This window comes from Pelobates fuscus, chromosome 8 (assembly GCF_036172605.1).
Source record: "Pelobates fuscus isolate aPelFus1 chromosome 8, aPelFus1.pri, whole genome shotgun sequence".
NCBI lineage: Eukaryota > Metazoa > Chordata > Amphibia > Anura > Pelobatidae > Pelobates > Pelobates fuscus.
In genome coordinates, this window is record NC_086324.1 from 171,579,501 (window position 1) to 171,867,858 (window position 288,358).

The window sequence follows — 288,358 nt, forward strand, 5'->3', positions numbered from 1 at the left end:
GTAGTGGCTGCAGATATTCTATTTGATAGCAGCCAACATTTTAGAATTATACGAGAACTATACTAGAATTAAGAGGTATAATAAGATTAGACGGCCATTCCTCTAAGTATAGCATCAAATCGGTAAACAGTCACCTCAATATACCTGATGGCTCCATGTATGACATGTAAATACCAAATTTAGAAATGAGAGTAGAAATAGACTAATAGAGGTAAATGTAAAGGTAAATGGTGTTACAGACATTCCCCAACTCATCCATATAATCCGGTATCACTTATATCCAAAATAAGGAGAGCGCACTAACCTTTAGTAAAATTGTTGCATGTTGTTAAGAGGAGTTGAAAGAGATACTAATTCAGCTTTAAACTGTCAGAAAGCGACAAGGACATGCCTATTGGTAGAGAAGAACATAATAATAATAATAATAATGCATGGCCAGTTTGCTGAGTACAGTTTGTAAATAGCAGACAGGAGGTAAACACTTTGAGAAAGCTCAGCCAATGCTATCCATCCAATGCCGATGTCCGTCTCTCCTCCTATGGCTAGTACGGGAGCATCGGCGGTGCAGAGAGGTACCCCTCCTTGAAGACCATCGCTTGGAGAAGAGTATGGGCCGTGGCTTCTAGGACCACATAACGGGCTCTTTGAAGTCTGAACACACTGGGCAGCATAGGCCTTCTACACAGCAAATGGTACTGGATTCTATAAAGTTCGAGGGCTGCTGGACATTTGAGTCCCCCTGATGAGCCTGTGTGTTGGGTGAAACGCGCGTCGGGGCTCCTGACACTGATCCGACTTGGTGTGATCTGTTGACACTTGGTGTGCTACTATATACCTAGCCACCTTAACTACTCTTACGTTCCTTCTTCCTACTGTATTGGAGTTGGTTCGATAGACTACAGCCGTCTAAGACTCCTACTGCCACTTTGTTCTCGCTTAGCCTAGCACCGTTAGCACTACAGACAGGTGCCCTCGAAGGCACAGATTAGGGCATTTGTTGTTCCACTAACAGATAGTTATTTGAGATTTCTCTTTAGACATAGGTGCCCTTGAAGGCACAGTGCAAGGTTCTCTCACTATCTCACTGGGTGCCATACAAGGGGCACGACCTTACTGCCTCCTTCACGGTGCTATTGAGACACCTCACCTCGAATAGGGTGACTCTACCTGGCTTTGAACAGACTGCGCAATGATTTTAACCTATTGACAAGGGGCACGCATTTCTGTCTACTCTCTCTGTTACCTAAATTAGTACTTACATGGTTAACTGACGATAAGTAACAGCGCTACCCCCTCTTTGTAAATGCCATTTATTTGTTGGCTACTAGTGGATCCTGTCCACAGTGTACCGGACCAAGGCATTTAAAACGTTGACTAACACAAGCTAACTGACGTCTAGTTACTGTGTTATTCCCGGTCCATACACAGGATCTAAGGTATTTAAACGTATGACTGACACAGGCTAACTGACGATTGAATGCTACTGTGTTATTCCTGGTCCATACACAGTATACTGTGCATACAGCACCCCTGCGTAAGGAACTGACACAGGCTAACTGACGATTGAATGCTACTGTGTTATTCCTGGTCCATACACAGTATACTGTGCACACAGCACCCCTGCGTAAGGAACTGACACAGGCTAACTGACTATTGAATGCTACTGTGTTATTCCTGGTCCATACACAGTATACTGTGCACACAGCACCCCTGCGTAAGGACCTATCCAGACACTGCAGTGATCATTATAAATTATACAGATCACCGTCCTGACGCTCTGCTGTGCTACTGACTAAACCAGTAACTTTAGATACTCTGTATATACACTAGCTACTCTAGTGAGAATCTGAGCTTTCTATATTACTAGGTGTACTACTCTCATTCAGACCTAGAGGTTTGGAGCATTATAATACGAATATCTGACTATTAGCTACTCTATTACCTCCAGGCTTACACTTACCGGCTCAGTACACCTTGTTTACCGGTTTAGGGACTTATCCACTTCACCGTTATTCGGTGATTGGTGCCCTAGTTGTTTGTCTTTTGTACATATACCCTGTTTTTTCCTCACTCCCCGTCTGTATATATTCCTCACTTTAGTATTGTTAAGGTTTAGTCATCTGTTTCTGCCTCAGTTATCCAGCACTGAGGTAGCGATGACCACTGATTGTGTCACTTTCAGTGCGTGTGTTTAGTACTTTATTAATAAAAGACCCTTTCCTTTTACTATCTCTGAGACTTTTGCTAATACCATACAGGGACAGTACCGTTCTCCTAATTTCTTTGTGACATTTGAGTCCAGTTTCTCTGTTAATCTCCAGCATGGAAGGTGCCGGCCACTGTCAAACCTCACCCAAAAAGCATCAAATAACGCATCAAGTCCGTCTAGGGTAGAAGGTAGCAAGCCACCAGTTTCGGAGGGGCTTGTTGGATCCAACATTGTGGTGAGTATGTTACACCAGGTGCTCTGAAGTTGGTGAGGTCTCCAACTCCAGGATTTCTCTCACCGGCAACTGTCAAGGAAATCAGGGCGGCGTTTTCGGTTGTCTCCAGCTCATATGAACCTCCTCGCAGGCCTAGGTAGGCGTCAAATCCACCCAAAAGGGTCATAAATGCTTCCACGAGTTATATACATTGGCCCCCACGGGTGCAAGGAGACAGCTGCCGTCTGTAAATGAGCAACCCAAGGCAGCTTGTATGCTTAAAGTCAGTTATTCTCGCAGAGCTCTGTCAAAACGTGACTATTCAGCATGGTAGTCAAACTTCACACCCAAATAAGGGGGCTATTTTTCATAAATAATATTTCGTCATTTTTAAAATTTCCTGACTAGATGGTTTTTCGGTCACTCTAAATTTCTGAGATCATATAACTGGTGCCGGACTCCACTCAGAAGTTAGAGCTGTGTCCAGAATATTGCTGTCAGTATCTCTGGTTTCAGCCCGTGGGGCAGAGAGTAAGATCGTCTCCTGTCGCAGATAATAATTCTAAAATAACCATTGCTTTTGGAAAAAGAAACACAAAGTAAATATTAATTCTCCTCAAGAATTTTTAATAGGGAGATATCTTGTGTATTGTTGTTCTCTTTGTCGTAATTCCAATCACTTCCTTCAATAAATATGTTTTTAATTGGAAGTCCTGTCATTAAATTTGTACTCACTTCTTATCCAAAGACCCGCTTTACAGGGTGGGTTAAATATTCTTATATCAGAGTGGGGATATTATAGTTTAGATTAGAAAGATGATTCTGGTCACTAGAGGGCAGCAGAATTCCATGAGAAATTAGGATCACACCTTTTGTGACACTAACTTCCGGACTGAGACTATAGCTAACTTTTTCTCCAATTTGGCTTTTTTTCGCCGAAATTTATATTAACTGTAAATTCTCACTTTCGTGACTAACCCCGTGTCTGATTTCTTTTACTGCTTGACTATGTTTGCTTTCATTTCTTTTGTCACTTCTCCAGAATTTCCAGATTAGTAAATAAACCGTTCCGATCACGATTCAGACAGCCGGGGGAATCCAAGCAGGTCACGCTATCGTTCTATCCCATCCACTGTCAGGGGTGGAGGTGATGGCATGGAGGACTGGCGGGGACCAGAGCTGATACTATGTTTCACAAACATCTGGGGCTTGAGCCCAAAGAAAGCTCAATGACTCCTACGATAACAGAGAGGTGGGATATGTCAAGGCCCGTACCCATCTTTCTATGTTGTTATATAGTTACATAGCTGAAAAGAGACGCACGTCCTTCAAGTTCTGCCTTTCTCACATTTCTCAACTGTGTTTTTTTTTTTTTACAGTTCACCCAAAAGAAGACAAAACAAAGCAGGAAAAAAATCCTTCTTGACCCCAGAATGTTAGTGAGATTTATCTTTAATCAATAAGCTATTACCCCACTAATTAAAAATGAAAGCCCTGAATATTATGTTTTTGCATCCAGTTGCTGTTTAAACATCTATATAGGTTTTCTGATAAAACTACATCTTTAGACAGAAACTTCCACATCCCTATCGTTCTTACTGTAAAAAAAACGTTTTCTTTGCCTTAGGCTAAATCTCCTTTCTTCCATTTCAAATGCGTGAGTCATGTCCTATGTGTAGTCCTATTTATGAATAGATTTCTACACAATGGTTGTATTGCCTCGGATATATTTGTAAATGCTATCATATTCCCTCTAAGGACATTTTTGAATTTGTTAACCTTTAATCATATTTTTTTAAATTAATTTTGTAGTATCCTTCTTTAGAACAGGTGCTTAAAATTGCACAGCATATTCAAGGTGTGGTCTTACCAGCGATTTATAAAGAGGCAAAATTATATGCCCCTTTTTATACATGACAAAATCTTACTGGCCTTAGCAGCTGCTGATTGACATTGCACATTGTTGCCTAGTTTGTTGTCTATAACAATTCCCAAATCTTCTTGTGTGTTGTTATCTATAATTCACTACAGTTAACGACGAGTGACGGACAAGGTCCGTCACTCAGGGGAAACCCTTAACGGCGAGTGACGGACCTCGTCCGTCACGCGGTAAAATTAACCCCAGATTGCCGCAATCGCGGCGATCGCGGGGTTAATGGAGGCAGACCGGGAGCACCGGATCGGGCTGTCCCAGCACCTGTGCCCGCTCTGACAGCATGTCAGAGCGAGCACATATGCTGTGTATACTCACCTTCCGCCTCCCTGCACTTCCGGGTTCAGTGTGAAGTGCAGGGAGACGGATCAGTGCTGATCTGCTTCCCTGTGTAAAAAAAAAAAATAAAGTTTATTTAAAATCCCACCCCCCTTTACCATTTTAATACAAAATTAACCCCTTCCCTGCCAATTGATCACTGACTACAGTGATCAATTGGCAGGGATTGCATTTTACTATGATCTGATTTTTTTTTAACCCCTAAGGGTTAATTCTTTTTTTTTTAACCCTCAGGGGTTAAATTTATTTTATTAATTAATTTAAGTATTTTAAAATGATATATTTAGCTAGCTGGGGAGGGTGGAAGTTAGTGGGGTATTGGGGGATTTGGTGTTAGGCTAACTAGGGGTTAACGTTAAAAAAGTTTTAAAATAAGCTTTAAAAAGTTTAAAATTAAGTTAAAAAAAGTTTTAATAACGTTTAAGTAAAAAAAAAAAAAAACACCCCCCTTTACTCAGTCCAAATAAAAATTAACCCCTTCCCTGCCAGTCGATCACTGCCTACAGTGATCAAAACACAGATCACAGTATTATACTGTGATCTAATTTTTTTTAACCCCTGACGATTAACGTTTATTTATTTTTTAATCCTCAGGGGTTCAATTTATTTAATTCACTAATTTAAATATTGTATAATTAAATATTTTTTACTAGCTGGGTCGGGTGGGTGGGTGGGAGTTATGGGAAAATGGGGAATTTACGGTTAGTGCTGCTTACTGCTAGTTAGGGGTTAACGGTAAAAAAAAAAGCTTAGAAAAATGTTAAATCTGTAAAAAAAAGTTTTAAGAAAGTTTAGGAAAGTTTAAAAAAAATTAATAAGCAAAACAAAAGTTAAAAAAATAGCTTTAAAAAGTTAAAAAAGTTAAAGGGGGGCGGGGCCTGGCCGCGGAGCAGTGAAGACGTGTGACTCCAGAGCTCCTGCATTAAGCTACACCAAAACTATAAATCCACAGATTTAAAAGCGACTAATCGGGCCACGAAGGCCAGCAATAGAACGGGGACATAAAGCGGAACAAAATGATACCCCACAAGCGCCATTACTGGCAGCACTCGCAGATCTGGCATCCGAGGCCTACTCACATGGCGAGCGCGGGAGAGACGGCCGCTCTCCTGCCGCCACAACCAACTACCTCGGCGACCAGGAACCCACATCCCCCCCCCTATGGACCGGCGGGGGTCATCCCGGTCCAATCCCTACAGGGCCACGGGATCCAACAAGCCTCCGTAATAGCTAGCAACCCACGGCCGGAGGCCAAGATGGCGAATGCCGACCAGGCCCTAGGGCTACAACCCGCCCAGACTCAACAACTGCAGCTGACTAACACGGACAACATAGCAGCGGCCTTCGACCGTTTCTGGACGAGATGGCAGGCCTTAACGACACAGCCCCGAACAGCAATACAAGCCGCCCAAATGTCCACCAACCTACCTGCACATGGCCCGGCGCTAAAACGCACAGCCAAGCCACCAACCAAAGTGCGACAGCAGGGGGCAAAGAGGGCTCAGCCCGGTCCTCAAAGCCGCACATCGCTTACCCGACATCATCAGCCCGAGCACCGCCAGGTTCGGAGATCACCTCCCCACAGCACGCTACTACAAAGGAAACACACCCGACGGACCTATACACGGCCGTCGGCAGAAGTCGCAAGGAAGGCACATCGGCGCATCACCCGCTTATGGCACTACTCAGCCGTAACCAGCCTCCAGAAGGACTTTGCCTCCACGTTCCTGCAAGCTTATAGCAGCCGGCGGACGCCGGTGCAAACAACCACCACCGCAGGGGCACCAAAGGACAGAGCGTATGGGCACAGAAACTCCCACCCGGCTTACCTGCAACCACTGCGGCTCGGCAGATCGGGAGTTGGCTGACTTCGGGCTACGCTGAGGACACAAGTCAAAATAATCCACCCTAACACGGAGGATGACTGCTGCACGCCAGCATGGACTCAGCCTCTAACTTCTGGTGACCTGTTGTCTCCTTGTTATGTTATATTCTTTAGATTACTTACACATTCAAGGGCGGATACCGCGTAATACTTACTATCGTCCAACAACTACTCGTTTGTTATAACCTATCTAGTTTAAATGCCTGTTTAACAGACTTACTTAGCATGTATAGATAGTGATCAGCTGCCAAATATTTTAACATATGTACTCATGTTATATATCTTGACGTGTCAGAGCCTCACCATACCACAACCCTGAAACATAAGGGCATCTTAATGTTATTCCTGTGGTTAATCTATATTTGTTAAACGTTGCTTGTTCTCAGTTGTTTTAACCATGTCTCCGCTGACAGTATAATCGTCTAACTCAGCTGGTTAATATTCTAACAACGTGCAAATACTAATGCTATTACCTAATGTGTGTGAACTTTGCAATATGCTTAGCGTGTTTGTTTAATTATACACCATATAGCATAACATTACTACTTCGTACTACACACGCTGGGCATACACATAGCGCTACGCTTAGCTAGAAATATTTTATCCTGTACTAATCGACTACTCAACGACATATGTTTTTTGTTTTGTTTTGTTTCTCTGCATGTATAATCTTACTAACGTACCATACAAAAAAAAAAAAAAGCGCACAACTTCTTGACCTTTTCCGCATATACCTGTGACTACACTTCTTGTGAAATCCATTTGTCTTATCTTGTATTTGTACTTAACATTGCGCTTCCAAAAATAAAGAATTCAAAAAAAAAAAAAAAAAGTTAAAAAAGTTAAAAAAAAAGTTAAAAAATACATTTAAAAACGCTCATTACCACTACACCTAGAACAAACTAGAGAAAAAATGATCCCAAGCTAAGGTTCAAAATATGCCTTTTGAATTACCCCAAGGTGTATTCTTTAATAAATAGTATGTGTTTGTGGGGAAGTTTCAATAACCAACCATCTAAACTACTCCAAATTGGAACATGGACACAGCGTAAAACTTCAAAGTTTGAAAAAAACTGAATGGCTGCGTCTCAAATGTGCCCCTTCAACATCCACATATACCTGTCAAAGGTACATACGGGGGTATTGCTGTACTCAGACCACATAGCTGAGAAAAATATGAAGTATTATACAGTCGTAGCACACATAAGGTTTGCAAAATATACTGCGCAAACTCACTTTGTGTGTCAAAAAGGCAGAAAAAAACGCTTATTACCACTACACCTGGTACAAGCTAGCGGAAAAATGATCCCACGCTAAGGTTCAAAATATGCCTTTTAAAATACCCTGGGATGTCTTCTTTAAGAAGTGGTATGCCTTTGTGGGGTAGTTTGAATTATATAGCCTGGTAAAATACTCTAAAATGGGACATGGGCTCAGCTGACATAGCTGAGCAACATATGAAGTATTATGCAGTGGTAGTACACAAAAGGTTTGCAAAATATACTGTGCAAACTCACTTTGTGTGTCAAAAAGGCAGAAAAAACGCTTATTACCACTACACTTGGTACAAGCTAGCGGAAAAATGACCCCACGCTAAGGTTCAAAAATGGCTTTTGAAATACCCTGGGGTGTCTACTTTAAGAAATGGTAGGCCTTTGTGGGGTAGTTTGAATTTAAAACCTGCAAAGATGCTTGGAAATTGTACATAGGCCCAGTGTCAAAATTCAAAGTTCTGTAAAAACTGATATGGCTTGGTCTCCTATATGGCATTGTAGCTTCACAAAATAGTGCCAAAGACATTCATTGGGGATGTCTTTTTACTCAGAAGACTTAGCTGAGCATAATTCGGGGGTTTTGAACTTAGAGGCACATATGAAATATACAAAATGCCCAGCAAAAATGCAATCCGTATGTAAAAAAATGCCCAAAATTATTTTTTACCACATACTTTGGCATATATTGGTGAAAAAATGGGTGCATGCTAAGGCACAATATGCACCTTATGATATACCCTGGAGTGTCTACTTTTACAAATGGCAGGCCTTTGTGGGGTTTTTTGAACAGTCAAACTGTTATAATACCCCAAATGGAAGCATAGGCTCATTAAATCCGTCTCTCAAAATTCTACTGTGAATACTGAAAAGGACAGGTCTCCTGTATGGCACTGTAGCTTCACGAAATAGTGCCAAAGACATACAATGGGGGTGTCCTTTTACTCAGAAGACTTAGCTGAGCATAATTTGGGGGTTTTGAACTTAGTGGCACATATGAAATATACAAAATGCCCAGCAAAAATGCAATCCGTATGTAAAAAAAATGTACAAAATTATTTTTTACCACATACTTTGGCATATATTGGTAAAAAAAAATGGGGGCATGTTAAGGCACAATATGCACCTTATGAGATACCCTGGAGTGTCTACTTTTACAAATGGTAGGCCTTTGTGGTTTTTTTTTGAACAGTCAAACTACTATAATACCCCAAATGGAAGCATAGGCTCATTAAATCCGTCTCTCAAAATTCGACTGTGAATACTGAAAAGGACAGGTCTCCTAAATGGCACTGTAGCTTCACAAAATAGTGCCAAATACATACAATGGGGGTACCGTTGTACTCAGCAGAAGTAACTGAACACATAATAAAACTTTGTACAGGAATAGCACACACCAACTTTACAAAATACACATGAGAAGTTCTTTGTTATAAGTTTGTGTGCGAAAACCCCCAAAAAACACAATTTTACTCCAATATTTAGCAGAGGTTGGCGGTAAAATGGCTACGTAGAAAGTGTAAAAACAACCTTAGGTAAATAGCCTGTGGTGTCTACTTTATATAAATATATACTTTTGTGTGGCAATTTTGTTTTCTTTTATGGCTATTAAGCTTACAAGACAAACATACCAAATTCTAAAATCGCTTCACATTAAAAGTTTATTTTACTCCTTGTGCTTTGTGACCTGTAACTACCAAAAAAAAACTTAAAATCCTGGACACATTATATATTCTGCAAATCAGAACAACTAAATGAATTTATTTTTAATTACTTTCCTTAACCTGCACTAATTGTGCACACATTATTATTGCAAAAACTGTAAAAAAAAAACATTTTTCCTTTTTTTTGCATTTTTCTGTATTTTTTTACAATAAATAAGCATGTGTATATATATATATATGTTACATCAAATTAAAGCCCTTTCTGTCCTTTAAAAAACGGTATATAATATGCGTCGGTGCAATAAATTAGTCAAATGCAAATTGCAGTTGAACACAAACAGCAAAAAATGCCGTTGTCATTAAGTGAAAGACAAGCTACCGAAGCTCTGTCCTTAAGGGGTTAAGGGGTTAATATATTTTGTTGCAACCTTTTATACCTTACTGTGCATTTATTTTGGAACCACAATAAAAAGAGCAAGTCCGTTTACCTCATCCAGCGTGTGAAGTGTCTCTAAAGCCTGAAAAGACTGTGTGTAACACCCCAATCCCAGGACAAGGTACCAAGGGAAAGGAGGACTTTTGTCACACTATTTATAAACTTAATTCCCAGAAACCATTACATTCATTTCATCTCTAAACCATTTCCTTATTTTATTGCTAAAAGTCGAACGGCGTTTGGAGATTCTTTAACACTTGCTAAGCCAGGACAGAAGCTGATTGCCAGAGATGGGTTATTAATTTTATGGATGCAAAAAAAATCAGTGGAATAAAAATCTTTTTTTTTTTTTTTTAATATCCCCCTGTTTATCTCCTCAAATCCTCTGTTATGACCTCCAATGAATCTCCCCATACCCCCAGTGGATGACCCCCCAATGAATCTCCCCATACCCCCAGTGGATGACCCTCCAATGAATCTCCCCATACCCCCAGTGGATGACCCCCCAATGTATCTCCCCATACCCCCAGTGGATGACCCCCCAATGTATCTCCCCATACCCCCAGTGGATGACCCCCCAATTTATCTCCCCATACCCCCAGTGGATGACCCCCCAATGTATCTCCCCATACCCCCAGTGGATGACCCCCCAATTTATCTCCCCATACCCCCAGTGGATGACCCCCCCAATGTATCTCCCCATACCCCCAGTGGATGACCCTCCAATGAATCTCCCCATACCCCCAGTGGATGACCCCCCAATGTATCTCCCCATACCCCCAGTGGATGACCCCCCAATGAATCTCCCCATACCCCCAGTGGATGACCCCCCAATGAATCTCCCCATACCCCCAGTGGATGACCCCCCAATGTATCTCCCCATACCCCCAGTGGATGACCCCCCAATTTATCTCCCCATACCCCCAGTGGATGACCCCCCAATGTATCTCCCCATACCCCCAGTGGATGACCCCCCAATTTATCTCCCCATACCCCCAGTGGATGACCCCCCCAATGTATCTCCCCATACCCCCAGTGGATGACCCCCATTGTATCTCCCCATATCCCCAGTGGATGACCCCCCAATGTATCTCCCCATACCCCCAGTGGATGACTCCCCAATGAATCTCCCCATACCCCCAGTGGATGACCCCCATTGTATCTCCCCATACCCCCAGTGGATGACCCCCATTGTATCTCTCCATATCCCCAAGTCATCTCCCCATACCCCCATTGTATCTCCCCATACCCCCAGTAAATGACCCCCAGTGTTTCTCCATGCTCACATCCACACTCTCACACAAATCTATCATGCAGTTCGACACAATTCAGGGATTAGACACTGGACAAGGAATTCATCACAGGGAGGTGACAAAACATTGTTCCAAGTGGAACCTGACTGCTTCTAACTTCCCTAATGCCATTAGACTGATAACAGCTGGCCATGGACAACATAAACAGACATTTTAATAACACTGAGAATTTGTAAAACATCAGCTTTAATATAGAAATATGGAATCAAACACTCCTGGGAATGACGTAAAAATGATATGACAGTTACAGTGGTCACAGGGTTTGGTCTGGAAGGGGTGCTCCCCACAGCATCGAGGCAGATGTCCTTCTATGATCCCATGTAGATAGCACCGAGGATCCAGAGCTAGGGCTGGCTCATTCATCTGAGGTCTGCCCGATAGTTTGCAGGAATTTCGTTGCTGTAAATTCCAAATAAAATATAATTAATATAACATTTTACAGTGAGCCATGTATCTGATCTTATAACCACCCTAGCAAATAACTAGCTTGTTGCCCCCACCTATCCCACGTCTCCCATCAGTCGTTTCCACCTTTCTCTCTCTCTCTTCCTTCCGTCTACAAATAATTTTTCAGTTTCTTTTTATCCGACTCATATCTCGGGTCTCCAACTATCTGTCTCTTTCCCGCTGTTTCCCTGACAGTTTCTCTTTTCTCCTATGTTGGTATAATTCTGATGGGAAGTTCCCTCTGTCTCTACACCGTCTCGTCTGTGTATGAATGTGAGGGTTACGCAAGTGTATGGAGACTGCTTGTAGTGTGGCGATGTATGTTGTGTGTGTGTATAGGCTGTATGTGTTGGGACTGTGGGCAGGTTGTGTGTGTAGCTGCTCTCTTTTTATCACACCTGGTATTACACCCCAATATACGCCCTCAAACTACAAAGCTGTGTTTATATGTGTGTATATATATATATATATATTATAATCTAATGATCTAACTGTGTTATATACAGTATGCACGTCAATGTATCCCTCTAACACAGCTTTATGTATGTACCCCACTGTGCACCTCTAACACAGCTTTATGTATGTACCCCACTGTGCACCTCTAACACAGCTTTATGTATGTACCCCACTGTGCACCTCGAACATAGCTTTATGTATGTACCACACTGTGCACCTCGAACATAGCTATATGAATGTACCCCACTGTGCACCTCTAACACAGCTTTATGTATGTACCCCACTGTGCACCTCGAACATAGCTTTATGTATGTACCCCACTGTGCACCTCTAACACAGCTTTATGTATGTACCCCACTGTGCACCTCGAACATAGCTTTATGTATGTACCACACTGTGCACCTCGAACATAGCTTTATGAATGTACCCCACTGTGCACCTCTAACACAGCTTTATGTATGTACCCCACTGTGCACCTCGAACATAGCTTTATGTATGTACCCCATTGTGCACCTCTAACACAGCTTTATGTATGTACCCCACTGTGCACCTCGAACATAGCTTTATGTATGTACCCCACTGTGCACCTCTAACACAGCTTTATGTATGTACCCCACTGTGCACCTCTAACACAGCTTTATGTATGTACCCCACTGTGCACCTCTAACAGCTTTATGTATGTACCCCACTGTGCACCTCTAACAGCTTTATGTATGTACCCCACTGTGCACCTCTAACACAGCTTTATGTATGTACCCCACTGTGCACCTCGAACATAGCTTTATGTATGTACCCCACTGTGCACCTCTAACACAGCTTTATGTATGTACCCCACTGTGCACCTCGAACATAGCTTTATGTATGTACCACACTGTGCACCTCGAACATAGCTTTATGAATGTACCCCACTGTGCACCTCTAACACAGCTTTATGTATGTACCCCACTGTGCACCTCGAACATAGCTTTATGTATGTACCCCACTGTGCACCTCTAACACAGCTTTATGTATGTACCCCACTGTGCACCTCGAACATAGCTTTATGTATGTACCCCACTGTGCACCTCTAACACAGCTTTATGTATGTACCCCACTGTGCACCTCTAACACAGCTTTATGTATGTACCCCACTGTGCACCTCTAACAGCTTTATGTATGTACCCCACTGTGCACCTCTAACAGCTTTATGTATGTACCCCACTGTGCACCTCTAACACAGCTTTATGTATGTACCCCACTGTGCACCTCGAACATAGCTTTATGTATGTACCCCACTGTGCACCTCGAACATAGCTTTATGTATGTACCCCACTGTGCACCTCGAACATAGCTTTATGTATGTACCCCACTGTGCACCTCTAACACAGCTTTATGTATGTACCCCACTGTGCACCTCGAACATAGCTTTATGTATGTACCCCACTGTGCACCTCGAACATAGCTTTATGTATGTACCCCACTGTGCACCTCGAACATAGCTTTATGTATGTACCCCACTGTGCACCTCTAACACAGCTTTATGTATGTACCCCACTGTGCACCTCTAACACAGCTTTATGTATGTACCCCACTGTGCACCTCTAACAGCTTTATGTATGTACCCCACTGTGCACCTCGAACATAGCTTTATGTATGTACCCCACTGTGCACCTCGAACATAGCTTTATGTATGTACCCCACTGTGCACCTCGAACATAGCTTTATGTATGTACCCCACTGTGCACCTCTAACACAGCTTTATGTATGTACCCCACTGTGCACCTCGAACATAGCTTTATGTATGTACCCCACTGTGCACCTCGAACATAGCTTTATGTATGTACCCCACTGTGCACCTCAAACATAGCTTTATGTATGTACCCCACTGTGCACCTCTAACACAGCTTTATGTATGTACCCCACTGTGCACCTCGAACATAGCTTTATGTATGTACCCCACTGTGCACCTCGAACATAGCTTTATGTATGTACCCCACTGTGCACCTCGAACATAGCTTTATGTATGTACCCCACTGTGCACCTCGAACATAGCTTTATGTATGTACCCCACTGTGCACCTCGAACATAGCTTTATGTATGTACCCCACTGTGCACCTCTAACACAGCTTTATGTATGTACCCCACTGTGCACCTCGAACATAGCTTTATGTATGTACCCCACTGTGCACCTCGAACATAGCTTTATGTATGTACCCCACTGTGCACCTCGAACATAGCTTTATGAATGTACCCCACTGTGCACCTCTAACACAGCTTTATGTATGTACCCCACTGTGCACCTCGAACATAGCTTTATGTATGTACCCCACTGTGCACCTCTAACACAGCTTTATGTATGTACCCCACTGTGCACCTCTAACACAGCTTTATGTATGTACCCCACTGTGCACCTCGAACATAGCTTTATGTATGTACCCCACAAACCTCTAACACAGAATTATATATGTACCCCACTGTACCCCACATCTTTATATATGTACCCCACAAACCTCTAACACAAAATTATATATGTACCCTACAGCTTTATATATGTACCCCACTAACACAGCTTTGTGTATGTATCCCACTGCACAGCTCTAACACATAATTATATATATACCCACTGTACCCCACTAACACAGCTATATATCTATATATGTTCTTACTGTACCCCACTAACACAGCTATATAGATATGTTCTTACTGTACCCCTCTAACACAGCTATATAGATAGGTTCTTACTGTACCCCACTAACACAGCTATATAGATATGTTCTTACTGTACCCCACTAACACAGCTATATAGATATGTTCTTACTGTACCCCACTAACACAGCTATATAGATATGTTCTTACTGTACCCCACTAACACAGCTATATAGATATGTTCTTACTGTACCCCACTAACACAGCTATATAGATATGTTCTTACTGTACCCCACTAACACAGCTATATAGATATGTTCTTACTGTACCCCACTAACACAGCTATATAGATATGTTCTTACTGTACCCCACTAACACAGCTATATAGATATGTTCTTACTGTACCCCTCTAACACAGCTATATAGATATGTTCTTACTGTACCCCACTAACACAGCTATATAGATATGTTCTTACTGTACCCCACTAACACAGCTATATAGATATGTTCTTACTGTACCCCACTAACACAGCTATATAGATATGTTCTTACTGTACCCCACTAACACAGCTATATAGATATGTTCTTACTGTACCCCACTAACACAGCTATATAGATATGTTCTTACTGTACCCCACTAACACAGCTATATAGATATGTTCTTACTGTACCCCACTAACACAGCTATATAGATATGTTCTTACTGTACCCCACTAACACAGCTATATAGATATGTTCTTACTGTACCCCACTAACACAGCTATATAGATATGTTCTTACTGTACCCCACTAACACAGCTATATAGATATGTTCTTACTGTACCCCTCTAACACAGCTATATAGATATGTTCTTACTGTACCCCACTAACACAGCTATGTAGATATGTTCTTACTGTACCCCACTAACACAGCTATATAGATATGTTCTTACTGTACCCCACTAACACAGCTATATAGATATGTTCTTACTGTACCCCTCTAACACAGCTATATAGATATGTTCTTACTGTACCCCACTAACACAGCTATATAGATATGTTCTTACTGTACCCCACTAACACAGCTATATAGATATGTTCTTACTGTACCCCACTAACACAGCTATATAGATATGTTCTTACTGTACCCCACTAACACAGCTATATAGATATGTTCTTACTGTACCCCACTAACACAGCTATATAGATATGTTCTTACTGTACCCCACTAACACAGCTATATAGATATGTTCTTACTGTACCCCACTAACACAGCTATATAGATATGTTCTTACTGTACCCCACTAACACAGCTATATAGATATGTTCTTACTGTACCCCACTAACACAGCTATATAGATATGTTCTTACTGTACCCCACTAACACAGCTATATAGATATGTTCTTACTGTACCCCTCTAACACAGCTATATAGATATGTTCTTACTGTACCCCACTAACACAGCTATGTAGATATGTTCTTACTGTACCCCACTAACACAGCTATATAGATATGTTCTTACTGTACCCCACTAACACAGCTATATAGATATGTTCTTACTGTACCCCACTAACACAGCTATATAGATATGTTCTTACAGTACCCCACTAACACAGCTATATAGATATGTTCTTACTGTACCCCACTAACACAGCTATATAGATATGTTCTTACAGTACCCCACTAACACAGCTATATAGATATGTTCTTACTGTACCCCACTAACACAGCTATATAGATATGTTCTTACTGTACCCCACTAACACAGCTATATAGATATGTTCTTACTGTACCCCTCTAACACAGCTATATAGATATGTTCTTACTGTACCCCACTAACACAGCTATATAGATATGTTCTTACTGTACCCCACTAACACAGCTATATAGATATGTTCTTACTGTACCCCACTAACACAGCTATATAGATATGTTCTTACTGTACCCCACTAACACAGCTATATAGATATGTTCTTACTGTACCCCTCTAACACAGCTATATAGATATGTTCTTACTGTACCCCACTAACACAGCTATATAGATATGTTCTTACTGTACCCCCTCTAACACAGCTATATAGATATGTTCTTACTGTACCCCACTAACACAGCTATATAGATATGTTCTTACTGTACCCCACTAACACAGCTATATAGATATGTTCTTACTGTACCCCACTAACACAGCTATATAGATATGTTCTTACTGTACCCCACTAACACAGCTATATAGATATGTTCTTACTGTACCCCACTAACACAGCTATATAGATATGTTCTTACTGTACCCCTCTAACACAGCTATATAGATATGTTCTTACTGTACCCCACTAACACAGCTATATAGATATGTTCTTACTGTACCCCACTAACACAGCTATATAGATATGTTCTTACTGTACCCCACTAACACAGCTATATAGATATGTTCTTACTGTACCCCACTAACACAGCTATATAGATATGTTCTTACTGTACCCCACTAACACAGCTATATAGATATGTTCTTACTGTACCCCACTAACACAGCTATATAGATATGTTCTTACTGTACCCCACTAACACAGCTATATAGATATGTTCTTACTGTACCCCACTAACACAGCTATATAGATATGTTCTTACTGTACCCCTCTAACACAGCTATATAGATATGTTCTTACTGTACCCCACTAACACAGCTATATAGATATGTTCTTACTGTACCCCACTAACACAGCTATATAGATATGTTCTTACTGTACCCCTCTAACAAAGCTTGTACACATTCACACTCTGTATTACACACACTCACACTCTGTATTACACTCACACTCTGTATTACACACACTCGCACTCTGTATTACACACACTCACACTCTGTATTACACACACTCGCACTCTGTATTACACACACTCACACTCTGTATTACACTCACACTCTGTATTACACTCACACTCTGTATTACACACACTCACACTCTGTATTACACTCACACTCTGTATTACACACACTCGCACTCTGTATTACACACACTCACACTCTGTATTACACACACTCGCACTCTGTATTACACACACTCACACTCTGTATTACACACACTCACACTCTGTATTACACTCACTCACACTCTGTATTACACACACTCACACTCTGTATTACACTCACACTCTGTATTACACACATTCACACTCTGTATTACACACACTCACACTCTGTATTACACTCACACTCTGTATTACACTCACTCACACTCTTTATTACACACACTCACACTCTGTATTACACACACTCACACTCTGTATTACACTCACACTCTGTATTACACACACTCACACTCTGTATTACACTCACACTCTGTATTACACTCACTCACACTCTGTATTACACACACTCACACTCTGTATTACACACACTCACACTCACTCTGTATTACACACACTCACACTCTGTATTACACTCACACTCTGTATTACACACACTCACACTCTGTATTACACTCACACTCTGTATTACACTCACTCACACTCTGTATTACACTCACACTCTGTATTACACACACTCTGTATTACACACACTCACACTCTGTTTTACACTCACTCTGTATTACACACACTCACACTCTGTATTACACACACTCACACTCTGTATTACACTCACACTCTGTATTACACACACTCACACTCTGTATTACACACCCTCTGTATTACACACACTCTGTATTACACATATTTCCTTACCTAAGTCTGTCTGCTAGGTTCCTCTGGTTTATGGCATTCAGAGTTTCGAAGGTGGCATTGAGACTGTTTCTTTCAGAGAAGTGATTGTACACAATGTTGGCGGTCTCCACCCGGTCCGCATTCTCCAGCCGTCCCCGTGGAATGGGTCCAAAGCCCGGTATAATTGTTGCATCGTTCAAATGGTTCTTAAACCTCCTGAAGTCAGCATCCAGGAGCTCGTCTAGAGCTGACAGAATAAGACCACGAGTGGTTCTAGCCATCTCAAACAGCCCACACAATCAGGACCAGTAGACCACTCTCTCAGCTTGTGGCCCCACACAGGTCTACTAACCGATATTGTGTCCATGCCCTACATATAGTTACATTTTAAATTCACTTGAGTTTTTAGTTTCAGTTTCAATTTCCTGCAAATGCTGAGTGCTTGAGGACATGAGGGAGGGGGCGGTGTACTACCAACAGAAGATGTTAAACCTCCTCCTGTAGGTGTCATGGAGGATGGATGGTTGTTATTTAATATATACACATACATTCTAGCTGTGTGGCAGCATATATTGTAGACTCGTGACACTTTAAAAGGTTAACTCAGCAATAAAATGGTTGGCTGCCAATCAAAGAGTCAACAAGAAACCTTTCGTGTAACTTTTTTTGAGCTCCCTATAGACAGTGCATTACAGTATCTGCTGACTATAGCTATACAGGACCACGTGTTCATACTGCGGGTTGGATGGCTTAATAGCGCAGTGCGCGGCACCCACCCGCTCAGCATCGCGAGGGTATCGGTTTTGGCTCCAGGAGCAATGCCCTCGCGGTCACCAGTTATTCTTAGTATTCGGCGCTCCGATTGGAAAACTTGTCCGCGAGGACGTTTTTGGTGGAATAAACCTACAATATAAATAGTTCTGAGGTAAGGGCTTGGCGCCAGCGGAACCAATAGCAATTTTGGCGCCTGCGATTTCGTGCTGCAGCTGGTCCCTTGTTCCCCCATTACATCACTGTTATCGCTGTTATTTCTCCATTGCTCTCTTGCTGCTGGTATTCTCTCTCACACTGACCAGAGTATGGAGCAATTATTGGATGAAGTAAAGAGGACGGCATTCGGCAATGGGGTGGTGAATGGTTAACGCAGTGCCAAATAACTGCCCCTTCCTATCGGGAAGAATCACACCCCAGGAATGGCCGGCTGTAATTCATACCGAGCCTGAAGAGGAGGACGACGACTCCGAGGAGGAGCCACATGTGTCGGTCACTCCTAATGACGTGGACATATCTCGGAGGGAGAAAAGGAGAGTCTGCAGATCAAGAAGACGTTACTCTCTATCATTCACCACAGGGAACAAGCAATCAAGAGAGGAAAAAGGAAGAAAAAAACCCTGTCAACTTTTAGTAGCTAGGCATGTGCCGATGACAGGAGCCGTGAACAAGCCGGTACTTCTGGTATAGTTTAGACAGAAGGAGCTGAAATCTATTGGGCGGCTGCCTCCCTGGGTTAATCAGCAGACTAAGCTAGGGGAGGTTTTAGGGTCCCTATTACAAGTCATCCAGGGCATGGCTGCTAATCCAGCCCAGGCTCGAGTATAGCATAACGCTGTGGATTTTAACACATTTACCTCAAAGCTCACACTTAGTTGAATTACCACCAAAAAAACATGCCTGTTAATGAAACCTGTTTTAACAATGCATTGTCCTGTGAATCCTCACCATTGGGTTTTCGTTTGTCAAACTCCATTCAGTAGAAAGTATGGCATGATGAATTGATATTTTATCATTATTACCGGCTTCAAATGATTTTTTATTGAATCAGGATAGATCGGAGGATAGGAAAAGGCCAGCCCCCGGGTCTTCTAACAATTGGCTTCAAAACTTTTGTATTTCTGCTACTGTTTAATGTGAACTTCATCATGACAAAGCTTTGTTCACTATTTAGAGTCAATCTTAGAGGCATACAAAACTTTTGGAGGATTGTCCTGGTATAATTATAATGAAACATTTAAGCAAAAATGATCTGTCCTATGGGCTGTTCTGCCTCATTTTCATTTTGAGAATTTTGCTTGTTTTCTAGAGTAGGTTCCTTAAGCACGTTTCGGGTTTACAGTAAACTATTCATTATTTGGATGATTTATGGGGAAAACATGATCTTTCTATTGTATACATTTGTTTGAAAACTGTTTGGCCTAGTACATGCTTGCATTTTTTGTGAATTATCATTGACTCTGAGAAAATGGAAATCCGTTTACCCAAGGCTAAAATTAACAAGATGAGGCAAGTATTAACAAAACAACAGTTACAGTCTGTTTTAGGTTTGTTAAATTTTGCATCAAGAGTAATGCCTATGGCCAGAGTCTTTCCAGGTATACGTGCGGAGTGTTGACCGGGCAAAAAAAAATCCATATCATCATATTCGTGTATCCAGTCAGATAAAAGAAGGTTTACAGGTTTGGAATGTGGAATGTGTTGTGAGTAACCTTAACAGTTTCTACTTTGTGGGAAAGCGAATTCGGATTGAATCAGGAATTGGATGTTTTTGCGGATGCAGCTGACTCAAAGGGTTTCGGTATTTATTTCCAAAGTAAATGGGTAGCTGCAGGGTGGCCTCCGACGTGGATTGAGAAGGGATGGACGAGAATGATAACCCTTTTAGAATTATTCCCGATAATTGTGTCACTTGAGTTATAAGGAGCTGGATTAGCTAACGGAAGAATATTTTTTCTCTGTGACAATTTAGGAATTGTTTGCAATAAAAACTTCTCTGGTAATTAACTTACTAAGGAGATTACTCCTTATTTGCATGCTGCATTTGGGTTAAAGCTTGGTACATAAGTGGTAAAACTAATATTACTGCTGATGCTTTGTCCCATTTTGATTTTAAGTCTTTCAGGTCCTTTGCACCGTTAGCGGACGAGTTTAGAATGAAGTTGCTCGAACACATTTGGGAGCTAACTTCGCCCAGATAAGACATTTATTGGGTTTATCTTCGTAATCAATTTCAAGGACGGCATATCTAAAAGCTTGGAATGAGTTGTACAATTTCATGGTAACTCTTAATAGGGATGCCACCGACCCTAATTTGCAGGATGCAATACAGTTTATTTCTCAATAAAATTAATTCTGGGTTGTCTAGGTTTTCTTCAAACAGGTCATTGCTGGATATTTCTTTCTTCCTGATAGTACTACCGGTATTTAAAAAACTGTTTTAAAGTTGTTTATTATTCTGCAAATGTTGAAAGGAGCCTGGGCCAAAGAGCTGGCTATTCATGACAACAGACGTCCTTTATCTTTTCAATTATTGGGTGATGTGGTCAAAAACGTGGTTCTTGTTTGCAAAGATTCTTTTAAAACTCAACTTTTTCTCACAGTTATTGTTTGGGCCTTCTTTGGTGCCTTTAGAATTAGTTAATTAGTGTCTGCTAACAAATCCTTTCATTCGGGTATTCAGCTTAATGATCTGCAATGTGAGGGTGAAGCTTTCAGAAGAAATTTAAGAAAATCTAAAACCAATCGGTAAGGAAATTGATCTGTGGGTGCCTTCACTCTTTGCCAATGTTTTATGTGATTGACTGAAATACTTTTCTGAATACTCAAACGCAATGAAAGCTCTATATTAATGCATTCACTCACACATTCGGCTTGTAATACTTAGTCGGACTTCCACCCAAAGGATGGGAAAAATAGTAGCGTGTATTCCAGACGTAACACGGCACGGCAAGCTAGGAGAGCCCAGTACCACATTAGAACACGTTTTGTACCCCAAGAGTCTTTACTCAGGCTCTCACATGCATATGTATTTTTTTAATGAAATGTGTTGAAATTGATGTAAAATTATTTTCATTATAAAAAGTGATACATTTTTAGCTCATTGAAGTGGTCTGGGTGCAGTGTCCCTGCCCCCCTTAGTGCTGCTATGTAAGTCATTGTAGTTTTAGAGAAACTGCAATGATTGCCCTGCAGGACTAAGACTGAATGCCTTTGTATTCCTTACCCTATAAAATCCTTATAATATTTCACACATTTTGTACAGGGTTTGATTACGCTTGTCAAGCAATTACACTTGCTATCAACCCACTCTCTTTGCAAAACTCCAGATAAACTTCCTGCTTAGCTGGCAACAGTAAACAGACATTGCCCTCTAATCTGAGCAATGAACTGATAAACTCCAAACAAGCATTTAGATATTCCTTCCATGCCAAGCACAGCAGGACAAGGCAACCTAATGCTAGTGAAATGTCTGAAGCAGCCACCATGCTGAGAGCTCCAGTGACCTGGGTGTCAATCAGCTGAGTTAAACAGCATGAGCGTTGGCCCCCTGGACTTTTCACCTCTTACCTGTACATTGTCACTTTGCAAATGTCGTACTTACCACTTCACAACGCAGTCACTGGGCAAGTGGCTGCTGTGACCAGGTCATGTATCTCCATACTGAGAAGACAAAGGTCCAGACACTCCAAAGCTCAATAAATATGTGGAACAATGTGAATCCAGCAATGTTTCAATCCTACAATGGGTCGTTGTAGGGTCGAAATGTTGCTGGATTCACTTTGTTCCAAATAAATCTGCCTTATTGGATTTTGGAGTGCCTGGACCTTTTTATCCTCAACTGGATTCAACTATTGGAGTGTGTGCTAGGCTAGCCCCAGGCCTGGTTTCACCCTATTTTTGCTCATATGAATGAGTGCAGTTCCTTATCTGTTTGTTGGTAAATGTAGCTTCATATTGACTATAGTCTTACAATATACCCGGCCCCTGACCTTTCTTCAGTCTATCTCCTCCTAGCCTTGCAGTGAAACATAGAAACATAGAATGTGACGGCAGATAAGAACCATTCGGCCCATCTAGTCTGCCCAATTTTCTAAATACTTTCATTAGTCCCTGGCCTCATCTTATAGTTAGGATAGCCTTATGCCTATCCCACCCATGCTTAAACTCCTTTACTGTGTTAACCTCTACCACTTCATCTGGAAGGCTAATCCATGCATCCACTACCCTCTCAGTAAAGTAATACTTCCTGATATTATTAGATATGGGTGTAGGTTTTAGATATTACAATCCAGTGCTCCAATTTAAATTGTTTTTTAAAATAAAATTCAACCTTAATTAATGGACCAGTGGTTTATAATTTAAAGCAAGCCTGCACAACCTGCACCCCCCCACCCCTAACAGATGTTTTGAACTACAACTCCCATGATCCCCTGGCTATCAGCCATAATTCCCTAGCTATCTGTTTCATGTTGTAGTTCAAAAACATCTGGGGTGCCACAGGTTATGCAGGCCTGATTTAGAGAATATCTGACAACTCGACCAAAGATGCATGGCTGTCAAAAAGAGGGAGTGAGGAAGGTAAGTAAATCTTCAAATCTTCAATATAAATGAATTTGAAACAAAATGTGAGATGATCTATTATAAAGTCTATATTAGAATGATAAAAAAAAGTCAGTGTTCCTTTAATCGGGGGACAGGTCAGATAGAGATTAGTAGGGGTCACCTCAATAAATTGGGAAAAAATAAGAAGGAGTCTTCCAACAGTCTGACCATACAACAGCCGAGTGAGCTCCCCATAGATATCACCCACAGACGGAGTCTTCACTGCTCCCCTGTCTGTAGATACCTCGACGTCTCCCCTCCGGAACCGCTGTGTGAATAGCTGTATATCTATGGCTTTTGGAAATGTACTGAGTGGAGTAGGAAATGTAGGGAGCAGCGCCTTCCATGGTATCCACAAATTCAGATGGAGATTTGGCCAACATAGAGATAAGGAGAGAAAGCAGGATATGGTGTAGTATGTTAAGTAGAAATGGCCGGTATGTGGCTCCAGATTGAAACGCCTGGACGGTATAATCCTCCTCTTAGGATGTCTTTGTTGTTCGCAATTCAAAAGGTGTTCTCAGCGAGGGTAAAGGTGTCTTTGTGCAGTGTACCACGATGGTAGTCGGAAGCCACAGGCTGCTCACTGTTTACTAGACATGCCCCTACTCGCGGTATAGCGAGTAGGGGCATCATTTACTAATACTAAGTAATTTTACTGAAATTTGGCTGAAAAACCAATTTAGGTCTTTCAGCCTTTTGATAGATAGCTCCCTAATACCGTGGGAATTAAGGAGTTATCTACTAAGCGGCTGCAAGAGAACATCCGAAGTTCCGAATTGGCGAAGTCCCGAATTTCGGAATGCCGAACCGAATATTTTCCCCATGCACATCCCTACTATACGGAGGCCAGGATGGTTAGTTTCATTTTTATGGATCTTTGGTAAAAAGTAAATTACAGGTGTAACAGGCTGCTATATTTTACTGTTTTGCTTTAAGTTAGGAGATATTGAACTTTGCCCTCCCCCAGTAAGGTAAAGAGGAAGGGCTAGGGTGGCAGGAAGAAGAGGACAGCGGAGAAGCCATGTTCACTGAGTCTGCTATAAAGAAAGTGTGTCCCTACCTGTTTCAATGGTCTATTACTGCTGGGACAGTGAGATAATAACAGGGGAAGGCTAATGCACTGCAACTACAAGAACCTTGACAGGTGTATAGTCGCCATTTGGGCAGTCGGAATCCAGGACAAACCACCCCCATATCCTAACCCAATAACACACAGACACTAAGTATTATGGGGAAATTTGTCCACAGCTTTATTAACCAATAATTAATAATAATAATAATAATAATAACAATAATAAATTAACATATAAACATGGGTCATTGCCCCCCATACTCCGCCCCCTCGCATCCTGTTCCTTCGGCTACCATACAAAAGGCAATGACCCCCATATAATAACACCTATACATATTTATAACATATTTATAACATACACCAACATTCCAAAGTGCCAACCATCCATTAACCACGGCAGGGGTATACCCGGATACCCCTGCCCCACCAGGTTCTGAGTCACCTCCAGGACTCGAAACCTCTCAACCACCGATGACCACAATCTGTTTATTCCACCTCACGTTCATCCAGGGGAGCCTATTTCCTCTCCTTCGGCTCCCCGTCCCGCCGCTGTGAAAGAAACGGGTTAAATAAACACATAACAAACAAAGGGAGGGTGGGTGGGACAAACTCAACCAGGTAGAAAGTTAGAATGACTCACCTAAAATGGCTGCTCATTTAAATAGCCAATCCTACTTACCCATAATTCCAACCCTTGCTTACTTCCTCCTAAGCCCGCCTCCTAACCCCTGTCAAGGCCTTTTTCCGCTTAGCTGCGCTCTAGCTACATGGGGCTACAGGAGACTGTCTACTGCTCTGCTAGGAGAATTAGAAGACTGTCTACTGCTCTGCTAGGAGAATTGGAAGACTGTCTACTGCTCTGCTAGGAGAATTAGAAGACTGTTATTTAATGTTCAACTCCCTGCAGATTCTGGAACTTCCTACAGTAGTGTGAATGAGGAGAATTAGAATACTGTTATTTAAAGGACCACCATAGTGCCAGGAAAACAAACTCGCTATAGGGTCTTTTGGTCTCCCCCACCCCAGGAAGGGGTTAAAACACTTACTTTTCTCCAGCGCCGGGCTCCCTCGGCGCTGGGGAACTCTCCTCCTCATGCCGACGTCAGCGCCGAATGCGCATGCGCAGCAATGCTTTCCTATGGACGTCCAGCGTCTTCTCAGTGTGATTTTCTCTGAAACTGCTATGTTTACAGCTGCAGGGTTAACACTAGCTGGACCTGGCACCCAGACCACTTCTTTCAGCTGAAGTGGTCTGGGTGTCTATAGTGGTCCTTTAATGTTCAGCTCCCCGCAGATTCTGGACCTTTCTGCAGCAGTGTGAATGAGGAGAATTAGAAGACTGTTATTTAATGTTCAGCTTCCTGCAGATTCTGTGAAACCTTCCGGAGTGGTGTGAATGAGGTCTTGCATCCTGTCTGTAGAAGGAAGAGAAAGGATTGCCATTGATGTTCTGCCGCGGTCCTACATTCTGCTGGATCTCTCTGGAAGTCATTTAAAGGTCCTGTCTCCAGAGATTGCTTCAGGATTCTCCCTTATTACTGTACCTGGGTAGCGCTACCTACACCTAAGGGCCCCAACGTTGTGCACATAATTTACCTGCAGGTACCTAGGAGTTTAACTGTTCAGATGTAGTTATTAATGTTATTGAGATAAGTTTGCTGTCTGCATTCCTGCTGCTAAAGACTCCTGTGACTGTATCATTCCTACATCAGGGACTTTATCATCACTCAGCATTAGCCAGGAACTACGTTGTTATATGTGGCTGTTATATGTGTATCCCTTTAACCACAATAATACAGTGTTTATTCCCATGTCTGTATTTATTTCATGTCTCTGAGTTATTAAGTGGAGGGTACTCATCTACTCAGTGGGGTGGGTTCCCCATAAATAGAAGTTGCACTGAGTGGAGGCACTGCGTCAGAACAAGGTGTCCCGATCTCCCAACTATAGCGGAGGCTCAGGATCCCGGTCAGCGACAGAAGGAGGTGTAACTGCTGCTAGGTACGGCTTGCTGCCAGGAGCCGGGCAGGAAAGGGGGTTACGCAGGTATAGTGGGGTGCGCTCGTTCTTATTAATGATTTGTAGCTCTAGGCCTTTGTTTAACAAAAATTGTTAAAATATCTTTAATGTCTGGCGTGTTTTTTTGTTGTTCGTATACCATTGTATCAGTGAGTCGGGAGAACGCTTCCTTCCTGTACATTTCTGTTTTCAGAATGACTAACCCTCCCCTTTATCTGCAGGTTTCATTAGAATATCCTCATCATGTTTTAGATTTTTTATTGCCTCTTTTTCTTTCTTTGTAAAACTGAATTTGTCAGATTTGGTAGTGGCGATTCTTTTTAGATCTTTAGTTACCAGTTTTTCAAAGTGTCTAAATGACCTGATTTATAGTTTGAGGGGTAAAATGTGGTGGTGGGCTTCAGCTTGGTGCATTTTCCATTTTCTGTATTGGGGGAGGGAGAAAGCGAAATGTTAGGGTTTTGGTTTGTTTAATTTATGTAGAACCCCTTCAGGGTGGCCCTTCTAACGAATTTGTTGATATCAATAAAAGCAAAAAATGTATTACAATTTCGGGTGGGGGCGCATTTCTCTATGTATCTATATCTATAATGTTTTATCTCTATGTATCTATATCTATAATGTTTTATCTCTATGTATCTATATCTATAATGTTTATCTCTATGTATCTATATCTATAATGTTTTATCTCTATGTATCTATATCTATAATGTTTTATCTCTATGTATCTATATCTATAATGTTTTATCTCTATGTATCTATATCTATAATGTTTTATCTCTATGTATCTATATCTATAATGTTTTATCTCTATGTATCTATATCTATAATGTTTTATCTCTATGTATCTATATCTATAACGCGTTATCTCTATGTATCTATCTCTATAATGTTTTATCTCTATGTATCTATCTCTATAATGTTTTATCTCTATGTATCTATATCTATAATGCTTTATCTCTATGTATCTATATCTATAACACTTTTATCTCTATGTATCTATACCTATAATGTTTTATCTCTATGTATCTATATCTATAATGTTTTATCTCTATGTATCTATATCTATAACGCTTTATCTCTATGTATCTATATCTATAATGTTTTATCTCTATGTATCTATACCTATAATGTTTTATCTCTATGTATCTATACCTATAATGTTTTATCTCTATGTATCTATATCTATAATGTTTTATCTCTATGTATCTATACCTATAATGTTTTATCTCTATGTATCTATATCTATAATGTTTTATCTCTATGTATCTATATCTATAATGTTTTATCTCTATGTATCTATATCTATAATGTTTTATCTCTATGTATCTATAATGTTTTATCTCTATGTATCTATATCTATAATGTTTTATCTCTATGTATATATATCTATAATGTTTTATCTCTATGTATCTATACCTATAATGTTTTATCTCTATGTATCTATACCTATAATGTTTTATCTCTATGTAGGGGAGAGAGATCTGATGAGGTGAGATGGGACAGGATCAAGTGGGCAATATCTGCAACTACAATCCCTACTACAACATGTTCAACAAACTAGATCACCTGAACTGTCCAAAGTGCAACACATTTCCATAATAGAGAAGATGTGCAATGGTCTCATGCCGGACAAAAAGTTTATCTCAATCTGCTATGATACACTGATATGGGACATGAAACTCACATTACCCAAATACACTAATGAATGGGGGAAGGACCTGGGCCAAGAAATTCCTGACACTGCCTGGACCAGGACCTTTACAAAACACAAATCCTTCACAAAATGCATCTCTCATGTAGAATTGGTTTGGAAAGTAGCTACCAGATGGAACCCCACACCGGCTAGACTGGCGCATATGATCCCCAATACTTCAAACAAATGCTGGAGGTGCGCAACCGAAATGGGAACAATATTCCACATTTGGTGGGAGTGCACAAAGATTAGGCCCTTCTGGGACCCAGTACCAGCACTTTACTTAGTCTACCTCAATACAAATAGAAAGCAGCCCGATCCTCCTTCTCCTACGGAGCACCGCAATTGTGGAACGACCTCCCGCACAATTTAAAATCTTCCCCAAGCCTAAAGTCCTTTAAGAGATCCCTCTCTACATACCTCAAAACAGAATGCACCTGTTATGGTTGATTATATATTTCCTACCTGTTCTATGTTAAATTTTTTATTTATTGTGTATTAATATTGTTTTTGTATTTTATTGTACACTACTGTAACAATGCAATGATTTGTTGACCCAGGACATACTTGAAAACGAGAGAAATCTCAATGTATCCTTCCTGGTAAAATAATTTATAAATAAAATAAAAATAAATAAATAAACAAATAATATGATCGCCAAACTAATTTCAGAGGTTCTAGTAATCCCTTTACGACCATCCAAAGAGTTATTTCTACTGTTTATGTTCCCACACATGAACAAAAGCCAAGGGGCTATAGCCTTTCACATATTGATCGCTGCTAACTTACAGCTGGCCAGAAAGTGGAAATCCACAAACACCGCCACAATAGCCGAAGTGGTTCAACAGGTAACCACCAATGGACAATATGAAAAAATGAGCTCAGATAGATCCATCAAGTGGTTAAATGTTTGGGCCACATGGGAGACATGGTTAGAACACTATACCTGCCAACAACACTAAGTGCCAGAGGCTTTGCAGTCCCATATCCACATGGCCATGGATATTAGTCGCTGTCCCGCTACCAAAGGGCCCAGGACATTGGTCAGTTATTACCAGTACAAACTCACAATGAACTTCCAAGAGAGGTACCCGCAGTGCTGCACGCCATGGCCCCCTTCCACCCACTCACTCAACCTAGGCACCCCACAGGGATATACTCATTGTTTGGAATGCATCCGCTATTCTTCACTTTTCTTTACTCCTCTTTACTTTTCTTTACCTTCTTTATACCTCCTGTTTTTCCTCAAATATGCCTACCCCAGCTAAGCACTGGGTGTTATTGCAAAACCCGTTGACCTCACAGATAGGGCAGTACCCGACGAGTCCACAACCCAGTGATGGTCCTGGAATAACCCCTATCTGCACCTAGAAGTAAGGTGATGAGTAGACACCAGGCATAGGTACTGGGGTAATTGGTGTCATCACAGGAAACTGTAATACAGAATCATGCTGTGTTTTTACCTCAGGGTTTGTCCGGCCTAAGCCTACGTTACAAGCTGCACGTTCATGTTGAGCACCTGCCTTGTCCATACACCTATGTATAAGTTTATGTTCCATTTCCATGATTGTACAAGACTTTCTGTTTACATAATTTGTTAATGTACTTGACTCACCGGAATAAAGAAATAACAAAAATGTAAAAAATATTTAAAAGATTCTTGGGGGCGGCGCCTAACCGCCAGGCTGGAAAGACGCACCGAGCATCATCTCCTAACAAAAAGCGACTTAATCGGGGGTAAATACCTCGCAAACCGGAACGATCACCAGCAGGAAAGCATGAGGGACGACGGGGAAACCCAGGGGAATCGACTGCTACCAAGAACGAGACATTTCCTGCCCGAGAACCCGCAAAAGCAAATGGGGCCTACCCGGGACCAAGCCAGAGAGAGGCGGCCGCTCTCCGTGACGGCAAAGTGGAGTGGACCCCTCAGCACACTCATTGCCTACCTCCCCCCCCATGTACCGGAGGGGGTTATCCCGGTCCTCACTGCAAGTCTGGGGCAGCCAGCCTGGAGTACAAGACAAGCGTGAACCCAAACAACGGAGTTACAGTCCTCCACATGGCACCCCCAAGATGGCGGCTGATAGAGCACGGAACAAGCTGGGCAAGCTGCTGACACATGAGAAACAACCAGACCTCTCGCAGCGCCTGGAGCCGATTTTCAACCGCTTCTGGGAAGCGCTGAGAGAGAGACAACTAGCAGCCCAAACAGACTGGCTTGAAACACAGACAGCAACTAACCGGAACCGAAGGCGGCGAGAGGTCAGAGGGAAACCCTTAGGTGCAAAACTACCAAGCCAGTCCAGTTATACTCCCCCTGGCCCACCCGGGCAGCAGACCACAGGACCGAAAGCCCGAAAGCACCACCCACAAGCACGGAGACACAAGCACCACAAGCGAAGGCTGACCGCCAGATCCTCCGACCCTCCTAAACAGGGAGAACGCTCGGGCCGCAGAAAAGGCCAAATATGCAGCCAAGAGACGCAGGCCTGCACACCAGCCCGAGGCTAGACGGACAATCTCACCCACACCTGCGCAACTGCGGACCGCCAGAATCCACAGACACGCCCCTGCCACCAAACGAAAGAAGGCATCGTTTGACACCCTAAAGAACCCCAGACCACAGTGACCATCTCCACCATTGACTCAGCTTCTAACAAGCAAAGCATGTTTATTTTTTCTAAGTTTATAGCATACTAGAAGGTTTCACAGGTTTATCAGCTACCTAGCATTGTCTATAAGAGTTATTTTGCCGAGTACATAAGTAGCAAATCAGTCCTTATAAAACATGTACTCTCTCAAGCGATGCCACATAGTATAGTCAGATATTGACCCATGTTTTCTCTTCAACATCATGCTTGTATCACACATCTCACTACAGATACTAAACTTCTAGTTTGCCTAGCATGCACCACACATGTAGAACACTATCTTACACAACCATCACAGACAGAAGGAAAAGCTTACATTTTATATGCTATGTCTATCCCATGTCTATATTCCCTCTCAACAAAACTAAAAAATTCACTGATATCGTCAGTGAAAGTGAAGTTTTTTGCATTTTTCACACACAAATGGCAACTACACTGACGATATAATTGTTGTGATATGTTTTACTCCTTTGAAACACTAATATTTGTGTTCAGCGAAGTCTCCCAAGTATAACAGTACCCCCCATGTACAGGTTTTATGGTGTTTTACAAAAGTTACAGCGTCAATTATAACGCTTGCATTTCAGTTTTTTGACATTGAAATTCGCCAGATTGGTTACGCTGCCTTTGAGACCATATGGTAGCCCAGGAATGAGAATTACCCCCATGATGGCATACCATTTGCAAAAGTAGACAACCCAACGTATTGCAAATGTCCAGTCTTTTTTAGTAGCTACTTAGTCACAAACACTGGCCAAAATTGGCGTTCATATTAGCTTTTTTGCATTCTTCACACACACACAAATATGAACGCTAACTTTGGCCAGTGTTTGTGACAAAGTGGCTACTAAAAAAGACTGGACATACCCCATTTGCAATACCTTGTTTTCGGGATCGGGACAGTGTGTTAATTTTTGCTAACATGCAATAAAAAATACCATTTCTTTTTCACGAAAATCCCTTGAGTGCACCCACTTCATTTTTTTTTTAATTATCTACTAAACGCGGTTAGCGTGCAAAATTGTCTCTGTACATGGGAAAGGTGAGTGCCAAGCCTTTGGATATATATATATGTTCATATACTCTCTCCTGTCCCAAATAACAGGGCATATGGTATGTTGTCTTGGGTGAACCTCCAGACGGACTGGGCACCTACTATGGCATTACCAATAGCCGTGGCCCCCCTTACTTCTGGGGTGACCCCCCCCAACATATGTGCATTTACCAACTAATTGCTACGCACATCGTTATAGGGGTGACCCCCCTGATGATGGAATGAGCCCCAAGCGATACATATATCCGCCTAGTAGTGGCGAAGGGATCTCTAAGGGTGACCCACCACCTTAAGCTGGGGTGACCACCCAAGCCTTCTGAACCCATGTAGGCACTGTAATAGGGGTGAACCCCCTTATTGGCACCATATATAGACTACACGTTGAAAAACATACAGTGATAACATCACCTCTATGATACAACGCATACTCTAGAGGGTGACCCCCTCAATGGTACCGTCCCCACATTATTGGGGTTTAATAAGTGTAAATCCCTAACACGGTATTGAGACTGCTCACTTCTCCCAATTTCACGGGCCTACAACCCCATTTACATATAGAACACTAAACCCGGTCGCACAGGGGGTGACCCCCTCTTCTTGCTGCCTGCCTATACTGCCTTACTAAACAATGGGCTTTGATCCCCTATGGCTCCTCACCTGAGTAGTGGGACTCCTTTGCTCTACTAAACAGGTGATCTTCCAAGGACCCCTACATTACGGGGCTATGTAACATCTGAAAGGCCATTACCTGCGGAAAAGACACACCTACGACCACTGGGTACCGGTATAAAAGGAGGTGCGTACGGGACTTCATTGGTGGCTCCTACATATGCTAGCCTGGTATGGTAGAGTCATCTTTGGGTCCGAACCGGATTTCATAGTGGTGTCGGACGCCAGCTTCTGGAGCTGGGGAACTCACTGCGCACACACTTTCACACAAGGCCCATGGTCAGGGGAAGCGACTACCCCTCACATAAATGGATTGGAACTGATTGCAGGATCCTTTGCGATCCGCAGACTAACCATTGACATGTCCGATTGAGGTAGCCTCCAAATCCTCATAGGCAATATCTCAGCGGTTCAATACATTAATTAACTGGGCGGAGCCCGTTCTCGTTCCTTGACAGAGGCAATGAGATCCATTTCCCGATTTTGCCTTCCCCGCAATCTCACTCTCCGAGCAAAGTTTCTTCCAGGGATCACAAATCTTAAAGCGGACTGTATTTCTTGCCACTGACGGGATAGCAAAAATTAGCGACTGGACAACACAGTATTTGTCATGCTGAGAACGGTCAGAGGACTGTTCCGCGTAGATCTCTTCGCCTCACGGACGAACACACAAGCTACGAAGTACTACAGCTGCCTTCCGGACCCAAAATGGGAAGCAGTGGATACATTTCTCCAACCTTGGGCTCCCACTTTATAGAGATTGGCTAGATGCCATTATTGTCTTCACATCACAGGAATCCCCATGATACTCATCATACCACTTGGCAGAGTCAAGCTTGGTTCCTGGAATTACTGGATCTCTCTCAAGACCATCATCTGCTCCTTCCATGGTTTCTTCTAACAAACTTACAAGAATAACCTCATCTGCTGATCCTACAGGACAGCTTGGAACTTGTGGAGTCTTTCATGGGATCTTGGTCAGTCGAGGGCCTATCGAAATCGACTAAATACCTTTTATGGGACTCATGGACTACAGGAACTAGACGTAGCTACATCTCACATGGAACATTTGGAGTTGCTGGTGTTTGGAGAGGAACTACAAGCTCTCCAAAATATGTGTTGAAAATTAAAAATTATAGTGATAGGTGCCCTATCATTATAGCTTTGAATTTTTTTTTAGCTTTTGAATTTTCGCACAGGGCGTCTAAATGCCTAAGGCCGGCCCTGGCTGCAAGAGGTGCTTCCACCAAGCTTGATAAAGACCTATATGGTCGAAACGTTGCTGTGGTTCCATTAAAGTGCCTATTCTTTTGAACCCAGGAGTGCCTGGACCTTTATTTCTTTACAGTGCATTCTTGGCATATTCACTGTGATTCATGCATCCAGTTTTGCCAATGTGTGATTAAAGTGATACATATTCTCCCCCGGAGGCACCATAGTGTTAAGAGTTTAATTTCATTATATTGCATCCTCTCTTGGGAAGCGTTAATGACAGAATCAGCCTTTGGACCTCAATGAAAGTAAAATCAATCTTATCTTTATGTCTGAGTCCTTTGATTGTATAGTTTGTCAATAATTAATTAGTATAGGTAAATCACTAGCTGCTAACATATAAAGCATTCTTTAAAATGTTTATTCCTGTCCCTTTCAGTTTCGGCTCTGGATCGCAGTGTTCAGGTAAATGAAAGACATTAGATATGTAGCGAGCATAGTCTCATATATATATATATATATATAAATATATCTTAAACTAAATGTCACACATATCATGTGTCCTTAAGGGGTTAAGTGAGTGGGGGGGAGTGGGGATCACCTTTATTAGATACATGTTGGTATGAAATTTCACAGTAAACTCAGACTCAGACAGACTGGGAATTGTGGAGAATTGAGTAGTATATTCCAAGCGCTAGATCAAAATAGTCAAATTAAAATAAACCTTAAAAAACACTCAAATGCACTCATTTGTGCAGCTCAAACATTCTGGAATAAACATTGTAACCCCCTTGTCAACTCTCCACATTCCTCAGTATAGTGAATACAACAGTCAATGCCTTATGTATGCTTTAATTTATTTACAAACTGTTCAATTAATATCACACTGAAATCGTCTACGTTCTTGTTATACTATAAAATTATCTTATTAATAGCTTATCTTACAGTCATGTCTGGTTCCATGTCTCGCAGTATTGCAGTTTTGTTTATAATATAAAATAAGCTGATTCTCTCATATTCTAAACCAGTTTGTGAGACTTGTGTTATTGGACGGACAGACAGCCATGAAGAATGGGATAAGTTGCTTGTTTGATTGTTCTGTGAGAAATTGGTGAAATAATTGCACATTTTATGCCAGAGTAGCCAAGCTAAAAAAAATAACTGAGATGGAGAAATGTTTTCAATAATTACAAGTCAACAATTGTAACATAAAATTCCTTTCTGAATTCTCCTCAATACATCATTCAGGTAATAAACCTGCCTTGCCCCATTACCCATTTCTTTCTTTCTTTCTATCTATCTATCTATCCTCCCCTCTTCTACAAAACAAAAAAATTTTACATGTCCCCCTCCTTCTCTCTTCTTTTTTTAACCTCCTTTTCTTCTCATGGACCTTGTCCATTCCTAAACATTATTACTTGGCTATCTATTTTGTTTTACTGTTAAGAGTACTGGTCATCCATTCAATGAGCAATGGCCATCAGTTGGTATTGAATATCTAAATATTTTAAAAATTAGAGTGAAGTTCATCAAATCAGTGTTCAGTAAGTTCTTGTGTATCTTTCAGAATGTTGATGCAGGATATGCAAAAGGATCTCACGTGCCAACTATGCCTTGAACTCTTCCGATCCCCTATCACCCCTGAATGTGGTCATACTTTCTGCCAAAGCTGCTTGACTGGGGCCCCTAAGAACCAAGGTGAAAATGGATCTACACTGTGCCCAACATGCCAGGCTCCTTCTCGACCTGAGACCCTTCATATCAACCGTCAGCTGGAGAATCTGGTGGAAAAATTCAAGAAGGTCCCTCAAGTCCACTGCCTCGAACATTCGGTCCCATTGAGTGTTTTCTGTGAATGGGACAAGGAGCTCATCTGTGGTGTGTGTGCATCACTTGGCAAGCACAAGGGTCACAATAATATCACAGCTTCCGAGGCCTACAGCAAGATGAAGGTAGTATTCTACTTGCGCCATTACACATTACTCAACACAAGTCTGCGTGGCCAGGTACAAAACAACATAGCTGGTTCTAAATGTGTTATAAAATGCAGCACAGCATAAAACAACCATAGAATATACAATATCATTCAACACAACTCTGCATGATACAGCACAGCTCAACACAACTCTGTACTATACAATATAGTTAAACAACCGTGTATAATACAGCTCAACACAACCCTGTATTATAAAAAACAACGCAACACAACCCTATAATATACAATATCGTTCAACACAACCCTGAATTATAGTAACAATGCAACACAAGCCTATAATGTACAATATCGTTCAACACAACCCTGTATTATAAAAAACAACGCAACACAACCCTATAATGTACAATATTGTTTAACACAACTTTGTGTGACATAGCACAGCTCAACACAACTCTGTACTATACAATACAGTTAAACAACCATGTATGATACAACTCAACACAACCCTATATTATACAATACAATCAACCCAGCCCTTCATTGTAAATAAAGGTCAACACAATCCAACATTATGCAAGCCAGCTCAACATAACACAACATTAACAATACAACTCAATACAACCCAGCACATCACAACTCTGCATTATACAACACACCACAAATGACACTTCCACAAAACTCATACATAGAACTTGACACAACCCCATATTACACAACATAGCTCAACACACTGTTATAAAACAGATCAATACAACTAAACCCACTATTGGTCCTTAAGGGTTTAAATATAATTGTGGTCCATTTATTGTAAGGTTTGATGTAGTACATCTTTATTAATCCAGATTATAAAAATCCACATTAGCCAAGTGTTAGCCTTTGTGATGCAATACAACTGTACAGAAAGCAAATGTATCCAATTACATCAATATCCCCTCATTTACTTCACATAAACCCATTACATAGTGACATTAGCATTGACGGACATTGGTTAATATTTTTTACTCTTTACTCTTTCCTTACTTCTAGACGCACCTGTCGCAACAGAAAGTTCACCTGCAGGAGGCACGGTTAAAAACGGAGAAGACAGTGGACTTGCTGGATAGACAGGTGGCTGAGGTGCAGCAGGTTAGTGTGAAACCACATTTTAAGAAGTTCCCAAATTCTATTCCACCAGATTTAACCCCATGTCATGTTCTGGTACCTTTTTGTGACCAAAATCAGATGGGTAATATCTAAACTTTCATATACCTAAATCCTGCTAATTTCCTTTCAAAATATCCCAAGCAGCTCACCCTAAAAATGTCTCAAATTCTTTATGCACATCCATCCGATGCTCTTTCCACAGGATACTGTGTCCCGGTTTAAGATCTGCATGAGAGAACAGCTGAACATAATGAGGTCAATCCTCGATGTGACGGAAAAGTCACTGGCTCAGGAGGCAGATAAAGCAGAACATTCGGTGACCGCTGCTCTGGTGGGTGAGAGGAAGACCATGGCGCATTATCTGAAGCAACTCCAGCAGATGGAAGGAGTTCTGAAAGATGTGGAAGAACAAGAACAAACAGAGTTCCTCAGGGTGAGTTTTATCTAGAATTTGAGGGTCTCGTGTAACTATACAAATCAATGGAAACCCCCATGTTTACTTGTCAAAAAAACTTACACCACTTTTTTATTTTCCCTAGAAAATAGGCGGTGTTGTATCCAGGTAAAATTATTTTTGTTTTCTTAATCGCTATGGTCTATCTCCACTGTACGATTCTACTATCTCAGCACGGACCCTTCCATATCCTGTCCCACCCTCTGTAGGGCTCCTGTATAGAACACAAACTCCATGTACACATAGGTATCAGCTGAATACTCCAGGTTCTACCAAGGTTCCAGTTTTACATCTTTGTTGCTTTTTATAATAGTCTAAGCAAGATCTTCACACCATCTTTCTGCCTTGCTATCCCTGCATGGACCCTTCTATTTCATGTCTCACTCCGTGCAGATCCTTCTAGATAGAATGCCTGCTAACCTTCACATTCACATGTGATTCAAACGCCAATTTACACGAAGTTTACAGCTTTACATCTCTATTGCTTTTATTAGATTGGGCAAAATCTTGTCTGAATCTCCCCCTCATGGGCGTCTCGACATCCAGCTTCCCATCATTTCCGAGTTTAAGTTCCAGGTCTGGAGGAAAATGTTCAGAGCATTGCTACCAGGTTAGCATGAGTTTTAGAGGGTGAGTGTAAGGATGGTAGAGGGTATGAGTGTGAGAGTTAGAATGAAAGGTTTGAGGTGGGTTTACATGGATTACATACTAAGTTCCGCTTTAGTCTTCCACCATTTCAAATTCCTTTTTAACAAACTCAACCAAACCTGTGTATAAAGATGTATGGAGAAAAATTTACCAAAACATATATTTTTTTCACTATTTATGGTTGCATTATTCTGCGTTTCTATGGCAGTTTTTAAATCTCAGATGCCCTAAGACACAATTCTAGCGTTATCTGTCACTTATAAAAGAGAGAAATTACATAAACGAAGCTCTATAATGTGTGGAAAATTTTATGAGATGAATTTAAAAACAAACAAACACATTTCTCTTATGATGTCTATAAAATATACTCCAAATAGGTAGGCTCAAGCAATATGGCTCACTGTCTACTGAAGTTAGCCAGGACCAATGTCTGTCTAGCCATCGCCAGCTAATTCATCTTTCTCTCTTTTTGTAACCTACCTAATGTTCCAGCTCTGGAAAACCTCACATTCGACCCAGAATCAGCTCAACAGAACCTAGTCATTTCTGCAGATGGAAAATCAGTAGTGTGCTCCGAGCACAAACAGGCAGTATCTGATGAGCCAACTCGATTTGACAAAGCCAACTGCCTAGTGTCCAAAGAAAGCTTCACCGAAGGAGAACACTACTGGGAGGTCCTGGTGGAAGATAAACCAAGGTGGTCACTGGGCCTGATTTCAGAGACAGCGAACCGCAAAGGAAATCTCCATGTAAGTCCTTCAAACGGCTTCTGGATTGCGGGCTGCAAGGAAGGGAAAGTCTACATGGCTCATGCTGAGCAAAATGAGAAACGGGTTCTCTGTGTGGATGGCCAGCCAAAGAAAATAGGAATCTACCTTCGTTTCTCTGATGGTGTGGTGTCGTTCTTTGATTCAGATGACGAAGACAATGTGAAACTGATGTACACCTTTCACGATAGATTTTCTGGCCAACTCTATCCGTTCTTCGATGTCTGCTGGCACGACTGGGGGAAAAATGCCCAGCCGTTAAAGATCTTTGCACCTCAGTCTTAATCACATAAGCATTAATGGCCTTAGGAATTGAGGTTTGTCAAGGAGAGGTTGGAATGTTTTGGGTTTTTTTTAACAATGGAAAAGTAAGGAGTTGAAAAATAAATTGCTTATCAGACCTGCTTTATGTTCTGAAGAATTGCTTGGTCTCCACAAAGTCTAATATGTAACCCTTTATTAATAACAGGACTGGAGTGAGCGCCGTAGTCTGCATCACTCTTCAAATTTGCAAGCACCATAGTATGTAGAACCTTAGCAACATTGTATAGAGCACCATGCACATTGTCACTGGTAAACCTTATCCTACAATAAATGTATTTTCTCATCACAATTTGTTTGCAATAAATGAAATTAAATGCATTGTCTTGTAGTCAGTTTTTTAAGGGTCTCTATTCTAGGTGATTGCTCTAGGTCTTATCATAAGATATCGTCACATATTCCTTTACTTACAACATGCCGGCTTCCCTAAATAACACTACAACTTGGGGGAAAGCTCCTAATCTGCAAATTTCTTTTACCATAGAATTAGAAAGACCTGGCCCTGTGGACGCCGGCGATCTGTTCCTGGAAATTTGCTGATATTGATATCTGATATTTTACGGTGTCTGATCCCAGCTGTCTCCGCTTTGTTCCCTGTTATTTTATCGGTATTTATTTTATCGCTGAATTATTGAAGGGTTTAGACAGAATTCCTAATATAATCAATCGAAATATGGCACAAAAAATATAAAACACATTACTAGCATGTGTCCCATTTGTGATCAGGGATTACAAAGAGGCACTCCAGTGGCTATTCGTGGCACGGTGTGACTGGGCAATGGGCGTCATGGCATTTATTAGACAGTGCCACAGTTAGCCACCCCTGCAGCCCACCTCAGAGCACAATACCTTATATCTGTTAAAATATCATTATTAATAATATTTATATATCTCCAACCTACTCCGCAGCGCTGCAGTAATGCATTGTGAAAAGGAATGAGACCAGAAAGTGAGATGTGAAGAAAGGTTTTGTGTCTTCCTAAATCATTTGTTTTATCCTCAGTTTTACTGTTTGATTTATAATTCAGTTAAAGTCAGTATTTCGAGAATAAACTCCTATTAAATAATTTCATTGTGTGTATTGCCAAAAATTCAACAGATTTGGGTGCCATCAAAATTTTCATTTCGTCCAAATGTATAAATAAAAAAATGTGTTTCCGCCGTACCAAATTTCGTCCGTTTGTTCATACATTTTAGGACAAGATTCAGCCATTATTTTCATTTTGACTCCCTAAATTCTGATGTTGCGGATCCTTGGCTGCATTTTGCAGCCGTTTAGTAAATATCTCCCTAAATTGGTACCTTTGCCATATTTAAGGGTACAATATTAGGAAGGAGTTTAGTTGATAGCTATCTACAAAGAGGCTGAAGGAAAGAGAAGTCCTTCCTTTTTGTAATTTTGGCCCTTCAGACAATGTTACTAATACTAAGTAAAACATATTTAGTATTAAAGGACCACTCTAGTGCCAGGAAAGCATACTCGTTTTCCTGGCCCTAGAGTGCCCTGAGGGTGCCCCCACCCTCAGGGACCCACTCCCGCCCGGCTCTGGAAAGGGGAAAGGGGTAAAAACTTACCTTTTTTCCAGCGCTGGGCGGAGAGATCTCCCCTGCTCTCCTCCTCCGATCCGCCTCTTCTCCTCCCCGTCGGCTGAATGCGCACGCGCGGCAAGAGCTGCGCGCGCATTCAGCCGGTCACATAGGAAAGCATTCTCAATGCTTTCCTATGGACGCTGGCGTGCTCTCACTGTGAAAATCACAGTGAGAAGCACGCAAGCGCCTCTAGCGGCTGTCAATGAGACAGCCACTAGAGGACATAGGGGGAAGGCTTAACCCATTCACAAACATAGCAGTTTCTCTGAAACTGCTATGTTTATGAAAAAATGGGTTAACCCTAGAAGGACCTGGCACCCAGACCACCTCATTAAGCTGAAGTGGTCTGGGTGCCTAGAGTGGTCCTTTAATAAACAGGCAATAGAATAGAATGTGACCACAATAGAAGCGGCGCTCCTACACTTCACCGAAAACACAATATTTCAATATAAGAGATCGATATTACGACACCTGCGCAACGCAGCTAAGGCACTAATCCCGACCCGATGGAAGCAGATGCAACCACCCACTAAAGCAGAATGGCTACAGAGAATCGAGGAGATCCACTCAGCGGAGGCAAGATACGCAGAACTGATAGGAAAAAGCGAGAAACACACGGAACTATGGAGACCATGGTACACTTATATTTCACAAAACAGAACGTAGGAAGACACAGCGCAATCCCTCGAGACCCGAGTGGACCCAGGGGTGCTGCAACGTATCTCGCCCTCCCACTCCCTCCTTCCCCCCACCCCCTGTTTTTTTCTTCTTCTTTCTCACCACATACATTCACAACCTCGTGGGCCAATGCCGAAGTCAGTCTAATAAGTGTCCGGGGCGGCTGCGGCCGGGAGGTACCGAGATCTGTGAAACGTGTCATATATCCAGGACACGTAAACAAACACCTACACACAAATTCAAATCGAGCAATCACATAAACACTGATGAAGCAACAATAGACAAGGGAGGACTACACAACAGAGGTCTACACACCGTCCGTTTGGAGAAGGGGAGAGGACGGAGACACAGACAGACTATCACAGGCAAATTATAAATAAATAGACTTATGTCACAGAGACGACGAAACCTAAAACAATAAAGCCTGAGTGAATCTGATTCAACCCCAGAAGGGAGCTTCCGACAGCGATAAACACCCAACCGCAAACAGTAAAAACCTGAGACGATACGTACGCTTAGACGCAACAACTGGAAACACACCAGACATAGGGTAAGGGAACGGAGACAAGCTCAACATGAGACATATCCCAGAGACCCAAACGCAACAGACCCCAAACGACCAAGGAGGCTATCCGGCTCCACATAACACAAACCCACTCACGACTTCATAGATATTTGCCAAGTTACTCCCACGGGCGGGGACAAAGGATAGACTATAGGGCAAAGTACGAACACTGAGGGACCTACCTCAAGCAGATACACGCACGACGCATAGTACTAAAGCGTTCCACACTCACAAGCTCCAAAAACACTAGAACACACAACTCTAGCAAAACGGAAACAGTCAGTTACGTAAATAAATGGCTAAGCTCTTCTTCCAGGAGAAATGTCTTAAAGTTAAATTAACTTACGATACTTGGGACCTGCGTGCCCGTCAACATTGTGGGCCTGTGAGCCCGTATAACCATTTGCATTAACATAGGGAAGGGAGAAAGGAGGGAGGGGAAAAGGAGAGAAGGGAAGAAAGAGAGAAGAGGGAAAGAAGAGAGAGAGGGGATAGAAAAAGAGAGAAAGGGGGAAAAACTACTCCTGCACAGGTGAATTGGGAGGTATGGTCTTGAAGCTGCTCGTCCCTGACAAAGGGCGCACTCGCTAAATGCACATATGGCAATTACAAATGTTACAAGACCTTCATGAATCAGACTAAGCAAAGGTCATGCAAGCTCGGACAAACACTCAATGTTGCATAACTTTGTTTCCGCACAGGTTGTGCATGTTATATGATATGTTTTACACTGATGGGGACCAGCGAGTCCCATGGTTATTGCTCAACCTTGTTATCACGAATAAAAATTGTATTTACAAAAAAAAAAAGAATAGAATGTGACGGCAGTTAAGAACCATTCGGCCCTGTAACGGCTACCCAGGTAGTAAGGGGGTATCAGCCGTTGGGGACGTCCTTTTCCTGGCAAGCTGCTGTGTAGTAATGGAGCTCTTAATCCCATCCACGAAATCCAAGGGTAGAGTCAGGCATAGCTGTAAACTGGAACAGCGTAATGGTACAATAAATCCCCTCCAAGAACGAGAAGAGGCTACGTTTTGAAAGGTCAAGCAGAACTGAGGTTTATTGACAGGGGTCTCCTTTTATGCAATACTGCCCTGGAAAGGGCTACACTTACATAATTACCACAATAACCAATCACATACATGGTACAACCCCCACGTCTCCTCCCCTCAGATAAACCTTTAACATAATTAACACACACACAATTTTACCCAAGTTCTGGATGCACCCCAAAAACATGGGGTACATCTTTAAATCCAGTATCCCCAGATAGCCCTGGTTCAGGGGAACCACATATCCAAAATCCAGCTCATTCGGTTAAAGGGTTCGGGAGTTATGGATCTTTGAAGTTTTGACCGACTGCACAGACTTTCTAGCCGAAAATAGTTCCACAAGTTTTGGCCTTGCGGTCGGTCTCTGTTCGTGCATTAAAACCCCATGAAACCCTTGCCATCCACCGATATCTCGGTGTTCGCCGGAATCCCCATGTAAGGTGTAGTCTTTCTACCGAATGGCCGGTCGATAGTTTCAGCACGAATCCGTTTTTAGTTCCAGGTGATTGCTGGCAAACACCGCTGTTCGTGCGTAAGATGGCCGCGAACACGTGTAAAGTCCCGAAATGGCGGCCACCTATGCTTAACACAAAGGATCCGTGCTAAACCATGCGAAAGGCTGAAATAGAGCTGGGAGGTAAAATATCACTTAATTGCACACCAGGGTGGTCCGGTGTTCGGTGATTTGGATTCGTTCTTGGGTAATAGTGATTCGGATTCATTCTTGGGTAATAGTGATTCACATGTAACAAGCAATTTGGTCCTTTGTATGTCCAGCTGTATTATTATTAAGGGTGTCCAGACAGGATTCATAGTTCCGTCACAGGCCCATCTAGTCGTCTCAATTTTCTAAATACTTTCATTAGTCCCTGGCCTTATCTTATAATTAGGATAGCCTTATGCCTATCCCACGCATGCTTAAACTCCTTTACGGTGTTAACCTCTACCACTTCAGCTGGAAGGCTATTCCATGCATCCACTACCCTCTCAGTAAAGCAATACTTCCTGATATTATTTTTAAACCTTTGTCCCTCCAATTTTAGACTATGTCCTCTTGTTGTGGTTGTTTTTCTTCTTTTAAATATAGTCTCCTCCTTTACTGTGTTGATTCCCTTTATGTATTTAAATGTTTCTATCATATCCCCCCTGTCTCGTCTTTCCTCCAAGCTATACATGTTTAGATCCTTTAACCTTTCCTGGTAAGTTTTATCCTGCAATCCATGAACCAGTTTAGTAGCCCTTCTTTGAACTCTCTCTAAGGTATCAATATCCTTCTGAAGATACGGTCTCCAGTACTGCGTACAATACTCCAAGTGAGGTCTCACCAGTGTTCTGTACAATGGCATGAGCACTTTAATTTAATTTCCCCCTTTGTCTTTTATATTTGCCCTTACTTTGCTCATATTTAAAATGGTGGCTGAGGACTAACATTGATGGACAATCATGGCACCCTTGCTAGATGTAAACTCTTCCTGTGTATTGAGAATGTTGGAGGCGGTGTTCTATCAAAATCCCCTACCCTCGTCACTTCCGGTGAGGGGAATCAGCTGGATTTAGAATAGAGAGTGAGAGAGGTTAAAATCACTTACCTAACCCTAATTTGAACCCTCACTTAACCCTAAATGTCCCGTATAATAATGCGATAGAAAGCTGGTGTATGATAGGGGGATTTTCCCCGAACATAGACCAGTTCAATAGTGCATTCAATCCCGCTAACCTACCATCGTGCAAACTTTCACGCACATAGAATCGCGGGATTCCATTCACAATTGGAATTGCGTGAATCTATGCTTATTTTTGGGGGATGTCTTATTTTCAGGGAAACACGGTATGTTCAAACATCCATATATATATTCAGTAAAGTTCTTATTTAGTCCAGGTGTGTTAATTCTCATGAACCAATGCCCATTACCAAATATGGTCAGTTTCCTGTGGCTTTCTGCCACCTCCAACATGGTGGTACATCTAGTGCAGCGATATCCGACCTTCCCATGATGGCCACACATCCTTTTGCAGCCTTGCCCTCTTCCAAAATGTCTGTGCATCAACTTCCTCTGGCAGGCTTCCTGTCAAGCCTGTGTTCTATCAAAAAACCCTACCCCGTGAAAATTCCCTACCCTCGTCACTTCCGGTGACGCGGCCGCACCGGAAGTGACCCTCATCCAATGGAGGAGGAGGGTGTGCGCCGCCACGCAGGCGCACAACAACTAGGCTAGGTAGGGATTTTTCACGGGGTAGGGGAAATTAACGCCACAGTGCGCACGCGCGGCAAAGTACTCCCGTCGGAGGTACAGCGCGCGTGCGCACTAGTGGCAAGGGAGAGAGGCTTTAATCCAACGATCAGAGTTCGCGCGTGCGCAGTTTAGGGGTAGGAAAATTTTATGGCCATTTCTCCTGTGAAATCTCCATACCCCTATACTGCGCGTGCGCGGACCCAATAGACCGCGCGTGCGCAATGTGGGGTAGGGAAATTTCACAGGAGAAATGGCCATTAAATTTAATAATAAGGGGGTGCTGGGGGTTAATACTATAATAAAGGGGTGCTGGGGGGATTAATACTATAATAAGGGGGTGCTGGGGGTTAATACTATAATAAGGGGGTGTTGGGGGTTAATACGATAATAATGGGGTGCTGGGGGTTAATACTATAATAAAGGGGTGCTGGGGGGGTTAATACTATAATAAGGGGGTGTTGGGGGTTAATACGATAATAATGGGGTGCTGGGGGTTAATACTATAATAAAGGGGTGCTGGGGGGTTAATACTATAATAAGGGGGTGCTGGGGGTTAATACTATAATAAGGGGGTGCTGGGGGTTAATACTATAATAAGGGGGTGCTGGGGGGTTAATACTATAATAAAGGGGTGCTGGGGGGTTAATACTAGGGAAATTTAATGGCCATTTCTCCTGTGAAATTTCCCTACCCGACATTGCGCACGCGCGGTCTATTGGGTCCGCGCACGCGCAGTATAGGGGTATGGAGATTTCACAGGAGAAATGGCCATAAAATTTTCCTACCCCTAAACTGCGCACGCGCGGGGTGGGAAGCGCTGTCTGCCCAGTAGTGCGCACGCGCGCTGACCCTCCGACGGGAGTATTATGAGGCGCGTGCGCACTGTGGGCTTAATGTCCCCTTCTCGATGTAAAATCACCTACCCAGTCGGTGTGCGCTTGCGCGGCGGCGCACACCCCCCTCCGGACGTCACTTCCGGTGCGGCCGCGTCACCGGAAGTGACGAGGGTAGGGAATTTTCACGGGGTAGGGTTTTTTGATAGAACACCGGCGCTCAGTGAGTGAGTCAGAGCACAGGGAGGGGATTCCCAGCCTGCGAGCACCTGGGAGGGGATTCCCAGCCTGCGCCATCACTGAGCCCCAGGGAGGGGATTCCCAGCATGCGCCATCACTGAGCCCCTGGGAGGGGATTCCCAGCCTGCGCCATCACTGAGCTCCAGGGAGGGGATTCCCAGCCTGTGTTCTGAGTCATCACTGAGCCCCAGGGATGCTGTTATGGAGTGTGCCAGCAGGGGGCGCAGTGCATTCTGCCAGGTTTCTCCCCTGCGGCCACTCTGCCTGCACCTCCTGCACTGCCTGGGCTGGGATGGAGAGAGACAGCCCCTGAATCATGGTAAGAAAATATTATTGTAAATTCACCCTCACCCCCTCCCTCAGTCACCCTGTCACCCTCCCTCACCCTGTCACCCCCTCCCTCAGTCACCCTGTCACCCCCCCTCACCCTGTCACACCCTCCCTCAGTCACCCTGTCACCCCCCCTCACCCTGTCACACCCTCCCTCAGTCACCCTCTCACCCCCTCCCTCAGTCACCCTGTCACCCCCGCTCAGTCACCCTGTCATCAGTCACCCCCCTCAGTCACCCTGTCACCCCCTCCCTCAGTCACCCTGTCACCCCCCCCCCTCACCCTGTCACCCCCCTCAGTCACCTTGTCACACCCCCAGTCACCCTGTCACCCCCTCAGTCACCCTGTCACCCCCTCAGTCACCCTGTCACCAGTCACCCCCCAGTCACACTGTCACTCACCCTCAGTCACCCTGTCACCAGTCACCCCCCTCAGTCACCCTGTCACCCCCCTTAGCCACTCAGTCACCCCCCTCAGTCACCCTGTCACCCCCCTCAGTCACCCCCCAGTCACCCTGTCACCCCCCTCAGTCACTCTGTCACCAGTCACCCCCTCCCCAGTCACCCTGTCACCAGTCACCCCCTCCCTCAGTCACCCTGTCACCAGTCACCCCCCCAGTCACCCTCCCTGTCACCAGGTTGTTAGGTTGTTTAGTAGATAACTCACTTATTTGTTATCCTTATGTGGGATTGACATATTTAACCCCTTCAGGACCAGCCTGTTTTTGCGATGTTTGTACGTTAAGGACCAGAGCCGTTTTAACACTTTTGTGGTGTTTGTGTTTAGCTGTAATTTTCCGCTCTCTCATTTACGGTTCCCATACAAGTTATATATTGTTTTTTTCAAGACAAGAAGGGCTTTCTTTACATACCAGTATTTATATTATGTCATATATTGTATTTAAAAAAAATAATGAAATATGGTGAAAAATAAAAAAAAAAACATGTTTTTGGACTTTTACTTGAAAAATCTCTTACTTATCTACAAAAGCTAATGAAAAAAACTGCTAAATAGATTCAAAATTTTGTCCCGAGTTTAAAAACACCCAGTGTTTACATGCTTTATTGCTTTTTTTTGCAAGTTATAGGCCTATAAATACAAGTAGGAAATTGCTGTTTCAATATATATATATTTTAAATGTATCAATAGTGACATTGTTACACCGTTATCTGTCATAAATCCCCGAAACACACCTAACATGTACATATTTTTTAAAGTAGACAACCCAGGGTATTTAAAATGGGGTATGTCCAGTCTTTTTTAGTAGCCACCTAGTCACAAACACTGGCCAAAGTTAGCATTTATATTTGTTTGTGTGTTAAAAATGCAAAAACCGCTAACTTTGGCCGGTGTTTGTGACTAAGTGGCTACTAAAAAAGGCTGAACATACCCCATTTGCAATACCTTGGGTTGTCTTCTTTTGTAAATGGTATGCCATCATGGGGCTAATTCTCATTCCTTGGCTACCATACGCTGTCAAAGGCAACCTAACCAATCTGACAAATTTCAATAAAAAAAATCAAGCCTTATATTTGACCCTGTAACTTTCACAAACACTATAAAACCTCTACATGTGGGGTACTGTTATACTCAGGAGACTTCGCTGAACACAAATATTAGTGTATCAGAACAGTAAAATATATCACAGCAATAATATCCTCAGTGAAAGAGCTGTTTGTGTGTGAAAAATGCAAAAAACTTCACTTTCACTGACAATATCATCGCTGTGATATGTTTTACTGTTTTGAAACACTAATATTTGTGTTCAGCGAAGTCTCCCGAGTAAAACAGTACCCCCATGTACAGGATTTAGGGTGTCATAGAAAGTTACAGGGTTAAGCACAGTGCTAGCAAATTAAATTAACTGGACTTTTGGCCTGGGTTGGCAGGCAGGTCCCTCAAATTGCAATCATTAAAATTACTTAATTAGGTAAAAATATTACATAAATATGCACGTAGAATTTTAATATATATACATATTTATATATTTGACGTCTACGTGTATATTTATGAAATTATTAATGTAATTTTGTATGTGGACATATGTATATTTCGTATTATTTTTATTTATTTATTTATACATAGATACCCGTATTTATCGGCGTATAACACGCACTTTTTTCCCCTGAAAATAGGGGGAAAATCGTGGGTGCGTGTTATACGCCGATATCCCACAATTACTTACCTGTCCTGAAGCGTGGGCCGGCTTCACAGCTTGCACCGCGGTACAGGAACTTTAATTTCATGTTCCGGTTTCCGGCGGGACTGAAAGGAAGTGTGCACAATAGTGTGCACACTTCCTTTCAGTCCCGCCGGAAACCGGAACCTGAAATTAAAGTTCCTGTACCGCGGTGCAAGCTGTGAAGCCGGCCCACGCTTCAGGACAGGTAAGTAATTATGGGAAAAGGGAAAGTACACTAAGGGAGGGGGGAGGGAAAGTACACTATGGGAGGGGGGAGGGAGGGAAAGTACACTATGGGAGGGGGGAGGGGGGGAAGTACACTATGGGAGGGGAGGGGAGGGGAGGGGGGGAAAGTACACTATGGGAGGGGGGGAAGTACACTATGGGAGGAGGGGAAGTACACTATGGGAGGGGGGGAAGTACACTATGGGAGGGGAGGGGGGGGAGTACACTATGGGAGGGGAGGGGGGAATACTATGGGAGGGGAGGGGGGAGAATACTATGGGAGGGGAGGGGGGGAGAATACTATGGGAGGGGAGGGGGGGAGAATACTATGGGAGGGGAGGGGGGGAGAATACTATGGGAGGGGAGGGGGGGAGAATACTATGGGAGGGGAGGGGGGGAGAATACTATGGGAGGGGAGGGGGGAGAATACTATGGGAGGGGAGGGGGGAGAATACTATGGGAGGGGAGGGGGGGAGAATACTATGGGAGGGGAGGGGGGAGAATACTATGGGAGGGGAGGGGGGGAGAATACTATGGGAGGGGAGGGGGGAGAATACTATGGGAGGGGAGGGGGAGAGAATACGAGGGGAGGGGAGGGGGGAGAATACGAGGGGAGGGGAGGGGAAGAATACTATGGGAGGGGGGGAGAATACTATGGGAGGGGAGGGGGGAGAATACGAGGGGAGGGGGGAGAATACGAGGGGAGGGGGGAGAATACTATGGGAGGGGAGGGGAAGAATACTATGGGAGGGGAGGGGGGGAGAATACTATGGGAGGGGAGGAGAATACTATGGAAAGGGGTGAGAATACTATGGAAAGGTGGGGGACACTATGGGATGAGGGGGGGAATACTATGGGAGGGGGGGAAATTTCCTGGAATTTCTTTGTAAAAATGAGGTGCGTGTTATACGCCGGTGCGTGTTATACGCCGATAAATACGGTATATATATCATTACATTCTAAGTGTATTTTGATATAAATATATATATATCAATATCAAAATACTGTTAGAATAAAATTTAATATATATATATAATTTTTTTTAATTATTAAAAATTATTTTTATTTTTTGTTATTTATTTTTATTAACATATTATTTGTATTTTATAATAATATATATATACCATATATATAGTTATTATATATATTGTATATATTCGTGTGTAATTTAAATATAAGTGTATTTTTATATTAATATACGTATATATAAATATAAAAATACACTTAGTGTGACATTATATATATGATACATATACATATATTATATATATAGATATAATACATGTATATATATCATATATGTATACACATATTATAATTTTTTTTACACTGATTGTTTTTTTTTTTTACTTTATTTCTGATTTTTCACTTGCAGGGAGACTGCCTGTCAGCACAGACAGTCCCCCTGCAGGCAGATACAAAGACCCCTATTGCGGTCATGTGATCGAATGATCACATGGCCGTGGGGTCCTGATCTGCCGAGGGGGGACTGCCCGGGCAGACAGGCAGTCCCCCTGGACCGGGAGGAGAGCTGATCGCCGCCGTGGGACCGACGGCGATCAGGTAAGTAGCCCAAAACCGTTATGACGGTTCAGGACCGTCAGCGGTCCAAACGCACGTTTTACCGCTGACGGTCCTGAACCGTCAGCGGTCCTGAAGGGGTTAAGGACACCAAATTAGGGAGTTATCTACTAAACAACCTAAAGATTAAAATTAAGAAAAAGGCTTTTTAAATTTTGATCTTTTAGCTGTTTAGTAGAGAATTCCCTAAATTGGTGCCCTTATGTGAGATTCCATATGTAAAGATACCAAATTAGGGTGCTGTTTAGCAGATAGCTCCCTTATTTGGTGTCCTTAAATATGGCAATCCAACATCTCAGCATCTTGCCAACACTACACACAAACACATCCCTGCACATTCCAGTGCAAACACTACATACAAACACACCTCTGTATTAAAACATCACCATTATATATAACCACACCACTGCATCTCGCCAACACTACACACAAAAGCATGCCTGCATTAAAATGCCAACACTACATACAAACACACCCATTCATTCACTCACACTTACTCCATACAAAAGCATGCTTACATTGAAACATGCAAGCACTGCTCAATGCTACATACATTAAAAAAAATTGTGGGTGTTTTGTACATTTTAAAGTGCAGGGGGAAGGGGGGTGCCAAAACTAGGACCCGCCCCGGGTGCCATATACTCTAGGTACGCCCCTGGAGCCAGATATTAAATAGTCTGAAAAATATGAGTCATTAATTTAATTAAAATGAATGAATGAGATTTAAATTGTACTGATCACTCCTCTGTCATTTATAATGGTTTTATTCCCAATATTTTAACAAACCATAACACACAACCAAACTATGAAGGTCTTGGACGTACAGCTAATCAAACCATCAATGTGATAAAAATAAGAATATAGAAATAGTTATTGGAGCCGGCATAACGCCAGTATGGGAAGGGGGGGTATTAACCTACCGATGTCAGGTGAGGTTTCAATAAGAATGTTATTGTGACAGTAACAATGGGCGATTGCATGTTGCAGGTTTAATGCCATTGATTGACTCGATTTAATAAGCTTTCCAAACAATTCAATACTATTAGAAAACTTTTAAAGTGATTTATCTACATTTTAAATCATTAAAGAGATTTTTTTATAGTTAAATCATTTGTAAAGGTTTCCAACAATATTGAATTATTTGGAAAGTGTATTAAATCGAGGCCTATTTGTCTTATAATTATTATTATTATTTTATTATTTATATAGCGCCATCAGATTCCGTAGTGCTGTACAAAGGGTGATTTAATTAAATACTAGTTGTACCTGTAACAATGTCTATACAACCTATTTCTTGGACGAACCCGCCATGCATGAAGCCAGTCAGTCCCACGTCCCCCCTCGCTCCGGTCGCAACCTATAAAATTGTTATTCCCATGTTAAACAACCAAAGATATATAGGGCTACTAGTGTCTGTTAGCCAATGGGTCTTTTAACACTCATTACAAGGCTGAATTCACATTTATGGATATGACACATTTAAGGCAGGTAATGTGTGTGTCACTTGCACTGGCGTACATACCGCGGTCGCAGGGGTCGCAGTTGTGACCAGGCCCGTCACTCCAGGGAGCCCGGCCGCCCTGCAGACCCCTGCGACCGGGTGCCCGCTATCATCATTTGCGGCCCCGGCCCGCGCGGCAAACCACAGGGGCCGCATGTTAAGGTGCCCATCGGATGGCCCATGCTCTCAGGGCCTCCTGATGAGTATGGATTTTCAGGGGGCCCGGTCAGCGCTGCGGCGCTTTAACAGCGCGACCAGGCCCCCTGTGATGAGATCATCACACGCAGGGAGGAAGGGACTCCCCATCACTCCTCCCAGCTATCACTGAGAGCTGCGCGGGAGGAAGCATAGGGAGTCAGAGTGGGAACTCTGACTCCCATCAACCTGAGCCACCACTGAACCCCAGGGAAAGTCACCCTCCTCCTGCACCTAAAAAGTAGGAAACAGGAGGGTGACTTAAATATTATGTGTGTGTGTGTGTGTGTTTGTATGTATGTGTCTGTATGTATGCCTCTCTGTTTGTATGTATATGTCTTTGTATGTATGTCTTGTGTGTCTATCTGTCTGTATGTGTCTGTCTGTCTGTATGTGTGCCTGTCTGTTTGCATGTATGTGTGTGTGTGTGTGTGCCTGTCTGTTTTCATGTATGTATGTGTCTTGTGTGTGTGTGTGTCTGTCTGTGTGTGTGTGTGTGTCTGTATGTGTCTGTGTGTGTGTATGTGTCTGTGTCTGTCTGTCTGTATGTATGTGTGCCTGTCTGTTTGTATGTATGTGTCTTTGTATGTATGTTTGTTGTGTGTGTATGTGTGTCTGTATATATGTGTGCTTGTCTGTTTGTATGTATGTCTTTGTATGTATGTGTCATGTGTGTATGTATGTGTCTGTATGTATCTTTCTGTCTCTGTGTGTGTCTGTTGGGGGGGTTGTTAGAGGGGGGGAAGAGGGAGGGAGGCCAATGGATCAGTTTCGCACAGAGGACCCATTGGTTGTGTGTACGCCACTGGTCACGTGGTTAGTGGCTGGAAACGTGGATTTGTATTCAAACTGTGACCAAGTGATTGGTGTTGGGTAAAGATACACAGGACCTTGCCAGAAAGGCTTACAATCTAGCAGCTGCCAGAGCGATCCAGGTCAATGATGAGCGGTTTGTTGTGTTTCCGTAGTATCTGGTAGAAAGTATCCTTGTCACCAACACCCCAAGATCTGGAAAATTCATAGAGCTCCCTCATCTTCTCCTGAGAGGTGGTCTTACTGCGGACAATGGAATAATGTTCATCTGTATGAAGCTTCCTGGACAGGAGAGCATCAAGTACAGGATCCACCAGACCCCTCCTGCTGATCAGCTCTGCCCTGTGTCTGTCCACGAAGTGCTCTGCAGCTGTGGGGGTGGAGGAGACTATCAAACCTCAGAGACTATCCTGTGTCTGTCTGTATTCTGTTATCACCCCTTTAAATTACGCAGATTCCTATCTCACCTCTTTATGTTCTATATCTTCCCATATCATCCCTTTACGTTCTATATCTTCCAATCTCGCCCCTTTATGTTCTATATCTTCCCATCTCATCCATTTATGTACTATATCTTCCCATCCCACCCCTTTATATTCTATATCTTCCCGTCTAACCCCTTTATGTTCTATATCTTCCCATCTCACCCCTTTATGTTCTATATCTTCCCATCTTACCCCTTTATATTCTATATCTTCCCGTCTAACCCCTTTATGTTCTATATCTTCCAATCTCACCCCTTTATGTTCTATATCTTCCCATCTCACCCCTTTATATTCTATATCTTCCCGTCTAACCCCTTTATGTTCTATATCCTACATTTCACCCCTTTATGTGAAGACCCTGCTTCACCCCTCTATGTGAAGACCCTTCTTTTGCTCTCTTTTATATACAGCGATTAAATAAAGCAATAACCAAAAACATACCACGGAAACTTGTGATAAGAAAGGACACTTTTATGGGACAGTATTTGTATACCTGGTACATCATTTTAAATATTTTTAAAGGATTTTATTTGGTTTTACTAGCGCGGTCTATTATTATTCATTGTCTATTTTTATATCCTTCTTGGCAGTGGCACTACCTATCTTTTTGTTTCTGCCCGCTGTGTGCCCATCTGGCTCCTCTTTATATTTGTCTGCCCATCAGTAGTGTCTGCCCGTCGTACCAGCAGGATTAGGCACTATTTCTAAAATCCCATAATTGTTAACTGCAAATGGAGATAAAGAGAGAAAATCAGGAATTAATTGAGCCGAAACAGATAATCAGACCCTGTGCAGTCTCTATATATGTTCTGTTATCTCCTCCCCCTCCCTTTATTCTCTGTTTCCCTCATCTCACTCCCAATGTTCTCTCTATCCCCCGTTTCACTCCTTTATTCTCCATATTCCCATCTCTTTCCCCTCATTCCTAATATCTCCCAGCAATATTCCTCTCCTACGTCACAACTGTCTGTATGTACCTCTCTCCAGAACCATGTGCACATCTCTCTCCTCTTTATAAGTGTCTGCCAGCTGTGTGCCAATCTCTCTCCTCTTTATAAGTGTCTGCCAGCTGTGTGCCCATCTCTCTCCTCTTTATAAATGTCTGCCAGCTGTGTGCCAATCTCTCTCCTCTTTATAAGTGTCTGCCAGATGTGTGCCAATCTCTCTCCTCTTTATAAATGTCTGCCAGCTGTGTGCCAATCTCTCTCCTCTTTATAAATGTCTGCCAGCTGTGTGCCAATCTCTCTCCTCTTTATAAATGTATGCCAGCTGTGTGCCCATCTCTCTCCTCTTTATAAGTGTCTGCCAGCTGTGTGCCCATCTCTCTCCTCTTTATAAGTGCCTGCCAGCTGTGTGCCCATCTCTCTCCTCTTTATAAGTACAAAAATACAGGTTTAGACCACCCAGGTGCAGTATATAGAAATAAAATAAAATAAAAGGATAGTTACTTCCTTTTTGATCGGGTATAGGTGCAACAAAAGGATTCCTCTCAATCCTCAATACAACTTTAGACAAAATAGGATGTACCTAAACCTATAAAGTAAAAGAAAATACGCTCATAGGGGATTAACGTAAAGACACAAATAGCCCCTTATTAATATATTGCACTCACAAAATTGAAGTGATTTTCAGGCTCATCAGTTAAGTGGATTCTCACGAATTCCTCACAATTGGAATGATGAATATTGCATGTAAAAGATAAAAAATGGCATAGTATAGCACTGTTGTAAAGTATAAATCAGCTTTTAATAGTTGCACTTACAGTGTAAAAGGTATAAAAAGGCCCATCGGGGGGGGGCCTGGCCGCCGAGCTGGCTGAACGTGGGGCACCACGTCTCCTTGACAAACCCGCAATAACCAGCCTAAAAATGCCCCTACTCGCCTGAAAACCCTCAGCTGCCGTGAGAGGGCAAAGGGGACCCGACCACCAACCTTTGGGGCAAGTATCAGCCCCCGCTCCGCTGGCGATGCGGTCTGGTGGGCGAGTGGGATTTTGGCCTGCTGTGAGGCCCTGGCGGGAGAAGCGGCCGATCTCCCGTACTTGGTCCGGCGGGACCTCCCACCGCCTGCTAAGGGCCCCGTTACCCCCCCCCCCCTGTGGGCCGGGGGGTTATCCCGGACCCCACCGGGGACGCAGCGCGCGTTCAGGGCATCCAGGCTGCAGGAGGACTGACTGGGGACCGCATGGGAAAATCCAAGATGGCTGCCGCGCTCATTGTGAGACGGAGAAATGAGGGGGAAGTACCTAAACAACGGCAGACAGACTGAGTGCTCCTTCCACCCACAGGATAACTGTATAAGGGAAACACTCCACAAGGAAGCCTCAGCACCATAACACTACTACTCCTGGACTCTGACCCTGCCTGAGTACAAGGGGACAAAGAGAATGGGGAACAAGCTTCACTCCGCTCCTGACTGTCAAGCCCCCGCACACTGAAACAACGAGCTACAAGCACAGATTTAGCACAGCTGCAGGAGGGATCAAGCGGCTTCTAACCATATATGCCTACAGCTCTAACAGACTATGGTGTATCTCTTAATCCAGCACCTCATCCACAATATTAATGTGTGTCTTTTACATCGGACTCTCTTCCTGCAGTTAGAAAGCAATTAAAATGTCTGAGCATGCATGTATATCCGACGCTCTGCTGCCCCCAGGTGGTTAAACTTAATTAAGCTTATAGAAATCTGTTCCTGATGTTGGCCTTAGCTCCTGTTTTTACTGCAAATATAAACTCACTGTTTTGTATCTCACACCTATGCCTAGCACAAATGCCGATCTAGACAAGTTAAGCATTAATTATCTTGCTATATTGTATTTAACTTCCCGCTAAAGATACGACTGTTTAGCCAAGCTTGTTACAAATATAAAAATGTGCAGGCTCTCATGCCACTGTTTAACCACTGTTTATCTTGCAATATGCTGTTGTGGCGTCTGTTGATTCCTTGTACCCACCTGCACAGCAAAAATAAAGAATTAAAAAAAAATAAAAAAAGAAGGCCCATCAGTACAAATCTGTTTGTCCCATCGCTGTGGAATATGGTAATCCTCAAAGAGATATCCAGCAGGAAAAACAGGTATAAAACAAAATAAAATACAAATACAAATAAATTGAAGCCCATGGAATAAGCAAAGCTAGGTGGAATGGGCCTTGACAGAGCTAGGAGGCAGGCCTATGGAGGAGTGTTACTTGATTGGTTAATTGGTAAAAGGGGAGTGGCTTAGTCATATTAATTGGGGGGATGTCTTTTCAAATGTTGGTGACAATGACCTCTTAAATTTTATATCTTATTTTATATATATAATTAATAAAGCCGTGGAATATTTTTGCCAAATAATCCTTGTGTCTGTGCTTATTGGAGGTTAATTGGTTATAACTGGAATAGGCCAAAGAGACGACAATGCGCATGTCAAGCTCACTCTACGCGTTTCGTCTGTCTTCTCAGACTTCCTCAGGAGTAATAAAGTGCTTTACGTTAATCCCCCATGAGCGTATTTTCTTTTACTTTATAGGTTTAGGTACATCCTATTTTGTCCTCTTTATAAGTGTCTGCCCATCAGTAATGTCTGCTTGTGTTTTGCCCATCTTACCAGCAGTTTGGGGCGCTATGGCTGCCATCCCATAATTGTTAACTGTAAATGGAGATGAAAAGAGAAAATCAGGAATTAATTGAGTCAAGCCAGATAATCAGACCCTATGCCCTATGCTGGAGGTGGGGGAGAGGGAGGTTACAGTCTCTATATGTGTTCTGTTATCCCCTCCCCCCCCCAATATTCTCTGTGTCCCCCGTTTCACTCCTTTATTCTCCATATTCCCATCTCATTCCCTTCATTCCTAATATCTCCCAGCAATATTCCTCTCCTACGTCACGACTGTCTGTATGTACATCTCTCCAGAACCATGTGCCAATCTCTCCCTTCTTTATCAGTGTCTGCCCGCTGTGTGACCATCTCTCTCCTAATTATGTGTCTGCCAGCTGTGCACCCATCTCTCTCGTCTTTATAAGTGTCTGCCAGCTGTGTGCCCATCTCTCTCCCCCCAGCAATATTCCTCTCCTACGTCACGACTGTCTGTATGTACCTCTCTCCAGAACCATGTGTCAATCTCTCTCCTCTTTATAAGTGTCTGCCAGCTGTATGCCAATCTCTCTCCTCTTTATAAATGTCTGCCAGCTGTATGCCAATCTCTCTCCTCTTTATAAATGTCTGCCAGCTGTGTGCCAATCTCTCTCCTCTTTATAAATGTCTGCCAGCTGTATGCCAATCTCTCTCCTCTTTATAAATGTCTGCCAGCTGTATGCCAGTCTCTCTCCTCTTTATAAGTGTCTGCCAGCTGTATGCCAATCTCTCTCATCTTTATAAGTGTCTGCCAGCTGTGTGCCCAGCTCTCTTCTCTTTATAAGTGTCTGCCCATCAGTAGTGTCTGCCAGTGTTCTGCCCATCTTACCAGCACGATTAGGGGCCATTTTTAAAATCCCATAATTGTTAACTGTAAATGGAGATAAAGAGAGAAAATCAGGAATTAATTGAGCCGAAACAGATAATCAGACCCTGTGCAGTCTCTATATATGTTCTGTTATCCCCCTCCCCCTCCCTTTATTCTCTGTTTCCCTCATCTCACTCCCAATGTTCTCTCTATCCCCCGTTTCACCCCTTTATTCTCCATATTCCCATCTCTTTCCCTTCATTCCTAATATCTCCCAGCAGTATTCCTGTCCTACATCTGTTTGAATCTGCCCCTCTTTGGAACCATGTGCCAATCTCACTCCTCTTTATAAGTGTCTGCCAGCTGTATGCCAATCTCTCTCCTCTTTATAACTATCTGCCAGCTGTGTGGCCATCTCTCTCCTCTTTATGTGTCTGCCAGCTGTGTGCCCATCTCTCCCCTTTTTCTAAGTGTCTGCCAGCTTTGTGCTCATCTTTCTTCTCTTTTTTAAGTGTCTGCCAGCTGTATGCCAATCTCTCTCCTCTTTATAAGTGTTTGCCAGCTGTGTGCCCATCTCGCTTCTCTTTATAAGTGTCTGCCCATCAGTAGTGTCTGCCAGTGTTCTGCCCATCTTACCAGCACGATTAGGCGCCATTTTTAAAATCCCATGATTGTTAACTGTAAATGGAGATAAAGAGAGAAAATCAGGAATTAACTGAACTGAAACAGATAATCAGACCCTGTGCAGTCTCTATATATGTTCTGTTATCACCCTCCCCCTCCCTTTATTCTCTGTTTCCCTCATCTCACTCCCAATGTTCTCTCTATCCCCCGTTTCACCCCTTTATTCTCCATATTCCCATCTCTTTCCCCTCATTCCTAATATCTCCCAGCAGTATTCCTGTCCTACATTTGTTTGAATCTGCCCCTCTGTTACAAATCACTATTTGTAACTGGCCCTTTAAATGGAAAATTGCCCTGCTTCCCTGGATTGTGGAGAAGCCTATTTGCCAGCCTCCTTCCTCATGACTATGGCCCCTGGAAGATTGTGCCCCTGAAAACTTATTAACTTTTATTGGGTATGTATGGCCCTTTAAGAACCGTCTGGGGACATATTGGGACTTTGCTGAACAATGCCCCTTTAAGACTATGTCCCCAGACCTGTAAAATAACTTGTCCCTGGCTCAGTAAATAGGGCTTACTGAACCAAGTACCACACAGGCGGACCACACAGAAGTTAAAGTATGCAGGCAATTTAGCTCCCAGGCTGTGAGGTTACTGCAGGTTAATTGCCGACCGCTGGGTGGCCGCAGTTCGTGCAAAGGAACATGTGGCGGCGGCCATCTTTGTTCATTCGAATGCGGTCAGCGGTGTATGCTAAAGATTCTGTGGAACTGAAATCGGCTACACATTTTACCGAACACCGCTGACCCTTACCTTCTCCTACACTTCGTTTTTCAGCTCCAGAAACTAAGTCCCGCAGTTTCGAAATGGGACTTAGTTGTTTTTCGGCATGAAATTGACCGACCGCACAGCCCAAATCTATGGAACTGTTTTGGGCAGGAAAATGTGCTTGCGGTCGGTCATAAAGGGTCCTCCAGCTAACTTTTGATCCACTGGAGGGATTTGAATGTATAGTTTTAAAGTTACAGTGTATGTGTGAAAACTGTATTTTTACTGTATGCTATAATTATGTTATGTGTTTATCTGAGAGGAGGAGACGTGGGGGTGGTACCATGTATATGATTGGTTATTTTCAACCTCCCCCTGGGTGTGTTCTGTTTGTACCTTTTTGTAATAAAAAGCAGGCTGGGTGTTCCAGTCCTCAGTTCTTCTTGACCCTTCAAAACGTAGCCTCGTCTCGTTCTTGGAAGGGGATTATTTGGGAATATTACTCTGCTCTTTCACAGCTGAACCTGACTCTCTCTCTGGATATCGTGGATGGGATCATACCAGCTCTACCTTTCCACAGCAGCTTGCAGGGAAAAGGACGTCTCCAACGGCAGATACCCTCTCACTACCTGGGTAGCCGTTACACCCTCTTTGGAACCATGTGCCCATCTCTCTCCTCTTTATAAGTGTCTGCCAGCTGTGTGCCCATTTCTTTCTTTATAAGTGTCTGCCAGCTGTGTGCCCATTTCTTTCTTTATAAGTGTCTGCCAGCTGTGTGCCCATCTCTCTCCTCTTTATAAATGTCTGCCAGCTGTATGCCAATCTCTCTCCTCTTTATAAGTGTCTGCCAGCTGTGTGCCCATCTCTCTTCTCTTTATAAGTGTCTGCCCATCAGTAGTGTCTGCCAGTGTTCTGCCCATCTTACCAGCACGATTAGGCGCCATTTCTAAAATCCCATAATTGTTAACTGTAAATGGAGATAAAGAGAGAAAATCAGGAATTAACTGAACTGAAACAGATAATCAGACCCTGTGCAGTCTCTATATATGTTCTGTTATCTCCTCCCCCTCCCTTTATTCTCTGTTTCCCTCATCTCACTCCCAATGTTCTCTCTATCCCCCGTTTCACTCCTTTATTCTCCATATTCCCATCTCTTTCCCTTCATTCCTAATATCTCCCAGCAATATTCCTCTCCTACGTCACAACTGTCTGTATGTACCTCTCTCCAGAACCATGTGCCCATCTCTCTCCTCTTTATAAATGTCTGCCCGCTGTATGCCAATCTCTCTCCTCTTTATAAGTGCCTGCCAGCTGTGTGCCCATCTCTCTCCTCTTTATAAGTGCCTGCCAGCTGTGTGCCCATCTCTCTCCTCTTTATAAGTGCCTGCCAGCTGTATGCCCATCTCTCTCCTCTTTATAAGTGCCTGCCAGTTGTGTGCCCATCTCTCTCCTCTTTATAAGTGTCTGCCCACTGTGTTCCCTCTTTGTCCTCTTTATAAGTGTCTGCCACCTGTGTGCCCATCTCTCTCCTCTTTATAAGTGCCTGCCAGCTGTATGCCCATCTCTCTCCTCTTTATAAGTGCCTGCCAGCTGTATGCCCATCTCTCTCCTCTTTATAAGTGTCTGCCAGTTGTGTGCCCATCTCCTCTTTAGAAGTGTCTGCCACCTGTGTGCCCATCTCTCTCCCCTTTATATGTGTCTGCCCGCTGTGTGCCATCTCTCTCCTCTTTCTAAATGTCTGCCAGCTGTATGCCAATCTCTCTCCTCTTTATAAGTGCCTGCCAGCTGTGTGCCCATCTCTCTCCCCTTTATATGTGTCTGCCCGCTGTGTGCCATCTCTCTCCCCTTTATATGTGTCTGCCCGCTGTGTGCCTACCAGTGTCTGCCCGTTGTGTGCCTACCAGTGTCTGCCAGCTGTGTGCCTACCAGTATCTGCCTGCTGGGTGCCTACCAGTATCTGCCCGCTGGGTGCCTACCAGTATCTGCCCGCTGGGTGCCTACCAGTGTCTGCCGGCTGTGTGCCCATCATACCAGCAGGTTTGTCTCCGTTACTTGGCTTCTTGTAATTGCTGGCTGTAAATAGAGATCGAGAGAGAAAATAGTGGGAGTTAATAAAAGTGTTTTATTTCTGAAGATCTATGTGTTTCGTGCAGGTTAAGGATTCCTTACCTTTCTCCAAGTCTTGTTCTAATTTTTCTGCTATTTGATTTTGGTCGATTTGCCGCAGCACCTCGAGGGTCACCGTTACCCCGTAGGGATTGGAATAAGCTGCAAGAATGAGATCTGCAACATCGTCTTCGTCCGCCTTCTCCAGACGTGCCTTCGGAATGCTCCTGTACGGTTCTTCCACTGGAAACTCATTTAGTTTGGTCCGGAATCTTTTAAAGTTTCTTTCACCTAATTCTTCCAGGTTTCTGACCAGCGCGTCTCGCACGGTAAAACTCATTTTTTCTCATAATGTTGTTTCCTGCTTCGCTCAGCAATAAAACCATATTAACTTTATCTATTTCCTTATTGCTGCCTTTACACCTTCCCATCCCTGCTTGACCTCCAATAGCCAGCCATCTATGTAACAACCTATCTGATATGTGAAATAAACATTTGTAACCGTTCTTTTCTCCTCTCCTGCCTCTCCCCCTCCCTCCGCAGGGTTTCTAAGAAATCACGTGTGTTACTGTAAAGCTGTAGGGTACGTTCTGCATGGGTGTCGCTGGTTTTGACAGTTTATTCACTAAGAAGTATTGTGAAAGACTCTAAATTGTAAACCAAAAGAAACTAACTAAAAAAGTAGCAAAATTATTATTTTTCAGCTTATTTATATAATTCCTGTGATGTTTTATACAAATAAGCCAATAATTCCTGTATAATGAAGTACTCACTTTATTAATACATATTTAACAGTATCTTCATATTGCTACCTTGTTACACAGGGTTTCAAATCCCTCGAACATTCCACCAACTGCCAACAGGAACAGAAAATAAAGAACCAAAAGAAAGTAAGTGCATTATTCACAGCCAACAACAGCCCAACTGCCCACTGCCCATACATCACAATACATACACTCATACACTCACACACTCACACACAGCCCAACCACCCATACATCACAATACATACACTCACACACAGCCCAACCGCCCATACATCACAATACATACACTCACACACAGCCCAACCGCCCATACATCACAATACATACACTCATACACTCACACACTCACACACAGCCCAACCGCCCATACATCACAATACATACACTCATACACAGCCCAACCGCCCATACATCACAATACATACACTCATACACAGCCCAACCGCCCATCCATCACAATACATACACTCACACACTCACACACAGCCCAACCGCCCATACATCACAATACATACACTCATACACAGCCCAACCGCCCATCCATCACAATACATACACTCACACACTCACACACAGCCCAACCGCCCATACATCACAATACATACACTCATACACTCACACACTCACACACAGCCCAACCGCCCATACATCACAATACATACACTCATACACAGCCCAACCGCCCATACATCACAATACATACACTCACACACAGCCCAACCGCCCATACATCACAATACATACACTCATACACTCACACACTCATACACAGCCCAACCGCCCATACATCACAATACATACACTCATACACAGCCCAACCGCCCATACATCACAATACATACACTCACACACAGCCCAACCGCCCATACATCACAATACATACACTCATACACTCACACACTCACACACAGCCCAACCGCCCATACATCACAATACATACACTCATACACAGCCCAACCGCCCATACATCACAATACATACACTCACACACAGCCCAACCGCCCATACATCACAATACATACACTCATACACTCACACACTCACACACAGCCCAACCGCCCATACATCACAATACATACACTCATACACAGCCCAACCTCCCATACATCACAATACATACACTCATACACAGCCCAACCGCCCATACATCACAATACATACACTCATACACAGCCCAACCGCCCATCCATCACAATACATACACTCATACACTCACACACTCACACACAGCCCAACCGCCCATACATCACAATACATACACTCATACACAGCCCAACCGCCCATACATCACAATACATACACTCATACACAGCCCAACCTCCCATACATCACAATACATACACTCATACACTCACACACTCACACACAGCCCAACCGCCCATACATCACAATACATACACTCATACACTCACACACAGCCCAACCGCCCATCCATCACAATACATACACTCATACACTCACACACAGCCCAACCGCCCATACATCACAATACATACACTCATACACAGCCCAACCGCCCATACATCACAATACATACACTCATACACAGCCCAACCTCCCATACATCACAATACATACACTCATACACAGCCCAACCGCACATCCATCACAATACATACACTCATACACTCACACACAGCCCAACCGCCCATCCATCACAATACATACACTCATACACTCACACACTCCACACTCACACACAGCCCAACCGCCCATACATCACAATACATACACTCATACACTCACACACTCACACACAGCCCAACTGCTCATACATCACAATACATACACTCATACATTCACACACTCATACACTCACACACTCATACATTCACACACTCATACACTCACACACTCATACACAGCCCAACAGTCCATACATCACAATTCCCTTGTCATTTCTATGCAGTTTAGTAAATAGCCCCTGATGAGTGCACATATAAAGAAGGCCATGATGTACCAGGCTGCCCCCTCCAATACCTGGATCTGGTAACACTGAATGTGCTGCTTGGAGTGGAAGAGCATCGACATCAGCTGTTCATCAGCCAGGTGAGCTGGCTCCCAACACCGTTGCCCCCACTTTTTCTAGCCCAAGGGTTTCCCCTGAGGTGGGCCCCAGTACACACGCTCCATAATTGCCCCTGACAGGTTACGGGAGCGTAGTGTGTCACCTCCAAGGATAACGTTAGGGCGACATGGGGTGAATCAGGAGGAAAGCAAAAGGGAGTACACATATAGGGAGGACGTCGAGGGACAGCTTGGGTGGCTTTCCTCATGGGTGGGCGTCCCACGCTGCACTCAGGAGGGTGATGTCAGGTTCCACAGTGACGCTGATATGTAACAGTGATGGCAGGCGATCCCCTTCAGGATATGCATGGGGGAGGATTTCGGATTCTCCTGTTAGGATCGAGTATCGGAGGTGTAGTGGGTCTAGATCTACTAGCGGGAGTTCTCCAGAGAGGGGCAGTGTAGGGGCTTCTTCGCACGTTCACGGCCCTAGGGGTCAGGACGCCAGTGAGGGATAAGGCAAAGGTTCCCACTTGGGAGTAAAGCAGGTCAGGGATACTACGGCCAGCCTACCCAGGATGTCTTCTCCTTACAGGTCACCAAGATGGTCGCCCATGGATCGGGTGAGATCACGCGCTGTAAGGTCGCCCACGGATCGGGGGAGACTGAATTCACCAAGACGGTCGCCCACGGATCGGGTGAGACCATACACTGGGAAGTCGTATAAACGGTTGCTCTCAGATAGGGAGAGAGCTGCGGATGGGGTAGTATGGCTCGAAGTACCGGAGCGCTTGGGTCAGGACAGCGGATCTTGGTTGATACCCCCACGGCCTTCAGCGGTAAGAGGTTAAGAGGGTGAGTCACTTTCAGTACCTCATTCAGGGGATCTGTTAGACGGTTTAAAACATTTCTTAGATTCTTGGAGTGAGTGTAAGGGACAGGATGTGAATTTTAGTCAGGTTTGGGTGCCAAGGGTGGAAGGTTTATGGTCATAGACGTTGTGGCAGGCTTATGCAATATATGATTATATAATGTAACTAAACCCCCATGGTTTGCCTAGGTGAGGGTTTTTTAAATAAAACTATTACAATCTGTAAGATTTGAAATCATTGTTTAGTGAACAAGCGAGTGCACTGGATTGTGTATTTTGTATGGTGTGTGTATATATATATATACACACACACACACACACACATTTAACTACATAATTATTTGATTTTATTAATTATAATAAGGGGCCTGCCGGACAACCCAGGCAGACAGTGCAGAGAATGTAATTGACTAGAGAAAATTTATTTATACTTACCGTAATTTTCTTTTCCTGGCTATTATTCATGGCAGCATTTAACATATGGGTTTAGCTCCTCCCTCTAACCCTCAGGACAGGAAACACAATCAATCAAACAATTAAGCCTACCTTCCCCTACTATATTAGGTACCCCAGTATCCTCCACACCTCAGTCCAGTAACAAGACAAATAAACCAAGAGAGGGCGGGAGACCAAATGCTGCCATGAATAATAGCCAGGAAAAGAAAATTACGGTAAGTATCAATACATTTTCTCTATTCCTGGCTAATCATGGCAGCATTTAACATATGGGATTCCCAAAGCAATAACCACTCAGGGAGGGTAAGTCATGCTACAAAAATTGTTTAATATCCACTTAAGGCTTATAAGAGTTCAAGACCGAAAGGCCAAACTCTGAATCAGAATGAGAAGAGACATCCACTCTGTAGTGACGAACAAAGGTCTTCAAAGACGACCAATTGGCAGCTTTACAAATGCTCTCTGCAGAAACCCCTGACTCTGCAGCCCATGAAGTAGCAATGGACCTTGTGGAATGAGCTTTGATGTCCTTGGGAACCGGAACCTGTTTCGACCTGTAAGCTCTAGAAATAGCCTGAACGGTCCAGGAACGAAGGGTAGCGACAGAGGCTGCTTCACCTTTACGAGAACCCCAAGGAATCACAAACAATTGGGGAGACTTTCTCCAATTAGCTGAACGTCCAATATATGTGGAAAGACACCTCCTCAGGTCTAGTGTATGGCATCTTTCTTCTTCAGGAGATGATGGATCCTGAAAATACCCCGGCAGGACAATCTCTTGATTCAGGTGGAAGGAAGTAACAACCTTAGGAAGGAACTCAGGTCTAGGGCGTAGCACAACTCTATCATCGAAGAAGGTAGTGAACGGTTGCTCAGAAGACAGTGCTCTGATATCGGACATTCTCCTAGCAGATACCAAGGCCAGTAACAACAGGGTCTTTAGAGAAAGAACCTGCATAGGGACCTCATCGATAGGTTCGAAGGGATGTTCCGTCAAGGCCTGCAGAACCAGAGGCAGATTCCAAGGAGCCGAGAATCCCTTGATAGGAGGTCTAATCCTAATGACTGCTTTGAAGAATCGAATCACAATAGGATTTAATGCCCAACGAACACCAGAAAGAGCTGAAAGAGCCGAGCAGTGCACTTTAAGCGTGTTAAGTTGAAGGCCTCTCTCCAGGCCTGCTTGAAGGAAACCCAGAACCTGAGACACGGAAGGGGAACTTAAATCTTGAACCGTGGAATTACACCATCGTGCAAAGGCTTCCCATACCTTATGGTAAGTAGAAGAAGTAGAAGGATTCCTGGAACGTAACAGGGTTGAGATAACCTGGTCCGAAAGGCCATGTTCAACTAGAGACTTCCTCTCAATAGCCATGCATGGAGCCTGAATTTGTGAGGCTCCGGATGAAACACTGGACCCTGAATCAGCAGGTCTTCTGATATTGGAAGTTCCCAAGGCAGGTCCATCGATAGTCTCTGCAACAGGGGAAACCAAGGGCGACGAGGCCAGAAGGGAAGAACAGCTATCACCTTGCAATGTTCTTTGGAGATCTTTCTCAGATCAGCGTGTATGAGCGGAATTGGAGGGAAGACATAAGCCAGATTGAACACCCAATTGATGGATAGAGCATCCTGAGCAACTGCCATTGGATGGTATATCCTTGACACAAAGCATGGAACCTGCGCATTCCGATAGGTTGCCATGAGGTCTACTTGGGGAAGACCCCACTTCTGGACCAACTGGGCGAAGATCCTCTTGGAAAGTTGCCATTCTGAAGCTTCTATCAGGTGTCTGCTGAGGAAATCCGCTAATACATTCTCCTTCCCTGGAAGATAGGTGGCACACAGGCCTTCCACATGATTCTGAGCCCATAATGGGAACGATCTCTCTCATCAGGGCTACACTCCTTGTTCCGCCTTGATGGTTTATGTAGGCAGCCGCTGCTTTGTTGTCCACTCTCAACTTGACCCAGCAATGTCTGATGACCTGTTGAAAATGAAGAAGAGCCAGGAAAGTAGCTCTTAGTTCTCTGATGTTGGAAGGCAAGCATTGAGTTTTCGGTGGCCATTTTTCTTGAAAAAATCGATTGCCTAAATGTGCCCCCCAACCTGTCAGACTGGCATCCGTCGTAATGACCACCCAATCTATTTCTCGTAAGGGGAATCCTCGGGAGATATGTTCCCACGACATCCACCAAAGGAGCTTCTGTTTCAGAGCCGAAGGAATGTGAATCGGTGACTCCCAATCCCTCGAGCTGGTCCTGAAATTTTTCAGAAAAAATTGTTGAAGAGGGCGAAGGTTCCACTGCGCCCACCTGACAAGCTCTATCGTGGAGGAGAGAGTCCCCAGGAGCCTCATAAACTCTCTTGCCGAGGCCGAAGTCTTCAGTCTGAAGTCTCTTATCCGATCTTGAAGTACGATCTTTCTGTCGTGTGCGAGAGATACAATCGCCGTGTCTGTATTGAAATTTGCTCCCAGGAATATTAGTTCTCTTGAAGGATGCAAGTGACTCTTCTCGTAGTTGATGAGCCAACCGAAATGAGATAGTGTCGAGGACTAGTTGTCTGTATTGAAATATTATTCCTAGGTCCGGGGCCACTACCAGGATGTCGTCCAGGTAGTGAAACACCGCTACACCTTCTTTTCTGAGCAAGGCAATGATGGTGACCAGAACCTTCGAGAAGGTCCTTGGGGCCGTGCTTATACCAAAAGGAAGGGCCTGAAATTGAAAGTGTTCTTTCCGGACACAAAACCTGAGAAACTTTTGATGGGCGATCGTGATAGGGACATGAAAATAGGCATCCCTGAGATCTACTGATATCATCCAATCTTGGTGATGAACAACAGGAATGATGGAGCGAATGGATTCCATGCGAAATCTTCTGACTCTGAGGTAAAGGTTGAGCTGGTGGAGGTCTAGAATAGGTCTCCATTTTCCTTCCGGTTTCTTGACCAAAAACAGGGGAGAATAATAACCCTGGAATCTTTCTCTTATGGGTACAGGTACGATGGCTTTTTCCATAAGAAGATTGTAGACATAGAGACTCAGAATCTCTCTTTTTTGGATGTTGGCAGGAAGCCTTGTGCGAACAAACCTTGGTGGAGGCGGATATTCTTCGAATTCCAGATGATAACCTCCGCTGATAATGGATCTGACCCAAGCATCTGGAATGATTTCCCAGGCCCTCTGAAAGAATGAAAGACGTGCTCCCACTCGAGGAACCTGGAGTAAGCCACCTTCAGAACTGCTTGTTGGGGCGAAAGGAAGAAGTCTGCGTCTTGCCCCTAGAGGATTTTACATTCTGGCCGCTCTTCCAATTGGAATGCCTAGAGAATTCTCTGCCTGGTCTGTAGGTCTTACTTTCTCTAAAGTAGCCTTGATCCCTAAAAGGTCTGCGGTCCAAATGAGGTCTCTTAGGACGTCTATCTTGAGGCAGCATGACCTGTTTAACCTCCGCTGCTTTCTTAATAGCTTCATCCAGCGGTTTCCCAAAAAGCACTTCTCCCATAAAGGGAAGTGAGCATAAATTATTCCTAGAGGAAAGGTCTGCCCCCCAGGACCTCAGCCAAAGCGCCCGTCTAGCGGTGACTGAATGGGCCATAACCTTCGAAAGAATTCTAATAAGGTCAGTGGAGGATTCCAAAAGCCAGTCACTGGCGAGTTTGATATCCCTTAAGGATTCTGCCATCTGACGTCTACTAACACCTTTATCGATGTCATCCTCCAAGTCAAGCAACCAGGAACGCATGGCTCTAGACAAAGCAGAAATGGATACGGCCGGGTGGCAACCTAAACCCGCTGTCATGAAGGCTTTAGATAAATCAGCATCAATCCTTTTATCCATGGGCTCCTTAAGGGAAGCATTGCTATCAATCGGAAGCGTAGATCTTTTAGCAACCTTAATGATAGGAGCATCCACTTTAGGGACCGTAGTCCACAATCTGGAATCCTCCTCTTTGATCGGGTATAACTTTGAAAGCCTTCCCTGACTAGTAATCCTTTTACTAGGAATTTGCCACTCGTTCCTCATCAGGTCTTTAATCGAGCTGTGAACTGGGAAGGAAGGTCTTTTCTTATGCAAATCTCCAAAATGTCTGTCAAAAGCCGAACATTCTTTGGCCTCTTCCGGCAAATCTAATGTACGTCTAACAGCCATAATCAAATGCTCCATAGCTTTGGAGTCCAAGGAGCAAGGTTGTTCCATATACTCCTCTTCGCTGGAAGAGATTGGCTCTAAATCCTGGTACGCTGAAGGTTGTCTGTATTCGTCTTCAGACTGATCTGAATCCATGCCGAAGGTCTCACCTCTTGATCTCTTATTCTTGTGAGATTCAGCAATTCCCTCTACCACTGCTTGCTTTATCCAATACGCAATATCCTTTGCTGAGGAGGTAGAGGCTTGCGGTGACTTCTGGCGATCAGATTCACCTGCGACCATGGCTAAGCATCTTCTGCAGAGCCTGCAGTTATCCATAGGCCTTGCTCCACATCCCGGGCAGGCTGCCGGTTTTTCCCTTCTCCTCGATGGGGATCTGGGACAGGACCGGTCACGAGGGCTGTAAGAAACAGAAGTCATAAGACTGTACCCTCTATGCACTCTTTTTGTAACGTGAAGAAAACATAAAAATCATTGCTCACCTATGACCTATAGCAGATCTCGTTGATTTTGCAGAAGGGGATGATGGATCCATACTGACTGTAGGGCTAAGAACATTAAAAAAAAAAGGTAATGTATTCCCAGCCCAATATTATGAAGATTTTAAAAGAAAAGTAATTCACTTACCTGCAGAGATTTAAGAACAGTCTACTAGAGCACTGTATCTGTAAAGGGAACTGAAAACGAGCGTTTTTAAGTCTGAAAACCGCCATTTCAAATTTCCCGCTCTGCACCTTTAAAGGATCGCACATGCGCACTTGGTCGCGAGATCGCGTAACCGCCATTTTGGACATGGGCAAATTTTACTCTGTCTCGCATGCGCGAGCGTCTTACCGTCATGCTGATCGTCTGATCGAGGTCTGAAGCACACACAGGACGCCAGAGGATTCCCACAGCCTGTGGAACTAACCACCCAGGCTCCCAGGGGTTCCCAACTCCATGGAGATTGGGCTACATGTGCCTGGGCTTCCTGAGGAGGGAGGCTGACCTCCACAGGGACAAGACCATATCAAACATGGTCAGGTGAGCAAAAAAAAAAAATATTTCAGATAAACTGAGAGAAAAAGAAAAAAAAATATATATAAACTGTCCTAGGGCTAGGAGGACAGGAAAAGACTGAGGTGTGGAGGATACTGGGGTACCTAATATAGTAGGGGAAGGTAGGCTTAATTGTTTGATTGATTGTGTTTCCTGTCCTGAGGGTTAGAGGGAGGAGCTAAACCCATATGTTAAATGCTGCCATGATTAGCCAGGAAAAGCCCTATATTTAACCCTGTAACTTTCCAAAACACCATAAAACCTTTACATTGGGAGTATTGTTATACTCGGGAGACTTCTCTGAACACAAATATATGAGTTTTTAAAAGTAAAACTTATCACAATGATGAAATCACCAGTTAAAAAAAGCAGTTTTTGTTTTTTTAAAAAAATGCAAAAAAATAAAAGGCTAACTTTGGCCAGCGTTTGTGACTAAGTGGCTACTACAAAAGACTGGACATACCCCATGTTCAATACCCTGGCTTGTCTACATTTGAAAATGGTATGCCATGATGGGGTTATTTCACATTCCTGGGCTACCATATGCAGGGTCGTTGCAAGGATTTCTGTCGCCCTAGGCAAAGATTTATTTTGCCGCCCCCTCGTGTCACTCTCACTGACACACACACACTCACTGACAGACACACACAGGCAGACACACTATCATGCTTCCGAGCAGGTCCGAGAGGAGACTTATGCCGGGGTTGACTTGAGGTTCTTTATTTAAGTATTTAGGCAAAAGGTAACAATAAGTATACCAGGATAAAAAGAGAAAATAAATAATAAAGATAAAGGGAGACAGCAGAATCTAGAAACAGAATTACAGGTAAGTATGAAGGAGTAGTAGAAGAATTAGAAGTTTAGGCAATATGCCCCAAAGCAGGTTTACAGGCGACAGGGAAACCGATCAGTGAAATAATAATAGGGAACAAGTAAACCTAATATTATCAGACAATAATAAACAGCATAATAAAGGATAACGGAATTCGGGTTGGTTCGAAGTTAAGGAGAACAGTCTCTTTGGTTTGGAGGATTTGTACAGACGTTACCAGGTATGAGGATTAGGGCTTTCCAGGAGAGTTGCAATTAATAGTATGGTTAGTAAAGTCCAGGCAGCTTAAATAAGGAAGGGAATAAGGAATAGTTAGAAAACAAAGTCCAGTTAGAATTAAAGCAGGATGTTTGGATGAATCAGGAGGGATTAACCCCTTAAGACCGCAGCCAAATGTACAAGTTGTGATCCAAAAAAAACTTAAACAAAACCTGGCATTTGCGCTATATGTCTGTCCAACCGTAATTCACCTCTTTCATATTAAATGCACCCCCCCTTATTATACATCATTTTGTTCAGGGGAAACAGGGCTTTCATTTAATATCAAATATTTAGGTATGGAACATAATTTAATATGAAAAAAATGGGAGAAAATAAGAAATGTTTTAAATTGCTTTAGTTCTACATGACATTCTAACTGTGAATGTCATAATACTGTTTGCTTTTACTGCAATAAAATACACATATTTGTATTCAGCGATGTCTCACGTGTAAAACAGTACCCCCTATGTACAGGTTTTATGGTGTTTTGGGAAGTTACAGGGTCAAATATAGCGTGTTACATATTTCAGTTTTTTCACATTGAAATTCGCAAGATTGGTTACGTTGCCTTTGAGACCATATGGTAGCCCAGGAATAAGAATTACCCCCATGATGGCATACCATTTGCAAAAGTAGACAACCCAATTTATTGCAAATGGAGTATGTCCAGTCTTTTTTAGTAGCCACTTGGTCACAAACACTGGCCAAATGTAGTATTAATATTTGAAAATGCAAAAAACTAATTTGAACGCAAATTTGGGCCAGTGTTTGTGACTAAGTGGCTACTAAAAAAAACTGAACATGCCCTATTTGCAATACCCTGGGTTGTCTACTATTGCAAATGGTATGCCATCATGGGGATAATTTTCATTCCTGGGCTACCATACGGTCTCAAAGGCAACCTGGCGAATTTTAATGTGAAAAAACTGAAACGCAAACCTTATATTTGACTCTGTAACTTTTGAAAACACCATAAAACCTGTACATGAGGGGTACTGTTATACTCAGGAGACTTCGCTGAACACAAATATTAGTGTTTCAAAACAGTAAAACGTATCACAACAATTATATCGTCAGTGTAAGTGCCATTTGTGTGTGAAAAATGCAAAAAATGTCACTGTCACTGACGATATCGTCATTGTAATATATTTTACTGTTTTGAAACACTAATATTTGTGTTCAGCAAAGTCTTCCGAGTAAAACAGTACCCCCCATGTACAGGTTTTATGGTGTCTTGGAAAGTTACAGGGTTAAATATAGTGCTAGAAAATTTAATTCCCTGAACTTTTGGCCTGGGTTGTCAGGCAGGTCCTGCAAATTGTAATTAATAAAATGACCTAATTATGTAAAATTATTACATAAATATATACGTAGAATTATTATATATATATATGTGTGTAAATATATATGTGTATATATATATATATATATATATGTATATAATTTTTTGTGTTATTTTTATTTATATATAGGTATATATATATATAGTGATATATACGTATATACTTATGTATATAGATATATATTATTTCGTTCTACATGTATTTTGATATCAATATATATATATTAATTTTAAAATACAGTTAGAACGAAATTACGCATGTTTATATATTTTTTATCTATTTTTTTTAACATATTTATATATTCTTTTTATTATATATAAATATATAAATATATAATGAAAATTATATATATATTTAATCAATATCATTGTACGTGTATTTTGATATTAATATATATATATAATTATGTATATATTAATATTCAAATACACGTAGACAGTGTATGTATATTTATGTGTATATCTGTATATGTATATATATATACTTAGATCATATATATAATAAATATATATCATTACAGGCACTCCCCCTGCTGGCATTGACATGGAAGGCTATGCCGTCCATGTGATCGCGGGGTCCTCGCAAGGACCTCGCGATCACATGGCCCTGGGGGGCCGAAGAGGACAGAGGGGGACTCCCTGGGCTCCCAGGTAAGTCCCCCATACCGCGATCGCCGGCGTGGGATCGCCGGCGACCGGGTAAGTACAAAAGATCGCAGGACGTTCTATGCCGTCCTTCGGCGTTTAGAGCCATATAAATAAGGACGGCATAGAACGTCCTGCGGTCTTAAGGGGTTAAAGGGACTCTCCAGGGAGGCAATTTTACTTACCTGGTTCCAGCGCCGGGAGCCTCGTGAAGCCGCGCTCCCTATTTCGTCAAAATGACGAAATAGGCAGGCGCGAGCAGGGAGCAATCAAACGCTTCGAATTTGGAAGCGTCATTGCTCCCTTGTGCGCATGCGCGGCTTCGCCACACATGCGCACATACTTCAGAGGGCGGCATTCATGCCGCCCTCTGAAGTCCTGAGCGCATTACCGCGCATGCGCGCGGTGTGTGCGGCCGTGAGCTGAGCTGAGTGACAGCTCAGCTCGCGGTCTTTGCCCGCCCCCCTCCTCCGCTGACAGGCTGGAGAGAGAAGGCGCGCACACAGTGCCTTCTCTCTCCTGAACACGTCAGACGTATTTTAATACGTCTGATGTGTCCAGGGCCTTTTTAGGGCCCTGCGTGATAGGAAGTCCCTCTAGTGGCCGTCTGAGTGACGGCCACTGGAGGTATTCCTATCAATCAATGTAAACACTGTATTTTCTCTGAAAATACAGTGTTTACATTAGATTGCCTGCAGGGAGCTATAGATAATACCTGAACAACTACATTAAGCTGTAGTTGTTCAGGTGACTATAGTGCCCCTTTAAAGGAAATCAGAGTTGAGCAGGTTATCAGGAATCCGTTTGAGCCAGGAACAGATATCTTATCTGTATTAGACCATAAACAAGTATCAGAAAGAGCAAGGTGCAGAACACAACTTCTCTCAATGTAAAACACATGTGATGAGTTGGGTGTAGCCTTTTATAGCAGACTTGGAAGATCATATGAGGCAGGTGAGAGAGACTGAGGGGAATAGTGGCTAGGGCGGCCAGTAGAGACGAGAAACAGGTATTGCAGTAATAACAGAATACAATAATATCTTGGTTGTCAGGAATAGGATCCTGACACACTCACTGACAGACAGACAGACAGACACACACTCACTGACATACACACACACACAAACACACTCACTGATTTACATACACTCACTGACATACACACACACACAAACACACTCACTGACATACATACACTCACTCACTGACATACACACACACACACACACTCACTGACATACATACACTCACTCACTGACAGACAGACACACACACACATACACACACTCACTGACATACACACACACAAACACACTCACTAATTTACATACGCTCACTCACTGACATACATACACACACTCACTGACAGACACACACACACAAACACACTCACAGACATACATACACTCACTCACTAACAAACACACACACACACACAAACAAACTCATTGACATACACATACATATACACACAAACACACTCACTGACATAGACAAACATACTCACTGACAGACACACACACTGACACTCAGACATCCAGCCTTCCTACCGTCCTGGGGTCCAGTGTGGGGCAGCTCCTCACTCATCCAGCTCGCTGTTTGGTATGCCGGGGCCGGAATGACATCATATTCTGGCTCCCGGCATCACAGAGGCTCTTCTTGCAGCTTCCGACTCCTCCCTCGCCGGCCACACTGACGCCGCCTGCCTCCTCTCCTCTGGCATTTATCGGCAGAGAAGGCACCTGCCATCAGGGTAAACAGGTGCCTGCTCTGCCATACCGATTAAAGGACAGCTTCGGGGGCACCCTGACGTGGCTTATGACAAGGCTCCTAAGGGCGCCCCTATTTTCGGGCACCTGGAGGATCAGCCCAGCACTGAGGGGGGCAGCCCTAGAGCCGCTAGCGAGGTGTGAAAACCGCAGACCGCAAGGGAAACAAGTGGCGTGTGCTTCCCCTGGGTGACCGCCGATTTGTATAACCGAATGCCCACTAGGGACAGCATTCATATGCCGAATGGGCAAACGCACCCTTTTTTCCGGTCCCCGTGTCGGGGATCATCCTACCCACTCCCAATGGAGCTATAATCACGTTCTACCCCCTCCCTACCTGAGAGCTACGAGGCTAGGTTCGTAGCTGCCCAGGAGAGCGCTCTCTCCGGTGGATACCTGCGTGGGGATATCCACCGGAGAGAGGGACATGCATCAGCAGGGAATCTCTGGAGCTGTGAATCAGTCTCACAGCCGCAGAGTCCCTCTGGCCACATGGAAATCCGTGCCGACCAATGGGAGAAAGAGCGCCCATTCAAACTGGGTTTGCACCATTCTCCTGGTTGGTCGGCACGAGTGCGCCCTGATTAGTCGCTACGGAGCCCAGGCGACCAATCAGAGAAGGAGCGCCCGTTCAAACAGGGTTTCGCACCCTTTCTCCTGATTGGGCAGCGAAATCCCTCTCCTCCTCGAGCGCCTATTGGTGCAACCGAGTTTCTCGCCCTTTCTTCGGATTGGGCGGCGAAACTCCTTTCCTCCCCGACAGCTGAAAGGGTGCGATTTGGTTCGCGCCCTTTCAGCTGATTGGTTGTTGCTTGGTTTGGGCTAAACCAAGCAATGCCATGGAACTCATTTCGGTGATGTACAGAACCTCGAGCCCCAGATTTAGTCACTGATATCTCGGGCTCTGTACATCCGATAGCCCCGCTATTTGCAGGGATCCTAGATGGGACCTGGGGCTATCTAGTAATATATGGACTTTATCCATGTGACCCCTTCCCTTCCCGGGGCGCCGAGCCCCAAAGTTTAGCCCCCCCCCAGTATGTAATGTGTTTAAATGTATGTCCCTGTGTACTGTTGGTATCTCCCAGAGCGGAAGATGGCTATCTCCAACCCAACCCACTCCTTCCTGGAGTTGTGTTGCACTGAATGGAGTGGGGGTCTGTGCATAAAAGAAGCCTTTTTCAATAAAGACTTGTTCAGTGTTTTAACCTCCAGAACTGTGTGTCGTCTGGTTACTGGAGGGAAGGAAGATTTAACCCCTGTGTCTGCTGTTCCAGCTTGCAGGGGATACAACGGGGAGAGTGCTTGTAAGGACTGAGAGAGTTAGCTCCCCATCCATTTTCCCTGGTCTGGTTAGGAAGCAACCCCTCTGGCGAAGGTACCCAGTCGGGTACAGGGAGCTCCGCTACAATAGGGCTGGAATATTTTTTTCCAGGGCTGCTTTCTGTTTCCAGTCTGGCCCTGATGACTGGGTTCACAGCCAAAACTCACATAAAAATAGGAAATCTTTATCTCTGAAATATATGAAAAAAAAAAGAAAAAGATTTATGTAGCCATAGGGAAGTCACAATAATACTTGTTATAGTATGATCCAGCAATTGGTGATACTCGGCAAGTAAGAGCATCACACTGAGTGCAAATATGCCTTAGCAGTCAAACAAAGAGGGACACTTTCAATTTAGGGATGTGAGTGGGGGGTGTACAACAAGAACAATATCTTATATACACAGACTGATTTCTAACACATTTATTGCAGTTTAAGACACATTACTGGGAGTATTATTGCTGTGGAACTCTGTTATACACTTAGACACATTACTGGGAGTATTATTGCTGTGGGGCTCTGTTATACCCTCAGACACATTACTGGGAGTATTATTGCTGTGGAGCTCTGTTATACACTCAGACACATTACTGGGAGTATTATTGCTGTGGAACTCTGTTATACACTCAGACACATTACTGGGAGTATTACTGCTGTGGAACTCTGTTATACACTCAGACACATTACTGGGAGTATTATTGCTGTGGAGCTTTGTTATACACTCAGACACATTACTGGGAGTATTATTGCTGTGGAACTCTGTTATACACTCAGACACATTCCTGGGAGTATTATTGCTGTGGAGCTCTGTTATACACTCAGACACATTACTGGGAGTATTATTGCTGTGGAACTCTGTTATACACTCAGACACATTACTGGGAGTATTATTGCTGTGGAGCTTTGTTATACACTCAGACACATTACTGGGAGTATTATTGCTGTGGAGCTCTGTTATACACTCACATTACTGGGAGTATTATTGCTGTGGAGCTCTGTGATACACTCTGACACATTACTGGGAGTATTATTGCTGTGGAGCTCTGTTATACACTCAGACACATTACTGGGAGTATTATTGCTGTGGAGCTCCGTTATACACCCAGACACATTACTGGGAGTATTATTGCTGTGGAGCTCTGTTATACACTCAGACACACCAACAATATGGAGCTCCTAGAAAAGAGGGATAGAGGGATTGGGCCCACAATGATAGTGTCCCTCTTTGTCTATTTGAAATGTTAGGAGCTATATAGTAACAATGCAACATTGCTAAATAATGTACCAAGTACATATGATGGTATGAATTCTCCATTTGGATGAAACAAAAACAATTGTATTTTTATTCATACATTTTATTCAGTATTCTATATGTAAAATTTCTTTAAAAATGATAACGGATGTTCAGCCTTGTAATGACAATGTTTGCCAGCGAGGTCAATGGAATGTAATATTGTGTCAGAGACAAATCCTTAACCTGTACCCCAAAATATTATCCGATCAATCAGCGTTACTGAGCGCAGATATACAGGGGATCTATGACTAGCGACAGCTGTCAATGGAATAATTAAACAATAGGTAATTCTATATAAAAACCTAATGGAATTAAAAAAGGGCTCATACTTACGATTAAAAATGATCATTGCCAAGATCGATTTAATAAGCTATTGGGTGCAGAATCCCAGGACCCTTAACCCTGCAGAGGTAATTATTGCAGTTTTTAATTAACTCCATTAATTAAACACTAGTTGTACCTGTAACAACGTCCATACAACCTATTTCTTGGACAAGCCCGTAATGCTTGCAACCAGTCATTCCCACGTCCCCCAGTGGCCTGGGCCCCTACGGAGCCTCACCTGATGACACGGCGTGATGTAAAACATTAACCTATGACGCACCAACATATGTGTGCAATTGTGTCATTCTTAAAGGAGAACTGTCGTTAAAATGTGTTTATATCATGTTTATCTTATAATATAACATCTCTTAATTTTGTTTACATCGGATATATGGAAATTTAGGAGAATTCACTTTTTCCTCTCAGACGTAAAAAACCACACACAATCAAGCAGTGATGATAAAATAATGAGCACTGGTTGGGATTACTGGCAGTCTGACCAAGGTGTATAGAGATTGCTACCAGAAAGTGGAGTGGGAAAAATAGACAAGTAATTTCATTAAAATTCTCAATATAAATGAGTTAATAAAAATGTAAAGTTCCATTCAGTACAATTCCAATGCCCCAACATGATGTGCAGAACCGTTACCGTCTGCTCTGATCTCTAACCTCCCGATTCAACTTTCTATCAAACTCTTCCCATTCTGGAGCGTTGGATTCAGTTTATCCCTCAGTTATGTACTTTATTTAAAATCAGGTTTACTAATGTCTGGTATCCTACCGGTCGTTTAACACCCATTACAAGGCTGAATTCACATTTATGGATAGGGCACATGTAAGGCAGGTAATGTGGGCGTCACGTGGTTAGTGGCTGGAAATGTGGACATGATGAGGTACCACGTGGCCCCTTAAAATGCAAACAATAGCCAAGTGACTGGTGTGAGGTAAAGACACACAGGACCTTGCCAGAAAGGCTCACAATCTAGTTCCTTTAAGAGCGTTCCAGGTCAATGATGAGCGGTTCGTTGTGTTTCCGCAGTATCTGATAGAAAGCATCCTTGTCACCAACACCCCAAGATCTGGAAAATCCATAGAGCTCCCTCATCTTGTCCTGAGAGGTGGCCTTACTACGGACAATGGAATAATGTTCATCTGTAAGAAGCTTCCTGGACAGGAGATCATCGAGTACAGGATCCACCAGACCCATCCTGCTGATCAGCTCTGCCCTGCGTCTGTCCACGAAGTGCTCTGCAGCTGTGGGGATGGAGGAGACTATCAGACCTCCTGTGTCTGTCTGTTTCTGTCATCACCCATTTATGTTCTATATTTTACCATCTCACCCCATTATATTCTGTATCTTCGAGTCTCACCCCTTTATTTTCTATACTCATATCTTAACCCCATCTTAATATCCACTAATTATCAGTGTCTGCCAGCGGTGTGCCCATCTCTCTCCTAATTATCAGTGTCTGCCAGCTGTGTGCCCATCTCTCTCCTAATTATCAGTGTCTGACAGTTGTGTGCCCATCTCTCTCCTAATTATATGTCTGTCACCTGTGTGCCCATCTCTCTCCTCTTTATAAGTGTCTGCCAGCTGTGTGGCCACCTCTCTCCTAATTATCAGTGTCTACCAGCGGTGTGCCCATCTCTCTCCTAATTATCAGTGTCTGTCAGCTGTGTGCCTATCTCTCTCCTAATTATCAGTGTCTGCCAGCGGTGTGCCCATCTCTCTCCTAATTATATGTCTGTCACCTGTGTGCCCATCTCTCTCCTCTTTATAAGTGTCTGCCAGCTGTGTGCCCACCTCTCTCCTAATTATCAGTGTCTACCAGCGGTGTGCCCATCTCTCTCCTAATTATCAGTGTCTGCCAGCGGTGTGCCCATCTCTCTCCTAATTATCAGTGTCTACCAGCGGTGTGCCCATCTCTCTCCTAATTATCAGTGTCTGTCAGCTGTGTGCCTATCTCTCTCCTAATTATCAGTGTCTGCCAGCGGTGTGCCCATCTCTCTCCTAATTATCAGTGTCTGCCAGCGGTGTGCCCATCTCTCTCCTAATTATCAGTGTCTGCCAGCGGTGTGCCCATCTCTCTCCTGATTATCAGTGTCTGCCAGCGGTGTGCCCATCTCTCTCCTAATTATCAGTGTCTGCCAGCTGTGTGCCCATCTCTCTCCTAATTATCAGTGTCTGCCAGTTGTGTGCCCATCTCTCTCCTAATTATCAGTGTCTGCCAGTGGTGTGCCCATCTCTCTCCTAATTATCAGTGTCTGCCAGTGGTGTGCCCATCTCTCTCCTAATTATCAGTTTCTGCCAGCTGTGTGCCCATCTCTCTCCTAATTATCAGTGTCTGCCAGCGGTGTGCCCATCTCTCTCCTAATTATCAGTGTCTTTCAGCTGTGTGCCCATCTCTCTCCTATTTATCAGTGTCCGCCAGTTGCGTGGAAGACAAGAGAACAAAAGCGAAATCGTAGAGCCGTGCTAAATAACTGAACAAAGGCAAAGAGAATAAACGGCAGCACACCTAAGGAAAAGGGGTTCCCCCAACTGACCCCTTAAAAACAGATCAAAGCAAAAAGATAGGGTATAGGTAGCGCCAAAAAAAAAAAAAAACCTATTAAAACAACACAAGAATATAAAACAGGTAATTAATAATAATAGACTGTGCAAGTATAACAAAATGAAATCCTTAAAAATATACAAAATGGTGTAAAATAGAGCATAAGAATAGGAAACAAAATGTCTACTACTAATACTGTCTAAAGAATCCTAGGTGGGGAACATAACACCCAGGTTTGACACAGAGCGTTTCCGTCTGCTCTTTTAAATGTAAGTAGATTTTTAATGTCATGTTTTCATACTTATCAATACAGAGAGCTCTATTTGTTTCATTCTCTTGTCCCATGTGGTCCACCCTCTGCCGTGGATTATTGCCAGAGGGGTATCCTGTAAGTGGGGATTTCTATGCCTGTATGCTGATTTATCCAGAGCTGATTTTAGCTCCATCCCATGTGAGTTGGCATTTAGACTTCTGTGATGTGTGTCCTACAATCTGACTTGACATATTGCACTAGTGTTTTTTTACCTGCAGCCATGAAGTAACCAAAAACATAACACATAAACTTGTGATGAGAAAGGACATTTTTCTGGGACTGTATTTATATACCTGGTACACCATTTTGTATATTTCTAAAGATATTTTTTTTGTTATACTAGCACAGTCTATTATTATTGTCTATTTTAATATACTCATGTTGTTTTTATATTTTTTTTATTCTTGGTGCCACCTATACACTATCTTTTTGCTTCTGCCAGCTGTGTGCCATCTCTCCTCTCTATAAATGTCTGCCCGCTGTGTGCCATCTCTCTCCTCTTTATAAATGTCTGCCACCTGTGTTTCCCATCTCTCCCCTGTTTTTAAGTATCTGCCAGCTGTGTGCCCATCTCTCTCCCCTTTCTATGTGTCTGCCCGCTGTGTGCCTACCAGTGTCTGCCCGCTGTGTTCCTACCAGTGTCTGCCCGCTGTGTTCCTACCAGTGTCTGCCCGCTGTGTTTCCCATCTCTCTCCCCTTTATATGTATCTGCCCGCTGTGTGCCTACCAGTGTCTGCCCGCTGTGTGCCATCTCTCTCCCCTTTATATGTGTCTGCCCGCTGTGTGCCTACCAGTGTCTGCCCGCTGTGTGCCTACCAGTGTCTGCCAGCTGTGTGCCTACCAGTATCTGCCCGCTGGGTGCCTACCAGTATCTGCCCGCTGGGTGCCTACCAGTATCTGCCCGCTGGGTGCCTACCAGTATCTGCCCGCTGGGTGCCTACCAGTATCTGCCAGCTGTGTGCCTACCAGTATCTGCCCGCTGGGTGCCTACCAGTATCTGCCCGCTGGGTGCCTACCAGTATCTGCCAGCTGTGTGCCTACCAGTATCTGCCCGCTATGTGCCTACCAGTATCTGCCCGCTGGGTGCCTACCAGTATCTGCCCGCTGGGTGCCTACCAGTGTCTGCCCGCTGTGTGCCCATCATACCAGCAGGTTTGTCTCCGTTACTTGGCTTCTTGTAATTGCTGGCTGTAAATAGAGATCGAGAGAGAAAATAGTGGGAATTAATAAAAGTGTTTTATTTATGAAGATCTATGTGTTTCGTGCAGGTTAAGGATTCCTTACCTTTCTCCAAGTCTTGTTCTAATTTTTCTGCTATTTGATTTTGGTTGATTTGCCGCAGCACCTCGAGGGTCACCGTTACCCCGTAGGGATTGGAATAAGCTGCAAGAATGAGATCTGCAACATCGTCTTCGTCCGCCTTCTCCAGACGTGCCTTCGGAATGCTCCTGTACGGTCCTTCCACTGGAAACTCGTTTAGTTTGGTCCGGAATCTTTTAAAGTTTCTTTCACCTAATTCTTCCAGGTTTCTGACCAGCACGTCTCGCACGGTAAAACTCATTTTTTCTCATGTTGTTTCCTGCTTCGCTCAGCAATAGATATATAATAACTGTATGTACTTCCTCATTGCTGCCTTTACACCTCCCCTTCACTGCTTGCCCTCCAATAGCCAGCCATCTACCTAACACCCTATCTGATATTTGAAATAAACATTTGTAAACGTTCTTTTCTCCTCTCCTGCCTCTCCCCCTCCCTCCGCAGGGTTTCTAAGAAATCACGTGTGTTACTGTAAAGCTGTAGGGTACGTTCTGGATGGGTGTCGCTGGTTTTGACAGTTTATTCACTAAGAAGAAGTATTGTGAAAGACTGTAAATTGTAAACCAAAAGAAACTAACTAAAAAAGTAGCAGAATTATTATTTTGATGATGTACCAGGCTGCCCCCTTTGGTGAGACACTGCGGCTTGTTAAAATCAAAACACCAACAAAAACACACAAAAGGTCTGAATTGTAGCTCATTAACGCAGGTGGCAAAATTCTGGCTAAAATAACACAGCTGTGACTAAAAGCATTGTTGGGGAGTTTTTCCATTTATAGCCTAAAGGTTGCAATTCAAATTTCAATTTGTTACAATTTGCTGTTTAGTGAATAAACCCTTTGTATTGTTTGCAGGTAATTATCAGCGGGGCAGTTGTAGACCCCATACATTTCACCCGGTTTAAAAGAACACTCTAGGCACCATAACAACTTCAGTGGCATGAAGTTGTTATGGTGCATGAAGGTCCTGGCTTCAGCTTATCTTTAGGGGTTAACCCATGAAGGAACAACGTTCGATTGGAGTCTTGAATCCAGCACTGGTTGACTCTGCCCCCTCTTTGCGCTTTTCTCCAAAGCTTGAATCAGAAGTCTTGGAGAGGGGCACTGCTGGTTGGCTGATGCTCTAAGCCAATAAGTAGCTCTCCCTTAACAAAATGGCTTGAGAAAAATACAAACATTTCTCAAGGTGTTATGTATCAACTGGCACTCTAAGTCAGTTAGTGGCGGTTCTGTCTGAGGCTTCCAGACTAAAATTTTGAAGAAAAGTGGAAAAAGAGGGATGGAGCTCACATGTGCTGGATTCAAGACTTTGGGGTTAAACCCTTTGTTAAGGGGTTAACCCCTAACGGTAAGTTGGCGCAAGGGACCTCCTGGCACCATAACAACTTTATTCCGATGAAGTTATTAAGAGGCCTGGAGGTTCCCTATATTTCAGCAAACTATTGCACCAATTCCAAGCATTCTTTAGTTCATATATCACTGAAAGTATATTCAAGGTATCTACTACTCTTTCAACATCACTTTTAGTCTTTACTGTTTCCACTGAAATCCCATGCCAGGTATCTACTACCCTTTCTTTTTTTTTTTTTTTTTTTTTATAATTCTTTATTTTTGTTGTGTGGGTAGGTACAGCATATAATCAGGCGCCACAACAGCGTATTGCAATAGTAACATACATTAGGTAGTGGCATGAGAATTCGCACATTGTTATAGTTTTAACAAGCTTAAATAAACAATTATACTTTCAGCGTAATAGCGAGTAAAACAACTGAGCAAAACCGATGCTTAACAGGTTTAGATTAGCGTCGGTTTAGATGTTAGTGTCGGTGTGATGTGAGTTACATTGAGGCTTGCCTCGCCATAATGTCTGTATGCAACCACATATGCTAGTGAGAGTTATCTATTCTACATGTTATATGTTGGGCAGCGTTTAACACAGGCTGTTCCGAATATATAAGTAGACAACTGCGAACACAGGCAATTTTGCCATGAGGCTGCGTGACTGGCTGGGGCGTTTAAGCCTGTGGGTAATCAGTAGAGCTAGGGCACATTTCTTAATATTTGCATATTAGGCAAGTTTGGAGCTTGCGTTGCGCTGTAATCTGGGGCACAGTACAGAGGCATATAACATTTGCATCTAATATGTGCATACAACATTTGCCTGGAATTATGGGCTCGCTCAACATTACTAGTACGTTTCTAATAGTTGTGAGTTGCCAGCAAGAGATATAGGTTACACATGTTAAACAGGTTAAACATAGCGCAAGATATTCAGTGTAAGAAAGCGATTATATGGCACACTGGACCCGTGCATTTTCCAGAATAGCATTCATGAGGCACAGACTATCTAGTGTGGTAGTTTTCTGAGGTGAACAGCATAAGCCTCTGAGTCCCGGCTAGCATAAATCAGAGAGTTCTCGGAGTCTGACTGCCAGCATGGTAGATGGGCGTACTCATATACTGCAGTGGTATAGCCACCAGCAAGAGGCACACAATAGATGGAGGCATAGTATAAGGGTTTGTGCATATCTTGCCATTAGGGGTTCAAGAGTCCGGGTCTGTGATTGCACGGGCTTTCTCCGTGCTCTGCCTCTGTGGCATGTGGATGCATCCAGTGTCGCTCAGCCCACCCCACTTGCGGGCCAGGTTGCTGGTATCTCCGTTCGGGTTCCGTCTTCCGGGTCGTGGTTCCGTGGCTGATTCTGTCCCAGTGGGTACATTGAGAGGTTGCTGTGGCGGGTCTGCTCAGAGCCTCCAGCCCGGGCTACTGCGGGGGTCACTTCCCTGTGTCCTCGGGTCCCTGTACCATACATGGTGGGACCGTGGGCCCTCTGGGGCTCCGCTCTCCCGAGGCCCCCCCGGGTGTGTGGACGTTGGGTCGGATATCTATCCTGTATGGCTCCCAGCCCAGAAGGAGTTTTTTTACTCCGGGCAGTCGTTTGGGTCCGCGGTACTCTGTGCCTGGTGGCGTGGTATTGTCGGCCTCGCATGCACGGAGAGTATCATGCAGCGGCCATTTTATGTCCCCCTCGGGGTGGTGTAGCTGGTCGGTCGCCATATTGAGCTTCGGTGCGTGGTTGCAAGTGCCTTTCCAGTTTAGGCCAAAATGCTTCAAAGTGTGCATCCAGCCTTGCCGCGTAGTCGGCTTGTGCTGTGCTGTGGACTGTTGATGTCGTCGTGCTCTCCCTGAGGCAGGCAAGTACCGTTGTAGCGGTAGACCCAGGGGCACTACGTGTCTGCAGAATTTCAGGCTGTTTCACGGGGTTCTTTGTCCCCCGTGAGGACCGGGATATCCCCCACCGGCCCGGGAGGGGGCAGCAGAGCTGTTGTCGTTTCACGCTTGTGAGCTTGTTCCTTGCAGGGAGAGCGGCCGTCTCCCCCACATAGCAGGCTTCGCTCCAGGTTAGGCCGCATGGCTGGCTCTTGCCGTTGTGTTGCGTATCGGGTCCGGGCGGGTATCACCCTATTCCTCAGATCCTCCTGAGTCCCATTCCGAGCACCTCGAGCCATTTGCGTCGCTTGGTATCGGTAAAATTAGTGTGTTTTGCTCTCCGGTGCTGGAGCCCTCAGAAAGCACAGGCCCTGCCCCCTACTACCCTTTCTATATCACTGTTACTGCTCCCACTGGAAGGCTATTCCAGGTATCTACTACCCTTTCTATATCACTGTTACTGCTCCCACTGGAAGGCTATTCCAGGTATCTACTACCCTTTCTATATCACTGTTACTGCTCCCACTGGAAGGCTATTCCAGGTATCTACTACCCTTTCTATATCACTGTTACTGCTCCCACTGGAAGGCTATTCCAGGTATCTACTACCCTTTCTATATCACTGTTACTGCTCCCACTGGAAGGCTTTTCCAGGTATCTACTATCCTTTCTATATCACTGTTACTGCTCCCACTGGAAGGCTATTCCAGGTATCTACTACCCTTTCTATATCACTGTTACTGCTCCCACTGGAAGGCTATTCCAGGTATCTACTACCCTTTCTATATCACTGTTACTGCTCCCACTGGAAGGCTATTCCAGGTATCTACTACCCTTTCTATATCACTGTTACTGTTCCCACTGGAAGGCTATTCCAGGTATCTACTACCCTTTCTATATCACTGTTACTGCTCCCACTGGAAGGCTTTTCCAGGTATCTACTACCCTTTCTATATCACTGTTACTGCTCCCACTGGAAGGCTATTCCAGGTATCTACTACCCTTTCTATATCACTGTTACTGCTCCCACTGGAAGGCTATTCCAGGTATCTACTACCCTTTCTATATCACTGTTACTGCTCCCACTGGAAGGCTATTCCAGGTATCTACTACCCTTTCTATATCACTGTTACTGCTCCCACTGGAAGGCTATTCCAGGTATCTACTACCCTTTCTATATCACTGTTACTGCTCCCACTGGAAGGCTTTTCCAGGTATCTACTACCCTTTCTATATCACTGTTACTGCTCCCACTGGAAGGCTTTTCCAGGTATCTACTACCCTTTCTATATCACTGTTAATGCTCCCACTGGAAGGCTATTCCAGGTATCTACTACCCTTTCTATATCACTGTTACTGCTCCCACTGGAAGGCTTTTCCAGGTATCTACTACCCTTTCTATATCACTGTTACTGCTCCCACTGGAAGGCTTTTCCAGGTATCTACTACCCTTTCTATATCACTGTTACTGCTCCCACTGGAAGGCTATTCCAGGTATCTACTACCCTTTCTATATCACTGTTACTGCTCCCACTGGAAGGCTTTTCCAGGTATCTACTACCCTTTCTATATCACTGTTAATGCTCCCACTGGAAGGTTATTCCAGATATCTACTACCCTTTCTATATCACTGTTACTGCTCCCACTGGAAGGCTATTCCAGGTATCTACTACCCTTTCTATATCACTGTTACTGCTCCCACTGGAAGGCTTTTCCAGGTATCTACTACCCTTTCTATATCACTGTTACTGCTCCCACTGGAAGGTTATTCCAGGTATCTACTACCCTTTCTATATCACTGTTACTGCTCCCACTGGAAGGCTATTCCAGGTATCTACTACCCTTTCTATATCACTGTTACTGCTCCCACTGGAAGGCTTTTCCAGGTATCTACTACCCTTTCTATATCACTGTTACTGCTCCCACTGGAAGGTTATTCCAGGTATCTACTACCCTTTCTATATCACTGTTACTGCTCCCACTGGAAGGCTATTCCAGGTATCTACTACCATTTCTATAAGTTAACATTTACTTAACTTTCCCTCAGTCTTCTACCCATCTATTTTTACTGCCAGCCTCTCTAGAGTTAGTCTATGAATGTGCTTGGTTGGTGGGACAGGTCTGTATACAATAAACCGTGCAGGCAGCCTGATGATGGAATGTGCATAGTGTGATGTTGTATCCCTCCATTCTCCGTCATTCGGCAGGATATAGGATCCAGGGTAAAGCATTCTCCGTCATTCTGTTCCATGGCCATTTGAAACAGGTAGCCTTCTGGAAGACTCACATTTCATTCTATATCTACATAACCTGTTAATTTTGTTGAATGTGTAATGTTTTTATATTTCGTGACTATTATTTAGTTTTATTATTTTCAATGTATACATTTTCATGTCTTTGTAACTATAGCCTGTGCTAATCATGCAAAGTATTTTATCACCTTTGTCTTTGTCCATCATGTTAAGTTAGTTTAACCAGCTCAGGCCCATATATCTTTCTTGTTTAATGGTTTTATTTCCCTACTTAAATACCTCTGTCTTATCTCTGTAATTCTCAATCTTAGCTTTTGTTTTTCCTTAAATGACCTTAAATCTAATGTCCATCTATGTACCCCCCCCCCCCCCCCCCCACTCTCTTAGCCCATCTGACCCTAATATACATCTCTCTCCCACAGTCTGATTTTTAAACATACCAAGCCCAGCATAGAACTCAGAGCTCCATCAGCTGTTCCATGGCCATTTGAAACAGGTAGCCTTCTGGAAGACTTGGCCCCTGCCACCCACCCCATGCTTAATTCTACATTTATAGATAGTCTCCCACACAACTTTCAACCTCTTGAAATTGACAGGTGCAAACACTGATCATCACACCCTTCCAATCTTTTAACTCTATAGAACACATACCCTCTCTCCCTACAAATAGATATCTCACACACTAATACTATATACTTTTTGTTTTTCACAATTTCTGTTTTTCATTTTCAACTACACACCTCATACCACTAACATGAATCCAAATATAACCATACTGATATTCTTAATAACCCTTTTTTCAATTCAATTTTGTTCACACCACTACCAGCATAAACACACACCTCAAACTGGAAAACAAATTATCATACACCATGGCATGCTTTGTTCCTGTAACTTATCTGCTAAGTGCTGGTGGAGAGTTCTAAAAAATAGCCCTCCTACCCCCACCTCACAAAATTATAAAGTATCCCATTCACTATGTGCCCAAACAAAAATTATGTCCAAATTCCTATTCCTTATGTTACTCGCCCTTGCAAATGATGTGGAGTCTAACCCAGGTCCCACAGCTAATTCTAGTCCTAATCTCCCCACTAAAAAAGGCCTCTCTTTTGTGCACTGCAACATCCGTAGTTTACTCCCTAAACTAGATGCACTGCAAGCCTGGTGTTCCCATTACAAACCACAAATCATTGTGCTCTCAGAATCTTGGTTAACAACTAAAATACCAGACACCGCCATTGCAATACAGGGGTATTCATGTTTTAGAAATGACAGAGCAAAGAGAGGAGGAGGCATTGTTATTTATGTTGACAATTCCATAAAGTTTACCCCCTTACAAAACCTTAGTTCTCCTGCCACCTTTGATTTCCTCTCTGGCACAATTGAGATCCCGTGCAGTAATTCAATCATTGTTGCAGGAATCTACCGCCCACCTAGCTCCCCTGTGCATACTCTTTCTGACATAGCCCATCTCCTTAGTGAAACCATTGCTCAAAACCCTAAAAGTGAACTGTTGGTCTTTGGAGATTTTAATATTGATTGGCTGAATCCTAAAAATAATAGTTCGTGCACGCTTTTTAAGACTTTGCAGCTAACGCAATTAATCTCCTCCCCAACTCGCATAAATATTAAAAGCCTTAACCATACCCTACTAGATTGGATTCTCTCTACTTCTCCTGATAGAATCCAGGAGGCCGGTGTTCTCCCAAACACTTTCAGTGATCACTGTTTAGTGTACTGTGTGCGCAAAATTAAGGCTATTAAATCCGCTCCCAAGGTTAAAATAACAAGGTCCTTCAAAAAATGTAATCTTGAATCCTTTCTAAAGGACATCAAGAACCTCCCATGGCACAGATTAAACATTATCCCGGATCTAGACAGTGCTGTTGAATTCTTTCAGTCTGAACTCCTACAAATTTGGAATTTGCATGCCCCGCTGCGTAAGTTGAGGGTAAAAGGAGCACATATGAATTGGATCACAGCTGATCTCATCCAAATGTACCAGTTTCGGGATTCTTTGTGGTCAAAGTTTAAGCGTACTGGCTCTATGAATGATCACTGTGCATATAGACAATGGCGAAATATATGCACAAAACAAACAAAATTGGCCAAAGCCCAATATTTCTATGACAATCTGAACAATAACATCTCAAACCCTAGAAACTTTTGGAAAGTCATAAATAAATTACAAACTCCCCCAATCCACTCCCAACCCCTCACTGTCAAAGTGGATAACCAAACCCTGCAACTTCCCTTAGATGTAGCAAATGCCTTTAACAATTATTTTGTCGGATGCTCTACTGCCCTGATTGCCAAGCTAATAAATGGCACGCATCCTGAAACTACAAATGTGGATCAGGTCTCACTAAATTTGCAAACGCCCAATATAGATAAGTTCACTTTTAGACCTGTACCTGTTAGTGTAATTGAAAAACATCTTAATAATCTAAAAATGAAAAACCAGTCCGGACCTGACCAAATCCCAGCAATGCTGTTGAAGCTCAGTGCGCCGGCAATTGCTAAACCCGTCGCAACTCTAATTAATGAATCCTTGGTGTCTGGATACTTACCCAAACTTTGGAAGACTGCGAGAGTAGTGCCTATCCATAAAAGTGGTGACACTACTTTGGTTTCTTTTTTTCTCATATTCAACAAGCTTTATTAGTGTCTTCAGTTCAAATTACAGCAGGATGGTCAAGATATAACGTAATAGACACGCAGGTCTCATGGAAACACATATAACAGTAACATAAAGCTTAGGATAAACAAGTGACATTGACATGAAGTCCGATATAAAGCTTTTGTCAAGACAAGCATGAAATGTCGTCATGTGGCCTAATTGGCTTGAGTTTCGTCTGCTTTTAAGTTTAAAACGACTTCGTTCAGCACAGACATTTCGGAACGTGTCCTGGACTGTGTATAATAACAAGTAACTTTAAATTTAACAGGTAATCTTAGTATTGGAGACATGCAGTTCCCAGTGAATATTGTATGGATAACAATTGGGACGCGATGTGCATTAGAAAGGAATGGTGCGAGAGTAAGTTTAACCCGTCAGAGTAGGCACATGTGTGACCAAGGTGTGGCGTAGGTATTAGGTAGTCTGATAGTTCGAATGTTATATCAGCCTGTAGGGTATTTCGGGTTCGGTCAATCCGCCTATGGTTCGCTTTTCCAATAAGGCGGTTGTGATAGTCAGGTCATATTTAGTGGTCATTTGCTGTGTGGGGTTGTTCCATGTTCGTGTTTTGTGAAACCGTGGCTGAGGTGTGTGTCTCTAATCTGATGAGTGAATGCAAGTGTGTGAAGCAACCGTTAGTAATCTCGGGTTGTATCGAGCTACTTCTGTTTTTCGATTAAGTCACTGAGCTTTGTCCGAGTACTGAAAGGCATGTTAAGTGAGAGATAGAAGGGGGAGATACAGAGGTGGGGGGGGGGCCAGTAAGATGAGACAGCGGTTTGAAAAGAGGGAGAGGTGGGGTGGGTGGGTGGGGGTTCCACTGCCCGTGCCCATGGCATCGCGTGGATCGTAGCTTGGCTCAATCTCCATTCGGATGTGGGTGCGGGGTTCCTCGGGTCCGCAGACTAACGTTCCTGTCTGAGCTTTGGTCTGCCACATAAAGCAGCCACGGGCGCCATCTCTCCATATTCTTATCCTCGAGACCCAGAAGGGTGGCCTGTATTGATTCTGCTCTATATATCTCTTCTACTCGTTCCGTCCATTGCGTTATTGTAGGAATATTCGTCTGTTTCCAGTATAGTGGAATCAGCGCTTTGGCCGCGTTTAGTAGGTGTCTACGAATGCTTCTCCTGTATGCCCCTATGGGGTCTGGTGTGGAATGTAGGAGGGCCGCCTCCGCGGTTAGGATTTCATCCGTTCCCAAGATTTCCCTTATTTTCCGTTGTACTTCTTCCCAAAATGGTTTAATGAGTGGGCAGTCCCACCATATGTGTAGCGGCGAGCCTCGGTCATCCTCGCATCTCCAGCATGTGTCCGGTATAGTTGGGAATATCCTGTGTAGGCTATCAGGCGTTCTGTACCAAAATGAGAGAAGTTTATAGTTGGTTTCTTGATATTGGGAACTTGACGAACATTTATGGTGCAGTATGAGGATCTTATCCCATTGTGCCGTGGTGAAGGATGTATCAAGCATGCGTTCCCAGCGTCTGCGGAACTGGTCATTGTTGGTGAGGTGTCCCACTAGCATGTGTTGGTACAACAGTGAAATCGACTTATCTAGGGTGGATTTGGTGTCGCAGAGTGTTTCGAACCATGTTAAGTCCCGATGTAGCGTTTCCTTGCCCGGGAGCGTCTGATAGTACGATCTGAGCTGCATGTAACGGAAGGTTTGGAGGCTGGTGGGCTGGTTGCCCTCTAATAGTTCCCTCAGGGGGATTATGCCTGCGTTGTTCAGTACTCTGTGTATGGGGAATGATTCTCCCTCTCCCAGGAAGGACAGAGCCGTCGTCGGCAGACCCCCTCCTATCAGAGGATTATGTTGGATCTGAGTCATCGGGCTCGGCGTTGGAGACACATGCGGTGCTCTCCTGATGGTATCCCACGTTTTCAGTGTCTGTGCTACAGTGGAGGTCGGTTCCAGAGTCGCTCTTGGCAGCCTCCTTGAGTTCCAGATGGATGTCAGGAAGGAGGGGCCTATGTGGGCCTTGTCTAGGTCGACCCATTGTTTGTGTGCCGGTTGGGAATGCCACTCCAGTACACGTTGGAGGACTGTCGCGTGATGGTATTTGCGGAGGTCAGGGAGCGCCAGCCCCCCCCGCGCTCGGGGCAAGCATAAGGTCTCATGTCGGAGCCGTGCCTGTTTCCCGTTCCAAACGAACTTCCCCATCGCAGATCGGAGTGATGTAAAATACGCTGTCGGTAGGGCTTGCGGGATTGTCTGGTATAGGTATAGTAGCCTCGGTAAAATATTCATCTTTAGTATTGCAATCCGCCCGAACCATGATATGTGGGGGTATGCCCATGCCTTCAGATCCTTTTGTATTCGTTGCATCAGCGGTACATAATTCGTCCGGTACATGTCGCCTAAGTCTCTGGTCAGTGTTATGCCTAGGTATCGCATGCGGTTTGTGCACCATCGGAATGGGAACTGTTGTTTCAGCGCGCTTACCTGGGTAGGCGGTGTGTTAATGTTGAGTACTTCGCATTTGTTCATGTTCAGTTTGAATCCTGAGACCTCCCCGTAGGCTGTGAGCATGGCAACTAGGCGGGGCATCGTCGCTTCCGGTTCTGTGATAAAAAATAGGAGGTCATCTGCGTATGCAGCTACCTTGTGTGCTGTAACGCCGTTTTTGAAGCCCGGGACGTCGTCTGAGTTGCGCACTGCCTCTAGGAACGGTTCAAGAGCTAGGGCGAAGAGCATGGGAGAGAGTGGGCATCCCTGTCTCGTCCCGTTATGAATCTGGAAGGATTCGGTGAGTGCCCCGTTCACTTTCACCTTCGCGTTGGGGCAGCGGTATAGCGCATCGATCCATTTCAGCATGTTTTCACCAAAGCCCATTTCTCGAAGTGTGGTCATAAGGAACGTCCAGTCGACCCGGTCGAACGCCTTCTCCGCATCCGTGGACAATAGTAGGAGTTTGTCGTTCGACCTTGTCGCCAGGTGGTGGATGGACTGTACTCTAAGGGTGCTGTCCCTTGCTTCCCTTCCTGGGATGAACCCCGTCTGGTCTGCGTGGACCAGTGTTGGGAGTATACCCCCAATCCTGGTGGACAGGATTTTGGTAAAAAGCTTCACATCTACATTCAACAGTGAGATTGGTCTGTAGCTGCTGCATTGTTCGGGGTCCTTCCCCGGTTTCGGGAGGACTGTTATAGTCGCTGCCAGGGACTCGTGATGAAACTGGGCACCGTTTATCAGGGCGTTGAACGCGTTGGTGAGGTTCGGGAGCAATATGGATCGGAATTTCTTATAGTAGTCTAAAGTGAAGCCATCTGGGCCTGGTGCACGGCCCGTCTTGGCAGCCTTAATCGCTCCCGCCACTTCTGCTCCTGTGATCGGTGCGTCTAACATCTCTGCCTCCCCTTGCTGCAGCCGTGTCCCCACGTGCGACGCGATGTAGTCCTTTATGTTGTCTAATCTGTGTGTTATTGCATCCGGGAGTGTCGGTCCAGGGGTGTTGTACAGCGAGGCGTAGAATGAGCGAAATTCGGAGGCTATTTTATCCGGGAATTGTGTGGTTGTGCCGTCTGGTAGTCGTAGTTTATGGACCTGGGTCACGCACTGGGGTCCCTTTAGCATTTTGGCCAGCAGCCTCCCCCCCTTGTTGGCGTGTTGGTAAAAGAAGGCCTTCGAGCGTTGTAAGGAACCGTAATAACGATTAGTTATGTGGGTATGCAGTGATCTTCGGGCTTCCAGGAGTTCCTTATATGTCTCTTCAAGGTGGGAGCGTTTGTGTTGTAGTTCGAGGGCATTTATGCGTGTAAGTAATTCTGTCACATGTGCTCGAGATTCCCTTTTCTTTTTGGAGGCCAAGTGCATCAACGTGCCTCTGAGTACACTTTTGTGAGCTTCCCATATAGTCGTCGCGGGCAGTTCGTCTGTGGCGTTTAATGTAAAATAGGATGTAAGTTCCTCAGCGATCTGTTCCTTCACCGCAGGGTCTAAAAGCAGAGAGTCCTGCAGCCTCCACGCCCATGTGGACGGGCGCACTCTGGGGGAGTCCAATTGGAGGGTCACAGGTCCATGATCCGACCAGCTTGCTGAATCAATGTCTACTTTTTGGATGGCGTCGAGGTGTTCCTGCTGGAGAAAGATATAGTCAATCCTCGCGTAGCGCTTATGTATCACGGAGTAGTGGGTATATTCCCTGTCTGCTGGGTGCATTGCGCGCCAGCAGTCCACCAGTCTGAGGTTCTTAAGTGATGTCTGTATACTACGGAGGGCTCCTTGGGAGATGCAGCTGTGACCCGTGGATGAGTCCAGTAGGGGGATGAGTGGTAACTACTTTGGTTTCTAACTATCGCCCAATATCATTGCTCCCGGTATTGTCAAAAATCTTAGAAAAATGTGTCCATACGCAACTATGTGAGTATTACCAACAATCAAACTATCTGACCCCTGATCAATCGGGCTTTCGCCAGAATCACTCAACTACAACTGCCCTCTTAAAAGTTTGCAATGACATCCAAACTGGCATGGAACAAGGAGACCTAACTGGAGCTATTTTCCTTGATTTTGCTAAGGCCTTTGACACAGTAGACCACGACATTCTACTGCACAAACTCAAAAACTCAGGTATTGGTGATCATTCGCTAAACTGGTTTCGATCGTATGTATCGGAACGCTCGCAATATGTGTCCATTTCTGACAGCGACTCCCTCCCTCTCCCAGTCACGTGTGGTGTTCCCCAAGGTTCCATTCTCGGCCCCCTACTATTTTCATTATTTATAAATGATCTGCCTAATGTCTGCAAATCCTCAAATGTACACATGTACGCAGATGACACGGTAATCTATGCGAGCTATTCCGATCTACCGCAGCTTGAGGCTGTGCTCCAAGACCAGTTTACAGAGGTAGAAAAGTGGATCGCAAAAAACAAACTGTTCCTAAACACTGACAAAACTGTCACAATGATCTTTGGAACAGTACCTAAATTACACAAATTACACAATTCTCACCTATCCATCAAAACAATTTCAAATGGCACACTGACCGCAGTCCACTCTTTCAAATACTTGGGTATGATGTTAGACCCCAATCTATCTTTTGGCCTGCACATAGAAAAGCTTGCATCTAAACTTTATCCAAAACTAGGAGCCCTGTACAGAAACAAGTCCTGCCTAAGCCCTTCAGTAAAGGAAAAGATTGTACAGCAAATGCTGATGCCAATCATTGATTATGGGGATGTAGTATATGCATCTGCATCGCAATCCCACATTAATAAACTCAACACATTGTATAACTCGTTCTGCCGATTTGTGCTACAATGTAATTACAGGACCCACCATTGTGACATGCTAAAAGAACTAAACTGGCTGTCGCTGGAATCCAGACGCACCCTTCATCTTTCCAGCCTTGTGTTTAAGAGCTTTTCTGGGAAACTCCCACCCTACCTGAACGCAATGCTTTCCCCGGCTGTTCCCACTTCCTACAACCTCCGATCCAGTACCAACACTTTACTTAGTCTACCTCAATATAAAAAGAAAGCAGCCCGATCCTCCTTCTCCTACAGAGCACCGCATTTGTGGAACGACCTCCCGCACAAATTAAAATCTTCCCTAAGTTTAAAGTCCTTTAAGAGATCCTTCTCTACATACCTCAAAACAGAATGTACCTGTCATGGTTGATTATATATTTCCTACATGTTCTATGTTAAATGTTGTATATATTGTATATTAATTTTGTATTTTATTGTACACTAACTGTAACAATGCAATGATTTGTGGACCCAGGACATACTTGAAAACGAGAGAAATCTCAATGTATCTTTCCTGGTAAAATATTTTATAAATAAATAAATAAATAAATAAATTCTGCAGGCTGTAGGATCCAGAGTACAGAATTCTCTGTCATTCGTCAGGATATAGGATCCAGGGTACAGCATTCTCCGTCATTCGGCAGGATATAGGATCCAGGGTAAAGCATTCTGCGTCATTCGGCAGGATATAGGATCCAGGGTACAGCATTCTGCGTTATTCGGCAGGATATAGGATCTAGGGTACAGCATTCTCCGTCATTCGGCAGGATATAGGATCCAGGGTACAGCATTCGCCATCATTCGGCAGGATATAGGATCCAGGGTACAGCGTTCTCCGTCATTTGGCAGGATATAGGATCCAGGGTACAGCGTTCTCCATCATTCGGCAGCATGTAGGATCCAGGGTACAGCATTCTCCGTCATTCGGCAGGATATAGGATCCAGGGTACAGCATTCTCCGTCATTCGGCAGGATATAGGATCCAAGGTACAGCATTCTCCGTCATTCGGCAGGATTTAGGATTCAGGGCACAGCATTTTCCGTCATTCGGCAGGATATAGGATCCAGGGTACAGCATTCTCCGTCATTCGGCAGGATATAGGATCCAGGGTACAGCTTTCGCCATCATTTGGCAGGATGTAGGATCCAGGGTACAGCATTTTCCGTTATTCTGCAGGATGTAGGATCCAGGGTATAGCATTCTCTGTCATTCAGCAGGATATAGGATCCAGGCTACAGCATTCTCTGTAATTCAGCAGGATATAGGATCCAGGATATAGGATCCAGCATTCTCTGTCATTCGGCAAGATATAGGATCCAGGGTACAGCATTCTCTGTAATTCGGCAGGATGTAGGATCCAGGGTACAGCATTCTCCGTCATTTGGCAGGAAATAGGATCCAGGGTACAGCATTCTCTGTAATTCAGCAGGATGTAGGATCCAGGGTACAGCATTCTACGTAATTCGGAAGGCTATAGGATCCAGTGTACAGCATTCTCCGTCATTCGGCAGGATGTAGGATCCAGGGTACAGCATTTTCTGTCATTCGTCAGGATCGAGGATCCAGGGTACAGCATTCTCTGTAATTCGGCAAGATATAGGATCCAGGGTACAGCATTCTCTGTAATTCGGCAGGATATAGGATCCAGGGTACAGCATTCTCTGTCATTCGGCAGGAAATAGGATCCAGGGTACAGCATTCTCTGTAATTCAGCAGGATATAGGATCCAGGGTACAGCGTTCTCCGTCATTCGGCAGGATATAGGATCCAGGGTACAGCATTCTCTGTAATTCAGCAGGATATAGGATCCAGGGTACAGCGTTCTCCGTCATTCGGCAGGAAATAGGATCCAGGGTACAGCGTTCTCTGTAATTCGGCAGGATATAGGATCCAGGGTAGAGATGTCTGCTCCAATTACCAAACAAGCAGAAATTCATCAAAAGAAAAGAAATATTTTTGCAAAAGAAAAATCTTGGTGGGGGAACGAGAAAATTCTTCAGCTACCCCCTCCCTGTAGACACACATTAATGCAGAGACAGAAATCACTGACTGGAAGGACAAATTTAGAAGCCCGTACAGACAGACATGCAGGAGGATTTATATGTATCCGTATTGCCTGGGATGGAGTCATTTTTTATTTAATCTCCTTTTCTGTAACATGAGCATTGAAACTGGATATAGTTATCTAACAGAAAATTAAAGTATGGCTCCAGTGACAATCTCAATGCACAGCTCGATTTGAATAAATATGTGCGGTACCAATGGCGGCTCTGTATATATGTATTATAACATGCACACAGACTGCACAGACACATTGTAACACATGCGCGTGTCTGCACTGAGACATGAAAAGTGACAGCTGTCATTCCACACGTTCCTGTACCCTCAGCTGTTCCAGGGCCGAGCAGTGAGTCACAAATAACTGAGCCAGTGAGTGGGGGATGAGCTGGCACTCACAGTCCTCCTTCTGGACACACAGATCTACTGTGTACTTCGACAGGTCAGTCACACTCTGTCTCTATCTCCCCTACTCCAGCTCTGTCTGTCTCTTTTCCCTCTCTGTGTCCTGGCTCGCTCTCTCATTACCTCTCTGTCTGTCTCCCTGTCTCTACTCACTCTCTCATTCAATTTCCATGTCTCTCTATCTCCCTCTGTCTCTACTTGCTCTCACATTCCCTCTCTGTCTCTCTCTGTCTCTGCTTGCTCTCTCATTCTCTCTCTGTCTTTGCTCACTCTCTCATTACCTCTCTGTGTCTCTCTATGTCTCTGCTCTGTCTGTATCCCCCCCCCCCCCCCTTAACACACTCTCTTGTCTGCCAGCAGACTGCTGTTCCTGGTAATATCTTTGCAGAGAGACCCTGACTCCAAGCAGGTAACTTGCTGATAACAGGCTGTGATTTTAGTGTGACCTTGAACTGTGCTGTTTGTACCTCTCTCATCTCTCAGTGACAAATCCTCAGCCTGATATGCGAGGATCACTTACTACCCGTATACAATGACCCAATTATCTGTGATTGACCATTAACCATGCATTAATGTAAACTTAAAATCTGCAACTCTACTCTTAGGATCCCCCCAATTACCCTCAGAATCTGCCCTTCTGTTCTTAGGACACCCCTCCCCCCCTTCAATTATCCTCAGATCTGCCCCTCTACTCTTAGGATCCCAACAATTACCCTCAGAATCTGCCCTTCTGTTCTTAGGACACCCCCCAATTATCCTCAGATCTGCCCCTCTACTCTTAGGATCCCAACAATTACCCTCAGAATCTGCCCTTCTGTTCTTAGGACACACCCCCCCCCCTCCCAATTATCCTCAGATCTGCCCCTCTACTCTTAGGATCCCCACAATTCCCATCAGAATCTGACCAACATTAATATACTGCTAAAATCCCCCCCCCCGATTCCCCTCCGGATTAACTTAGTCACACTGATTAAATGCCATTTTAAGGAAACGTGCACACATAAAAATGTGCTGTGAAGAATTGGGGGGCTTAACACAATATGACCATATGATGGAACTGAATCCCCATGTTTGTTTGCTGAGAGGCTATTTATGTAGCCGTATAAGATATACAAATGTATTTTATGCTGTGCTGTCCTTTAATCTGTATATTGTATAACTTGTGATCCCTACAGCAGTACCACTCCTGCAAAATGCATGTTTCGGGTCCGCCCCCAATTCCCTTTTGTCTTTAATATGCCATTTTAACAGAGACTGCGCATTCACTCTGTAAATCTGCGCATTCACTCTGAGAATCTGTCCATTCACCCTGAGAATCTGACCATTCACCCTGAGAATCTGTCCATTCACCCTGAGAATCTGACCATTTGAGAATCTGTCCATTCACCATGAGAATATGTCCATTCACCCTGAGAATCTGACCATTCACCATGAGAATCTGTCCATTCACTCTGAGAATCTGACCATTTGAGAATCTGTCCATTCACTCTGTAAATCTGTCCATTCACCCAGAGAATCTGTCCATTCACTCTGTAAATCTGTCCATTCACCCAGAGAATCTGTCCATTCACTCTGTGATACTGACCATTCACCCTGAGAATCTGTCCATTCACCCTGAGAATCTGTCCATTCACCCTGAGAATCTGTCCATTCACCCTGAGAATCTGACCATTCACTCTGAACAAGATCCCCTTCATCCGTAAATCTTTGAATATCCAGTGCCGAGCTCATCAGCCTCCTTCCCTGTAGCTTTTCCTTTCAGTAACGTTGTCCCCGGAACTCCGAGGTCTTTTCTGATATTCTAATTAAAGTAACTGAAACTCTCCCATGGTACGTCTGATATACAGCAGGGCATGCTTTGCGGAAACCTAGGCTAGCGATACACAGAGGGCCTCATTCACTAAACAACAAATTATAGTGAAATCAAAAGTAAATGGCGATATCCTCCAACTAGACTATAATCACAGCTCGGCTAATCCAACCTTTATTTTGTAATTCTGATTTCAATAAGTCAGTGATTAGTTAATAAATTCGTCACAATGTATTATAGCCGTTTATATAGAAGTCAATATTGTACAGGTTGTCTTATTTTCCATCTCAGGGAAAATATAATGTAGTATTTACCATTTATGGAAAGGTTTTAGAAAAACCTCATGATAACGAATAAATAATATCTATCGAAAAAAGAGAAATTCCGGGGCAACATTGTAAATGTCGAGAAATCACCACGTGAAGCCTTAGAATAGAACTTGTGTAGATATACAGAAAAAAACAACAATAAACACACAAACACACACGCAATAAGTCATACCTTTCAAAATAAAACTCGTAAGAACACGCTAACTGTCCATCCTCTACCTGAGCAAAACACCTAGACCTTTACAACTAACTGACCGACTGCAGAAAAATTGTGACACTCTGGTAGATATCCCTGGCTGGTAAATTGTGACACTCTGGTAGATATCCCTGGCTGGTAAATTGTGACATTCTGGTAGATATCACTGGCTGCTAATTAGTGACATGCTAGTAGATATTCCTGGCTGGTAAATTGTGACACTCTGGTAGGTTTTGTGATCTAGAGTGAAGTTCATCAAATGTCTTTGATGTCTTCAGTAAGTTTCTGTGTGTCTTTCAGAATGTCGAAGCCTCAGTTGATGCAGGGTATGCAAAAGGATCTTACGTGCCAACTATGCCTTGAACTCTTCCGATCCCCTATCACCCCTGAATGTGGTCATACCTTCTGCCAAAGCTGCTTGACTGGGGCCACTAAGAACCAGGGTGAAAATGGATCTACACTGTGCCCAACATGCCAGGCTCCTTCTCGACCTGAGACCCTTCATATCAACCGTCAGCTGGAGCATCTGGTGGAAAGTTTCAAGAAGGTCCCTCAAGGCCACTGCCTCGAACATTTGGACCCATTGAGTGTTTTCTGTGAACAGGACAAGGAGCTCATCTGTGGCGTGTGTGCATCACTTGGCAAGCACAAGGGTCACAATATTATCACAGCTTCCGAGGCCTACAGCAAGATGAAGGTAGAATTCTGCTTACACCATTACACATTACTCAACACAAGTCTGCGTTGCCAGATACAAAACAACACATCTGGTTCTAAATGTGTTATAAAATGCAACACAACGTAATACAACACCTTATCCTACAATACAGCACAACACAACCCTATATTATACAATATTGTTCAACACAATCCTGTATTGTTAAAAACAATGCAACACAAGCCCATAATATACAATACCGTTCAACACAACTTTACATGATACAGCACAGTAACTTCAACACAACTCTGTATTATACAATACAGTTAAACACAACCTGTATGATACAGTTTAACACATCCCTATATTATACAATACAATAAACACAGCCCTGCGTTATATAGAAAAGGTCAACACAACCCAACATTATACAAGCCGGCTCAACATAACCCGACATTAACAATACAACCCAGTACATCACAACTCTGCATTATACAACACTCCACAACTGACACTTCCACTTCAACAAAACTCATACATAGAACTTGACACAACCCAATATTACACAACATAGCTCAACACACTGTTATAAAACAGATCAGTACAACTAAACCCACTAAGGGTTTAACACATTAAGGGTTTAACACGTAAGGGTTTAACCCCTTAAGGACCAAACTTCTGGAATAAAAGGGAATCATGACATGTCACACATGGCATGTGTCCTTAAAGGGTTAAATATAATTGTGGTCCATGTATTGTAAGGTTTGATGTAGTACATCTTTATTACTCCAGATTATAGAAATCCACATTAGCCAGGTGTTAGCCTTTGTGATGCAATACAACTGTACAGAAAGCAAATGTATCCAATTACATCAATATCCCCTCATTTACTTCACATAAACCCATTACATAGTTACATTAGCATTGACGGACATTGGTTAATATTTTTTACTCTCTCCTTCCCTCTAGAGGCAACTGCCGCAACAGCAAGTTCTCCTACAGGAGGCACGGCTAAAAAAGGAGAAGACAGTGGCCTTGCTGGACAGACAGGTGGCTGAGGTGCAGGTCAGTGTGAAACCACATTTTAAGAAGTTCCCACATTCTATTCCATTCTATTCCACCAGATTTAACCCCATGTCATGTTCTGGTACCTTGCTGTGACCAAAATCAGATGGGTAATATCTACATTTTCATATTCTTAAACCCTGCTAATTTCCTTTCAAAATATCCCAAAAATATCTCAAATTCTATATCCACATCCACTCCATCCTCTCTCCACAGGATACTGTGTCCCGGTTTAAGATCAGCGTGAGAGAACAGCTGAACATAATGAGGTCCTACCTCGATGTGATGGAAAAGTCACTGGCTCGGGAGGCAGATAAAGCAGAAAAGTCGGCGACTGCTGCTCTGGTGGGTGAGAGGAAGACCATGGCGCATTATCTGGAGCAACTCCAGCAGATGGAAGGAGTTCTGAAAGATGTGGAAGAACAAGAACAAACAGAGTTCCTCAGGGTGAGATTTACCTAGAACTTGATGGTCTCATGTAACTATACAAATCAATGGAAACCCCTATGTTTTCTTGTCAAAAAAACTTACACCACTTTTTTATTTCCCCCAGAAAATAAGCGTTGTTGGATCCAGGTAAAATACCTTTTTGTTTTCTTAATCTCTCTGGTCCATCTCCACTGTATAATTCTACTATCTCTGCACAGACCCTTCCATATCCTGTCCCACCATCTGTAGAGCTCCTGTATAGAACACAAACTCCATGTACACATAGGTATCAGCTGAATACTCCAGGTTCTACCAAGGTTCCAGTTTTACATCTTTGTTGCTTTTTATAATAGTCAGAGCAAGATCTTCACACCATCTTTCTGCCTTGCTATCCCTGCATGGACCCTTCTATTTCATGTCTCACTCCGTGCAGATCCTTCTAGATAGAATGCCTACTAACCTTCACATTCACATGTGATTCATACGCCAAGTTCGACGAAGTTTACAGCTTTATATCTCTATTGCTTTTATTAATAGATTGGGCAAAATCTTGTCTGAATCTCCCCCTCCTGGGCGTCTCGACATCCAGCTCCCCATCATTTCCGACGAGTTCAAGTTCCAGGTCTGGAGGAAAATGTTCAGAGCACTGCTACCAGGTTAGCATGAGTTTTAGAGGGTGAGTGTAAGGATGGTAGAGGGTATGAGTGTGAGAGTGAAAGAGTTAGAATGAAAGGTTTGAGGTGGATGTACATGGATTACATACTAAATCCAACTTTTGTCTACCACCATTTCAAAATCCTATGTAGCAAATTCAACCAATCCTGTGTATGGAGCTGCATGGGAAAAAATTACCAAAACATATATTTGTTCACTATTTATAGTTCCTTTCCCTAGCATTTTTATGGCAGTTCTTCTTTTTAAATCTCAGATACCCTTAGACACAATTCTAGAGTTATCTGTCACTCAGTAAAAAATAGAGAAATGAATACACAAAGCTCTATTATGTGTAGAACATTTTACGAGACAATATCATTTTCATTTAGAGATGTCTATAAAATATACCCCAGATAGTTTGCTCAAGCAATATGGCTCTTTGTCTCCTGAAGTTGGCCAGGGCCAACATTTGTGTAGTCATCCCCAGCTCATTCATCTTACTCTCTTTTTGTAACTTACCTAATTGTTCCAGGGCTCGAAAACCTCACATTCGACTCAGAAGCAGCTCAACAGAACCTAGTCATTTCTGCAGATGGAAAATCAGTAGAGTGCTCCGAGCACAAACAGGTAGTATCTGATGAGCCAACTCGATTTGACAAAGGCAACTGCCTAGTGTCCAAAGAAAGCTTCACTGATGGAGAACACTACTGGGAGGTCCTGGTGGAAGATAAACCAAGGTGGTCACTGGGCCTAATTTCTGAGACAGCAAATCGCAAAGGAAAACTTCATGCAAGTCCTTCAAACGGCTTCTGGATTGTGAGCTGCAAGGAAGGGAAAGTCTACGAAGCTCATGCCGAACAAAAGGAGCCACGGGTTCTCCGTGTGGATGGCCGGCCAGAGAAGATTGGGATCTACCTTAGTTTCTCTGATGGTGTGGTGTCTTTCTTTGATTCAGATGACGAAGACAATGTGAAACTGATGTACACCTTTCACGAAAGATTTTCTGGCCGACTCTATCCGTTCTTCGATGTCTGCTGGCACGACAAGGGGAAAAATGCCCAGCCGTTAAAGATTTTTGCACCTCAGTCTTAATCAAATAAGCATTAATGGCCTTAGGAATTGGGGTTTGTCAAGGAGAGGTTGGAATGTTTTGGGATTTTTTAACAATGAAAAATTAAGGAGTCAAAAAATAAATTACTTACCTGACCTGCTTTATGTTCTGAAGAATCGCTTGCTCTTCACAAAGTCTAATATGTAACCCTTTATTAATAAAAGGACTTGAATGGGTGCCATTCGCTGCGTCCCTATGCAAAGTTGTAGGCACCACAGTTTGTAGGAACTTAGCAACATTGTATAGAGCACCATGCACATTGTCAATGGTAAACCTTATCCAACAATAAATGTATTTTCTCATCACAATTTGTTTGCAATAAATGAAGTTAAATGCTGTATTGTAGTCAGTTTTGAAGGGTCTCTATTCTCTGTGATTGATCCAGGTCTTACCATAAAATATCACCACATATTCCATATATTACATACAACATGCTGGCTTCCCTAAATAACACTGGAACTGAGGGGAAAGTTTCTTCTACCATAGATTTAGAATGACCTGGCCCTCTGGATGCGGGCGATCTGTATGTTCCCTGAAATTTGTTGATATTGATATCTGATATTTTACGGTGTCTGATCCCAGCTTTCTCTGCTTTGTACCCTGTTATTTTAGGAACCGGTATAGACAGAATTCCTGGGATAATCAATGGGAAAATGGCAAAAAAAATGTAAAACACATTACTAGCAGGTGTCCCATTTGTGGTCAGGGGTTACAAAGTGACACTCCAGGGCAGCCATGGCTATTCGTGGCACGGTGTGGCATTTATTAGACAGTGCCACAGTTAGCCACCTCTGCAGCCCGCTTCAGAGCACAATTCCTTATATCTGTTAAAATTGAATTATTAAAAATATTTATATATCTCCAACCTCCTCTGCAAGGAAAGGAAAGAGACCAGAAAATGGAACCGGAAGAAATGTTTAGTGGTTTTCTAAATCATTCGTTTTATCCTTAGCTTTGCAGTTTGGTTTATAATTCACTCAAAGTCAGTATTTAGAGAATAAACCCTATCAAGGCATTTCACTGTGTGTACTGTCAAGAATTTTACAGATTTCTGTGCCACCAAAATTGTCATTTCGTTTGAATGTATTCGGACAAATGAAAAACGTGTTTCCTCCGTACCGAATTTCGTCCGTTTGTTCATTTTAGGACGAATTTCAGTCATTATTTTAATTTTGGAATTTAATTCGGACAAATTAAATTCTGATGCGTGTTGCGAGCCACGGCTACATTTTGCAGCTGTTCAGTAAATATCTCCCTAAATTGGTACACTTGCCATATTTAAAGGTACAAAATTAGGAAGCTGTTTAGTACATCGCTATCTACCAAGAGGCCGAAGGACCAAAATTATGAAAAGCCCTTCCTTTTCTTTCAGACAATGTTACTAATACTAAGTAAAACATTTTTAGTATTGGTAAATAAGGGAGGTTAAATCCTTCATCCTGTCCCTGCCCGCCGTAGGGGCATGAATACTAAACAGCGAGCAGCCAGTTTTGGCTCTCATGGTGGGGCACCTAAAACATCAAATAACTGGAGGGACATATTGTACCCCTGTGTCCCCATCCATGCCCTGCAATTGGGGACTATTAAAGTAAACAGGCGGGGTACCTTTTAGAGGAGGCTGCCCACCTCCAAAACTCACCTATGGCCCAGGGTGATGCTATTAAATAATTTGATCTGGGGGGACATAGTTCCCCCCAAGCCCTTGGTTACTCCCCAATAAAAATAATAATGTTTATTATTAGCTCCCACCCGTCGCCAATTGATGGGGATGAGGGGGACAATAGGGCCCCCAGTCGCTAGTTTTTTTCTTATGACAGTGAGCAGCTATTGGGTTCTTACTGTTTAGTTGACATGCCCCTACTCATGGCACGGCAAGCAAGGGCAGGAGGGAGGATTTTACCTCTCTTATACCATAGGGCAGGCATAGGCAACTTTCGGCACTCCAGATGTTTTGGACTACATCTCCCATGATGCTTTGCCAACATTATGGGTGTAAGAACATTATGGGGGATGTAGTCCACAACATCTGGAGTGCCAAAGGTTGCCTATCTATGCCATAGGGTGAGAAGGGGCATGGTGAGATTTAGGAAGCGGTGGGTTTTAAATATTACAAGGAGGGAGTCACGAGCAGCAACAAAAGAACAAATCACACAAAGAAATTGGTATGTGTTCATTCTTCTTGCAGACGAATGCCCAAATATAGAATTCAAAGTCAATTTCAAAATTTAGTCACGTACTTTTTTTCAATTCAGATTTTACATTTCAGCCTAAAAGTTTAAATTCACTTTGAATTCGTGAGGATACACTAGTAATTTCCTGGCAAAGAAACTAAGTGTATAACCGACAGCTAACCCACAGGAACTGGGTTTAGACATCTGAGCATCGTTAACTGGCAATGCATTCAGCAAACACCTGGTATTCAAAGGATTAAGCTTAAATTACATTCATTACCGCACAGGGCCCAGAAACGCCAGCTCCTACGGCCAAGGTTCAGTCTGGGTACACAGGATACACCAGGACTGGGCCCTCCGATTACAGCATTCCTTGGTCCACTTTGGGATAAGTCCTCCCATTCCAGCCCTGCTTATCCAGGACATTGAACTATAAAGAATTTTCCCATTGTTTTTTATGAGCGCACTTTAATCTTGACTGTAATAGAGAGCTGCAGTGGTTATGGTGTTTAGAGTGTACCTTTTAAACTGGACATTATGCACAGATTTTTCTAAACAATTAATTTTCAGACCCGATTGGTAAAATCAGAAATACTGAATTATAATCAAATATGAAGGTATAACAAACACGTACAAACAGCACTTTTAACCAGGACATGATTTGTGTACAATTGTATTAGCATTAACCATTAAAAAAATATGCTTAGTCCGTTAAAGCTGATGTCTTAACCGTGTGTTCTAATCAATTTTTAATACTTTAAAAATTGGTATTCTTGTGCAGTAAAATTGATTTGTCAGTGTTTTATTTAAACCAAGCGTTATTAAGGTTGCGTTGATATCTAAATGTGATTTAAACTCCTCACCCATTTAAGCAAAGTCTTTGATACACTATTGTCAGGGCCGGTGCAAGGATTTTTGCCTTTCACGATGTATTTTGACTTTCACGATATATTGTATAATAATGACTTATTAAAGCAATGTAATAAACCGATATCGTGACTTTCATGATGTATTGTATAATAATGATTTATTAAAGCAATGTGTGGAATAAATAGGGGATTTCCTCTGTTTACACCCAGTGAAAGTGAAAGTACTGTCACCAGCCCAGTCACATCACCCAGCAACCAGAACTGCCACAGTTTGGGGGTAAATGACACAGTGTGCCCCCTCACAGGGTTAATCCCAGCAGGCATGTTACCCCTGGGGTCCCATTAACCCTGTATTGCCTGGTACACACATAGGACACAGCCTGGAATGCTATGATACCAGGGTTAATACACAGCAATGACAAGGGGCCACGCATGCGCACTGACTGTGCGTCTAACCGGAGAGGGGGCTCTTTGCCTGGTTACTGATGATGCGGAGTTCAGACGGATTTTTGATTGGTCGGTGAGAAAGCAGTATATAAGGAGCGGGACTCCGCAGATGGGCTATTCTTTGGCTGTTGTCGGAGAGAGAGGATGAAGCTCCTGATTGCCAGCGCAGTGTTCCTGCTGGGAGTCAGCCTGGCATGGGCTGATACTCAGGATATCAGTGAGTGCTCACTCACCCTCACCACCCACTGTCTCTTAATAATATTCTCATCACTGACTGTCTCTTATACTCATCACTGACTGTCTCTTATTATACATTATTCTCATCACTCACTGTCTCTTATTATACATTATTCTTATCACTCACTGTCTCTTATTATTCTCATCACTGACTGTCTCTTAATAATATTCTCATCACTGACTGTCTCTTTTTATTATCTCATCACTGACTGTCTCTTAATATACTTCTAATCACTGACTGTCTCTTTTTATTATTCTCATCACTGACTGTCTCTTAATATACTTCTAATCACTGACTGTCTCTTTTTATTATTCTCATCACTGACTGTCTCTTAATATACTTCTAATCACTCACTGTCTCTTTTTATTATTCTCATCACTGACTGTCTCTTAATATACTTCTAATCACTGACTGTCTCTTAATATTCTCATCACTGACTGTCTCTTATTATTATTCTCATCACTGCCTGTCTCTTATTAAACTTCTCATCACTGACTGTCTCTTATTATTCTCCTGTCTGTCTCACTCACCTTCCATCTCATACTCAACTTAATGATACTCACTCACTGACACTCACCCTCCATCTCATACTCCAATAACTGACACTCACACTAACTTACAGACACCTTCTATCTCATACTCCGCTCTCAGCTACTCCCTCACTTACCCTAACATTATTATTATTATGGCAATTTATATAGCGCCAACAGATTCCGTAGCGCTTTACAATATTATTAGAGGGGGGATTTGACTATAAATAGGACAATTACAAGAAAACTCACAGAAACGAAGGGTTGAAGAGGGCCCTAAACGAGCTTACAGTCTATAGTCTATATCACTCACACTAACTGTTGTCACTCACCAGCTTACTGCCTGTCTCCTCGTCTCACTGACTGACTCACACTCACTCTTGCCATCTGTCCTACTCACACTCACTCTTGCCGTCTGTCCTACTCACACTCACTCTTGCCGTCTGTCCTACTCACACTCACTCTAGCTGTCTGTCCTACTCACACTCACTCTAGCTGTCTGTCCTACTCATTCTCACTCTAGCTGTCTGTCCTACTCACTCTCACTCTAGCTGTCTGTCCTACTCACTCTAGCTGTCTGTCCTACTCACACTCACTCTAGCCGTCTGTCCTACTCCCACTCACTCTAGCCGTCTGTCCTACTCCCACTCACTCTAGCTGTCTGTCCTACTCACACTCACTCTAGCTGTCTGTCTTACACTCAGTCACCCTTACATTCAGACTCACTCAAACTGTACTTACACTCCCACTCAGCTCCCTCTTCATCCTATTGGTTTCCATGGTGATTGCTCCACCAGTATCACTTTCAGAACCCTCACTGTCTCTAATAGTCTGTATGTGTGACTGTGGCTGTCTCATTGTGACTGTGGCTGTCTCATTGTGACTGGCTCTTTCTATTAATCTGCGTCACCTTGTGTCTCTCATTCTGCTTTTACTTTCATTTTCTCCTTCCCTCGTTTATTTCTTTCTTGTTGTTTCTAAGCGGATTTGATATCAGTTTGTATCGCTTCCTATAGCCTTGATTACTAAGTGTTATATTAATGGGGATTATTTCCTTGTCTGATTAGTGTATTTATTTAAATAGACGCTATTTCGCTGTGCAATTAAAGCTAAAATCTTATACAATTTCTACAATTCAGCTCTGTTTAATATTTTTAGATTTGTATTTATTTTTTGTCCCAAGGAACCATTCTAGGGACTTATCACCAAAATATCTCAAAGACAGACTGGAAAATAGGCGCTATCAATAAACAGTTTAATTTTCAGCGTTCCTGACCCCCACCCTCTTCCTGGAAATACACAGTCCCGTGTAATCCATTTGCGAGAGATTCCCTCGCTCTATCCCTCCAGGAGATATCCTGATCTCTCGTTAAGCCATTGCTTCTCTCAGAGTAGTGCCAGGGTGCAAGGCACATGTGCGGGTATTGCTATGGCGCCCTGCGGTTCTTGTAGAGAAGAATTTACACAAGATTCTAATTTCTCTCAGTGAGCGGCGTGAGCTTACTGTAGTGGTTCTGGTGTCTATAGCGTCCCCTGCAATGTTAGCACTGTTATCAATGCTCTTTCAGAAAAAACACCTTTAGTGGCAGTCACTCAGATGGCCACTACAGGTGCTTCCTGGGTCAGTGCTGCACAATACGCAGCACCTATGTTCAGCATCTCCACACACTGCATGGTGACGCTAAATGTTCCCCATAGAGATGCATTGACTCCTGACACATGAGCCATTGACTCGTGCATGCACAATAGCCTCCTAAATCTATCCTACATTAGTCTTCATACACACAGAAACCTTGTGGGATACATCTTAAAGGGACACTATGGTCACCAAAATAACTTTGGTGTAAAGATCATGCCTTTGAAGTTTCACTGCCGTCTAGGAGTTAAATTACTAGCCACACCTCCCCTGGCTGTGACTGACACAGCCTGCATGGAAATAAAATGCTTTCGTTTTCAATCAGATGTAACTTACTTTGAAAGTTTATATCTCCTGCTCTGTAAATTGAACTCTAATCAAACACAAGCGGCTCATGTAGGGTCTACCAAGCTAGTAACAGAACAGGAGATAAGAAATTCTAAATTAAACAGATTGTACAATAAATTAAGCGTAAACCTTAAATGACTCTTTGCAGGAAGTGTTTAGGAAGACTGTGTAAGTCACATGCTGGGAGGTGTGCCTAGGGATTCATATACAAAGTGATTTAACTCCTAAATGGCAGCGAATTAGGCAGTGAAACTGCAGGGGCACAATCTATACACTAAAACTACTTCATTAAGCTAAAATTGTTTTGTTGACTATAGTGTCCCTTTAAATCCATTAAATCATGTAATTGCCCCAACCGTCTCTTTTATTTTTTTGCTTTGTGTTTTTTTCCACAAAGTTTTCCACCGTTAAGTTAGTTGTGAAAATATCCTGTTAGTGTGAAATAATTAAAATAAAAACCACCGTTGGCAAATCGGCAAATTGCTCACTCTGTACAGATTCCAGAGGATTTCTCAGTATCTATAATCTGACTGATTACACCACTGCGGAGAGATTTATCAAGGATAACCTGGTGCTATATTGGGTGCAAAGTGAGACATTCTGTTGGTTTCCATGGAGATGGTTCATTATTTAGCATATTCTCCAATACATCACCCATTTTTGCCTTGATAAAGCTCTTTAAAGGGACATTATAGTCACCCAGACCACTTCAGCTCAATTAAGTGGTCTGGGTGCAATGTCCCTCAGGTTTTAACCCTGCACATGTAAATATAGCAGTTTCAGAGAAACAGCCGCGAGAGGAGCTTCTGCGACGCTTGATGCGAAAATCGCATCCAGCGTGCAGAACGTCCATAGGAAAGCATTCAGAAAGCCCGCGGCTCTTGCCACGCATGCGTATTCGGCTCCACTCGGGAGCTGACATCGGTGGGGGAGGAGCGGTCACCGGAGCTGGCTTAAGGTAAGTGGCTGAAAGGGGTTTTAACCCCTTCAGCCCAGCGGGAGGGGGACCCTGGGGGACCTAAGGTGTATATAGTGTCAGGAAAACGGGTTTGTTTTCCTGACACTATAATGATCCTTTAATAAATTGTTTAATTCATAAAAAAAACGGTTTCTCTTGAAATCGCCTCTTTTATGAAGTAACGAAGAGGGGACACTTTTAACTCTTAAAGGGGTTCAGCAAGCTGAGGTTTGTAATCTCCCTTTAACAAGAGAATTGCAAAATTAGACATAAAATGCTGCTTAGGAATAATAGGCAGTTTTTACAATATTTAATGATTTGGATTTTCAATTCCTATTTTAGCGATTATTGCGGATACTGAACGCGTGTAGATGTATTTACCCGTTTATGTATTAAAATAAAGTGAGCTTAAATCACTAAACCAGGATAGACAAATTGCGTCGGGCTATTTTTGCATGAAATTTGCCGTTTTCGTATTCTTTGTAAACTATTCCCAATTTGGCAAAAAAAAAAGGAACCAATTTTGTGTTTCTGATGGAATTCTAGGGCGCTGGGGAAAATGACATCATTCAGTTCAAGTAGCCGAATTGTAACTTCAGATGAGATGATTATAATTCCAAATTGGCCTGTTTTAGCCTAGATTTTGCAGTTTTGTTCGTAATTTACTGCAGTTTGGTGCTCCGTGGATAACCTTCCGTGTATTTTAAAGCGTTCAGTGTAAGTGACATTGGGAACATATTGTAAGGATTTATTTATTAAATGGCTACGCCAAGAACTATGACTACTTCAGAGTTTAATAGATTATTCATTGAATTGAGAACTCAAAGGGAATTTCAAATCTAAGACTCGAAAAATTCTCCAAAGTGCTTCCATTTTTTCCTAGTTTTGCCTTAAAATTTAAAAGGATTATAAATTCCAAACAATTCTTACTTTTATTAAAAACTGCCTGCAAGAATTGATAACTGCAGTGGATTGAAAATTTAACGGACACATTCAGGCTAAACTAGCTGACTTGGAAAAATTCAACAGCTTCACAATCATCCCAGTGCGGCTATTTTAACCTGAATTACTCAGTTCAGATTTCAATAAACTAAGCTTGGTATTTTAGTGTAAAACTGAAAGCTATCGCCTGTCTCCAACATTCACTATTACCATTTACTGCAATTTGCTATAAATCTAATTCATGCGGACCTAGTCATCCCATATCGCTTTTTATTGGCGGTCAGACATTTAGATTGTGAGCTCTTGGGGATAGAAATGTAGTTGGAGTCTCAGCACATTCTAGTTCAGTGTTAGTCTATGGCATTCCCAGAAACTACTTATTTTATATTTTACGATGTGCTATTGTGTGTGTGTGTACATATCTTCCACATATATCTAATAAATCTTGGTTGCTGTTTTTTTTTTCCCAGCTTTTTATTGTACACTTAGTGATGAGTCACAGCAAATCTTGTGCTAATTATTTTTAAAATCCCCGAATTTCTCTTGTGGCTGCCATCTTGGATGTGCCCAGTTGGTGCTTTATTCACCTATCTTAGTGATTACGCTTTTTTGAAAAAGTGATTTACCAGATATTTTTCCAAATAAATATGTAGATTATTTGTCCAGTATAGCTCTCCTGAGTTTTTTTTAATTTTTTTTATTATGACTGCCTGTCAACAAAATGACTAGCACAGACACTGGGTAAGATTGGGATTAAAACAACCAAATGGACAGAAAGGGGTTCAAGGAGACTAGGAAGTGAAAACATTTTGGGGCATCATGGAGGTCAAGGGTGGTCGCCGATTTAAGCAAAACTATCTGTAAGGAAAGAATTGATAGAAGGCTACGGATTGGCATGTTGGCAAGGCATGCTTTGAAAATGGCTCCTGTCTTGTCCGCAAGAGCTGTAGTTTGTTATTGGTTCTAATGTTGTGACATCATACATGATGTAACCCTTGTTCTCTCTCTCTCTCTCTATTGCCTGCGCATTTCTAGGAGACCCAAAGGTGCGCGTTTACTTAGAAAAACCAGTGGAATTTGGCGTCAAAAACAAGATGCTCTGTTACGTGTATGACTTCCATCCTCCACTAATTAAAATCGGCATGCATTTAAATAAGGAAGAGATCCCCAATGCCCATCAGAATGACATGAAATTCAATCAGGATTGGTCCTACGAAATGCTGAAATATGTGGAGATCACCCCAAAGCAGGGAGACAAGGCTACATGCACCGTTAGCCACAATGGACAAGAGCCAAAGACCTACGAGCTGAATTGGAGTAAGAACTTGCCATTAGCACAACATCACCGTTATGTCAGCACAGCTTTGGGAGATCTGTCGGTTTAGCCCCTTAAGGACACATGACATGTGTGACATGTCATGATTCCCTTTTATTCCAGAAGTTTGGTCCTTAAGGGGTTAGGGTGTGGGAATAAGGTCTGAGCTAGGCACTCAGTCATTGCCCCCCTCTCCCCTTGTTACATGAAACCTGCTCTTCAGAGAGCTTGTGATTTATACACTAAACACTGCAAAACTCACTTTACTGAACATATCCCCATGTTGTAAGGATTAAAAATTACTTATTTTCAAATGGGGATATTACACGACAAAACTTTGTTATTAAATTATTAATTTATTTAAAAGGCCGGTGGCTTATAATTTGCAATTCCTATTTTAGTGATTATTGCTGATAATGAACGTGTGTAGATGTATTTAGCCGTTTATGTATTACAGTAAAGTGAGCTTAAATCGTGTGCAGTTTAAAGACCCCCTCTCATCCTAGGTTGTTACTAGGGGAGTTTGTTACTTGGCCCAGCAGGTGGTATGTAAGTGGGTGGGAAACCTGAGTGTAATGAACTCCCTTTTATTTTTCAGTGTAATACACTTTTCCAAAGCTTGGTGACTGGCATCCGATACTCATTCTCCAAAAGAAACAATCCTGCCCTCACCCCCACCAGCGATGAATGTGACCACACTGACCAAATAGCCGACTGTCAGCCATGAAGTTGTCTGATCTCCATTTCTTCTGATACCTGAATGACATGCGACCAGCCCGAGACTTTATCTCGATAAAATACTTTTTGTGTGTATACATCTTCCTGCTGATTGTTGTCTATAATCTTATATACTGAGCATATCAGCCACAAAATGTTATTCGCACAGATTAAAAGATATAACTACCTAAAGAATGAGCACACCTAGTGAGATGTCTACAACACAGAGGTCGGGGAATATGTAACATAAATTCTACATTTGACCAATAGTCACGTATATAGAAATAAAGATTAAGGCTGCAGTGGCTATCACAGTGTAAACATCAATTCGCACTCCACAGCCCAAAAACACTTCCGCTTGCTGAAATGCTTTATGGGTGAGGAGTATCTTCATTTAACCCCAGTTTATAAAAGTGCCCATTTCAATAAGAAATCATCACTCTTATCAAGTAACTATGGGACGCTCCCATGGCATCCAAACAGCCAGGTAGGGTTGCAGCCTCCTACTGTTGGCTCTCCTGATATAAAAGAAGTGGCAGGCACAAGACGGCACGTTTACTGTAAAGAGACCTGAAAGTCTCTTTGATGGTTAAACTTGGCGTTAGAGATTCCTGAAAATCTTTTCGGCATATCCTAACCCAAATCCAAAATTAACAAGCACTTTTTTTTTTTTTTTTTAAACCCATCCCAACCTTAATGTTTCGCAATAGTTTTTGAAAAGCAGAACTCACATTAGACCCAGCGATTCTTGTTTCCATTTCATTCTAATTTGTGTATTCTAATTAACTTTATATTTGTGTGAGTATTTGGTGCAACCAAGCATGTTAGTTTTACTAGGTGCCCAGTAAGCCCTTCTGCATTGGCTATTGCTTAATGATTTGATCTGTCTTAAATTGCCTACTTTTATTTTGGGCAACATAGTATCACATTATGATAAAGATTTCTGGAATATTACAAACGCATATATCAAGAATTTACATACACTGCTTGCTCCTTGCTTTATAGAACCGCTAAGCTTCAAATAAAATACGCTGTTAATCATCTGATTGCTTAAATTCATTGGGATTCATTGAGTGTGTTTAAGATTAAATTTTCTATTCAAAAATAAATTTTAAAAAAGTCAGTTTTGCAGACTTTATTTGTAAATGTTGGGGATATTTTTGTTGTGTTTTTTTTCTATTTTTTTTTTTTTTATTGATTTAAAATAAATTAATAAAACACAGAATGAGTGTCTGTAGTTTTAAGACTGGTACACGTTCCTCCGTCCAGACTTGAAAATCCATAAGAAAACGTGTGATGCTGTTTGCTTTTATTTATTTATGTAGAATGCAGGCCAGGGCAATGGAAGGCGATAAAAAGAAAGATTTGATTTGTTTCTTCTCCTCTTAACTATGTTCACTTACCGAATTCTAACATTGATTTTACAGGGTGCTAAGGCGGCGACGCTCCATGATACAGGTACATACTGCACAGAAGAGCTATAGCTCAGAAGAGGTAGAATAATGCCATTTTCCTATCGTATAATTGTAAAAAAAATAAAAAATTATTTAAATGTGGATTCATTATGAAAGGGGAATGGTTCATATAACACATTTCGTGCAGATACCAGAAGGGAAACAGAATTAGGGTTTGAACTTTCTTTGTAATAGAGGTTTGATTGCATGGTGATCTTTTATTTTAAGGGGACATTCAACTGTCCAGATCAAAAATATAATCACTTTTTAGTAGATATGCCACTAAAATGTTTAAATTGTGCGTTTTTTTCCCCTTGAGATATATCTAAAAAAATCAAAAAAGCTTGCAAAAGCTGCAGATCACTTGTCTGTAGCCTTGGCAAGTGCTCACCATTTAATCCCGCCCAGACTTCCTGTGTTTTATTTATTTTTAAACATCTTACACACCCCCTGTGCTGTCAATCACACAACCAGTTCTGTTACTTCCTGTTTTTTTTAGCTCAGTGGAACTAAACTCAAGTGGCAGCAATTGCTCAGAGTACCTGCCTTGCAAAGACTTCTCATTGAGCTGCATTGGGAAGTCTGTGATTGGACAGCCACAGAAAGTCTGGGCGGGGTTAGAGGGGGAGGGCTTGTAAAGACTTCTCATTGAGCTGCATTGGGAAGTCTGTGATTGGACAGCCACAGAAAGTCTGGGCGGGGTTAGAGGGGGAGGGCTTGTAAAGACTTCTCATTGAGCTGCATTGGGAAGTCTGTGATTAGACAGCCACAGAAAGTCTGGGCGGGGTTAGAGGGGGAGGGCTTGTAAAGACTTCTCATTGAGCTGCATTGGGAAGTCTGTGATTAGACAGCCACAGAAAGTCTGGGCGGGGTTAGAGGGGGAGGGCTTGTAAAGACTTCTCATTGAGCTGCATTGGGAAATATGTGGTTTCAATTGATATTCTAAAATGAATAAAAGAAGACACTTCACATAAACGATTTCCGCAAACATGCTTTAGGGGTCCAGAGTGTCCTTTAATGTAATAGTTTTAAAAGGAGAGTGAATGCCTTACGACAGCACAAATGAATGAATCACTGCATAGGTATTAAAAGCAGGATAATATTAAGGTATAAATAATACACCTAATTTAATCAGCTATGCACGATGTATCTATGTATCAAGTCTTAACATGTACATTGTGTAGTAGATATGAGTTTACACAAAAGTGTGACTAATCTTCAAATGATCTTGCTCACATCTTTTTCAAACTATGTTGGGAATTAAAAAGCCTCTTTCAAATGGAAGGCCTAATTAGCTAAAATGAGAACATTCAAGTCCACTTTATTCTCAATTCCGAAAAAAAATCTACTTTTTCTGAATTCCAAGCAGTTTGCACTTCGGTAAATACCCCTAAAAAAAAAGAGGAATGCTTAGCAAATGGGGAATCTAGTTTATAAAGAAATAAGGATGCTGGGAAGGCATAAACTCCTTTGTTAATTATTGTAGTCGCTTTTTACAGATAGCAATGCCTGCTGCAGGTATTCTGACAACTACACCAGAAAATAGGATAAGTCAAATGATTTGAATAGCTCTTCATATAAACTTCTAAATTTGCATTCCTCTGGTCTCATATTCTTTCTAACAGATTAAATATTTAGCAAATGGTTGTGCATGGATTGCAGTTTTGGTATTTCAAATTAATAATAGTTTAATTATGTTCTATCCTACCGGCATTCCTAATACACAGTGGTTTGAGTTAACGTCTGATTTGCAAAACGTTAGCCAACAGAGCGAGTTGTAAGAACACGGAGTAAAACCTATCTCAGGAGACGTACAGTTCCCTCCAGTTCTGTTATCTTGGGGGTCAACGCTGAACACAATGCTGTTTGGTGAATAGACAGATTCTTGCGCATAGTGTATGACAGAGTTTATTTGCACATTTTGCAAACTCAGCTTGATTTCCTAAATGATGCAAATGAAGTGTACATTGTAGAAAAGAGGGAAATGTATTTCGTTCTTAAATATATATAAATATCTACTCTGATATTCATTGAAACAAAAGTTCAAATTTCAAGATACGTATACATTAGAGCTAGGCTGTGACCACCAGTGACATTGTCACATGATTATATGAATTTGAATTATCAGAGAAGGAATATTTTGGACCAAAATGGTCAAGTTCGAAAAATTCTCTGTATGGCCTACTTTCACACCTTTTCAATTCCATTGTATCTTTTTACAACTGACAATTTAATATCATTTGAACTGTAGTCTTGTAATTGGCTTGAATAGTCCAGAATAATATGTTTTTTTTTGTAAGAGCAAGCCTGCTTAATTACTAGTATTGTGTTAAAGCGACAATTCACTTTTTTTAATTAGTGTATATGTATAACAGCTTGCAAAAGCTGCTGTTCTCTTGTTTGCAGCCTTTACAAGCCCTCCCCTTCTACCCCCACTTAGACTTTCTGTGGCCGTCCAATCACAGACTTCCCAATGCAGCTCAATGAGAAGTCTTTGCAAGGCAGGTGCTCTGAGCAATTGCTGCCTCTTTGCCACTGAGCCACCAAACCAGGAAGTAACATACTAGTTACATAGTTACATAGGCTGAAAAGAGACATATGTCCATTAAGTTCAGCCTTCCTCACATTTGTTTTTGCTGTTGATCCAAAAGAAGGCAAAAAAAAAACAGTTTGAAGCACCAATTTTGCAACAAGCTAGGAAAAAAAATCCTTCTTGACCCCAAAATAGCAATCAGATTAATCCTTGGATCAAGCAGCAATTACCCTACATTGAAAGATTATATCCTTGAATATTCTGTTTTTTGCAAGTATGCATTTAGTTGCTGTTTGAACATCTGTATGGACTCTGATAAAACCACTTCTTCAGGCAGAGAATTCCACATCCTTATTGTTCTTACAGTAAAAAAACCTTTCCTTTGCCTTAGACAAAATCTTCTTTCTTCCAGTCTAAACGCATGGCCTCGTGTCCTATGTAAAGTCCGGTTTGTGAATAGATTTCCACACAATGGTTTGTATTGGCCCCGAATATATTTGTATAATGTTATCATATCCCCTCTCAGGCGATGTTTTTCGAAAATAAAGAGGTTTAAATTTGTTAAATGTTCTTCATAGCTGATATGTTCCATTCCTTTTATTAATTTTGTAGCCCACCTCTTCACTTTTTCTAGTGATATAATATCCTCCTTTAGAACAGGTGCCCAAAATTGGTCTTACCAGTGATTTAAAATGTGGTCTTACCAGTGATTTATAAAGAGGCAAAATGATATTCTCATCCCGAGAATGAATGCCCTTTTTCATGCATGACAATACCTTACTGGCCTTGGCCACTGCTGATTGACATTGCACATTGTTGCATAGTTTGTTGTCTATAACAATTCCCAAGTCCTTTTCGTGTGTTGATATCCCTAATTCACTTCCATTAAGGGTATACGTTGCTTATGTATTCTTTACGCCGAAGTGCATAACTTTGCATTTTTCAACATTAAATTTCATCTGCCATTTGAGTGCCCAGCCCCCCAGTCTATCTAAATCCCTCTGCAGCAAAGTAATATCTTTGCTCACATTGTATTACTTTACAGAGTTTTGTGTCATCTGCAAACACTGAAACATGACTTCCAATGCTTATTTAGAAGATGTTAAATAGAAGGGGTCCCAGAACAGAACCCTGAGGGACACCACTTACCACTTTTGTCCAGCTTGGAAATATTCCATTAATGACAACTCGTTGTACTCTATCCTTAAGCCAATGTTCTACCCAAGATGGGCTGTCTGATTGACAGCCAGGGGGGTGTAACCAGTTAATTTATAAAGTGACCATTTCTATTGATATCTGCACTTTTTGCAAAATGAATAAAATATGAAGCACTCTTTTTTTAAGTCAATCATTCGTTTATTGAGGCAATTAGAAATATCATCCAGAATTAAGAAATATGGAGTTAGTGCACGTGAACAAGTCAATAATGAAAGTAAACCTTGTAGTAGCTCAGCCTAATTTTTCTAATAATAAGCCAAGTAAACTAGATAAACAGGCTAGGCAGACACGTCCAGGCAAGGAACTCGTCTATGCAGTCAGGCTACGAAGTTAGTCTAGTCGTGGTGAGAAAAGTGTATTATGGAGGTAACAACCTCGGCAGCCATATCTTAAAGTCGACCCTTACGGCACCATGGCTCAATTAACTCACTGAGAGAGTAAACATGATGATGTAGGTCAGGCATAGGCAACCTTTGGCGCTCCAGATGTTATGGACTACACCTCCCATGATGCTTTACCAGCATTATGGGTGTAATAGCATTAATGGAGATGTAGTCCACAACATCTGGAGTGCCAAAGGTTGCCTATCCCTGATGTAGGTAATACCACAGTAGGGGCTCATAGGTTGTGACCAAGATGAAGACTAGACATACTGTCAAAAATGCACCTAGGGTAAGCCATTAGTCAATTTGACCTTGACGTTGAGGTATGTACGATAAAATAGTGCGTTCGCACGAGGAGTTTATCCTGCACCTCCGCTAACTGCAGTGATTGGCACACTGCCAACCCAGCATAACTAGAGCATACTACAGGGTGGCAACAAGGGTCGTCGGTAGGTTTCACCCTATTCCCGTGCGTTCCACGAATGTCCCGTTATGAGACCAAATCCCATGTTTCAGTTGGTGGGCGTACAGTGGCCCCAGGCCTTCTGAGGAACCAAAATGTCAAGCATGTCAAACTCAAAGTCTGGCACGGGCCACATAAACAAGGTTTAAGTTTATGTGGGCCACAAAAAAAATATTTTCATAGAAACTTAGGTTTATTTTAAAAAGTGCAGTTTAAAAAAAAAAAAAAAACACCATCCCCCTCTATTAAACCACAACACCCTCACCACCCTGTGCCAAATCTAATTCCTCTTGTTACTTGTTATAACCCTGTGAAGGTGGAGCACGTCGATGTCACGTGGCGTTGCGTGCCTCCATGCACCTCCAGGTACTCCACTGTCCAGTCGCAGCCAATGTAACACTGACCAACACACTCACACTCACTGACAGACACACTCACTCACTGACAGACACACACACTCACAGACACACACACTCACAGACAGACACACACAGACATACTCAATGCTTTCCTATGGACGTTGGCGTCTTCTCACTGTGATTGTCAGTGAGACAGCCACTAGAGGCTGGATTAACCCTCAGTGAAACATAGCAGTGTCTCTGAAACTGATATGTTTTCAGCTGCAGGGTTATTTACCTGGCACCCAGACCACTTCATTGAGCTGAAGTGGTCTGGGTGCCTATAGGGGGTCCTTTAATTTAGAGTACTATACCGAATAGGCTTATCCATAGGGTGACCATAGGCCCAGGGGTTAGACAAGGGCACCAAAACCATAAATTCCCTTGGCCCTATTAACCCCCACCTGCCTCGAGTTATATGGCTCTTAGTCCTCACCCCATGCTATATTTACTCCATACTCACAACATACACCCTTGCACGCACTTTAAAGTGGTTCTGTCATAAACTATCAAAAATAGAATTTAGTAGTTGCCTTAAAGCAAGCATGTCGGCAGGACTCACAGACAGACAGACACACACACACACATACACATACAGACACACTGACAGACAGACACACACACACATACTCACTGACAGACACATACATACTCACTGACAGACACACACACACACACTGACAGACACACACACACATACATTCTCACTGACAGACACATACACACAGACACATACTCACTGACAAACACACACATACTCACTGACACACACACACACACACATACACATACTCACTGACAGACACACACACAGACACACATACTCACTGACAGAAATACACACACACACAGAGAAAGAATTAGGGGCACTCCCTGGACCTGCATTTTGCATGAAGGTTGCTGCCGCAGTGACCAAACTTCATAAATGAGAAAATAAATACGTTTTTAGCATAGGACCCACCGATATTGGGGTACTTTGAAAGCAGTGGTGGGCTTAACATATGGCCATATGGTGGAACCAAATCCCCATATTTATTCTTAGATAGGCATTTTAGTAGCCATCTTTGTATTATATTTTTTGCAGTCTGAGTGCGCCGCAACTATTTATCTTCTCATACACACACACACAGACACACATACTCACTGACAGACACACACACACACACAGACACACATACTCACTGACACACACACACAGAGACAGACACACACACTCACTGACAGACACACACATACTCACTGACAGACAAACACACAGACACACATACTCACTGACAGACACACAGATACACATACTCACTGACAGACACACACACACACAGACAGACACACACACTCACTGACAGACACACATACTCACTGACAGACACACACACACACATATGATATCATATTCCGGCAACCGGCTTCACTACAGATGGTGCGCACGAGGGAGCAGTGAGGAGCAGGAGCACTCCCTCGCTGCTTCCACCGTCCCTTCCTCCCCGGCCGGGTAAGTTTTAGCAGAGTAGGCACCTGCAATATGGGGAAAGCAGGTGCCTACTCTGCTAGAACACCAGCATGTGCCGGGCCGCAAAGATGGTCCTTGTGGGCCACATGCGGCCCATGGGCCGCCACGAGTTTGACATGCATGCAGTATGTGATTGTTAGGAATGTAGGCGATTCACTCCTGCTTATTATACATTCTTTGTCTCCATCTAGTGGCTGATACTGGTATAGACTCTGATTGTCCAGTAACCCCAGGTGTTGTCAGGGGTGTCTCTAGGGGTAATCTGGGGGCTGATGGTCAGGATGTGGGGATCAGGACTGAGAACATGAATGGAGGCTTTAGTTTGTGTGCGGGGTGGGGGACACACACCACTAACTGTCTGACCGTGAATAGGAGATTATTAACTGTTTTAACTTGCAACTTGACCCACTCATGTCCTCTTTAAGTTTGCATTGGACACCGTTCTATTGAATGATCCTAGCCTCCTCATTTACAGGGTATTTGGGTGCCAGGTTATACTATATACTATTTTCACACAGGGTTATACAGCAGTATAGTTAACCCACTAAGTGGATTCTTAATTTATAGGTCGAGTCTTATATACTCTGATATGGACAACAAGGAGAAGAATCCACTATACTCAGTTTAGGAGGACGTGATGGAATTAGGGGTCGCTTTTCTTACTGTACATGGACCCTCTTGAGTAGGGTTCTTCATTTCAAATACACACTATGAGAACCTTTTATGATAGATTACCAATGGGCTATTTACAACAGGGTATTAGAAACAGATTGGACAAATATATATCCTGAATACTATTTTTTAGGGATGATAAAATGATTATTTGCGATATCTGATCGGATATCTAATCGGATCATTTGAATGAAGATAATTCTCTCTATTATTAGAGTTATAGTTGGATGCATTCGGTACTATCTCCCCACATTCCACTTAAGGATCGGTGGAGATCGATCATTTGATTGACAGATATTTTCTTCTAAGAATCCATACCGCGCTAGTAATGTCTCTATCTAACCGCACTGTACATCTAAGTAACACACAATATCAATAGGCTTTTGCCCTGTCTATACCATCTATGCAGGCCCGGACTGGCCATCGGGCACACCGGGCAAATGCCCGGTGGGCCGCAATGGGCGTGGGGCCGAGGCCGGCAGGGGAAGTCCTAGGATCTCCCCGGCCGCCCCCTGCAGGGCCAGCGCTATCCGAGCGCCGGCCCCGCTGGTTTCAATGATGGGCCGGTGGGGAGATCAAAGATCTCCCTCACCGGCCCACATACAGTATATTCCGGCCGCCAGCAGGGAGAGAGGGAGGGAGCCAGGAGAGGACCCGGCGGAGCTCTATCTTGCAGCTCCGCCGGGTTCCTCTCGCGAGATCCGGAGCGTTGCCATGGCAACGACCGGATCTCGCGAGAGTGAACTCTAGCCCGCAGGCTAGAGTTCACTCACCCACTGCACCACCAGGGATGGTGTCACCGTGCCGGTCCCCCCTCCCAGATACCAGCATGCCGGTCCCCCCCTCCCAGGCTAAAAGGTAAGAAGGGAGGGGGGGACATAATGCCTACTTGTTTTTTGTTTTTATCTACCCTCCCAAACCCACACACCACTCTCACACCCATCATCCACAGCACTCTAACATACACATCACACACAGCACTCTCACACCCATCATCCACAGCACTCTCACACACAGCACTCTCACACCCATCATCCACAGCACTCTCACACACAGCACTCTAACATACACATCACACACAGCACTCTCACACCCATCATCCACACTCCACAGCACTCTCACACACAGCCCTCTAACATACACATCACACACAGCACTCTCACACCCATCATCCACAGCACTCTCACACACAGCCCTCTAACATACACATCACACACAGCCCTCTAACATACACATCACACACAGCCCTCTAACATACACATCACACACAGCACTCTCACACCCATCACACACAGCACTCTCACACACACAGCACTCTCACACACACAGCACTCACACACACACAGCACTCACACACACACAGCACTCTCACACACACAGCACTCTCACGCACACAGCCCTCTCACGCACACAGCCCTCTCTCACACACAGCCCTCTCTCACACACAGCACTCTCACACACACAGCACTCTCACACACACAGCACTCACACACACACAGCACTCACACACAGCACTCTCACACACAGTACTTTCACGCACACAGCACTCTCACGCACACAGCCCTCTCTCGCACACAGCCCTCTCTCACACACAGCACTCTCACACACACAGCACTCTCACACACAGCACTCTCACACAAACAGCACTCTCACGCACACAGCCCTCTCACACACACATCACACACAGTACTCTCACACACATAATACACAGCACCCTCACACAAATCAATCACACACAGCACCCTCACACTCAGCACCCTCACACACCTCACATACACACAGAACCCCCCCCGACACACTGCACCACACACATACACAATACTTCCAAACATATTTATATAATATATATATATATATATACAGTATATATATATATAATATTCACACACACAAACTATAGCCTGTATGCACACTCTTGCTACATCCCCTATACACATACATTCTCTTCAGCCCCTAGCCACATATGCATTACATTACACCACAAACACAACACGACTAAAACCGACCTTATAACACAATACCACACCACAATCAGCTCACTCTGCACACACACAATGGCAGGCTCCAAAAACATGCACAATACTCTTTCCTGGCATTTTTGTCTCCTGGTATCCATTTATAGAGACACCAGAGACAAGTTGCAAGGAAACACAGTGCAAGCATGTTATTAAATTTGCTTGCGCTGTGCAGAACAAATACAGGGCTTTTTTCTCATGCTAGAGCTCTTCAGCAGAGCTCTGCGCATGGTCTGCCCTGGAAGAGCATTGAACCAACATGCTCACTTTGAGAGGGGGCGTGTTTGTCATTAATGATGACAAAACACACTCTCTCTGCCCCGCCCCCTTCTTAGTGGGCCGCTGTGATAAAAAAATGCCCGGGCCGAATTTTTTTCCCAGTCCGGCCCTGCATCTATGCAAGGGGTAACTGTGACCGTCGAGATCGATCATGTAATAACTTTCCAAGTGTGTGAACGATTGACGCAGCAACAACTTTCTATGTCCAGCCGCACTGTAAGAATATCCCTTCGTCATTGATTTACTTATTCGTGCTGTCTTCATTGTGTCACTCTCTGACGATGTTCTATACATAGTGACACAATGTTATTCTTAGGCTGTGGAAGCCTTTGCAATGACCTATTTGAAGGGTTGAAACTTAATATGAAGCCTTTTTTAATTGCATGGTCTGATTGATGTCTCCCGACATTATGCTTACATATAGTTGCAATATGCACGGGGCTAATTTTGTATTAGAATGTACTTGTGTGTGTTTATACATCATTTCAATCACAATTGAGTCACTAAGTTACTTAGGAGGGGGGAAGGGAATGGGGGGGAGGAAAAGGGGTACCATTAACTGTCTGACTGTAAATAGTAGACTATTAACTGTTTCCTGAGAGAGGGGATATTATGGTTTACCTGAATGTAACGGCAGACTGTTTGCTGCCATTACCTGGTCGTGGGAAGGGGTTTGGGAGATCCACCGGATGGAGGTGCAGGTCACACACAGACTGGGGTCACCCATAACCCCATTTAACATTAATTGTCTGCTAGGAACAGGATACTATAAATCATTGGCTCAGCTTCTGAAAATAAAATGGCTGCCTACGTAGCATGGCCGAGCTGTACTCCGGTCTGACAGGAAGTGCTGGTTGCTTTCTGCTTGGCCAAGTCTGCTTGGCCTCACAATATGGAGTGCCCAGCAGAAGTGGAGCACAGTGCTGTGCGCTGCCCTCCTGCTAGTCACCTGGCAACTGCACGTCCCGCACTGGCAGTGCACAGGCCCAGAAGTTATGTTGACACACATTGGCTGCAGGGGTCGGTGACCGCTATAGCTACGTCACTGCGTACAGCTCCGTGTAGTGGTTATGGTGATAAAGTTAATCAGTGCTGTCCCCCAGTTCTTTGTTAAACATCTTTAAAGCAGTTTGGCCAAAAAATCATATGATCAATGTCAGTCTAATCCGGCAGTGATTGTCTGAACGCTCTGGGCTGACCCACTGCTATCCACCGTGTCTGCTCAGCACTTTCACACGACTTTCTGGACGGAGATTGCTCTGTAGCTGCACCCTACTTGATATCAGAGACATACACGGTATGTGATATAATCGCAGAGCTTTGCGTATTGTGTATAGTGTACCGCAGAGGATAATTAACCTCACGTCTCTGAAAGTGCGCTAAAACGGTCATCGCCTGGTTAATATAGGGATTCAGGGCTTTTTAATGTGTTTTGTTACTTGTAACTCACACAGAGTTATTCACCAAGGTGAGAATTGTCGTGAGTTAGAAGCGAATTAAAACTCAGCTAAAATACATTCTCCAACTCACTGTTTCCAGTTTGGATACTTTGGCCTTAAATCTGAAAATAATTATACATTTATTTTGAAACAAGCCTCACTTCAGTGCAGTTATATGTTCCGTTAACACATCATGGAAATATATACTCTCTGTTCTATGGCCAGTAGGGGGCGCTGTAACACTTTCTGAAATGCTTTTTGCGTGCCGTTTTCACGGGTGGATGGAATGATGGATATTTTATTAGTTATCCTACTCTGAGCCCATTTGCCTGTTGCTATTTGAGCGCCTGTGACATAACTTGCACTAGGGGTTAAATAGTGATTCAGGGATGTTAGCATCCCTCAAGTAATAACAGTTACTGTTCTGGGGTTCGACCTTTTGGGCACCCCCGATCTAAATATTTTTTATTATTTATATAGCGCCAGCAACGTCTGTAGCGCTGCACAATGGGTCTTATCTCTCCAGCTCTCCCTCCGTCTATTCATAGGGCCCTAACTAGCCCTGTAACTAGTCTGAATAACTCGTAATATATTTAATTAAAAGTCTGCAGCTCAGCGGATAGAAAGACCCCAATTTTCCCTTTACCTAATTTAAAACCAGCTTCTGTCAGCCTATAGACCCAGCTCTTACTGTGGCTAGTTTAAATCACTTGACATAGAGATCATAAAGAGATAATTTAAGGATTTCTACCAACTCCAAGAGAAAGCCTGACACACCTCTAAACTGAGCTGAGATAACACATTAGCCAGCAGGTTCTAACTTGACTGGTTGTCCAACAAAATCCTATACCTCCCAAGTGTCACTATTTAGGACAGACAGTCCCTATTTTGGTCCCAATTCCCTCAGTCCCTCTTTCCTATCCGAATGTTCCTCTTTTCTAGGAGCTCGATATTGTTGGTGTGCCTGGGTGTATAACAGAGCTCCACAGCAATAATACTCCCAGTAATGTGTCTGAGTGTATAACAGAACTCCACAGCAATAATACTCCCAGTAATGTGTCTGAGTGTATAACAGAGCTCCACAGCAATAATACTCCCAGTAATATGTCTGAGTGTATAACAGAGCCCCACAGCAATAATACTCCCAGTAATGTGTCTGAGTGTATAACAGAGCTCCACAGCAATAATACTCCCATAATGTGTCTGAGTGTATAACAGAGCCCCACAGCAATAATACTCCCAGTAATGTGTCTGGGTGTATAACAGAGCCCCACAGCAATAATACTCCCAGTAATGTGTCTGAGTGTATAACAGAACTCCACAGCAATAATACTCCCAGTAATGTGTCTTAGTGTATAACAGAGCTCCACAGCAATAATACTCCCAGTAATATGTCTGAGTGTATAACAGAGCTCCACAGTAATAATACTCCCAATAATGTGTCTGAGTGTATAACAGAGCTCCACAGCAATAATACTCCCAGTAATGTGTCTTAGTGTATAACAGAGCTCCACAGCAATAATACTCCCAGTAATGTGTCTGAGTGTATAACAGAGCTCCCCTGCAATAATACTCCCAGTAATGTGTCTGAGTGTATAACAGAGCCCCACAGCAATAATACTCCCAGTAATGTGTCTGAGTATATAACAGAGCTCCCCTGCAATAATACTCCCAGTAATGTGTCTGAGTGTATAACAGAGCTCCCCTGCAATAATACTTCCAGTAATGTGTCTGAGTGTATAACAGAGCTCCACTGCAATAATACTCCCAGTAATGTGTCTGAGCATATAACAGAGCCCCACAGCAATAATACTCCCAGTAATGTGTCTGAGTGTATAACAGAGCTCCACGGCAATAATACTACCAGTAATGTGTGTGAGTGTATAACAGAGCTCCACAGTAATAATACTCCCAGTAATGTGTCTGAGTGTATAACAGAGCTCCACAGCCATAATACTCCCAGTAATGTGTCTGAGTGTATAACAGAGCTCCACAGTAATAATACTCCCAGTAATGTGGCTGAGTGTATAACAGAGCTCCACAGCCATAATACTCCCAGTAATGTGTCTGAGTGTATAACAGAGCTCCACAATAATAATACTCCCAGTAATGTGTCTGAGTGTATAACAGAGCTCCACATCAATAATACTCCCAGTAATGTGTCTGAGTGTATAACAGAGCTCCACAGCAATAATACTCCCAGTAATGTGTCTGAGTGTATAACAGAGCTCCACAGCAATAATACTGCCAGTAATGTGAGTGTATAACAGAGCTTCACAGCAATAATACTCCCAGTAATGTGTCTGAGTGTATAACAGAGCTTCACAGCAATAATACTCCCAGTAATGTGTCTGAGTGTATAACAGAGCTCCACAGCAATAATACTCCCAGTAATGTGTCTGAGTGTATAACAGAGCTCCACAGCAATAATACTCCCAGTAATGTGTCTGAGTGTATAACCGAGTTCCACAGCAATAATACTCCCAGTAATGTGTCTGAGTGTATAACAGAGCCCCACAGTAATAATACTCCCAGTAATGTGTCTGAGTGTATAACAGAGCTCCACAGTAATAATACTCCCAGTAATGTGTCTGAGTGTATAACCGAGTTCCACAGCAATAATACTCCAAGTAATGTGTCTGAGTGTATAACAGAGCCCCACAGCAATAATACTCCCAGTAATAGAGCTCCACAGCAATAATACTCCCAGTAATAGAGCTCCACAGCAATAATACTCCCAGTAATGTGTCTGAGTGTATAACAGAGCTCCACAGCAATAATACTCCCAGTAATGTGTCTGAGTGTATAACAGAGCTCCACATCAATAATACTCCCAGTAATGTGTCTGAGTGTATAACAGAGCTCCACAGCAATAATACTCCCAGTAATGTGTCTGAGTGTATAACAGAGCCCCACAGCAATAATACTCCCAGTAATGTGTCTGAGTGTATAACAGAGCTCCACAGCAATAATACTGCCAGTAATGTGAGTGTATAACAGAGCTTCACAGCAATAATACTCCCAGTAATGTGTCTGAGTGTATAACAGAGCTTCACAGCAATAATACTCCCAGTAATGTGTCTGAGTGTATAACCGAGTTCCACAGCAATAATACTCCCAGTAATGTGTCTGAGTGTATAACAGAGCCCCACAGTAATAATACTCCCAGTAATGTGTCTGAGTGTATAACAGAGCTCCACAGTAATAATACTCCCAGTAATGTGTCTGAGTGTATAACCGAGTTCCACAGCAATAATACTCCCAGTAATGTGTCTGAGTGTATAACCGAGTTCCACAGCAATAATACTCCCAGTAATGTGTCTGAGTGTATAACCGAGTTCCACAGCAATAATACTCCAAGTAATGTGTCTGAGTGTATAACAGAGCACCACAGCAATAATACTCCCAGTAATAGAGCTCCACAGCAATAATACTCCCAGTAATAGAGCTCCACAGCAATAATACTCCCAGTAATGTGTCTGAGTGTATAACAGAGCTCCACAGCAATAATACTCCCAGTAATGTGTCTGAGTGTATAACAGAGCTCCACAGCAATAATACTCCCAGTAATGTGTCTTTAAGATACAATAAATGTATTTAGAAATCAGTCTGTGTAAATAAGATACATGGTTCTTGTTATAAATTACATTTTAGTTGGATAAATTGTTATTAGTAAGTCACCTAAAATTTCTCAGAACAGCTGGCCACACCCCCACTCACAACAGCCCTCCCCCGGCCACACACACTCACACTCAATACAGCCCCGCCCCTGGCCACACCCCCACTCACACCCCTATTTGCAATCCCAGGGCTGGAGAGACCAGATTATTGCCCTCTCCAAAATCTTCTCTTCATCCAGCCCCAGGTGTACGAACCACCTGATTAATAAAGATACAAATTAACGCCCGCGTGAAAACAATACTGATAATTTATTGCCTACAGCTTGGTCAAGGCACTTGTGAAATAGGAGGGACCCAATCCTGCTCTGCAAAGCTTACAATCTAACGTGGTGTGGGGTGGAATGTGCCATTTCTTTACATTTTGGAACCTCGTAGAGCAGAGACGTCTCCACAGAAACCAAGGATGAGGAGGTGAAGAGCGAGTCAGAGGGGGAGATCTATAAACCTGTTACCAGAAAGAGAGAGGTTGGGCGATGTTTTCAAAGTGGCACAATCACCGTGGCAACCAGTGGAATGTTCCTGCCGATTGCTCCACTCCGAGAACGATCCTTTACTTTGAGCTCCATTTTTATAAATCTCCCCGCGGAATCCGGGCCTTGGGTCAGCACATCACGCAGGAGATAGCTGTGTCCATCACGGTGCAAAAATCAAGCGTTTTCGATGCCGGACGAGACGTGTAAGGTCACTGCTCTGCAATGCATCACATCTCGCACGAGTTTAAACAAAATAGCATCCGTCCCTACGGCCTGCGCAGGAATATACACACATATACATATCTATACACCCTTAATACATATATATACACATGTATAACACAGTGCATGGATAGCAGCGTCCTCCCTGTTTGTCCGGGGTCATGGAGGTATTGGTAACCTAGAGAGGAGATAAGAGAAGGATCATTACTCGAATGGTATTCTGCAGAGCATTGCGACAACAGAGAGACAGAACTGCAGCACATTGCTTCCTAGGACTAGTATTCTGTTACGGTACGTTCCGGGCACAGCATGGCCAAGCCTAACGCATCACTGCAAGCACCATAACCACTACATCCCCAAGGTAAGTAGTCAGACAGCGCTTCCCTCCTCTACTACCAATGCTGGAGAGACTGAAAGTTCCTAAGCGGGAATTTCCGTTCGCTCTCTTGAGCTCAGGGCTCAGCTCATCGATGTCAGCTGATAGTGTTCGTAAAATAAAATTGTGACTTTAACTAAAAGAAAATGTCAGATCTCTGAGACAGTAATATTTATATGCTAGGAGAATTGATTGAGAATTATTTAAATCGGTCCCCCTTCCCCCTCCGATAGAATATTTATGGAGTACTGATTTTGTCCCAATCCAGTCGAGATATGCAGAGATCTCATGGGATCCTCCAGAGAACACAATGCTGTACTCTCGCGCATGTATGAGCGTACAGCAGTGACATCGGTTCCTAGCGCTGAAACACCAGGAGCTGACAGAGGAAGATGGCAGCGCTCGCGAGGGGCATGTTTAGCTAAGTAAATCTCACCGTTACCTGCCCCCTCCGCCCACTGCACCCCCAGCGGTAATATAACCGTCGGGGGTCTTGCAAATTTGGCATGTATACAAGATATATATTTAACTGGCTAAGAGAAACAAAAGCTAATTTTGGATTGTGTGTATTATAAAGGTTTCAAATATGACACAGTCCCAGCTGGGACACTTTTTACAACATGGCCGCCAAGCTTGCCGGACAGGCTTTCATAGCTATAGCTCAACGCCGGAGCTGCCATTGCAGACCTGATCTCAGAGAATGAACTGATTGGGATAATGAAGGTGAAATCGGTGATCAAAGTTAGAGATTATGGAGAAACCCCTCGTTATAAACCATGGTAAAACCTGCAGCATATCGCTCTCTGACGCAGAGCATCTCTCTTACCATTAATGTATTAGCAGCTCCTCAGCTGAGTGCGCTCCTGTCTCTTCTATGGGAGCTGTGGAGACAACGGACTCAATTATTACCAAATAAAACAACACACCACCTGTCTGTGAACTACACTTCCCATGATTCTCAGTCTATAGGCACACTGATGGCCAGCCTGGCACACTGCATCATGGGAAATGTAGTCCACAAACAAGACTATTATAGTGGAGGCCAAATTAATTAATGATACTCCCAGGACTTGTTACCCTCTCCCCCTCTGTGCACCTTACAGTGTGTACAGAGCACCTCTAGGACAGGTACTCAGGGATGGGGTACACAGCACAGCACCTCTAGGACTGATACACAGGGCATGTGTAGGAGTATACAGTATATAATCTCTAGGACTGATACACAGAGCATGTGTAGGGGCATACAGTATATAATCTCTAGGACTGATACACAGGGCATGTGTAGGGGTATACAGTATATAATCTCTAGGACTGATTCACAGGGCATGTGTAGGGGTATACAGTATATAATCTCTAGGACTGATTCACAGGGCATGTGTAGGGGTATACAGTATATAATCTCTAGGACTGATACACAGAGCATGTGTAGGGGTATACAGTATATAATCTCTAGGACTGATACACAGGGCATGTGTAGGGGTATACAGTATATAATCTCTAGGACTGATACACAGGGCATGTGTAGGGGTATACAGTATATAATCTCTAGGACTGATACACAGGGCATGTGTAGGGGCATACAGTATATAATCTCTAGGACTGATACACAGAGCATGTGTAGGGGCATGCAGTATATAATCTCTAGGACTGATACACAGGGCATGTGTAGGGGCATACAGTATATAATCTCTAGGACTGATACACAGAGCATGTGTAGGGGCATGCAGTATATAATCTCTAGGACTGATACACAGGGCATGTGTAGGGGTATACAGTATATAATCTCTCGGACTGATACACAGGGCATGTGTAGGGGTATACAGTATATAATCTCTAGGACTGATACACAGGGCATGTGTAGGGGTATACAGTATATAATCTCTAGGACTGATACTTACTGGTGAATTTGTTTTTCCTGCGGCAGTGAGTCAGGTACACCGTGACAGCAAGTATCAAAATGATGAGCATGGACCCAAGAGCTGACAATCCGACTATGAGCCATGGAAAATCCCATGGGTCTAAGATCTCACCTAAGACAAAAAAGAAGTAGGACATTAATTAGTCTGACGCAGACCCAACATTGTACTACAAACACATACACAGCTTCACTGGCAGTCATAGCAACATAGAAGTCGGCCCATGTAGTCTGCCCAATTTCCTAAATACTGTCATTAGTCCCTGGCCTTATCTTATAGCTAGGCTAGCCTTATGCCTATCCCACGCATGTTTAAACTCCCTCACTGTGTTAACCTGTACCACTTCAGCTGGAAGGCTATTCCATGCATCCACTACCCTCTCAGTAAAGTAATACTTCCTGATATTATTTTTAAACCTTTGCCCCAGCTTCACTGGCAGTCATCTTGTCACTCTCACACTGCCACAGGCCCCTGCAACATTCCTCCCAAGAGTCCCTATTTAGGAGGGACAGTCCCTATTTTGGACCAAAATCCCTCTGTCCCTTTTTCCTATACTAACGTCCCTATTTAACTCCACAGCAATATACTCCCAGTAATGTGTAAAACAGACCCTCACTCCAACAAACAGGTCCCTCTCACTTACATTTGTGACAGAAATCGCTCTTGCTGGATGTCTCGCAGAGAGTGCAGTCCATACATTTCCCAAGATCCTGGCTCCATGACCGTCCTGAGGGGCACTGCTCCTCTGAAAACAAAATCGGTATATTATATCTGTATACTCAGTACCATTATATCGGTATACTCTGTGCCATTATATCGGTATACTCTGTGCCATTATATCGGTATACTCAGTGCCACTATATCAGTATACTCAGTACCATTATATGGGTATACTCAGTGCCACTATATCAGTATACTCGGTACCATTATATGGGTATACTCAGTGCCACTATATCAGTATACTCGGTACCATGATATGGGTATACTCAGTGCCACTATATCAGTATACTCAGTACCATTATATCGGTATACTCTGTGCCATTATATCGGTATACTCAGTGCCATTATATCGGTATACTCAGTGCCACTATATCGGTATACTCAGTGCCACTATATCGGTATACTCAGTGCCACTATATCGGTATACTCAGTGCCACTATATCAGTATACTCAGTGCCACTATATCAGTATACTCGGTACCATTATATGGGTATACTCAGTGCCACTATATCCGTATACTCGGTACCATGATATGGGTATACTCGGTGCCACTATATCAGTATACTCAGTACCATTATATGGGTATACTCTGTGCCATTATATCGGTATACTCAGTGCCACTATATCAGTATACTCAGTACCATTATATGGGTATACTCAGTGCCACTATATCAGTATACTCAGTACCATTATATCGGTATACTCTGTGCCATTATATCGGTATACTCAGTGCCACTATATCAGTATACTCAGTACCATTATATGGGTATACTCAGTGCCACTATATCAGTATACTCGGTACCATTATATGGGTATACTCCGTGCCACTATATCAGTATACTCAGTACCATTATATCGGTATACTCAGTGCCACTATATCGGTATACTCAGTACCATTATATCGGTATACTCAGTGCCACTATATCGGTATACTCAGTGCCACTATATCAGTATACTCAGTACCATTATATCGGTATACTCAGTGCCACTATATCGGTATACTCAGTGCCACTATATCGGTATACTCAGTGCCACTATATCGGTATACTCAGTGCCATTATATGGGTATACTCCGTACCACTATATCGGTATACTCAGTGCCATTATATGGGTATACTCCGTACCACTATATCGGTATACTCAGTGCCATTATATGGGTATACTCTGTACCACTATATCGGTATACTCAGTGCCATTATATGGGTATACTCCGTACCATTATATGGGTTTACTCAGTGCCATTATATCGGTATCCTCAGTACCATTATATCAGTATACACAGTGCCATTATATCAGTATACTCAGTGCCATTATATCAGTATACACAGTACTCTGTTCCCCAATGCAGACACCTGACATTACTATACAGCTCAGAGAGGTTTGTATCATTACATAATGTGTGTATATAGATATATATAGTTCATGTAGTGATGTCATCGGCCTATCTGGGAAGATTATGTCAGGGCCATCATGTGCCCGGAGTGGCGGGGTATCGGGTGATATGGCAGGGATTATTTACACGCACACATGGTGCTAGCTCAGCATTATCACAGCCATGTAATGGGTACAGCATGTGGTCAGGCCCAGCTTATTAATACCCCTTCACCTGGCCCCCCAACACATAAACAAGCAGGAAATGCGTTCTGCAGCCTCACGGCACCATTCTGTGGGTTTAAATACAGGGGGAGATGTGCTGGGCTGATTTTTGGCACATTAAGGGAAGGGGTGCAATCAGGGAATTGTCCGGTTAACGGGAAATCCTCGTGGGCTCAAATATGATACAATTGGTCGAGGATCCTGGTTTAGTTCAGATGCAAAAATGGTCAACAGTTTGCATTGCCTCTTCCAGGTGAGAAGTTGCCAACACCCCTTGCCCTTGTAGAGGCAGCTCTGGGGCACATACAGGTTATTCACTATTACACTATTATTCTTACCAATTCTCACTTTCCTACTACTCCTTAAACGGACACGTAAGAAGGTTAACTGTCCCGCCCCGACCTCAATGAGAAGCTTGCTGCTGGAAAATCAAGCGATTTGATTGGGGAATTTGTGGCAATAGTAGTGCAAGCCCCGATGTTCACCAGACAGGATGGTGAGAATGCCATCACTGACAGTTAAACCAGTTTGGAAAGGAACAATGGTGAGGGTTGGACAAAACGGTGGGAAGACTCCACAGGGTAAAACCTCCAACCCTCTAAAGGGACACTCTAGGCAAAATAACCAATTTAGCTGATTGAAGTGGTTACGGTGCCTGGAGTCCATGATTTACTCACCATTTAGAAGATATGCTCTATTTCCTGGCAGCGTGCCACCTGGACTCCAATGACAAAATGGCAGAGCTATGCTCCTCTTAACACCATACCAAGGTTTAATAGATCTCAGCTAATCGCTGCCCCATCCCTGGTCTGAAGTGGTATGATGCCAGGCAGAAGCAGAGCTCTGCCTCCACCATATTGTAATTAGAGGCTGGGCTGCTGGAGACCAAGCATCTCTGATAAACAATAAGTAGAGGTTTTGGACAAATGTGGAGCTTTCTGTTTACAAGGTGCCCTCCACGTGTTACTGATTAATGAAGACCAAGGTGCCCTCCACGTGTTACTGATTAATGAAGACCAAGGTGCCCTCCACGTGTTACTGATTAATGAAGACCAAGGTGGCCTCTAACTGTTACTGATTAATGAAGGCCAAGGTGGCCTCCACCTGTTACTGATTAATGAAGACCAAGGTGGCCTCTACCTGTTACTGATTAATGAAGGCCAAGGTGCCCTCCACCTGTTACTGATTAATGAAGACCAAGGTGCCCTCCACGTGTTACTGATTAATGAAGGCCAAGGTGCCCTCCACCTGTTACTGATTAATGAAGACCAAGGTGGCCTCTACCTGTTACTGATTAATGAAGGCCAAGGTGCCCTCCACCTGTTACTGATTAATGAAGACCAAGGTGGCCTCCACGTGTTACTCATTAATGAAGGCCAAGGTGGCCTCCACCTGTTACTGATTAATGAAGGCCAAGGTGGTGTAACGTGTATATACCCCTACACGCAGGATCCAGCAAAACAGAAGACAGCACAGAGGAGAGATACGTCTACCGGACCTTAGAGTGGCCGGACTCGACGTAAAGGAGAAGTACAGAGTCAGGAGCGATCCGAGGTCAAGGGCACAAAGAGACAGCGTAAACGAGAACTAGCCGGGGTCTGGTACACAGGAATCAGCAAGCCGGCAAACAGTACAGACAAGGATAAAGCGAAAACGAAGTCAGAATACAAAGCCAAGGTCAAATACGGAGAAACACAACTGAATACAACAAGCACTAAAGGGAACTGTAGCAGAAACCACGATAGGGCAAGGAACTAAGGGAAAAGGGTAAGTATAAGTAGCCTTCAAACTAACGTGATTGGCTCCTGTCTCTTCCACTCCCCCAACAGGTAAGTGTATGGGGTGATTGGCGTGACAGGAGCCAATGGGAGCCTTTTTGCAATTTAGGCTCCCACTGTCTCTTTAAGAGCGCGCCCGAGATTCGCGGCGCGCTCTTAGCTGCAGGCGGGACACGTGACCGCTTCTCGCGGTCACTGCCCGCCTTCCTGTTAGAGCAGTCGGATGAGCCGCGCGCGGCTCGTGCAGCCGCAGGACCGCGCGCGGCTTGAAGAGAGGACCGCGGCCGGCCCCCGGATAAGGTAAGTACCGCTACAGTACCCCCCCCTGAGGACACGCCCTCCGGGCGGGCAGGACCAGGTCTGGCAGGAAAACGCGAATGGAAAGAACGTACAAGGCGGGGAGCATGAACAGCATCCGCAGAAATCCAACTGCGCTCCTCAGGCCCATAACCCTTCCAATGTACCAAGTACTGAAGCCGACCCCTGAGGAAACGAGAGTCAATAACAGCAGACACTTCGAACTCCTCATGACCCTCCACAGAGACAGGAGGGGGAGGGGGTGTACTCCGGGTATAGCGGTTGCGTACGTAAGGCTTCAACAACGAGGTGTGAAATACATTGGGTATACGCAGATTTTTAGGCAGACCCAAGGCATAAGAAACGGGATTAACCTTATGTATAATGCGATAAGGACCAATGAAGCGGGGAGCCAATTTCATAGAAGGCACCCGGAGGCGAATATTCCGTGTGGAAAGCAAAACCCTGTCCCCCACAACATAGGAAGGAGCCGCTCTGCGATGCTTGTCAGCCTGAGCCTTCTGGCGGGCAGCAGAGTCCACCAAAGAACGCTGAACCTGCTCCCAAGTATTACGCAAACCAGCCAAATGCTCATCCAGAACTGGCATGCCCTGTGAGGAGAATGCAGCCGGAAGAACAACGGGATGCTGGCCATAGACAACGTAAAAAGGGCTTTTGCCGGAAGAATCATGAGTGGCGTTATTCCGAGCAAATTCAGCCCAAGGAAGCAGGTCAGACCAATTGTCCTGATGGTGAGACACAAAACAACGGAGGTACTGCTCCAGAGACTGGTTGGCACGTTCAGCAGCTCCATTAGACTGGGGATGGTAAGCGGAAGAAAATGAGAGGGAAATACCCATCTCCGAACAAAAGGCTTTCCAGAACCTGGAAATAAATTGGCTACCCCTATCGGATACAATAGATAAGGGAATACCATGTAATCGAAACACTTCTTTAGCGAAGATAAGAGCCAGTTCCTTGGAAGTGGGCAACTTGCGAAGAGACACAAAGTGAGCCATTTTGGAAAACCGATCTACTATCATTAGGATGACTGTGTTACCATTCGAAGGGGGTAATTCAACAATAAAATCCATTGATAGATTAGACCAAGGTCTCTCGGGAACGGGTAACGGATGCAACAGCCCACAAGGAACTCTACGAGAGGTTTTCATACATGCACAAGTAGAACAAGCACTTATATAGTCAGTAACATCCTTACGTAAGGTATCCCACCAGAAATACCGAGAAACGGCTGACACTGTTTTGGAAATACCAGGATGTCCAGCAGTCTTAGTATCGTGATACAGTGACAGAATATCCCGTCTCTCGGGAACGTCAACGAACAATTTATCATTAGGCCTCTCGCCAGGTGCCATGCTCTGTTTCGCTTGTATGGCCTGCAAGAGGGACGAGGAAATAGACAATATAGTAGTTGCTATTATCCTGTCTGGGGGAATGACAGGAGTGACATCAATCTCCTGTTTGTCAATAGTCTCGAATTGTCTGGACAGAGCGTCCGCTTTAGTGTTCCGGTCGCCTGGCCTGTAGGTTATTATATAATTAAAATGAGACAAGAACAGTGACCACCTAGCCTGCCTGGAAGACAATCTTTTAGCTTCGCTAAGGTAGGACAGGTTCTTATGATCCGTAAATATGAGGATGGGATCCTTAGTGCCTTCTAACAAATGTCTCCATTCTTTAAGTGCTAAAATGATAGCAAGGAGTTCGCGATTACCCACATCATAATTCCTTTCTGCTTTGGACATTTGTTTAGAAAAGAAGCCACAAGGATGCAATGGCTTGTCAGGAGACTCTCTTTGGGATAAGACAGCACCTACCCCTATATCGGAAGCATCAACCTCAAGTATATATGGCAATGAGGGGACAGGATGCTGTAAAATAGGGGCAGAGGCGAACGTAGTCTTAAGAAAGTCAAAAGCCTGAAGTGCCTCAGTAGACCAGACACGTGTATTGCCATCCTTTTTAGTCATACGAGTAATAGGCGCTACTATAGACGAAAAACCTTTGATAAAACGTCTATAATAATTAGAGAAACCCAGAAAACGCTGGATGGCTTTCAGACCTTGTGGCAGAGGCCATTCTATGACCGCAGCGAGCTTCTGGGGATCCATCCGAAAACCCTCAGCGGAAATCAAATACCCTAAAAACTGGACCTCGGATTGGTCGAATAGACATTTTTCTAATTTGCAATAAAGACCATTAGCAAGAAGGGTCTTCAGAACTGTCGTAACATGTCTGTGATGAGTGTGAATGTCTGTAGAATATATTAAAATGTCATCCAAGTACACAATAACAAATGAGTGAATAAAGTCCCTTAAGACATCATTAATAAATTCTTGGAACACTGCTGGGGCATTGCAAAGCCCAAATGGCATGACGGTATACTCATAATGACCTGACCGAGTGTTAAAGGCTGTTTTCCATTCGTGGTCCTTTTTTATACGTATCAAATTGTATGCTCCTCTAAGATCTAATTTGGTGAATACCGTAGCATGTTTGAGCCTGTCAAACAATTCTGTTATTAACGGTATAGGGTAAGCATTTTTGATGGTGATTTTATTAAGACCTCTATAATCAATGCAAGGTCTTAAATCACCTTCTTTCTTCGATACAAAGAAGAACCCCGCTCCAGCCGGAGAAGAGGATCTCCTAATAAATCCCTTTTCTAATGATTCTTTAATGTACTCCTCCATGACACGGTTTTCTTGAACCGATAGGGGGTACACCCTGCCCTTGGGAGGTATAGTACCAGGCAACAAATCAATAGCACAATCGTAGGGTCTGTGAGGCGGTAATTTGTCAGCCTCTCTTTTATCAAAGACAGTCTTTAAAGTTAAATACTGAGAGGGTATAGCCGTAGATAAAGGAGGAACAGTAGGAACGTTAATAGAATTCACAGGCGTGACTTCAATAGTACATGACTCATGGCAGGCTTCACTCCATGATTTTATCTGCCCTGTCTCCCAGTCAAAAATGGGATTGTGGGCACGTAACCATGGATACCCTAATACCAACTGTGAAGAGGGAGAGGTGATGACCTGGAACCGAATGGTTTCATAGTGTAGAACCCCTGTGTACATGTGTAGCGGTGCAGTCTCGTGAGTAACAACTGGAGATATCAATGGTCTACCATCTATGGCCTCAACGGCCAAGGGTATCTCCTTCTCCCTGATGGGAATATTGTTTTTCTTTACAAAACCAGAGTCTATAAAATTCTCAGCTGCCCCAGAGTCAACCAGGGCGTATATGTTTTCAACTATACAACTCTCTCCCATATGTAAAGAAACAGGGAGAAGCAGTCGGTTAGGAGGCAATGTAGGAGACTTAGAAATCACACCCAAGGCCAGTCCCCTATAAGGTCTTAGGTGCGAGAGTTTTCCGGGAGCAGAGGACACTCCTTTACCATATGTTCTCTCCTACCACAATATAGGCAGAGTCCCTCCCTTCTCCTATGTAATTTCTCAGTATCTGAGAGTTTGGCAACCCCTAATTGCATAGGTTCCTCTTCAGGTACTTTAACACTCTCCGGTATATTAACTCTGGGTTGAATAGGTGTAACAAAACGTCTATTCCTGTTCTTAGTATAGAGCCTGTCACGAATCCTATTATCTATATCGATGAGGTAGTCAATAAGGTCCTCTAAGGCAATAGGAAGCTCCTTAGCTGCTACCTCATCCAATATAGAGTCTGATAAACCTTCCATGAAGGCCGTAGTTAACCCATTATTGGTCCAATCGACCTGTGAGGCAAGGGTACGAAACTGTATAGCGTAATCAGCCACAGACCTAGAACCCTGTTTAACCCTCATTAATGCTCTAGCGGCATTCTTAGACCTTTTCATAGTATCAAAAGTTCTACGAAAAGCTGTTAGGAAACTGTGAAAGTTATGCACCATAGGTCCATTAGCCTCCCAAATAGGGTTTGCCCATTCAAGTGCTTTGTCGGTAAGTTGGTGCATAAAGAACCCAACTTTAGACCTCTCTGTGGGAAATGAACGTGGATACATTTCAAAATGAAACTCTATTTGGTTAATGAACCCTCTGCATGTCTTAGAATCCCCTCCATACCTAGGAGGAGGCGTTAAATGTGCTGTAGCGTTAGGCATAGTCGATACTTCAGGAAGCATGGGTGCAGGAGGGTTAGGTGCGGTTGCTGGAATGGTTCTAGCTAAGAGCGTCTGGAGAGCCTGAGCTATTTGATCCATACGGTGATCCTGCTCTACAAATCTAGCCTCATGGGTCGCCATCTGTTGAGCTAAATCTGCGGGGTCCATGGCCCTATCGTAATGTAACGTGTATATACCCCTACACGCAGGATCCAGCAAAACAGAAGACAGCACAGAGGAGAGATACGTCTACCGGACCTTAGAGTGGCCGGACTCGACGTAAAGGAGAAGTACAGAGTCAGGAGCGATCCGAGGTCAAGGGCACAAAGAGACAGCGTAAACGAGAACTAGCCGGGGTCTGGTACACAGGAATCAGCAAGCCGGCAAACAGTACAGACAAGGATAAAGCGAAAACGAAGTCAGAATACAAAGCCAAGGTCAAATACGGAGAAACACAACTGAATACAACAAGCACTAAAGGGAACTGTAGCAGAAACCACGATAGGGCAAGGAACTAAGGGAAAAGGGTAAGTATAAGTAGCCTTCAAACTAACGTGATTGGCTCCTGTCTCTTCCACTCCCCCAACAGGTAAGTGTATGGGGTGATTGGCGTGACAGGAGCCAATGGGAGCCTTTTTGCAATTTAGGCTCCCACTGTCTCTTTAAGAGCGCGCCCGAGATTCGCGGCGCGCTCTTAGCTGCAGGCGGGACACGTGACCGCTTCTCGCGGTCACTGCCCGCCTTCCTGTTAGAGCAGTCGGATGAGCCGCGCGCGGCTCGTGCAGCCGCAGGACCGCGCGCGGCTTGAAGAGAGGACCGCGGCCGGCCCCCGGATAAGGTAAGTACCGCTACAGGTGGCCTCCACCTGTTACTGATTAATGAAGGCCAAGGTGGCCTCTACCTGTTACTGATTAATGAAGGCCAAGGTGGCCTCCACCTGTTACTGATTAATGAAGGCCAAGGTGCCCTCCACGTGTTACTGATTAATGAAGACCAAGGTGCCCTCCACGTGTTACTGATTAATGAAGGCCAAGGTGCCCTCCACGTGTTACTGATTAATGAAGGCCAAGGTGCCCTCCACGTGTTACTGATTAATGAAGGCCAAGGTGCCCTCCACCTGTTACTGATTAATGAAGGCCAAGGTGGCCTCCATGTGTTACTCATTAATGAAGGCCAAGGTGGCCTCTACCTGTTACTGATTAATGAAGGCCAAGGTGGCCTCTACCTGTTACTGATTAATGAAGGCCAAGGTGGCCTCTACCTGTTACTGATTAATGAAGGCCAAGGTGGCCTCCACCTGTTACTGATTAATGAAGGCCAAGGTGGCCTCCACCTGTTACTGATTAATGAAGACCAAGGTGCCCTCTACCTGTTACTGATTAATGAAGGCCAAGGTGGCCTCCATGTGTTACTCATTAATGAAGGCCACGGTGGCCTCCACCTGTTACTCATTAATGAAGGCCAACGTGGCCTCCACCTGTTACTGATTAATGAAGACCAAGGTGGCCTCTACCTGTTACTGATTAATGAAGGCCAAGGTGGCCTCTACCTGTTACTGATTAATGAAGGCCAAGGTGGCCTCCACCTGTTACTGATTAATGAAGGCCAAGGTGGCCTCCATGTGTTACTCATTAATGAAGGCCAAGGTGGCCTCCACCTGTTACTGATTAATGAAGGCCAAGGTGGCCTCCACCTGTTACTGATTAATGAAGACCAAGGTGGCCTCTACCTGTTACTGATTAATGAAGGCCAAGGTGGCCTCCACCTGTTACTGATTAATGAAGGCCAAGGTGGCCTCCACCTGTTACTGATTAATGAAGGCCAAGGTGGCCTCTACCTGTTACTGATTAATGAAGGCCAAGGTGGCCTCCACCTGTTACTGATTAATGAAGGCCAAGGTGGCCTCTACCTGTTACTGATTAATGAAGGCCAAGGTGGCCTCTACCTGTTACTGATTAATGAAGGCCAAGGTGGCCTCTACCTGTTACTGATTAATGAAGGCCAAGGTGGCCTCCACCTGTTACTGATTAATGAAGGCCAAGGTGGCCTCCACCTGTTACTGATTAATGAAGGCCAAGGTGGCCTCTACCTGTTACTGATTAATGAAGGCCAAGGTGGCCTCTACCTGTTACTGATTAATGAAGGCCAAGGTGGCCTCTACCTGTTACTGATTAATGAAGGCCAAGGTGGCTTCCAACTGTTACTGATTAATGAAGGCCAAGGTGGCCTCCACCTGTTACTGATTAATGAAGGCCAAGGTGGCCTCCACCTGTTACTGGTTAATGAAGGTCAAGGTGGCCTCTACTTGTTGCTATTTAATTAATGGGTTTCTGGCAAATAGAGTCCAAGCTGCATGTGTGAGTCTGTTGGGACTTCATTGAGAGGGGAACTGGATGAGTTTTCCAGGCCAGACACCTTCAGAGCATTACATTTTTATACAATACCTTCAGAGCATTGATGAGCTAACGCCTTCTCATTGGGTGGGAAAAACTTCTAGTTCCCTTTCCCCCAATTTATTTGAGAAAATCTGACCTAATGCTGGGATTGGGATCCATTTTTGTATGTTCAGATAATACAATGAGCGTAGATTACAATCATGACAATTACACACCTTCCCGTAGCATGACCTGTGTGGTAACTACACGAGAACCTTTATGGATGGAAACTGTGTTCTTTATAAGCCTCTCACATGATGTGGCAACCACGATGGCTAGAAGGCAGCAGTACTGCAAATATGCAAACCCAACATGGCAACTGGCGTGCGATATTTGGGAAAACATCTGATCTCTCAACCACATTAGGACCAAACAGATTTAAAAGATAAATAAAGAATCTTAAAATATGCAGAATCCTTTTTTAAAAAAATAAATAAAAATAAAGTTAACACAAAACAGAAGTAAATAAATCCATGTTTTATAGACATGACTAGAACTATTGCCTGATAAGGGTACCAATAATACCAGAACATAGGGGAGCCCTGATGGACGGGGGCTGCTTGTGGGATGTTTAATGATTATATGATATATACCCTGCAGTCTCTCTCTCTGTATATATATATATACCCTGCAGTCTCTCTCTATATACCCTGCAGTCTCTCTCTCTGTATAATGGAATCTGAGTCTATACCCTAATGTCTCTGTATAACAGTATGCCCTGCAGTCTCTCTCTCTCTGTATAAGAGTCTCTATCTCTATGTACTGCAGTCTCTCTCTCTCTCTCTCTCTCTATGTACTGCAGTCTCTCTCTGTATAAGAGTCTCTCTCTCTATGTACTGCAGTCTCTCTCTGTATAAGAGTCTCTATCTCTATGTACTGCAGTCTCTCTCTGTATAAGAGTCTCTCTCTATGTACTGCAGTCTCTCTCTCTCTGTATGAGTATCTCTCTTTATGTACTGCAGTCTCTCTCTCGCTCTTTATAAGAGTCTCTCTCTGCATACGAGTCTCACTCTCTCTATGTACTGCAGTCTCCCTTTCTCTCAGAGTCTCTCTCTCTCTCTCTGTATAAGAGTCTCTCTCTCTCTGTATAAGAGTCTCTCTCTCTATGTACTGCAGTGTCTCTCTCTCTCTCTCTCTGTACGGCAGTCTCTCTCTTGCTCTTTATAAGAGTCTCTCTCTGCTTACGAGTCTCACTCTCTCTATGTACTGCAGTCTCCCTTTCTCTCGAAGTCTCTCTCTCTCTGTATAACAGTCTCTCTCTCTCTATCTGTATAAGAGTCTCTCTCTATGTACTGCAGTCTCTTTCTCTCTCTGTATGGCAGTCTATCTATGTATAAGAGTCTCTCTCTCTCTCTCTCTCTCTCTCTCTCTCTCTCTCTCTATATATATATATACTGCAGTCTCTCTGTGTATAAGAGTCTCTCTCTATGTATAAGAGTCTCTCTCTATGTACTGCAGTCTCTTTCTCTCTCTGTATGGCAGTCTATCTATGTATAAGGGTCTCTCTATATATATACTGCAGTCTCTCTCTGTATACGAGTCTCCCTCTCTCTCTATGGCAGCATGCCCCACACTCTCTCTTTATAATACAGTCTCTATCAGACAGCCTCCCACTCTCTCACATACCAACCTGAGGATTCACTGGTCAAGTGACTCATGGAGGGAGTGAGGGGGGCGGGGAGGAAGCCTTGAAAAGAGGAGAAAGGGAAGAGAAGAGAGAGACTGTTTGCCCCATTCTCCCCCCTCCATGGGTGAGTCACTCACAGGTCCCATACTCAGCTGGTGAGGTCAGGAGCTAAACTGGGAGACAGGCATGAAGGAAGGAGAGACTGACAAGGAAGAGAGACAGAATAATGGCAGACTGTCTGAGAGAGAGAATGTCACTACCAGAGACTGTTATTATATGTTACTATATTATTACACCTGTATGTGATATCATACATGTATTATTACACCTGTATGTTATATCATGCATGTATTATTACACCTGGCTGTGTTACTGTCTCACTCTGTATTATTACACCTGGCTGTGTTACTGTATCACTCTCTCTGTATTATTACACCTGGCTGTGTTACTGTATCACTCTATCTGTATTATTAAACCTGGCTGTGTTACTGTATCACTCTCTCTGTATTATTACACCTGGCTGTGTTACTGTATCACTCTCTCTGTATTATTACACCTGGCCGTGTTACTGTATCACTCTCTCTGTATTATTATACCTGGCTGTGTTACTGTATCACTCTCTCTGTATTATTACACCTGGCTGTGTTACTGTATCACTCTCTCTGTATTATTACACCTGGCTGTGTTACTGTATCACTCTCTCTGTATTATTATACCTGGCTGTGTTACTGTATCACTCTGTATTATTATACCTGGCTGTGTTACTGTCTCACTCTCTCTGTATTATTACACCTGGCTGTGTTACTGTATCACTCTCTCTGTATTATTACACCTGGCTGTGTTACTGTATCACTCTGTATTATTACACCTGGCTGTGTTACTGTATCACTCTCTCTGTATTATTATACCTGGCTGTGTTACTGTATCACTCTGTATTATTACACCTGGCTGTGTTACTGTATCACTCTCTCTGTATTATTATACCTGGCTGTGTTACTGTATCACTCTGTATTATTATACCTGGCTGTGTTACTGTCTCACTCTCTCTGTATTATTACACCTGGCTGTGTTACTGTATCACTCTCTCTGTATTATTATACCTGGCTGTGTTACTGTATCACTCTGTATTATTACACCTGGCTGTGTTACTGTATCACTCTCTCTGTATTATTATACCTGGCTGTGTTACTGTATTACTCTGTATTATTAAACCTGGCTGTGTTACTGTATCACTCTCTCTGTATTATTACACCTGGCTGTGTTACTGTATCACTCTCTCTGTATTATTACACCTGGCCGTGTTACTGTATCACTCTCTCTGTATTATTATACCTGGCTGTGTTACTGTATCACTCTGTATTATTACACCTGGTTGTGTTACTGTATCACTCTCTCTGTATTATTATACCTGGCTGTGTTACTGTATTACTCTGTATTATTATACCTGGCTGTGTTACTGTATCACTCTGTATTATTACACCTGGCTGTGTTACTGTATCACTCTATCTGTATTATTAAACCTGGCTGTGTTACTGTATCACTCTCTCTGTATTATTACACCTGGCTGTGTTACTGTATCACTCTCTCTGTATTATTACACCTGGCCGTGTTACTGTATCACTCTCTCTGTATTATTACACCTGGCTGTGTTACTGTATCACTCTCTCTGTATTATTACACCTGGCTGTGTTACTGTATCACTCTGTATTATTACACCTGGCTGTGTTACTGTATCACTCTGTATTATTACACCTGGCCGTGTTACTGTATCACTCTCTCTGTATTATTATACCTGGCTGTGTTACTGTATCACTCTGTATTATTACACCTGGCTGTGTTACTGTATCACTCTCTCTGTATTATTATACCTGGCTGTGTTACTGTATCACTCTGTATTATTACACCTGGCTGTGTTACTGTATCACTCTCTCTGTATTATTACACCTGGCTGTGTTACTGTATCACTCTCTCTGTATTATTACACCTGGCCGTGTTACTGTATCACTCTCTCTGTATTATTATACCTGGCTGTGTTACTGTATCACTCTCTCTGTATTATTATACCTGGCTGTGTTACTGTATCACTCTGTATTATTACACCTGGCTGTGTTACTGTATCACTCTCTCTGTATTATTACACCTGGCCGTGTTACTGTATCACTCTCTCTGTATTATTATACCTGGCTGTGTTACTGTATCACTCTGTATTATTACACCTGGCTGTGTTACTGTATCACTCTCTCTGTATTATTATACCTGGCTGTGTTACTGTATCACTCTGTATTATTACACCTGGCTGTGTTACTGTATCACTCTCTCTGTATTATTACACCTGGCTGTGTTACTGTATCACTCTCTCTGTATTATTACACCTGGCTGTGTTACTGTATCACTCTCTCTGTATTATTATACCTGGCTGTGTTACTGTATCACTCTGTATTATTACACCTGGCTGTGTTACTGTCTCACTCTCTCTGTATTATTACACCTGGCTGTGTTACTGTATCTCTCTATCTGTATTATTACACCTGGCTGTGTTACTGTATCACTCTGTATTATTACACCTGGCTGTGTTATTACTGCTTATCACTGAGCGTGGTAATCACTAAAGTGGATATTGCTGGGAATGAGAGGGTAGTGGATGCATGGAATAGCCTTCCAGCTGAAGTGGTAGAGGTTAACACAGTAAAGGAGTTTAAGCATGCGTGGGGTAGGCATAAGGCTATCCTAACTATAAGATAAGGCCAGGGACTAATGAAAGTATTTAGAAAATTGGGCAGACTAGATGGGCCGAATGGTTCTTATCTGCCGTCACATTCTATGTTTCTATGTTTCTATGAATTCAAAGTGAATTTCATACTAAAAGCCAAAGCAGCCAAACTGATAGCATATCTGTCGTGGAGATTTTGTGCCATTTGTACTATTTTTTTCCTTAAATTTTAAATTTGCTTTGGATTCCTTAATTCTCATTGAATATTTAACCGTGTAACTGTGAATTTTTGCGAATTCAAAGTGAATTTCAAGTCAGTTTTGTGTTTTTGGCTACTTTTGGCCCCAGATTTGAAATTCTCTTTGAATTCACTTCTCGGCAATTCACACTTTATTAAATAATTGTGCAAAAATGTACCCAGAGCATCTACCCCCTAACCTTGAGAATCTGCCCATGTACCCAGAGGATCTACCCCCTAACACTGAGAATCTGCCCATTTACCCAGAGCATCTACCCCCTAACCCTGAGAATCTGCCCATTAAACCAGAGGATCTACCCCCTAACACTGAGAAACACTGAGAAGCCTAGGGCAGCACAAAACCAGGATACACCACTGACCCTGAGAATCTGCTCATTCATACCTGCCCCCTTAGAATCTGTCAAGTTAAGAGAAGATTTTTGTTATTACGTAGCTACATATATCATATTACTTTACTATTATTGCCATTTATATAGCGCCAACAGATTCCGTAGCGCTTTACAATATTGTGAGAGGGGGGATTTATCTATAAATAGGACAATTACAAGAAAACTTACAGGAACGATAGGTTGAATAGGGCCCTGCTCAAACGAGCTTACAGTCTGTATTTATTAGGCTTATCACGTGTATGATGACTGTTCCATATGTATTTTAATAACATGATGCATTACGTAGTATAGGCTTCCAATATACTATTTTAATATCAGAGCCATTATTTGGAAGTAAATCCTTACTTTGCGCAGTGATAAAGGTCAGACAGTAAATAAATGTGGGAATAATAAAATAAGATTTATTTATATCCTCTTGCACTGAGATCTAACTTGGTTTGTTTTGACAGATCGCTCTTTATATTTTAATTGCTATTTTTATTATGTTTCTGCCCATGTCTCCCAGTACCTGATATTACTATCTCTGAGTATTTTATTCAGAGAATTGACAGCTTTAGGCTAACTTGGGGAAATTATTTAAATTAGCAGGTTTTCACCCTGGAATTATTATATATTTTTTCCCAGTACATTTTGAATTCCAGATTTTTTTTTTCTTTAAAATGAAATCACAAATTAGTCTTTACACCCCCAGCCCCCCCTCAGCCCCCCATGCATGGGATGGGGAGGGCGCTGTGTCTCCCGCAATGCATGCTGGGTACATGGGTAACAGCCAGCAGGAAGTGCAGGTGATATAAATGACGGCCAGGTGATCCATGGAAGCGGGAGGGGCACCGCCTCACATTCCTTTATGTGGGATGTCATCCTTTGGCAGCCAATCAGAGCAGAGCGTGGGCGGGGTTTCAACAAGGAGCAAATCTGTCCCATTCATAAAAAGAGCTGGGGTCTGAACGGGGCGGGGCTACAATACAACCCCTCCCCCTAATGCCGCCCCACCTAGTGCGTCATCAACGGGGGCCTGCCCCCTCACCTAGTACGTCATCACAGGGGGGGTCTACCCCTCCCCCCATTCCTTAGCTATAAGGGACATTATTTAATATCTGACATTCTATATAGAACATTCCATGGGACCTCCTGTATATAGAACATTCCATGGGACCTCCTGTATATAGAACATTCCATGTGACCTCCTGTATATAGAACATTCCATGGGACCTCCTGTATATAGAACATTCCATGTGACCTCCTGTATATAGAACATTCCATGTGACATTCTGTATATAGAACATTCTGTATAAAGAACTATATATAAATTACATTCTATATGTGATATAATGTAAATTGCACTGTGTGTGACATTCTATAAATCCCATTTTATATGTGACATTCTATATGTGATATCGAATATAAGGCATGCAGTGAGGGATGTCCAATATAAGGCATGCAGTGAGGGATATCCAATACAAGGCATGCAGTAAGGGATGTCCAATATAAGGCATGCAGTGAGGGATATCCAATATAAGGCATGCAGTGAGGATATCCAATATAAGGCATGCAGTGAGGATATCCAATACAAGGCATGCAGTAAGGGATGTCCAATACAAGGCATGCAGTAAGGGATGTCCAATATAAGGCATGCAGTGAGGGATATCCAATATAAGGCATGCAGTGAGGATATCCAATATAAGGCATGCAGTGAGGGATATCCAATATAAGGCATGCAGTAAGGCAGTGGGTTACACAGGTAGTATGACATATTAGCTAGAGGAGGGGATACCTGGGAAGGCACAGAGTTGTGAAAGCATGGCACAGCCTCCAGCAGTTACTGGTTCAGGACAGAATACATGCCTTGGGCAGACATACAGCAGAAGACTCCACTGCTTGCGTCATACTGTATATCTTGCATCACACAAAGCACAAGGAGAAAAACAGAGCAGCTTGTGTCATACAGAGCAGTTTGTGTCATACAGAGCAGCTTGTGTCATACAGAGCAGCTTGTGTCATACAGAGCAGCTTGTGTCATACAGAGCAGCTTGTGTCATACAGAGCAGCTTGTGTCATACAGAGCAGTTTGTGTCATACAGAGCAGCTTGTGTCATACAGAGCAGTTTGTGTCATACAGAGCAGTTTGTGTCATACAGAGCAGCTTGTGTCATACAGAGCAGTTTGTGTCATACAGAGCAGCTTGTGTCATACAGAGCAGTTTGTGTCATACAGAGCAGCTTGTGTCATACAGAGCAGCTTGTGTCATACAGAGCAGTTTGTGTCATACAGAGCAGTTTGTGTCCTATTATAAACTTATTGCAGAGCAGGTCATTTCGGGGCAGATTGGATAATTTTTAAAGCTTAAATCTGCAGATGATTGCACTGCTATCCTATCCCCTCCACAGACTATCTCAGCATCCACCCCCTGTTTGCCAGTAGAGCCAGCCATGGACCCTGCAGAACCCGCTGTCTTACTGTCACTCTGTGTGTGATGATGTCACAGCACAGGTGTGATGATGTCATCGCTCAGGTACTTGGTATCCCATTTTACAAGCTCCCCCTCCTCACAATGTTTCCTCTTACCTGGGTCTGGTTCTCCTCTGCACATTGCTACCAGGAGCAGCAGCACAAATGGATGTCGTGTGAGCCCCATCATCTGCCCAGCCAGTGGCACCATCAGATCTGTGGCACACTTTTGCTTTAAGTTGGTGGCACACTCCAAGTGGCACTCTCAGATTGGTGGCTCTTGTTTGCCAAGGGCACACTCAGACCAGTAGCAATGTGATGCTGTATGTGGCACCCTCTGGCTGGTGTCCCCTCACACCGGTGGCACTCTCAGGCTGGTGTCCCCTCACACCGGTGGCACCCTCAGGCCGTTGCTCCCTCCTTTGCCACGTGTTGAGCTAGGTGAGCACTCCTTGATGCCAGCTTTGCTCTGACTGTCTGTATCCCAAGGAATGAATGAGTCACTCTCCCCAGTCCTGGCCTCTGTCTGCCTCTCTCTGTCTGGAGGAATGGATTAGTCACTCACACACCTCCCCCTGTCCTGCCTCATTCCATGTGTCTCCTCTCCTCCTCTTACACTCCCCCCTTCCTCTCTCAGTCTTACACCCCCCTCTTCTTTTCCTCCCGTCTCCCTCTTACACTCTCACCTCCCTCTCTCCCTCTTACACTCTCACCTCCCTCTCTCCCTCTTACACTCCTCGCTTCCTCTTCTCCTCTCTCCCTTTTACAATCTCCTCTTCCTTGCCTCGTTTCCTCTTACTTCCTTACTCTTTCTATCCCTTTCTCTTTTCTCCAACTCACTTTATTCCTTCTTTCTCTCTCTGTTTCTGTCTCTCTATCTGTGTGTGTGTGTCTGTATCTGTCTCTCTCTCTCTCTCTCTGTCTCTCTCTCTCTCTCTCTCTCTCTCTCTGTCCTTCCCTGGTCTCAGCCTGGTCTGCTCCCAGTTCCGGCTGTAAAGAATGAATGAATCAGTCTGCCTCCTGGCTTCATAAACCTGGCTCTTTCTCTCTTTTCCTCAATCCGCCCACAGACCTGTGTCATGCATTGAGGAAGGGAGGGAGAAACTGGGGGTGGAAAAGTGGGGGAGTGGGGGTGGAGGGTCAAGGAATGGTATAAAGATGTGGTCTAATATTAAGGGAAAGAATGGATTGCGTGAAAGAAAAACTGCTGTACATTGCCATGCTATAAAGGGGAGAACAAACACAACAGGGAGAGGACGGAGAGATGTGGAGAGGGCAGGCAGTGGGGTAGATACAGGTGGGGGGTGTTAGATTAATTAGGGCAGGCAGTGGGGTAGATACAGGTGGGGGGTGTTAGATTAATTAGGGCAGGCAGTGGGGTAGATACAGGTGGGGGGTGTTAGATTAATTAGGGCAGGCAGTGGGGGAGATACAGGTGGGGGGTGTTAGATTAATTAGGGCAGGCAGTGGGGGAGATACAGGTGGGGGGTGTTAGATTAATTAGGGCAGGCAGTGGGGGAGATACGGTTAATGGTTTTAGATTAATTAGGGCAGGCAGTGGGGGGATAGAGGGTTGATGGCAGACACGAGAGAGAGAAAAAGACTGCACCGACAACATTGGAGGGAGATTAAATGGGGAGGCCACATGGTACAGAAAAGTGAAGGAAGAGGGCAGACAGCAGGGTACGGTGATGGTAGAGTGGGGAGACATCAGGATACGATGATGGGAAAGTGGGGAGACAGCATGGTACAATGAATGAGAGTGCGGAGACAGCACAGTACAATGATGGGAGAGTGGGGAGCCGGCAGGGTAAGATGATGGGAGAGTGGGGAGACAGCAGCGTAAGATAATGGGAGAGTGGGGAGCCGGCAGGGTAAGATGATGGGAGAGTGGGGAGCCAGCTGGGTAAGATGATGGGAGAATGGGGAGACAGCAGGGTAAGATGATGGGAGAGTGGGGAGACAGCAGCGTAAGATAATGGGAAAGTGGGGAGCCGGCAGGGTAAGATGATGGGAGAGTGGGGAGCCAGCTGGGTAAGATGATGGGAGAATGGGGAGACAGCAGCGTAAGATAATGGGAGAGTGGGGAGCCAGCTGGGTAAGATGATGGGAGAATGGGGAGACAGCTGGGTAAGATGATGGGAGAGTGGGGAGCCAGCAGAGTAAGATAATGGGAGAGTGGGGAGCCGGCAGGGTAAGATGATGGGAGAGTGGGGAGCCAGCTGGGTAAGATTATGGGAGAGTGGGGAGCCAGCTGGGTTAGATGATGGGAGAGTGGGGAGCCGGCAGGGTTAGATGATGGGAGAGTGGGGAGCCGGCAGGGTTAGATGATGGGAGAGTGGGGAGCCAGCTGGGTTAGATGATGGGAGAGTGGGGAGCCGGCAGGGTTAGATGATGGGAGAGTGGGGAGCCAGCTGGGTAAGATGATGGGAGAGTGGGGAGCCAGCTGGGTAAGATGATGGGAGAGTGGGGAGGGTACACCATATGTACCCTAACACCATATGTACCCTAACACTATATGTACCCTAACACCATATGTACCCTAACACCATATGTACCCTAACACCATATGTACCCTAACACTATATGTACCCTAACACTATATGCACCCTAACACTATATGCACCCTAACACCATATGCACCCTAACACCATATGCACCCTAACACCATATGCACCCTAACACCATATGCACCCTAACACCATATGTACCCTAACACCATATGTACCCTAACACCATATGTACCCTAACACCATATGTACCCTAACACCATATGTACCCTAACACCATATGTACCCTAACACCATATGTACCCTAACACCATATGTACCCTAACACCATATGTACCCTAACACCATATGTACCCTAACACCATATGTACCCTAACACTATATGTACCCTAACACCATATGTAAATGACCCACGTTTAGGTAAAAGATGACTAATTAGTATACTGCGCTTCTCCAATGCCCAGTACAGGCCCTCAGAACTATACATTTTTTTTTATAAATAAACAGAAAATAAGGAATAATATATATAAAACAGATAGAATACACAGTGTGTCACCAAGATAACTATCTGTATATAGGGATATTGAAAGGTCCTTTGGTCTGTAACCTCAGCAAGTTTCCTAAAAAAAGCAGCTCCCAATAATTCCAAAGCATGTACCACAAATGGGAAAAATATATTTTTAAAAAAGGGAAAGAGGCAAATTTGGTTGATAAGCAATTAGTCAGAGAGCAGGAGAGTCTGACCCAACACGACTACCAGATGTTTGTTTGTTGGTTTTTAAAGTGCAGTTTTCTAACGAAGTAAATAAAATGGAAATACATTATCGTTAAGTTTCAGTAAATGCCACAAAATCTTTGAAAATGAGAAGTAACATTTGAACATTTGATGACAGTTGTCCTTCAAGTCTTCTTCACGATTCCCATTTCATGGTAGGCAGCTATCTGGTTTGCAGCCACTAGGGGGAGCTGTGATACTCTTTTTGTTTTACTCTCTTTTTTATTTTATTTTTAATTAATTCTCTTATCTTGATGGAGAAATTAAGGAAGAAACGGCATTGCCCAGCCCTAATCATTCACGTTATTGTGCAAAATGTTTTTTATCAGCAGATAAAACGATCTCAAAAACAGAAGAATGCGTATTATTTTCTTTTTAATAACCATGGTTTTTAAGTAAACACACGCAATGTAAAAGTCAGAGAACGTTTCACATCACGATATCCGGTGCCGCAATCCATTGTGAAATGAGGTGACGTATGTCCGTAATACAACAAAGAATAACAAGATACACCATGTCAAATTATTACAGCCACCACCACGTAAATTGGGAAATACATAGGCCGTGGTTATCAATGCAGTCCCTATACTGGGGCAAAGTGCTAAATCCTGAGAAACGTTTTATTAGTTTCCATGGTGACTGCTTCCTATTAATCAATTTGCCAGACAGTCATGTCTCTTTGTATTTTGAATGGTCTATCAGGCATAGGCAACTTTTGGCACTCCGGATGTTTTGGACTACACCTCCCATGATGCTTTGCCAGCATTATGGGTGTAATAGTATTATGGGGGATGTAGTCCACCCCACAACATCTGGAGTGCCAAAGGTTGCCTATTATTGTTCTAGATACTTTGTCTCTGGTCTATATACAGATTGTGCTGAGAAGGCCAATGAAAGGTCTCCTGCACGCGATGGGGTTAATTTACTATATAACAAATTGTGGCGACTTGATGGCTGATTCGCAAAATTTAGTCTTAAACAGCCGAGAACCATAAAAACTCCAGTTTAGCCGAAAAGTTGGCTTTTTTTTCAACTCTTTGCTGTCTTGGCGTAAATGTCGCAGGTTGGTACTTGTCACCGCAAATTGATGTTTAGCGAGAGAACATCTCGCTAAACAAACACCCATAACGTAGACATGATCCGAATATGGATTTAAAAGCCATTAGATGTGTCCGGACCAGCCGTAACAATTTTAAAAAAAAACAAGTTTAATGTTTATACAAATAATTGTAAAAATCGGCCTAGTTTTATCCTAGTTTGATACAATTACTGCTGTATTTGGCCCTCGAGGACAGCAGATTGTCAACGTATTACTCGTAAACTCAAGAGAATTGCAAATGTCCATTATTTGTTGGTTTTAACTTAGTAAAATTTGTAATTCTGTTGTAATTTCTCTACAATTGAATAATTCTAAAAATATAATTTTTAGAAAGACACTATTAAGGGTGGGGTGAGGTCTGCGCCAGTTCTAGATATTAAATATTTCATGTCACATATCAGCCACTTAGACATTTCGACCTAAAAATTGTACACTTCGTATTGATTCTGTAAACTGCAGTTTAGTTAATGAAAGTGAAAATATAATTTATTGAATTTTAAAAATCCCAACTATTGGAGGTCTGCGGCCCCAGGTAATAAGTGTTTTATGTCAAATTCAACCCATAAAGGACTAGTAATTAATCAGACCCTTAAATACGAATTATCAAACTGATCTGGTACTTCCCTTTTGCTGGAGTTTAGTAAACGGTATTTCTAGGGGACTTCTGAGTATTTTCTAAATGTTAAAGTCATATACATTTAAATATCATTCGCTCTTTGCCACCAGTATTCAAAATTAATTACTACCAGATTTTTCTTTAGTGTACCTATAGTCAGGGCTACGTATTAAATAGAAAATGTCCCCACGGGAGGCCAGATTCTGGGGGAATGGACTAAGAATTTTAATATAAAAGAAAAAAAAATTGTAAATCCTGGTAAAAGGAAAGGGATAGAAATGAAACCCATTATTTCAATCTGTTCCCACCTGAGACAACTCCTGATCCAGGTCATATTTGTCAATTTCAGTTGTTCATATCAACCTTTGGACAGGGAACATCAGAAGATGATGGAATGGTGACAGCAAAGATCGTGTGACCAGGGTTCTTCACTTCTATATCTGGCGTACACACGACTGGCCTCCCGTCCTCATGCCAGTTATAGAGATGAGGCATCTTGTCTGATTTTTCCATCAGTGGAACCTGGGTAGGGTTCATAGAAGGTCTTCTCCTAATGTCACCCATGCTGTATCTCTTCTTACCAGGCTGGTATGGGCTTGGATCAGAAATCATTCTGAGATGACAAATCACTGTTAGTGTTTCAGTAATGACCACATTAAGATGCCACCATTCAGAGTAGATGGCCTTCAAATTATTATCAGATATCCCTAGTGCAAGTATACCCAATCTGAGGGCTTCCAGCCTGGACAACGATAGGACTAAGCAGTTGGCAGAATGTCAGAGGTGGGATGTTATTTGTGGAAAATAAAGGGTTTGCAGGTGTTGACAAACCTTTGTCTAGGACAGGGGTCGGCAACCATCTTCACTCCAGATGTTGGGGGCTTTATCTCCCCTGATGCTTTGCCAGCTTTATAGCTGTAAGGGCATTATGGGGGATGTAGTCCACGATACCTAGAGTGTTAAAGGTTGACTATCCCAGTACAGGAGTTAAATCGTTATATCCTCTCTGTGCAGCCAGCAAGGAGGTTTTACTTCTTTAACCCCTTAAGGACCAAACTTCTGGAATAAAAGGGGATCATTACATGTCACACATGTCATGTGTCCTTAAGGGGTTAATATAAATGAAGTGTTTATTACTGTGTGACAGCAGTTACATCTTACAGAGACATTCACAGCTTCCAGAATCTTACAAACAGAATGGATGGGAAGGAATATGCAGCAGTAATGGGGCTGTTATCAAGTTTTGGGGGGAAGCAGGGTATTCATAGAGAGTGTTACAAATGATCAAAATTCTACATTTCACTACGGATAAACAAAAGAATTACACTTTGCATAAATTTAACAGGACTGTGTTCCCGGAGCCGCAGCTTTTGTAGACAAGATATACAAAAATAACTTGAGATTCACTATTATAATGTAATGTCTAGACTGGGAGAGTTCATTTGTGATGTAAACAGTTGTTTTTTTTCCCTGTAGTTCAGAAAACACCAATTCTCTCTTGTTCTCCCACCTTTGGTATTAAAAAAATGTAAGTAAAAGAAAGATTTCCAACACCTGGTCACCTCCACTGACGTCTTCCACTATGTGCTCCAATTCCGTCCTTCTCATCGAGAAGCATTGGATAGAAACTAAGCATGCGCGGCCAAACGATGCACTCCTCCAAGCAAGTTTCACTCAAATCAAGGTCGAGTTTAAATCGTTTCAGCAAGACAGCCCGTAGAGGTGTATTTAACTCAGCAATTCAAACACAGCAGGTTCTCCAATGTTTTACGTTGCAGGGTTAAAACTACCGGTACGTCATTGAGATAAAGTGCGCTGGGTGACTTTAGTGTTTCTTTAAACAATAAATGTGCTTTCCTGAACTGGATTGCTTACCGTCAGCTGTCTTATAATGTCTTGAGATCTTATTGTTACTGCAATAGCATTACATAGCGGTAGAGTTTTAGGGGTACTGTCTAAGACACCGAGATATCCGATATAAATCTGCCACTTTTAGTTTGCATTAATCTACTAATCTAAACGTGTTCTACAATCACAGAATTAGAGTATTATTGTCCTTGTAGGATCTCAGAGGGTTGAGGTATCTGGTGGGATCACTTTGCATGGAGTTTAGAGTTATTCAGTTCTAAACGGAGTTCTCATTTTGACGTTGGTGTAGAATTAGGTAGTGGCATCCACTATAAAGTCCAAACACTAAACAAACCAAAGCCAAGGCAGTAGAAAGAGACCCCAGAAGATAAAGAGACATTCTCTTTTCTGCAGGAAATCTCACCAGGCAGGTGAATGGCCCAGGGCACAGTTCCGTCGAACAGGATATCGAGCCCTCAGACACAAGTGGCAAATGCCAGCACAAGAGAATATAAAGAAATGCTAACTCCCCGACCAGTCTCATGAGAACACAGCCAAGATAGAGGACAAGTAATTTTTTTTGGTGGTGGAAATCCAAAACTACATCTTTTTGGGCCAACTGTGTAGACCAAGTGCCGGTCAGCGCGGATTCTCCATGAGACAGTTTGTCCTTCAGCGCCGCCTTGGTGAGGTTGTGACGGAGCTGAGATGTGAAAAGCTCCATGATGAGCAGAGATGCTATAAAAAAGACATAGCAGGAGTTCCACAGAGACACGACCGCCACGTTAAAATGTCTGCTAAAACAAGACTTCCGGCAAAACTCGGTCATATTTATGCCACCACAATCAAAGTCTTGATCCAGTTTGCCCCAAGGGATTTCGGAAACATAGAGAGCAATTAGTCGAACCACAGCAAATCCGAACCACATTGTCCGACCATTATAGTCAGTGGTGGCCTCTAGGGCGGTGCGCAGGATGGGGATAAGACCTGTGACCATCGCCATGGTTGTGAATAGAAGAAAAAGTTTTAATGTGAGTGGTGGTCTGCACACAATAATCCATGGTCCTTCTTTATAGGTCTTTTATTAGGACCTGATTCTTACAGGATTATTGAGGTTAACAGAAAGTACGAAGGACACTTTGTCTATTGCTGGAATATGTATGAATGGTGGACTACGTGTTATATTTGTTCATGTATGTGTAATAGTTTCCATTACGTGATTCAAATGCGTTTTTTGTTTTAGTATGTAGGAAACAAATTCTCTGCTGTGCCCCAATCCTCCTCTGAGCAGGAGGTTAACAACCCAAAATCTTCTCCATCAATAAAACACCTTTTACAGCCTGCTACTCCCTCTCCTGCTGGGAAAGTGACTGTATGCAAGAAAGTATGGTCTCCTACCTATCTACTTCTGCATTTTTCCTAGTGTTTTTGGAAGTTAAAAATCTTTTATAGCGTTACGCAGAGTAAGTTACTGGAACCACAAATGCTGTATTCAGGGTAAGTGCTTCCTTATGCATAAACGTATGAATGTGATATAAATACAGACGTTAACTGGAAATATTATCCTATAAAAGAACATTCACATATTATTTCAGTTTTTAACGTTCATATATGGCGTTGAATGAGAATAACTCTACGCTGTGTATTTTTTCTGTACTTGCTATGAATTTTATGATATTATATCACCAGGAGCTCAGAGGGTGCTATCACTAGTCCGTTTGGCTATTTGTGTGACTCAGTCTGGGGGAATCAGGAAATCCGGGAATGAATTCCCCTTTAAGGGGGACATTGACTATGATGGAGCCTATAGTAAACAAACACATAAGGGTGGTGGCCCTTCCATTCAGACTAAAGCTTGGCTTATACACCTGGTAACAAAAAAACTCACAAGACAGTTTACAAAGACAGGTAATAAATACTATATGTGACTCAGTGGTAAGCTGACACCACGCCAGCTATTTGTATAGTTTCAGCCCATGACCATCGGGTGTAAATGTACAGAATTTAACTTTCCATAAACGTCCGTTCGTAAAGGAGACTTAAGAATCTCTTGTGAAAGCCTCCCATTATACAGATCCTGGGGGCCCCTGCAGCATCAATTGAAAAATAATTCTAATAGGTCCAAAGCAGCAGGACATAAGAATCCAGTGGACCCCCTCCAATTCCCCTCCTCTCTGCTGAATATCCGGCTATTTCACATTATCAAATCTTGGGTAAATGCTAAATGCCCTAATATTTCCTCTGTAACGAAGTCTGGATTCATAATTATCCTTTAATCTTTGCTTGATTTGATTTAAAACAGTTATACTTAATATAGAAATGTTAATTCTCTCCCTGTGCGAAATCCCAAATAAACTCACCTGCTCTGGATTAAGGAATTAAAAATAAATGTAACAAATCTTGATTTGCGTCGACAGATTTGAGGTGTAATTCTCTCGGCAGCTAGTTTAGGAGTAAGATGTAGATCAGATTGTCAAACAGATCATAGATTGTCAGCTCCTTAGCTTTAAATGCCACACAGGATAGTTGCACGTTATACTGTATACAGTAGATTGTAAACTCCGCAGGATATAATGTTTTCATATTAGAAAAACGCAGCGCCGCAGATCAATTCAGCTTTGCCATCCAGGAACAAGCCTTGTAGATAAGATTGTTAGTTCTGTGGATCCAATTCACAGTGAGACGATGAAAGATGCTATTGGAAGCTTCGCAGATCAGTACCTCGCCTTGTTTTGTCCGATTAGACAGTCAGCTCTGCGGAACAGATGTGCATTTTAAGTCATAACTTGAAATCTGTCTGTGTTTGGCGTGGGTCTGTCTCACTCTAAGAACGTGTCCCTCCTGGCGACAGACACCCTCCCCTACTCAAATGTCTTAAAAGAATAAAATGTGGTTATTCCAGTTTCTGTAACATGTTAACCCTTGGTGTTTGGGATCTTGTAACGATGCACACCTAAGTTAAATGAGCTATATCCCCATATCATAAATCTGAGAATTACTAGTTCCCAGCCAGCTCGAAAAACCGGTTAGCACTCGTGGAGCTGCGGGTTACCATGATCAATGTATGGCAGTTTCTGAACATGAGGGCTGTGTGATGCCAGGACAGTTGTGCACATTTCCCAAATTCTGCGACTTGGCTGTGCTAACATGCCAGAGAACTGGCGAGGGCAACATCAACTGCCCTCAATAAAACATTCTGTTTGCCACTTTGTTCAGCCCCAGCAATATCCAAGCTGTATTTGGGCCAAGACAGAAAGGCCATCTTTAAATGGACACCCCAGGCTCCTAAACTGGTTTATCTTGCTGAAAAGCTTTATGTGTGAAGAGTGTGACCTATTTTTTCATTTTGCAAAAAGTGCAGATTTAATTATAAATAGTCATTTTTATAAATTAACCTTGTTACACCCTCCTGGCTGTCAATCAGACAAGCGGTCCTGTCACTTCCTGGTTTATTTAGCTCAGTGGAGATAAATTCAAGAGGCAGCAATTGCCCAAAGCACCTGCCTTGCACAGACTTCTCATTGAGCTGCATTCAGGGCCGGCCTTAGGCCATTAGGCGCCCTGTGCGAAAAGTCTTCACGGCGCCCTACCCCCTGACCAAGTTGCCTGTATACAGTCACACACAGGCACAGGCAGACAGTCACACAAACAGTTACAAGCAGACAGTCAGACACGCTCAGTTACAGGCAGACAGTCACACACACACACAGTTACAGGCAGACAGTCACACATGCTCAGTTACAGGCAGACAGGCAGAGCCAAACACACAGTTAAAGGCAGACAGTCACACACAGTTACAGACACACAATCACAAACAGTTACAGGCACACACACATTTACAGGCATACAGTCACACACACAGTCACAAGCAGACAGTCACACATACTCCATTACAAGCAGTCATACACACTCGGTTATAGGCATGCAGACACTCACACACGCTGATAGGCACACACACTCAGTTAAAGGCAGATAGTCACACACACAGGCACACACACACATGCAGGCAGACAGTCACACACACAGACAGTCACACACACACACACACACACGGAGGCAGTCACACAGAGAGACAGCCACACACACACGCAGGCAGTCACATAGACACACACACACAGGCAGGCAGTCACACAGACAGACAGTCACACACACACACACACAGGCAGGCAGTCACAAAGACAGACAGACAGACACACACACACCCACACAGACAGTCACACACACACACACACACACACACACACACAGACAGGCAGTCACAAATAGCCAGGCAGTCACACACACAGACTTATCTCTTTCCATTATGGCTGGAAGGGGGAGTGGATGCAGTTCCTGTGCAGCAGTTACATGGGGCGGGTAGGAATTGGCTCCTCCTCAGCATAGTGATAAGCCCCACCTCCACAGCTCATTAAGCCCTGCCCCCCACTGTTGCGATTTTTTTTTTTTTTATAGACCAGGGTGGAGAATATTTAATCCTCTACCTGGGTTACTGTTTTAGCTCCCCTGGCACCGGCAATGTGCGAGCTGTGTCGGCTGTCAGGGCGCCCCCTGGTCAATGGTGCCCTGTGTGTGGCCGCACAGTTCGCACACCCCTAAGGCCAGCCCTGGCTGCATTGGTAAGTCTTTGATTGGACAACCACAGGAAATCTGGGCGGGGCTAGAAGGGGAGGGTTTGCAAAGGCTGCAGACAAGAAAACTGCAGGTTTTACAAGTTGCTTTATAAGTGTATAAAAATGCATATTTAAATGCATGCAAGGTTTAATTGTGGGGTATATCTATTAAACAGTGAGTTTTATTTATTTTGTATTTAGGCAGTGAAGTGTCCGTTTAATGATTAGGACCCCTGGCATGATTAATGACCATTTTACCACATGCCCATTCCTGCTCTCCTCGTTTACAGTAGTAGCTCATTTTCCCCCATTCGTCCCTATAACACCATCACTTTTCTTCCAATAAAATCCAAAACCCAGCCAAAAACATTTCTCCTGACTCTATGCTACTAGTTTTCTACCCGCCATTATCTATACATTGTGTCTCACCTGCCCCTTTCCTCTTTAGATTGTGAGCTTATGGGCCAAATGTACTTTAAGTTTAGTTTCTGTATACTATGCACTTTATTAAAGTATATCCACTGTGGACTTTGATAAATAAATATTCCCAATGATAGTCACTTTGCGACACATGACTTATTTGAAGCAATCAATGGGGTTACGTGGTCATTATTTAAATGAATGCCTAAAAAGAGTTCTTCTAGAAACGAAACTCTCAGTTTGCAAAACAGGCTGAGAGTTTCTAGAAAATAAGAAGTTAGTTAATCTGGTGTTTTTTAGAAACCTTTCTTACTCCCATTGTAAAGGTTGTGAGTATTCCCATAGGACTGGCACTTCATCGCTTCCAGATAGTTACTTTCCTGGACCCATTAAGGATTTATCCCTTCAGTGAATGTGGGGTTAGTCGATTCTCCCCACTGTTACGAAATATTCCGCTTCCTGATTGAGAGATGCAGCCTGTGTTACAGCCACAGACATCTCCGGAGGGGGAGAGGGGGGGTTAGAACAGTCAGCCGAAATGTCCTCATAGTATCTGACAGGAACACGTTAAAACGAAAGTATTGCATAAACAGCAACAAACTTCTCTCCATCAAAACCTGCATAATCTAGTCTAACGGACAGCTTTGGAGTATAAGTACGGGTATCATTTGAAATTTCAATGTATATTTGCTGTTGTTGCAATCTGTGAACAAATAAGCAACATTTATAAAGAGCTATCAGAAGCCTTTATTGAATTTTTATGGAATGTCACAATAAATTAAATGAGACAATTACAAAATGTTACAGGAACAATAGGTGGATGAGGACCTTGTTCTACAGGGAGTGCAGAATTATTAGGCAAATGAGTATTTTGACCACATCATCCTCTTTATGCATGTTGTCTTACTCCAAGCTGTATAGGCTCGAAAGCCTACTACCAATTAAGCATATTAGGTGATGTGCATCTCTGTAATGAGAAGGGGTGTGGTCTAATGACATCAACACCCTATATCAGGTGTGCATAATTATTACTCTGGAAGTGCACTACATTTTTGTATATATCTTTCTCTTTTGAGATACATACATCATCTACTTTATGATGAACGTGTGAGGAGGGACAACACCACATTGGACACTGAAAGAAAAGATACTGCTTAAGGCTGTTTTAATTCTACGAATTTGTGAGTGACCAATTGTGATTACATACTAATATCTGTCCCACACACAGTTAAACGCTATGTTTCTCTATTGTGTCTGTATTTAGCAGATATTCCCCTACTCTATGTGTGCATAATTATTAGGCAACTTCCTTTCCTTTGGCAAAATGGGTCAAAAGAAGGACTTGACAGGCTCAGAAAAGTCAAAAATAGTGAGATATCTTGCAGAGGGATGCAGCACTCTTAAAATTGCAAAGCTTCTGAAGCGTGATCATCGAACAATCAAGCGTTTCATTCAAAATAGTCAACAGGGTCGCAAGAAGCGTGTGGAGAAACCAAGGCGCAAAATAACTGCCCATGAACTGAGAAAAGTCAAGCGTGCAGCTGCCAAGATGCCACTTGCCACCAGTTTGCCCATATTTCAGAGCTGCAACATCACTGGAGTGCCCAAAAGCACAAGGTGTGCAATACTCAGAGACATGGCCAAGGTAAGAAAGGCTGAAAGACGACCACCACTGAACAAGACACACAAGCTGAAACGTCAAGACTGGACCAAGAAATATCTCAAGACTGATTTTTCTAAGGTTTTATGGACTGATGAAATGAGAGTGAGTCTTGATGGGCCAGATGGATGGGCCCGTGGCTGGATTGGTAAAGGGCAGAGAGCTCCAGTCCGACTCAGACGCCAGCAAGGTGGAGGTGGAGTACTGGTTTGGGCTGGTATCATCAAAGATGAGCTTGTGGGGCCTTTTCGGGTTGAGGATGGAGTCAAGCTCAACTCCCAGTCCTACTGCCAGTTTCTGGAAGACACCTTCTTCAAGCAGTGGTACAGGAAGAAGTCTGCATCCTTCAAGAAAAACATGATTTTCATGCAGGACAATGCTCCATCACACGCGTCCAAGTCAGTGGTGTATCCTGGTTTTGTGCTGCCCTAGGCAGGACAAAACTCAGGCGCCCCCCTCTCCCCCCGCGCTACCCCCACCCAACCTTTCCCCCCGCCCCGCATTCTAAATACACACACACACACTCGCTAACAGAAACACACACACACTAACAGACACACTCACACTCACTAACAGACAAACACACTCACTAACAGACACACACTCACTCACTAGCAGACACAAACTAGCAGACACACACTCACTGACATACACACACACTCACAGGCAAACACACACTAACAGACACACACAGTCACACACTAACAGACACACACACACTAACAGACACAGACACACACACACACTAACAGACACAGACACACACACACACTAACAGACACACGCACACACACTAACAGACACACACACACAAACACACTAACAGACACACACACACAAACACACTAACAGACACACACTGACACACACACACTAACAGACACAGACACACACACTAACAGACACAAACACTAACAGACACACACACTGACACACACTAACAGACACACACACTGACACACACTAACAGACACACACACACTAACAGACACACACACTGACACACACACACTAACAGACACACACACACACAGACACACACTAACAGACACAAACACTAACAGACACACACACTGACACACACTAACAGACACACACACTGACACACACTAACAGACACACACACACACACACTGACACACACACACTAACAGACACACACACACACAGACACACACTAACAGACACACACTAACAGACACACACACTAACAGACACAGACACACACTCACCCACCCACATTAACACATTTTTTTAAATGTATTTTTAACACATTTTTTTTTATTTTTTTAACACATTTTTTTAAATTTTTTTTAACACATTTTTTTTAACACATTTTTTTTAAACCCGTTTTTTTTTTATTTATTTTTCACACATTTTTTTTTATTTATTTTTCACACATTTTTTTAAAATTTATTTTTCACACATTTGTTTTTTATTTAACACCCCCCCCCCCAGCCTCCTTACCTTTGGGAATGCTGGGGAGGGGGGTGTCTCTTCCTCCCTGGTGGTCCAGTGGCTGCTGGGCGATCGGGCGGCACTGCCTGGCGGGCGGCCGGCCGGCCGGCGAGGGAGCACTTCCCCTGAGCTGTCTGCTCAGCTCCCTCGCGCGCCTCAGAGTGAGGCTGGGAGCCGGAATATGACGTCATATTCCGGCTCCGCCTCCCAGCCTCACTCTGCGGCTGGCGAGGGAGCTGAGCAGACAGCTCAGGGGAAGTGCTCCCTCGCCGACCGGCCGGCCGCCCGCCAGGCAGTGCCGCCCGATCGCCCAGCAGCCCGCCGGCATGTCTGTTAGCCGCAAGGCTAACAAGGCATTTGCCCTGGGCATTTGGGGGCGGCTTTTTTTGCCGCCCCCTGGAAAATGCCGCCCAAGGCAAATGCCTTGTTTGCCTCGCGGCTAATACACCCCTGGTCCAAGTACTCCACAGCGTGGCTGGCAAGAAAGGGTATAAAAGAAGGAAATCTAATGACATGGCTTCCTTGTTCACCTGATCTGAACCCCATTGAGAACCTGTGGTCCATCATCAAATGTGGGATTTACAAGGAGGGAAAACAGTACACCTCTCTGAACAGTGTCTGGGAGGCTGTGGTTGCTGCTGCACGCAATGTTGATGGTGAACAGATCAAAACACTGACAGAATCCATGGATGGCAGGCTTTTGAGTGTCCCTGCAAAGAAAGGTGGCTATATTGGTCACTGATTTGTTTTTGTTTTGTTTTTGAATGTCAGAAATGTATATTTGTGAATGTTGAGATGTTATATTGGTTTCACTGGTAAAAATAAATAATTGAAATGGGTATATATTTGTTTTTTGTTAAGTTGCCTAATAATTCTGCACAGTAATAGTCACCTGCACACACAGATATCCACACAAAAAAGGTGGAAATAAATCACACCTAATGGGGGCGCTAATCGCAAGGAATAAACAGTACCCTTGTAAATAGTGAAGCAATAAAACTCTATATACAATAGAGTAATCTCTTAGAAAAAATTAGCTTTATTCTGCATCCCAGTGCAGTAAAACCATATAAAAAACATAAAAACAAGATATAATAATCTCTAATGCACAAATAATACACAGTGAACAGTCCTATTATGAGACCTGGGAAAAAACAAGCCCTGCATAAACCACTATATAACCAGAATGAAGTATAAGATAGACTAATCAGCTCCTGGTCGCGACCTCCAGGGCTGAAAATACTTGCAACTCGGTCAGTGGTAATGATGTTAAGGTCTCTGGACGTCGGCTGGATGATAGATGTGGCTCAACGCGTTTCGTCCCGCTGTATTCGGGACTTCCTCAGGAGCTGTGGATGGCCTCTGTTCTTTCCGGGGTCTCTTCTTATCTTCTGAAATTCGCGCGCAAATTAGCCCTATACGCATGCGCAAAACGGACATCAGCTTCCGTCTGAAATGTTGCCGGAACACAACATAGATGTGTCCGCCCCCAGTGTCTGTCGGGAATGGCCGATGCGCATGCGTGGCTAAAATTGTGCGTCTGAAAACTTTATTAGCATCCGAAGTAGAGACACATTATAACATTAGGCTCCATTCAAAGCCGTTATATGTGTCAAAACTGTTCGTTACAATTGATGCTCACAATTACTATATGCAGCCTACAGTTTGCCACAAATAAAAGTTATATATGTAGAAAAAATAAATAAATAATAAAAAAATATATTGGAAATAATTGTATTTAGTAGATAGAAAAATGATCAATTAAATGTGGTGTGTACCAGTAAATTTATGGCAAACCTTACAATCTAAAATCAGAGGTTCTAGGGGCAAAATTTTACAATCTAAGGTCAAAGAAAAAAACTTTCTCACTTAGCAGGGTGTATATCATATGTTAAACTTCCATAACCATCTAGATATAATGATCGACATAGATACAAAATATATACATGCTTTCCAATAGACATATTGTGATGCAAATTGATACCTAATTTTTAAATTTTTAAAAAATATCATTAATGCCTAAGTAATCTATAGCACTAAAGCATAGTAAATAGAACACAGAAAAACATACCCATGTGTGATATCTAGCATCGGGGACATTGCACATACATCAAAATAGATATGCTAAAAAAACTACGGAAAAAATACATTTCAACCCATATTACATAAAAGCTAAAATATCTAGGTCTGTGTTCAGACCTCGTGGAGTGGAAGATTTCATCTTATATATCCATTCTGTTTCTTTTTTGGCTAATGCTTTCGTAGTATCGCCCCCACGCCAGTGTGGAACCACTTTGTCGATACCTATACATACAAAATTATTAAAGACAAAAACAGGACATTGATTACAGTGTCGAGGAACATTGTGTTTGTCACTTTTTTTATTTATACCATAAAAGTGTTCTCTTAATCTCTCGTGAAGTTTACGTATAGTGCGGCCTATATACTGCATACCGCATACGCATTCCAGCAAATATACTATATTTTTACTACTACACGTTATAAAGTGCTTAATTTCAAAAAGTTCTCCTGTAACAGAACTTTTAAAGCTGGTGGTGGATCTTTTTTGATATTTACAGGTACTACAATTGCCGCATTTGAAAAAACCATTAGGTTTATTTGGTAGAAAATCTTTTTTTGAACCTTCAATTTTTAGGTCCATTTTTGGGAGGACACTTGGAGCTAGAATTGTCTTAAGACTATCGGTTTTTTTATATACAATCCTCGGTTTTTTTGGCAATATTTTTTGTAGATATGTATCATGCAATAGAATCGGCCAATGTTTCTTAAAAACTTTCTCGACTTTATTTGCCTTGTTGCTATATTTTGTTATAAAGGCTAAATTATATGAACTAGTATCTAGATACTAGTTCATATAATTTAGCCTTTATAACAAAATATAGCAACAAGGCAAATAAAGTCGAGAAAGTTTTTAAGAAACATTGGCCGATTCTATTGCATGATACATATCTACAAAAAATATTGCCAAAAAAACCGAGGATTGTATATAAAAAAACCGATAGTCTTAAGACAATTCTAGCTCCAAGTGTCCTCCCAAAAATGGACCTAAAAATTGAAGGTTCAAAAAAAGATTTTCTACCAAATAAACCTAATGGTTTTTTCAAATGCGGCAATTGTAGTACCTGTAAATATCAAAAAAGATCCACCACCAGCTTTAAAAGTTCTGTTACAGGAGAACTTTTTGAAATTAAGCACTTTATAACGTGTAGTAGTAAAAATATAGTATATTTGCTGGAATGCGTATGCGGTATGCAGTATATAGGCCGCACTATACGTAAACTTCACGAGAGATTAAGAGAACACTTTTATGGTATAAATAAAAAAAGTGACAAACACAATGTTCCTCGACACTGTAATCAATGTCCTGTTTTTGTCTTTAATAATTTTGTATGTATAGGTATCGACAAAGTGGTTCCACACTGGCGTGGGGGCGATACTACGAAAGCATTAGCCAAAAAAGAAACAGAATGGATATATAAGATGAAATCTTCCACTCCACGAGGTCTGAACACAGACCTAGATATTTTAGCTTTTATGTAATATGGGTTGAAATGTATTTTTTCCGTAGTTTTTTTAGCATATCTATTTTGATGTATGTGCAATGTCCCCGATGCTAGATATCACACATGGGTATGTTTTTCTGTGTTCTATTTACTATGCTTTAGTGCTATAGATTACTTAGGCATTAATGATATTTTTTAAAAATTTAAAAATTAGGTATCAATTTGCATCACAATATGTCTATTGGAAAGCATGTATATATTTTGTATCTATGTCGATCATTATATCTAGATGGTTATGGAAGTTTAACATATGATATACACCCTGCTAAGTGAGAAAGTTTTTTTCTTTGACCTTAGATTGTAAAATTTTGCCCCTAGAACCTCTGATTTTAGATTGTAAGGTTTGCCATAAATTTACTGGTACACACCACATTTAATTGATCATTTTTCTATCTACTAAATACAATTATTTCCAATATATTTTTTTATTATTTATTTATTTTTTCTACATATATAACTTTTATTTGTGGCAAACTGTAGGCTGCATATAGTAATTGTGAGCATCAATTGTAACGAACAGTTTTGACACATATAACGGCTTTGAATGGAGCCTAATGTTATAATGTGTCTCTACTTCGGATGCTAATAAAGTTTTCAGACGCACAATTTTAGCCACGCATGCGCATCGGCCATTCCCGACAGACACTGGGGGCGGACACATCTATGTTGTGTTCCGGCAACATTTCAGACGGAAGCTGATGTCCGTTTTGCGCATGCGTATAGGGCTAATTTGCGCGCGAATTTCAGAAGATAAGAAGAGACCCCGGAAAGAACAGAGGCCATCCACAGCTCCTGAGGAAGTCCCGAATACAGCGGGACGAAACGCGTTGAGCCACATCTATCATCCAGCCGACGTCCAGAGACCTTAACATCATTACCACTGACCGAGTTGCAAGTATTTTCAGCCCTGGAGGTCGCGACCAGGAGCTGATTAGTCTATCTTATACTTCATTCTGGTTATATAGTGGTTTATGCAGGGCTTGTTTTTTCCCAGGTCTCATAATAGGACTGTTCACTGTGTATTATTTGTGCATTAGAGATTATTATATCTTGTTTTTATGTTTTTTATATGGTTTTACTGCACTGGGATGCAGAATAAAGCTAATTTTTTCTAAGAGATTACTCTATTGTATATAGAGTTTTATTGCTTCACTATTTACAAGGGTACTGTTTATTCCTTGCGATTAGCGCCCCCATTAGGTGTGATTTATTTCCACCTTTTTTGTGTGTATATTTTGTCTTCACAGGCTTTTGGAGTGTGCCTGTAGGGAGGCAGCTTTTCGTTCAAGGTAGTTCCTTGTGTTTGGTTTTATTCTTTTCTTTTGTTGGTATTTCCACACAGATATCCCCCTAAAATAGCTATAACTAAAAACAAACTAAAAACTACTTCCAAAAATATTCAGCTTTGATATTAATGAGTTTTTTGGGTTCATTGAGAACATGGTTGTTGTTCAATAATAAAATTAATCCTCAAAAATACAACTTGCCTAATAATTCTGCACTCCCTGTATAGAGCTTGCAATCTAGTCCTATTATTGCTAGTGAATGCAGAACGGAGTGAAAAATCTATCCCGTATAGTACACGCTCTATATGGTGATCGAATTCACTGCTCAAGAACTTAAAATGACTAGACGGTTTTAGAGATTCTTGAGAAAACAACAGAACGTTTATCATACAGATACTTAAGAGCTTTATAGGAAGAAATGGGGGTTAACCCTGGGTTGGTTCATTAATGAAAAAGGAAAACAAAACAAAAATAAATCTCAAAAGGTGTAACTGTCTAAGTGAGAGCAAACAGTGTCCAAATATAAAAGGCTTAAAAATTAATTGAAATAACGGTGACAAATCAGTCCGTGAAGGTAGCTGTCAGTTGTTGTGGCTAAAAACACGATAATAGCAGACTGTTTCACCGTTATTTCAATACATTTTTAAGCCTCTTATATTTTGGCAGTTTGGGCATAGATGGCCGCTAAGTGGGAGAGTAGGCTTTTGGGTAAGGGGTGCCCTCGAAGGCACATTAGCCTCTACCTCTATCTTGATTAGGCTTCTATTTACTCAATATTAATTTAGACATTTATTTATTTATTATATCTCTCCTCCACTCCTAAGCGGATAAGGGTTCTAATAGCACACCAAACCAATTAGAGGTGTCAGCTTTAACGAACACAGCTGCAGCTACCCCTATTCTCACCCTAGTACTAATTATTAAAGATTTATACTAGGAACCTCAGCCAGATTAACGATATAGTGGAAACAAATCCGTTTTTATTTTATATTTTTTACTAATTTTGTTATATTCAATTCTACTTATTTTAACCTACTATAATAAAAGTTAAGTCTTGTTAGACACTGTTTGCTCTCACATGGACAGTTGCACCTTTTGAGATTTATTTTTGTTTATTAAATGACGCTTTACAACAGATGGAAAATCAGATTTAAATAGAAATGTTTTTACTCACTCACCCTCCCTATTCTAACTCTGCCTTCTCGCTACCCGTTCTCTAGAATTCAGTGTTAGTGTCTACATATAGGGAGAGATTTATAAAAATTTCACTAATGGGGGTAGGGCGCAGTGCTAAAATTGGATAAATCGCCAGGAACATTCCAATGGTTTCCATAGCAACTTCTCCACTTTTAGAATTTATCCCCCAAATTACTGTTTGCACATTACTAGTTCCATATCGCAGACTGCAGGTCAAGGAGCGTAAAATAAGTGTGAATGGAACATTATTGTAAAAGATTTATTAAACAAGGCAAAAAAAGCATTTATCAACACACATATATATAATCTAAATGTACAGAAAATCAATACCTACAATCTCTATTCTACTTTGCAAAAAAAATAAAAAATAAAGTTCCATATATTTGAGATGCACTAATATAAACTTGTAAACTGCTACGAAATGCCACTCTATATGTATATATATAATATGCCAGCTCTTTCAGACTACAATTCACATCATCCTTTGAAAGGTCCCAAGCTACAATGGACTAAACCTTGTCACATGTTTGTGAAGTACTTTCCAGGTGTCTGTGAATCGTGGGAAATGTAATTCACTAACATCTCACACACCATGAGATGTGAGTGAATATTGATGAAATAGCCCGCGATTTGTAAACTTTGGGGTACAATTTAGTACTACCGACATTTTACTGAAAATACCCTCATGTATATACAAAGAGAGTATTTAGAGTCGTCGTCGATGATGATGATCATAGGAATTGTAGTCACACTAAAGCTGGGTAGTTGCTTACTGATTTAGTTACTTAGTTACTAGACACAACCCTGCCCTCGGAATCTTTGAGTACCGTGTATAATGATGCCAAGCATCTCTGTACTGACATAAATAAGCTGATCTGTCTATTAACACTGAGCATTCCTGTATTAATGGGAATTATTATCCTCCTATAATTGTACGGCGTATTCTGACACTGATAGCGGACATTGGTGTGCGGCATTTTAGTTTTCAGACGTTTATGCATAATGGAGAAATATAGACCACAGGAAAAAAAAAACACACAAAAAAAACCCCAAAATATCCCTTTAACTCTTCATGCGCCAGAGGGCAACAAGCGGAGATTTGCAGTTCTCTTATTGCAGCATTTGAAGAGTTAAACAGATATCACAATTCTTTGACTACAGTTCATTATTTGATTTCCCATGGAAGTTTGTTATCCAATTTCGAGGTACTGGCTAACTGTCCTCCTTTGCTATCGCATCATCCCCCTTTTCCCCCAACTCTGGTTCCGGGGGAGGGAGGGGAAATTGTTCCTTCTCTGCCCCTTTCTCCGTTGGTGCCGTTTCCTCAAAGTCCTCTTCCAACAGTGGCTTCTTTTCATCGGAAATATCAGAAGTGTTTTTACTTTGCTTGTCCTGGTCACTGGCCACCAACTCATCCATCTCCACCACTGAATCCATCCTCTTCTCACCAAATGTGGTCATCTCCTGTTCATCCCCAGCCTGAGACTTGAGTACTGCCGCCCCATTCTCTAAAACACTATTCTCTGGCGCTGGCCTCCCCTCGGCCAACTCGGGCACCTGTCCTGCCCACACATCTTGTCCATTTGCCCTTCGACTCCTCTTGCTGAAGTTCTTCGATCCACTTCGTTTTTTCTTTCTCACCAGCATGAATAACATGACAAAAAACAACAAGAGCAGAAGTATAGCTACAACCACAATGACAGATATAAGCCCCTTATTCTTATTATTAAATGTTGCAGTTATGCCACTGTTCTCAGATGGAGAATGGCCCAATGAAGTATGGATTGAGGTCTGAGAAGCTCTGGTTGGTGGATTATGGCCAGCAGATGTTGTCTGTTCTGTAACTGAGCTGTTGTGTTCTAGAGAGTGGTTTGTTGGGATCGTGGTAGAGAAAGAACCAAGAGTGGTACCATCGCCACCTTGCGTTGTTACCTGGATGGTTGTGGGAGAGTCCGTGGACACTTGACCATCAATTAAGTTCTTTGTGATTAAATCACCCCGACGAATTTTAACGGGTCGGCTTGAGTTGTTTTCTGCTCCTAGCCCCCTAGTAAGCAAGGCAGAGGACGGGGTTGCTGTTTCGGCAGTTGTGAACCCTGAAATATTGCTAGTTGTTGGTGCTATTGAGCCATTTATTGTATCATATGATGTAGTTCCATTGAATCCAACACATTGGCATACATCAAAAAATACGAATAAGCTTAGAAGGACCAGCCAATAAAGTTGGCTGCGTTTCATGGTCAAAGTTCACTGTCTCCTTATTTCTTATTTTGTTCTGGAGCAGAGAGATCTGTGGGATAGAAAAACAAAAAACAATGAATCTCCGTTATTGGCAGGCAGTATACAGGTGAATGGGGTCTGTGCTTTATACTGTGCTATATATACTATATACAGTGCTTTATATACTATATACCGTGCTATGACAGCATAATGCTGTCTGTGAAGAAGACCTGGGACCAGTGGGACGAATGTAAAAGAAAGATTGGTGTGGACATGTGTGAGAGTAGGTGGCTGCCACAGTGCGGTATTTAGACAGACAGCTGCCACAATGATGTTTGTGAACAGATAGATGCCACAGGGTTGCATCAGGGCAGATAGGGGCCATGGAGTGTATGAGGACAGGCAGGTGACATGGGGTGTATGAGGGCAGGTGGGTGTCATGGGGTGTATGAGGACAGGTGGGTGTGATGGGGTGTAATTTTCATGGTGGGGACATGGTGTGTATGAGGGCAGGTGGGTGTCATGGGGTGTATGAGGACAGGTGGGTGCGATGGGGTGTATGGCAGGTGGGTGACATTGTTGTGTATGAGGGCAGGCGGGGACATGGTGTGTATGAGGGCAGGCAGGTGACATGGTGTGTATGAGGACAGGTGGGTGCGATGGGGTGTATGGCAGGCAGTTGCCATGGGGTGTATGAAGGCAGGCGGTAGCCATGGGTTGTATAAGGGCAGGTGGTAGCCATGGGGTGTATGAAGGCAGGCGGTAGCAATGGGGTGTATGAGGGCAGGCGATTGCCATGGGGTGTATGAGGGCAGGCGGGGACATGGTGTGTATAAAGGCAGGTGGGTGACATGGGGTGTATGAGGACAGGTGGATGCGATGGGGTGTATGGCAGGCAGTTGCCATGGGGTGCATGAAGGCAGGCGGTAGCCATGGGTTGTATGAGTGCAGGTGGTAGTCATGGGGTGTATGGAGACAGGCGGTAGCCATGGGGTGTATGAAGGCAGGCAGTTGCCATGGGGTGTATGAGGGCAGGCAGTTGCCATGGGTTGTATGAGGGCAGGCAGTTGCCATGGGGTGTATGAGGGCAGGTGGGTGCTATGGGGTGTATGGCAGGCAGTTGCTATGGGGTGTATGAAGGCAGGCGGTAGCCATGGGTTGTATGAGGGCAGGTGGTAGCCATGGGGTGTATGAAGGCAGGCGGTAGCCATGGGGTGTATGAAGGCAGGCGGTAGCCACGGGGTGTATGAGGGCAGGCAGTAGCCATGGGGTGTATGAGGGCAGGCAGTAGTCATGGGGTGTATGAAGGCAGGCAGTTGCCATGGGGTGTATGAGAGCAGGCAGTTGCCATGGGGTGTACGAGGGCAGGCAGTTGCCATGGGGTGTATGAGGGCAGGCGGCTGCCATATTGTATAAGATAAAGCAGTTTGTTGTATCCCTAGCGAGTGGCTATGTCTCTGTCTGTTCTGTCCTGTTTCAGAGGCAGCGGAAGGGTTGGACTCCCTCACAGTTTAGTAAGTTTCCTGTGGTGAACACCGAGGAAAAAAGAAGAAATCAGTTAGAAGAGAGGATATAGCGTGGTTAGTGATTAATGCAGCTCAGGAGATTAACCAATCACCAAGAGAGAGAGCACATTGCGGTGAATGCAATATGGAAACAGGTGTCTCGTTAGACAGACTCCATCGCAATGTGCAGACCCTCTGGAAGTGGGTGACTGAATCAGACAGTTTTATTATATTAAAAGTACTGAATTCAGTGATTTGGACTGGTATAAACAGATCCAATAAACATGCCTCAAATGGCAGAGAGAGAGAGAGAGAGAGAGACAAGGGAAAGAGAGAGTCACCTAGTTACAAAGTTAGAAAGAGACATCATCCCAATAGCAGAGAGAAAAAGCTACCTCTATAAACTGAGAGAGAGAGAGAGAGAGAGCGAGAGAGGGAGGGAGGAACTTTCAATAAACGAGAGAGAACCTATTGACACCGCAGAAAGAAATAAGACAGCATCACAACCAGGGACCAGGACAGCATCACAAAACTATCTCAGAGAAAGAGAGCGACAGCTTCACAATGCCACAGAGTGAGAGAAACAGACAGCATGTCAGCGAGACAGTGCCAATCAGGAAATGAGACTGCTTCCCAGAAACCTTGAATAATTCCAATTAGACTGAAGTATCTAATGCAGACACTGCCTACAATCTGTGCCCTGTCTGTCTGTCTGTCTGTCAGGGTGTCTGTCTGTCTGTCAGGGTGTCTGTCTGTCTGTCAGGGTGCAAGTAGAGAAAATAAGGGATTTGGCGGCACACCCGGAACATGAATTTCTCAGCAGTGGTACTGCCGTAGAGAACAAAATGTATAAATAATACAGATTAAAGAACAGCGCACACAATAACACAGCATTAAATTCTATAAGGCTACTTAAATCGCCTCTCTCAGCAAATAAATATGGAGATTCAGTTCCACCACACGCCCATAATGTGTTAAACCCACCACAAAGTACCCCAATATCGGTGGGTCCTACACTAATTCCAACGTAGGAGACAAGTTAAATATTACCAAATAAGCTAAAGTGTATTTTATTAATCTGATAGCAGGGAGCAGTCTTAGTAAATAAAAGCTGTCTCTTCCACTGAATAAAACTCTCTCTGTGTTTCTCGCTCATTCTCTCCTTTCTCTCCCTGTCTATCTTTTCCTACTACTTTCTCTCTCTCTCTCTCTTTAACGTGTATCTCTCATTCTTTCCTTTTCATTTATCTTCCTCTCTTTCTGTCTTTCCTTCTCCATCTCTCTCTCTCCATCTCTCTCTCTCTCTCCATCTCTCTCTCTCCATCTCTCTCCATCTCTCTCTCTCCATCTCTCTCTCTCTCTCTCTCCATCTCTCTCTCTCTCCATCTCTCTCTATCCATCTCTCTCCATCTCTCTCTCTCTCCATCTCTCTCTCCATCTCTCTCTCTCCATCTCTCTCTCTCTCTCTCCATCTCTCTCTCTCCATCTCTCTCTCTCTCTCTTTCTCTCTCCATCTCTCTCTCTCTCCATCTCTCTCTCTCTCTCTCTCCATCTCTCTCTCTCCATCTCTCTCTCCATCTCTCTCTCTCCATCTCTCTCTCCATCTCTCTCTCTCTCCATCTCTCTCTCTCTCCATCTCTCTCTCCATCTCTCTCTCTCCATCTCTCTCCATCTCTCTCTCTCCATCTCTCTCTCTCTCCATCTCTCTCTCTCTCCATCTCTCTCTCTCTCCATCTCTCTCTCCATCTCTCTCCATCTCTCTCCATCTCTCTCTCTCCATCTCTCTCTCTCTCCATCTCTCTCTCTCTCCATCTCTCTCTCTCTCCATCTCTCTCTCTCTCCATCTCTCTCCATCTCTCTCCATCTCTCTCTCTCCATCTCTCTCTCTCTCCATCTCTCTCTCTCTCCATCTCTCTCTCTCTCTCTCTCTCTCTCTCTCTCCATCTCTCTCCATCTCTCTCCATCTCTCTCTCTCCATCTCTCTCTCCATCTCTCTCTCTCTCCATCTCTCTCTCTCTCCATCTCTCTCTCCATCTCTCTCTCTCCATCTCTCTCCATCTCTCTCTCTCCATCTCTCTCTCTCTCCATCTCTCTCTCTCTCCATCTCTCTCTCTCTCTCCATCTCTCTCTCTCCATCTCTCTCTCTGTCTCTCTCCATCTCTCTCTCTCTCCATCTCTCTCTCTCTCTCTCCATCTCTCTCTCTCCATCTCTCTCTCTCTCTCCATCTCTCTCTCTCTCCATCTCTCTCTCTCTCCATCTCTCTCTCTCTCTCTCTCTCCATCTCTCTCTCTCCATCTCTCTCTCCATCTCTCTCTCCATCTCTCTCTCTCCATCTCTCTCTCTGTCTCTCTTTCTAACTCTAACTTTCTGTTGTCCTCATTGTTTCCTCTCTATCTCTCCCTGTCTCTGTCTCTGTCTCTCTCTTTACCACTCTCTCTCTCATTCCTTCCTCTCCCCCACTTTCTAACTTTCTTGTCTTTCTCCTTTTCTTTCCTCCTACACTCGTATAATCGATACATCCATTGCACGGTATGGCAAGCATGCTCACACTTTAGTGGGCAGGTGCACACATTGATAAATGCCATGTGAGTACCACACATAGACAGCCATAAACTCACATACAGACTCCATGCATGACAGATATACACAGAGACAGCTTGTATCGAACGATGCATGTCAGAGACGCATATAGCAGCTAGATTTCCCTATTGTACAGACACAGATATATTTAACATGTCACTAAGTAAATACATACATATCAGAGACAGACAGACACGATACCTCTGCTCTGCTTGCTGTCCTACAAACTGTGACACCCGCCCCATATGCGCGCGGCTAGACCCTACATGTCACAATCTGTCAGCATTTCCTGTGTGGCAATAGCACACACATAGGATGTGATGATGGAAGCCCGTTGGCCCATCCACCATGGTAAATAGTTAACCTCATGTCGGGTAGTGATTTGCGCTTTGTGTGGCACTAATAATCCCTGCTCTTCGAAATCCATGTAATAAACTTCTCTCTCTGGGGTAATTCCATTGAAACCCCACCATTTGAATAAACCGAACCTTTCCAAGTAAATATCGTAGCTTCAAGAATATCCTCACGCCTTTACTTCAGTAACTCCAAAACCATCCCACCCATAAATTGTCCCAACCTTTCCTCCAGGACCAATAGGATTACAAAATGTTGGCTATACAATTGGATCGTGTGTGTAAGTATATTGTATATTTTATAAATATATGTTTGTGGTCCGGGACAAAAGCCAAGGACATAATAAAGTTTTATGTTATGCCAGTAGTAGCCAGTCAGTTGGGGTGTGCTGAAACCAACGAATGGGTAGGCTTGAAAAAATAAATATTAAAACGACCTAAACTCAAAACTACATTATTAACAAAGGTCCCATTTATAATTAGGCCTACTTGTACCGTGACTGACACAGCAACTGTTACATACCACCGAAAAACTTCGATAAACATCAAGGACCTAAATATGTACCTAATTGGTAAAATTGGGCAAAAATGATAACGTATCCCAGTGAGGAATGTTGAAAACATAAACATGAAACTAAGCTGGTGGTTAGACAGTGTTTTGGATGTGAGTGGTTCTCCTAAATAGCTTCTGTAAGGAAATACTGACTCTTCCCGAGGCTCGTGTCTCGGTACAGCTTCCGAAACTGGATGCCTATGGACCCCTAATCCCTGTTCTTGGTCTTCTCCCCTCTGTCATTCCACAGAGAAGGGATTCAATATAGATTGGCTGTGACTGGTGAGGCCCTAATTGTAATGGCAAGAGAATCCGAAAATACTACCTAGGGCCAGCTAAGGTACCATCACAGCCAGACCAAGCTAAGCCTTACGTCCTATCGAGCAAGGAGGAGGATTGTATTGTAAAAGCGAGTCAATGTCAGGTTTTTGATCAGGTCACCTAAGATACTTATACCGGGGTTAACTTTAGGTTCAGAGGCTACAGGAGGCTTAGGAGGCCTTTGTCCTATATTTTCCTTTATAGGCTTTATTTCCCAAGTGACCTGCTTTGGGCTTATTTCCTTACCCTCTATTTTGTATTCTCCTTTACTCTAATTCCTTTATATTATTTCCACTTCCATTTAATACCTGCTACACTTATTGTTCCTGGAACACCATGTCAAAGATTTCCAATAAAGAACCTAAAGTTAACCCCAGTATAAGTCTCTTGTGACCAGTAGCGTACACACAATCCATGGGGCCCCGGTGCGAAACTGATCCATGCCCCCCCCCCTCTCCCCCGACAGACACATACATACAGACACACATATGTACAGACACACACATACACACAGAGACATATACATACTCACAGACACATACATAGAGACACATACATACAGAGATACAGACACATACACACAGACACATATACATACAGAGACACATACATACACAAAGACAGACACATACACACACACAACACACATACATACAAAGACACATACACACACACAAGACACAGATACAGACACATACATACATACAGACACAGACAGACACATACACACACACATACATACAGAGACACACATACACACACACACACACACATAAACATGCATACAGACACATACACACACAGACAGACTCACAGACACATACACACACACAGACACAGACACATACATACAGTGACACACACATACACACACAAAAACATGCATACAGACACACACACACACAGACAGACTCACAAACACATACACACATACATACAAACAAAAACACACATATACAAAATATACAAAATATTTGTCACCCTCCTGTTTCCTACCTTTTAGGTGCAGGAGGGTGACTTTCCCTCGGGTCCAGTGGTGGCTCAGGCTGGTGGGAGTCAGAGTTCCCACTCTGATTCCCTCTCCTTCCTCCCATGAGGGCTCTCGCTGATAGCTGGGAGGAGTGACGGGCAGTCACTTCCTCCCAGCTGTGATGTCATCACAGGGAGCCCGGTCGCGGGAGGATGCACAGGGGGCACACGGAAGGATTTAACCTCCCTTTTATTAATATGGTGACCCACACAGGTTTTAATGGAGGGGGGGTAGGAGTTACTATTATTACAAGGAGGGAGCTGGAGGGAGCTGGTAGCGCTGCTGGCTCCCTCCTTGTTTTTTTGTTGTTTGTTTTTTCGCGCATACGCAGTGTTATTTTCTCTGTGCTGTGGGGGTTAATAACCCTGCAGCACGGAGTATATTAAACGAACGAAACTAAACAAAAGGGTAATGCATTCGGCATTTTCCCTTTTGTTTATTTTATATTTAGTTTGTAGGGCTTTTGTTTACGTTTTAGTAATTTTCGGACTAAATCTTATTCGTACGAAAACGAATGCACATGTCTACTCTGTGCCGTGTCTTCCATACAATTCAGCCAGCGACCTCCGATCCAAGTGCTTTTTGGACAGATTGGGCACCCGGGAACGTGTTTAGGGGGGTATCACTATTTTCTATAGGTTTATAAGGTTTTTCGTCTGCTCCAGGGATAATTTTACTAGCACCTGTGTGTCTGGGAGCTACTTGAATTAAGTGAGGTATGTTGAAATCCTCTCCCAGACACAGAGGCACCTGGGTGGGTTTAACTGTGCTCTCAATGGAAGAGCCCATGCTGGGGGACGGTGTATATAAACCTGTGGTTCATTTGGTAAAGTTAGTCCTACTTCACCCTTCACTAAGCTGGTGTTTGGGTGAGAATGCTATACAACTATACACACTGGAGCTATTTCACTGTATCCTGATCCAGGGTGGAAAAGCTCCAGGAGGACCCCAGTCAAACCAGGCAACCAGGTCAGAAACATTCCAGGTTTTCCCGGTGGCAGCTAAGAAGCAAGCTTGGTGGAGGTACTCAAGTACAGGGGGCTCTGTCACACAGCTATCTGCCGATCGGTCATTCGGTACAATGGCACGAATAAAGTACAAGTTACAGATTTTTATGTGAAAAGCCGGTTCTGCTGTACGGAGGGATAATTCACTTAGCAGGATATTCTTGTGGGAGTATCCCTCTCGTACAGCAGTGCATGGTGGGAGAAATGTCCTGTATGCTCAGTTCCCCATGTAGTCCCCTACTGTACACAACCCCTGTAAAGTCAGTAAGGAAACCCCTTGCATGGGGAATCACATAAATACCGGAGCTTGTGAATAAAAACCTCAGTTGACTCCCAGAACTGTGTTTCGTCCGGTTACTGGGGGGATTTGGGGTATTGCCTTCCTTTCCAGCGCTTCACTTGGATTACTTTCTTTACCAGCGGAGATATTGGGATTTAATATTGCAGCTCCGCTAACCATCTCCTTCATGGCCTATCTCCCATATCTAGTCACGTTAAGAACATATCAGTATGTCAAATATCACCATGTGCGCTTCATACCGGCCTTTCAATATCTGGGGCTATTTTAACATATAACTGGTTTATTTAATATACTGTTCAATTTCCTTCGGTTTGCTTTGGGTAACAGGTATCAATAGAGTACTGTAGTTCTCTGGGCTCAGTTTACTTTAACTACCTTATCGGCAATCACTCTGCTATTTTATTATGGTGTTAGTAACATAATTCTGAATTATGAACACTAAATTCTCTGGTCTCATTTTTGGGTATTGGGTTTAGGTTATTTTTTTTTATTTTATTCTTTTATTTTTTTTCTCTTTTGGGTGCAGAGAGATAACAACGAACAATTATACACACTGTGGCGGAACCTACCTCGCCACTGGACATTGGAGGGGTCTGGCTGCCTGCCTCTTACCCGCTGACTATGGCCCCTGGAAAACTGGTACATTTAAAGATTTATATTTGGGCTTGTTATACTGTATATTGCTGCTACTGGCCCTTTTAACAGCATCTATGGACACATTGGGACTTTTGGGACTACTGTCCCTTTAAGACTGTGAAGCATATTCTAGTGTACTGCCTGTAATATTATATATGTATTTATATATGTGTTAAGTTTATCCTGGGTGATTTGTATGCAGCATTCATCTGATTGTTCGGTAGAATCACTCCATTCAGTATATTGAGTGAAACTACCGAACAACCAGACCACCCAGGAATGAGTGTGCCTCCAATTAACGTTTGCAACAATGTTGCAAACGGGTAATTGGCAATCAGTGCAGTGTGGTCTGTGTCTTCTGGGTGGCCGCCATTCGGGAGCCGAACACGTGGCGGCGGCCATCTTAAACTACCGAACAGCGGTGTTTTGCCGTCGAGTGTCTGGAACTGAAATCGGACACTCGACTAGGCAAACACCGCTGAGACCTCCAGACTTCCAGATTTCGTGGGGAAACTACCGAACGGCCCGCTGTTCGGTAGAAAGAAACTCACGAACTAGGGGATTCATGCGAATCCCCCTTAGTCTCTATAACACCAGTAATTCGTCTGTTTCATTCCCTTTTCTGTGACCGACCGCAGGGCCAAAATGCATGGAACTGTTTTCGGATACTTTACCCATGCGGTCGGTCAAATCTTTGGAACCCCATATCTCCCGAACTGTTCATCCGAATGACTTGAATTTTGGATATGTTTCCCTCCTGAATAAGGGCTATCCAGCGATGCTGGATTTAAAGGTGTACCCCCTGATTTTGGGGTACATCCAGAACTTGTCTGAAAAAGTGTACAGGATAATTTGGTTTAATGTTATCTGAAGGGAGGGGATTTGTGGGCTGAACCATGTATGTGATTGGTTATTTTATGCCTCCCCCTGGGTGTGGCTTGTATGTGGATTATTGTAATAAAAGCCAGGCTGGATGAGCCAGTCCAGAGTTCCTGTTTTACCCTCAAAGTGATGTGTCGTCTCATTATTGGGGGGAAGGATTTATTGCATGCTGTTCCAGTTGACTGCTAGGAGTACAAGCCTATTCGTATGGTTCCTATTCAATGGTCTACAGCATTCATATGCTTGGGAGAATTTAAAGGTTTCTCGGATTCGGTGATTGTGGTGTCTGCCAGAGTGCTTGGAGTCCTCAGGAAGCACTAGGAGCATCCATTAACGGAGGTACTTAGTCGGGGTGCCAGGTGATCCGTTACACACACAATCACACATGAAGTAACCACAAGTCATCTTAACATGGACAATAAGTGTAGATGTGCTACCTGTTTTATATATGAGTTTACATAAGGGAGGTTCCAATCGCAAAGTGTGTACTGGAGTTGACATAGGATGTACAGTGGTGTTGTCTGGGGTTTAGGTTATTTAACGACTGTACACACTTTGCTCTCCACTTTTTATTCCCTTATTCACGGTGACTGCTAACATTCTAACTTTCAACAATCTACCAGGTGTATCTTTATTTGTTCATATTACATCGTTTTCGCATTTCATGTTTCAAGTCACCACGCAAATGACTGTCAGGTTCGTGATCAGGTCACATAAGAGATGTAATGAACGCTGCTATTTTGAATGCCCGTTCATTTGGTTCCTCCCGAACTGCTATGTACTCAGTGATTATAGCTCGCAGTTCGGGCACTGATCCGTACGGTCTTCAAGACTTGTAAGTAAACCCCGCTGTTTCAGCAATCACATCCCCAAATATCAGTCGAGACTAGATGAAGGGTACAACAACGCTTTATTATGCCACACACGGCTTTTATGCATAAGCCCATGCAAGGGGTCTTCAACACATACAAGATGGGGTCTACACCCGAGAGCCCAAGTGCGGAGAATGGGGGTCGCTGTCCCTTTGTCTCCCAAATATGGAAAGCCCGCCACTCCGGCGAGAGGTCTCCCACACAGGATGACAGGGGGGTCTTCAGACCAAGAGCCTCATTGCCTGGGAGCCAAGGCTCGGGAAAAGAGAGCGTCCCTTTGTCTCCCAGGCACAGAAAAGCCCGCCAAACTTGCCAGTGCCCCAAAAGTGTCCCCACCAACCTCAGGCGACCTCACAATAGCACACTCCCCGACCAATCTTCGTTCGCGAGGCTGAAACCTGCAAGGAAAGCGTCACCTTTCGGGGTACCAATGCTCACCCTGGGCAGCGTTCGTCTATACGAAAAGGCGGCCACCCAGGGGAGAACTCATTTATTTGTGGTTTCACACTTATGTTGCCAGTACAAACGTTGTGGTTTCACACTTATGTTGCAAGTGTGAACCTTCTGATTAATTTGTGGGAACTTTCTAATGGGGGCATCGGGGTGGTCCCCGTTCGGGAGACGAATGGGTTCCGTTCGTAAGCACACTCCTGAACGGGGAACAGGGCATACATAATACCGCGGGAATTAGGGAGTTATCTACTTATTCATTCCTGTCATTCCATTGACTGGCTAAGTAACTTACATTTTATATGAATGTGTGTTACTTGATTGTTGTAAGTGTTCCAAATGCTAAGAGCTGAATCCTGGCTATGTTTGTATACTTTTTATTTAAACTTGTATACAGTGTAACATTCTTCATTCTTTCACTGGGTAAGTATATTAGTACTTCGGCAATACTGTGCTTCGGAACTTCGGAACTTCAACACTTCGCAAATTCGGGAATTTCGGAACTTCAGCAATTCGGCAATTCAGCTATTCGGATGTATCCGAATGTCCGAATAGCCTGAAATGTCTAGTAAACATCTAACCCCCAACAAAACCTGGTATAAAATAGTGAGGTAGTCAGGTTAGCATACTTCATATACCATAGCAAACAAGACTACTCACCAAATAAAAATAATAAATGAAACCGTGAGAAACTGTGTAAAAAGTGTAAACATTATTTTAGCTGGGGGGGTTGTTGTTATGAAAAGGGACCACATAACCTCTGGATTCGGACAACCTGTAATCTTATGACACCACAACAAACACCACTACAAAATCTATATTACTAGAAACCGTTTTTTCCCTTTTTTTTAATATTCATTTTGTTTGCTAGTATCAAGCTGTTTTTCTAAATGTTGAAATTGTTTTTTTATGTTGTAGTGTTTTTATGACAGGGATTCTCAACCATCGGATCTCCTGCTCAGGGCCGGTGCTTCAATTTGCCAACTTAGGCGGTGGCCTAGGGCGCCAGTTCCCTGGGGGCACCTCAGGCAAGCTTGTGGCTAATGCTGTTTGGGACTGTCCGGGTGAATGAGCCGCCCAGACAGACCTAGTAATGAATTTCTGTAGAATATACCTGTGAATTAGAGACTTTAATTTGCCTGTTTCCCCGGTATTTTTTTCTATCATTTATTTTATTTACTTTGTTCTTGGCGCACCCTGTACTTGTTGTTTTCTGTTTTCCCAGTCCTTTGAAGGGTTTTGAGGGTTACCCTTCCTCTCAGGTGTGCAGCCTCCCCCTCCTCTTTGTGATCAGTTTGGATAGCGCTGTTCCATCCCTCTTTTTTCTTTATTAGACCCAGTAATGAGTTGTAAAACTGGCCAGAAACAGTAAGATTCTGGGCAGGAATCAGGATGGCAGTCAGGCGCCAACGTCCGCAGCACAGCCATTACCCACACGGTGCTGAAGGAGTTCCTGGCCGGTGCCTGGCTGCACTTGAATCTCACGCTATTAGGAAGCAGGTGGGCACAGCGTCTGTGCGCTCCCGCCCCCGGCCACGCGGGTGGGGATATGGGAGGGCAGGATCAAGGAAGGAAGTGAGGCAGGGCGGCAGAGTGTCCCAGAAGGACCAGCACTGGGTGCACTTTTCACTCCCTCCCAGCTGATGGGGCTGATGCAGGGAGTGACGGTATGCCAGGCAGATAAGCTCAGTCAAGATGCCTGGGATACATGTACAGTCAACTGATATATGAAATGAAGGTAAGTTTGTGGTTTAGAGAATGTGTGTGTATGCATGGGACAGTGTGCTTGTGTCCATACCAGTGTGTGTGTCTGCATGGGACAGTGTGTTTGTGTCCATACCAGTGTGTGTGTCTGCATGGGTCAGTGTGTTTGTGTCCGTACCAGTGTGTGTGTCTGCATGGGACAGTGTGTTTGTGTCCATACCAGTGTGTGTGTCTGCATGGGTCAGTGTGTTAGTGTCCATACCAGTGTTTGTATCTGCATGGGTCTGTGTGTTTGTGTCCGTACCAGTGTGTGTGTCTGCATGGGCCAGTGTGTTTGTGTCCGTGCCAGTGTGTGTGTGTCTGCATGGGTCAGAGTGTTTGTGTCCGTACCAGTGTGTGTGTCTGCAAGGGTCAGTGTGTGTGTGTCTGCACGGATTAGTGTGTGTGTGTCTGCATGGGTCAGCGTGTGTGTGTCTGCACGGATTAGTGTGTGTGTGTCTGCATGGGTCAGCGTGTGTGTGTCTGCACGGATTAGTGTGTGTGTATGCATGGGTCAGCGTGTGTGTGTCTGCACGGATTAGTGTGTGTGTCTGCGTGGGTCACTGATTTGTGAGTCTGTATGTATTTATTTGTCAGTGATTGTATTTATGCACTAAGGACAGTTTTAATATTTTTTTTTAAATCAATACTTTTAAAAGAACACTATAACGTTAGGAATATAAACCTGTATTCCGAATACTATAGTGTTTCTGTACCTACAATGATTCAACACCCCCCCCCCTAAAAATTGTATAAAAAGATAAATGAAATGTAAAAAAAAAGCCTGTGGGGCGGCAACATTTTTTTTTGCCCAGGGCGGCACAAATCCTGGCACAGGTGCTGCTCCTGCTTAATTTATTGTCAGCCATTTAAAAGCTGGATTCAGGGGGCGGAGCTAGCCGCAGACCAGCACGGACGCACTGTAAAGAGCTCCGTACCAAAACGAGCAATTAACCTGATATAACGGCGGAAATCGGGCGTCTATCTCCACCAAACCTTCACCGCTGGTCGAGGCACAGAAAATGGGCAAGAAAAATAAAAAAACAAGACCGGATAAAACCCCTCTAAGCCACGATATTGGCGAACTCCTGCAAAACTCACAGAAGGCCGCATGGGAGAAAATGGCGCTGGGAGAAGACGGGTACTCTGACTCATCTGGAGATTTTTACCCAGACCCAGGAGAAAGCGTAGCGATCAGCCAGTCCACAGGGCACAAGGCCAAAGCATCCCCGGCGGGATAACCGGTCACAGCAGCCCTGCTGACAAAAATGTTCATGGAACTCAGACAAGACCTGGCTGCCGACAGAACACACTTCAAAGAGGCCATGGAGAGGGGCCACCACGAGGATTACCCACCTAGAAGCCAAAACAAACTCGCAAGACACACTCGCAAGACACACTTAACACTCTGGAACAACAAATGTCTGATCTCCACAGACTTCAAATGGGCACAGCAGAGAAGGTGGAGGCCATGGAGGCAGGGCCGGACTGGCCCACCGGGATACCGGGAAATTTCCCGGTGGGCCGGTGCACTTGGGGCCGCACAGTGCAGCAGCCCTTCCTCTCCCCACACAGTACACACAGTGAGCAGCAGGCACTCCAAAGTGAAGTGTCAATGTTGCTGGGGAGTGAAGGATAAGGAGCAGGGAGGGTGGCAGCCCTGTGCCTGCCTGTCAGCCTTCACACACAGGAAGCATATGACCCGGCAATCAGGCAGAGCAGGGCAGCCCACGCGGGTCCTCTGCCTTTTGCTTCCTGTGTGTAAAGTGCTGGCAGGCAGGGAGAGGAGTGGGGCCAGACAGAGCTGCAGGCAGGGAGAGGAGTGGGGCCAGACAGAGCTGCAGGCAGGGAGAGGAGTGGGCAGGGGGCCAGACAGAGCTGCAGGCAGGGAGAGGAGTGGGGCCAGACAGAGCTGCAGGATGGGGGAGGAGTGGGGCCAGACAGAGCTGCAGGATGGGGGAGGAGTGGGGCCAGACAGAGCTGCAGGCAGGGAGAGGAGTGGGGCCAGACAGGGCTGCAGGATGGGGGAGGAGTGGGGCCAGACAGAGCTGCAGGCAGGGAGAGGACTGGGGCCAGACAGAGCTGCAGGATGGGGGAGGAGTGGGGCCAGACAGAGCTGCAGGCAGGGAGAGGAGTGGGGCCAGACAGAGCTGCAGGCAGGGAGAGGAGTGGGCAGGGGGCCAGACAGAGCTGCAGGCAGGGAGAGGAGTGGGCAGGGGGCCAGACAGAGCTGCAGGCAGGGAGAGGAGTGGGGCCAGACAGAGCTGCAGGATGGGGGAGGAGTGGGTCCAGACAGAGCTGCAGGATGGGGGAGGAGTGGGGCCAGACAGAGCTGCAGGCAGGGAGAGGAGTGGGGCCAGACAGGGCTGCAGGATGGGGGAGGAGTGGGGCCAGACAGAGCTGCAGGATGGGGGAGGAATGGGGCCAGACAGAGCTGCAGGATGGGGGAGGAGTGGGGCCAGACAGAGCTGCAGGCAGGGAGAGGAGTGGGGCCAGACAGAGCTGCAGGATGGGGGAGGAGTGGGGCCAGACAGAGCTGCAGGCAGGGAGAGGAGTGGGGCCAGACAGAGCTGCAGGCAGGGAGAGGAGTGGGGCCAGACAGGGCTGCAGGCAGGCTGCTTCTCAGCCAGGAGCTGAGGGAGCACGGAGCACGGAGCAAGGTGGGCTCAGTGAGCTGTGACACCCAGGTATTTAATGTTCATTTCCAGGATTCATAGGGTGTGTGTATATTTGAGTGTGTAATTGTGTGTGGGAGGTGTTTTTGAAGATATTATGTGAGTGTCAGTATGGAATTCTGTATGTGTGAGTGTCAGTATGGGTCAATGTTTGTGTGAATGTCAGTATGGATCAATGTGTGAGTGTCAGTATGGATCAATGTATGGATTACTGTGTGTGACTGTCAGTGTGGATCAATGTATGTGTGAGTGTCAGTATGGATCAATGTATGTGTGAGTGTCAGTATGGATCAATGTATGTGTGAGTGTCAGTATGGATCAATGTGTGAGTGTCAGTATGGATCAATGTATGGATTACTGTGTGTGACTGTCAGTGTGGATCAATGTATGTGTGAGTGTCAGTATGGATCAATGTGTGAGTGTCAGTATGGATCAATGTGTGAGTGTCAGTATGGATTACTGTGTGTGACTGTCAGTGTGGATCAATGTATGGATTACTGTGTGTGTGAGTGTCAGTATGGATTATTGTATGTATCTATCAGTATGGATTACTGTGTTAGTGTCAGTATGGATCACTGTGCGCCAGTGTATGTGAGTGTGTGGGCATCAGTACGTGCCAGTGAGTATCCATTAATCAAAAATCTGTGTTTATGCTTGTGTGTTTTTTTTTTTTTTAAATGACATGTTGAATTAAAAAATAAAATATAGCTTTGCTTTATCTATGTTATTTGTGAAAGTATTCTGCATAGATACATATGCACAAATGGTATTATATCACTATATATATATATATATATGTATGTATGTATATAAATCGCAAGCATAATTTTAATAATTATTATGTTTATAATATATAATATTTTCATGCATAATACACACACACACACACACATATACATATACATATATAATGTATGAAGGGTTTGACATTTGCCAAAGGGTTATTACTAATAGTTTTAATTTTAAAAAGTGAAAATCTAAATTTCATAATTTAAACCAAAATAGCGGATTTGAAACAAAATTTTAACTTGGGTATAGTGACAGCTTGACTATTGTAGCCTAAATTTAGCAATTTACATTTTCATTCACAAAAATATTAGTTTAGTGGATAACCCTGCCTACTCCCAGTCTTTCATTCCCTGGTATCAAACTACATACAACGAAGAGTGCGCTCATAGGAATGAGGACTAACCAAAATAACATTTATTTAAATCAGACGTGCAGCAGCATTCAGTCAATGTTTCATTCCCATTACTGGACCTTTCAAAATTATAAGGATGAAACGTTGAAGTAAGATGTTGCACATCTGATTAGAATAAAACAGCTCTTTTGTTTATTTTAAGTCCTGTGAGTGCGCTCCTTCTTGTTGGTTAAATAATTGTAACTGTATATCTGTCACAGCTGGCACAATTTATGATGGGGCTGGTATAACATTTTTCCAGGGCTGCTTTTTATTCCCAGTCCGGCCCTGCATGGAGGACCACAGAAGGAGAAACAACCTAAAGGTCAGAGGGGTACCTGAGGATGTAGGGCTAGCAGACCTCCCACACTATGTGAGGCGCCTAATAGCATCATTACTGCAGCCCAAACAGGCAAAACTTGTCAAAATAGATGGACTGTTCCTCCTGCCCAAATCGACAAACGCACCCCCTACCGCCACGGCCGACATTATTGTGAGATTCCAATCCCACCAAGATAAGACCGCAGTACTCACAGCGACCCAAGGGAAAACCCCTCTATCATTCGAGGACTCTCAATTATTGTTGTTCCCCAACCTAACGAGAAATACCCTAAGCTGGCGCAAATCGCTGCAACCAGGTCTACAACACCTGAGATCTAACAACATACTATACCGCTTGGGAACACCACGGCTCCTCACCTTCACATACCAAGGGACTACCTACCGGGCGAGAAGCCCGCATGATCTGGACACTCACCTGAGCCAACTAGGCCTGACGGTCCCACGACCAGAGTCCACGACCATTATGTCCAGGCTGGACCCCACTGCCACGAAATAATTTATACCCAGGTCATCCAGATGCACTACACATGCAAGCGACAACTTGACCGACTCACGCCGCAAGACCATCCCTCCATCCTCCAGGATGCCACAGATCCCGCCACTAAAACCCGTGTCTATATCCACCAAGTTACCATTGTTTCTTGTTCTTTTTAATTTTTGTTTTAAGGTTCTCACTCTGGCATGGAGCTATTAAGTCTAATGCCCCTAATTAGCCCTTGCCTTACTTGGTGTCCAGAGAGTCGTTAATCTGTTATGTTCTTACTTTGACCAACCTGTTTTATACAACAACAAAAAAACACTCAGCATGGGCCATGACTCAATATCAGCTATGCATATATTGTTGTGTGTGAATTATTAGGGCAATGGCCCACATATTGTTAAATATTGCCATCTTGACATGCTGAGTGAACAAAATAAAGAATTAAAAAAAAAAAAAGCTGGATTCAATAAATATGGTCATCTTTATCTTTTACTGTGAGCCACCCATACAGTGCCAAAAAAGAGAACCATCTATGGCAAACAGACAAACTCACTGGGACGTTTTATACATTTATTTACTGCATGAATACAAACATTAATACAAATACAATGCTAAATGCTAGAGGCATTACATATAGATCCCAAATCCCACTTCTATTATATATAAATAGATTTCTCCCACTGCATGTTGGGAGACATTCATACAGTCCTCTTCATTTGTTGGGTTTCAGTCATTTGTATGGTCAAGTTGCATTTTATCCACAGCAACTTTAGTAAAGGCCTGAGGGAGGACTAGACCCCGTGCTCTCACATGTCCCTCGGAGCATGATTGCGCCACCAGAAGTCACCAATGTCCTGCAGTGTGACTCGTGGCTGTTGGGCGATGGCTTCTTCCCATTCGGTGGTTCCTGAAGGGGCTTCCAGGACATAACTGGACGGTCGAGTCTCTAAGTCACACAATAGGTCTGTCTGACTCTGTGACATGGGAGGCATTGCCCACAGCTCTAGTGGCATTAAGGAGGGCGGTGGGTTGTTGTGGCGGGCGGCATCAGATCTTTGAGCCAGCTTGAAGCACAGCGAGATGCAGATAACCATAAATAGTCCAGTCAGGATGGCCAAAGTTAGGATAATCACAATACAATGGCCACAAACACCAGAAAGCCACAAATCACTGCTGGAAGACGTGAGTGTGGGAGGGTGTGAGGGAGAGACCGCCATCACATGAGTGCACGAACCAACCTGAAAACAAACACAAAGAGCAGTGGGTACTTACATCATGATGTACTGCGTGTCATGCGTATATATAATGTGTGGGGTGTATAGACTGGTACTGTGTGCCGTGGGTATATATAATGTGTGGGGTGGATAGAATGGTACTTTGTGCCATGGGTATATATAATGTAAGGGGTGTATAGACCGGTACTGCGTACCGTGGGTATATATAATGTGTGGGGTGTATAGACTGGTACTTCGTGCCGTGGGTATATATAATGTGAGGGGTGTATAGACTGGTACTGCGTGCTGTGGGTGTATATAATGTGAGGGGTGTATAGACTGGTACTGCGTGCCGTGGGTGTATATAATGTGAGGGGTGTATAGACTGGTACTGCGTGCCGTGGGTGTATATAATGTGAGGGGTGTATAGACTGGTACTGCGTGCCGTGGGTATATATAATGTGAGGGGTGTATAGACTGGTACTACGTGCCATGGGTATATATAATGTGAGGGGTGTATAGACTGATACTGCATGCCGTGGGTATATATAATGTGAGGGGTGTATAGACTGGTACTGCGTGCCGTGGGTATATATAATGTGAGGGGTGTATAGACTGGTACTGCATGCCGTGGGTATATATAACGTAAGGGGTGTATAGACTGGTACTACGTGTCGTGGGTATATATAATGTGAGGGGTGTATAGACTGGTACTGCGTGCCGTGGGTATATATAATGTGAGGGGTGTATAGACTGGTACTTCGTGCCGTGGGTATATATAATGTGAGGGGTGTATAGACTGGTACTGCGTGCCGTGGGTATATATAATGTGAGGGGTGTATAGACTGGTACTGCGTGCCGTGGGTATATATAATGTGAGGGGTGTATAGACTGGTACTGCGTGCCGTGGGTATATATAATGTGAGGGGTGTATAGACTGGTACTGCGTGCCGTGGGTATATATAATGTGAGGGGTGTATAGACTGGTACTGCGTGCCGTGGGTATATATAATGTGAGGGGTGTATAGACTGGTACTACGTGTCGTGGGTATATATAAGGTGAGGGGTGTATAGACTGGTACTGCGTGCCGTGGGTATATATAATGTGAGGGGTGTATAGACTGGTACTTCGTGCCGTGGGTATATATAATGTGAGGGGTGTATAGACTGGTACTGCGTGCCGTGGGTATATATAATGTGAGGGGTGTATAGACTGGTACTTCGTGCCGTGGGTATATATAACGTAAGGGGTGTATAGACTGGTACTACGTGTCGTGGGTATATATAATGTGAGGGGTGTATAGACTGGTACTGCGTGCCGTGGGTATATATAATGTGAGGGGTGTATAGACTGGTACTTCGTGCCGTGGGTATATATAATGTGAGGGGTGTATAGACTGGTACTGCGTGCCGTGGGTATATATAATGTGAGGGGTGTATAGACTGGTACTGCGTGCCGTGGGTATATATAATGTGAGGGGTGTATAGACTGGTACTGCGTGCCGTGGGTATATATAATGTGAGGGGTGTATAGACTGGTACTACGTGTCGTGGGTATATATAAGGTGAGGGGTGTATAGACTGGTACTATGTACTGCGGGTTTATATAACATAAGGGGTGTATAGACTGGTACTGCATGCCGTGGGTATATATAATGTGAGGGGTGTATAGACTGGTACTGCGTGCCGTGGGTATATATAATGTGAGGGGTGTATAGACTGGTACTGCGTGCCGTGGGTATATATAATGTGAGGGGTGTATAGACTGGTACTGCGTGCCGTGGGTATATATAATGTGAGGGGTGTATAGACTGGTACTGCGTGCCGTGGGTGTATATAATGTGAGGGGTGTATAGACTGGTACTTCGTGCCGTGGGTATATATAATGTGAGGGGTGTATAGACTGGTACTGCGTGCCGTGGGTATATATAATGTGAGGGGTGTATAGACTGGTACTGCGTGCCGTGGGTATATATAATGTGAGGGGTGTATAGACTGGTACTGCGTGCCGTGGGTGTATATAATGTGAGGGGTGTATAGACTGGTACTTCGTGCCGTGGGTATATATAATGTGAGGGGTGTATAGACTGGTACTTCGTGCTGTGGGTATATATAATGTGAGGGGTGTATAGACTGGTACTGCATGCCGTGGGTATATATAATGTGAGGGGTGTATAGACTGGTACTGCGTGCCGTGGGTGTATATAATGTGAGGGGTGTATAGACTGGTACTTCGTGCCGTGGGTATATATAATGTGAGGGGTGTATAGACTGGTACTTCGTGCTGTGGGTATATATAATGTGAGGGGTGTATAGACTGGTACTTCGTGCTGTGGGTATATATAACGTAAGGGGTGTATAGACTGGTACTTCGTGCTGTGGGTATATATAACGTAAGGGGTGTATAGACTGGTACTGCGTGCCGTGGGTATATATAATGTGAGGGGTGTATAGACTGGTACTGCGTGCCGTGGGTATATATAATGTGAGGGGTGTATAGACTGGTACTGCGTGCCGTGGGTATATATAATGTGAGGGGTGTATAGACTGGTACTGCGTGCTGTGGGTATATATAATGTGAGGGGTGTATAGACTGGTACTTCGTGCTGTGGGTATATATAACGTAAGGGGTGTATAGACTGGTACTGCATGCCGTGGGTATACTGATAGTGGCACTGCTCATTGTATGATTACATCTTATTGTATAATTTATTTGACGTTCAGTGTATTACTGCAGCTCAATGAGTTATCCAAGTTTATTGTATTATTACAGTTTATTATATTATTACAGCTTTGTGGCGGATTAGCCACTGTTTATTGTGTTGTTATAAAGCTGTGTATATACCTTTAAGAACCAAGTATATGTATGCTATGTAGGTTCTATGCGAACAATAGCGTTCGTATGCTGGCGGCATGAAAAACCGCCAGCATTCATACAATTGTTTCACGAACAGTGAATGTCAACACTGTTCGTGAAACGAACCAAACTACCGAAGGGAGACCACACACAGGAGGTTGTGTGGCTCCCATTAAGGATTGCAACATTGTTGCAATCGGTAATTAGAGGGATTCAGGGTGGCCGCCGTTTGGCTACCAACCACACGGTGGTCGGCCATCTTGGATCCTTTGTTAGCCCAGCGGTATTTTGTCGTCGAGCACCTGGAACCAAAATCGGCTACTCGGCCGCACAAATACCGCTGGACTTCCAAGCCGTTCGGGAGCCCCGGTCCTTCGGTAAAGTGGTTCCCTACAGTCAATCGGTAGTTTGAAGGTAACTTGAATATAATACTTGTTTTGTGCGGCGTTCGGTTATTTATGCTGGGATCTGAGCGGTACTTTCACGAAATGTACGCTCAGACCCCAGCTATCTGCCGAACGTCCATTCGTTTAACCCCTTAAGGACCAAACTTCTGGAATAAAAGGGAATCATGACATGTCATGTGTCCTTAAGGGGTTAAATGTGATGAATAATGTAAAAGTTATACATTTTAGTGTAAAATGCCGGTTCTGCTGCACGGAGGGATAATCCACTTAACTGTATATTTTAGTGGGAGTATCCCTCTCGTCCAGCAGTGCCTGATGGGAGAAATGTGCAAAATGCCCCTGTTATGTCAGTACGGAAACCCCTTGCATGGGGACTGGCATAAATACTGGAACTGTGAATAATGACCTCAGTTGACTCCCAGCCTATGTGTCGTCTAGTTCTTGGTAACGAAGGATTCTTACAACGCTACTGGGATTATTGTCTGCTGTATTGATTTGCCTGGATTATTTTATGTTGTACCTGTTACCCAGCGGAGATACTGTGGATTATACTACCTCTCCGCTACAATCTTATTGTATTATGTATTACAGCTCGGTGTAAGGGTTAAGCTACGAACAGCCTACAAACTGTGTGATAAAAGTGGTTACTCTCCATGGCACCCTTAGCAAAAAATAAAAAAAGTTTCAGACCAAATTCTAACAGTGATTTCTAATGAAAGTGGCACTTTTATAAACTCTTGGGAAAAAATGACGTATTCCAGACACATAAAGCACAGGAGGCTAAAGTACTTTGCCTGGACTGTCCTTTAATTCTGTTTCAGGGGGAAGCTGATGATTTCACTAAACACAGCCACGGCAGTGGTTATGGTACTCGTGCTCTGGGCACCACTTTATGTTTTCACACACTAAATGCTGCACTGGGAACTGCTTCCAATTTAAGGAAGGGAAGTTATTTTTATAACGAGAAGTTGGCCATTAAGAAGTGTTCTAAAAAACAAACAAAAAAAAACCACACAAACCATTGACATAGAGAAGAGAAATAAGCAAGAAATAAAACAAGTGCTTTGCTTGCATTGTGTAAACTGTGAGGGGTAGGATGACGTCCAATGGTTCTTTCGTAAAAAACAAATGAAACCAAACAGATGATTACAATGAGAATTACGAAGAAGTGAATTGATTGCTGCAGGGTTTCTAAGTCTATCTAAAAAGTGAGTTATGTGTTATGACGGCTCGTGGACTCGCTTCCTAACATAAGTAGTATTATCAGTGCTTGGTTATCACGACTCCAGGAGAAGTCAAGGCCAAAAAGCAAAACATCTTCAATAGGTGGTGATAAAATCCCCTTTCAAAAATAAATTGATATATTTTCCGTCATCGCCCAGCCACAGTATGCTACCAATCCTCCATCCAACTGACCCGAGCTAGAAACATGTTAGAGGACATATGCTGAGGCCACTACCCAAGATTAGCATTACCTCAACCCCGGTCTTTAAAAAAAAAAAAAAAATAGATGGGTTCACGTCTATTATTTTTTACATTTGGTGGCTGAAGGCGAGGAAGCCTGGCCCGCTCAGAATGTATCATTTTTTTTTAATGTCATGGACTCCATGTTTGTTTATGTTTTTACATTATTAGCTTCCTCGGCTTTGTATACTGGCGCCCATGCCCAGGTACCCTGCAGCAGACAACGTGAGTTTTATACGACATAGAATATATACCAAATAAACATTTTTGTTTACAGTGTCACAAGATGGTTAGGTCTGGGTGGACCAGAATTGTAAGTGCTTCCTTTTCTCAATGGTCACCTGTAATCTGGCACAATGACAAACCACAAAACCCAACTTTGCAGGTACACTCCACCCAAACGTTCATCAGAAACTTCATCGACCAAATGAAACCTCCATTAATGGGATCGGAGGGCATCTTCTCCGTACAATGGGCGCTCATTTCCCATAATGCTGTGTTCAACAGTTACGGCACAAAATATTGGGGGAGATTCAGCAAGTGGCAGAATTTAAAACGACATTTATTATGTCAAAATCTTTAGATCACTTTGATAAATATGATCAAAATATTGATAGAATGTAACTGCTACCTTTCAGAACACTTTGGTAAATAACCACATAGGGATTTTTTTTAGCAGACAGATATAGGTTTGAAGCCAGCGAGACAAATTGAACAAGAGTCAGAGTCCATTACCCGTATCTTACCCATAATGCAGCAGGTTACCCTATTCCAGCCCCTACCCGAGCTAAACACGGATTTTGTTTGTCTCGTTGAGTCTATCAACCTGTGTGCATGCTGTAGTTGTGTTTGTGTGAGGGAGACACAGGATTACTAAAATAGAAACTGCTGTGAATGTGTAGGCCCATGTTTTATTTCACCAAGTTTGGTCTCATATATGAATTTTGTTTTTAATTCCCAATCATTCACGCTGTAGTGAAAATAGTGCAGCTGTGTGGGTGCTGTGCACATATTGCGGTAGAGCAGACAGGACTCTGTGAACTTGCTGTGGTGCAGTGTGTGCACAGGAAGGCTGTGCTGTACACGTATTGTGAGTTTGTAAAGTGTCAGCACATGTTATCATTTCACCATTAGAACACAGTTTGGGTCCGAGGGGCCAAGCCTCCCGAACATGGTACCGTACCTTATACGAAGCTGTAGCTGATCCTCACCCGGCCTTCTGAAGCTGTTTAGGGGAGGGGTAAGGATATTGCAGTTCAAGACAAAAAAACCCACACAAAAAAAAAGCAGCACTTTATAACCAACTTCCTCTCTTTACAACACCCTCCTGAGCAGATTTGAGAAGGGGAAATGATGCACTGCGACAGTAAGCAGAGGAAACACACACACAATATTGCTGTGCTGTAGAGAGCACTGACAGCATTAGGTGCACAGTGGGCAGAGCCAGGTACCGACATCGCTAGGCGCAGCGTCATAGTCAGGTACCGACATCGCTAGGCGCAGAGTCAGAGCCTGGAACCGACATCGCTAGGCGCAGAATCAGAGTCGGGTACTGACAGAGACACCGGTACTGATAGCGCTAGACATAGAACACACAGAGACAGGTACAGACAGCGCTAGACATAGAATGCACAGAGATAGGTACCGACAGATTAAAGACATGCATAAAATTGCATGCAGACACTGTCAGGTGCTAAATGAGTTTGGACATGATTAGGGCATTTCCAGGGACGACCAAAGCACAGCCGTCAGGAGGAGTGCTGTACCTGGAATGGCAAAGCCTGGACCAATCAAAGAACAATAAACAGAACACAGGACAGCTGGTGTAAAAGGCAGGACAGACTTTATTTAAGCTGCCAGTTTTGACCGACAGACATTAAACAAAACCTGGAGATGCTAAATTCAAGTTTTCAGGGATTCTGGGTATTTCACATTTGGGAGAATCCAAAAACAAAAAAAAAAGACTTAAAAACAAACAAACAAAGCAAAAACAAAAATAAAAACATTTTAACAAACTAAAACATGATCATAATAAAAATAAACACTTAATGGAAGAGGTAGATCATTGAATGGGTTTCAAACCATTAGTACAGTGATCAGTCGCCCTGACACACACACACATGGGATACACAGCTTTACACACGTTATAAGTTAAGAATAGGTGAGGGGGTAAGAAACAGTCAAAATTCTAATCCCTTTAACCCTTTGCCTACAAGAATCCACTACAGGTGCGTCCAGGAGAGCAGTGGTTAACAACCGCATTTAGCGGCAGGATTTACCCACTTAACACAACACAGCCCATTATACAGCTCTGTGAAATATGGTAGTGTCATATAAATAATAATTATAGAAATTACAAGTGGACTTCATTACTTCCATAGTATTTCCTTCACCAGCATTACAAGTGACAGCCACTGGGTGTCACCAGAGTTCATTAAAATGTCTTTTCCATTCAAAAGTAGAGCAATTCTCAATGTCCTCAAACACAGGTGAAGTTGGGTGTTCTCATATGCTACATACCCCGCAATTTCACACTGTGACCACAAGGAGCCGCCAGCATCTCCGACCTTTTGTGAACGATAATATACGATTTAGTAGGTGGACACAATATTTAATAAATTATTTGCTTGGATGGGAAGGTGGGGATTCTGCATTGCTTGTTCCTTGAATAATAACAGCCAGCGAGAGTGAAGGTGGATCAGCATCACACAGACCTTAACAGGAGTGCAATCATTCTAACCTTAGGAGGGGCTCCCCAGGGCAGTGACGGGGAGGGAGAGCTGGACAAGGCAGAGGAATCTCTGTATAGAAAATATTTACAGCATCCTTTATCCGTAGAGAGGTCCCTCAGCCAATCACTGCCACCCCCCATTGGGGGGAGCCATGGAACCGCACAGGATTCTGGGACATGAAAGAGGGATTACAACGCGAATATAGAGAATCAAACGGGCGGGAACTAAGGAGCATAACTTGGTAAAAAGGGTGCAAAAAAATAAGGAAAAAAAATTAAGAAAAAGAGGTGACAGGCAACAGGGACCTCATGTACAGCAGCAGAAGGGGAGGGGTGGGGGGTCTCATGCTGTGAGCGGCTAACCTCCCCAACTCAATTTCCCCATATCTGTAATGGTGAAGGGGAATCCTCATCTCTCCTCCTTTTTGGAAACTTTTGAGGAATGCCAGGCTGTGGATCTGCAAGAAACCGAAAATATATTAAAGATCAGATTGGAACAGGTTGTAAAAGACTCAATGGGAGGGAATGTACTAACAAAATTATAAAGTGTGAAAAAAAAATAAACAAACTAGACTTCTAGGTTTAGAATATAATTAATCTGATTTTCCGCATGCAGCAACTTATTAACTTCAGCATTTACCAATTAAAAAGAGTTGTTGGTAAATGGAGAATGGACAATGTATTCACGTATTTTAGCTCGTTGTCTGACTGGTAGTATTATACACTGGATCGTTACCATGTGTACTTGGGCGATCAATTTATCCCTGTATTGTAGGAATTTTCAAGTTTGAAAAATAAATCGCAACATTCTTGATAGGAACTGCCCCCTTCTCCCTCCCCCCGCGCTGTGTATTTTATCATTCGTCCTTCAATCTGCGTCTGGTTAGTACACGCCCCTTTAATGCGATATTTGGGGGATGACCAGTGACCAGACTTCCGAAACTGAATGGATAGGTGGTGGGTCTACTCCATGAAATGAACCGGACAAAACTCTGAACCATAAAAGGTAAATTAAAAATAAAATCGGCAACTCTTTAGCAGATTCTATTTACTAATCTCCCAATTTTAGCAAATAAAATCTGAATTGTGAAAAAAGTAAAGCGGCGGCGGCTGCAGATTTGTTGCAGATTAGCTATTTTTGCCTTAATTTGTGTGTGATTTATAACCAGTATATTTGTCGAAAAATTAGCAATTCCACACTCCAGTTTCTCCAACTCCCGCTTTAGTGAATAAATGTATGTATCGATGTGTGCATGTTTAAAGGAACACTAAACTTTGCTTTCAGAACATATTTTTTTATTTTTTTGTGATTCCCATCGGCTAATTCACTAAACGGGGGAATTGTGGGAAATCAACAAGATAATTAAATCTTTTAGGATGAAACAAACAAACAAACAAAAAAATAATAATAATATCGCTGAGCAGGCACAAATATAGGTTTTTCACTGCTGCGCTGTTTTGGCATAGAATCTGATCACCAGATCAATCCTTAACAATTCCCAGTTTAGTCAAGTTGCTGCTTCATGTTAAGCGATGACGCAGTAAGATCACGTAACCCTACAAGTCTGGCGTTAATTACAGAGGATATGGGGGAGAGAGCGCGAAGGATTAAAGGAGAGGTGAGGGGGTGTAAATGCACAGCAGCAAACTAGGTGTGAAAAGAAAAGGCTCCCGCAGTAAGAGCACATTTAAAGCTGGAAAGGACACCTACCTGATGAAGGTTTTGAAGGCTGCAGAGTGCGGGTTGATACACAAGGGAGGCCGTTTGCCCTGCTGCTGGTCCTTGATGAAGCAATGAACCAGTTCTGTAGGAAACAAGACGGGGGAGTGACACAAGGATCAGACATTCTGTGCATCAAACTTAGGCCTCGACTTAATCTTTTTAAAAACTTTTAAAATCATTTAACATTTTGTAAAAATATTTGAAATTTTATATAAAAAAATAAAAACAATTAGAAAGCTTATCCAAAAATATAAAAATTTGCTTTAGTGTCTCTATCCCAACGGCCCAGTGCAGTTCTCGCTTACCCTTCACCTGCCAGACCGAGGTGAGGCTTTTCTCGTACGAGTCATCAAATCGACTGCTGGCTGCAGGTTCAAAGTCTGCGGTGTACACACGGCCAGAGGACACAGAATAGCAGCAATGGCACATACACGTGTGGTAGCGCAGACGACCCTCCTCCAGGTAAGGGTGAGTCAGAGCATCCTTGGCAGAGATTCTTTTTGCCTAAGGAGAGATTATAAAAAATAAATGAATGAAATAAATGAAAAACAAATAAGCACAAACCTCTGCAAAAATCCACAATGACAGAAAAATATCCCACTTGGAGATCCCTCTTATGGGCAACACAATACCCAGGCTACAGGTTATGATACACTGCAGCATGGTTATTGCTACAATACAGCAGGAAGCTGTGTACACACACTCCAAACCGTCTCATAGTCTAACTTTCTACAACCAGAAATGCACTGGCAGTCAGCCCTGTTATCCATTGGACAAGTATTTTAAAAGGGCGGCTTGATTAAAAATCAAGTAAAAGAAACCAATGATGAATTGGAACTGGGAGGCCAAGAATATATGGGAAGAGAAAAGAAACGCTGGTCGATTAGTAAAATCGATACAGTGGGTTTAAAATATTCTTTTTTGATCGGCCCTACGTTTACGTTTGAGCTAGTAGGGTATCTGCTTTGTTAGATTTTTTGTAGTACGTTTGTTTCGACCATTGCAGTGCTTTGGCTGAGTCTTTGGCCATGAAATCTTTAATTTTAGTGCGGCAGTCTGTCAGCGAGGATGTCGGGGGTGGGATTGTGTTTATGGTGGGTTTCTAGGTTCCGGAGGGCTTCAAGGGAGTTTGCTAGTTCTGCCAGTTGGGACTTCTTGTGTGCTGATGCAAGGCTAATTAATTTCCCCCTGATGACCGCTTTGTGGGCAGCCCATAGTATTCCCAGAGAGGGTGCCGAGGGTGCGTTAATGGTGAAATATTCTGACAGGTCTTTGTGAATGGTGTCTCTCAGGAGAGGGTTGTGTAGCAGAGTCGGGTTCAGTCTCCAGGTCCAAGGGCGTGCTACATTTGGGATTTTTATTGTTAGAGCAATTTCTGCATGATCCGACCAGGATATGTTACCTATGGTGGCTGTGTGTACCGTGTGTAGGAGAGAGGGGGAGACCAAAAAGAGGTCTATGCGCGAGTAGGAGTTATGTGGGTGTAAAAAAATGTGAAGTAACGCGCAGTCGGATGCAATGTTCGCCATACGTCTACTAATTGTAATTGGAGGGCGAATGATTGTAGCAATGTGTCTAATTTGGTTGTGGGGGTTGAATCTTGTCTGTGTCGGCATGTGCGGTGCCTATCTGCTGCTGTCGACATTGTGGCATTGCAATCTCCACCAATAATTTTATGGTGGCCCGGAGTCAGGGTCAGGTGGGCCTGTAGTGTGTCCCAGAATGATTTATCAGGGGTGTTCGGGGCATATAGTGTTGTGATGGCATATTTGTTGGGGCCAGCCTGACCTGTGAGTGTCAGGAACTGACCCTGAGGGTCTCTTATAACTTGTTTTACGTTTAGAGGGCAAGTCTTGCGTAGCAGTATGGCTAGCTACTCCATTCTGTTTGGTATTGGGGGAGTTAGCGGTGTAGCAGTCTCTGTAGTGCCGGCTAAGGAGGGGGAATGGTTTGGTCTGGGTGAAATGCGTCTCTTGTAAAAGTAGTATGTCCGCTCCCGTGCGGTTCGCCCACCTCATAAGCCGGTGTCTCTTTGCTGGATTGTTAAGGCCTTTGCAGTTAATTGAAATGCAGGTGAGTTTGGTAGTCATTGTGTCAATGTGATCTCTCCGGGGGCGTTATTACCGGGGGGGGGCGTTATTTGTTCGAGCTGGTGCGGTGCGCCTGTCTGTGGGGTAGGGTAATACGGGGGGAGAGGTGGTGGTGGCGTTCGTATGTGAGTGTTGTTGCGAAGTCTAGTATCTAGGGCGTTGGGCCTAGATAGGATTGCGTGCCTAGATGGGGATAGGTTGGTTGGGGTGTGCCTGGTCTGATACCGAGGTTGCCAGGAGTATTAGGGGCGGAGATGGAGGGGGTTTGGTTGTCTGTACCTGGTACAGGTCCAAACATGTTTATGGTACTTTGAATGCCACTTTAACTGGTATAGATAGTAAGCTTATGGACAGCTCTCTGAGCCCTCTATATTAGGGTTCTAATTTTGTACCGGTTATATATATATATATAAAATAAAAAAAAAATCCACAATGACTGTTACAACAGACCATTTGTCAGCCTGATGGAGCGTGTAGGGTGGATGTAAGGGATGCCAGAAAGAAGGGATTGGATGTTGACACAGCATTCACAATATCCCCCATATCCTTCAAAACAGAACAGCATGTGAGATTAAAAGGTAATTTTACAGGATCACCTACCGGGTCAAACAGCAGCATCCGGCACAAGAGATGGACAGCCTCGTGGGTTGCCTCCCCGGACAACATGTACAGCACGGAGAGGGACGGCTGCGGGTAAAAAGTAGAGATCAAATAAACAATGACAAGAAATGGTCCAGCAACGTTTCAACACCATCCATGAAATGGTGTGAACTGTTCAATCAATAGCATTTTTTTTGCAAATGTATAACTGTTAATCTGCCAATTATTGCACTTGATATTTTCAATCTGTTTTTTTTTTTTATTCTTTGTGGTTTTGAGATGGCTGAATTCTAAAATAACAGATCCCAATTACAATTATGTTTGTACTCTTGCATAACCAAAAGGAAAAGTAAGTTCAATTTAAAGGGATTGCCTTTAGTATGGACGAATATATTATATTTAAATTAATGATAGCTCCAAATTAAGTACATACAGAGCAAATAAACTATTTAACGTTTTATACAGCGATCGCTTCAATATTTTAATCGCATAGTAAAATCAAACCTATAGAACCAATACTAATCATATAAAGTATACACCATGAAAGAGCAGCTGAAAACATAAGGATTTAGAACTAACTGGTGCACTATGTGCTGGAAGGTCCAAACACCAGGATATAGTCCGTGCAGCGCAGGTCACATAATATGAGTAATTACATCCTTTCTCCAGAAGGCCAGCAGTGCCACCAGATCAAGGACCTCTGATCTCCTGCCCTGGTTACTTACTAACGTGAGAGTGTCAGGAATTCCAAGTGAAATTAAAATCACAGGCCAAAATAGTCAAACCTTAAAGAGAACAGATTTTTTTTTGGCCTAAAAATTTGAAATTCACTTTGATTCCCAAAACAACTCTCATTTTTTTTTTTTTTTTTTTTTTTTAACTGTGTGTGTGCGCGTGTGTGTGTGTCTGTCTAATAAGGCAAAACAGAATTGGATAAAGATACAGAATGTACGTATTACGCTATATATAGGAAACCGGGTCTAAAATCACCATTCAACTCCTTTGTATGAAATGTTTTTGCCTATCTCCACCACACCTCAGTTCATGTATATAAAAAGGTTATTCACGAAATTGAGAATCCAAGTAGCCAAACTGAAAGCATTGCAAACTTAGATAATGTTTCCACTTTGGGTATTTTGAGGACATTATAGTCACCAAAACCACATTAGCTTAATGAAGCAGTTTAGGTGTATTGATCATGCCCCTACAGTCTCACTGCTCAATCTTCTGCCATTTAGGAGTTAAATCCCTTTATTTATGAACCCTAGTCACACCTCCTTGCATGTGACTTGCACAGCCTCCCTAAACACTTCCTGTAAAGAGAGATTTAATGTTTAAACTTCCTTTATCACAGTCTGCATAATTTAGAATTTATTATCACGTTCTGTTAATTGCCCTCTGAACCCTGCAAAATGCCACACTGCACCAATCAGCATAAATTACTTCAAATCTTACTGGAGCAAATTTAAAGTCACAAATTACAAGCACATTTTTTCCCTAGCTCAAACTTTTGGAATAAACAAACAGTCACTTTAAGAAGGCAAGATAAGGTCAGGAATATAAAAGATACAAAGAAAGGAACACACAGACAGGATACAGCACGTACAAGAGACGTTCACATATACGCTTTCAGATTAGGAGTTCAGTCTACAGAAAGGTTTATCAAGAAAGGATTGTCCTCTCATCTTAACACTTTCAATTGGAATCTTAGAATTTGGATAAGAAATTTAAACTTGAAATGTTTCTTTAACAAATCTGGGCATGAAGTGCTCGGATTCGTAGAATTAGAGGGAGAAATATTATTCAAAAAAAGAAAAGAAAAAAAAGTTTTAAAAAACAATAAGAATAGAAAGATCTGCCCGCCCCAGAACGCAGGACGTAAAATGTAATTATCTCAACAAAGCTTTCAAGTAATAGATCAAATTCCTGAACCCAGGCTTGGTGGAGATAGGCATAGACAGATTATTTCTCTTTGTATCCATGCTTTATTCGATGGATGCCCCTAGGATATCAGAGTGAGTTCTGCTTACACACAATAATGATATTATTTGATCTATACTGTGTTTAACATATCCTGTCGCTAGTGAATGGGAGCACAGTGTAGATGTTGGCTATAACTCTATGCTTTCCTCTGATTGTACATAGATTTAATTTCTAAATTTAATTTTTGGATCCATATATTGGTTTGTACTACACAGAGAAGGAAAAGGTATATAAAAAAGGTTACAAGAAAAAAAAAAAAAAAATATATATATATATATATATGTTTTTTTTTTTATATATATATGCCCCAAACAAAGGGTTTAAAAACAAACAAACACCTCAACAAAACAGATAACGTAACCCTTTACTTCCCTGCAGTCCAGCACAGAGACTGTTGTTGAGGTTGTCGAGCATAAAGACCATTTTGTCCAATCAAATGCTTGGAATTCATGCACGGCAATCACACATATGAGAAGGGTTGATTGAATATTCAATGCCCCCAGGCAATGCCTGAGAACATCAAAATGTCAAGAACGAAGTCTAACTCCGTCACGAGTGTACAAGCGCCATCTAGTGGCCGTCAGACTTACAGCCACTAGAGTTGTTTTTTTAGCCCAGCCATGTAAACAAAGCAATGTTTTACACCGTGAGAGCAAAATAGCAGGGGCTCTGCACCAAGAGAACTTCAGTGGTCCTTTAACGTTAAAATGAATCTTAATCCATACTAAACACCCTTTACAACTGACTTTTAATTTACTTTGGTACAAAGCGAACATCTGGTGAGTGCTGGTAAACTTTTCTAATTCTCTGAAATAATACGACAGGCGGCTGCATTGCACCATACATACCGGCTTCTGAGGGCCGCGCATGATGTGAGCTCGAGCCCCTTCACAGGCCGAGCGCATGGCGTTAAGCGGAGGTGTCCCCAAGAGATCAGTGATTAAATCCAACTGCAAAACAAGACAACATGCAAGGTGTCACCAAATCATAACCCAGAGAAGCAGCTCAATTTGGGCAGAATATGCCTCGCGGGGTTGTATTTACATACAGCCACAATAACAGCAGTCACAGATAAATGGTAAAGAAGCAAAAATAGTGTAGATGGCAGCTAACAGTTTTTAATCTGACACACAGTGTCCTGGTGTTACTTGCAAGACGACTCGCTGCTGTTGGCAAATTTGGTACCTGTTGGATGGGGCTCTGAGCCTGGAACAAGATCCTTCTGCCAAGCAGCTCAGCAAAGATGCAACCCACGGACCAGATATCAATGGCATTCCTGTAGTGCCGACTTCCCATGAGGATCTCTGGTGCCCGGTAATACTGGGTCACCACTTCCTGCGTCATGTGTTGAGACTCATCCAACTCTTCCACCCGAGCTAAGCCAAAGTCACAGATCTTTACAGAAAAATAAAATATATAGAAGAAAAAACAAACAACAAACACTTACTGTTATCCAACAGCAGGACAAATAAATCCGAATTAAAAACATAATGCTGCCAGACGGGGCAGAGAAAAAAAACAGCATTGGGGGAAAGGAATGGCTGGTGAGGACAGCAATGTCAGAAATTGGTTGAGAGTAGGTCAGAGTCTAGAACTGGGTTAGTGAGGGAGGTAAAGCCATAAATCAGGCAAGAGAGGTAGGTAGAATCAAGTCAGCAAGGAAGGTAGAATGCATTGAGGATCGATGCGGCAAGGTAGGTACAAGAGAGGTCTAGGCTGCCGAGGCAGGCCAAATGGAGAAAGTAGGTAGAATGAAGGATTAAATCGGCAAGGTAGGTAGAAACATGGCCGTAGCACGGAATCGTACCTTTAATACACAGTTGCTGTTGACTAGTAGGTTCCCCGGTTTGATATCTCGGTGCAGGATTCCAGCAGAGTGAAGGTATTTTAGCCCTGAATGGGAATAAAATGTTAATGAATGACTGATCTCCTAAGAATTTGCTCCTTGAGGTGGACTGGCTGACTGAGCTCTTACCTCGCAGGATCTGGTAGAGGAAGACCTTTATGTGGTCGGCGCTCAAGGGCTGGGGTGACACAATCACCTTGTGCAGGTCCGTCTGCATTAGCTCCGTGATTACATATCTGATAGGAAAAGGTCAAGGATCATACTGCAAAACAATGAAAGATCCTGAAATAAAATCTAGCATAGCTGCAGGAGATCTAGAAAAATCCCCCCTTTTGAGATCTGACTTGCAGCATGTTAAACATTTCAGTGCCAGGAGGAAGACCCTCTGCGGCCGCTAAGGTAAGGATACATTTCTTCAAAGCAGTCAATTGGAGGCGGTTGCAGAATATCGAGAGCCGAGAGGACCTGTGAAAACAAACATATCCAATTAGAATGCACGGACACACTCACAGTGCCAGTCTCCTCCATGGATACACACACTCACGGTGCCAGTCTCCTCCATGGATACACACACAGAGCGACAGCCTCCTCCATAGATACACACACAGAGCGCCAGTCTCCTCCATGGATACACACACAGAGCGCCAGTCTCCTCCATGGATACACACACACACAGAGCGCCAGTCTCCTCCATGGATACACACACACACAGAGCGCCAGTCTCCTCCATGGATACACACACAGAGCGCCAGTCTCCTCCATGGATACACACAGAGCGCCAGTCTCCTCCATGGATACACACACACACAGAGCGCCAGTCTCCTCCATAGATACACACACAGAGCGCCAGTCTCCTCCATGGATACACACACACAGAGCGCCAGTCTCCTCCATGGATACACACACACAGAGCGCCAGTCTCCTCCATGGATACACACACACACAGAGCGCCAGTCTCCTCCATGGATACACACACACACAGAGCGCTAGTCTCCTCCATGGATACACACACACAGAGCGCCAGTCTCCTCCATGGATACACACACACAGAGCGCCAGTCTCCTCCATGGATACACACACACAGAGCGCCAGTCTCCTCCATAGATACACACACAGAGCGCCAGTCTCCTCCATAGATACACACGCACAGAGCGCCAGGCATGCAGACTCCCAGATGGCCAGCTAAGCAGTTGCTCACATTGTCGTGTTTGAAGAAGCAAAGCATCTTGAGTTCCCTGAAGACTCTTTTGCATGAAACAAGATTCTGGAAAACATTAGGCATCTTCTTGAGGGCGACACGTTTCCCATCACGAGGGTCTGTTACGGACCTGCCAAAAAATAAATAAACAAGCAACATCAGAAAGGTACCAACCACAACATCACAGGTATCGATATACTGCCCACAAATGCACCATAACAGATATCATCCTATCAACCACAACATCACCAATACCAACCAGCCAAAATCAACCACAACATCGGAGTGGCACCCACCTGTCAACCATAACTTCACAGATACTAACCAGCAAAACTAAACCACAATATCAGAGAGGTATCAACATACTGCCCACAAATGCAACATAACAGATACCATCCTACCAACCACAACATCACTGGTACCCACCAGCCAAACTCAACATCGGAAAGGTACGGCCTGCCAACTATAATAGAGTGTTTCTGATCTACTAACCACAACTAGAGTAGTACCTTCCTGCCAACCAAAAAATAAGCAAAGTTACCAACCTCAAGTTAACATATCTGCCAACCTGTCAGCAACAACAGCATCAGATAAATATAGATCCCCCCTGACCCCAGCTTATCAAACGATGCCATGCCGTGCCATTCTATAAATGTACCCCGCATACCATTTAGGTCATCAGTGTATTTTTTTTATATCTAGAAGAAACTAGAATCTCTTCATAACGAGAGGTGCCATGCAGTGCCAATCTACATATAAGAGCCTATAACTCCAAGCACCCCACAAAATGCCAAGCACTGCCCATTTAGATATGTATTGAATGTATGTTGTCTGTACATACCACAAGGTGCCAGTTAGTACCTAATATGCTATGCTGTAGAAGGAAATCCTGCATACCAAGAGGTGCCAAGTCGTGCCCAAATGTGTAGTGGTTAAATGCATATAATGTCATACACAGCCTGGCATTTCATGCTGAATGTATCTTAAATAACACCAGAGGTGCCAACCAGTGCCCGCATAGCTATACAGAGAATGCAAACAACTTATACTTAATCAGAGGGGGCAACCAGGGCAGTCTAGCTATGTAGCATGCCGTTCAGAGCGCGAGGTACCAAGCAGTGCCAGTGTAGATATATATCATGTGTAACCCTGAGATGTTACTGGCATGTGAAGTGCCCGTATGCAGCTAAACATATAATGAGCAAAACTCCTTCACATGGAAAGCAGTGCCCACATACCACACTAATATACATATAACCCATTATTTACCACTCACCATAGATGTTCCTAAAAATGCACACCTGTATAGACTTAACCCATTCTAAACATGGCACTAACTGAGTCCCAAAACCACAGCGGTCCCCTGCCATACTCACCAAACCACTCCAAATGCCCCGTATCCAATGGGTCTATCAGGCTCCGGCTCCACTCTGCCATCTCCATTACACTGGGGAGTCCCTGGGTGATGGGGGGCACTCAGTGCCTGGGGCAGCGGGGGTGGCACAGCTGGCACCCCTCCCCCAGCACTGCCACTATTGTGACAGTAGAATTTCTGCCCAAGAGGTGGCTGAATGAGCCCCCCAAACACCCCTGTGCAAAGCTGCCCTGATAGGGAACGTCCGGGCCCCTGGAAAGCCATCAGCCAAGCAAGGTCGCTTTAAATGCCCAGGAAGAGGGACAGTGTCTTTTTAAATACCCAGGGAGAGGGGCAGTGTCTCTTTAAATGCCCAGGGAGAGGGGCAGTGTCTCTTTAAATGCCCAGGGAGAGGGGCAGTGTCTCTTTAAATACCCAGGGAGAGGGGCAGTGTTTCTTTAAATACCCAGGGAGAGGGGCAGTGTCTCTTTAAATACCCAGGGAGAGGGGCAGTGTCTCTTTAAATACCCAGGGAGAGGGGCAGTGCCTCTTTAAATACCCAAGGAGAGGGGCAAGGTCTCTTTAAATGCCCAGGGAGAGGAGCAGTGTCTCTTTAAATACCCAGGGAGAGGGGCAGTGTCTCTTTAAATGCCCAGGGAGAGGGGCAGTGTCTCTTTAAATGCCCAGGGAGAGGGGCAGTGTCTCTTTAAATACACAGGGAGAGGGGCAAGGTCTCTTTAAATGCCCAGGGAGAGGGGCAGTGTCTCTTTAAATGCCCAGGGAGAGGGGCAGCTGCAGAGGAGGTAGATCCTGGTAGGCACTCACACGGTAGGGGCCAGTGGGGCCCCTAGTGCACCCTGGGAGGGGCAGGTGGCATGGTCCCGGGGTAGGTTCTCGCGGTGTGCCCCCAGTGCCCCCCTCCCGGTCAGGGGCTGGTTATTAGGGGGCAGTTAGAGGGAGGGGGGCCCCTGCTCGCGCTGCTTTGGAGACCCCGTGCTGCATCAGCTGGAACAATGCAGGCTCCCGGCATGCAGCGCGAGTTAAAGGGGCAGGTCCTTAAAGGGATAGTACCCCCCTCCCCCCTCAGCCTGCTCTCCGGGCAAAGCAGCACGTTCTCTGCACTGCCTCCTGTAACTGCCCCCAGAAGCCACCACTGCACCCAGCAACCCCACTGCCCTTGTAACTGCCCCCAGCAACCCCCCACTGCCTCCTGTAACTGCCCCCAGCAGCCACCACTGCCCCCAGCAACCCCATTGCCCCCAGCAAACCCCACTGCCTTCTGTAACTGCCCCCAGCAGCCACCACTGCCCCCAGCAACCCCACTGCCTTCTGTAACTGCCCCCAGCAGCCACCACTGCCTCCTGTAACTGCCCCCAGCAACCCCTACTGCCTCCTGCAACTGCCCCAGCAACCCCCACTGCCTCCTGTAACTGCCCCCAGCAACCCCTACTGCCTCCTGCAACTGCCCCAGCAACCCCCACTGCCTCCTGTAACTGCCCCCAGCAGCCACCACTGCCCACTGTAACTGCCCCCAGTAATCCCCACTGCACCCAGCAACCCCCACTGCCTCATGTAACTGCCCCAGCAACAGCCACTGCCTCCTCTGCCCCAGCAACCCCCATTGTATCATGCAACCCCCACTACCCTCTATAACTGCCCCCTAGCAACACCACTGTACCTAGCAACCCCCACTGCCTCATGTAACTGCCCCAGCAACCCCCACTGTATCATGTAACCCCCACTGCCCTCTATAACTGCCCCTAGCAACACCACTGTACCTAGCAACCCCCACTGCCTCATGTAACTGCCCCAGCAACCCCCACTGTATCATGTAACCCCCACTGCCCTCTATAACTGCCCCCTAGCAACACCACTGTACCTAGCAACCCCCACTGCCTCATGTAACTGCCCCAGCAACCCCCACTGTATCATGTAACCCCCACTGCCCTCTATAACTGCCCCCTAGCAACACCACTGTACCTAGCAACCCCCACTGCCTCATGTAACTGCCCCAGCAACCCCCACTGTATCATGTAACCCCCACTGCCCTCTATAACTGCCCCCTAGCAACACCACTGTACCTAGCAACCCCCACTGCCTCATGTAACTGCCCCAGCAACCCCCACTGTATCATGTAACCCCCACTGCCCTCTATAACTGCCCCCTAGCAACACCACTGTACCTAGCAACCCCCACTGCCTCATGTAACTGCCCCAGCAACCCCCACTGTATCATGCAACCCCCACTGCCCTCTATAACTGCCCCCTAGCAACACCACTGTACCTAGCAACCCCCACTGCCTCATGTAACTGCCCCAGCAACCCCCACTGTATCATGTAACCCCCACTGCCCCCTAGCAACCCCACCGTAACTAGCAACCCCACTGCTTCCTGTAACTGCCCCAGCAACCCCCACTGTATTATGTAACCCCTTACTTACCTCTATAACTGCCCCCTAGCAACACCACTGTACCTAGCAACCCCCACTGCCTCCTGTAACTGCCCCAGCAACTTCCACTGTATTATGTAACTCCCACTGCCCTCTTTAACAAATCTGTTGCCCCCTCTAACCAACCCACTGCTCCCTGTACCCATACTCCCACACACACACTGCCCCCTTAGGGTAAACGCTATAAACACAATACTAGCTCTTCATTTAATGATTATATATTGGATGATAATAGTAGATTAATATCACAATTTATATATCTCTCACATTTTTAGAGGCGCAGATCACATTAAGCAGTTTACGTTTTTTTACACAGAATGATTTCTAAACACATTTATTGTAGTTTACAGACACATTACTGAGAGTTTTATTACTGTGGAGCTCTGTTATACACTCAGACACATTACTGGTAGTAATTTTGCTGTGGAGCTCTGTTATACACTCAGACACATTACTGGGAGTATTATTGCTGTGGAGCTCTGTTATACACTCAACACATTACTGGGAGTATTATTGCTGTGGAGCTCTGTTATACAGACACATTACTGGGAGTATTATTGCTGTGGAGCTTTGTTATACACTCAGACACATTACTGGGAGTATTGTTACTGTGGAGCTCTGTTATACACTCAGACACATTACTGGGAGTATTATTGCTGTGGAGCTCTGTTACACACTCAGACACATTACTGGGAGTATTATTGATGTGGAGCTCTGTTACACACTCAGACACATTACTGGGAGTATTGTTACTGTGGAGCTCTGTTATACACTCAGATACATTAGTGGAAGTATTATTGCTGTGGAGCTCTGTTATACACTCAGACACATTGCTGGGAGTATTAATGCTGTGGAGCTCTGTTACACACTCAGACACATTACTGGGAGTATTATTACTGTGGAGCTCTGTTATACACTCAGACACATTGCTAAGAGTATTATTGCTGTGGAGCTCTGTTATACACTCAGACACATTACTGGGAGTATTATTGCTGTTGAGCTTTGTTATACACTCAGACACATTACTGGGAGTATTATTGCTGTGGAGCTCTGTTACACACTCAGACACATTACTGGGAGTATTATTGATGTGGAACTGTTACACACTCAGACACATTACTGGGAGTATTGTTACTGTGGAGCTCTGTTATACACTCAGATACATTACTGGAAGTATTATTGCTGTGGAGCTCTGTTATACACTCAGACACATTGCTGGGAGTATTATTGCTGTGGAGCTCTGTTACACACTCAGACACATTACTGGGAGTATTATTACTGTGGAGCTCTATTATACACTCAGACACATTGCTAAGAGTATTATTGCTGTGGAGCTCTGTTATACACTCCGACACATTACTGGGAGTATTATTGCTGTGGAGCTCTGTGATACACTCAGACACATTACTGGGTGTATTATTGCTGTGGGGCTCTGTTATACACTCAGACACATTACTGGGAGTATTATTGCTGTGGAGCTCTGTTATACACTCAGACACATTACTGGGAGTATTATTGCTGTGGAGCTCTGTTATACACTCAGACACATTACTGGGAGTATTATTGCTGTGGAGCTCTGTTATACACTTAGACACACCAAAAATATGGAGCTCCTAGAAAAAAGGGACAGATAGAGATTTGGCTCCAAAATAGGGACTATCTCTCCTACATAGGGACACTTGGTAGGTATGATAATATAATACCGTAGTAGTGACTAAACTCTGTTGAGTAACCCTGATTGTCCAGAGTGTGAGCAGACAGTATGGGATTTTCAGTGAGGGGCAGACAATAGGCAGCACCCATGGCTATTGTCTGTAAGCATATTGAATTACGGTAAGTAACTCTATCCATAAGGCAAGCAATGAGACTGAAGACGCATGAGGAGCCAACAATACAGCAGACGTCTCGAGGCAAACAAGATGGTGGTAGACTAGTGTAATGTAAATGGAGGCACAAAACAGGAGACGTTTACCCCGAATGTAGGGACACTGGACGCCCTGAAGTACGTTAACTTGCTGAAATAGTTTATGTGTGAAAAGTGTGTCCTTGTGTATTCATTTTACAAAAAGTGCAGATTTCAATAGATATTGAAACTCTTAAAGATTAACCTTGTTACACCCCATGGGTGTTACTCAGACAACCGGTCCTGTTACTTCCTGGTTTGTTTAGCTCAGTGGAGATAAACTCAAGAGGCAGGAATTGCCCAGAGCACCTGCCTTGCAAAGACTTCTCATTGAGCTGCATTGTGAAGTCTGTGATTGGACAGCCACAGAAAGTCTGGGCAGGGTTAGAAGGGGAGGGCTTGCAAAGGCTTCTCATTGAGCTGCATTGTGAAGTCTGTGATTGGACAGCCACAGAAAGTCTGGGCGGGGTTAGAGGGGGAGGGATTGCAAAGGCTTCTCATTGAGCTGCATTGTTAAGTCTGTGATTGGACAGCCACAGAAAGTCTGGGCGGGGCTAGAAGGGGAGGGATTGCAAAGGCTTCTGACAAGATCTGCAGCTTTCACTAGCTGTTTTAACATATATTCCCAATTAAAGAATGTACATAATTATCCCCTTAAGGATGTCATCGTGATCACGCGGGGCAAAGTAAGTATGCGGACCCAAGGGGGAGGGGGCTGCAAACGGATACGGCATACTATGCACACATTGTGCAGCATGGCATAGTACACAGTTACAGCGTTAAGGGGTTAAATGCATGCATGTTTTCTTTGTAGTTTGCTTAGTAGAGTGAGCCTCTAAATAAATGAGAATGTATTGGAGTTTCTTGGAATGAATGCATTATACTTCATATAGACGGGTCCCTATATGCTGCTCTAACCCACTCCTAACTAAACACTAGGAAAACGATCCGTGAATATACCCAAGCAGGAATGCTGGGTGAATTGTTAAGGAATAATTGAGTAAACACACTAAACTGCAGGAGATTTAAATCCAAGTTACAAAATCTAGCTGATTTGGAGAATTGATCGAATTCTGCCATGGTCAGAGTGTGGCTATTTTAACTTAACCCCTTAAGGACACATGACATGTGTGACATGTCATGATTCCCTTTTATTTCCGAAGTTTGGTCCTTAAGGGGTTAAATATTTCTGTTTCCCATTCAGTTCTATGTTTAATTAATAACCCGTATGTATTTGGATTCCTTCCGGGAGAAACCAGTGAAAGTGGAGCAGTTACCATAGAAACCAATGGAATGTTCCACTGGACTGATTGCATAATTTTTAGAACTTTGCCCCAAATCAGCCGGGCCGTTCTGTGACAGCAAGGATGATATGATTCTGTTTTACTAATAGCTCAAAAGGCACAAAGCAAATTCACACCTTCTTTTATTTAAAAAAAAAAAAACCTTAACTAAAACCCATTTTTTTCTTTAAACGTGTAAAATTTAGATGTAAATTGAATTAATCAAATCCCCAAACCCATCAGAATGTGATATCATTAAGAAGGTGAAATGTGTGGGGCGGGGCCTGACTGTGATGGCGGCTGGACGCTTTTTCAGAGAGCTCCGGGCAAATCAGCGAAATTAAGCCACTTACCCGTATTCCCGGAGCTCTCTCTGAGATAACCTGCGAAGCCTGGACGTCAGGTGAAACTTGGAAGCCTTGAATGGCCAACAGCAGCCGTCCAGACTAAGACCTCAACAGGCTGGAGTGAGGCCTAGCGAGCACTGTGGAGGGGAGAGGCGGACGCTCTCCCAGCCAAGGCTCAGGCAGACCTTCAAGTCTCGATGGTGCCCTGCTACCCCCCCCTTTGGACCGGCGGGGGAGATCCCGGTCCCCACCCTGGAGGCTCACCCATTTTACCAGGGCTGTGCAAACCTGACTTGGACGGCAATGATACCCCACATGGTGGACCTAACATGGCGGATGCAGCGGACCACATGCCTAGCTGTGATGTGATGTCCAGAACGCTGTCCTTCCTGGACAAACTTCTTACCGACTTTTGGGGGACGCTGTCACTCTGTCAACCGGTACCCGACCTACAAACCAAGCGGGATCACCCACCTAAACCTGCTCCCCGGCAGCCTCACTCTTGGCGTGGCACAAAGACAGTGCGAAAATGGCGGAGAAAACCGGGTCGGCGGAGCATGGAAGGCGGGAAGCGCAGGCCTGCATCGGCAAGACGTGCATACAGAGCCGAAAGCTGGAATATCAAGCAGGATAAAGCAGGGAGAGGAGAGCAGGGGACATCGAAGAAGAAACCATATACCATGGACACTGCTTTGATTTTGGCTGGGCCACTACGCCTCCTAACCCATCCCATTGCCTGGTATTGTACCTTGCCCATGACGGGCATAGGCTGAGTGCACAGAGGTTCATCTAACTCACACTCACACCACACACAGCCAGGAAAAATCATCCCTTCCTCAACTAATTGAACGCTAAGACTCACAATTCTGCTGATTTACGTGTAATCTATCTGCTGACTGGGCCAGTTGCCCCAAATGTTTTCACACTAGCACCTGCTACTATACTTACTCAGGGTGGCATACCTCACATGTATACTACTCTTGTAATATACCTCACAGTATTTACCTGTGCATACTCTGCTTCAATCTCTAATGCTAAATGTATGCTACTAAGCTCTGTCTAACCTCATACTTTACATTTCCTGTTAAGCTGAATACAAGAAATCCCTTGACAAGCAACATTAATCTGTAAAAATGTGCAGTAACCTCTAATGCCTAACTCACTTATGTACTACCATGTTATCAAAAATGCTTACCCTTGCTGTTGTGGCATTGTAAGTCCCTAACGTGTATTTCTTCTTGACTATCTTAAAAAATGTGCAACTATATCCTGTGCCACAAATGTAAAATCTTGTTTAATTCGGTACATGCTACTGCTGTTGTGGCAAAGCATGAAAGTTTGTAATATTAACTCTTGCACGAAAAAATAAAGAATTAAAAAAAAAAAAAAAAGAAGGTGAAATGTGTAATCAATGAGTGACATAGAAAGTCACCCCAGTCAATCCAGTGTAAATAAAATAAAGGATAACTAATTAGCCAGCTAGTCACTCTCAGCAAACAACGCTCCGTAATACCCAGAATGGCAGCGGCCTCTGCATGGGGCGATAAACACGCCCTGATCCGTTTGCAGACAGAATAATTAGAACAAAGGTTTGTGGAATTGCAGACACCTGTCATAATAAATGAGATCCAGCCACTCTCTAAAACGCACCTTGAAAACCGACACGATTATTCACTTAAGTAAGAATTCAAAATGAATTCATGGTGAATTTGAAGTTTCAGGCCAAGGTAGCCGAACTGGAAGGAGAGCCTTAAATTTGAAATTTACTTTGAATCCTGACTTTAGTGATTACCCCTGTATGATCGGAACTTTGGAGCTAAGCTTCTTGGCTTTTTTTTTACCCAAGTCACAGATTAATCTGTAGTGTACCTCCTTGGATACTAGAACCAGCATTTCAGTCTCAATTCGGGGGCCCTGATCCACTTCTTTTCTTTTTACCCTGGTGAATCCCTTCTGTGACGTCAGGTAAAAGTTCCCAAAATGCTAAGTGCTTGCTTTGGACAAGGCAGTTGCAGAACAATTCTGCCCATTGAGAATAGTTCCATATCGCTCTGCACATGCGCAGCACTGGTTGGCTGAGCAGAATTTGGTTCATGTGCTCTGACACCCCCTTTTTGAATGTGTCTTGCTCCGAATGACACAAGTAGAAACCCATTGTCTAGCTTCAAGCTCACAGGATATTTATACCACCCAGTGTTGGACCCGTAACAGTAATCTTTCAAAGTATCAACCTTTCACTCTATGAATTATCTCTATCAGCCTTTCATTAAAGAAACCCTGGATTCTTCTCTGGTTAAGGAAATGGAGGGATCCAAATAGACACCAATGCTGAGAACTTGAGCCAAAATATCTCGGCTCTTCAACATGTGAGTGAGAATTATGTATACTAACCTCCCAGCTTGTACGGAGGGTAATTAGTGCAATTCTCTTATTCCTATACAAGTAGACATGGGTCCAAGAGAAGATAGACAATCCATAAAGCAGTGGGGAGAGCTGACACCATTCATGGACTGCTACTCCATCAGAGATCAGATCTGCTCCATTAATGGGAAGTGTGGATCGGATTGGTAATATAATAACAATAATTCCTACTTTAATGGTCTTCTACACTATTGTTGGTTTTCTTTTCTTCTATATTTGTCTCGCGAGGAGTTTGTTCATTTTGAAAGGAGGAGCAATGATCAGGAATCTGCACAAGCTTACTCCATGTAATAGAACTTTGACATTTTGTATATAAATACATACATTATTGTAATTTTTTTTGCACAAAGTTTGCTAGACGTGTATGCATTTTATAACGTATTATCATATTATCATTTAAAGTATCAGCTATTCAAAGTAAAATTTACAAAATCGTTCATTATTTTCTGGAACTGAAATGCAGATCAGTAAGTTGTATAAACAGTTTTATAAATGATGGTCTGGGTTTATTGAATCTATAAAAAGACTAATCCTCTGGGGGACGTGTTTGTGAATTAGTTATAGGGCACGGAGTCCCCCGTCACTGTCCCTCTATTCCATAACAAACTGCTTTCAAGCAGTTTAACTCTAAACAGGGGGGGCCTGGCGCCCCACAGCTCCGCCCTTACTGGAGGTGGGGCTAATGCAGAGATTATAGACTTCCTTCTAGCCATACCAATTAATTCCAGCTATGGGCACTGTGATAGGCTGAGAGCGGTCACTTGACACTTTTTTAGCCAATCAGAGATGTCCATTGCCGCTCAGGCTAACACTTCCTTATTAGCCCAAGCAGCACATAGGGGTTTACCATTAAACATTGAAAATGCTTTAACACTAAAAGGAAGGACGGTGCCGGGGACTACAGATACATAACCATTTTGATGAAATTAAGCAGTTACAGTGACTACAGTGTCCCTTTAAGTATTATAATCAGAGCTGTAACTGTCTGGGTGCCTCAAGCTAAGGGTGCCCAAAAGATAGATCCCCAGGCGTTGTGGAGCTACAGCTCTCATGATGCTTTGCATGTCTTTAGAACGAAATAGAATCATGGAGGCTGTAGTTTTACAACATCAAGGTATCTACCATCAGACACCACTGCTCTAGATGGTCTCTCATTACAACAGACTAGTCATGATTAATTAAATATCTGAGCGTTATGAATAACAACACAAAATACACTCAAACACGAGCTTGGATTACAAACGGGGGCATTGGGTCACTAACGAGGGCATTGTATTACTAACAGGATTCCCAGGTCAATGTCCACAGAAGGCATGGAGTCCACCATTCCCAACCTAATATTCCCAGTGTGTGGGACGGAGGGTAACAGAGGGTGGGAGGACGGGAGGATGCTGACAGTCCTGGGAGTATTAGTTTAGTCGAGAATCTACGTCTTTAGTTGTCTTTGGTTTGGTCCTTCTATGGTTTTGGGTTCCATGTTCCACCACCCAGGCCGCACATATAGCGTCACCATGGCTGGATACAAGGGAGCTCACAGCTCAGGGTCTGATTGACCCCAAATAATCGTACGCCCCCAGCCTGGGGTGTCAGTTATCTGCTCACTGTTACCTGGATTTATTAAGACATCTTACACTAGGATTAATAAAGGGTTGGGTCTGTGACAAATGAAAAATAACTAAAATACGTTGCATGGACCATGTGCCGCCTTTCATCCTCTGTGCAACGTACTATAAAGGGTTAACACGACGGTAAGCAGGCACTGAGCTATTTTAGTGTCTCGGAATCATGTTATTCCCTCATTGTTAATATTAATTGGGACATTTGTAGGTACCTAAGCGTTCTCTGTCTCAGTCTCCCCCTTTTAGTTCTTGATTTCCCCCTTCTTCTGTTCTAACTGTTTATCTCCCTTTTTCTTCCATTTAATCCCTTTGTAGTGGCACTCTTTCCCCATTCCAGGTTTTCATCTAGGAGAAATGGGCCGGTTCTCTCTGCCTCTGGGTAAATGGGCAGATTCTCTGTACCTCTGGGTAAATGGGTAGATTCTCTGTACCTCCGCATAATGGGCAGATTCTCTGTAATTCAGAGTAAATGGGCAGATTCTGAGCACCTCATGGTAAATCGGCAGATTCTCTGTACCTCTGGGTAAATGGGTAGATTCTCTGTACCTCTGGGTAAATGGGCAGATTCTCTGTACCTCTGGGTAAATGGGTAGATTCTCTGTACCTCTGGGTTAATGGGCAGATTCTCTGTACCTCCGCATAATGGGCAGATTCTCTGTAATTCAGAGTAAATGGGCAGATTCTGAGCACCTCATGGTAAATCGGCAGATTCTCTGTACCTCGGGTTAAATTTGCAGATTCTGTGTACCTTGGGGTTAATGGGCAGATTCTCTGTACCTCGGGGTAAATGGGCAGATTCTCTGTAACTCAGGGTAAATGGGCAGCTTCTCTGTACCTCGGGGTAAATGGGCAGATTCTGTGTACCTTGGGGTAAATGGGCAGATTCTGAGCACCTTGTGGTAAATGGGACGATTCTGAGCACTTTGTGGTAAATGGGCAGATTCTCTGTACCTTGGGGTAAATGGGCAGATTCTCTGTAACTCAGGGTAAATGGGCAGCTTCTCTGTACCTCGGGGTAAATGGACAGATTATCTGTACCTTGGGGTAAATGGGCAGATTCTGAGCACCTTGTGGTAAATGGGCAGATTCTCTGTAACTCAGGGTAAATGGGCAGCTTCTCTGTACCTCGGGGTAAATGGACAGATTCTCTGTACCTCGTGGTAAATGGGCAGATTCTCTGTACCTTGGGGTAAATGGGCAGATTCTGAGCACCTTGTGGTAAATGGGCAGATTCTCTGTACCTTGGGGTAAATGGGCAGATTCTGAGCACCTTGTGGTAAATGGGCAGATTCTCTGTACCTCGTGGTAAATGGGCAGATTCTTTGTACCTCGGGGTAAATTGGCAACACATCAAGGTGTCTGGGTGAATAGGCAGATTCTTAGTGAGAATATTCTTCGAGTGTAAGTGAGAATAGAGAAAATGTCAGTAAATAGGTAGATTTCAAAGATAATGAACTGCACACCAATTATATCTATTTGCCCTTTTTAGTGCTATTACCATGTGAAAGCCCTGCTTGAATACAGGTGACTGAATGGCTAATTTTGCATGCTGGGAAATTAGAATTTCTTTACGTAGGTTAATCAGTGCAACATAGTATCAATAAACACACAATGCCCAGTGCTGCCCAACTATTTCACGTGGATAATTAGAGTTAATATATTCAAGTCTGAAGATCCTAATATTGAGATCTATCTTCTGGCACTACATCTCTCTCTCACAGTGAGGAAACAATGTTTTATGGGAATGGGGAAATAAAATGAAACCATCACAGTAAGCAAATAAGAACTCCCAGAGCCTATTTACTAAACAGTGAATCAGCGAGGGCCTTAAACAGCCTATAACTACTCACGGTTTAACGAACAAATTCCCAACATTATCAATTTTTAATCCTCGCAGCCCAATATAGCACAATTTCAATAAAAAATTTATCCAACTGGAAACAGATTGGGAAAGAAAATATTTTATTAATAAATGCATGCATGCTGTACTGGTGTTAGAGAGGAGACCGGTGTGCTGATCCATATAATGATAGGTGCTGGATAAATTGGTCCTGCAAGAAAAGTATACTATAATGGGCATGTCATTAACATATATAGCAAAATATCAGTAACCGGTGCATTCAATCTGGCTTTTAACACTTTAAACAAAATTTCATGATGGACTGCAAGTTCTTGTGACCAGAGGCCAGCAACGGTACGGTGAGAACTGAGTCACAGGTTGTTTTACCCGGGTGGGGTGGGGTGGGGTGGCGATGGCTGTAAGGCCCAGAGTCGCATGTGTCTTGCTTTCTATAAATAATAAGCTTGCTGTGTGCCAAGAGCTGTAATCTCAGATAAAGCCGTTCATTCCACATCTGTCAAATTTCACAGGGACGGCCGCCAGTCACCATCCCGAACACAGGCATGAGGACAAAAAACAGATAAAGATATATACAAAATAAAGGGTCTCAGACTGCCTGGACTATCCAACCTCGACTGAGGTACTATGGTTATGAGGACCAATCTTCACAGGTGTCTTCACTATCTTACTAGATAGTGAAGACACCTGTGAAGATTGGTCAACATAATCACAGTACCTCAGTACTTTGTGATGGATAGTTACTGATGGTTTCAACCATCCCGCAATTGCACTCTACTTAGTCTATTATCCCTATTATATGACATCTTCACTCTTATTTTAGTCTTTAGCATTTAATGACATTGTCCAGAAGGTCAAGTAAACCTCGTCATTGTTATATTTTCTGAGGGCAAGGATGGTAGGCTCCATTAGTAAATGGTATCAAACTACGCAGACCTTTCCGCTATAGTTACCAGGGTCCTCTCTTTTAATGGTCCTTGCCTTGAAGACCTCTCTAGCGTAGGGCAAAGACAGAAAGTTTCATGGGTAGATGGAATATAGTGTCCTCTTTATAAAGGTGTCAAAACTTGAAAGGCAAGAACAAGAAGCTCAGTTTGTATATAGAAGCATTATATGGACTCTCTTTGTAAAGTCATAAAGGACTCGTATATGAAGGCTTCCATACCTGGGGTGACAGCAGCCTCCATAGGTAGCTGGTCTTTTGGACCTTTCCATGCTCTAGAGATAGTCCTACGTTTCAAAACCTCTCCGAAGACTGAAAATTATGCTGGCCTACAAGGTTGAAGAACCTCCGCTCATCATGAACTCCTCCCAGAATCCTTCACTCTAAGTGAGCTTTGATGGCCCGTTACACTGAATTTATATAATATTTCTAAGTAGGTTTTTTTTTCTTACATTTCCATATTCCGTTATCAGTAATTTAGGTTTCTTGTTCACGGTCTCATTTTTGGCAGTTGAGCTGATGTTGGTTAATTTGTCAGTGATATTAAGAACAAGCAGATAAGAATGGGGTTTCATAGTGGTTCGCGAGGCAGGAGTTGCCCCTGACCCCATGTGATACTAAATAATGGGCCTGCACCTGTGCTGTTGGTGTTAGGAGTGTTTGATAAGTAGGTGGACAACTGTCCCTAAGCCAAATATCCATAGTATTTATAGACCCTTAAATTGCAGGCCAGTCTCAGAGACCCAAACCTCACACAGGTAGGTGCTAGTAATCTTCACACAGGTAGGTGCTAGTAATCCTCACACAGGTAGGTGCTAGTAATCTTCACACAGGTAGGTGCTAGTAATCCTCACACAGGTAGGTGCTAGTAATCTTCGGACAGGTAGGGGCTAGTAATCTTCACACAGGTAGGTGCTAATAATCTTCACACAGGAAGGTGCTAGTAATCTTCAGACAGGTAGGTGCTAGTAATCCTCACACAGGTAGGTGCTAGTAATCTTCACACAGGTAAGTGCTAGTAATCCTCACACAGGTAGGTGCTAGTAATCCTCACACAGGTAGGGGCTAGTAATCTTCACACAGGCAGGTGCTAGTAATCTTCACACAGGTAGGTGCTAGTAATCCTCACACAGGTAGGGGCTAGTAATCTTCACACAGGTAGGGGCTAGTAATCTTCACACAGGTAGGGGCTAGTAATCTTCACACAGGTAGGTGCTAGTAATCCTCACACAGGTAGGTGCTAGTAATCCTCACACAGGTAGGTGCTAGTAATCTTCACACAGGTAGGTGCTAGTAATCTTCACGCATGTAGGTGCTAGTAATCCTCACACAGGTAGGGGCTAGTAATCTTCACACAGGTAGGTGCTAGTAATCCTCACACAGGTAGGGGCTAGTAATCGTCACACAGGTAGGTGCTAGTAATCCTCACACAGGTAGGTGCTAGTAATCCTCACACAGGTAGGTGCTAGTAATCGTCACACAGGTAGGTGCTAGTAATCCTCACACAGGTAGGTGTTATAAATCCTCAGACAGGTAGGTGCTCGCAATCCTCAGATAGGTAGGTGTTTGCAATTCTCAAGCAGGTAGGTGTTAGTAATCCTCAGACAGTAGGTATAGTATAGTATATGATAGATAACAGAAACCAAAAACTAGTGGGGCAAAATTAACACCAACACCAGTGAATAATATAATAAAATGGTAAAAGAGAAAAGCTACCATAGCCTAACACAGTTAAATTGCATTTTACTATTTTATTATATTGTTTACTGTGTGTTGGTGCTAATTTTGCCCCCTCCTCCCCTCCCTTATTTTTTGGTTTCTGTTATATACAATTGTGTTTCGTCTTTCGATCGGTTTTAGACACTAGTGGAGTGGCATTTGTTACACTACATACTAGCGCCAATCCACCTTTTTTCCATTGTTTTTAGGTGTATTGTGTATTTATCAGTATATTATGTACACTGTCAGTATGTGATGTATTACTTTGTGATGTACACTGTCAGTATATGATGTATTACTTTGTGATGTACACTGTCAGTATATGATGTATTACTTTGTGATGTACACTGTCAGTATACGATGTATTACTTTGTGATGTACACTGTCAGCATATGATGGACATGTCGGTAGATTGCATTGTTACATGGGTTATTCGTAGGATTCAGTAATATTTCTATGCTTTAAAAAAAAAAAAAAAAATCAGTTTGATTAATTTTCTAAATAACCCACATCATTAGACACGTATTATAGCTGCAACAAATCATTTATTTCCCACCTTGGCCATTAAAATCCTTTTATTATTTTCTGGGGTTCTATGCTCAACTCTCTCACGGAAAAATGGAAATGATTTTAAAAAGATTTTTTATACAAAAGTTGTTATAAAATGAAAACATCTACGTGTGTGTCCTCCATAACTATTTAATCCGTTTAAATGTAAGGAATGATAATTTTCAAATTTTTTGTGATAAAACTTACAAATACACAAATTGTGTCGGTGGCCTTCTTATTTTAGATTTTTTTTAAATCAATTTTAATATTTAACTAAAACCACACGTTCCCTCTTCCCTCTTTTATTTTCCAAAAATATTAGTGTGACGAGGTTGAGGATAGATAGTGTGACAGGGCTGAAAACTGACATTAACTGCACATCCCTTCAAGACTCAACCAAAACATTATATTCCATTTAGGGCAACCACGTAATAAAGTGTGGGCGCCATTTCTGACATAGGAATACTGTCACTGTTTTAGTGGACACATTACATCAAATATTCTATTTATAACAAAAATATGACCTGCCATGATTTCTGTAAGTATATATTTACTGAAAGCATAACCATTTCGTATTTTGAATTTAAATTTTCGAGAAATTAAGTTACTTACTCAATCCTGTCACAAGTTTATAACTTCAAAAAGCAACGACAAACTGGGTGGGGTTGCGTGGTGTTGGAGTTCTGTTTTTTTTTTTGCTCAAAATGGTCTCTGTTCCTCATGTGATGTAGGAGAGTAGAACACGTGGCAGCAATGAAATAAATATGTTTTGTATGTTTATGGATTGAAATACAATTTTGAAAAGTGATAATTTTCCATTCAACTTTATGTAATTGGGATATTACGCTTGACAAAAACTTTGGTGACCTTAATTCACAAATATTCCTTTCTTCTATTTTCTTCTTTTTAATGTTCTGTAAGAGTCGATTAACGCTTGAATTCCCACACGGTTTAGAAGAAGCTCAAATAGCTCCCATTATGTACAATCACACTGTTGCCCTATCCAAATGATGAGTCTTTAAAAAGTTCTACTGTTTACTAAACTTATCCTAAATGTATCTATTACTACTCGACACTTTCATTATGGTTGTGATCGTGTAATGTTTGATTACCTGACGCTCAGTAAACATTGAATTTAAATTATTGATATATATATTTATCTGTATATATGTGTCCGTTATGGACGTACCAAAGTATTGTAAACAGCTTTAATAATATCATTCTGGTCAGAGACCACTTTAAAACCCTGGGGGCTGCATGTTACTGAATCCCAGGAATGACACACATGGTGTTTTTCTGCTGTCTGGTTGTGTTATGAGTTTAATGTTATGCTCTGGTGTGATGGAATAATGCTCTGCAGGGTACAATGGAGTAATGCTCTGCATGTCTCTGCAGAATGTGGCTCTGGATCCTGTCGAGTGTGATCTGCGTCATTGCAGGTGAGAAAATCTCCTTCTCATACTTACTATTACTTAACCTGATTCCTGCTCTCTATGTGACAATGTGACAACTTTAACACACCGACTTTTAGGTGACATTCTCTTAGTTCGATTAGCCTTTGTATTTGTGTATGCAAGAGGTTAAACCGTCAGTGTGCGAGGATAGACCAGCAGTGTGCGAGGATAGGCCAACAGTGTGCGAGGATAGACCATCAGTGTGCGAGGATAGACCATCAGTATGCGAGGATAGGCCAGCAGTGTGTGAAGATAGATTAACAGTGTGCAAGGATATACTAACAGTGTGCAAGGATATACTAACAGTGTGCGAGGATAGGCCAGCAGTGTGTGAAGATAGATTAACAGTGTGCAAGGATATACTAACAGTGTGCAAGGATATACTAACAGTGTGCGAGGATAGACCAGCAGTGTGCGAGGATAGACCAGCAGTGTGCGAGGATAGACTAACAGTGTGCGAGGATAGACTAACAGTGTGCAAGGATATACTAACAGTGTGCAAGGATATACTAACAGTGTGCGAGGATAGACCAGCAGTGTGCGAGGATAGACTAACAGTGTGCGAGGATAGATTAACAGTGTGCAAGGATATACTAACAGTGTGCAAGGATATACTAACAGTGTGCGAGGATAGACCAGCAGTGTGCGAGGATAGACCAGCAGTGTGCGAGGATAGACCAGCAGTGTGCGAGGATAAACCATCAGTGTGCGAGGATAAGTCAGCAGTGTGTGAAGATAGATTAACAGTGTGCAAGGATATACTAACAGTGTGCGAGGATAAACCATCAGTGTGCGAGGATAAGCCAGCAGTGTGCGAGGATAGACCAGCAGTGTGCGAGGATAGACCAGCAGTATCCGAGGTTATACTAAAAGTGTGCAAGGATAAACCAGCAGTGTGCAAGGATAAGCCAGCAGTGTGCAAGGATGTACTAAAAGTGTACAAGGATAGACCAGCAGTGTGCAAGGATATACTAACAGAGTGCAAGGATAAACCATCCATGTGCGAGGATAGGCCAGCAGTGTGTGAAGATAGATTAACAGTGTGCAAGGATATACTAACAGTGTGCAAGGATATACTAACAGTGTGCGAGGATAGGCCAGCAGTGTGCGAGGATAGACTAACGGTCTGCGAGGATAAGCCAGCAGTGTGTGAGGATAGACTAAAAATGTGTGAGGATAGGATAACAGTGTGCGAGGGTAGACTAACAGTGTATTAGAGAATAGAATAACAATGTGTGAGGATAGACTAATAGTGTGCGAGGATAGACCAGCAGTGTGCAAAGATAGACCAGCAGTGTGCAAAGATAGACCGTCAGTGTGCGAGAATAGGCCAGCAGTGTGCAAAGATAAACCAGCAGTGTGCAAAGATAGACCGTCAGTGTGCGAGGATAGGCCAGCAGTGTGTGAGGATAGACTAACAGTGTGCGAGGATAGACTGGCAGTGTCTGAGGATATACTAACAGTGTGCGAGGATACACCATCAGTGTGCGAGGATAGGCCAGCAGTGTGCGAGGATAGACCAGCAGTGTGCGAGGATAGACTAGCAGTGTGCGAGGATAGACCAGCAGTGTGCGAGGATATACTAACAGTGTGCGAGGATATACTAACAGTATGCGAGGATAGGCCAGCAGTGTGCGAGGATAGACTAACGGTCTGCGAGGATAAGCCAGCAGTGTGTGAGGATAGACAAACAGTATGTGAGGATAGACTAAAAATGTGCGAGGATAGGATAACAGTGTGCGAGGGTAGACTAACAGTGTATTAGAGAATAGAATAACAATGTGTGAGGATAGACTAATAGTGTGCGAGGATAGACCAGCAGTGTGCAAAGATAGACCAGCAGTGTGCAAAGATAGACCGTCAGTGTGCGAGGATAGGCCAGCAGTGTGCGAGGATAGACTAACCGTGTGTGAGGATAGACTAACAGTGTGCGAGGATAGACTGGCAGTGTGTGAGGATAGACTAAAAGTGTGGGAGGATAGACTAAAAGTGTGCGAGGATAGACTAACAGTGTGCGAGGATAGACTGGCAGTGTGTGAGGATAGACTAACAGTGTGCGAGGATAGACTAACAGTGTGCGAGGATAGACTAACAGTGTGCGAGGATAGACTAACAGTGTGCGAGGATAGACTAACAGTGTGCGAGGATAGACTAGCAGTGTGCGAGGATAGACTAGCAGTGTGCGAGGATAGACCGGCAGTGTGCGAGGATAGACCAGCAGTGTACAAGGATAAACTAACAGTGTGCGAGGATAGACTATCAGTGTGTGAGCATAGACTGGCAGTGTGCGAGGACAGAAAAACAGTGAGCAGTACCCAATGGTTTCTATGTTGCACATTCTCTCACACTGCATCCTATATTTATGTTTAGCATTTTGTTTATTACTCCCTAGCGCAGCCACGTAGCGCCTCCTACTCCGGTGAATATGGTGGTGGAGGGGGAAAACGCTTCTCACACTCTGGGAACCAGCTGGATGGACCAATCACTGCCTTACGAATCCGGGTGAATCGCTACTATATTACGGGGTGAGGAATGATTATAGGCCAGTCTGGTGTCTGATTATTGTCCTCATAATATTCACCTGTCTGCTGTATAATGTCTGTATTATTAATCAGGCTATTTTAATATTATCTGATTATTTACCAGTCTTCTATCTGTCATTGATCATTGTTCAAAAAGTATCTGATCTTTGGAAAATTTGGGGTTTAGGTTTCAATGTTCCAATATATCATATGAAGTCCACTAGTGGGATCTCCAGAGGATCTAACAGAAGTATTAACTAATGACTGGTTTAGATACGGTTACATTTCTAGATGCAGTGTGATTGGACAATGACTGTTGCACCAATGACACCTGTGTATGAGCAACTACGAAATATCTGGAGAAGGATCCTACTGATCTGCCTCAATGACCTCATGAATGACTTTTAAAACTGAGGGATGTTTGTATTACTGCTTACGTAGATTCCATTTTGTCATAAAAACTATTTATCTTTATAACGAAAAAATACTTACCTCAATGTTCCGTTAACAACCAAAAGCATTTTCCTACTTTTTGCCCACTCAGGTTACAGGCTCGATATGGGACAACATGGTCTACATATGTTGGAGGTTCCATTGGAGATTTAGAGGAGATTTTCCTGCACCCAGATGAACATGTGATACAGGTTTCAGGGAAATATTCCAAATATCTCAGAGAAATGACATTTATTACCAACAAAGGACGCCAGTTTCCTTTCGGCAAAGATTATGGAACCAGCTTTAACGCGGTGCCCCTCCACCCCAACACCGTACTGCGCTTCTTCAGCGGGAGCTCTGGGTCGGTCATTGATGCCATTGGCTTCCATTGGGATGATCCTTCAAGTAACTGTTCCTACTGCAGAAATTAACGATGAGGATAATCCCACCAAAGCCCTTAGAACATGACAGAGTATCAGTACATTCTGCCTTCTCCTCTCCGGGAGCGTGGATGTTGCTTATTCCGTCTCTCTGTGTCTGTTCCCGTGTCTCTGACCTTCATTTTATTTTATCATTTTATCTCCACTTCAGATTATAGTACTGGCATTCGGCTAATGGAATTAAATAAAAACCCAATCTCCGTCCTCTCATTGAATCTTCATTAAACGTCCATTTTTGAAAGAGTAATTGTTGATATCTTTATTTGCGACCATGTGATTAAAACTCTGCTTTGTGTGGTTTTTTTTATTATAGGTTTATGTTAATATGCTGTTAAACAATCCCTTTCTTCATGTGTTCCACCTTCATTTCTCCTTCTTCTGAAAACATAGAAATACCCGTCCCCGTCCGGTGATCATAAGTAGTTATAGTAAAATTAAGGGGCAAAATTCCTAAACTTCTTCACTGATGATTCCAAAGGGAACCCCCAGTCATTTACATCTCAGGCAGTTATAGGTTCAATATGCTGCAGCATCACCCAGGCCCGTCCTAAAATATTGGAAAATTAGTATTATTAGATTTCTTTCTATATATTTGTGACCTCAGCATTCCAGCATGGGAGTGCGGCTCAATATTTAAAAAGGTGTATATGCATTTGTATAGCCAGGGCAGGTACTTCGATCACAGAGGTGCCTGTAGGACGCTGTCTAGCTTAGTACCCTTGCCAATCCAGCCCTGGACTCCTTAGCTGAGACATGGATAATTTGATCAGTAGTCAGAAAAATCTGGAGAAATCTCCCCCCCCCCCCCCCCCCCCTCCCACACACACACTCTTCCCAGCCCCAGCTATGGGAAATAAAAAATATTGCAAGCAATATATCAAGCTACCAGTAGGTGTCACCATAACCCTCATGCTTCATTTGTCTGATCCAGAATACATGTATGTAGGTTTGTATTAAACAATGAAATAAAACTAACAGGTTATAAATGCCTTTAGTTAATGCTGCAGGGCCCGCTCCTCCCAGTATGTATTTAGCAGTTGTATGGTAGTTCCATTTATATAGCGTAACAGTCCTCAGGCACTGTAAAAGGAGACTTGGATATTTTTAGAACAGCGCTACAGAATATGTTGGTGTCTTATAAATACAAATCATAATTTATTTATTTTAATAAACTGTTTCATTATTACCTGGTAATTTATTTACGAATTCCCTGCGTGATGATTTGTTCATCATTTTCCAACAGCGATGACATCATCAAAGTGTGAATTTTTGGTAATGTTAAAGGGCAAACAACATTGAAAGGCAATATACCCAAACTGAAAACATGGCTAACTTGGACAATTTTTAAATCTTCAGACAGACTTTAGTCCCAGAACCTGCATTGTAATCATGGCTGTCTTAACACATGGACACGCAAGGCACAGGGGCTCTGCAGGCTAGCCAACGTTTCAGCGTATCATTCCAGGAGATTTATCCACCCTCTTTATTAAAACGTTTAGGTGGACCAATCACCTCAGTATCGGCCGCTATTTGTACTGCAATCTTGTTATTGTGATTACATATCTTGACCTTGACGAAAACAACCCACACGTACTAATTGTACATAAGCTGGACAAAACCAACACACAGAATCTTTTGAAGCCATAAAGTTATAACAAACATTTTCTAATATTTTTAACAGTCTGTCAGTTGCCCCCCCCCCCCCCCCCCCCCCCTGCTACTCTATGCTGTTCGGCATCTTTTGTAATGTTTAACACAATAAATACTACTTTCCATCACTTCCTCCCTCGGGCTATCGCAGTGGACAGATTCTCCCACCCATGTAGCTGGCAATACCCTTGACCTAATCTTCACTTATGCATGTACAGTATCTAATATCTGCAACACTCCATATCCACTCTCTGATCACCACCTCTTATCATTTGCTCTCACATACCCCCTCACCCAAAAACCTCAGCCTAACCCCCCTCAACTCAGGAGGGACCTTAATTCTCTTGATCTCCAACAGTTGTCAGCTGACATTGATTCACAACTGCTGTCCATCCCTTCCCTCTCCTGTCCTTCACAGGCCATCTCCATATATAACTCTACTCTTACATCTGCCTTGAACACTGCAGCGCCACTCCAAACAAGCACCTCAAGGAGGACCCGCCCCCAACCATGGCATACTAAATCAACGCGCTACCTGCAAAGATGCTCCCGTTGTGCTGAACGCTCCTGGAGGAAGTCTCGTACACAATCAGACTTTCTCCATTATAGATTCATATTGTGTTCATACAGTGCAGCCCTTGCCCTTGCCAAACAGTCCTATTTTTCCACTCTCATTAGTTCATGTTCCCGCAACCCCAGGCGTCTCTTTCACACCTTTAATTCTCTTCTTCACCCTGCTGTGGCCACCCCCAAAACTAACCTTACTGCTGATAACTTCGCATGTTACTTCACTGACAAGATTGAACAGCTAAGGAAAGAATTCTCCCCTCCTTGCCTTTCTGTTTCTCAATCACACATAGATCATGCATTTCCTACCCTTCAGACATTCTCCCCAGCTACTGACCAAGAGGTGGCTGCTCTTCTTTGCTCCTCTCGCCCCACCACTTGCCCGCTCGATCCTGTCCCATCTCACCTTATTAGATCTCTCTCCACTTGTCTCGTGCCTTCTCTAACACACATCTTCAACTGCTCGCTCTCCTCTGGCATCTTCCCTGCTGACCTTAAACATGCCACTGTAGTACCTATACTAAAAAAACCATCCCTCGACCCATCCACCCCCTCTAACTACCGTCCCATATCCCTGCTCCCTTTTTCCTCAAAGCTTCTGGAAAGACTTGTCTTTACCCGTGTGTCTCATTTCCTCAATTCCAACTCTCTCCTTGACCCTCTTCAATCTGGCTTCCGCCCTCTCCACTCTACAGAGACTGCCCTTATCAAAGTTACTAATGACCTAATCGCAGCTAAATCCAAAGGCCACTACTCCATACTAATTCTTCTTGACCTCTCAGCGGCCTTTGACACCGTTGATCATGCTCTCCTTCTTCAAACTCTTCAATCGCTTGGTCTCTGTGACTCTGTCCTCTCATGGTTTTCCTCTTATCTCTCCCAACGCTCATTCAGTGTCTCCTTTTCTAATGATACCTCCTCCCCTTGCCCTGTCTCAGTTGGAGTTCCCCAAGGCTCCGTCCTTGGTCCCCTTCTATTTTCTCTTTATACTGCCTCTCTTGGCAAACTTATTACCTCTTTTGGATTTCACTACCACCTGTACGCTGATGACACCCAACTATATCTCTCCTCCCCGGACCTCTCCCCTGCCGTCCTGCAACGTGTCACTGCTTGCCTTTCTTCCATCTCTGACTGGATGTCCTCCCGCTTTCTGAAACTCAATCTCTCAAAAACTGAGCTCCTTGTCTTTCCTCCTCCTAATACTGATCCTCCTCTTTCGCTCTCCCTCCAAGTTTGTGGTACCAACATCAGTCCATCCTTGCAAGCACGCTGTCTTGGCGTCATACTTGACTCTGGTCTCACCTTTGAGCCTCACATCCAGCATGTTGCCAAATCCTGTAGATTCCATCTTAAAAACATAGCCCGCATCCGCCCCTTTCTTGCACCAGATACTACCAAGGAGCTTGTCCATGCTCTAGTAATTTCCCGCATGGATTATTGTAACCCTCTCCTGATTGGTCTCCCCAATAGCCGTACTGCACCCTTACAGTCCGTAATGAATGCTGCTGCTAGATTGATTTTCCTCTCTAGTCGTTTCTCTCACACCTCACCCCTCTGCCAGTCCTTACATTGGCTTCCTGTATGCTATAGGAGTCAATTCAAGGTACTAACTCACACCTATAAAGCACTGAACAACTCTAGCCCCTCTTATATCTCCTCACAGATCCATAGGTATGTCCCTTCTCGGTCTCTCCGTTCTGCCCGTGACCACCTCCTGTCCGTTGTCCGCACTCGTACGGCCAACTCGCGCTTGCAGGACTTCTCACGGGCGGCTCCCTTCCTATGGAATAGCCTGCCTACCGCCATCAGACTCTCCCCTAGTCTTGCATCTTTTAAGAAGTGCCTTAAAACCCATCTCTTTAGGAAAGCTTATGGCCTCAAAGACTAACCCTTACCTCACATACCTGTCTCTTGCCCTCTCCTAAAGGGCAGCCCACCTTATTTGATTGTAAATTCCTGTCCTAATGTGTTTTACACCCCACCTCCTATAGAATGTAAGCTCGTTTGAGCAGGGTCCTCTTCAACCTATTGTTCCTGTAAGTTTATTTGTAATTGTCCTATTTATAGTTAAATCCCCCTCTCATAATATTGTAAAGCGCTACGGAATCTGTTGGCGCTATATAAATGGCAATAATAAATAAAATAAATAAATAAATAAATCTAAGGTTAATTTTATCCATAATAAAAATGTTTATTCCTGTGTATGTTTGTGTAGGCAGGGTCCCAGTACACTGTTTTTCCCGGGGGGACTGTAATGCTGGTAAGACGGCCCTGATTGGAATAATTCCTGTTATAATAATATGTAATTCTCTGCTCGGACTCGGCCCTGGAACCTGCATTGTAATAATTCCTATTATAGTAAGGAACCTCTCACTACACAGATCTGCAATCCCATTCCTATCCCCGCAGTATTATTCCAATTAATAATTTATATATTGCATGTATCTGTCACATGCAGCCATAATGATGACAAACAAACTGCACAAATGGCATATGCAGTCTGACGGCAGCCATTTCATGAAATATGCAGTATAACGGCAGCCATTTCATGTAATATGCAGTCTGACGGCAGCCATTTCTTGTAATATGCAGTCTGACGGCAGCCATGCCTTGTTATATTCAGTATAACGGCAGCCATTTCATGCAATATGCAGTCTGACGGCAGCCATTTCTTGTAATATGCAGTCTGACGGCAGCCATTTCATGTAATATGCAGTCTGATGGCAGCCATTTCTTGTAATATGCAGTCTGACGGCAGCCATTTCTTGTAATATGCAGTCTGACGGCAGCTATTTCTTGTAATATGCAGTCTGACGGCAGCCATTTCTTGTCATATGCAGTCTGACAGCAGCCATTTCTTGTAATATGCAGTCTGACGGCAGCCATTTCTTGTAATATGCAGTCTGACGGCAGCCATTTCTTGTAATATGCAGTCTGACGGCAGCCATTTCTTGTAATATGCAGTCTGATGGCAGCCATTTCTTGTAATATGCAGTCTGACGGCAGCCATTTCTTGTAATATGCAGTCTGACGGCAGCCATTTCTTGTAATACGCAGTCTGACGGCAGCCATTTCTTGTAATATGCAGTCTGACGGCAGCCATTTCTTGTCATATGCAGTCTGACAGCAGCCATTTCTTGTCATATGCAGTCTGACAGCAGCCATTTCTTGTAATATGCAGTCTGACGGCAGTCATTTCTTGTCATATGCAGTCTGACGGCAGTCATTTCTTGTCATATGCAGTCTGACGGCAGCCATTTCTTGTCATATGCAGTCTGACAGCAGCCATTTCTTGTAATATGCAGTCTGACGGCAGTCATTTCTTGTAATATGCAGTCTGACGGCAGCCATTTCTTGTAAGATGCAGTCTGACGGCAGCCATTTCTTGTAATATGCAGTCTGACGGCAGCCATTTCTTGTAATACGCAGTCTGACGGCAGCCATTTCTTGTAATATGCAGTCTGACGGCAGCCATTTCTTGTAATATGCAGTCTGACGGCAGCTATTTCTTGTAATATGCAGTCTGACGGCAGCCATTTCTTGTCATATGCAGTCTGACAGCAGCCATTTCTTGTAATATGCAGTCTGACGGCAGCCATTTCTTGTAATATGCAGTCTGACGGCAGCCATTTCTTGTAATATGCAGTCTGACGGCAGCCATTTCTTGTAATATGCAGTCTGATGGCAGCCATTTCTTGTAATATGCAGTCTGACGGCAGCCATTTCTTGTAATATGCAGTCTGACGGCAGCCATTTCTTGTAATACGCAGTCTGACGGCAGCCATTTCTTGTAATATGCAGTCTGACGGCAGCCATTTCTTGTCATATGCAGTCTGACAGCAGCCATTTCTTGTCATATGCAGTCTGACAGCAGCCATTTCTTGTAATATGCAGTCTGACGGCAGTCATTTCTTGTCATATGCAGTCTGACGGCAGCCATTTCTTGTCATATGCAGTCTGACAGCAGCCATTTCTTGTAATATGCAGTCTGACGGCAGTCATTTCTTGTAATATGCAGTCTGACGGCAGCCATTTCTTGTAAGATGCAGTCTGACGGCAGCCATTTCTTGTAATATGCAGTCTGACGGCAGCCATTTCTTGTAATACGCAGTCTGACGGCAGCCATTTCTTGTAATATGCAGTCTGACGGCAGCCATTTCTTGTAAGATGCAGTCTGACGGCAGCCATTTCTTGTAATATGCAGTCTGACGGCAGCCATTTCTTGTAAGATGCAGTATAACGGCAGCCATTTCTTGTAATATGCAGTCTGACGGCAGCCATTTCTTGTAATATGCAGTCTGACGGCAGCCATTTCTTGTAAGATGCAGTATAACGGCAGCCATTTCTTGTAATATGCAGTCTGACGGCAGTCATTTCTTGTAATATGCAGTCTGACGGCAGTCATTTCTTGTAATATGCAGTCTGACGGCAGCCATTTCTTGTAATATGCAGTCTGACGGCAGCCATTTCATGTAATATGCAGTCTGACGGCAGCCATTTCTTGTAATACGCAGTCTGACGGCAGCCATTTCTTGTAATATGCAGTCTGACGGCAGCCATTTCTTGTAAGATGCAGTCTGACGGCAGCCATTTCTTGTAATATGCAGTCTGACGGCAGCCATTTCTTGTAAGATGCAGTATAACGGCAGCCATTTCTTGTAATATGCAGTCTGACGGCAGCCATTTCTTGTAATATGCAGTCTGACGGCAGCCATTTCTTGTAAGATGCAGTATAACGGCAGCCATTTCTTGTAATATGCAGTCTGACGGCAGCCATTTCTTGTAATATGCAGTCTGACGGCAGCTATTTCTTGTAATATGCAGTCTGACGGCAGCCATTTCTTGTAATATGCAGTCTGACAGCAGCTATTTCTTGTAATATGCAGTCTGACGGCAGCCATTTCTTGTAATATGCAGTCTGACGGCAGCCATTTCTTGTAAGATGCAGTCTGACGGCAGCCATTTCTTGTAATATGCAGTCTGACGGCAGCCATTTCTTGTAAGATGCAGTCTGACGGCAGCCATTTCTTGTAATATGCAGTCTGACGGCAGCCATTTCTTGTAATATGCAGTCTGACGGCAGCCATTTCTTGTCATATGCAGTCTGACAGCAGCCATTTCTTGTCATATGCAGTCTGATGGCAGCCATTTCTTGTAATATGCAGTCTGACGGCAGCCATTTCTTGTAATATGCAGTCTGACGGCAGCTATTTCTTGTAATATGCAGTCTGACGGCAGCCATTTCTTGTAATATGCAGTCTGACAGCAGCTATTTCTTGTAATATGCAGTCTGACGGCAGCCATTTCTTGTAATATGCAGTCTGACGGCAGCCATTTCTTGTAAGATGCAGTCTGACGGCAGCCATTTCTTGTAATATGCAGTCTGACGGCAGCCATTTCTTGTAAGATGCAGTCTGACGGCAGCCATTTCTTGTAATATGCAGTCTGACGGCAGCCATTTCTTGTAAGATGCAGTATAACGGCAGCCATTTCTTGTAATATGCAGTATAACGGCAGCCATTTCTTGTAATATGCAGTCTGATGGCAGCCATTTCTTGTAATATGCAGTCTGATGGCAGCCATTTCTTGTAATATGCAGTCTGACGGCAGCCATTTCTTGTAATAGAGCAACACTATCAGGGGTCAGCGCTAATAAACCAAAGCAGAACAATATGAGTAGGGAAGCAACCCTATACAAAGGTTTCCCTCAAAGACCCTTGAAAACAATCAAAGACAGGTAACACAGAGGTAGGGTAGGGCTAGGGAAGAAGCTAATAGTGCATTAAGTCCCACTGGGTATAGATAAGACAGTGAAATAATAGGTTACACTCACATATGGTTGAGCTTAAGCCAGCTATGGTGTGTATAGCGTACAGCGGTATAATCCCCACTTAAAGATAGAACGTGAGTGCTCTTGATGATGGAAGTGTCGGGAACCCAAAGCGACAAAATAAAAGACAACGATAGTGCTCTCAATAAAATATGAATCGTGGTATGATCCCCACCTGGGATTCTTTGGAGTAGAACAGAGTAAAAGTTGTAGATGCCAGGTTGTTTGAAGAATAAAATAATAAAAGATAGTGGCACAAGTACTAAAGTGACCAAAATCTATTTATTAGTTAAAAGGCAATTAACATACCTCCAAACGCGTTTCACCATAAAAGGCTTTATCAATGGAGTCACATGGCACAATTCTTACTTCTTTGCTTAATACTGGGGTGCACATTGGACCGGATCGGGATTACAGTGTGCAGTCTCTGGTGGGAGTGGAAGGGGTAGGAGGGTGTACTAACTGGAGGATGAATTATGGAAGATCAGATTGACGAGATAGTAAGGAATAGAAATGAGAGTTAAAATGGCAGGAGTGTAAAGGCAATGTAGATAGTGGCTTTTTTTATATAGGTTAACAATACATGTATATATGCCTGATAAATGGGGCTGGAAGTGTGCAAGTATACTCCTGTAAGTGTACGCTACATTTATGCGTGTCTGTGCAAGAAATGCAGTGTATTCAGGTACTGTATGTGTAATAGAAACTTATACATTTGGGTGCAAGACGCTTAGTGCATGGAACCATAATGTAACTGTATATATAGAATCCTGTATAAAGGATACAAAGTATTCTCTGTCTATTAATAATCTCAAGGTAAAATAACAAAGGAAATAAAATAAAATGTTGGATTCTGGAACCATTCGAGCCTCACATTTAAAGGAACCCTCACCGATTAGACGAGATTGGTTTCTGAGCCAGCGTCCAGCCATCCAATCGTTTCTATTCTTAAATTCCCAGAGGCCGAGCGCCAGAATTCTTCAAGTCTGATGCAGAGTAAATTAATTGCTTAAAACATTTTATTTTAATATAAGGTAAAAAAAAAAGCAATACTGTTAGGCAGTAAAAAGTCAAATTGTAATACGCAGAGACATGTAATACGCAGAGACATGAAATACGCAGAGACATGAAATACGCAGAGACATGAAATACGCAGAGACATGAAATACGCAGAGACATGTAATACGCAGAGACATGTAATACGCAGAGACATGTAATACGCAGAGACATGAAATACGCAGAGACATGTAATACGCAGAGACATGTAATACGCAGAGACATGAAATACGCAGAGACATGAAATACGCAGAGACATGAAATACGCAGAGACATGAAATACGCAGAGACATGTAATATGCAGAGACATGTAATACGCAGAGACATGAAATACACAGAAACATGTAATATGCAGAGACATGTAATACGCAGAGACATGTAATACGCAGAGACATGTAATACGCAGAGACATGAAATACGCAGAGACATGAAATACGCAGAGACATGAAATACGCAGAGACATGTAATACGCAGAGACATGAAATACGCAGAGACATGAAATACGCAGAGACATGAAATACGCAGAGACATGTAATACGCAGAGACATGTAATACGCAGAGACATGAAATACGCAGAGACATGAAATACGCAGACATGAAATACGCAGAGACATGAAATACGCAGAGACATGTAATACGCAGAGACGTGTAATACGCAGAGACGTGTAATACGCAGAGACATGTAATACGCAGAGACATGAAATACGCAGAGACATGTAATACGCAGAGACATGAAATACGCAGAGACATGTAATACGCAGAGACATGTAATACGCAGAGACGTGTAATATGCAGAGACATGTAATACGCAGAGACATGAAATACACAGAGACATGAAATACGCAGAGACGTGTACTACAAAGAGACGTGTACTACGCAGAGACGTGTACTACGCAGAGACGTGTACTACGCAGAGACGTGTACTACGCAGAGACGTGTACTACGCAGAGACGTGTAATACGCAGAGACGTGTACTACGCAGAGACGTGTAATACGCAGAGACGTGTACTACGCAGAGACGTGTAATACGCAGAGACGTGTACTACGCAGAGACGTGTACTACGCAGAGACGTGTAATACGCAGAGACGTGTAATACGCAGAGACGTGTAATATGCAGAGACGTGTAATACGCAGAGACATGTAATATGCAGAGACATGTAATACGCAGAGACATGTAATACGCAGAGACATGTAATACGCAGAGACATGTAATACGCAGAGACATGTAATATGCAGAGACATGAAATAAGCAGAGACATGAAATACGCAGAGACATGAAATACGCAGAGACGTGTACTACGCAGAGACGTGTACTACGCAGAGACGTGTAATACGCAGAGACGTGTACTACGCAGAGACGTGTAATACGCAGAGACGTGTACTACGCAGAGACGTGTAATACGCAGAGACGTGTAATACGCAGAGACGTGTACTACGCAGAGACGTGTAATACGCAGAGACGTGTAATACGCAGAGACGTGTAATATGCAGAGACGTGTAATACGCAGAGACATGTAATATGCAGAGACATGTAATACGCAGAGACATGTAATACGCAGAGACATGTAATACGCAGAGACATGTAATACGCAGAGACGTGTAATACGCAGAGACATGAAATACGCAGAGACATGAAATACGCAGAGACATGTAATACGCAGAGACATGTAATACGCAGAGACATGTAATACGCAGAGACGTGTAATACGCAGAGACGTGTAATACGCAGAGACATGTAATACGCAGAGACATGTAATACGCAGAGACTGGTATATGGCATAGCCCCTGCTGCCATGAAAACATACCCCTGTATGAAGTAACTTTGTATCTTGTTCCTCTGCCCCAGAAATGGATCAAGGAAACTCCAAAATCTTACTTTGTCTAAGCACCATAACTACAACAGCGCTGTGCATCATTAAAGCTTTAAAAACCCTGTTCAGCTGTCTTGATAATTCTGACAGTTCCGCGTTATCATGGGCATTCCCATCCAACCTGGACCTTAATGATTGGCTGAGCGTGATGGGTTAATCGGACCCCTGCGGTTTATATTGTATCTGAAAGTGAGTGCTGCTGCCATGATGGTGTCTGGCTGGGGCTGATAGGAGTTGGTTGGGCAAAGTGCCATAATGGTCCTAATCTAATAGAAGGGGCAAGGGAGGTGAACATATTGGCCCAGTCCATAAGTCACTTAGTCATCAGGATCCAAAGTTCCTGGTTAAATTTCTCATATCTAGCAGCTGAGCTGACACTCGTTAAGTTATACTGGGTACATATAAAGTACAGATAAGGATGGAAACGCAATGGTAGAAAATAAAGGTGTTATCCTCTATCTCACGTAATCCCTCTTATCTGCCCCAGCCCAGGTGCCCCCACCCAACTGCCTTGCAGCTGTCCGTCCAATGCAGCAATATTTGCTAAGAAGGTGGGTTCCTCTCATAAATTCACTTCTCCCTGTATATAGGACCCCTCTATCACTGGCCCGGACCCAGACACCAAATACTCTGACAGGTAGGTGTTACGGAGGCTCTACAGGTACATGATGCTCTGCGAGAATCCCAAACCTTAATGCTCTGTAGGACAGCCAACTCTGAGGCACATCATGGGTTAATCTTTCGTAATGTAAAACTAGAATCTACACAGATAATATGTAGTAAACACAGTATATAATATGTAGTAAACACAGTATATAATATGTAGTATGCACGGTATATAATATGTAGTATACACAGTATATAATATGCAGTATGCTCGGTATATAATATGTAGTATACGCAGTATATAATATGTAGTATGCTCGGTATATAATATGTAGTATGCTTGGTATATAATATGTAGTATGCTCGGTATATAATATGTAGTATGCTCGGTATATAATATGTAGTATGCTCGGTATATAATATGTAGTATGCTCGGTATATAATATGTAGTATACACAGTATATAATATGTAGTATACACAGTATATGATATTTAGTATACACAGTATATAATATGTAGTATACACAGTAAATAATATGTAGTATACACAGTAAATGATATGTAGTATACACAGTATATAATATGTAGTATACACAGTATATGATATGTAGTATACACAGTATATGATATGTAGTATACACAGTATATAATATGTAGTATACACAGTATATATGATATGTAGTATACACAGTATATGATATTTAGTATACACAGTATATAATATGTAGTATACACAGTATATAATATGTAGTATACGCAGTATATGATATGTAGTATACACAGTATATAATATGAGGTATACACAGTATGTGATAAGTACTCTCCATTACTGCCTTGCAATGTATAGGATCATCGCTCTGCAGGGTACAGCTCTTTGTAATATATTGAATAGATCATTCTGCTGGGTATTTAATAGAATTGTAGGAATAAAGCTTTACATAATGATTTAGAACAAATATTCACCATAAAAAGGATATGTGGGGACATTCGGTAATTTGTAACTTTTATTGTGCTGTACAGTGCATTAGGTAGATGCTCTGCAGGGTGTATTGGGATAATGCTCTGCAGGGTATATTGGGGAGAATGCTCTGCAGGATATATTGGGGATAGTGCTCTGCAGGGTATATTTGTGAGAATGCTCTGCAGGGTATATTGGGGAGAATGCTCTGCAGGATATATTAGGGAGAATGCTCCGCAGGGTATATTGGGGAGAATGCTCCGCAGGATATATTGGGGATAGTGCTCTGCAGAGAATATTGGGGAGAATGCTCTGCAGGATATATTGGGTTGGGGATAATGCTCTGCAGGGGATGGTTATTGAGATGCAGGATAATGGGATGTATTTACTCTTGCACCGTGTGTGGGAAAAGTGCTCTGCAGATTTTGGTAGGGATAGTGCTCTGCAGGGTACAATGGAGTAATGCTCTGTATGTCTCTGCAGAATGTTGCTCTGGATCCTGCTGAGTGTGATCTGCGTCATTGCAGGTGAGTTACCTCCTCTTTTGATGGCTGTCTCTCTATCTGTATGTGTGTCCCTCTGTCTATCTTTCTCTGTCTCTTGTCTGTCTCTCTGTCTTTCTGTCTCTTTGTCAGTCTATGTTTCTGTATATTTCTCTCATTGTACGTGTGTGGGTGGATCAGCAGCAGTATGTGGGGATGGATCAGCAGCAGTGTGCGGGGATGGATCAGTAGCAGTGAGTGGGGATGGATCAGTAGCAATGTGTTGGGATGGATCAGCAGCAGTGTGTGGGGATGGATCAGTAGCAGTGTGCAGGGATTTATCAGTAGCAGTGTGCGGGCTGGATCAGTAGCAGTGTGCGGGCTGGATCAGTAGCAGTGTGCGGGATGGATCAGTAGCAGTATGTGGAGATGGATCAGTAGCAGTGTGCGGGGATGGATCAGCAGCAGTGTGCGGGGATGGATCAGCAGCAGTATGTGGGGATTTATCAGTAGCAGTGTACGGGCTGGATCAGTAGCAGTGTGCGGGCTGGATCAGTAGCAGTGTGCGGGGATGGATCAGTAGCAGTATGTGGAGATGGATCAGTAGCAGTGTGTGGGGATGGATCAGTAGCAGTATGTGGAGATGGATCAGTAGCAGTGTGCGGGGATGGATCAGTAGCAGTATGTGGAGATGGATCAGTAGCAGTGTGTGGGGATGGATCAGTAGCAGTGTGCGGGCTGGATCAGTAGCAGTGTGCGGGCTGGATCAGTAGCAGTGTGCGGGGATGGATCAGTAGCAGTATGAGGAGATGGATCAGTAGCAGTGTGTGGGGATGGATCAGTAGCAGTGTGCGGGGATGGATCAGTAGCAGTATGTGGAGATGGATCAGTAGCAGTGTGTGGGGATGGATCAGTAGCAGTATGTGGAGATGGATCAGTAGCAGTGTGCGGGGATGGATCATCAGCAGTGTGCGGGGATTTATCAGTAGCAGTGTGCGGGCTGGATCAGTAGCAGTGTGCGGGATGGATCAGTAGCAGTGTGCGGGATGGATCAGTAGCAGTGTGTGGGGATGAATCAGTAGCAGTATGTGGAGATGGATCAGTAGCAGTGTGTGGGGATGGATCAGTAGCAGTGTGTGGGGATGGATCAGTAGCAGTGTGTGGGCATGGATCAGCAGCAGTGTGGGGGGATAGATCAGTAGCAGTATGAAGGGATGGATCAGTAGCAGTGTGTGGGGATGGATCAGCAGCAGTGTGCGGGGATGGATCAGTAGCAGTATGTGGAGATGGATCAGTAGCAGTGTGTGGGGATGGATCAGTAGCAGTGTGTGGGGATGGATCAGCAGCAGTGTGCGGGGATGGATCAGTAGCAGTGTGCGGGGATGGATCAGTAGCAGTGTGCGGGGATAGATCAGTAGCAGTGTGAGGGGATAGATCAGTAGCAGTATGTGGAGATGGATCAGTAGCAGTGTGCGGGGATGGATCAGTAGCAGTATGTGGAGATGGATCAGTAGCAGTGTGTGGGGATGGATCAGTAGCAGTGTGTGGGGATGGATCAGCAGCAGTGTGCGGGGATGGATCAGCAGCAGTGTGCGGGGATGGATCAGTAGCAGTGTGCGGGGATAGATCAGTAGCAGTGTGAGGGGATGGATCAGTAGCAGTGTGCGGGGATAGATCAGTAGCAGTGTATGGAGATGGATCAGTAGCAGTGTGTGGGGATGGATCAGCAGCAGTGTGCGGGGATGGATCAGTAGCAGTGTGTGGGGATAGATCAGTAGCAGTGTGAGGGGATAGATCAGTAGCAGTATGTGGGGATGGATCAGTAGCAGTGTGCGGGGATGGATCAGTAGCAGTGTGAGGGGATAGATCAGTAGCAGTGTGTGGGGATGGATCAGCAGCAGTGTGCGGGGATGGATCAGTAGCAGTGTGCGGGGATAGATCAGTAGCAGTGTGAGGGGATAGATCAGTAGCAGTATGTGGGGATGGATCAGCAGCAGTGTGTGGGGATGGATCAGCAGCAGTGTGCGGGGATGGATCAGTAGCAGTGTGTGGGGATGGATCAGTAGCAGTGTGTGGGGATGGATCAGCAGCAGTGTGCGGGGATGGATCAGTAGCAGTGTGTGGGGATGGATCAGTAGCAGTGTGTGGGGATGGATCAGCAGCAGTGTGCGGGGATGGATCAGTAGCAGTGTGCGGGGATAGATCAGTAGCAGTGTGGGGGGATAGATCAGTAGCAGTATGAAGGGATGGATCAGTAGCAGTGGGTGGGGATGGATCAGTAGCAGTGTGCGGGGATGGATCAGTAGCAGTATGTGGAGATGGATCAGTAGCAGTGTGTGGGGATGGATCAGTAGCAGTGTGTGGGGATGGATCAGCAGCAGTGTGCGGGGATGGATCAGTAGCAGTGTGCGGGGATGGATCAGTAGCAGTGTGCGGGGATAGATCAGTAGCAGTGTGAGGGGATGGATCAGTAGCAGTGTGCGGGGATAGATCAGTAGCAGTGTATGGAGATGGATCAGTAGCAGTGTGTGGGGATGGATCAGCAGCAGTGTGCGGGGATGGATCAGTAGCAGTGTGTGGGGATGGATCAGCAGTAGTGTGCGGGGATGGATCAGTAGCAGTGTGTGGGGATGGATCAGTAGCAGTGTGTGGGGATGGATCAGCAGCAGTGTGCGGGGATGGATCAGTAGCCGTGTGCGGGATAGATCAGTAGCAGTGTGAGGGGATAGATCAGTAGCAGTATGTGGGGATGGATCAGTAGCAGTGTGCGGGGATGGATCAGTAGCAGTGTGAGGGGATAGATCAGTAGCAGTGTGTGGGGATGGATCAGCAGCAGTGTGCGGGGATGGATCAGTAGCAGTGTGCGGGGATAGATCAGTAGCAGTGTGAGGGGATAGATCAGTAGCAGTATGGGGGGATGGATCAGCAGCAGTGTGTGGGGATGGATCAGCAGCAGTGTGTGGGGATGGATCAGTAGCAGTGTGTGGGGATGGATCAGTAGCAGTGTGTGGGGATGGATCAGCAGCAGTGTGCGGGGTGGATCAGTAGCAGTGTGTGGGGATGGATCAGTAGCAGTGTGTGGGGATGGATCAGCAGCAGTGTGCGGGGATGGATCAGTAGCAGTGTGTGGGGATGGATCAGTAGCAGTGTGAGGGGATAGATCAGTAGCAGTGTGTGGGGATGGATCAGCAGCAGTGTGCGGGGATGGATCAGTAGCAGTGTGTGGGGATGGATCAGTAGCAGTGTGTGGGGATGGATCAGCAGCAGTGTGCGGGGATGGATCAGTAGCAGTGTGCGGGGATGGATCAGTAGCAGTGTGTGGGGATGGATCAGCAGCAGTGTGCGGGGATGGATCAGTAGCAGTGTGCGGGGATGGATCAGTAGCAGTGTGCGGGGATAGATCAGTAGCAGTGTGAGGGGATGGATCAGTAGCAGTGTGCGGGGATAGATCAGTAGCAGTGTATGGAGATGGATCAGTAGCAGTGTGTGGGGATGGATCAGCAGCAGTGTGCGGGGATGGATCAGTAGCAGTGTGTGGGGATGGATCAGCAGTAGTGTGCGGGGATGGATCAGTAGCAGTGTGTGGGGATGGATCAGTAGCAGTGTGTGGGGATGGATCAGCAGCAGTGTGGGGGGATAGATCAGTAGCAGTATGAAGGGATGGATCAGTAGCAGTGTGTGGGGATGGATCAGCAGCAGTGTGCGGGGATGGATCAGTAGCAGTATGTGGAGATGGATCAGTAGCAGTGTGTGGGGATGGATCAGTAGCAGTGTGTGGGGATGGATCAGCAGCAGTGTGCGGGGATGGATCAGTAGCAGTGTGCGGGGATGGATCAGTAGCAGTGTGCGGGGATAGATCAGTAGCAGTGTGAGGGGATAGATCAGTAGCAGTATGTGGAGATGGATCAGTAGCAGTGTGCGGGGATGGATCAGTAGCAGTATGTGGAGATGGATCAGTAGCAGTGTGTGGGGATGGATCAGTAGCAGTGTGTGGGGATGGATCAGCAGCAGTGTGCGGGGATGGATCAGCAGCAGTGTGCGGGGATGGATCAGTAGCAGTGTGCGGGGATAGATCAGTAGCAGTGTGAGGGGATGGATCAGTAGCAGTGTGCGGGGATAGATCAGTAGCAGTGTATGGAGATGGATCAGTAGCAGTGTGTGGGGATGGATCAGCAGCAGTGTGCGGGGATGGATCAGTAGCAGTGTGTGGGGATAGATCAGTAGCAGTGTGAGGGGATAGATCAGTAGCAGTATGTGGGGATGGATCAGTAGCAGTGTGCGGGGATGGATCAGTAGCAGTGTGAGGGGATAGATCAGTAGCAGTGTGTGGGGATGGATCAGCAGCAGTGTGCGGGGATGGATCAGTAGCAGTGTGCGGGGATAGATCAGTAGCAGTGTGAGGGGATAGATCAGTAGCAGTATGTGGGGATGGATCAGCAGCAGTGTGTGGGGATAGATCAGCAGCAGTGTGCGGGGATGGATCAGTAGCAGTGTGTGGGGATGGATCAGTAGCAGTGTGTGGGGATGGATCAGCAGCAGTGTGCGGGGATGGATCAGTAGCAGTGTGTGGGGATGGATCAGTAGCAGTGTGTGGGGATGGATCAGCAGCAGTGTGCGGGGATGGATCAGTAGCAGTGTGCGGGGATGGATCAGCAGCAGTGTGCGGGGATGGATCAGTAGCAGTGTGCGGGGATGGATCAGCAGCAGTGTGCGGGGATGGATCAGTAGCAGTGTGCGGGGATGGATCAGCAGCAGTGTGCGGGGATGGATCAGTAGCAGTGTGCGGGGATGGATCAGCAGCAGTGTGCGGGGATGGATCAGTAGCAGTGTGTGGGGATGGATCAGCAGCAGTGTGCGGGGATGGATCAGCAGCAGTGTGCGGGGATGGATCAGTAGCAGTGTGCGGGGATGGATCAGCAGCAGTGTGCGGGGATGGATCAGTAGAAGTGTGCGGGGATGGATCAGTAGCAGTATGTGGAGATGGATCAGTAGCAGTGTGAGGGGATAGATCAGTAGAAGTGTGTGGAGATGGATCAGCAGCAGTGTGTCGGGATCTATCAGTAGCAGTGTGTGGGGATGGATCAGTAGCAGTGTGTGGGGATGGATCAGTAGCAGTGTGTGGGGATGGATCAGTAGCAGTGTGGGGGGAAGGATTAGTAGAAGTGTGGGGATGGATCAGATTGTTCCCTCTCTTAGATTTTTGTTTGTTTTCCAGTATAATTTCTCACCTTCTTTTATGTCAGTTTCTGCATTTTCCATATTTTTTTCCCTTTTTCTTCCCCAGCACAGCCACGCAGCTCCTCCTACTCCGGTGAATATGGTGGCGGTGGAGGAAAGCGTTTCTCACACTCCGGAAACCAGCTGGATGGACCAATCACTGCATTACGAGTCCGTCTGAATCGCAACTACATTATAGGGTGAGGAATACCGCGGGAATATGAAGATACTTTCTTTGTGGCGAGGGTCCAGTTAGAAAGTAGTGACGGTCCCCGTGTAAAGTCAATGAAGTACTGCAAATATGAGGGAGCACCGTGGAAGGAGGTCTGCTGCCCACACCAGGAACAGTAAAATATAAAAGTCCACAGACATCACAATGTAGGGTGAAAACGACAAATAGTATTTATTTTGGATCACACAGGACAAAAAAGGATACAACGTTTCGGCCGTGAGGCCTAATCATATATAATGTAGTGAGGGTTCAGTTACAGTGTTGAGATGGTCCATTTAGAGTGTAATAAAGGTCCATTTAGAGTGTGGTGAGGGCCCAGTTAGAATGTAGTGAGGGTCCAGTTAGAGTGTAGAGAGGGTCCAGTTAGAGTGTGGTGAGGGTCCAATTATAGTGTAGTGGGGGCCCTGTTAGAGTGTGGTTAGGGGCTTTTGAGTCGATTCAGCTGAAGCTCTAATTGAAACCTGACGTGAAATTCATGTATGTGTGCTGAAAGGCTCCACGGAAGTCTAGAGATAGATGAGTCACAATTTGGTGATGGACTATTGGACTTCTACCGATGGCTTGTGATATTTTGGTGACATGCTATTGAAAGTCTAGTGATGGTTAATGATAGATTGCTGAAGAACTACTGCAAGTCTACTGATGGCTTAGTCACAGGTTTGTTGATGGTCTAGTCTAGTGAATGACTGCAGATGTTTGAAGGACCTCTAGTGAGGTGAGATGCTATATTAAGTTCTCTTCTGTTTTGCCCACCCAGGTTGCAGGTTCGATACGGAACAACATGGTCTACATATTACGGAGGCACCATTTTTGGAGATGTGGAGGAGGTTTTTCTCCACCCCGGTGAACATATCATCCAGGTATCAGGGAAATACTCAACCTACATCAGAAAACTGGTGTTTGTTACCAACAAAGGACGCCAGTTTCCATTTGGTAAAGATTATGGAACCAGCTTTAACGCGGTGCCCCTCTTCCCCAACACTGTACTACGCTTCTTCAGCGGGAGCTCTGGGTCTGTCATTGATGCCATCGGCTTCCACTGGGACTATCCCACAAGTAGCTGTACCCATTGCAACAAGTAACTGTGAAGATAATCCCACCATAGCCTGCAGAACATTGCAGCTCCAAACATAACCTTACCTCCTGCAGAGTCTTCCTTTATACCTGCAGAGCATCACTACACCTGTGTAGTTTCCCCACCTGGGAGAAATAGCAGAGCGTTGCACACTGCACACTATCTCACTTCCCTGTACAACTGAGACTTCTGTACTGCCCATTACTTTTAGACTTTCACTGTCTCTCCCATTCTAATTATATTTTATGGCACTCTGTGCTAACACGCTTACCATGAATGTCACCTTTGAGTTTTTGTTTAATTAAATCTACTGTCTAAAACGTATTATGCTTTGTGTCTTTCTTCGTAACACAGTGCCATTGTTTGGGAGGAATTCAAGCTGTTGGCTCATTTTACCCCCTGATCTTGAGTTTGTGCCTTCTACAATGCCATTTATTAACTTCACCACCACTAACAGTGTTTATATTAATTGGGGGATGAGGGGAGTAGTGTGATTCAATTGCATCCAGATTAAGCATAAGGAGACCTAGCTGCCCTCATGTAAAATATGAAAATGCCTGCCCAGGCTGGGCCATCCTAACCATCCCTGGGCTAAGAATTGTATTTTTGTTGCTTAGAGTTGTTTTGCTGTGGAGCTCTATGCATCACTGATACACATTGCACATTACTGGGTGTTTTGCTGTGGAGCCCTGTGATTTGCTGATTCCCAGTAATGGGGGGGGAGAGAGAGAGAGAGAGAGAGAGAGAGAGAGAGAGAGAGAGAGAGAGAGAGAGAGAGAGAGAGAGAGAGAGAGAGAGAGAGAGAGAGAGAGAGAGAGAGAGAGAGAGAGAGAGAGAGAGAGAGAGAGAGAGAGAGAGAGAGAGAGAGAGAGAGAGTGTGTGTGTGTGTGTGTGTGTGTGTTTTTCTGGTTGTGTAGTTATTGTCATTAAAATAGATTAGATCAGACCTCAAAAAAAAGGGCACGAAACCAACAAAATTACCCACAAAGGAAAAGTCATTGAACAAGAGCTCAAAGGGCAAAAAGTAATATTTATAGTATTAAAAGGAAAAAAAATTAATAAATGAAAAGTACAATGACTTTATTAGGTTCCAAAAACAACAAACGGAGCTACGTGAAAGTGACGTGAATAAAGTTTAGAAAAAGTGTAATATTTCAAAATGGATAACTGATGGCCACTAGTGTATCAATCCAGACGTAGGGTCATATAGCTATATAAGTTACAATGTGTCCGTGTAATCAATTCCAGCAAAGAAGCTCAATGGTGATTATTAACTTCTTAGCTTAGACCCCTCTATAGATAATTAGAAGGTTGGAAGAGATCATGGGGGTCAGCTGGTATCCACATATTCCCTCACTTCACAGAAAAGGGACATTGAATAAAACTATCAAGTGACTCAACTACCCCTGAGCCTCTAAGTAATTAAATAATTGAATTCGCTTAGATAGGTAAAGAATAGTCAAACAGTTATAACCCTAAAACAATACCTGAGGCAAAAAGCTAAGATAGATCTTATATTGATCACAATTATGCAAATGAACCACTAGCAGTAAGTATTATTGAGATAATTAAGTATATTGCCTCTAATATGGGAAATTGTGCCATAGTAGAGGCAATATACTTAATTATCTCATTAATCTAATTAATTATCTCATTAATAGACATTTCAGGACAATTTTTTTTTGGGGGGGCCCTATCCGAGGGTTGTTACCTTCTGCCTCAAGGGAGTTTAGCCTATCTCCCTTGGGAAGTCTTCCGTACACGGCCCTGTGCAAAGGTGACCCCCTGGAGAGACCCCTTTAATGACCGGGGGTTCTGTGACCTGAGGGGTAGCAACATCATGCCATCACCATAATTCCTACAGTGACCAACGGGTGGTAGGCACATACAAAGCATATGGATTTACTTGATGTGATCCTAGGGGTAGCAAGATTATGCCATCACAGTGTCCCCTAGTGTCTGTATCCCCATGTCTCCTTGCAGCCTTTCCTGTAGGCTATCTGGACTCTCTGTGAAGAGCTGCCCCCCCCGCGGATCAGTGAGTAGAGAGAGGCAGGGAGGGAGATGCTGTAATTTCCTATCCCTGACTCTCTCCACACACGCAGCAACCCTAATGGCTGGCGCTGGTATTGCAGAGTAATCTCTGTTTATACTGAGATTGACATTTGTATTACTGCAATATCGGCACCGGCTAGGCAGCCTCAAATACCAGAGAAATACTGGCCATGTGGCAACCCTAAGTGTAGTGTGTAGAAAATAATAATATATAAATAAAAAAGTAAAACATTTTTCCATCAGCCCCTATGTTAATCCAGTCCTGCCATCACCCTATTTCCTGCTGTGACCAAGGGGTAGCAGGCTGGGCATGAATATACAGAGCACATATTGTTCATCGGGTTCATTCAGACAAACCTAACGGCGCTCTCCTGACATGTGTGCGGAAGAAGCAGGCATTCATCAAAGTTCTGTGGTGTTCGGGAGTTTCAGTGTCTGATTTGAGTTCCATGCGATTAACGCCCAAACACCGCTGCCTGCATTCTCGCGAACAGTTCCCACTTGTTCGTGCATACCAACGGGGGCCACCCAGCAGCACAATTAGAACCCACAATAATAGAAGTATCAGAAGAGGTTAACAGGGAACAACAGGTGGTCCGCAGTTCGTGAGTTGGTTTGGTTCCCGAACAGAACAAATAAATTCCACGAGCCAAGTCTTTTTATGAGCTGGTTCAATGGCCCATAGTCCTGGGGCAGGAGACTGGCTAGCAGGCTCCTCCAGGAGCTTATGGTGAACGACCAGACCAAAGGGTGTTCGTCACAATGTCTATAGATTGCAGGATGCCCTTTGCCCCACATCATGAGAGATTTCTCAGATTGCCCCACATCATGCCCCACATCATGAGAGGTTTCTCAGATTGCAGTTAAAGGACTCTTTCATTTTACATCTTCATGGTGAAAGATGAATGTCTGCTGAAGTCACCTTGCTCCCTCCCAGTCCAGGGTAAGCTGGGAGCACAGTTTGACACAGTCCAAGGCACGGTACAGCTCTCTTCACACAGTGCAGCAAGATTTATCAAGTAAGTAAAGGATGTTGACTGGCATATTACCTCAACAGGAAGAGTTTTGATCCAGGTCATCCACCTTAGGTCTAATAAGATGGGCACAAGGGAGGAGGTTAATTCTCCTATAGAAATCATTTGGACAATGATAGCTATGAATACCATCCACTGTGGTTGAGAACCTTTTCTCCAAAATTGAATAATTTATGAAAGGGTCATCCAACACCTCTCTTCTGCATACGTTGCAAGAGCCAATACCAAACGTTCTGGCAGTTCTGGCATATTAGTACCTAGTCCATGCTTTCCACTTCTGCTTATCTTCTTCAGTACCTCCATTGGATTTCCCAAAAGTATTCTTCCATCGGGTCCAGTGCTACTTTCCTCATTCTGGAGGTTTGGATCTTGAAAAGAAGGGCTTAAATATAAAGGTTTTTCAGTAGCAGTAATAATGCCCTTCTGAAGGCCAGGGTAAACGTTTATCCTTGGCTACCTTTACAGAGTTGGGTTGCCTTTTTTTCCTGGTCTATTTCTAATTAAGTGATCATTCAAAGTTCTTCAATCCAGGACTCATCTAGGAATTAGCCACAACACCTCAGAGGTACATGTCTTAGCAAGGTGTTTATTGATTTTATAAAATAGTAAGGGGTACAGAAAGGAAAGAAAAAGGGGGGTGGGGGAGTGCTCTGTCAACACGCAATATAGAATGTGCATTATGCATTCAGAGTACATACAGAAGCAGTGCTTCGTTCACCTGGCATGCAAGGTCACCTAGTACTGAGGACAGGAACATCGTTGTATACACCACTACCGTGGATAGGTTCACTTGCATCAACAGTACACCTTGCCTTATCTGGTTATCATGTAACTTCAATGCAGTAATAATATGTTAATAATACGTTAATAATACAGGGACGTATTGCGTTATAGGTCTTATCCGACACCTGATCTCCACGAGTCCCACACATCCCATGCATTTAAAGAAACCCGTAAGGGGGGGAAGGGGTGGGGAGAATAATTTCTTCAGACCCATCTCATACAAGCTTTGTGTTTCTAACTCAAAAAGTAGCCGCCGAAAAGGCGGTGCGGTCATCAATTTCCAGGCTTGTGCAATTAGCCTCTGCGCTGTTAATGATATGTGCATCAACATTTTCTGTTTGAATTTAGGTATCCCTGTGGGTAGATCCAGTAGCCAAAAGTGCTGAGGCGATAGAGGGATCTCACACCCAGTCACTTCTTGGACTGTGTCGTGCACACTTTTCCAGAAAGGTTGGATTGTTTGACAAGTCCACCATATATGGAGGGCAGTACATTCCTCAGTATGACAGCGCCAAGATGTGGCAGGTGTGTTTGGGTAGAATTTATGCAGTCTACTGGGTACCATGTACTATCTATAGACCATTTTATAGTGCTGTTTAAGATGGGTGGAAGATTTTATCAGCTGTCTGGGTAATTTAAAGATTTTTTCCCCCCATCTTTTAGAGGAACGAGAGCATTGTAGATCCCTCTCCCATTGCTGTGCCAATTTTGAGGCGGCAAAGGGTGTGTGGTGGGAGAGTGTCTGATAACTTGTGGAGATCGGTTTACAAGCCGGTGGTAATGATCTATTAATAAAAATTTGCTCCTATGTTGTAATTATAGCAGCCAAAGCAACAGGAATATCATTTTTGTGGTATTGTCTAGCTAAGAAGGACTTCAGTTAGACATAGGAGTACTGCGAAGACCTGGACAAGGAATATTTATTCTCCAGTACATCATAGCTCTGGAGGTTGCGCAGGCCATAGAGGTGAAATAGGTGGGTGGCTCCTCTGGCTTGACAAGGTAGGGCATTAAATGTTGGTATACTGTAAGTGAGAGACATGTGGACAGACAGGTATGGCCGCACGGCTTAGAATTGTTTGTCCCAAACTCTCAGGAGCAAACAAATGGATGGGGGGTGGGCTGGGGTGGATAGGAAGTGCAGGGGGGGGAGGGGGGGCAGTAGCCAGTATGGTTGCATAATAGTACGTGTGTATATTGGGCAATGCCAAGCCACCACTTTGTTTCGGAGCATTTAACAGTTTCTGGGCTCCCCGGGGTCTACCTCCCTTCGATGCGAACTTATTTATGTCAGTTTGTACTGCCTTAAAAAAATGTCTGGGGAATTTCTATCGGGAGGTTGCGAAAAAGGTAGAGTAATTGAGGTAGGATTATCATTTTAATGGACACAATTCGCTCCGTCCAGGATAGGATCAGCGGGGACCACTTCTTTAATAGGATACGGCATTGATTCCATACTGCAACGTAATTCGCAGAATATAGGTCTGTTTGTTTTTTTTGTAAACGTGATCCCCAGGTACTTGATACTATCTGTTCTCCATTCAAATGCATATGACTGTTGGATGGTTTTGGCTAAGGCGTCTGTTAACGCAATGCACAGGACTTGGGTTTTTAATGTGTATAAAGGTAGTAGGAAACCTTGTCATAACCTGAGATTAGTTGCATAACCTTAGGTAGCGTATCCTGTGGTTGTGTTATATACAGGAGGAAATCGTCAGCAAATGCCCCTATTTTAATCTTCCTGTTATATAATGTCACACCATGGATCTCAGTATTTGACTGAATAGCCTCTAATAGGGACTCCAAGGTCAAGACGTAGAGCAATGGGGAGAGTGGGCAACTCTGCCTTGTCCCATTATGTTAATAGGGGAGGAGAGAAATCCTGTTTGAAGCACCTGCGCTGTGTAGTTTGATTACAATGCAAACATTTGATGTAAATTAAAATTATATAGGAAGGTGATAGTCAGATGGTTTACAACATGGATTGCTCTTTTGATCAACCAAGGCTTCTGTGGGAAATTCTGCCCATCAGTGCCTGTAAGTCTAGTTTCAATGTAAACTAACTGACTTCGACCTTATGGAATGTAACTGTTTATAAATATAGGATTCCTTTAAAATCTCAATGATGATTGGCATTCAAAAAAAACATGTCCCAGTGTCAGATTCCCCCAAAAAACATTAATAACTCACAGATTAATAATCATACCTCATTTTGTGTATATTTACAACGAGAAAAGCAAATCCTTCGATTAGAATGTAAATATGTGATCACCACATAAGTCGTCTGTAAAAGGAATTACAAAGTCTGCAATATTAGGTCACAAGTAAGAAGTGTGACATGTCTATGGAATGGAAAAATGGTAACAAATTCATAGATGCAATAATTATTCTGTGCAAAGCGCAGAAGAAGAAAAAAAAAAAAAACGTTTCCATTTGAATTGATGTTGGTCTGGAAGACAAGGGAGTGTTCACTTATTATTTCTATATATACACCTGATCTCCACCTCTGGGCCAGGCCTGGAAACTTGACATGAATATAGAGGGTATATATCCAATGATATGTAAATCTCCAGTGTACTTTCTTGGGACTACAATCTAATTTTGAGCGAGTCACCATCTTTCCTTGCCGGAGACCCCATGGGCAGAAGTTTTACCTTTAAAGGGACACTCCAGGCACCCAGACCACTTCTGCCCATTGGAGTGGCCTGGGTGCCAACTCCCACTACTCCTAACCCTGCAACTGTAATTATTGCAGTTTTTTATAAACCACTAGAGGTCACTTCCTGATTTCTAGCAAGGATTTTCCTTGCTAGAGCGTCGCTGGACATCCTCACGCTATGTGAGGACCTCCAGCGTCGCTCATTTCCCCATAGGAAAGCATTGAAAATCTTTTTCAATGCTTTCCTATGGGGAGCGCTAATGCGCATGCGCGGCATTGCCGCGCATGTGCATTAGGTCTCCTCGGCCGGTGGGCGGGATCAGTCTCACCCACCGGCCTACGGAATCAGAAGGAGGAGCGGCGCGCAGGAGGAGACAGCGACGAGGGACATCGCTGCTGCCTCAGGTAAGTGACTGAAGGGGTTTTCACCCCTTCAATAACCGGGGATTGGTGGGTGGGAGGGAGAGGGTACCTCCAGTGCCAGGAAAATTGATTTTTTTTCCTGGCACTGGAGTTTCCCTTTAAGACCTAAGTGAGTAAGTAATTAGGATTTTTGTTATTGTATCCCTTTTGTTTTAGCTGTTGTTGGTGTAAGTAATTTGATTGTCATCTATTTTTTCTATCCCCTGTGACTATTTTCTGTTCATAATAAATATTCCTTTATTATGTTCTGCCTTTGTCTGGCAAAGAATCACACTACCTGAAGAGACCAATTAAGTAGTGTTTTGCAATTGCATAGATATTGTGTTAAATTGTATTTAGTGAGTTTTTATTTTCATTTACAAAAGTAAACAATTAAAAGTATGGTGCTAAATATTTATATAAATGGGTATATACAGTAATCATAAACAATGAAGATAACCACTCAACAAAGTGAAAAATCTCAAAACACATACATAAATCCAAAAAACAAAAAATAAAGATTATTTAAATAATCAAAATTATTAAAGTGCAAATATATAAACCTTTGAAGTTTACGTACAAATGTGTAATACAACAACATGTGAAAAAATAATAAATAAGACAAGCACTAAAGTGCACTGTGCTAAAAAATGTGCTAAAACAACTGAACACTATAGTCACACAGGAGTATTCCGCCATAATTTCTCAATTTAAATTCTTATATTGAACAAGAAAAAAAAAAAAAAAAAAAACTCAGATAATATTATTAGTGATTGTAACAAAACCCTACCCTGCCCCTGGGAACATTTGATATTACCGGCCCTTTAAGAGCTAGCCGGGCACATACACAGGAACAGAAACCTCGGATTATAAAGATATATTTTTTATTCAGCAAAGGACATCAAGCTGGATATAAATTGAAGGTTCTTACCTGCTTTCGTGGGGATTTTTCTTTAAAGCAGTTCGGGACTTTTAAAGCATTCGCTCAATTTTGAGACCCAGACGGTATGGACACAGTATTCATCATACGAATGCAAACTACCGAACACCGGACCACCCTGCTACCTAATTATGTTGTAATTTACCTCCCTGATTGGCGAATCCAGTCTTCATGGGAAACACACAAACGCTTTGTTTAAGTCCCTGGGTGGCCGCCATTTCGGGACTTTTACACGTGGCCGCGGCCATCTTAACTCCCGAACAGCAGTGTTTTGCCGTCGAGTGTAGCATCCTCACCTGGGAGAAATAGCAGAGCATTGCACACTGCACACTATCTCACTTCCCTGTACAAATGAGACTACTGTACTGCCCATTACTTTTAGATGTTCCCTGTGTCTCCCATTCTAATTATAATTTATGGCACTCTGTGCCAACACGCTTACCATGAATGTCACCTTTGAGTTTTTGTTTAATTAAATCTACTGTCTAAAACGTATTATAGTTTGTGTCAGTGCCATCGTTTGGGAGGAATTCAAGCTGTTGGCTCATTTTACCCCCAGATCTCGAGTTTGTGCCTTCTACAATGCCATTTATTAACTTCACCACTGACAGTGTTTGACACTCAGTAGTTTAACCTAGCGGCCCTCATGTAATACATGAAGATACCTGCCTAGGCTTGGCACCCTTGTGCTAAGATGGAAGGGTGGGGGCCCAAACTAGTAACCCGTGGGAACAATCCCTTTGGAACCCTGTAATACACTTATACACAGTTACACTCTACTTTACTGAGAGCTGTATTGCTGTGGAGCTCTGTGATTCAATGATACACACTACACATTGCTGTGAGTTATATTGCTGAGGAGCTCTGTGATTCAATGATACACTTTGCACATTGCTGTGAGTTATATTGCTGCGGAGCTCTGTGATTCAATGATACACTTTGCACATTGCTGTGAGTTATATTGCTGCGGAGCTCTGTGATTCAATGATACACACTGCTCATTGCTGTGAGATATTGCTAAGGAGCTCTGTGATTCAATGATACACATTGATGTGAGATATTGCTAAGGAGCTCTGTGATTCAATGATACACATTGCACATTGCTGTGAGTTGTATTGCTGAGGAGCTCTGTGATTCAATGATACACATTGCACATTGCTGTGAGTTGTATTGCTGAGGAGCTCTGTGATTCAATGATACACATTGCACATTGATGTGAGTTATTTTGCTGAGGAGCTCTGTTATTCATTGATACACACTGCACATTACTCAGAGCTGTATTTCTATGGAGCTCTGTGATTCACTGGTACACACTGCACATTACTGGATATTGTTTGCTGTAGAGAGGATCTGTGTGTGTGTGTGTGCGCGCGTGTTTGTGTGTGTGCGTGTGTGTGTGTTTGTCGGGGTGCTTGAATTTCTGTTGTGCATTTATTGTCATTGTATCAATATTCATGATGTGTGAATGATAATGTGTATCTTTAAAAGAACACTCTAACATTGAATATGCAAACATGTATTCCAAATATAATGATTTACCCTGGCCAGTTTATTATCGACCCCCCAGAATTAATACAATACAATCAAGCATTTACTCTCTTTTATTCCTTAGCGTGCCAGTCTTGCCACCGCTGTCAGTGTAATGTGTGTGTAATATGTGTCTGCATGTATGTATGCGTGGGAATATGTGAGGATGCATAAGTATACATGCGTGTGAATACATGTGCTGTGGAGAGGATGTATGTGAATGTGTCTGTACATGTATGTGTGTTAATGTGTGTATTTATGTGTGGGTGAATTCATATGCATGTGTGTGTGTATGTACAAGGCTAAATAGAGCCCTGGAATGAGGCACCTGTGACAGGGAGGGTGCAAAACCTACTTTTGCCTAGATAAGAGTTTTTTTTTTAAACTAATAAAATCTGTGATATTTGAAGCTGCTGTTTAGTGGATGAGTGAGTGCACTGAATCTTGTGTATATATGTGTGTATATATCATTATTATTTATATAGCGCCAGCAGATTCCGTAGCGCTGTACAATGGGAATGTATATGTATGTATGCGTGTTAATGTGCGTATAGGTCTATATATGCGAGTAAATGTGCATTATATATGTATGCGTGTTAATGTGCATTATATATGTATGCGTGTTAATGTGCATTATATATGTATGCGTGTGTATGTGTTTCGCGTGTCACTCCGTGTCCCCTGGCTCGCTCTGCCCCTGTACGGTGATTAGATAAAGAGCACATACAGCTGTTCTGCGGGGAGATGGAGTGTGTGGGCGGTGTGTGGTTGTCTATTTCCAGTCAGTGTTGAGGTTGTGCTGCTATCGCAATACACAGCGTCCTGGGGTTTAATAAAGGTATTTTCCTGTCCTCCCAGGCCCAGCTACACCAATAATGTGTCGGAGAGCTGACAATCAGTGAGGTATAGGCATCAGGGTAACGCTTCCCTGACTGGTAACCAAAAGAGTTTATTATTATTTATTATTTATATAGCGCCAGCAAAAGCCGTACAAACATAGGGCATTAAAGGGTTTATCATTAACTCTATAACAACCACAGGGCATTAAAGGGTTTATCATTAACTCTATAACAACCATAGGGCATTAAAGGGTTTATCATTAACTCTATAACAACCACAGGGCATTAAAGGGTTTATCATTAACTCTATAACAACCATAGGGCATTAAAGGGTTTATCATTAACCCTATAACAATCATAGGGCATTAAAGGGTTTATCATTAACTCTATAACAACCACAGGGCATTAAAGGGTTTATCATTAACTCTATAACAACCATAGGGCATTAAAGGGTTTATCATTAACTCTATAACAACCACAGGGCATTAAAGGGTTTATCATTAACTCTATAACAACCACAGGGCATTAAAGGGTTTATCATTAACTCTATAACAACCATAGGGCATTAAAGGGTTTATCATTAACTCTATAACAACCACAGGGCATTAAAGGGTTTATCATTAACTCTATAACAACCATAGGGCATTAAAGGGTTTATCATTAACCCTATAACAACCATAGGGCATTAAAGGGTTTATCATTAACTCTATAACAACCACAGGGCATTAAAGGGTTTATCATTAACTCTATAACAACCATAGGGCATTAAAGGGTTTATCATTAACTCTATAACAACCACAGGGCATTAAAGGGTTTATCATTAACTCTTTAACAACCACAGGGCATTAAAGGGTTTATCATTAACTCTATAACAACCATAGGGCATTAAAGGGTTTATCATTAACCCTATAACAACCACAGGGCATTAAAGGGTTTATCATTAACTCTATAACAACCAAGGGCATTAAAGGGTTCATTATTAACTCTATAACAACCATAGGGCATTAAAGGGTTTATCATTAACCCTATAATAACCACAGGGCATTAAAGGGTTTATCATTAACTCTATAACAACCATATGGCATTAAACAACCATAGGGCATTAAAAGGTTCATCATTAACTCTATAACAACCACAGGGCATTAAAGGGTTTATCATTAACCCTATAACAACCATAGGGCATTAAAGGGTTTATCATTAACTCTATAACAACCACAGGGCATTAAAGGGTTTATCATTAACTCTATAACAACCATATGGCATTAAAGGGTTTATCATTAACCCTATAACAACCATATGGCATTAAAGGGTTTATCATTAACCCTATAACAACCACAGGGCATTAAAAGGTTCATCATTAACTCTATAACAACAACGGTTCATTAAAGGGTTTATCATTAACCCTATAACAACCATAGGGCATTAAAGGGTTTATCATTAACTCTATAACAACCACAGGGCATTAAAGGGTTTATCATTAACTCTATAACAACCATATGGCATTAAAGGGTTTATCATTAACCCTATAACAACCACAGGGCATTAAAGGGTTTATCATTAACCCTATAACAACCACAGGGCATTAAAAGGTTCATCATTAACTCTATAACAACCACGGTTCATTAAAGGGTTTATCATTAACCCTTTAACAACCATAGGGCATTAAAGGGTTTATCATTAACTCTATAACAACCACAGGGCATTAAAGGGTTTATCATTAACCCTATAACGTCCATAGGGCATTAAAGGGTTTATCATTAACCCTATAACAACCATATGGCATTAAAGGGTTTATCATTAACCCTATAACAACCATAGGGCATTAAAGGGTTTATCATTAACCCTATAACAACCACAGGGCATTAAAGGGTTTATCATTAACCCTATAACAACCACAGGGCATTAAAAGGTTCATCATTAACTCTATAACAACCACAGGGCATTAAAGGGTTTATCATTAACTCTATAACAACCATATGGCATTAAAGGGTTTATCATTAACCCTATAACAACCATAGGGCATTAAAGGGTTTATCATTAACCCTATAACAACCACAGGGCATTAAAAGGCTCATCATTAACTCTATAACAACCACAGGGCATTAAAGGGTTTATCATTAACTCTATAACAACCATAGGGCATTAAAGGGTTTATCATTAACCCTATAACAACCATAGGGCATTAAAGGGTTTATCATTAACCCTATAACAATCACAGGGCATTAAAGGGTTTATCATTAACCCTATAACAACCACAGGGCATTAAAAGGTTCATCATTAACTCTATAACAACCACAGGGCATTAAAGGGGTTATCATTAACTCTATAACAACCATATGGCATTAAAGGGTTTATGATTAACCCTATAACAACCATAATGCTGCAGAGTAACGCAAAGCTCCCCCAGAATTCATAGAATCCAAACACGGGAAAGGCAGGGGTAGATGTAAACAAAAAGTAGAAAATAATCAGAAGGCGGAACATTGAGCTCATTTACTAAACGGTGAACTGAGAATTTGATGCAGAATAAAAAGTCTCAATGTGTGCATTACAAACCAGATAAAAAGGCTCAAAAGACCAAACGACCAACTCAAATGGAGCCCCTCCAAAATGGTCCAGGCTGCAGACTCCATCCCCCAAATAAAATAGAACACGAAGGGACCCACAAGCTTTGTCCCAAATAATCCTGAATTCGTTTTGAAATAATAAAATTACATTTAGAAGGAGTCCCTGAGCTCGAAAACTTGTCAAACGCGATATTTTATATGGAATTTGTTTTTTTATGGGGTAATATTTTCTAAGATATAAACTGTCTGGACTTTAATTCTGCTGATTTTGGGATAAATTCAGGGAATTTAGCATTTTGTTGGTAACTTTGGGCCGTAGTCAATCAAACCGTCAGGGTTCATCCCGAATCATAGTGAATTTAAATCCAAATGGCAAGGTTTAACTTTAAATACTAGATTTTGAAAAATTCCACAGCCCAGCAAGAGTTGAATTTAAACCGGCTACAATTCAGATTTAGTGAATAAATCCTTTTTTGGCCACTTTTATTGGTTTAGCCCCTTAAGGACACATGATGTCTGACATGTCATGATTCCCTTTTATTCCAGAAGTTTGGTCCTTAAGGGGTTAATGGAAAGGCCAAGCAGGACTGTCATTTGACGTATAGATTTAACATGTGTGTCCCCAGCAGAAGGTGACGTTTGTTTGGCATCACCCCTAATAAAGCCCAGGTAGAGATAATTCTGGCATTTCTACCTATCAGTAAATAAAAGATAATGATGCCCGGTGTGAGAGGTTATCTTCTCTTTTATCTGGGCAGTTGTTTACCCTTTGTCCCTCCGGCTTTGTATCCGGGACGTGTTAACTCGGTGTGTCCCTAACTATCCATTTGGCACATTGTGTGCTGCCGATGAGGATGTTCTTCAGAGATTAGTCATATACTAACGGCTATGCCAGGGTCACCAGCTGGCACCTGCCTCCATGTAGTGCCACGTAATGTCATCGCAGAACAATAAAACAAAACAAACACAATTTAGCAAACACCAACATTCTCCCCTGTCAATAGAATCTTAGTGTTTTATTCACCGAACACAGCATTGCGGATATTTGATATAAAACTAACATGAAAAATGTACAATAAAATAACTCTGACAACAATATAATGTAATAACAGAGATAGATGACACACTTGTGCACAGAAAACTCATTGGGTTTGGTCTATTTAATTCTTCCCAAAACGTTTTTGTTTGGGTGGAAATCTGTACGTGTGGAGTATAGATTTGGACGAATTTCAACTATTCAGATTATTCAGGAAAATCAATTTGAACAAAACCAAAAAGGAGGAGGGGGGGGGGGTCAGAGGATGGGGAATCAATGTACTGCAAAATATATTTAGAATATAAATAATATAGTATGTAGATATATTACATTACACTAATAGGAGAATTTTTCTGGCATTTGGTTCACAGATCTAGTATTCATGTCAATTTATTCATGTCATTTGGGGAGAAATCCTTTTTGGGCATGGAGGGCGACTGGAGCGCGGACTTGGTCCTCTATCGCAGATACATCGATGATGTTTTTTTCATTTGGAGAGGGAGTGAGGAACTTTTGAAAGAATTTACTCAATTCCTAAATTCCAACCAGAGGGGAATTGTCCTAACCAGTGAATATAGCCCTAGTTGTGTACATTTTTTAGATTTGGAAATTTACATTGATAACAATGTCTTGAATACGAGGAGCTATTTGAAAAAAGTGGATGTCAATGGGTATATTGACCTTACCAGCTGTCATTATCCCCCATGGCTCCAAAATATCCCAAAGGGACAATATATTCGAATGTTCAGAAATTGTAGTAATGTGGAGCAATTTGAACATCAAGCTAACGTCTTAACCAATTATTTTTAAAGAAAAGAATTATGAGTCTAAGGAATTGGAAAAGCAGAAACAGGTGGTACGATCTCTAAATAGGGACAATCTCCTCGGATATAAGAAGGATAAAGTTGAAAAACAGGACATAAATACAAGAGGGATTCCGATAATTTAGATTATAATAGTAATTCAAAACAAATTAAACATATAATAAATAAATACTGGCATGTTCTTAAAACAGATAAAGAACTAAATACAATTTTTGGAGAAAAGCCTAATATAGTTTTTCGAGGAGCTAGAAATATTAAAAGTGAGTTGGTTAAAAGTTTTATTAGAGACCCTCCAGTAAGGAATATGTTCAATTTACAGAAAGGATTTTACCCGTGTAAAACATGTACTGCCTGCAGAAGAACCGGTTTTAATAAGTGTAAAAAGGTTGATTTTGAGTCAAATGTTTCGAAGAAAAAATATAGAGTGAAAGATGTTTTTTTCCTGCAATTCCACCAATGTGGGGTACCTCCTCTGGTGCCCCTGCGGCTTGCAGTATGGTGGTATGACGACCAGGGAGGTTAAAATACGCATACTGGAGCACATAGGGAATATCCAGACGGGGTACACCAAACATAGTGTATCCTCTCTCTCTCTATATATTTTTTAACATCGCATAACAAAGATCCATCTATTTTGGGTTTCATGGCTATTTGCCAAAGAAAATATAATCGGAGGGGGGAGAACAACTTCAGAGAGCTCAGTAGGGTGGAAAGCCAATGGATCTTTGAACTGGAATCTCTTCATCCAAGTGGCTTAAATTTAAATTTCCATTTAGCTCATTTTTTATAAAAAATAAATAAATTATAATTTGGCTTGTATATATTTTTTAATATTTTATTTATTTGGCACGGCTCTCTATTTGTGAGTGAAATTTTATATTTTATTTCCTTTATATTGTGGTTATACAGATATCACTATGTGTGGTTACATTTGTTTCTTATAGAGTCTATGGGAGATGCTATGTTGTAACTACAGAAAGTGACTACTGGCAAGTATATATATGTTTCTCACTATAAGTGTTACACTGGGTGTTGGATACATTTGTGGTAGTGTTATAATTACCAGAGTTGTTGTAACTATAATACATTGTAATATAATAGATTATGTAATAAAAAGGATGGAAGCAGGGAAGAGATACATTTTATTACTTTGCAGAATTTCCCCAAAAGGATGGGATTTGCTAATTGCTATGTGTCAATACAGTGATATTTACCCAGGACTGTAAAGTGAAGATATCAGTGATCTTATCTCTAGTAATAAATTACCGCTTTTTCTATGGAATTATTTGGTTCATATTAACCCGTCGTGTTTGGCTTTTCCTGTTAGAAGTGGGTAGTGCAGTATGGACACTTGGCATGGCAGGAGTTAACAGGAGATGGATAATATAGCTGCTCCTGGGATGCAGATGTTGATGACATTAAGGAAGTAGGTTGTAATTACAAATCTAAACATATGTGTATATATATATATAGGACGAGAACGCTGTCACTCAGACACAGGCAGATATCAGGTAAGTATGCACTGCGTAGAACACGCGGCACAGACTGGCAGTATTTGGTCTGACATATAGACAGCGAGCTGGCACAGACTGGCACTATATAGTTTGACATGTAGACAGTGAGCTGGCACAGACTGGCAGTGTATAGTCTGACATACAGACAGTGAGCTGGCATAGACTGGCAGTGTATAGTCTGACATACAGACAGTGAGTTAGCACAGACTGGCAGTATTTGGTCTGACATATAGACAGCGAGCTGGCACAGACTGGCAGTGTATAGTCTGACATATAGACAGTGAGTTGGCACAGACTGGCAGTGTATCGTCTGACATACAGACAGTGAGTTAGCACAGACTGGCAGTATATAGTCTGACATACAGACAGTGAGTTGGCACAGACTGGCAGTGTATAGTCTGACATATAGACAGCGAGCTGGCACAGACTGGCAGTGTATAGTCTGACATACAGACAGTGAGTTAGCACAGACTGGCAGTGTATAGTCTGACATACAGACAGTGAGCTGGCACAGACTGGCAGTGTATAGTCTGACATACAGACAGTGAGTTAGCACAGACTGGCAGTGTATAGTCTGACATACAGACAGTGAGTTAGCACAGACTGGCAGTATATAGTCTGACATACAGACAGTGAGTTGGCACAGACTGGCAGTATATAGTCTGACATATAGACAGCGAGCTGGCACAGACTGGCAGTGTATAGTCTGACATACAGACAGTGAGTTAGCACAGACTGGCAGTGTATAGTCTGACATACAGACAGTGAGTTAGCACAGACTGGCAGTATATAGTCTGACATATAGACAGTGAGCTGGCACAGACTGGCAGTATATAGTCTGACATATAGACAGTGAGCTGGCACAGACTGGCAGTGTATAGTCTGACATACAGACAGTGAGTTGGCACAGACTGGCAGTGTATCGTCTGACATATAGACAGTGAGTTGGCACAGTACAGATCTGGTAGAATGATGGCAGTATGGCTGATGTTTTTCAATCGGTAAGAATAATTGATTCATATTTTCCGATCTTTGTGAATTTTCAGTGTAGACAAAATCTCGTTTTCATAGCAGCCGAAAACAAGTACATTGCAGGATGCTGGGTCTGACATGTCTATGCCTCCTGGTGGGGTCATCAATAGCAGCTGGCGGTGAGTAATGAGTATCTCTGGGTAAAAAGATATTTAATAACTCTGGGAATGTCTGTAAATGTTTATGTATTGTACAATAGCATACAACACAGACAGACAGACAGACAAATAGATAGACAGATAGATAGACAGACAGATAGACAGACAGACAGACAGATAGACAGACAGACAGATAGACAGACAGATAGATAGACAGACAGATAGACAGACAGATAGATAGACAGACAGATAGACAGACAGATAGACAGACAGATAGACAGACAGATAGATAGACAGACAGATAGACAGACAGACAGATAGACAGACAGATAGATAGATAGACAGATAGACAGACAGACAGACAGATAGATAGATAGTTCTGGGCTATTCAGAGTTGATCAGGACATCCAGTTAATGGGGGTCGGTTTGGGGGAGTTGGTAGGGACCATCTCACCATCTCTGCACCATCACAAATGGGGCGCTCTGCTTCCACCGAAATATCCTTAGAGCATATTAATATACACCCAAAGGGATATTCTCAAATGATTGCTCAGCGTGTGAGTCTTGGGAGGAGGACAGACAATCTGATAAAGCTGGTCAGAAATAGAGCTAGGAGAATGTATTCCATGGAGCAGCGTAGCTAAGGGGATTGGGCCTTGACTTTGCTATGAGGCAGGCATATCGGGTGGTGGGGGTGGGGTTTGTCGTGGGGGTATATAAAGGGTCCATTTTAGGTTAGAGGCCATCTAAATTGGGTTTGGGGGGGATGGATCCAAAAGTTGGGGGGTCGGTCATTTTTCATATGTGGGATAGTTTTAGTTCTATAAGAATAGTCAGATTTTGGAATGGTATTGTATTGGCAGGTTCTAACTTGTTGGTAGCTCCGAACCTGGGGTGTGTAGGGGTATCTCGGTGGAAACGATGCTCTCAGTGGAAGTGGTTTATGTGTTATATGTTATTTATATTGTGTATAATGTGGTAACAATTGATTGTTTAAGTGGGTCTTCGTCCGGGGTATATCTGTCTAGGGCGTTAGGGGATATGTCAATGTTTAAGTTATATGGACAATGACCTTGTTTTACTTGGTAATATTTATTTACGTATTTAAGTTGTGATACATTTTCCCCAAGTAAGTGGCGTCTGAGTCTTTTTGGGTTGTTGGAGTATTGTTATTGCACATCCCAAGAGGACGAATATGGAAATGTCATGATCCTGCTCAGCTAAGGCTTTCTTTTATATTCACAGTTTAATGAAATCTCAATTTTTATATATGTATTTATATATATTACAACAGGGAATCAGTGGGCCGATAAAGAACGGATGAACGAGTATATTTCAGTGTATTTTTTTTATGATACAACAAATAAAACAGCCAGAGCTTGTATTGCCATAGAAACCAGTAATATTCTTCCAGTTATTATAAAAAGTTAACATTTCAATGAAAGCTGAGAGATACAGTGATTGAATCGCATTGTCTGATCCCTGATAAGATGGAATGTGTAATATACTAACGGAACACGCTCTGCCCTGTCTAAACACTTATTGGCAGGGAGGACACCGATAATGAATATACTGTTGATAATAAGACATTATCGCTCCCTGATGATAATAAAAGATACCAGTCACATCCTTAATCTGTTTACAATTGTAAAGAATGTATTGAGGTCCCCAGAACAGTTTGCTGCTGGCGTATGACGCCGTTAGATATCCCCGCCATAGGCTGTCCATCAGACGCATACCGGGTTATATATAAAGAATAATTCTCGGACAGAGTGCGAAGAGTTGAGCAATCGCCACAGAGACCAATGGAATATTAAAGAATTACTTATTATACTGAATGCCATAGAGATGGAAGGATAGGGCTAGACACAGAGTCACATAGAGGATTGTCAAAGCAAGAAATAAACACGCCAGGGGGTTAGTTACTATAAGAGTGAATTGTAGTGACTTAGAAACCGAATTGCAAAATTTCATCAAAATAACTCATTTGGAAAAATTCACCAACTTTGACAGTTTGGAAATGTTAGCCTGAATTGACTACAAGAGAAGACCATTCTGATGACATATAAGGTGATTCACAATGGCCCCCATTGATTTTCCGGTAAGCCGTTCGCAGGACTCGATAGCAGTGATATAAGGATGATTCTCTCTACGTTCTAAACTGAAACACAATAGAAAGCTTTGTTAGTACCAGTTCCAGAGCAGAGCCGGACAGGTGGCACATTACATATCACAGACTGGATAACAGCTGATTTTTACTCTCCTCTGTCTGTAGTCCAGTCGCGCATGTCATCCTTTGCTGGGGAGCACGGCAGTGGAGGAGGAACCGCATTCTCATTCTCTTCTGAGCAGCTGAATGGACCTATAACCGGCCTGAGAGTGCGTGAGAACCCAAGCCATGTTTTAGGGTGAGTCTGCAGAGCATCGCAGCGCATGTTATAGACGGAGTCTGCAGAGCATTGCAGCGCATGTTATAGACTTATACCACTCATACCAATGGTATTGCTACCAAAGGCTTTAAACTAGAGATTTGCGTGGCTAAAAATGAGCTTAGTTTCAAACCAGATTATTATTGTTTTATTTTCGGTTTGTCTGAATTCTGAAATTCAGAAATAATCGATTCAGAATTAAACAAAATTCAGAAAAGTTTTTAGTTTTTTTTTTTAAGTTTGCATGCCCTTATTTCCAATTTCCCATTAATCCAAAGGATACCAAATTTGGGCTCTGTTTACCAGATAGCTCCCTAATTTGGTACCCTTAAATATGGCAATAGCACATAAGGGTATGAAATTGGGCAACTGTCTACTAAACAATCCCACAGCAATTCCACGTAACAATACCAAATTTGGGCGCTGTTTACCAGATAGCTCCCTAATTTGGTATCCTTAAATATAATAGTAACACATAAGGGTATCAGATTAGGAAGCGGTCTACTAAACAATCCCACGGCAGTCCTGGTAAGGATTATGGAGCTTAAACGAGCAAAAATAAGAAAAGGCGTTTGCAGTTTGCTGTTTCCGTTGCTTAGTAGATAAGTCCCTAAAAAAGAATGGATCCAAAATAATTTCTCCCGATTTGTTTCTCCTAATTTGTTCATTTTCAGTATGTCTCATTTACTCACTAACGGAAGAGCTCACAAGGAAATTGCAACGTTTAGGCCAAACCAGTCAAACCTGGACTCGTTTTCAAACTCTCTTGTCCTGATCGTCTGTTTTGGCCTAAAATGTACAACTCATTTGTCGATTCTCTGTGAAAAGAAAGCGATATTATTTTATTAAAGTAATCCTAATCCCAGCTTCTCTCTCTCCTGTTTTTACTTCTATTTCCCCTTCTCCTCCACGTCAGGCTCCAGTTTAAATATGGCGATATTTGGGGTACATACTATGGGAATCCATCGGGAACCCTGCATGAAGTGCTGCTGTACCCCGGTGAGAACATCACCCAGGTCTCCGGCAAGTCGTCTTCGTATGTAAATGAAGTGATCTTCATCACCAGCCTGGGACGCATCATACGTTTCGGGCAGCCCTCAGGAAACAGCTTCAATGATTTCCCTTTATACCGAGGAACCGCACTCCGCTACGTCAGCGGCCGATACTCCTCCGTAATTCACAGCATCGGCTTCCACTGGGGTGTTCAGCCGGGCTGCGTGCACTGCAAGGAGGGAGAGATAGGAGCCTAGAGATACGGCTTGTATATAGCGGTCAGTGCCACGAGATGCCCGCTTCTACCCTCCTCACTGAATATTCTGCTCATTCTGTAAACTAACAATAAAGATTTGTTCTCCGATTTACACTAACTGTGACATTTTAATTCCATTTGACCTAATTCCAAGAGAAGTAATTAAAGCTCATGCTATGCAGAGTTATGTACAAAGCACACCGAATCTGTCCCGGAACATGTATACATCAATAGGCTGTGACTGGGACCCATAGGTACAGTATAAAGAATTCAGCACAAAGCACACATAATCTGTCCCGGAACATGTATACATCAATAGGCTGTGACCGGGACCCATAGGTACAGTATAAAGAATTCAGCACAAACACACAGAATCTGTCCCGGAACATGTATACATCAATAGGCTGTGACCGGGACCCATAGGTACAGTATAAAGAATTCAGCACAAACACACAGAATCTGTCCCGGAACATGTATACATCAATAGGCTGTGACTGGGACCCATAGGTACAGTATAAAGAATTCAGCACAAAGCACACAGAATCTGTCCCGGAACATGTATACATCAATAGGCTGTGACTGGGACCCATAGGTACAGTATAAAGAATTCAGCACAAAGCACACAGAATCTGTCCCGGAACATGTATACATCAATAGGCTGTGACTGGGACCCATAGGAACAGTATAAAGAATTCAGCACAAAGCACACAGAATCTGTCCCGGAACATGTATACATCAATAGGCTGTGACTGGGACCCATAGGTACAGTATAAAGAATTCAGCACAAAGCATACAGAATCTGTCCCGGAACATGTATACATCAATAGGCTGTGACTGGGACCCATAGGTACAGTATAAAGAATTCAGCACAAAGCACACATAATCTGCCCCGGAACATGTATACATCAATAGGCTGTGACTGGAACCCATAGGTACAGTATAAAGAATTCAGCACAAAGCACACAGAAACTGCCCCGGAACATGTATACATCAATAAGCTGTGACTGGAACCCATAGGTACAGTATAAAGAATTCAGCACAAAGCACACAGAATCTGTCCCGGAACATGTATACATCAATAGGCTGTGACTATGACCCATAGGTACAGTATAAAGAATTCAGCACAAAGCACACAGAATCTGTCCCGGAACATGTATACATCAATAGGCTGTGACTGGGACCCATAGGTACAGTATAAAGAATTCAGCACAAAGCACACAGAAACTGCCCCGGAACATGTATACATCAATAAGCTGTGACTGGAACCCATAGGTACAGTATAAAGAATTCAGCACAAAGCACACAGAAACTGCCCCGGAACATGTATACATCAATAAGCTGTGACTGGAACCCATAGGTACAGTATAAAGAATTCAGCACAAAGCACACAGAATCTGTCCCGGAACATGTATACATCAATAGGCTGTGACTATGACCCATAGGTACAGTATAAAGAATTCAGCACAAAGCACACAGAATCTGTCCCGGAACATGTATACATCAATAGGCTGTGACTGGGACCCATAGGTACAGTATAAAGAATTCAGCACAAAGCATACAGAATCTGTCCCGGAACATGTATAGATCAATAGGCTGTGACTGGGACCCATAGGTACAGTATAAAGAATTCAGCACAAAGCACACAGAATCTGTCCCAGAACATGTATACATCAATAGGCTAAAAAATGGGACCCATAGGTACAGTATAAAGAATTCAGCACAAAGCATACAGAATCTGTCCCGGAACATGTATAGATCAATAGGCTGTGACTGGGACCCATAGGTACAGTATAAAGAATTCAGCACAAAGCACACAGAATCTGTCCCAGAACATGTATACATCAATAGGCTAAAAAATGGGACCCATAGGTACAGTATAAAGAATTCAGCACAAAGCATACAGAATCTGTTCCGGAACATGTATACATCAATAGGCTGTGACTGGGACCCATAGGTACAGTATAAAGAATTCAGCACAAAGCACACAGAATCTGTCCCGGAACATGTATACATCAATAGGCTGTGACTATGACCCATAGGTACAGTATAAAGAATTCAGCACAAAGCACACAGAATCTGTCCCGGAACATGTATACATCAATAGCCTGTGACTGGGACCCATAGGTACAGTATAAAGAATTCAGCACAAAGCACACAGAATCTGTCCCGGAACATGTATACATCAATAGGCTGTGACTGGGACCCATAGGTACAGTATAAAGAATTCAGCACAGGGGGCGGAGTCTGACCGCCGAGCCGCACAGTCGTGGGAGAAAGGAGCTCCTGCCGGGCGGGCAATATACCGGGCATAAACGGCGGCTAAACAGCCCACAGCCCACCTAAGGGGCACCACACACGTCGGGGGAACACCCCGCTATCGGAGGATACCTTTTGCGAGCCCGGCGGAGCCACGCGACCGAAAAGCAGGCTGCGGCCTAATAGAGATGGAGTCGGAGAGAAGCTCTTACCGGCACCAAACCCCACAAGACACGCTGAGGGTCTCCTACCCCCCCCCCCTCAGGACCGGCGGGGGTCATCCCGGTCCCCACAAGACAGGTGAGCCGGGTTGGCGGAAGAGTCAGGTCAGCCACAAAGCATGCCGAGACACAGGACCAGCGAGGCACACCTAAAATGGCCGCCAGGCGAGACACAGGGAGAGGGAGCACGAGGGTACCCTCCCACCCCCTGGAAACCCTGGACCGACTATGCTTGCACTTCTGTGCGATATTGTGCAGCAGGGGAGTGCCTTATCACCAAGCTGCCAAAACGGTGGCCTCATGGATCCGGCCTCTCACCCGCAGACGACAATATGACATTCCAACAAGGGTCTTCCAGGCGACCTCCCGGCCCTGTGGGCGCCAAAAGCAACCATGGAGGGACACAAAGCCCGGCCACTGGGGTGCAGGCACCGGCTCCCAAGCACAGCCAAGAGAAACCGGCAACATAGGCAGCTCGAGCGCAAACGTCTGCCCCCACACACACGAGAGCGATATGGCTAAGCCAGCCGCACCGAACCAACGCACCCGCGCCCATCACGGCTCAACCCAACGCTCTCCAGCCGTGGATGCGAGCATCGGCACCAAACGAGTGAACACACCACGGATTACAACCAAGGCTGAGCCTCCGACCGGAGAAGCCATCCGAAAGAGAACCAAAGGCCTGATCAGAAGCACCAGAGGAAGCGGTCAAGGGTTACACACCTCCCCGCAAGCCGAGGGCTGGAGGATCCCCTCACCCTGCTGCGCCACAGAGGATCCAATTGGGACACTCATTACAGACGGAACTCTGATAGCCACAACGGGCATTGGGTGAATAGCAGCCAGTCGAGGGGAGGGGGGGATATGCAGAAGCATTAGCTTAGCTAACTCTAACTGCTTACATCACAATGTCCCCCATCGCCCGAGTCCGACCATAGAGGTCCCACACACCCAGCAGAACCTGTCCCAAGTTAACCCCAGCATTTAAGTTACACATGTATCCCCACACCACCAGTTACCATCTCACTCATGTCAGGGCATCCTATAAAATACCAGGGGTTAACCTACTAATTGTTACTGCCAACGGTGTTCCTTTGACTTATACTAGATATTAGTTGCTAACTGCCTGTATAAGCAACCAAAATCATTTAAGTTTACCAGTATTGATGCGACTCATAACAGTAGTAAAGCGATTGAGCACAGTATTGATGCGACTGATCACAGTATTGATGCGACTCATAACAGTAGTAAAGCGACTGATCACAGTATTGATGCGACTGATCACAGTTTTGATGCGATCCATAACAGTATTGATGCGACCCATAACAGTATTGATGCGACCCATAACAGTAGTAAAGTGACTGATCACAGTATTGATGCGACTGATCACAATATTGATGCGACTCATAACAGTAGTAAAGCGACTGATCACAGTATTGATGCGACTGATCACAGTATTGATGCGACTGATCACAGTATTGATGCGACTGATCACAGTATTGATGCGACTGATCACAGTATTGATGCGAGCCATAACAGTAGTAAAGCGACTGATCACAGTATTGATGCGACTGATCACAGTATTGATGCGACCCATCACAGTATTGATGCGACCCATAACAATATTGATGCGACCCATAACTGTAATAGAGCGACTGATCACAGTATTGATGCGACCCATAACAGTAGTAAAGCGACTGATCACAGTATTGATGCGACTCATAACAGTAGTAAAGCGACTGATCACAGTATTGATGCAACTGATAACAGTAGTAAAGCGACTGAAAATAGTATTGATGCGATTGATAATAAACACTGACCAAGTTTTATTACAATGTAAATCTACTTTTACTCGACAGTACCTGTTTAACCGACACAGCTTCTAGCCCACACTGACATAAGTACATGTCCCAGACTAATCAAAGGCATAACTCTTGAATCGCTGTTCCTTTTCCTATACAACCTGTGCCAAGCTACTCGTAAGCATGTTCATAAAAACAAAATTGTGCTGTATTTCCTCTTGCCGCATAATGTCTACCTTAAAATGCGAGTAATTGCTGTTGTGGCATTACTGGCACGCATGTACCTTTTAAGCACATCAAAAATAAAGAATTACAAAAAAAAAAAAAAAAAGAATTCAGCACAAAGCACACAGAATCTGCCCCAGAACATGTATACATCAATAGGCTGTGACTGGGACCCATAGGTACAGTATAAAGAATTCAGCACAAAGCACACAGAAACTGCCCCGGAACATGTATACATCAATAAGCTGTGACTGGAACCCATAGGTACAGTATAAAGAATTCAGCACAAAGCACACAGAAACTGCCCCGGAACATGTATACATCAATAAGCTGTGACTGGAACCCATAGGTACAGTATAAAGAATTCAGCACAAAGCACACAGAATCTGTCCCGGAACATGTATACATCAATAGGCTGTGACTATGACCCATAGGTACAGTATAAAGAATTCAGCACAAAGCACACAGAATCTGTCCCGGAACATGTATACATCAATAGGCTGTGACTGGGACCCATAGGTACAGTATAAAGAATTCAGCACAAAGCATACAGAATCTGTCCCGGAACATGTATACATCAATAGGCTGTGACTGGGACCCATAGGTACAGTATAAAGAATTCAGCACAAAGCACACAGAATCTGCCCCAGAACATGTATACATCAATAGGCTGTGACTGGGACCCATAGGTACAGTATAAAGAATTCAGCACAAAGCATACAGAATCTGCCCCAGAACATGTATACATCAATAGGCTGTGAATGGGACCCATAGGTACAGTACAAAGAATTCAGGACAAACTCACTGAATCCCATCTATGGCTGATAAGGAATATAAAGATTCTTAAAAAACGAATACATAATGTGGATTTAGGTACATAATATTATATTAAATTAGACTTTTTCCAGAGATCGCACTGTTTATAATATACCAGGTATAGCGAGCTGTTTATAATTCACCAGGTATAGCGAGCTGTTTATAATACACCAGGTAAAGCAAGCTGTTTATAATTCACCAGGAATAGGAGCTGTTTATAATACACCAGGTATAGCAAGCTATTTATAATATACCAGATATAGCGAGCTGTTATAATATACTAGGTATAGTTAGCTGTTTTCTCGTTTGTTTACTAGCTTGTTTCTATCTTCCATAATTAATGCTCAGGGTTTATTTCAATATTTTTTTTTCAAATCTAAAAACCTGGGACAGCAATCAGCCATGTCTGGAGAAAAAATATATATAGAAAAAAACAATTTTATTAAAGACACGGAGGCTCCTATTATGCTTCTCTTTCTTTTATTTTCCCTCAGCAGCGAAGAGAGAAATGAGTGAAAAAGAGAAAAACATATCATTAACATATATACATATTCAACATATTCCACAGTGCTACATTGGGGAACCTCCCCCTTTTAGTATATAAGGTGTAGCACTCTCTTCCTCTTCCTCTTTCTTCGCTGCTCCCTCAGACCAGCTAAGTACATTTATTGACTATATCATTATACTGTCATCTATACCTACTCTGCCTGCAGTTTTATCTGCAGGGTTTGGTTCTAAGTTTTATTCATTCCTTATACTGTTTTTTCTTTCCTTTGGGGTGGGCTCTTGCCCCTCTTCACCCTGACCGGGTTTTGACCCGACCCGTTTTTCACCCGGGTCCCTGGGCTCCTCTGTGCCCCTGACTATCCCCCCACCCCACCCTTGTCGTTTTCGGCAACCGTTATATCCCGCCTTCCTTACTCCACGGCGGTCTTTCACACCTTCTCGGTTCCGCCGCGGGCGCGTTCTGCGCATGCGCGGACACTCGCGGCGGCCATTTTCTTGGTTTCCCGTCGCCGATAGTGCCGGCGGCCATTTTAAGCCTCATTACTCGGCGTGTTTTTGCTCCGAGGAGGCTGCTTGACCCCGCTCCTGCTCTTACCGGGTATTTTTTCTCTCCTGCTCTGTCCTTTGTGCGTGGGTTAAGCAATCCAGCACCTCTGTCCTTTAGCCTTACATTTACTGCTAGTTTGTTACCATGCAGTCTGCCTGTGGTGATTTGAATCCCCACCCTGTCCCACTTAAGGGTACCACAGCATCTGATTCCCAGGCCGACTCCAACCTTATAGGTTCTGAGGAATTCCAATCCCTCTTGGACACTACTATGTCCACCTCTATTAACAAGGCCATCTCCTCGGCCATGGGAGCTATGTCATCTAGTATCTCCCTATCTATCTCTCAGGCCCTTAGACAGGCCCTTCCCACCCAGTCGGGCACAGGGCCCTCTCCCAACTCCCTTGATGAGATTAGCCCAGGGCGCAAGGCGCCTGCCAAGCGCAAACACACCGCTGACCCTCCCCACACCCAGGTACAGCCTGGTTTGAATGACACGCCTCAGGCTGTCGATGATGGCGCGCAACAACCGCGCAGTAGAGCTACTGGCCGGGCTACGGCGGCCAGGGAATGGAAACGGGCACGTGCCCATGATTTATTGTCCGATTCGGACGAGGATGGGGACGAGGAGTCAGACAACCAATTCTCAGATCCCTACGGGGACGAGGTTTCAGGGGACGATGACCTACCAGGGTCACAATTCCCTTCCAGGCAAACCAAGGCCAAAACCCCTTCAGGGGCCCATGATGCAGAGCTAACCTCTGACGAGAAAGATGCCCTGGTCTTTGACCCGGACAACCTCAGGCACCCTCGCTCCGCGGAATGGGAGCCCGCGACCCATATAGCCCGATACCTGGCCCTTAGGGTACGGAAATCCCTCTCACAGGAGGGCCGGAACAAGCTGAGGGCAGAATGCCCACGCCCGATCATACCCGATGCGGTAGCCAAGACCCCTGAGGTAGACCCCCAGATTGTGCAGTTTCTGGGCAAGTCGGGTTGGAAACCCAAAAAAGGCCTGGACTACTCCATGCGGAACTGCCAGGATAAGTTCCTTGACACCCTGGGCCCGGTCACCAAATTGTATGAGCTGCTAGAGACGGCTCAGTCGACTGGGGCTCCAGTAGACTTTGAGGTGGCGTTCGGCTGGCTCCAGCGCCTGATTTGCATGATAGGCAACGCCAATACGGCCATGTCAACAGAGCGCAGGAAAGCCATCCTGCTTAAGATTGAGCCCAAGCTCGCAAGCATGGCCTCTAACGAGCCCGGTGCCTCCGCAAACGGCCTTCTATTTGGAGAATCCTTTGTAAAGGACCTAGGGTCTTACGTAAAGACATTCACGGCCTTGGACAAGGCCCAATCCTCCATTAAGAGGGTTTTTAGCCCAAAGGTTTTTGGCGGGGCCGGTAGAGGTAGGAGCCGTCTACCCGGCCGCAACCCCCGGGGTTTCTCAAGACCGGGCAGAGGCTCCTTCAACCAACAGAGACCGACCCAGGAACGGTCCTTCACCCCATTTTTCCCCTCGCGAGGACGGGCTTGGCATACCCGCGGCAGTCGAGGAGCACCCACGGCAAAACGCCCTTATGGTGAGTACCATGTTTCCCCTTTCTTCCCATATACAGGTAGGGGGCAGACTGACCCGGTTCGCCCGGGCATGGTCACTTGTCACGTCAGACAGTTGGGTGTTACAGGCAATAAGGGGTTACCAACTAGAACTAACCGCTCCCCCCATTCAGCCCTCTCCCCCAAGGGCGATTCACATGCCATCTGCACACTTAGATCTCATCTCTACGGAGATCAGGGAATTACAGGCCAAGAAGGCCATAGAAGAGATCCCTCTAGACACACCGGGTTTCGTAAGCAACCTTTTTCTAGTGCCCAAAAAGGGAGGCGGGGTACGCCCGGTTATCAACCTGCGGCCCCTAAATGCCTTCATACAATACAGGCACTTCAAGATGGAGGGCATTCACTGCCTCAGAGACCTACTCCTACCCGGAGACTGGATGGTCAAATTAGATTTACAAGATGCTTACCTAACGATCCCAGTAGCCTCGATTCACAGGAACCTACTCCAGTTCTGCTGGGAAGGCAAGAAGTGGCGTTTCACATGCCTACCTTTCGGCCTGTCCTCCGCCCCGTGGTGTTTCACGAAGGTCCTAAAACCAGTGGTGACCTTCCTCAGGTTACACGGAGTCCGCCTTATCATTTACCTGGACGACATCCTAATACTCTCCGGGACTCGATCCCTCTTACTAGAACACTTAGGGTGGGCCCTACACCTCATACAGAACCTAGGCTTCCTTGTAAATTGGAAGAAGTCGGTTCTGATCCCCTCTCAACAAATGGAATTCCTCGGATTCCGTATCGACTCCGTACTACAGGTTCTCTGCCTCCCAACAGAGAAGATGTCCAACATCAAGAGGGAAATAAAGAAACTGATGCAAAGGCCGGACATATCCCTACGCCAACTGGCGCGGGTAATCGGCCTGTTAGCGGCCTCTATCCAGGCGATTTTCCCAGGCCCGCTACACTACAGAGCCTTACAACGGCTGAAAGCGGCCTGCCTGAGAAGTGGCCACTCGTACGAATCTCACATTTCCCTGGACACAGAGTCGAGGGAGGAACTGAACTGGTGGCTAACCCACATGGAAGCTTGGAACGGCCGAGCGATCTTCGGGTCCACTCCAGACCTGGTGATCGAATCGGACGCCAGCTTACATGGCTGGGGCGCGCGCTGCGGCAATATATCCACAGGAGGCAGGTGGTCCACGGAGGAGTCCTTCTTACACATAAACTCTCTGGAACTGCTGGCGGCCTCGTTCGCCATTCGCAGTCTGTCTCCCAGAGGCATCTCATGCTCGATCCTCCTCAAGCTGGACAATGTCTCAGCCGTAAGATACATAAACCATCTAGGGGGAACCAGGTCTCGCATCCTAGCGGTTTTGGCCAGAGACTTCTGGAACTACTGCTTACAAAACAGCGTGTCCGTTACCGCGGAACACATCCCGGGCCTAGACAACTACACCGCGGACTGGAACTCCCGCTACCTGAGGGACTCGGGAGATTGGAAACTGCTACCGAAATTATTCCGCAGAATCTCGTCCCTGTGGGGACCTTTGAGCATGGATCTGTTCGCATCCAGACTCAACACACAACTACCGAAGTTCTGCAGCTGGAGACCAGACCCGGAGGCAGTAGCGACAGACGCTTTCCTCCAAGATTGGTCCGAGGGCAGGGCTTACGCCTTCCCTCCGTTCAACCTGATAGCTCGTTGCCTGGCGCACCTCCGGCGCTTCAAGAGCTCATTGGTACTGATAACCCCGTGCTGGAGATCTCAACCTTGGTTCCCACATCTGCTGGAGATGGCGATAGACCACCCACGGCTACTGCCGGACCATCCATCGCTATTGACCAACCCAGATGGGGAGAACCACCCCCTGGTGGAACAGGGCCTTCTCCGCCTCATGGCGTGGCTCCTTTCCGGGGACCCTGGGAGATCACGGAGGTTTCGAACACGACTGTGCGGCTCCTGGCAAACGCATGGGCACCTGGTACACGACAAGCCTATGCTGCAGCATGGAGACAGTGGGCCAATTGGTGCTTGGGACGATCATTGGATCCGATATCAGCCCCTGTGAAATCGGTACTAGATTTCCTTACGCACCTGTTCGAATCAGGCAAAGCCTTCCGCACGGTCAATGTTTTCCGCTCGGCCATCTCAGCCGGGCACGACCAGGTGGACGGCCTCCCACTGGGTCAGAATCCTCTGATTTGTCGTTTGCTCAAGGGAGTTCGTTTCTCACGTCCCCCCACATCCAGATACGGGTCCTTCTGGGACGTCACCTGTGTGTTCAGACTCATAGATGGCTGGCCCACTAACGTAGATCTTTCTCTTAAACAATTGTCAGCAAAACTACTGATGCTGCTTTGCCTTCTATCCTGCAAACGGGTATCAGACGTGAGAGCCTTGGACTGGCGAGCACGTTCATTCACCCCGGAGGGGGTGTCATTCGATATTTCACGAAGAACGAAGTCGGCCACCAAACAGGTCTGCTATCCACGGATACCGGGTTTACCTAACTTATGCCCAATAGCGTGCCTAAAAGAATACGAATCTCGCACCTCTACACTGCGCCCGTCCAATGACGGGCCTCTGTTCATCTCCCTGAAAAAACCCCATCTGCCGGTATCCACACCGACGCTGGCACGATGGATTAAATGGATACTAGCTACGGCCGGAATAGACGTCTCTGTTTTCTCATCTCACTCTGTTAGAGGCGCCATGGCCTCTAAAGCTTCGGCGGCCGGTTGCCGCTTGGAAGACATTCTGAAGGCTGCAGATTGGTCTACGGAATCCACATTCAGGAACTTTTACTTTAGACCGATACAACATTTTTCAGATAAAGTCATTGCTCAGCTTTAAACAAGCATAATAGGAGCCTCCGTGTCTTTAATAAAATTCCTAGATTTTACTAGTAGCATGACGTAAAGTCATGATTTTATTAATGACACGGAGGCGAGTATTATTCCCTCCCTCCCTCCCTGGGTTGGAGGTGGTGATATGGTTTTCTATTGCATCCTATCCTTTCTGGACTATATCACGACTTACTCCTTTAGGACGGGTCTTCCTGGCCCATAGTCTATTTATTTTTGCTGTATAGATTTTACGCTCTCTGTCGTTTGGCTTAGTTTACTTTAACTTTAATTGATCATGATCATCGCACTTTATGTTATGTCTAGTTAATATGTCATTTATTCCTTTTCAGAAGTCATGATTACTATATATAAAGTGGAAAATATTACACCCAGTTGCAAGTTGAGATTTTACCATATTTCTCCCCTCTCTCATTTTAGCGTGATTCCAATTACTTATGGAACTAACAGGAGCTTCGCAGTTGACTCCGCATTTCCAGGAAGATATGTTCAGCTTCCCGAGTTTAAAGTTCAAATTCGAGTTCTAGTTCGGTTTACGGGTCTTCGGATCGCGACGAAAGAGGAAGAGGAAGAGAGTGCTACACCTTATATACTAAAAGGGGGAGGTTCCCCAATGTAGCACTGTGGAATATGTTGAATATGTATATATGTTAATGATATGTTTTTCTCTTTTTCACTCATTTCTCTCTTCGCTGCTGAGGGAAAATAAAAGAAAGAGAAGCATAATACTCGCCTCCGTGTCATTAATAAAATCATGACTTTACGTCATGCTACTAGTAAAATCTAGGAATTTTCTGGGGGTCATGAACTAATCACAGGAAATCACATAAAAATGAGCAGTGTGTGAAAAATGCATAATAATAATAAACGGTTCATTTCATTTCCTTAATTTGCACCTTAACGTCCAAAAACAAGATGTAAAAAACAATTTTAATAAACAGTGAATACAAATCTGCACAGTAAATATCACTTGCACAAAATGGCATGTTTAAAGGACACGTTACTGTGTATTTCTAATGTGCCTGTCAACGTGCAAGAATATAAGGAAAATAAAAGATCCCAGCATTGCTTAGTTAATCAGGCCCACTGCTGAAACCTAAATCTATGAGAAGCGCATGGCAAAATACAAACGTTTCGGGACCCTGGCCCTTTATCAATGCAACAATGCCTTTAGGGTAAAATAGTGCACTCACTTAAATAAGAAGTAATGCAAACCCTTCACGCACCAAACACCGGTTCCTCCAGCTTCAGAACCGGCACCCAGCTAGCCATAGCAATCTATATACCAATGCAGCGCTAGGCCAAAGTTTTGTTTTATATTTTTGTTACGTTATAGTGTGTGCACTACTGCATAATTCTATTTTTCACATGCTAGAATGGTCCTAATTTGTCAATATATTTACGAAGTTTAATTTAAAAAATTTTTTGTATTCTTTATTTTGGTTGTACATTGTTGAGTACATATGAAACATAAACATGTCCAATAAGAGCTTTACATCGTGTATCAGGCAATAAAATTATATATGTTGAGAGTGCTGCACATTTTTTTTTTTTTTTTAAAAGAAGAGAAAAACATAAATGAATAGTGGTGTTCAGTGTGTTGGGTGTAGATGAGTGAAGAGTGTATTCTCATAGGCTTCGCACTGACTATGATTATGAGGTACATAGATTCAAAGTTAAGGTGATGAGTCGATTACAGCTTGCTGGTGGGTAGGAGATCTAGACCTAGAGATAAACATGCATGCAGTCTGTAGATGCGCGTTATTAAAGGCCAGTATAGAAGCTGGCAGCTGTAGGTGAGTATGTCGAGTAGTGTGGAAAACCACGCTGTAGGGGATATTTAAAGGTGGTATCGCCGTTATGAGACCTGACTCTAAAATAAACAAAAAAAATAAATATGTATAACAACATTCGGTGAAAATAAGCAAATAAAATCATAGCGTTAAAATTTTGCAACTTCGCAACTGTGCAGCTTAGAGCTGCTGGTTGAGTAAGACCCTTCATTGGGTTTAGGTCGGTCTAGGAATGTCTCTGCCAGTCAGGTGTCCAGCTGGCTATCGCTTGCTGTTCTTGGCACAAATGGTGTCACATTGGATGGGTCCCATCCGTGGATGTGATTTAGGCCCGTCGGGGCTGCCGTCTCCTCCTGTATATCCAGAGCTGCAAGGAACGCAGGAATATCAGTCCCTGTGGTTAGTTTACGGATAGTCCCTTTGTGTGTAACAAGAAGTGATCGTGGGGGTCCCCACCTGTAGGGCACTCCTGCCGCCCGTAGTTGGGCCGTGACGTGGGTCAGGGATTTTCGCCACTGCAGGGTGGCTTTGGATAAGTCCTGGTAAAAAGACAATTGTGAGTCCTCAAATGTAATCGGGGTCTTGTTTCTTACTGCTGTCATTATTTGCCCCTTGTCATGAGGTAGTGCGCAGCGGAGTATGACATCGCCCGGTGTTGTAGTGTTGATAGCGGTGGGCGACGGTAGGCGATACATCCCAGCGATGTTTACTTTTTTAGCGGTGGCGGGTGGCAGCACTGTGGCTAGTAACCGTCTTACATAGTGTGGTAGTTCCTCCTGAGGTATGGTGGCTGGTATGCCCCTGATTTTAATATGGTTGCGGCGGTACCTGTCCTCCTGTGTTGCCACTTGTATTGATAGAGCTTGTTGAGCTGCCTGCAGTTGAGCTATAGAGGTCTGTATATTAGAGGTGTCTTGACGGAGCTCTTTGACCTCTGCTTCTGTAGCTGCCAGTCTGCCTGTGAGCTGCTGCATGGAAGATTTCAGGATGGGCAGGTCAGCAGCAAGTAGGCCCTGAATGTTCTTTAACATAGTAGATAGGATTTGGAGGTCCTGTTTAGTAGCAGGCTCAGTGTTGCTAACAGATGCTGTGGACTGTGGCCGTGCGTCTTCTTTTGGGCTTTGCAGCTGGGGTGCTGCAGGGGCAATTGTGTGGGGAGGCCCTGGTGAGGGTGGGTGGTCGGAGGCCGCCATAGTGGCTGAGGTGTGTCGTTGGAGCATGGCTCCTATGTCTCTCTGTTCGGGTACGTTACCGGGGGTGGGTTCCTGAGTTCTGCGCCCCATGGATGTATTGGCAGGCGTTGTTTGGGGTGACCACAGCTCCGCTGCGTTTTCGTCAGGATCCCCGCCCCAGAGATACTCGAGGTCGCGGTATGAAGGCTTGTGGTAGGCCCCGGTTTTGCGTTTTGCCTTCAGATGTTTCGGGGAGTACTGGAAGGGCATCTGTGGGTTCAGTGGGGTGTCCCCGGGCTGTTTATGGCGTTTGCAGGGTCGGATGGCTGCTTGTTACCCAGATATTGTCGGGATTGTGAATTAAATTTGCGGAGCTGGGAGTAATGGCGTCCGGTCCAGTTCAGTGCCAGGCTCCGCCCCCAGTTTAATTTAATTTTAATTAAAATTTAAATTAAATTTAAAAAATGAATTTAATTTTACTAACAAATCACAAAGCTGTGAGCGAATTGAATTCCTTTTAATCTACGCCCAAAATAAATTGATTCGTCCGGGTTTTACCTCTAGAGGTAAATGTACTGAATACGACTACACAGGTAATTCCCAGATGGATCGATCGTACCAGCTGAAAAGTATCTGTGTACAGGTCGAGTGCTAGATGCAGATCATGGTTATTGTTTGTTAATATCTATGCTATTTCTAGTTCATTAGCAGAAATATCGCCATAAATTTAATGATCAGAACAATACCTGACATTTATTAAATCCATGTTATAAATGATCACATCCAATACACAACCCAACACCTACATACTGTGTGTGGCCTATAATAATAAATCCATCAAACTACCTACTACGTCCTAACAAGCCATATGGCGATTATTGAAAAGAAGGGGTTTATTAATTAAACAGAGAATTATAGTGATAGAAAAACTTTTGTTAAATATTAAAAACAATTGTTAAATTTAGGCAAAGGAAAAGCCAAATTGTGACTATAGCTGAGACGCAGAATGTTTCCAAATTAATTATTGTATTCTTTCATTCTTAATGAGGTTTATAATTTATTATAATTATATGTAATCACTTTGGGTGTGCTAAGCTAATTACCTTGCTGGATATGGGCACCGAATGTTGTTTGTCAGGTCAGGTGTATTGCTTAATTACTCTGAGTATTACAGAACTGGATATATATTTAATTGATAAATAAGGGTTTTATGAGAAACTGCGCTCTGAGCTGGAAAGTGACAGGTGAACACCCAATAAAGATTAATGTAAAGACAAACAATAGATTGGCTATTTGGTAGCAAAATAGGACTGTAACCGTGCCAAATAAAGAAAAATGATTTGGAGATAATTGTAGAAAATACATTCTCTGCAGTGGTGTTAATCAGCCCCTGTAAAGGAGAGAGAATTATTGATTGATGGTAATAAGGCAATAATCTGTACCTTTAAAAATCAATGGTTCGACCGGTGGGTGGCTGTACAGTATACTGCTTGTGCACTGTTTTAAAAATATAAACAAATTAAAAGAAGTGGTAAACTAAACATCTTGTAAGAC

General features: G+C 43.6%; 14 protein-coding genes across 22 annotated transcripts; 7 read left to right on the forward strand and 7 right to left on the reverse strand.

Moving 5' to 3' along the window:
* Positions 1-11,442: 11,442 nt before the first annotated feature.
* On the reverse strand, positions 11,443-18,853 carry LOC134571016 (pyrin-like). The gene is made up of 2 exons (XM_063429050.1): positions 18,493-18,853; positions 11,443-11,663 (listed from the first exon to the last, which is right to left on the reverse strand). The coding sequence occupies exons 1-2, from the start codon at positions 18,750-18,752 to the stop codon at positions 11,624-11,626; spliced, it is 300 nt and encodes a 99-aa protein (XP_063285120.1). The 5' UTR covers positions 18,753-18,853; the 3' UTR covers positions 11,443-11,623.
* Positions 18,854-26,428: 7,575 nt separating this feature from the next.
* Positions 26,429-38,351, forward strand: LOC134571018 (tripartite motif-containing protein 72-like). The gene is made up of 3 exons (XM_063429052.1): positions 26,429-26,524; positions 35,794-36,178; positions 38,254-38,351. Exons 2-3 carry the CDS (start codon positions 35,795-35,797, stop codon positions 38,272-38,274), a joined length of 405 nt encoding a protein of 134 aa, XP_063285122.1. The 5' UTR covers positions 26,429-26,524; position 35,794; the 3' UTR covers positions 38,275-38,351.
* LOC134571017 (tripartite motif-containing protein 72-like) lies at positions 38,254-39,825 on the forward strand. The gene is made up of 2 exons (XM_063429051.1): positions 38,254-38,369; positions 38,900-39,825. The coding sequence occupies exons 1-2, from the start codon at positions 38,348-38,350 to the stop codon at positions 39,457-39,459; spliced, it is 582 nt and encodes a 193-aa protein (XP_063285121.1). The 5' UTR covers positions 38,254-38,347; the 3' UTR covers positions 39,460-39,825.
* A 13,719-nt stretch (positions 39,826-53,544) lies between these two features.
* On the reverse strand, positions 53,545-62,314 carry PYCARD (PYD and CARD domain containing). Of its 5 annotated transcripts, XM_063429055.1 has the most exons (5): positions 61,988-62,314; positions 61,850-61,891; positions 58,448-58,489; positions 57,592-57,633; positions 54,550-54,724 (listed from the first exon to the last, which is right to left on the reverse strand). In XM_063429055.1, exons 1-5 carry the CDS (start codon positions 62,262-62,264, stop codon positions 54,660-54,662), a joined length of 468 nt encoding a protein of 155 aa, XP_063285125.1. In that variant the 5' UTR covers positions 62,265-62,314; the 3' UTR covers positions 54,550-54,659. The 5 variants fall into 5 exon arrangements, with proteins under 5 accessions (XP_063285124.1, XP_063285123.1, XP_063285125.1 ...); XM_063429056.1 differs by lacking the exon at positions 57,592-57,633 and having other exon boundaries at positions 54,552-54,724; XM_063429057.1 differs by lacking the exons at positions 57,592-57,633; positions 58,448-58,489 and adding an exon at positions 60,744-60,785 and having other exon boundaries at positions 54,552-54,724.
* A 16,405-nt stretch (positions 62,315-78,719) lies between these two features.
* LOC134572036 (apoptosis-associated speck-like protein containing a CARD) lies at positions 78,720-83,707 on the reverse strand. Of its 2 annotated transcripts, none has more exons than XM_063430819.1 (3): positions 83,165-83,707; positions 83,027-83,068; positions 78,720-80,266 (listed from the first exon to the last, which is right to left on the reverse strand). In XM_063430819.1, exons 1-3 carry the CDS (start codon positions 83,439-83,441, stop codon positions 80,004-80,006), a joined length of 582 nt encoding a protein of 193 aa, XP_063286889.1. In that variant the 5' UTR covers positions 83,442-83,707; the 3' UTR covers positions 78,720-80,003. The 2 variants fall into 2 exon arrangements, with proteins under 2 accessions (XP_063286889.1, XP_063286888.1); XM_063430818.1 differs by having other exon boundaries at positions 78,721-80,266; positions 82,997-83,068; positions 83,165-83,648.
* Positions 83,708-99,072: 15,365 nt separating this feature from the next.
* On the forward strand, positions 99,073-105,651 carry TRIM72 (tripartite motif containing 72). The gene is made up of 8 exons (XM_063430817.1): positions 99,073-99,097; positions 99,421-99,469; positions 101,696-102,092; positions 103,023-103,118; positions 103,335-103,565; positions 103,672-103,694; positions 104,085-104,203; positions 104,734-105,651. The coding sequence occupies exons 3-8, from the start codon at positions 101,697-101,699 to the stop codon at positions 105,291-105,293; spliced, it is 1,425 nt and encodes a 474-aa protein (XP_063286887.1). The 5' UTR covers positions 99,073-99,097; positions 99,421-99,469; position 101,696; the 3' UTR covers positions 105,294-105,651.
* Positions 105,652-108,907: 3,256 nt separating this feature from the next.
* B2M (beta-2-microglobulin) lies at positions 108,908-116,151 on the forward strand. The gene is made up of 3 exons (XM_063430812.1): positions 108,908-109,016; positions 114,487-114,768; positions 115,365-116,151. The coding sequence occupies exons 1-3, from the start codon at positions 108,944-108,946 to the stop codon at positions 115,367-115,369; spliced, it is 360 nt and encodes a 119-aa protein (XP_063286882.1). The 5' UTR covers positions 108,908-108,943; the 3' UTR covers positions 115,370-116,151.
* A 15,606-nt stretch (positions 116,152-131,757) lies between these two features.
* On the reverse strand, positions 131,758-153,814 carry TNFRSF12A (TNF receptor superfamily member 12A). Its single transcript, XM_063430811.1, has 5 exons — positions 153,017-153,814; positions 135,158-135,259; positions 134,497-134,628; positions 133,425-133,479; positions 131,758-132,400 (listed from the first exon to the last, which is right to left on the reverse strand). Exons 1-4 carry the CDS (start codon positions 153,108-153,110, stop codon positions 133,427-133,429), a joined length of 381 nt encoding a protein of 126 aa, XP_063286881.1. The 5' UTR covers positions 153,111-153,814; the 3' UTR covers positions 131,758-132,400; positions 133,425-133,426.
* A 5,791-nt stretch (positions 153,815-159,605) lies between these two features.
* Positions 159,606-160,750, reverse strand: LOC134571020 (gap junction beta-4 protein-like). The gene has a single exon (XM_063429059.1). It carries the CDS (start codon positions 160,748-160,750, stop codon positions 160,025-160,027), a length of 726 nt encoding a protein of 241 aa, XP_063285129.1. The 3' UTR covers positions 159,606-160,024.
* A 478-nt stretch (positions 160,751-161,228) lies between these two features.
* Positions 161,229-232,749, forward strand: LOC134571021 (zymogen granule membrane protein 16-like). 2 transcript variants are annotated; one of them, XM_063429060.1, is made up of 4 exons: positions 161,229-161,244; positions 229,047-229,090; positions 231,498-231,630; positions 232,172-232,749. In XM_063429060.1, the coding sequence occupies exons 1-4, from the start codon at positions 161,231-161,233 to the stop codon at positions 232,491-232,493; spliced, it is 513 nt and encodes a 170-aa protein (XP_063285130.1). In that variant the 5' UTR covers positions 161,229-161,230; the 3' UTR covers positions 232,494-232,749. The 2 variants fall into 2 exon arrangements, with proteins under 2 accessions (XP_063285130.1, XP_063285131.1); XM_063429061.1 differs by lacking the exon at positions 161,229-161,244 and adding an exon at positions 220,887-220,908.
* SPN (sialophorin) lies at positions 174,337-200,290 on the reverse strand. 3 transcript variants are annotated; one of them, XM_063430815.1, is made up of 2 exons: positions 200,220-200,290; positions 174,337-176,252 (listed from the first exon to the last, which is right to left on the reverse strand). In XM_063430815.1, the coding sequence occupies exon 2, from the start codon at positions 176,198-176,200 to the stop codon at positions 175,175-175,177; it is 1,026 nt and encodes a 341-aa protein (XP_063286885.1). In that variant the 5' UTR covers positions 176,201-176,252; positions 200,220-200,290; the 3' UTR covers positions 174,337-175,174. The 3 variants fall into 3 exon arrangements, with proteins under 3 accessions (XP_063286885.1, XP_063286883.1, XP_063286884.1); XM_063430813.1 differs by lacking the exon at positions 200,220-200,290 and adding an exon at positions 180,470-180,509; XM_063430814.1 differs by lacking the exon at positions 200,220-200,290 and adding an exon at positions 180,444-180,497.
* LOC134572034 (serine/threonine-protein kinase NLK2) lies at positions 200,863-212,848 on the reverse strand. Its single transcript, XM_063430816.1, has 11 exons — positions 212,584-212,848; positions 211,208-211,337; positions 210,419-210,474; positions 210,139-210,245; positions 209,971-210,056; positions 209,349-209,558; positions 209,012-209,113; positions 206,181-206,267; positions 203,796-203,994; positions 203,479-203,572; positions 200,863-202,225 (listed from the first exon to the last, which is right to left on the reverse strand). Exons 1-11 carry the CDS (start codon positions 212,844-212,846, stop codon positions 202,177-202,179), a joined length of 1,383 nt encoding a protein of 460 aa, XP_063286886.1. The 5' UTR covers positions 212,847-212,848; the 3' UTR covers positions 200,863-202,176.
* An 11,328-nt stretch (positions 232,750-244,077) lies between the features above and the next one.
* Positions 244,078-252,371, forward strand: LOC134571022 (zymogen granule membrane protein 16-like). Its single transcript, XM_063429062.1, has 4 exons — positions 244,078-244,114; positions 245,525-245,568; positions 250,808-250,940; positions 251,730-252,371. Exons 2-4 carry the CDS (start codon positions 245,526-245,528, stop codon positions 252,052-252,054), a joined length of 501 nt encoding a protein of 166 aa, XP_063285132.1. The 5' UTR covers positions 244,078-244,114; position 245,525; the 3' UTR covers positions 252,055-252,371.
* Positions 252,372-269,293: 16,922 nt separating this feature from the next.
* LOC134571023 (zymogen granule membrane protein 16-like) lies at positions 269,294-273,122 on the forward strand. Its single transcript, XM_063429063.1, has 3 exons — positions 269,294-269,378; positions 271,633-271,765; positions 272,703-273,122. The coding sequence occupies exons 1-3, from the start codon at positions 269,324-269,326 to the stop codon at positions 273,034-273,036; spliced, it is 522 nt and encodes a 173-aa protein (XP_063285133.1). The 5' UTR covers positions 269,294-269,323; the 3' UTR covers positions 273,037-273,122.
* The last annotated feature ends 15,236 nt before the right edge of the window (positions 273,123-288,358 follow it).

Bases quoted from the DNA above. Each gene is read 5' to 3' on its own strand.
- LOC134571020 (XM_063429059.1), bottom strand. From the start codon at position 160,750: ATGGCGATGGTCACAGGTCTTATCCCCATCCTGCGCACCGCCCTAGAG.
- LOC134571018 (XM_063429052.1), top strand. From the start codon at position 35,795: ATGTTGATGCAGGATATGCAAAAGGATCTCACGTGCCAACTATGCCTT. The intron at 36,179-38,253 runs GTAGTATTCTAC...TGCTTTTATTAG, and splicing joins AGGCCTACAGCAAGATGAAG to ATTGGGCAAAATCTTGTCTG.
- LOC134571021 (XM_063429060.1), top strand. The intron at 229,091-231,497 runs GTGAGAAAATCT...ATTACTCCCTAG, and splicing joins TGTGATCTGCGTCATTGCAG to CGCAGCCACGTAGCGCCTCC. The intron at 231,631-232,171 runs GTGAGGAATGAT...TTGCCCACTCAG, and splicing joins AATCGCTACTATATTACGGG to GTTACAGGCTCGATATGGGA.
- LOC134571017 (XM_063429051.1), top strand. From the start codon at position 38,348: ATGTTCAGAGCATTGCTACCAG. The intron at 38,370-38,899 runs GTTAGCATGAGT...CTAATGTTCCAG, and splicing joins GTTCAGAGCATTGCTACCAG to CTCTGGAAAACCTCACATTC.
- SPN (XM_063430815.1), bottom strand. From the start codon at position 176,200: ATGAAACGCAGCCAACTTTATTGGCTGGTCCTTCTAAGCTTATTCGTA.
- TNFRSF12A (XM_063430811.1), bottom strand. From the start codon at position 153,110: ATGGTGCCACTGGCTGGGCAGATGATGGGGCTCACACGACATCCATTT. The intron at 134,629-135,157 runs GTAAGTGAGAGG...TTTTTGTCTTAG, and splicing joins GAGCGATTTCTGTCACAAAT to GTGAGATCTTAGACCCATGG. The intron at 133,480-134,496 runs GTAAGTATCAGT...TTGTCTCCACAG, and splicing joins CAGGAAAAACAAATTCACCA to CTCCCATAGAAGAGACAGGA.
- LOC134572036 (XM_063430818.1), bottom strand. From the start codon at position 83,441: ATGAGTTTTACCGTGCGAGACGTGCTGGTCAGAAACCTGGAAGAATTA. The intron at 83,069-83,164 runs GTAAGGAATCCT...CTCTATTTACAG, and splicing joins AGAACAAGACTTGGAGAAAG to CCAGCAATTACAAGAAGCCA. The intron at 80,267-82,996 runs GTAGGCACCCAG...CCATCCCCACAG, and splicing joins CACACAGCGGGCAGACACTG to CTGCAGAGCACTTCGTGGAC.
- TRIM72 (XM_063430817.1), top strand. From the start codon at position 101,697: ATGTCGAAGCCTCAGTTGATGCAGGGTATGCAAAAGGATCTTACGTGC. The intron at 103,566-103,671 runs GTGAGATTTACC...TATTTCCCCCAG, and splicing joins AACAAACAGAGTTCCTCAGG to AAAATAAGCGTTGTTGGATC. The intron at 104,204-104,733 runs GTTAGCATGAGT...TAATTGTTCCAG, and splicing joins GTTCAGAGCACTGCTACCAG to GGCTCGAAAACCTCACATTC.
- LOC134571016 (XM_063429050.1), bottom strand. From the start codon at position 18,752: ATGGCTAGAACCACTCGTGGTCTTATTCTGTCAGCTCTAGACGAGCTC. The intron at 11,664-18,492 runs GTAAGGAAATAT...TGGAATTTACAG, and splicing joins AACCTAGCAGACAGACTTAG to CAACGAAATTCCTGCAAACT.
- B2M (XM_063430812.1), top strand. From the start codon at position 108,944: ATGAAGCTCCTGATTGCCAGCGCAGTGTTCCTGCTGGGAGTCAGCCTG. The intron at 109,017-114,486 runs GTGAGTGCTCAC...GCGCATTTCTAG, and splicing joins GGCTGATACTCAGGATATCA to GAGACCCAAAGGTGCGCGTT.
- PYCARD (XM_063429053.1), bottom strand. From the start codon at position 62,264: ATGAGTTTTACCGTGCGAGACGCGCTGGTCAGAAACCTGGAAGAATTA. The intron at 61,892-61,987 runs GTAAGGAATCCT...CTCTATTTACAG, and splicing joins AGAACAAGACTTGGAGAAAG to CCAGCAATTACAAGAAGCCA. The intron at 53,885-61,819 runs GTAGGCACCCAG...CCACCCCCACAG, and splicing joins CACACAGCCGGCAGACACTG to CTGCAGAGCACTTCGTGGAC.
- LOC134571023 (XM_063429063.1), top strand. From the start codon at position 269,324: ATGCTGGGTCTGACATGTCTATGCCTCCTGGTGGGGTCATCAATAGCA. The intron at 269,379-271,632 runs GTGAGTAATGAG...CTCTGTCTGTAG, and splicing joins GTCATCAATAGCAGCTGGCG to TCCAGTCGCGCATGTCATCC. The intron at 271,766-272,702 runs GTGAGTCTGCAG...CCTCCACGTCAG, and splicing joins AACCCAAGCCATGTTTTAGG to GCTCCAGTTTAAATATGGCG.
- LOC134571022 (XM_063429062.1), top strand. From the start codon at position 245,526: ATGTTGCTCTGGATCCTGCTGAGTGTGATCTGCGTCATTGCAG. The intron at 245,569-250,807 runs GTGAGTTACCTC...TTTCTTCCCCAG, and splicing joins TGTGATCTGCGTCATTGCAG to CACAGCCACGCAGCTCCTCC. The intron at 250,941-251,729 runs GTGAGGAATACC...TTGCCCACCCAG, and splicing joins AATCGCAACTACATTATAGG to GTTGCAGGTTCGATACGGAA.
- LOC134572034 (XM_063430816.1), bottom strand. From the start codon at position 212,846: ATGGCTTTCCAGGGGCCCGGACGTTCCCTATCAGGGCAGCTTTGCACA. The intron at 203,995-206,180 runs GTAGGTGATCCT...ATCTCTCCTTAG, and splicing joins GGATGCTGCTGTTTGACCCG to GCAAAAAGAATCTCTGCCAA. The intron at 203,573-203,795 runs GTAAGCGAGAAC...TGTTTCCTACAG, and splicing joins CTCGGTCTGGCAGGTGAAGG to AACTGGTTCATTGCTTCATC.